This window comes from Melospiza melodia, chromosome 1 (genome assembly GCF_035770615.1).
Source record: "Melospiza melodia melodia isolate bMelMel2 chromosome 1, bMelMel2.pri, whole genome shotgun sequence".
Taxonomy (NCBI): Eukaryota; Metazoa; Chordata; class Aves; order Passeriformes; family Passerellidae; genus Melospiza; species Melospiza melodia.
Window position 1 is genome coordinate 130,832,137 of NC_086194.1, and position 288,358 is coordinate 131,120,494.

The following is a 288,358-nucleotide window of genomic DNA, read 5'->3' on the forward strand; positions in this document are numbered from 1 at the left end:
ACTGTTGGGCTCAGCATTACACATCTATCACCTCAACTCTATTTCAGTATAATCTGGTTTTTTTTTTCTTTTCTTTAAACATACTGTGTTAGTCAGCTGTACTTCTGAAAGCCAGAATTTACTTCACAGAAGGCAGAAAGAAAAATTCAGATCTCTAATAGAGGCAAGAAATTCCTTTCTCTAGTATTTACAAGACGTTTTGGAATTTTCATTGTCTTTTGCAAAGACTCAGCGTTGTATTTTTCCTCAGGCAAGAACACCCACAATATCAGTGCTCTCAGCTTTTCATGATCTCTCCTCTGCCTCAGAAATGTAACCTTTCTCCAGCTCCTCTTCTAACCCTCTGGTTGTACCTCTTCCATACATTTCCTTTCCTTCTCATTTTACTGCTCTGACTTGTCCAGCGGTGTGGTGTCTCCTGCATCTGCTGCCTTTGCTCTGATTTTTTTAATTCCTTGGAAGGAATTAATTACTTGTTCAACATTGTTGGCTGCCAACGTTGAGACGAGCCTTTGAGACAAGTCCTCATTTCTCAGTGATGCTTCTCTATGAAAGATAACGGAGACACAGCTGGATGTGTTTGGGATGGAGGGAGATTCTTTAATACACCCACAAGTCCAAGGCTCTGCTTGAGAGAACCTCATGGGATACAGCTTTGGAGAAAACAAGCCCCAGAAGAACTGGCTGGTTTTCAAGGATGACTTATCCTTACTCAAGAATAGCCAATCCCTACAAAAACATAATCAAGCAAGCCAGCAGCAGAAGGCCTGCACGAATGAATGAGGACCTCCTCTCTTTGGGAATAAATGTTACCTTTAAACATTATCTTTTCTTTTCAATTTCATCATTCTAACAGAAGGACTCTCCCTTTCTCTTATCTTTATTTTGGACTTTTTGCCCTGTTTTGGTCTGTGAATGTAAGTCCTCACGATAAGGCAGTGTGTTAAAACCACATACCGACTGTTGCTGCAATTTTGTGTCTCAGAGCTGTCATGTGGAAAAACACATAGAAAGATGGGGGGAAATTTCCTTCTAACAGTCAACTAAAACTTTATTATGATAAAGAAAATATTATTAGTCTCATAATTATTAGTTATTATTTATAAATAGAAATATTATTAGCTATTATTCATTATTGTTTTTTCCTATTTTTCACTATTTAGCTTTCAAATATCCTTCTTCTGTTTGTTTGCCAATTACAAAACAGGGGGGAAAAACCCACAAAAACTGTTTATGGAGTCTCAAACATCCCAGCATAATTCATCTTGATCTTGGCTCATGTGAGCTGTGTGAAAGGATGATCCCAACCAATTTCTGCTGAAGGAACATTCAGTGAGGAAAGAAAAAGGAAGCTTCTATTGGTTACCATCCTGTTCGTACCATCTCTGGCTTTCCTCAGGACTCTGTTATTCAGGTTATACAAGGCAATGGAGTTCCTGTCATGAGTATTAACTGATCTATCAATCTTGATGAGCAGGATTTACAACTAAATTACTGGTTCCCAAAACACCAAATGAAGACATTTGGTGAGCAGAATTCCAAGGTGTGCTTGGAATGCTGCAGAGGTAAATATGGGTAGAGCCCAGATGACATTTCCAGTAAAAATCATCCTTTTGAACACATTGTATACTATATTCAAGAGAAGTAATCCCGAATCATACTTGTTTAAAAAAATTTTTAGAAGTGTTTGTATAGGATTTCAAGTGTGTGCAATAATTTCTTCCTCTTTTTAATCCCTTGCCATTGCTTTGGGATGGGTAACTGGATTCAGGGAAGTTATTTAAGTGGAGGGGAGCATGCATAAAGCAACATTTTGTTGGGCTAATCACCCATGTTTCTGTAGCCTGTGCTAAGGAATGTAACTCTGGCTTCTCAAGTCTGTTACAGGATTTGGATTTGGGATTTTAGGATAAAAAAACCTTCTCAAAATCACAAGCTGGAGTTCTGACCCCATTAAGAAATATCCAAAAGGAGAAATATTCTATTAGACTATTAGATTTATGCATTATTTCTCATTATTTTCATGATCTATACATACCTGATATAGCTAGTTTAATTAAAAATAAAAGTAGACAGATTATTCCAGGAAGAAAATGCTAATTCTTTCCCTTTTGTTTGAAACATATGACTAAATGTACATCCCCATTATTTAAATTTAAATGCAAATTACACTTCAATATGTAATTAACCTTATCTTTATTTTAGTCTTCCTAAGAGCTATACTGTACTTTAGAAAATGTAATTTGACTTTCACAAAAGCATGTTTCACCACTGTCTTTGTGCCTGCAATATGAACAGAAATTCATATTTTTCTCACGAAAACTGAGCAACAGCTTATTGAATTAACACAGTAAATATCAGTCCAAGTTAAAATTCACAAAAACACAGGCTGAGTTAAAATTTTCTTACTCTTACATGGATAATCACCAAATTTAATAGATTGAGTGAAAAAAATTAGTCTTTTTTTTTTCTTTCTTTTGGCAATAGACAATCCCAGTTTGATTTAAATTGGAATGTAGAGATGGTATTAACTCTTTCTTCCGCTTTTTTGCAACTACCACTAAACCCCACCAATTCAGGTGTCCAAAGCTAATTAATAACTTTGAAAACTTGGTAAGAATTTGCCAAATAGCTGTAAAATTACATGCAAAGGGCTGGAGATAAAAGACTTTGAAGGTTCATAGTATCTAAATACTGAAGATAGGTAAAGAAATTACCTGAACATGGATTTTTTAATAGATAACTATTTGCTGAAGGTGTAAAAAATATATTGGCTAGAAGCTAAACTGAGCAATTTAAAATTATGTTTTTAACAATGAGAGGAAATGGATAAATCTCTGTAAAGAGGTCCTGAAGCATCAAGAGTTGCGGCCAATTCTCCATCATCCATTGTGTGTTTTTAAGTCAGACATTTCACTAGGTCTTATCTATTTCAACCATTACAACTGAAAACAGGTGTCATAGGTGAAACAGTCTCAAATGGGGGAAATTTTACTTGATTTAAAGTCAATAAGCACCATCTTCTGATTGAGGTATCTGATGAGGGGTGTCATAAATGAGAAAGTAACTCTTTCCTTCCTGTTTCCCAGGCTTAAGGCAAACATCTCTACTTCTCTTTCTAGCAACACCTGCCTTGAGTTTGCTGTGGATTACCCTAAGCCCCTCCTTATTCATTCCATGGGTGCATGGGCAAGTCCTGCACTTAATGGTTTCTTTCTGCTATTCCTTGCTCATTTTCCCCCTGCTCCATGGGCACAGTCCCTCAGGGGTGCCCCAGCTGCAGACCCTTGAGCTGTCCCCACTCTGACGTGCAATGCCTCACCTCTGTGCCCCAAAATCTCTCCTTCCCTGTGGCTCCTTCCCGTACCTGCCCAAAATTCCCTCCCCATGTGCCCTCTGACCTTTCTGGTTGCCTTTTCTCCTTTTCCGAAGTGCATTGGAGCAGAAGTACCACGTCTCCTTCCACAATGAAGACTTGCAGGCTATGAGATGCTCGCACCAGTTTCAGAGCTGGCTGGACCTACCTGTTTCCTGCCCAGGGCAGCCCCTGACCTTCTCCCAGGCTCCCCAAACGCTGCCTGTTGTGCTCAGCACAGCAGCTAAGCTTTTCTTTTTCATAGGTCGGTGTACCTCAGGCTTTACCATCAAAACACGGTCCAACCCGTGCCTAAAGCAAGGCTGAGCAGATGTCAGGGCTCCAAAACAGCTCGTGATTTGTGACTTATTCTGCCTAATATTTCCTGTTAGCGCAGAATAAAGTCATGTTCGGAAGTACCATGTTCTTCTGATCTTATGAGAATTGTTTTCAGCTACTTTGTCATCCTGTTCTGTAATGACAAGAAAGAATATTCCATTATGTCAAGAAAAAAAAGGAATGTAAAAATGTGTATTTTTTCTGAAACTAGAGGGAACATTTCCATTTGCCTTCAATCATTTCCTATTTGGCCTGATTTCAGTAATTCAGGAACTCTTTGCTCCGTCTGTAAAACTTCACTGATAAAGCCATGCACTTAAAAAAGGTCCCACTTCAACAAGGCAGTTATGTCAGTATGTAGCTGTAAACACACTTAAGTCAGTCCTTTTCTTATCGGAAAAGACCTTTTAAATGCCTAAAAAATAAAGTAGAAATTAGGTTCTCTGAGTGTCTGAAATAGGCTCTTTTTCAAAACTTAAAAGCTGCTTTGCAATCTTTTTGCTACTCCTTTGCAATCAACACTCCTATTGAGTACCATTAGGTGTCAAGGTTTCGCCTTGAAACATAATCTGTTACTGGATTGCAGCAAAAACCACGAGAGCAGTCTAAACACAGGAAAATGAACCCTACTGGTGACATTTGTTACTGATGATGTGGGGACCTGATAGATGATTCAATTTGAGAGTGCGAATTCAATTCCTGACCCACATGTCACTATACAGAGGGTTTATGTAATTATCATTAGCGTGTTGTTATTTATCCGTGTGTAGATCCTGCTGACTTTTTATTACTTGCTGCTAATGTTGTCATTAAAAATGCATACCAATTAACATAATTTTAACAGGCAACATGAAAAATATCTAATTTAGCTTTAAATTTCAACTGTTTCCTTTATTTATTTTACTTTCTCCTCAGCAATTTCAAAATAACAGTCTTGGTAGGCAATATATAGGTAAATAGTAGGCAAGTTTAGTAATTCTCTTACCTCTGTAGGCAAGGGTGACAAGCTTGTCATTTTGTGCTAGGCAAATCACAAGCCTATCACCAGTCTTTGGCCAGTCATTTCTTTCTATTTAAAAAAACCCAAACCCTAGCAGAAATGTCATATCATGTTGCAGCATTGCAGTTCCAGGCCCCTCATGAATCACTTGAGTAGATAAAATAGCATCTGTCAATTTCATTATATTGGATTTATTGAAACCAGGAAATTAGGAGGATGTAAGTATATATTAGTCTCCACTTGGCATTTTATTGCAGTACTTAGTCACCCAGGATGGCAAAATTTCTAAAGGTTTACTAAAACCTTTAGAAATAATTTTCTTTCTTGCTTTATTTGATTGAGGAGGCTTAATGATCACAATTTTATAAGGCTCTGTTTCTTATAACTGTAAAAGCCTTAACATTTCTTTTTAGATCAACTTCTCAGAGCCTTATACTGAACACAGCTTTCAGATAAGCTTCAAGATGAAGATAGAAAGTGGGGAATGATCTTAGCAGCAAGCTAAAATCAACAATTTCAGCACAAGAAAATGATTGCTGTACTCAGGAGAAACCCATTCCCTGGAACTGCTGCCTCCTGTTCTGCCAGGAGGGCTAAGTCCCAGGGGCCTCCCAGATGTCAGAGAGAGTTAAGGACCAAATGTCAGAAATGTTGAAAGGAACCTGTGGCTGGTGATTGGGTCCCTCAGGCGAGACAGTAGGTTGCCTGAGTCTCAGTTTCTTGCTGAAGAACTGTATCCACACACAGCTCTTTCAGTAGTAATAGTCACTTGCACTTAACATGTGTGGCACCTTTAGTTCATGTTATCTTCTCTAGTTTGCCTTTATTTCTGAGCAGATGTGAAATCAGAGCAAGCAAGGTCGCAGAGTCTTTTTCCATTAGGCACACTCTTGATTCATTAAACAAGAATATGAATTGAAATTGAGAGTAATCATTTTTATACTCTTTCTTTTGATTCTTTTGATTCTTTTGATTATTTGCATGGACTATGATGAATTGGCAGGTGCCCACCAGGATCATGGAGTCTGACTCTACAGTTACAATGAGTTTGAAACACATTTGTGATTTTCAATTTGAACGGAGCAAAATAGTGAGCAATGCTATTTCCAAAACATGCACCTTATCAGTCAGATCCAGTGTCCCACCAAAACCTAATCTTTTATCTGCCCGCTGGACCTGGTAAAGTCCTCATATTTCACCTGATATTGCCATCTGGTGAAATATTAGTCACGTTGCAGCTTTGATTGCTGTTCCCTTTATCTGGTAAATAAACTACATAGTGTATTTTAAAGGAAGAGAGAGACTTGGAAGTTGGAACTTCCATCCATAAACTATCTAGTCTTTTATTTCTTTCTTCATCCATTCCAGCAGTTGCATCTGAAAAATCTTCCAGCATTTCCAATATCTTTCCTGGTTTCCATAGCAAATATCGCAGAACTGAAGCCATACCTATCTCTGCCCTGACGGGGAGTAAGATCAGGAAACACGAGCTCAGCCATATGGAACAGAAGTGAAACATGATATTGATGGAGGTCACTTGTGCAATGGAGGAAAGAAAGTGCTGACACAGTGAATATATTTGTTTGTTTTTATCCATCCTAAGCTCTTGAATGCCTTGATAGGGAAGATTTGTGGCGTATTTCAGTGTCTTTCAAAAAGACACACGGTGCTGGAAATTGGCTTTTGCAAATGTCACTGGAAAAGGAACATTCTGCTCATTAAGTGTGTGCATAACAAGACTCTGCTCCAAGTGGAAGCTCCCATACACTTCTGTTTTCCGGCTTTCTCCCTTTTTCTTTCCCCTTTTTTATTAATATTTTTAACATGTGTTCTCCTGGCAGGACTTGGCAGATCAAGTGAGACTTACTAGCACTAGACCAATAATGTTAGCTGAAACAAATGTAGAATATCCTGTAGTACATTATCTGGTACCACAGGCTTTAGTTCCTTTCATAGCACCACACTTGGGCCTTTGCATCATTATTCTCCTCAGTATGAGGAAGACAAAAGATGGTGATGAGTTGCAAAGTGCTCTATTACACTTTCTAGCAGAATACCCATGGGTAGTGGTGTGTGGGCTGGTGGGCTCACAGTGAGGTGTTCAGGGGAAAGGGCTCAAGGGCAGGATGTTGAGACCCTGAACCAGGAGAGAGAAACTGAAATACGGTGAGGACTGTCAAAAGTTCAATCATTTTTAACATTACTTCTGTGTTATTTCTCATGATGGGGATGGAGCAACTTCAAAAATTATATTGATTACAATTTAATTGGGCATATTTATCTTGGAATGAGGAGCATTTTTCAGAAATGGGAAAATTATAAGTATATATAGCAATCAATCAAATTCTACTTACAACTGTTAGCTTCCTATTTCAGAGATCAAATACTGGGAAAAGCCCTGCAACGTGTGTGAGATACATTCTCTGATAGAAAAGTCAGTGAGTTTTACTAGTTCATCCTATACTTTGTTTTAATTCACAATTTTAAATAAAGATCAGGAATAGCAGCTTCATAAGAGACCTCTACGGGAGTAGGTTTATATGTTAATTTACAAAATTATCCATGAATAATTTAGAACAAACATTAGATTAGAGAAGTGGCACTCTATCTTCTAATAATAAAATTAAAGAAAAATTAAGAAATAGGTAAGTTTATTTCTTGAACCAACAAAGCAATATTTGCCTGATGGATTAGTCCTATTTAATCAGAACAGTGAGCAGCTGGATAAATCCTAGCTAGGAGAATATTAGGTCATTTGTTAGCCCTTCAGCCAATTACAGCTGCATCTGCTCTGTGCTATCTTTTTCTTCTCATCAGTGAGCTGCTTTTTTTTTTTCCTGGAAAACATTAGATGATGAGCCCTCAATAGATAAGAATGTAGGGCACAGAGGTCTTACAGCATCAGGGTGCTGGTGGATAAAATAGGGTCCTCCTCATCACCATCAGAGAGGGTCAGTGAAACTTGTTTGTGGAACTGCAGAGCTGCAGGACCAGGGTCCAGTCCTGACTTGGCAAGCAGACAGCTGGAGTGCCTTTTTCTCTTCTGCCTAAGAACCCTTTTTTCTTCTTTTTTTTTAATTTTTTTTTTCCTAAACAAACTACTTAGTTCTTGGGGGTTTATTTTTTCATTGGGGTTTTATATTTATTTAGTTTTTTTCATTTAGGCTGTCATTGTAATGGTAGTGTTTGTGCTGAACAGTTTGCTTTGGGGTTTGGGGTTTTTTTAATGGGTTTTATTTTGTTAAGAAGCAAGCAAATCCAGGTCAGAAAATAGCTGAAAAGTCTTGTCAGTGCTCCTGAAAGTGAGGGTGAGTGGGGTCTTCATCCCACGGTAGTGAAAGAGATGGCCAATGTCATCTCTCCATTATTTCTCAGCAGTCTCAGGAGTCTGGAGAAGTCTCATTTGTCTGGAAGCTAGCTAATGTTGCCCCAGTTTTCAAGAAGAGTAAGGAGATTACTCCTATTTAATAATACAGGCCTGTCCATCTCACTTCAGTGATGAGTAATATTATGGAAAAGGTTATTCTGGGAGTTACTGAAAAACACTTGAGAGATAAAATGGTCCTCAGTCATGGCCAGCACAGATACACAAGGGTACAGTCCTGCTTAACAAACTGAATTCCCCTTTATGACAAGGTCACCCATCTAGTTGACCAAGGGGAGATGTGGGGGTTTGTGGTTTCAGCAAAGCTTTTGATGCTGCCTCTCACAGTATCCTTCTGGGTAATCTGTGTGGCACACAGCTGGATAAACACATCATGCAGTTGGTGAGAACTGGCTCACAGGTAGGGCACAAGGGATTATAGTGTATGAAGTCACTTCACACTGGTGGCCAGTCAATAGTGGCATTCCCCCAGGCTCCATCTCAGGGCCCTCTTTAGTGCTTTTATAAATGATCTGGGTGAAAGAATCCCATGTACATTAAGTTTGCTGATGCTACTGAATTAGGAGGAACTGTGCTATAGAGGCCGTGCAAAGAGATCTGGATAGACTCGAGAGCTGGGCAGTCACCAACTGCATGGAATTTAACAGGAGCAAGTGCTGGATTGTCCGACTGGGACAAGGTTGCACCTACAGACTGGGGAGCAAGAAGTTGAAGAGCAGCACAGTGAAAAGGGACCTGGGCTTCCTGGTCCGTGGCAAGCTGAATGTGAGTCAGCAGTGCCCTGGCAGCCAGGAGGGCCAACCCTGTTCTGGGGGCATCAGGCACAGCATCACCAGCCAGGCAAGGGAGGGGATTGTCCTGCTCTGCTCTGCTCTGGGACTGCTTCACCTCGAGTGCTGTGTGCATTGTCAGGAGCCACAATATAAAATAAAGTTGTTCGAGCATGTCCAGAGAAGGGTGACCAAGATGGCAAAATGTCTCGAGGATAAGACAGAACCACAGAATCAACTAGGTTAGAAAAAACCCTGAGATCTCTGAGTCCAACATAGGAAAAACCACCACCTTGTTAACTAGACCATGGCACAAAGTGCCACGTCCAGTCTTTTCTTAAACACCTCCTGGGATGGTGACTCCACTGAGTCCCTGGGCAGCCCATCCCAATGCCCAAGCACTCTTTCTGTGAAGAATGCCCTCCTAAAGATATAATACCAGGACCTGATGCTACTTGGTTTTTTTTCACTTGGAGAAGAGAAGGCTGAAGGGTGGCCTCCTCATAATCTACAACTTCTCCAAGGAGGACAGAGGTCCTTCTCCAAGAGGCAGAGGTGCTGAGCTGCTCTCTGGTGACCAGCAGTAGGACACAAGGAAATGGAAAATGCCTGTGGAGAAGTTCAGGTTAGACTTTAGATAAAGTTTTTTCACTAAGAGGGTGATCAGTGACTGGAACAGGCCCTCAAGGGAAGAGATCATGGCACCTAGCCTGTCAGAGTTCAAGGAGGATGCCAGTGATGCCCTTGGCCATATGCTTTAGTTCTAGTTGGTCCTGCTTGGAGAAGGGAGTTAGTGCTCCTCATAGGGCTCTTTTAACTTGAGATAATCTACGATTCTGTGAAATATTTGGACCATGTACGTGAATTAAGTTTTGAGTTTTAATCGGTTGTACAAGGTGGGATTCTGTTTCTTTAGTGCTCTGTAGAGCAAAGAGGGAGGTATTTTGGTACCCAGCTTGGTCAGACGTGTTTTGTACCCTCTCTGCCTCACCTGGAGCTTGCAGGGAGCTACTGGTGGTAGCACAGGACTGGAATACAGCTTTGCCACAGCCAGCAACATTTGGAGTTCATGGCATATTCAGTGGCAATTTATACCTTGCATTTTATTGACTAGCTCTGTCTCAAACACCAGCTTTGTGCTGCAGTGCATCCCCAGGTTACTCCACGTGGTAATAACAGTATGTGCTCCTTCTTGTACTAATTTTAAATTATATTTACACAATGCAAGAATGTGAATCAATGGAAGCTTGGCATTCCTATTTCAGGGTAGGAATAGCTGGTCAATGTGAGCAGATATTATTGACTGGCCTGTTTATGTTTCTGTTATCAAGCCATGCAGGTAATGAATATCAATGTACAAGAGTCTGCTGAAATGCTTTACAGTCAAAATCATGGAGGCTGAACATGGAAGGCAGTCTCCCATGTTGGAAAGCAGTTGCCCATATTTTGGTACAATAGATTCATCTGTAATCTAAAGTATACATAAAAGAAGAAATGTGAAATACTCTGTTTTAAAGGGAAAACATGAACATATGTTTCACAGTACACTTCTGACATGTGGTGTCTCACACTCCAGAGAGAATTTTTTTAACATCAGATGCAGAGCTGGTGTTACAGCGATGGAGTTTCCACACGGAAGCACAGTGGGGCCTCTTTTCTAGCTATACTCTACTGCCTTGCACTGCTATGTCCTCCAAATTTGGCAGACTGACCTTCTCCTGCCTGTCCTCAGTGGTCTGAGGTCCTAAGCACTTGCTCTGATTCTTGTCTTTAAATCTTGATCTAATCAGGTACGTGTTTCAAGGAGACAATTAGGATTGAATAGCAATTAGGAATGGATAATATGCCATTATTGTAAATCAGGATTACTAAGCATTTACATCGTTGTAATGGCAATATTTGTAGAAGAGACCAAACCAATGACTAGTAAGGGAAAATTAAGATTAATCATAAGCCAATTGTTGGCTTTGTAACATAGCCTCTGCAGCAGCCAGGGGGACCATCTGGGCTATCTCAGGAGCAGAACAGGGACAGAGCTGTGACTCTGGGAGCTGTGATGTGCTCCCTGAGATGTGACATAGAAGGATTAGTAGATCCTGACTAACAACAGACTGACTGTGCTGACTGGTGTGCTGCGGATGACTGCAGCACAGGCACCAAGTCTATTGTTTGTAATTTAAAAACCCTCTGTTTCTCTTCTCTTATTTTGTTAATAGTCTGTAAATATGTCTATACATGCCCTGAGCAGATGTGAGCTTACTTCACTGGTGACAGCTACAGCTTTATTGAAGCTACATAGCCTTACTAATGAGTCAACAACGCACGGCAACAGCAACAAAAAATTGGTTTTCAGCAAGACTTATTAGCTTGGGCCCAGCTGTAGGCAGGCATGGCTGTCTAGCTTTCATTCAGAGCTCTCTTTTTTCTAGCTAACTCCAAGTGTGGGCAGAATATGATAATGGCAGTACACAAAATGCCATGCAGGCATAACTCAGTTCCTCATGATTTTAGAAACATGATACTCTTTTAGCACTTCAGTTTGAGAATGGGTAATAAAGTTAAAAGGAAGCAAACAGATGAATCAACTCTCCCTGTTTAGAGTGGGATTCCTCTTAGAAAAGCTCTGTGGTTTATATTTTAGGGTTCTTCATATGAGATCAGTCATCCATATGCTGTCACCTCTTTGGAACATGGAATGATATTTTATGGTCATGAGATGAACTTCTCATTTCTTGCAAATAGAGAGGCTAATATGGTTCCAGGCACAGGTTACCAGGAGACCATTTTTTTTTTGTCTTGGTGGCAATATGGGAAGAATAATAATGAAGTGTTATATACACACTAAGCTACAAGTGGCTCTAGCACAGTTTACACTGGAAAATCAGAACTACCTCCTTGGGAATAAAAAGGTTTTGTGTCCATCCACAAGGGGATACAACCTTGCCTCTGTGAGGCTTAGCTGGGGATGCTGACATAAGGGCTACCAGTCTTTATTTTTGTCTCTCATAAATAAACGAAGTTAGAAATACAGAATGTGTGAATATCTAAATTCATAGACATGAGCACTAATATTGTTCCACACTGCTTATGTTGCTTATTAATCCTCTCTGGAAGATTAAGGAACAGGCATTGTGGGGTTTAATCAATGTGCTATGATGAACCTGAAAAATGTTGAAAAAAAAGTTTGAATTCTTTTTTGGCACTATTTCATCAATCTGAATCCAAATTATTTTTTATTTAAAATATGAACTCCATTTTTTTCTACTTTCAGTCAATCTCATCAATGCCATTCATTTCCTGTATGCTGTGTCTTTCTGGAATGATCTTATTGCAGAATTATCAAATATGCCTTTACTTTATCAGGCTTATAAAAAATTATTGAATGTTGAGTTATATATCTTTCTTGAGGAAAAAGGAACTACTGATTTTCAAGCTGGGTAGTATAGGGGTAAATCTGGTTTAGAGTGAGGTAGTATTCCAGTTAGTGGAAGACCATTACAGTGATCAGTTACCCTGTATCAAATACATTTCTTTGCTTACCACAACCAAGCTCTTTATCTGCATGTAAAAACAAATAATCTGGAGTGATCCCACATTCAAGGTGCTGACTGTTGCAACAAATAATTTCCTATGGGCTTTATGCAGTTGGTCCATATCACACCCAGGATCATCTCATTAGATAGCCCACAATTATTACAGCAGTCTGTGGTATTTTCTCTTTCCAAGAGGCATCCCTATAAATGATGACATTAGATGATATTTCGTTAGAAAACAGTGCTAAATTTTAAGCCATGACCTTCTCAAAGCACCAAATCAATAAGCAAGTTGCTAGTAAAATTTTTTTAACATCCAACCTTCTCTTCATTCTCCTTCACCTTCTCCTAGATCTTCTCCTTGTTCTTCTCCTTTTCTTTCTTTTTGTAACCTGAGTTTGCAGGCAATAATTTGGAAGGCTCTATTTGTGTGCTTCAAATCATTCAGCATTTCTTGTGCAGAGTGGTGTCACCCAAGAATTTAACAAGATAGAAAAAGGATAGCTGATGGCCTTTGATAAAAAAGAAAATGTCAATTGATAGCTTAAATGCAGACTTGTATGCATCAATTCTGTTGCTGACCCAACTGGAAGGAATATTCTACACAAAACTTACTTGGATGGCAGCGTGTTTGGGAAAAGAACCATAGTAAGCCATTCAATCTTACCAAGCCACAGTCACAAGGCACATTTTATTTTTAATCATTTGACTTAAAAAAGATAAGAAGCATGCCACTGTATACCAATTAATACATATACCGCTCCTATACTTTGCAGGATATTCAGAGTTACAGTTGCCTAAAACCTGTATTTCCACCAGTCCCACTGCTTGGATATTCAAGGAATACGAGCTGCCTTCTTGAAACTGGCAGCTCCCCAAGAGTCAGCAGTTGGAACTCTGAATAGAAGAAACAGACTTGGATTTTGCTTGGTACAGTCATGTGTTTCACTCATCTCTGTCATGTTTAACTCGTGCAGATTGTGGTAAGACAGTTGCCGCTCATGGATGCGTTGCTTTTTCCCCCATGCATGCAATGTGTGCATGGGAAGGGTTTTGGAGAACAGGTGGGGATGACACAGCCATGTGTTGCAAGAATATTCATCGATTAGGGAGCCAAGAGTGGGGGTGCAACAGTCTAATCTGACTTCTTGCATCACATTCTTCTGTACATGTGTGAAATTCTTGGAGAGCAGACATCCCATTTTGATTGAAGCATTTATTTCATTAGCTATGTCACTCAATAGTCCTCAAAACCAAGGATCTCACTTCTCCTGAGGTAGTAAAACCTTCTTATGTTGAAGCAGGAGGGAGGCATTGGGGTGTTGAATCATAAAAAAATGTGCACACCACCAATGTTCCTCTCCAGACCCACATAGCTGCCCTTGAGCTCTTTGTAATCTGTGCAACTGAAAGGTTTTCCTTCCAGTTTCTTGGCATTTTGCTTTCATTTTTTTCAGGTCTCTTGTAGCAGACCCCTTGCATTTTACTTGCTGTCACATTTTCTTTCACCTTGTGAGCTGACAATCCAGTCTTTGTTCCCCCAATGATTTGGCTTCTTCTTCTAATTTTCAGCTGTAATTCTGTTTCCTCTCTGTCTGTTCTTTGTGTCCAACCCCCAATTTCACTCCCCCACCAGCCTTGGTCTGGAAAAAATTGTCTTCTATATTTGCATTTCTTCAAATAATTCACAGTTTTGGCCATTTTTAGGTCTCTTTCAGTGATGCAGCTTAGTCACTGTTTTCCTACTGTCATTTTAAATTCTTTTTCTTTTAATGACTTTTCTTGCCTTTCTAGATAAGTATTTTAGGATCCAGCCCTGCTGACAATCCTGCAAGTAACATGGGCCAAGATATCAAGCCCATTGGGAGTATTTTGTTGAAGCAGCCATTGCTTTTCAAGTGCAACTGCTTCAGATGAAATTGGTCTTTCAGGCAGATTATGAAAGACATAAAAAGACCTTTGATTAACTGCATCACTGGTGAATTCTTCCTGTAATAAGTCTGGGAGGGAGACCACTCCATCCGACTGTCATTTCTCTTTCTCTCCTGCTTTCTGTTTTCCTCAATCTGCTGACTAAAGTATTTCCCCAACAAATGTATGCTTTTCAGCAGTGACTGGTTTTTCCCCACTTGCTAGGATGGAGACCATCCTGCTTCTCAGAGTCCAATCAGCAAAACTTGTTCCTGAGTTCTCCTTCAGCTCCAGTTTTTGTGATTGTTGTGCCAGCAGTATTTTGAATGAAATTACTTCACCTTTCTTTTTTTTTTTTTTTTTAATTTACTTTTTTCTCTGGCATTGTGCAGGAGAGAAAAGCCTATCCACCACCATTAATTGATACATTTCCATTGTTTGGCCTTGCTACAGGTTGTGGAGAGTTTAAAACTCACCAAAATTTATCCTAGAAGACACTCAAACAGTAATGTGTGTGTCAAAAAGAAAAGTTGTCTTGATAACCCTTTTTTGTGCCTCCAAAGAAATACAGAGCATGACTCATGTCTGACAGTTGTTTCTCTCCTGGAAGGAATTTAGAAAATATCCTGCACTCCTGATATATTTGTGGAAGAGTATCCCAAAACCTTTCTGCAGTAGGAAGCTGGGGCCAGCCACTAGAAGGCAACATGATCCCACAAACAGACAAAGCATTTCAACAGTGTTCTCTGAGAGCTGCTTAAGCCAAAACCTGCACTGCTGCTCAATGAAATCACCTCTGCCACTTGTGTGTGGCATGAGTAGGGGACCTGTTAAAAACACAGGAGTGCTCTTGGGCAGTGATTGCAGCCCTGCAGCATCTGAGAGGCACAGCACAAGAAGGGGCAGTGGTCCCTGGTGGCTCAGTCCTGTGCTTTAACAGCATTTACTGCATTTAGAATCAGCTGTGCTTGCAATGCAGGCTGATGACAATTTTTTGGAAAAAAACAGTCACATGCCAATAATAGTCCCTTGATTACCATTGACACCTGAAGGCCTGTAGGACTGTGTGAAGGGGATTTGCTGGGCTAACTTGCTTTTGTGAGCTATCAGTAGTAAATAACTTGTCATTGCCAGGGATTTAATGCTCCCAAAGCATGGTTAATATATCCCTCTGTCTGGGTGAATATACAACTACAAAGTAGATGTGGTGCTCCTGCTTCACCTTTTCCTTTTCATCTCACTTGTAGCTGAGAGACCCAACAGATGGTCCTTTGTATGTCTGTGTGCTAAAACTGCACTGTAAGAAATGCCACTAAGTGTTTCCTGCCTTTTAATTTTAAAGAAAACATGTAAATGGAACAAGTCTTGCTCTGTGGATCAAAAGAACAGAGCCCAATTAGCACAGCACTCTGCTCTTGGAGTGCTGCCCCAAACCAAGCCTCCTAAAGCTCCTAAAGGGACCGTCTTGATCTTTGTCACATTTTTGGGGGAGTTCTGGTGACATATTTTCTTGCTTTTTTTCTAGCATGCAACTGGAATTCCACTCTCTTTGCTGTAATAATTTTTCTCTTTCAGTGGCTTTTTTTCTTATGTGTTCATTACAAGGACTTTTCTCTGCATTTACCCCTTTTTACACACTTGTGCCTCATGTGCAGCCTCCTCAGGTACCTGCCCCTGGCTGGAGGCTGGATTGATGCTGTGGTGTCCCTCAAAGCACATCCTCTTCACCAACAAAAGGGGAGGGAAATATCCTTGCATCAGGTGGGTGACTCCTTCTCTTCACTATCCCTCCTGGTTTGGTAAGATTGTGGATCCAGGCACAAACTATTTACTCTAGAACCTAATAAGATGCCAAGATTTAATTAAATCAGACAAGAGAGTGATAAAATAATCATGTATAACTTTGAGAATACCAGCTCACCTGTCACAAGTCAGGATACATAGCTCTCTTCTCTTTGATGGCTATACCTAACAAAAATCAGGCTTTTTGCACAGGCTTTTTTCACTTCTTGGAGAATAAAAAGTCTTATTTTGTACAAAGCCTCAGAAATAACTCAGAATTGTTCTGTACTGTATCAAAGCACTCTACAAGGCACAGGCATTTGGCTATTGTGCCATAGTAACTTTTTTCATTATCATTGAGCCTGTTTGCCTGTGGGGCTGTGTGTGCATGAGATGAGAATTGTCCATAAACTCATAAACTAGAAATCTAATTAGGGAGATTTTCATGTCTCATGGCTCAGTAAAATACTCCCGAGACAAGGGCAGGGCAAACCTCTGTTGCTGAAGGACAAATCGATGCTGAGAGACTCTGACTAATCCCTGAGGCTGCTGTGCAGGGGGCAGGCAGCGCTCTCTGCGTGCCCGCTGGCTGGCTGGGACACGGGTCAGGGTTTTGCTCAGGCAGGTGCAGAACCTGTTGTTTATTTAACAAGGTTGGTGTCAGCTGCTGCCACCGCTTCGGAGCAATTAAAGAATGTGTTGTTGGCTACGAGGTTGCCAGGTGCTGGCTGTCCTGTATGCTGTGACAAGCAGGGCAAAATTTCATGTAAACACCTGCCAGCATCCCAGGCAGACCTGAACTAATGGGCTATTATGTACCTGCCATTAAGCAGTTTGTGGGTTTAGCTGACAGCAACACGTGCACACCAGCCACAGCAGCAAGGGCTTGGAGAGATAAGATATGCCTGTGTTTCCTGGCCTCCAACAGATGCCAGGCCAGGATGTTTGAGAAACACCAACAACCACTGCAGACTTTACCCTCTTCAATACATGGGGCCCAGTCCTTGCACGGGGTGACTCAGTGCTGTGCTGGTGATGGCAGGAGGAAGGTGCAATGCCTGTTCTGGAGCTCTGACAGGGACCAGGCCTGCCAGCCGCAGCCTGATGTTTCAGTGTGAGGTCATTTTTCCTCATGGAACCTGGATTTGGGTGGGCTTTCTTGCCTCCACTAACGTGGTACGGCAGGTTAGCCCCTTAGCTGATTCTCAAGCATGGACATGGCCTCTTCTGCATTAAGTGAGACTCACAGAATTCACAGAATTACTAAGTTGGAAGAGACCTTAAAATCATTGAGTCCAACCCTAACACCTCAACAAAAACATGGCATCGAGCGCCGCATCCAATTTTCTCTAAACACATCCAGGGATGGTGACTCCACCACCTCCCCATTTCAGAACTTTATCACTCTTTCTGTAAAAAAGTTTTTTTCCTAATATCCAGCCTATATTTCCCTTGATGCAGCTTGAGACTGTGTCCTGTCAGTTCCAGCCTGGTGCAATTAGTGTCAGTAGTCACAAATTTCCCTCTGAAAAGAACAGATGCTACTACTGAAAAAAAAGAATCATGTGTTTGAAATATTAAAAAACATATCTTACAATTATTATACACTTCTGAGAATACATAAGATGCATTGTACTTCTGTTACTTCAGAGTATGAGACCCCCAGGTATTCTGCTGCAGTTGTCCTCTGAGAGCATAACTCAGGAAAGGAGGCCGAAAATGGTTACAGGGTGTGCCTTCTTTGAGATGATGCAGCCAGAGATCAGGAATGGTCTCTCAGAGCTCCTCTCCAGAGTTCTGAGGCTAATGGCCCTCAAGAGACCATTGACCAGGCAGAAATGGCTGAATGGCAGTATGGATGTAGGCCCTGCCTCCCATCCTGAGTGATGCTGGAGGAGCAGACAGGAGGGCTGGCTCTGGCACAGAGGTTTTCCATCTGGAAAGAAGGTCCTGCAGCTTACAGACCTACAAGTGATAGCAGTCATAACAAGAGGAGGGGGAACAAGTACATTTCCAATTTATTGCCATAAATTAGACCATCAAAGTTTATTTTTCCTGTGTGCTTTAGCACAAAATGGGTGCTCTGCTTTATGAAGTTTGAAAGTCAACAGATTGCTGTTCAGAATTGTGGTTTTCTTCAAAAGGAAAAGTGAAAAAGCTTACTCAGAAAGCAGATGTAGCAACAGTTGCTAAAATCACTGACCTTGCTGAATTATGAGTCCAGCAGCAGTGACAGAGACCCCCTTCCTGCAAACCCATTCCAACCACTCCTGTTCCCAGCTCCATTTGCACTCTGTGATCTCTTCTGTGTTCAGTGAAATGACTGTGAGCACATGGACAGGAATCTGTGCCTTTTGGACTGTTCATTGAATGATAGAAATGCACAGATTAAAAAGATGATGTTATAGATTTCTTTTGTTTTGTAACAGGACAATCCTGATAATATTAGTTGATTAGTGACCCAGGAGTAACTTACCTATGTTCTGTCCTGGGGAAGTGAATGACTCTAATCCAGACTCCGTTTCTGTGCACTGTGTATGTTTGCAACTGCAATTATTGTATGTGCATTTTTCTTCCTTATTAAAAGGAAAACCTGCAGTCTCTTGCCCCCTGCAGTTTTTAGTGAATACTGTACATAAATGATTTATTCTTTTCTTTTAGAGAAGGCTTTGCTCTGCACAGCATCTGTCATCTGGGATTTCCCCCTCTTGCAGAAATATAGCTGGAAGCTGACTCAATCTGAGAATGAGTCAAAGTTGGTTGTATTAAATCCATCAAGCTTCAACTACTCTTTAACATTCTCTTTCATCTGGTGAGGACCTTTGTTAATATGCACCATTTGTGATTAAGGTAGCACTTGCAGGACCATCAGAGGATTATGTGCAGATTGGCTACACATTCCCATGAAATTCAGATTTCTAGAGTTTAAAAAAGAATATTTAAAACCTTAAAAAGTTTTAAAATATTTTTTTTAATTATTGATCAAGAGAAGTCATGCCTATAATTGCTCTCTGAGACATGATCTCTTCATTTGCTGTATATTGGAGTTGGGCAGGATTTCAGCTGAAGGATGTGTTGCCCAACACATAAATTAAGATGGATCAAGAATGCTAACCCATAAAAAGTCTCCATTCAGGGGGATGCTGGGGTCTATTTCTGGTAGCTCTTCTTTAGGGACAAAAGAAGTGTGTTACATTAGGTACCACATAGTAAATTCTGTTAGCAAATTCTGTTAGTAAATTCTGTTAGCTATCAGGACTTTCACTTTTTATCTTTAAACAAAGTTCAAAGTAGCATTCTGAAATAGAGCTGTCAGGTGAACTGTGTACAGGCCAAAGAAATGCAGTTTCTGGCGTGAGATAAAAGACAAAAATGGAACAGGTAACAGGACAGAAAACTCTGGAAGTAGATGATTGCATCAAAGCAAAGCATGACAGAGGTCGATGGGGAAGAAGATTAAAGTAGAATAGGAAAAGTAATCAAAGGATGTCTTGAGTGAAAGTTGTTGGAGGGTAAGCTAGATGTTGCTGAGAGGGAATGTTTGAATCAGTAAGTACACCCAGTGTAGTTATCCATTTTCTGATGGTCAAAACTGCTCCCACTGAAGTGAGTTCAAAAATTTCAAGAGATGCAAAACTGAGTCTGCAAAGAGCCTCAGCAATCACCACTGGAAATGGCACATGTTACCTGTTGGGGCTTTCTGAGCACACAGAAGAGCTGGAAAATCTTGACCAACATGAAGAACACACAGCTCAGCCAGGCATGGCTTATTGGAACCCCCTTTTCCAGGCAAGCCTTCACCTGAGGACCTGGAGCTGATGAGGAGTACCTAGGGCAGGTCACCACAAGCATGCAAAAAGCTTCATTGCACAATCATCATGGGGTCATAGAATGGCTGGGGCTGACAGGGACCCCAAAAATTATCCAGCTCCAATATCCCTGCTGTGGGCACGGACACCTTTCAGCAGACCACCTTGCTTAGAGACCTATCCAACCTGGCCTTGAACACTCCCAGGAACATTCCCAGGGCATTTGAACCAAGAAACCTAAGAAGAAGGAGCTTCATGTGAGGAGGAACTTCATATCCTCAAATACAGGATTTTTTTCTTTTTCTGGCCACTGTGCCTATAAAGGGATAACTCTACCTTTACAGAACAGCCCATCTGGAGGGTGGAAGCAAGTGGTAGCTCAGAACTCCCAAGAAAGGTGAGAGCTTTTTCACCCGCTCAGCAGAGGTGCTACAACATGGTCAGTGAATGGAGTTGCTGCCCTGGAGTAGAAAGGAGAACAAAACAAAAAGCACTGAGAGGATGAAGTGATCTGTAAGAGGATGAGGTGATCTTTAAGCCACAGACAGAAGTGGGGTCAAATGGGACCCCACAGGTCCATGCTGAACTACAGACTAAAGTATAGACTGAATGCCTTCTCCTGCACATGGAGCAGCACACAGAGCCTGAGCTGTCCCACGGGTGGGCTGTGGGTGATGTTGTATGGGTGATGTGCTGTGGGCAATGTGCTGTGGGTGATGTGCTGTGGGTGATGGGCTGTGGGTGATGGGCTGTGTGCTGTGTGCTGTGTGTGCACTGCAGTGAGCTGAGATCATTCACAGGGGCCTTGGTGGCCATGGGCTCGGACAAAGCAGGGAAAGTGAGACAGACAGGACATGAGGAGCAGGAAAAACAAGATGTTGAAAACCAGAGGAAAAGAAAAGTTGAGGTGGGAGCTTATGGCTGCAGCTGCGCTTTTCAGACCACATGGGCCACTTGGAATCAGGAATTACTTTCTCCCTCCTTAACCACAATCTCCTGCATTTCTGCAAAGTACAATTTATGGGGAAATTCCATAATTTTTCTAAAGATAGTACAATTTACATATCGCATTTGCATTTTATGACTTATTTGCATACCAGTCCCACTTAGTTGCTCCTCCTGCATTTAAAAATTTCAAATATGTTACATCTATAAGCAAATATTGAACATGTAGTAACAACTACTAAAATTACCGTTTAATCCATTGGAACATGTACTATTTGTTCATGGCAGACATGTTCAGTAGCAAAGGTTTGCAGGATGTGCAGAAATAATGGTGGCATCAGGAAAAGTTTTCAGAGTGAAAACTGGTTTTATGGTCTTCAAAAAGAGTGTGCTGGCAGTGGCTGATGGTTGTTGTGGAGGTTGTTGAGAGGGGACCTGCTATGAGATCATGAGGCCCTTGGCTTCAGAAGGTACTGGCTGGGGTCACTGAGGGGACAGAGAAGTAAGCAGGTCTAAGGAACTGTTTTCTGCAGGAAAAGAGAGTTCCAATCTTGAATGAGAACTGTGGAGTGGAGTAGGGTAATGTAGACTTATTTCTTCTTTTGAATATGATGACTTGCCCAAGGAGGGGATTTCTGTACGGGAGACTGGCCTGAGGGATGGAAGGGCCCCCAGGAAGCTCTAGCTAAAAGGTGGGACTCCATCAAGAAGCATGACACATACCAATTTGTATTGGTGGTGGTAGAAGAACTGTGCATTTGAATTAATTTTTTAATCAAAATCCTGCAGTACTGCTGAAAGCAGAATCCACTCTTGGGGCTGCTGCCCGCCTCAGAAAAGAGAGCAGGTTGTTGAATGGAAGAAACATGCTTGTCTCAGGTGGGATTGGGCATGAATTGTGCTATTTCCCACTTGGAACTGGGGCACATGATAGCAAAGGAAGCTCTTTGAAGTGAGATACCCTCACTCTTCATCCACTCCCATCAACCTTCCTTTCCCCTGTCTTCTCTGGCAGTTGCTCTGTCATCTCTTTCACCTCCTCTGTTGTCCCTATCTCAGGTTTCACACACAAAGCCTGAGCTTCTTCAGTATAGTGATAAGAGAGTGGAATAACAAGGGGTTTGAAGAAGAGAAATACAAGCCAGAGGAAAAAAATCTTCAATTGAAGAAGGAATGCCATATTGTTTGTCTCGTGTAGTGTTCTTCTTCAATGAAATTATCTCTACAGTCCATAATTAATTCCTTTTTCTTGCAATTACATCAATTAGCATACAACACAGATAAATTGAAGAGGCAGTATTTTGCCTCCAGCAGCCAGCAGTGCAATATGTTAAGCCATCGAATCATCCATGGTGCTGCAGAACATTCCTCCCTTTGAAAAAAAATTGCCCACCATTAAAGCACTAGCAAAGAAAAATGAGCCAGAAGTTTATGGCAAAGAGGCAGTGCTTCAAATGTGCATTTTATGCTGCTAAAGAGAGCCGCAGTACTGTGACCAAAATCCCATTAAACGGAACACTTTCTATTTAAATCTTCCCATGACATGATTCTGGTATTACTGCACCGGGGAGGCACATAACTGTCAGGCTTAAAGGCTGCTCTTCTCTCCTTCCCTGGATGGCTCTGCAGACTCAGGCTGTCACTTCCAGTTCAGGATCTCAGCTAAGTGCCAAACTCCAGCACAGAACAATGCCTCACCTCTGGCTGTCGCTGAGCCCCTCGGCTTGTGCGCCTTACCCACAAGGCACCACCAACGTAGTGCTCAGGTGACAAAGCTCAAGACTTCTCAAGGAAAACTGTGATGCTGTTACCCCTTCCCTGGGCCACCAGCTCTGCTGTGTCCCTCACAGGATGAACTCCATTTGTGGGTGCCTGTTATGGATACAGTGATGCGCTTCACTCATGAGAAAAAAGCAACAATTTTTTTTGCTGATATAAACCAGCAATTTCACAAAATCTGATAGCAAATGCAACAGTGGCTTGACAAGATTTGTTGGCAAAGAACACTTGGTTATTTACTGCATGGAGGGCAGGGCCAGACAAAACTATCAGGGAGTGCCACAGACATGTTTTATGAAAAATCCTTTCCTTAGGATTTTTTCTCCTGAGAAGCTGAGGCCTCAGAAACAAAATGTAAACAATGATTATCTGCTGCTGTGGAATGCAATACCTGGATCTTTGATTGGCCCATGTTGGATGTTTGTAATTAATGGCCAATCACAGTCCAGCTGGCTCGGACTGTCTGGTCAGTCACAAGCCTTTGTTATCATTCCTTTTCTATTCTTAGCTAGTTTTCTGATGAAATTCTTTCTTCTATTCTTTTTCTATCATTTTAATATAATATATATCTTAAAATAATAAATCAACCTTCTGAAACATGGAGTCAACATTCTCTTCTCTTCTCCCATTCTGGGACCCCCACGAACACTGCCCCAAGGGAGAGCTTCCCATTAGTCATGAGGTTCAAAAAATATCCCCTTTTATTCTAAACTCCTTTTCAGAAGGGAGTTTTGGTGCAGCTGGATCCAGACTTAGACCCAGATTGAACCAATGGTTTATAACTAAATCATTATGTGGACACAATCCATCCTTTATATCGCTTAGCTGAGATTTAAAATATGAGTAACCTATTAATCTGAGAATTACTGGGAATACATTGTGGCAAGAAATCTCTCATTCTTGAGGAGTAATGTTGAGGAGCATCCCTGTTCAAGGAGAGATCCTGGAGTGCAGCCCAGAGCTGTGCAGGCGAGCTCCCCAGGCCCCTGGCTGTCCACATTTATGGAGTAGGGCAATGACTTACAGTCCTATTTGCATAGCAACTACAGAAGTTGGTTCCTGCCAAATCCGACTTTTGGTCAGACTTTGACGAGGTCTGTGGTGAGGGACTGGGGATGTTTTACTCAGGTCAGCCCTTGGCTATTGTGTTATTTTCCACCTGCCCTGAATCCATTAGGAGTCAGATGCAGCCATCAGGACCAGATTCATCCATTGACACCACTGCTGGTAGTTATCCCTTGGGCAGGTGTGTAGGAAATAAAGGCCAGATTTGGGATATGGGGCAGCTCATCCTCACGGTGCCTTGCCTTTTTCCTCTGGTGGATAGGCCTCTGGCAGTGTTAACCTGGTCAGCACTGAATGGAGAGCAATGACTCAAACTAGAAGTTTTGGTTGCTGTTTTTGAATCACCCTTTGGGCATTCAAGGCATGCTGTGGTTTCTGACCCACACAGAGAAGACTTTCTCATCACGAAGGGCAGCAAAGTGTGCTCTAAGTGTCTGGCATAATCCAAAATGTCACACTTAGCTTTCTGTCAAGGGGCTGGTCCCAACATCTTGAATACACTTAATGCTGGCTTACATTAGGCACTTGTTAAATGCCTGCAGTGTATACAGAGTGGAGTACAGCAGCTGGTTCAGAGGGAAAAATGCTTAAATCAATCTTCACAGACTGTCATCCCAAGCTCTCCAAATACTGCTGATGTTACACAATACTGTAAGAGAAAAAAAGAAACATAAATGTTAAACTAAAGTCTCAGAAACTTACTTTGTCCACTGACAGGCTAAAATACCGCTTCCTTTTTTATCATTTTGTATTGGAAGGTCAGCCTTTTTTGCTCCCAGTTCAAGAGCTTCAATGTTATCATAATTTCCATGATATAGACAGCTATAGCTACATTTTCATATTTTCCTAGTTTGTAAGGTATATAGAAAACCCATCAGATTTGGGATTCCTCATAGAAGCAACTAGCAATAGCCAGTAGGTCAACCGGACTGTTGTTTTGTGTAGGATGTTAGGTTTGGTTTTCCATGTCTTGTACCTAGATATTGAACTTTTCTTCATGACTTGATTGGTTGCCTTAGCCTTGGTTTTCTTCCTTCATCCCAGAATATTAGAATTACTGAAACAGGGAATTACTTCCTGGTAAGTGTTCAGTGTCTGTGGAGCTGAAATGATTTTATGCCCTTCTTGCAGTTCTTAGTGGCATGGTCTCAGAAAGCACACAAAGATCTGAGCATCAGGTCAATTCTTCCTCCAAGGTATTTTCCATATCAGTCCTTAACAACACTGGGCATGCAGAAGTCTGAATTAATATTCATCTCTTCTTTGGGTCAACAGGACTCCACCATCCTTCCTAATGCTCACTGTGTGAGAATTAAACTCTGCTAACCGTGCCCTCAAACGCACAATCCCAAATAAACTGAGAGAGATAATATATTCAAAGGGGTATGCAGGTTAAAATATGGTGTCTGTCAAGTAACTAAGCCCATACTTGGTTGCAAATATTTTTTAATATTTTTCCTGGCCAATATTAGTATTTATCAAAGCTCTCTTTTGTTGAAGTAAGGACTTGCTGCCTCACATCCTGTCTGCTTAGTCCTGTAGTGCAGCCATTTAGCTGAATGCATGACACACAGTAATTACTGTGCTAAACCCAACCAGCTGCTGTTTAAAAAAGAAACCCCCCGAAAATCTAAGAAACAAAACCACTGGATTGTGCCTAACAATACAGAATTAGACAGTGGAGGACAGGGAAGCTTTATTTGACCATTAATATTCAGCAAAGTAGCAGGGAGACTGGAAATGAATGTCAGAGTAGCACGTTGAAGAAATGTCTCCTCCAAGTTTGTTCCATTGTAAGGCCCCTTCTCAGTGTAGGGTGTTGCCACAGTGTAAGGCACACAGAGAGACAGACACTTGGAGTGAACAAAGGCCTGTCTCCTGCTGTTGCTTAATGCTGTAACTTTTATTAGCACAAGTGACAGCAGTTTAGCCTCCCTTCCTTTTTCTGGATGATTACATTCCTAAGCCGATTGACTGCGGTGACTAAAGGCAGCTGTTGATCCACACTCCTTCCTCTTACACACATAATGGCACACGAAGAAAAGAAACACCAGATTTCCTGTGTTCAGGACAGGCTTAAGGTTTTCATTGCCTCAACAGAGGTGAAAAAATTCTTTGCTGTATCAGGAGCCCGGGATCCCTAAGGGCAAAGTTTCCACATGCCTAGCAAAAGCAGGTGGGGATGCTCTGAGTTTGGGGACACAGAACTGAGCCTCCTCCTAAGCTCCCTTCCCTCTTGCCCCAGACACAGGGGAAAGGGTGGGAAAGGGGATTACAGAAATGGCACATCATTGGTTGGATTTGGGCTACTAAGCCATCAACCTGGGAAAACCCCAGCAGAAAAAGAGAGGATTAATGAATCAAAATGCAGCCTACGTGGTGTTTACATAGAGTTACATGTAGATGTGTAAATGGAATTAGTTTCCTTCTTTTTCTTTTTTCTCCCCCATGTTTTTTTATACCTAGATTTGTTTCCATGCCTAAGTCCAGACAGGTCCTTCACACCATGCTCAGAAGACATTCAGGACATCTAAAGTGGCAGCTGTCTTTTCTGCTAAGGCTGAGGGGTGCAATGCCAGTGCATGGGGACGTGGATGGTGTTGAATGGGCAGTTCACTGAACTTGCAAGCCATCCTTTGAGGTTGTAAATAGCATTACTATAGGGGATGGTACTGGGAAAGGATTCCTCATAACCACAAAGCAGCTGATAAGCTGGCTCTTTGAGATGTACTGCCTTTTAACTAACTTTGTGTGAGCTGGCAGAAAATTTTACCCAGGAGAAAAGATGATAGTGGAAATGGAGTTGCAGCTATAATTAGCCAATTAAGCTTTTTTTCAAGGAAAAACATGTCTTAGACATCACCTTTTCTGCTGTGAATTAATGGAAAATCCCCAATCTCTTTCTGCAAAGATTTAGGTGACCAATTTCCTGCTTCAGCCTCTGTTGTCTGTGATGCACAGTAAATACATCAGCTACAGGTCTCAGGAGAGGTTGATCTAATGAGAAGGCTCCTGCTTCTGTCTTATCTCAGGTGGGAGGTAATTTACTGTTTAAAGGAAAATGCAAGAGCAAGGCCTCATTTGCAAAAAGAAAATACAAGTAAAGGAGTGGTCAGGATGTTTTCTCCTTGTGCACAAACTAGTGAGGCAATGCGGCTCTAGCAAAAAGGGATCTATCCAAAAAATTCAGATCTGCACTTTCCCCCCTGACAAAGCTGTGGGATAACTGCTTAGGAGTCTTTCTAGCTAATGCAAAAATACACCTTTCTAGATAATGCAAAAAGTTCCTCCAGGTGAAATCCAACTGAATGTGTCAAAGATACAACTGCAGCTTTTAAAAGGATAGTTGCGTGAAAAAAAAACCTTTGATACCTCCAAATGAAGTTTTCAAAAATGGTTAAAGCAAAATGTACTTTTTCCACTAGGAACCTGTGCCATCTGTTTTACTGCTTTGGAAACTGCAATAGGGAAAAAGTTCTTTTTATGTGCTAAGAACAAATAAGAAATGCTGGTATCCTTACTACCTTTTGCTCCCCTCTCTCTCTTTCTCTATCCACATACCTAAGGTCTCATTCATATTTGACTGACATAAAATGATTTATGAAGTATTGGCCAGACATACAGTTTGGAAACTGATGGAAAGGCTTCTTGATTCTGCTTTGTGCAGTGTGAAAATAGATTTATGCACAGTGGAAGAACTTAACAGGGATGACAATTTGGTAAGTGACATTGTTGTGGTAATTTATTTAGAGGAGCAAACATAGACTGGATCTCAAAAGCTTGAGTTGGATAATAGCTCACTGGTAAACCACATCCTGAGACGTGAGAGCACTGCTGGTGTGCTGTCAAATAGGGAAAGTCTGTTCAATATTGAAACAGGACACACCAGAGAAGCAGGTGACTTTCCAGGTGGTAATAGGAGTACCAGTGTGGGTCTGAGTTGGAAAGGTCACAATCCAGTGGAGTTAGCACTGAGGAGAGGAAAGATCCTGCTTTTCATGAAGGTGCCAGGAAGCTGCTTGGTTTAGAAATACCTTGGAAAATTCTGCACCCTTTGATGGAGTGGTGTGGTAAAACATGTTATTTTAATTTCACCCCACAAGTACTGATTATAGTTCCTACAAATCTGTTTTCTGTGTGGAAGAAACAGATGATATAAGGCGAGAAAGTGTGCAAGTCACAAACCCCCTGATGATGATAACCACATAAAAGGGTTGAAAGTGCGATTCTACTTCAGTGTAGATCACTGTGTGTGATCACCTTCAGTCCATCCCTGGTGTCTTCAGAAAACTCCATCAACTGCTACATTACCTCAAATGAAAGAAACTCAGGCTTAACTTCAGCAGTCCTTGTAGGATACGACTGTGGAAGCTGCTTGTCTGTGATGAGCTTTCCAAAGCCTTGGGCTAAATCAGCAGCTCTGCCTTCACAGTTCTCCTGCCAAAGCTAAAATGAAGTGGCTTGTCTGGACTGCAGGGCACAGGAGCCAAGGATGCCACACTGCCCTGGGCCACACTGACCAGGCTGCAGCTGCCCCTTGCAGACACTGCTGTGTCTGAACACAACCCCTCCTTTTGCAAGCTGCAGTGATTGTGCTCCCCATGTGAATGGACATACATCAGTAATCATTTCAATGGGAAACAAAAATCCCATTCTTGGCAGATTTTTTTCATCATTCAGGAGCTGCATCTATTTATTTGGGTTATATCTACCAGTAGGTGTCATGCTACAGCAACCTGTGAAAATTCTTGGTGGAGCGGGAGATAAAGTGGTTAAATAAAAACTAAAAATTACAGAATTTTATTTAAATAATTGGATGCCATTGGTTAAAAGGGTGGTTAATTTTGCTATATGCTGCCACACAGATATTACTCCCCTTGTTTTGGATGTGCTGCAAATGAAAACCTCTGTCATTGCCCCCAAAATTTCTTTTTGATGCCTGTGGAATACACCAGCTTCTCTTCTTCCAGGAATGGTTTTCTGCCCTTCAGTAGGACACACTAATAATGGGGTGGATAAGTGACTGATGAGTGACATTCTCTAAAGAAATTAATGATAAACTCTCCTTTGAAGAAAGAGGTTGAAAACAAATGCCACACACATTTGCTATGTCTAAGAGCAGTCCACTCAGATATTTTTGTCACACACATCAAAGCACAACTCTCAGCCATGTCCATTTTTGTGATGGCTTTGGTTTCATCCTTCTGGGGAAAAAACAAAAATGGTCTGGAAAATCAATTAAAAGGAACTGTGATATGCCAGATAGTCAATCAGGTGCCTGTGCTAACAAGGATTGCATCCATTCAGAATTGCTGCAAATTACAGCATGACGTGAGTTTTCTCTCACCTTTCAAGCAGCAAGCCTGGTGCTAATGCCAGGCAGGGTGTTCAGTTTTTCAGGCTTTTGCCTGCACAGGCACACTGCATTTTAAGAGTAAAGTAGCAGTGTTTTAAAGTTTGATCTGATTGCTGGCCTAATGACCTCCTAAACACTTCTCCTGCTCCCAATAAAGGTATCTGTTAAAAGTTCTGTGGTGGGTTTTTTGGTTGGTTGGTTGGTTGGTTGGCTTGGAGTTTTTTTATTTATTCATCCTAGCCCTTTAAAGGTTGGGAAAAAACCCCAAACTCACCCCCATCACATCACATGAAAAGGCATGTTGCTATTCAGGGAGAACAATAAGTTCAAAGTCTTATTAGAACTCTAAACCTTCCTTTGTCTATCTTTGCTTCATGATCTCTGCAAAGTTCTTAATCTAAACTTCAGGAATCAGGCAAATCTATTCTGGATTTTTAAAATTATTTTTGCAATCCATATTTTTGAATCTGTTCTTCAGTCTTTAAGACATTTATGTTTACAACTAAATTTCTAGATTCTTAAAGGGTTAAGATGAAAAAACAAATGGAGGCTTATTAAAAGGATTCCTCAGCACAGATGGAAGCAAAAAATATTTAAGAATATGCACTTCATTTTAGTGAAAACTCCAACCCTGCAAATTCAGTAAAGAGGGAGTGTAAGAACAAACACAGCATGGAGGTTAGGAAGGTACCATGGTACAGGGTTAACCTCAAGGAGCCTGTGAGTGACTTCTAGTCAGGCAAGACTTGATGGAACTTTTTAGTCAGACTCACCAACACCCACAGGAAAGCCCTTGTGGACCCCTGACCTGGAGGGGCTGATCACCCAAGTCTTACTTGAGCGTTGGCTGATAAGCACTGCCATCTGCAGAACAGAACCAAAACTTCTTAATTGGTAATACAACCTCTTTGACAAGTGTGGGTTTTACACAGCACACCTCCAGCATGTCATGCTGTCACTCTTGAAGGAAATGAGACAAGATCACTACATTATTTTGGTATCTCAAAATACTCTGGGAAGAAGTCTGGTCTCTGCTGAATTCAACAACAGTGAAATATTCATGAAGCAAAGCTACCACAGTAAGCCTGCTTGTCGCAGCTAGCCCACTTCAGAGTGGTTTACCATTCCTTAGCATTCAAGCTGAATCTACAACTTGGCAACTAAATGTTACAAGTGAACATACCAAATTAGCTAGCAGGTTTCAGTGGATGAACACAGAGTCTGCTGCACCCAAACCAAATGTTTACGGTTTTTTTTTAATTGGAGGAGTCTCAATCAGTTATGAATGAGCTTTTAACCTGCATCCTAGACCTGTTAGCCTTCTAGCAAGCAACTTACGGTAGAGTACATGTTGCAGGCCTCCCAGCTCAGCTTGGGTTGCTGGAAGAGCTATTATAATTAAAGATGTATTATCAACTGTCCTGCTTTTGGCTGGGGTACGGTTAATCCTCCCAGTAGCTGTTGCAGTGCTGTGGCTGGATTTAGAATGAGAACAGTGTTGATAACACACTGGTGTTCTAGTTGTTGCTTTGTAGTGGCCAGGGATCCTTCAGCCTCTCATCCCACCCCACCAGGGAGCAGGCTGGGGGACACAGGAAGCAGGACAGCTGACCCCAGCTGGCCTGAGGGGTATCACACACCATATGGCTCCATATAAAACCTGAGGGACGGAAAAGAGGGACAGCTGGCCAGGACCACCGCTCAGGAGCTGACTGGGTGGTGACAATTGCACACTCTTTGTGACGTTTTCCAAATCCTGAAGCTATGACTGAGGTGAATGCTTTCATTTTTATAGAGATTTTCAAAGGTCTTAGCCTGAGATCTGCTGCTCAATGAGTTCCATTCATTTTCCCGTTCAGGAGTGGCCCCAGTAACTTTTATTCACAGCCTGGGACAAGATCTGCATAATTTGTAGGTAGCTGTTTCTGATAGCTCATGAATAAAAATTTAGTGAACAAAAAGTGTGCCCTCTCAAAATGTGTCAAGTTGAGTCTTGACTCAAGTAACTTCAGTCTGCAGAGTCCTTTTAGGGCCTGGTGCTCATCCAGACACCCAATGCCTACTTGATTTCTGTCATCATATTTTGCCATTCACACTGTATTACCATAACAATGACGTTCTCTTATTGGTGGGGAGAAAGAGAAGCCTGATAAAATTCAGTATCCTTGTTAGTATTCTCATATTCCCCTGCAGAAGAAAATAAAAAAGTGTTCTTTTATAATGACAAGGATGGGCAGATGGCCCTTTTTAAGCAAAGAAGATAAATTTTCACTGCTTTACATCCTAAAAATGTACCATCTTAGCACAATGTACAGAGAGACAGCTAGTAACTACATTTCTCTCTCAATTTCTTGGCAGTGGAATTCTCTTTCAAGTTCTAAAATATCAGCCTGAAGTCCCAGTGACAGTGGCACTTATACCTAAGCTGTATCATTCCACACAGATTTTCCAAAAACTTCTGAGCCCAAAAATACAGGGAATGCAGCACCCAGCCAAAAGGCCACTGGGAATGAGGGCCTTTCTGTAGCACCACACAGAGCTCATAACCGGGCAACCCTCAATATCAATGTAGGCTGGAGAATGGGTGGATTGGGACTGGAGAAGGACTTGGGAGTACTGGTGGATGAAAAACTGGATACAAGCCAGCAATGTGTGCTTGCAGGCCAGAAAGATGGACACATCCTTGCCCACCTAATGAAAATTGTGGCCTCCTCTGGAATTCCCCACACAAGGAACTCTGGAGTTCCCCAAACACAGATCTGCTGGAGCAGGTCCAGAGGAGAGCCACAAAAATGGTCAGAGGACTGGAACCCCCACCTTATGAGCAAATGCTTAGGGAGCTGGAGTTATTCAGCCTGGAGAAAAGAAGGCTCTAGAGCAGCCAGAGCAGCCTTTTGATAAGTAAGAAGGACAGAAAGTTATTTTTCACCAAGGTCTGCAGTGGCAGGACAAGGGGCAATGAGGGCAATGATTTTAAGCTGAAAGAGGGTAAATTTATATGGAATGTAAGGGAGACATTTTTTACAATGAAGATGGGGAGGCACTGGAACAGATTACCCTGAGAAGCTGTGGATGCCCCATCTCGGGAATGTTCAAGGCCCACTTGGACAGGGCCTTGAAAGTTATCCCTGCCCATGGAGAGAGGTTGGACTAGATGAGCTTTGAAGGTCCCCCCCCAACCAAAACCATTATTTGATTATATGACTCTACCAGAATGTAAATGATTTAGTGTTTGAACCATTAAACTTTAGTCAATAACCACGTGGTAGTTTTTTAATTGACCATGATTTCAAGCCCTTTATCATCATTGTTTGTGAGGCAGCAGAATTATAAATGGCAGGGACACTAAATGTCTTCTTGACACCTGAGTCCAAACAAGAGAGTGGATTTATGCCATAGAGATTTGCCCCCAATAGCAGAAGAGATCTGGACTCCATAAACTGTAAACAAACAATACTAATAGCAATTTGCTTAAAAGGATAAATCATATGATTTTATACTTAAGCACTGAGACAAATTTTCCAATTCTATGCTAGATATTAAGGATTTATATTAAATCCCTAATTTCATTTCTATTGTTATTTATTGTTTAAATCAATTAATATATGGCTTAATAAAGTATAATTAGATTGGACAGAGACATTTAAAAAATAGCCTTTGCCTCTAACTATTAGAGAATGGTGCTGACAGTTAAGTATGCCTTGTAGCTTGCAATTTTCAAATATCAGGTGCAGCAAATGAACATTGTTAAGGCTGCCTGCTGGCCAGGGCAGTAAGAGCTTTTCTCAGCTAGAAGCTATTTCTCCTACAAAATATGAGAGGAAATAAATAGGTCAAGCTCATGGTGCTAAAGCACTGTGATCTGGGAACCACAAATAAAATAATTTTAAAACTGGTAAACAATGACATGTTGGAAATATTAATGATATTTATCCCTCCTATTTTTCCAATTTTTCCTGCTGCTTTTCCTGCTATGAGTACTCCACTATGAACAAAAATAAACAGCACCAAGAACTGATTAGTGACCCTACAATAACAAAACAGCAGCCTCGCAGGAAAAAAGGAAAAATTATCTGATACAAATTTCCAGGGGAGCATTATGAAAAATTTTAATTTCTTTTCTGGAAAATATTGAAAATTCATTAACACGGCTTCTTTTCAACTACCTACTGTAATTTACCTCCCTGCTAAGTCAAGAAGAGGAAGACAAACCTATTTATGTGCTGTATCCTTTTCCCAGCTCTCCTTACACCTAGTTGGCTAAGTACAGCAAAGATATACTTACAAAAAGGTTTTATATATAGTCACAATAATTAGAACTCTTACACTGTGTTTCCAGACATCATTAGAAAAAGGAGCAAAAAATTTTGCATACAATATCTTTATCCGGACTCGAGGAAATCAACTGAATTATGCGGCACAACATAAAGTTTCTACTCACAAAGCAGTCAGTAATTTTACAGCCTTTCCAACTCCTTTGTGCTCCTTCGTTCAGTGGTGAAAAAGACATTTAAGTAATTTGAGAAGAGGCAAAAAACCCATTTCTGCACCCTGTTATACAACATTTGGTTTAGTTCTGAGCATGGAAAGGGGTCAACAGACCCAGGCATTCACAGGTTGCATGGCCTCAAGCAACCCATTTTTCTTTTTTCCTGCTATTTTTTAATGATATATCATGCCACATGACATCATTCTTGGGCAAAAAGAAGTGGGAATTGTACTTAGGGTACACCCTAAATAGCCTGGGGATCTGCTGGGCATCACGTCTCCTGGTGGGAAGTGATGAGGGATTACCTCTGCATCCCTTTTGCTTTTTCATTCTTCACTTACACTGCCTGACCCAGTTTTTTCCCTTGCTTTTGCTCTTTGGATTTTTCCCTGTGCCGCTGTGGGGAGGGATTGGGAGTGTGGGTGGGGATTTACCTGCCAGGCAGGGGCAGCCCACCACAGCCTCAAGCTCTTGTAGGCCATGGATGTGCATTTAGAAATCCTTGCCATAGGCTTGCTCTATTCTTCTGGCCTGCTGTATCTAGCACATCTTTATCTGTTTTATACATTATTCAGAGACAGGTTACAAGGCTGTGAACTGCTGATCTTGTCCAGCACAGACATTTTATATTCTTACATATTTAATCCAGTAACCACCTGTATGAAATTGCTTGATTTCTCCCATTCTCCCATTATTTCACAATTCTTTTTCACACACTGGTGTTTTTCAATAGTGGGTGGAGCCTGGACTAGATCCTGACTTCAGGATTTATCAAAATCAGCTTTTATTTACATAGAAAATAATCTTCTTTATGAATGCCTCACAAACCTTTCAAAGCCAGATTCAGAGGATCTTCAACAAATTTATGAGGAGTCTTTTAACACCGTGATAGGCACTTTGAAGAAATAAAATTGCTCCTCATTTTCAATGGAGTTTTACCAACAAAACCTACCTCCACCTACACTGTATTCAGCAGTGACTCAGGCCATTACAGCAAAAATATCCACATACTTTAGTATAACTCTGTTTTCCAATTAGTTTTATAGCCACAGTCATGTACATGTTCACCAGCTTTCCCTCATCCAGAAAATTCCTTCTCTGTAGAGGAAGGGCAGCTTTAGAACTGTCAAATACTTGCTTACGTCTGTATATTCTTTCTGTAGCTTCTGATACTCACCATGGCTGGTATGGTGGTGGCATACTTCAATGACAGGCAGCAAGGTGCCAATCTGGATAAAAAACATTTGACTCCAGATCTCTTTTCATGTGTTCTGTCTCCAGTTTCCCAGCAGGCATTGAAAGCAGCAAACCAATCTGGTTAGTTGATAAGATAGCCTGATTGTCCACTCTCACAACCCAAAGTTGAATCTAAAGATACTACCCACAGCTGTCCATGAAAACTACCCTGGAAATCAGGGAGAGAAGAATGGATAACTGACTTGTCTTCCCAGTGTGTATGTAATCCTAAGAAGGCTCAATACACTCTGACCATGGTCAGGTTTGCTACTTAACTCTGTAGAGAAGTTTATGGGCATTATGACATTTTCCCACCATCCCTCCCTGCCCAACAATCCCTTGGAGACTAGAAGTCTGACAGGACCACTCACAGAGTAACTCCAGGATGGTTGGGAAGATGTGAGGCTGTTTCAATAAGGACCAGCACCTGCCAGTCTGCACTCACGAAATTCTGTGGCGAGACACCCACCAAACTTGAAGCACTAGTTTAATAAAGATGTTGGATAGAAGGGTAATGCTTTTCTGAAGGCAGCCTTAAGCAGCCATATTCAGTGGACACTGGGTATGTCCCATGCTGGAAGAAACTGGCCTTATCCTAACAGGAATATTTAGGCTGAGATAACCAGGCCTCTGTTACAGAAGATGTGAATGAGAGAAAGAAATAACCCTGAGGTTGTTTCTGGGTGCCTGAGCAAGATGTTCTTCCTTGTGCTTTTACTGCCTTAGAAGGTTCAAAGCAGACACAAAGTAGGGGGCTCTGAGACCTGGATTCAAGAGGACAAATTTCATTGCAATGCTTGGATCTAGATTTTCACACACAAAAATGGACAGTTTTATGGTCTCTCCTTCACTGGATGGGTCTGAATGTCGGTACCCTCTTAGAAGAGGAAGTTAAAGCCATAATTGAATCTGTGATTGTTCCAAAGAAGAAATTAATAAACCCAGTACTTAGGGGTAGAAACGGCTCTAGAATAAAAAATCCCATCTGTCTGATGGAATTTGGTATAGACAAACCACTTGAGGAAACAGTTAAGTATCTGTATAAGACTTTAGAGGACATCAATTGCTCCTATGATTGAAGGAGACCCTAAATATTCCAGAAGAGGCACCCAGAAGAAGAGGATCTGTGTAGAAGACATAGTGTAGAAGACACAGTGAGATATCAAATTAAGCTGGGAATAGACCTGGAAAAAGGAAAAACTACTCATGGGCCTTGAAGGTTGTATGGTGACCCCAAACTTTCCTACTTCTCCCTCAAGAAAAGGAGTAATTGAGGGAGAAGAAAGAGCAGTCAGAGGACAGAAAACTGAATTAAATTTCTCACCTCCTTGTCCTCTAGCTTCTTTTCCTTACCTGGATTTAGCAAAAGAGCTTGAAAAGTGGTGAGGCTGCTCAGCTGAGCAGAAACAAATGCACCTCCCGAGTGATAGGCAACAACTGGTAAGGATTTGCAACAATATTCTCATATCCAAGAACAGGGGCCTCCTAAAAGACATCCAATAGTTTTTTAAGAACAAATGTAGAGTGGCAAAATGGTGTTCCCTCCAGCCAACTTTAAATTATATATGCTAGTTACTCAATCCTACTGGATTTACTAAGTAATTTTGAGAAACAATATTTGAGGGGCTGCATGAATTGGACTGGAAGGCCATTTTCCCTCTTTAAAGACCATTACAGTTATAGCCTTAAATGCCATTCCATTTAAATGTTATAATGTTTCACAATCATGTATTTAAACACAGAAATCTGTTTATTTACCCAAACAAAACAGAGGAAATGATTCCAGCCCTCAGGTTTTGAATTCTCATTTAAATATGTGAACATGAGTCCACAACTTAGAGATGTTTGTGTATCTATGTACCTCCAAAATACTCATATTTCATAGGCTTTTTCACATTAATATTCACCAACAGTATCACAAAAGTTCTTTTTCTTTTACATAACTGTAAGCAACAGTAATTCTAGAAACACTAGAGAAAAAAAAAGCATAGCAATGTCCACAGTTACAAGAAAAAGTGCACATTACTTGGTCACAATCACAGTCATTACTTGGAAAACTATATGTAACAAGTAGATATAAAATATCACTGATGCCTCAAACTCATTGTCAAAAACGGAATTACATAAAATTTTGTACATGAAATAAGGCAAATTTAGGAATGCACAAGAAACTTGTTATTCAACAAAAGCTAAACAACAGAACAGATAGTACAATAAGCATAAACTAAAGTACCTTTTTCTATATACTTAAAAAGAAGCCTGCCATAGTGCACAAAGAAAACACCATTAATGTGTAATCAATATTATAAAATAAGAAATAGAGGGGTTGGGAAGAGTGGGGAAGGGGAGAGAAGAGTTTTATTATAGTTGCAGCTGCATCCACTTACAGTTTTGTACAGGTTTTAGCTAGGCCTGGGAATTATACAAATTATACCAGAAGTGTCAATGACCTTCCTTGTTAAGAATTTTGTTTAAATTAAGGAAAAAAAATAAATACACACAAGAGTGCAAATTTTCAGATTGTCACTTGCAACCTCTTAACATTCATCATCTACATCCAATCACAACTAGAGGGACTTGTATAAGACAGCAGCAGTGATCATGGAGTCAGATGAGCTCACCATAAGAAATCAAATCATCTTTTTTTTTTTTCTCAACGATATGTCTTTTTTAAAAAACGCTCAACTCTTTATTAATTGCTAATAAAGCTGCAATATATTACAGAATGGAGTTGAGAATGGCATGAATGCAGGAAATGCATACTTCCTTTGGAAGGTATTCCATAGATGACAATTTACAGTACACAGGGGAGGAAATTATCCAGCATCAAGAATTACTCGTTGTAGAAAGAATATGAAGTTGGGGAGAAGGGCACAGCCAGGGATTCAAGAGAGGAAGGGGGGACTTAAAATAGCTCCTCAAAACATTTTCAGGACCAGTGAAAAAGTTTACCAAAGTAAAAATGAAAAATCTTGAATGAAAACAAAAATCTTTTGTTTCGTTTTTTATAAAAATTACATTTTTTTAAAATACAAGATCCTTTTAATTGCAATTGTGCCCTGTAGCAACAGGACATTTGGCAATGTTTTGCCATATACTGCAGCTTTAAGTCCAATGAGTCAGTATCACATTCCACTAATATTGCACTTGGATCTTGAACCACTTGTTTTAAAAAACCATCACAGCATCTTCTGTTTCCTTCACTTGTTAGAATGAGTTAATTTCTAGCCACTTTTTCGATATTTATGCTGACACACTAAAACAAAAGCAATAGCCTGGACACAGTAAAGTACCTCGGAAACACCAGAGGTCGAAGTTCACTTGAAGCACCTTAACACATCACTTTATGGATCAAGAACAGTGTGGCATTATGGTAATTAACTCTCCTAAAAGACTGTGCAGTAACTGAAGTGTGTGCTCTGGGAAATCAAAATGTCATTAGTGGAAATTCTGAGATAAGACCAGGCCGGTGTGAAGGTCGCGTGACTCAGTTCTGCTGCAAAATAAGGTTTTCCAGTTCATCCGCAGAGCGCAACAAAAACGCGGCGGATTCCCGGTACCCTGCCACGAGCTGCCTCACTGCGTTTATCTCGGTGGGACTCAGCTGGGGTCTGGAGCTGGAGCTACTGGAGGATCCAGAGCTGCTTGCTAACTGCCTCTTCATACTGAGATCTGTTGGACCTGCAGACAGCAAAGGGAAAGAAAAGAAGCTTCAGATCGGCTGCCAGAGACGCTTCAGAGGTTTGTAGATACAAATGCAGAGCAGTAGGACCTGCTCACAGCTGAGAGCAAGCAGCAGAAATAAGCAATAATTGTTCTGTTACCAGTCGCCTTGACAGGAACCACAGCAATTTATATTTATGTATCACAGACCCCACTTACAGAACATGAGGGGCAAGTCCACTGCCAGCAGAAAATTACCCTCCAGGGGCATATTCCAACAGTGTGAGCCACTTGCACCCCAAACGCTGCCCTGGGATCTGACGATGGTGATCAGGCAGAAGGCTCATCTCCTGTGCCTCCCCAGCTCCAGCTGCCATGGTGGACTTCATGGCAATATGCACACTTGCAATTTTTATCACAAAAAATCCAACTTATGTTCTCTAGACAGCTATTTTCACATTTTATGCTTCAATCAGCATGTGGCCAGATTGAATCCCTTGCAGACGTAGACAAATGGCCATCCACATGACTTGCCTGATGCTGTCTGATCACTTACATAAATAGCTGCTCATGAATGAGATTAGGCTGGTGACAATCTGGCTGCCACAGTGAGGAGCACACTATCATCTGTGAGGGCTGCATACAGCTGGCAACACATTGCAAGGATCTTGTAAGGCCAGAACACTGACAAGAGATTCTGCAGCAATCACCATGCTGTTGTATTGGCAGCTCACAGCAATATGCTTAGCACTTTTCTTCAAAAAATATTCTCAAGACCATGGAATGCTCAGGAATGCTGTCTTCATATGGAAGACAGCATTCCTGAGGGCAGTCTGCAGGCTACTGTGATTGGCAAAACATCTGCCATCATGAACTTCGTCTTTGTGTGGAATTTCCCTGGCTATTTAATCAGTTATTAACCAGCTAAGACGCATGATGCTTTAATAAAGTGTTTAAAATTTCCATTTAACACTTTTTTTTTTCTTCCTGGAATGTAAATTTGGACAGGTAGAATTGGACTGAGCACTTTTTTGAGCATATATAGAAGGATATAGATGGCAACTATACCTATTAAGCAAATCTGGGGAATATTGCTCTCTCATTTTGGCAGTGTAGGAAATCTATACTTCCAGCAGGCAGAAAATCAGACTAGCCTGACCCTGATCTTAATACTTTCCTGGAAATTGGGATCAAGATATCCAAAGCAATGTATTTTGCTTTCCTACGAGAAAAATGTCACTCCTCAATTTGATCAGTACAATATATGTCAATGCCAAGATTTTCCAGCAAAGACTGGAATAATTTTAAAATTCAGCATGCTCAACTGCAGAGCACAGAACACACCAATTCATACTGTGGAGGTTCCCCTAAATAATCCCACAAAATTTATAAGATTCAAAAACACAGACTCACAATCATAAGCACTATGAAGAGATGCCTGATTTTCAGAAGCTGAAGATCTGGTCATAAACCTTATTTAACTTTCTTTCTTATATACCTGTGCAGAGGTACAGATGAGACCACAAAAAATGTGGAGATTGCCATGTCCCTACAAAAACTGAAGTTAATGAAAAACCTCCCCTTGAGTGAATAAAAGCAGAACTGGGACAATGAAAAGAAACTACTCAAACTGAAAGGGTCCTATTAGATCTGATTTCCTACCACACAACTAGCATGAGCAGCACTTAGCCTTACAACTCGTATTACCTGGTTTTACACCAGTATAAATGAACTGACTTTTAAATGACTTCCAGTGTACAGAGGATAAATTAAGCATAATTAGCTCTGTGAATTTGTTTGTTGTGACCACATGCTGTTGGAAAATGATGACTGTGAAGAAGCTCAGAGGATATTTTTAAATAAAATCTTAACCCAGCACAGGGAAGAATGGTATACCAATCATAATGCCAGGTGGGCTGAATGCTTCCAGGCAGTCATTAAAGACTTCTACATTTATTGAGGCAGAAGTGAAAAAGCTTCCACTGACACATTGAGGCCATTGTGATCCATATGAACCTACTTTAACTTTTATGTTCTTTCCTTGAGTTTCATTCATGTGACTGCCAAACACACACACACACACACACACACACACACACACACACACACACACAAAATATCTGGCAGAACAGAGCTTCTGCAGCAGATCATTTCATTTTATGAAATCTTAACTGAAGGGCTTTTCTCATTGCTAATCCAGATTTTAAGTGACAGAATAGGATATCAGTTTATGTCACTCATAAATAAAATACACATGGAAATGTGCTTGGTCCTACCTCTCAGGTTTTCCTTACACAAACTGATGGTGCACTGCTCTGAAGGGAAAACTAGAGGACTAGAGGAAAACTAGATATCTGGAGAGAACCAGATATCCATCATGCACAAACCAGTGTATAAATCCTCACAAGTCTATAGGGTCACAGTTATTTACATAGTCTGAAGACCTGGCTGGCTCTGTATTACTACATGTCTGAATTAACTTTCATGAAGAAAGTTCTTTAATTCTTCAGAATATTTATCTTTGCATCCTGAAGGTACTGGAAAAAGCCGGATGGCAGTCTTCATACACAAGGAATAACCACAGCCCAAAAATCCTCTTGGTTTGGGAGATTTCTGTTATGTCAGAGCTCTTGAATACAAAGAAAATAAGATATCTCAAATTTTAATGTACACAGCTCCTTCAAACTACTTGGTGGGCTTATTTTTTTTTTTTTTTTTTTTACTTACCAGGAAAATGGGATTTTACTTCACTCCCCAATTCCTGACTTGTACTTAACAACTCCCATTGCTGTCCTCCTTCCCCCTCAAAAAAAAAAACCCTCTGAGAAAAAACCCAGAGGAATACACAGAGAGAGAAAAGTTTCATAGCTATGATTTTGGGACACTGAGAACACCCATGCCTTTTCAGGAAGGGAAGCGGCCAGAGAACTGCACAGAAAAAAAAATCCAATGCTTCATGTGGAGATAAGGATTTTAGCTCCTTTAATTACGTTATGTGACCCCTCCATCTCACCTCTAAAGCTTACCTATGACAGCCCAAGCTCTATCTCTGGGAGAACACCTCACTCAGAGATTAGTCCCAGGATGTGTTATATTGGTCTCAGCTTTTAATAGCTATGATAGACACTCACTGGCAGTAATAGAGATTCTCAAAGGTGGGCTAGGCTGCTAAATAACTAAAATATTTTAACTTATTTGTAGCTTCATCAGTCATACCTGGTCATTTAAAAACTAAGGAATATGTGCAACACATAAGTGCATTCTTGTACTGTAGATTTTTCTCATGTGATTTTATGCAAATCAGCTACTGAAACATGGAAATGTAAACCTTATTCACACCTACCATATCTGTTTAATCAGAATAATAAATCACAGCTATTTTGAAGGCTTAAAATAGCTGGTTAAGGACACTTTATGTCCATCTATATCCAGAAGCCATCATGACAGGTTACTAAATCCGGAAAAAGCTGAACAGCTTCACCACTATGTCTTTTAATAACTCTTTACTATTTCTTTAGTCTATTTAACTTCATTTATTAAGATGCCAGTCCTCACAGGAACGAGAAAGTGTATATTTGTAAAGACAGAAATCTGAATATTTTTGCAATGAATTTGGAAGTGTCAGGTTCCTCCAAGATGTTACTGCACATTTTAGCATACTGCTTCCTATTCTGGAGTACTTCAGGACTATTAAAAATCTTGGTTGCAAACATTATTATCAGGTTCCACAATGTCTGCTGAGCAAGCAAAGATTAAGCATATATCACAGAGATTAAGACACGAGACTTATTTCCATTTTTTTCTTTCTCTTACTGCCATAATGTGAAATTGTCACCTTCTATGTTTCTGTAACAGCACAACATTCTCACAAGCAGTGGATTAAACAAAGTTGAGACAAACCCTTTCTTTTATACTCTTTCAGAAGACTAAACACAGATTGTTCATCTGCCTCTTTTTTAGGCCACCTGATTGACACTTTAACATGGGAATACTTTTGATTTACTATCTCTGTCCAGTTACATTGACCTAATTTCCCCTGTGAGGTGCAATTGTTCTTGTTGGAACCACATCAGGCTGAATATGAAAACTCTAAAAACCCACTCTTCATGTGCTAGACAAACATTCATCAAATTAGCTGCTAGAAATGCCTGCCACTAAACACATTGTGGAACAAATGGCTTTTTTCTGTAAATTACAAGACTTTAATGGAACTAGTTACTGCCTCATGCACTACTCATTACCAACGTGATTTATATCAAATTCCAAAATATGGGTCAGATGTAGATGTGTTGATACTGATTGCTTAGACACTATCAACTGTCTCAGCAAAATTCCCTTAAGAATTGTATGTTGTCACTGGGTAGCTACCAATCTTATAATTAACAACTACTGAGAGAATAATAAATGTGTCAGTGACTCTCAAAATGGTTATCACTATTGTAGATAATAATGTAAAATAAAAAATAATTTTTAAAAGTGTTATGTGCTTAAGCATCTACATTTTTTAATAGTTAAGCAACCTTTTTCAGCAGTGATAATGCAAAAAGCAGTGACACTTATTTAGAGAAAAATACATTTGCCCATACTTTGAAATCTCTTTGTGTAACTTTTCTATGGCACCTTTTCTCCTCTTCACTTTTTTCCTCATGAATGGCTTTAGGGGAGAGGTTTGACTGAAAAACTTATATACTGCAATAAAACAAAATAGAAAAGAATTTATCAAAGTATGCTACCTTTTCTTTCCAAATCAGATGTATTTATTGTAATAAGAATGCTTTACTGTGATTTTATGTATCTGTCAACGTTTCTTTTCCTCCTGCCTTCAAACATAGAGCAGATGTGCCTAAAAGTATTGCTTCAAGTGCCAGGAGAAATCAAGAAAACTGGGACTGATGAATTGGACCTTTTAAGCTCCTTTCTCTCTTCTACACCTCTCCCTCTGGAAGACACATCTTCTGCTACTTTAGACAGCAGGGAAAAAATGCTGTCTTGCCTGAGGAAAGTGATATGAAAAACTCAGAAATGCCTACAGCCATCATTCATTTTCAGTGATCAGGAAACACAGTGGTCTGGGATTAAATGATTATATGAGATCCTCCCTATCCACCACAGGAGATTAATGATGTGGTGTATACTGTGTTGCCTTAACAGTTGTCACCTCAGCTTTGTGCAGAGGTAGGAAAGTCAGATTCTGCCCGGTACATTCCATTTCCATCCCTTTGGTGGGAATGGAGTAGTACTTGCCTGTGCCACATACCTGACAATTTGAAGAGGATGAGGAAGGAGGAAGAGGAATGTAGGGAAGGTCTTAACAGAAAATTCAGCCAGCATTTTCCAGCAAGAAGTTCCCCTTTGCCAAAATACAGGTCAAAACATTTAACTTTTCCCAACCCCACATTTTAGGTTTTCAAATGGGATTAAACACACTGTCCCAGGTTCCTACATCTATCACTTTTGATCTGTTTCTTCATGCTCCAGGCTCTGTGTTAGAGACAAACTGTGTTCTCTTTCCCCTTTCTCCACTTTGATGTCATCAGGGTAGCACTGAGAACACAAGACTGAGCAAGAATAGACATATAAAGAAGACCTGGAGAGAGGAACCACAGCAAAAACCCCATTTAACTACTACATTCTGGCAAGCCAACCTGTGAATAATCCACTTAGCACCTTAAAAACTAGCTACACATTGGATATTCTCTTCTGTTGGGGTTTTTTCCCCCTAGTTTGCCACGAAGAATATCACCAAGTTCATCACCACCATCAATCATGCAAGTGCCAAGATTTTACAGAAGGTTACATTGTGAACAAATATTTAGATGTGGAAACGAGGTGCCTTCCTTCCCTGCTATCTCATGAGCAAGTGGACAAGAGTGCTCAGTACTCCTCTCCCTGCTGCAGATCAGCATGGTCGTGCTGGTCCTTGGAGGTCAGCAGCACCTGCCCTGGGAGGTTCCCCCAGCTACCCCCCTGTCTCCAGCAGGGCTGCAGCATCTGCAGGACCAGCATGCAAAGGACCAGGAAGGCAGACTGGCACATGTAGGAGGCCTGGCTAAAGCAGGGAAGAGCTGGGAGGGCACAGCCTCTGGAAGGACCAGCAGGGAGGGGTGAGCAGTATGGGGGAAGTCCCTGAGCCACCAGCTGGGCCATCATGGTCTGCAGGCCTGCCCATGGGAGAGGAGGCTGAAAGAGAATCCTGCCAGGATCCTGCCAGGCTCTGCCATGGTGTGAACATAATGGAATTCAGCCAAAGAACTCACCTGAGCTGGAAGGGGACTGGACGTTCGTGGTGCCTGGGATGCAGTGCTGAGTTGTGGCTGTGGTGGAGGTAGGCTGCAGATCTGGGGAGAGAAATGGAGACACAACACTTTGTCTTACTGTGACATGAGGGCATATCCTGCATGGCCAGCCCAACACTGAGTCTGAAATACCCTCTTTTTACACACACACAAAAGGAACTGACTGACATTTCTGGCTAGAAAACCAGACAATGATGCAGAAAAAAGTTCTAAATCACCTCCAGGCAACCCAGCTATGGCAGCAGTAACACATTGCACACTCTTAGAGAAAATGGACTTCAGGAAATGAAGCAACTGCAAAGACCATGGCTCCAAGGAGCCCAACATGACTTCAGAGAGTGCTGACAGTCATCAGGAGAGGGTAGACAGCAGCCCCCTGGCCTGAAATACATGGGGAGACAAGCCAATCCCACTGCCTCAGGAGACGCCCAGGCTACATGCAGGGACTTCAACAGCTCCTGGTGGTATCAAGAGCTTTTCCTCTCAACATTATCTCCTGTCTTCACCCTCCTGCCCTCAAGCTGGACTCTTTTCTGAGCTCAGTCCAGGAATGATAGAAGGAGGACTGTCGCAGACATTTTTTCACAGAAATCCTTTCTTTGGGATCTGTGCATCTTCTGGGAAGCAAGGGCCCCAGAAGAAGAATGTAAACAATTGTTATCAGCTGCTGTGAAATGCAATAGGATGCACCTGTGATTGGTTCATGTTCCATGTGTACAGTTGGGGGCCAATCACAGGAGCAGGCTCGGAAGAAGATTCCCTGGACACAGAACTTTGTTTTAGATTCTTTCTTTTCTATTCTTAGCTTAACAAGCCTCTGCAACTTCTCTTTTTATTCCTATTAGTATAGTAATAATGTATTATATATCATATATCAATAAATCCAGCCTTCTGATCATCAAACAAGATTCTCGTCCTTCTCTCACCCCAGTGACCTCCTCAGGTTGCTGTAATAGAGGACAGCTGAAGCTTTTGTGGCTGGCTAAGAGCTGGCAGACAAATTCTGCATTCACAGAGCTATTGCACCTTGGAGATTCTCCATTCAGCTCTGTAACAGGAACAGAGGAGCTGTGGAAATCCACCCTTCTCAAAGAGTAGCTCTCCTTTACCATTTAAACAAATCAAATACAACATGACCAAAGGCTTCTCCCCAGCCCATGTACAGGCTGACAGAGACTCTGTCAGCCCACAGATTGCTTGGTGAATATTTCCAGCCAAGCTGGATTGGCCTAAAATGTTTAAAAGGAGGGGGAAAGGACACCTTGGTGCTGTAAGACCAAGCCTTTTCCTTCTGTGCTTTTTTGCCCGCCCATAATAAGGAGGGGTCATTGTACAAGCTGCTACATTCTGTTTGCTCATATTGAGCAGTTTCATGAAGGCTTGCCCCATGCAGTTGTGTGAGGAGCTAATTATGGCTCTGTAATTAGCCATGTGGAAGGACTGACCTCCCCATGAGGAGGGAAGCACTGCAACAGCAGGCAGAGAGAGGTCCCTGAGCCAGAGCCACCAAACAGTTGGGTGAACAGACAGCCACGTCTGTAAGGTCAGAGTAGGGGTGAACTTTATATGGAGGAAATAGCCAAATTAAATGAGTCACAGAATACAAAATACATACATCAGCTGGACTACTAGACAGAGAGTTAATTGGACATTAATTATTATATTACTGTGGGGGAAGGTCCAGAAATAGGTAATCAAGCAGTAAGTTTTAGATAGCTATTGCAGCTATTGCAACTTCTTTTTTTTCTGTTTTAGCGGACACAAAAAACCCAACCTTATTTGTTTATACCCGCATTCTGACTGAGGTGCCTATTTGTTTTTACCCTAGGAGAACATCTGTAAATGTGACAAGAACATTTGATAGGTTACTATATTGAAAAGGAATTGCATTTCTAAATTAGTTCTTCGCTCCTGAAAACAATTCACAAGTAAATATCCTGTTCTCCAGAGAAGTGTGTCATTAACCATTTTAACAGCCTTGCATGTGTTTGGAACAAGAGTCCTTGAAACAGTGTAATGATTGCAAACAAGGGTCCTATGAGGCCTGTCAGGAGGGCAGCGGTTACCTCTGTCAGCTGCAACTCCAACCACTCCTCTTGTCTACCAATGAACATATCATTGAGGACTGACAGATCCCACTGGCCTCAGAGTCCTCCCACTTCTCCTGTGGGGAAACCAGCTACCAGAGCCAGAGCAATTTACCCTTAATATCTGAGAGATAATGAGATTGGCTCCTCATTGGTTTTGCGTCAATGAGACTGAGGAATGGACAGAGTTGCCTTTCCACAACTTTCCTAATGATCTTCCTGATATGGCAAGTGGATCACAAATCACCAACCTAACTAGACTGTCAGCATCAACAACTGGTTTCCAAGTCCTGGCACACAAAGACCTCTGGTTCCCAGAGCTTACGTACGTTGACTCGCGTAGGATCCCTGTGGAGAAGATGGGCACCTTGGCACAACCTTCCAACTGGGCAACCATATGGGAGAAGTGCAATGGCTTACTGGTTTGTCAAAATAAAAGGACATACGGCCAAAATTGTCCAGTGAAAGTAGGGAAAGGCAAGGAAGAAGAAATGTTTGAGCGTATGTCTGTATAAAAACCTCTCTTGAGCTTTAATTGTGAAAAAAACACTGGAGTCCTCTGTGTTAAAGGCACAAAGAAGACGTGGCTTCTAATCAGAATGCAAGACAAATTGATGGCTAAAAATGCATGTGGTTGGATGGTGGGTGCTGCTGCCTATTGTCTGCTCCCAACAAACCTCTCCTGTGATGCTACAGATGGCATTTAATTTGTACATCGTTTTTTAAAATTGCATGCTGAAGCGACATAGAATACTTTTGCCTAAACCCTGCAAGTCACTGCAAAATGGGAGTTATGAAAATGGATCCTCTTACAAGAAGTTTGAAGGGAAAAACAAGTACACAAAACAGTTGTGATTCCTCACAGTTTAAGATTATATAAGCCAGGACAATATTGACGGCTTTTGCTGACAAATAACACATGGGGAGCTTAATCCTCCTCTTAGCTGGGCAAAAGAGCAAAAGCCAACTGTTTTCAGTGGGAACTGGTTCAGATCCTCTCTGGGCATAATGTAAAAGACAATTTTAAAGTTCTTGTGCATTTTCACAAACAAACCCAGACTTCCACAGCTTGTTTTACTGTGATGAAAGTATTTGATCAGAGACCATATTCAGTGCCTCAGATGTGCTCTTCATGTGTATGGAAACAATTGTAATCATCATTCACACTGAGTCAAAGAGTTTTGACAACTAAAGTATTACCTATTTAAAGACTTTTGAAAACTTAGCACAAATCATCCACAGACCTTTGAGAATTCTGCAGGCAGGGGGTGAGGAAGAAGATGTAACTGAAGGTCCTCAGCACACCTCATTCCAACAACTCCTTGCAGGCTGCAGCCCTGGTAGCACTTTGAAAATTGCTGAGCATGCCGAATATAGAGGCTGTAGCTGAGCAATTATCATCTAGCCTAAGTCAGCTGCTCTACCTGAACTGGCACTCTGGCCTGCCAGACAGGGATCAGCCAGGGCAAAAACCCAGGGATTTCTCCATCCTCCGAGACTTTTCTTTAAATACAGTCCAGGGAGTCAATAAAACCTCAGGCTTCCAGAGGAATTGCATTTCTCTGACAGAGAGACAATACCCTTTTTATCAGAAGGGTATTGCTCTGCATTTGTACAAAATCAATATGAGGGATAATTTCAAACAATACTATAATTTGCTTACATTTTTATGTTACAAAAGCATGCCAATGTAGGAAGAAAGGAATGTTGTCTAAATAAATGATACCACTTGTTTTTATTCAGAGGGACATACAACCTCATGGTGACATATTTACCTTATCATTTTTAGTGTAGGGTATAAATGAATATGCTGATTTCTCCTTTAACACTTGTTATGCCAGATCCTTATCTGCAGTAAATTAAAGTAGGTGGTGAGACCATGTGACAAATCTATGTCAATTCATTTGTGTTACACAATATGGAGTTGAGTGTTTTGAATCTAGAGCCAAAAATATACTAATAGCCTCCTTTTGTGCTCAGTGTAGGAGAGGACAGTAATGATAAGGTCCCATAAAGTTATGCAAACAGAGTGAAGATCTAACCTGGCATTTTTTTACTCAGCTTTGTTAGAGGCTTGTGGTTCAGTCTTTCCCTATTGTGTATTAGTCCCTTGAAGCTGGAAAGAGACTAGCACGCAGGGAGCAAGGATTTCGCTCAGCAGTAGCAGTTTACAGGATTGTGCTCCTGCTCATTATGTGATAACAGCCTGTGGCTATTGAACCCGATGGACTAGCTTTCTGTACAGCAGGGGGAAATACACATCAGCACATATACATACAGCCACAATTTGTGAGGAAACTCACCACTACTAGAAGCATCATTGAGGTTTAGCAGCCCACCTCCGAGCCCTCTGTAGCTATGGTAACTGTAGGTCCCGTTGCCGTTGATGTACAACACCTCCTGCGTGCTGGAAACAGCTGATGTTGAGTAAGTGACCTGGGCTGGCTCCTGTTTGCACTGCTTGTCAGCTGGAGCAGCCTCATCCTGCAAAAAACAAGAAAAGGTTTGGAATTATGGTTACATTTCACCTCGCATGTGAAGCTCTTTTTCATTCAGATTCTACATCTATTGCTTTTACAAATGTATAATGCATGTTAAACAAGCACAGATATATTTCAGATTTACAAATATCAGCATAAAAGAAACAATGGAAATAAGCAAGAACATAGGTTTCCCAAGTATCTGAAAATATTCATTTATTTGTGCTCCACAAACCAGCCATACTGATTCTCAAAGGAGAACATGTACCCTCTCACCCTGAAGAGCTCTTCTTCAAAACTCAACTCTGTCCAGAATAGTGGGAAAGAACAAGAAACAGCCATTTCCTGAGTACTGGAGTGACTTTTACAAGTCAGAGAATCATATATTTCTTGATAAGATAAACTAATACAGAATGCACCATCTACTTATTTGGATGTATCAGTCTCAGAAATGACAGAAGGAATAGAGGAATGGAATAAAACTGCATTCTTATGTTTGGAGAAGTTTAGGTGAGTGTCCTTCCACACAAAGACCATAAAGTAAGGATGCCTTCACAAAAGTGACTTGAGTACTGTGGTTATCTGTGTAACAGCAGTGTCTGTTTGTACACCATGAGCTTTCCTCAATGCTTTCTGTTTGCCTCTTTTATGATTGTGCAATATTTAACAAAATTTAGCACAACAGCCCTTCAATTTTCCTTGAAAGGAGATGCTTCAGGTGAAAGTGTATTATTCCCCATCTGTACTCACTGTAACTACTGCTTAGAGTACCTCACTTCCATTCATGATCACAGAATGCCACAGTAGCAACTTTAGCAACAGTAGGTGAAATAAAGAAAAGCATTGAGAGAAGATTTAACCCATTTTAGTAGTTGGAAACAAGGAAAACTATCGCTGTGTGACTGCTCATCCTGCCATAGGGACCTCAGTGACACAAAATATGATTTATTCTGTATGTATTTGAACATTTTCTTTGCTTCTTGAATTTTTTCGTTGGTTTTACTTTCTACTCTCCTCTAATCAAAACATATTTCAGTGTTTTCAAATAAAATGGACCCATGGAAGTTTTGTTTTTAAAGGACCTTTTCAGAGTAGTTAACTGAAAAAAAAAAATCTGCTAAAATTACCTCCCCTTTGTGTAGGATTTTTTGCTATTTTGTGCATATCTCCACTGCACAACTCTTTTATTGTTCATAAATATACCAAACTTATTAAGAATTCTATAAAATTTCTGAAACCTTTTTATAGTTTTTTCTTAGATCAAATAGTTCAAGCAGTGTTCAGTCTCTGTGTTGAAGTAAAAAGGGCTGTGAATCCTGTATGCATTAAGAGCAATTGTTGGTTTCACTTCTCAAGAAGACACTATCAGCATCTCTTAGATGAAGACATCCTTGTCTTGCAGGTATTTATTGGTGAAAGAGACTTTCACCTGAAGCACAACTGAAAAAATTCAGGAGAAGGGATATATGTTATTAACAGAAATTCTAATATTTAATATGGAATGCTAAACCATTAGACAACTAATACCATAAACAATAAGAATGGAGCCTCTTGGGCAGTATTATGAGCTAAGGCAAATTTTTACATTTTTAAGAAAGCTGGCCAAAGTGGTCTCCTAAGCATTTCCTTAAGTAATAATAATCTTAAACAAACGGCCAGAATTGCAATGTATTTTTCCCAGGAATTCAACTTTAATAACACTTACTTTTTATCTCCAAAGGTCATTGATGTCTCTTATGAGAGAAAATATATTATTTTCTCAGAGAACATTCATAAGCTACACAGTAAAGTTATATCTTGGCAACATAGCTTAACTCATCGTCCAAAATTTTAACACTCTCAAGACTCAGATGTTCTGCCTCCTTATGTCTAAAACTGAATTATACTTCCTGCCATAGACTCACTCAGAGCCTCATTTTTTTTCACAGAGCTCAACAGCAGAACTTCTGCAGAACCATCAAGGACTAAGCTGTGTTCAAGGGGCACAGTGCAAACAGGACTAACTCCTACAGCTGAGCAGAGTGTCTCAGGATTGGTGTCCTTATCCTCGCTGTCTGGAACCCACAGATTTGCTGTCCCTGATTTACATGTCCTCCAGAGCCTCTCTAGTGAGGGTACTGAAGCCCTAACTGGAAGTGTTTTGCAGAGCAGATGCACAGAGCTCCTGGCAAAGCCCAGAAGGCAGAGCCTGGCTGGAGGAGGCAGCAGGAGAGCTCGGTGCACCTCAGTGCACACCAGCCCACGTGTTTTGGAGCACAGGGACAAGAAGTGGGAGACCAGAGCTCTGGCTTCTTGTCGCCGTGCATGGTGAAGAGGCGGAGAAATTGGGATGCAGGGTCTCAGCTGGCTGTGGTGAGGAGGGCCCTGAACTCAGAGCTGCCATCTCCTAGCAACCAGGCTCCAAGCAAAGCTGCGGTGGGAGTCGTGGCGGGAGCTGTGCCACTGCGCGGGAAGGAATGCACAATTCACAGCGCTACAGAGATTGCACACGGGAAGGGAGCATGACTCAGGTCCCCCTCAGAAGCGCTGCCCTGGGAGGCTCCCTTCCAGCTCCTCCCTCACACAAAATCCACAGGTGGTTTTGAGGTCAGAAAGCCAAGTCTGGAGCTGTGCTACTGAAGGGGGATCTTTGTACAGAACTGATCATAGCCCTACAAAACACTGTGACGTGCCAAGGAATGAGGCTTGAGGTGGAGTCTGGGCACTCCAGTGGGGAAGGAATTCTCAGGCAGGCTAAAGGAGTTGTGGATGATGCTGCAACCAGGGCTCCTGGTTCTGCATATGAACTCTAATCTCTTGGCCACTAGCAAAAGGAGGTTTGCTATGAATATTACACATCTCTTTAAACAGCACACTGATCGCCTGTCACTAAATGATGTATAAGTTGCCATACATTTGAGACACTAAATCTGATCCTTAATTTAGCGTTTACCTCAGTCTTCATGACTCCAACTACATGCAGAAATAGGGCAGGATTTTTGTCAAGCTTTTTCTGAGCAGGCCCAAGCATCAGCCCTACTGGTAGGATTATGAACCATGAGCTTGATCCCACGGGGTTAGATGTTGCCTCTCATACATTCCCCTGGGATTTAAGCATTTTTTTGGAAATGTTTTTTTTTTTTAATGGTGAAATGGCAAAGTTGTGCCATTTTCCCTTGCAGCATACCAAGGATAAAGAAGCCGGTCTCTCTTTTTCTTGGGGATGGAGAATATCAATATCATATTTATTTTGTATACCTGAGATTCATTCTTAATAGATTCATTTTCTTCATTCTTTTCACCTGAAATGCCTTTGATTTTAAACTAATGTAGAAAGTAAATATATTGTTGTTCCACTGAAAACAGACATCTTGGAAATATTCTGTGTTAGTTATTCAGCACCTCTTGTTTCTCCCTATATGATGTTTACACTGAAAAGGTTTATTTATTTAAATTTTTATTTTAAAAATACCTTGATTTCAAGACAATCATTAGCAATTAACTAACCATTTAGAGACATGTTTGACCTAACTACATGGAATATATACTGTTTCATCATAATCATATACTAAACTTTTGATGTATTAACTAAGCATTTTTAAACTATTTATAATTTGCCTTTAATAAGAAGAATGTCCAAGGTGCAGATAAAACATCTGTTCATCTAGAATTTGACTCATACTATCTTAATTTAGTATATGCCAAAGGAAATAAATCATCCCTCTAACAATATTTCTCTTCTGTATTTATTTTGGAGGTGAAGACATTTAAGTTTGAGCACATTACCAAAATTATTGAAATCAGAATATGGAAAAACACTTTATAGGTACAAAAGCATGCTAGAATAAAAACTTATCCGTTGGCTTGAAAAGAGGAAGCATGAGGTCCTTACTGTGATCCTCAACTTGATATATACCAGAGATATTTATGTCTCAGTTTTATGTCAAGGTCTGTACTGGGAGAACAATTTTTTTCCTCCACAAAATAGGAGATAGAAAAAATATATTTGATTTTATTTTTAATCAGGGAAGCAATTTAGTAACCCTCTGAGGACAGTACATCCTAACAACATTTTCCATGAGCTGTTGCATAACCCGTACATTGAAGAAACCCTTTGCTCTGACTGATGCTCTGAGCAGCAAATGAATAGTTTACAGAGGAATCACTATCCACAGCAATATGATGTTGGTGCAGATTGTCAGGACTGTGGTACAAAGAGCAAGGCTCACTGGCACTTCCCAGCCTCTTGTTCCCCTCCCAGCAGAGGGACAGCACACACAACTCTTTTAAAAGTCTTCATAGAAGCATCTTTAGCAGTATCACTGATCCCTTCTGTTCCCCATCTCCTTTACCACCTCCAAAATAACATTAAAAAAGCAATAATTTGTGAAAATTGAGAACCCTAGCAAATTTGTGCTACACTGAGTTTTGAACCCTTATACACACACGTGTCAGAAATTCAGTGTACTCCAATTAAGAGAGAGCAGTACTATTGCCTTGGTTTCCTTGCTAGCAACAGGCATTGCTAAAATGTAAATGTAAATCCTGACAGGAGTGTGTGTACAGATCAACTCACATGGCCAGTGCCAGCTCACCACAGGGCTAACAAAACTTCTGCAAAAAGAGTATAAATAATAATATTCCAAAAATGCAAAGCTGGTGACATGCACAGAGCTACTGCTTTCAATAATGCAGTACTTGCCAGACTGACAAATCAACGACTCTGAGAATAACAGCTTTTAACTGCCCCTATGTCAGCGTGATTTTTTTTTCCTGTGAATTAGAAAAGAGACAGAAAGGCAAACACATTTTCACTTCATATTTCTTGATACTGCCTTTTTAAATAAGTTAAACTGAAAAATGTGGATTGCTTGTTGATCTTGTCAATAAATGCTTCTTTTAGAATACCACTTTGAGGTTAGGAAAGCTCAAATACAGATAAGTCTTCAAACAAATAGGCAAGCATATTTGCATATGGTCTTCTCCTTTTTCAGCATAGGAAAAAAAATTCATTCACTTGTAAAAACAAAGCAGGCTTTACAATTTATTTTTTTTAGGTTTCAGTAGCTTGTAATATGGTTTTAGAAGAAAGGAGATAAAGTTTCATATGTTTTTCTCATTTGAATCCCACTAACTTAATTCTACAATCAACAGTAAAATAAATTGAAACATATGATAAAACCACATACCACTTTTCAAAGCATACTCAATTAATCCTTACAATACTCCTGATAGATAGGACTTTTATCAGTGCTTTTCGGATGGTGAGATTCTGCAACAAAGGCAACCTTAAGCTAGAGTTACCTAATATGTAAAGTTCTTGAGTTCTGCAACCATAACAACATAAGAACTTCTCTTTGTGTAAATTAATTTTTAAAAACTCTGAAGTTTTTAACTGGGAACAAACTCAAAAGTTACATCACGAGACACCCTGCTATATGCACAGAGGATTGTGGGGCTGGGAGTTCTCTGCCCTGCTCAGCTTTTGCACAGAGAAGAAGCTGCCAGGGTAAGCAGCCATCACCATCTGCATGGAGCAAGGTATTTAAAGGAGGATAAACCACAGGAAACCTGGCTCCCACCAAAGGGCCCAGAATCTGGCCCCTTCTTAGATACCAACCTGCGGTTGCCAGGACCAGACTGTGTACACCTTGTGCTCTGTCTTGGCAAAATCCCTGAGGATTTTGCTTCTCCAGTCTTGTCTTCTACCCTTCATCTCAGTTTCAATATTCTTGCCTAGCAAATCCTAATCTCTCCTCTCTAAATAAGTCTCTTGATTCCAGATACCTGAGCAGTTTCAACAACTCAAGGCCTTTTTTGTTTCCTTGTTTGTATTTAATCAGTGTTACAACCACTGATGGTTCCATTTGAGATTTTCTCTCTCTGCTCAGACTCCTATCAGTATCCTAATCCCAAAAATCTTGTCCCACAGGGAGCAAAGTCATGTTCCATAGTTAGCCAGAGCAGCTCCTGGTTTCAAGTCACATTATTTCTCATTAGTAGTATCTGATCCTCTTTCACCACCAGTTTAATCCACCTGGCCAGTTTCCATCCCACTGCCAGCCTCAGCTTGCTCAACTTCTCATAATGTCACTTTCCCTTTGTCCCTTGCTTTCACTGCTCCTGTCACCCCTCACCAGGCTCCAGCCCCAACACTTTTCTCCTCCCTTCTGCACTGAGATCAGAATTTAGCAAATAAAATACTTTGATTGTGTGAAGATGTGTATCCAGTGTTACATCCTTGGTATAAATGACATCATGTTGTCAAGAACAAACATAGAGCCTTTTTTTTTTTTAAGCAATGGTAAATATACTTAAGGATCAAACTATCCTTACAGGATAAAATTTTTCTCATTCTTGAAAATGGCTGTAATTATCTCTGAAAGAGTTCAACAGATGGAAGGCATAGAGAAGAGTAAATGTAATCCCTGTGGGCTGAAGGTCATGAAGCTATCATTGAACTGCACACCTAGTATTGTAATGGGAAATGTCAGGCAATCTTAATAAGTGACGATTCTACCAACTGCTTGGATGACACACATTGTTCTGACAGAATACTGGATCTTTTATTAGCTTTAATTACATTAAAGTAACTCTCTAGTGTTTAACCCAGCTTTTAATTTTATAGCTAATATCCTGGAAGCCTGGACAGCTAAACATTACTTTGGCATCACATAGTAGGCTAAATTTTCCCTTAATTCTGCAGTAAGGCTGTTGACTCAGTGTGCTTAGCAGTAGGGGAAATGGTATTTCTGCAAATGATGGATGTGAGTTTTCACTTCAGTTTTGGTTTCCATTGCACATTCTTTCTCCCCTCTCCAGTTGCTAAGGTTTGTGTTGGGATTACTACTAAATAAACTACACTAAATAAAGCCTGTTCAAGACTAGTGAGGCTTGAAAAAAAGAAAAAAGAAAATATACCTGCATAATTCATAGTTTCATAGACCTACATAATTTCCTAAGTTTGACATCTAAGTGAAGCTACACAGTAGTCCTTTGCATTGGCTGACCTTCACATCTAAAGTACTGAATATTTATAGTCCTGTAAAAGGACTTCTTTTAATATTGTAGGATGTGCTCTTACAGCTGTAAGCTCAGCACAGAGGCAATGTGAGGCAAGAGCAGAAGAACTTCTGTACCCAAAAGCTTATCTAAGAAAAGATACTACCTTCCCCAGAAAGACTTATTTCTCTTACAGTGGAATGAACAAAAGCCAAATTTTCAATTAAGTCAGCAGAGTTTTAGTATTCACAGTAGGAAAAGCAAAGCATTTGCTACAGACTCTGGATTTGCACATAGAAATGTTAACCCTTGTGACCTGTTTGCCATGTGGCATCATGTCTTCTTACCTCTAAACTATTTTGAATAAAGTTCTGCAGAATTTCCAGTCCTTATGTTGAGGAATTATTAATAGAAAATTAACATCTACTTGAAATTTCAACTTGCTCTACTGGACCCATAGCTGAAACCTGAAAAATGAGTGCTAGAATCTTAGTCTCTTTAGGAAAACGCTTAAAATATAACAAAGCAATATTTTATTGAAGGAGAAGAGTTCTCTCTAATAACCTTTCAAGACTTATACATATATTTATATTTATATTTGTCACATAATATCTCTCCATGGGTATTTCTCCACCTCCCAGGTTATTCACAGTATCCCTTAAAATGATGCATCTATTGACAGTCCCATAACCTCGTGTCCAAAACCATCAGTACAGATAGATATGACAAAATAATTGCATCTTGAGACAGATTCCTTCCCCTTTAAGTTTAGTTATCCTCCAAAACAGCATTGCAGGAAAAGGCACTAGATTTATGGATAAGGTCTACTTACAGCCAGCAGAAAGACCCCTGAGATTTTATCCAGAAGTACTTAATGCAAATTTGAGCAAGCTGGCTAAAATAAAACATGAAGTAAAGTTCAAATAAAATCACAGAACTCATGCCAGATATTCCTTAGACTGGGAAACGTTTTGATAATTCAGGAGTGGACTTAGCAGTAAAATCAAGTGGGACATAATTGCTGTTCTTGGGTTTGCACACTATTTCTCCTCTTGTAAGGAGCAGCTGGGGGATTGCTAAATTGCTTTCCACTCTGTTATCAGATCTAGACTGTGTTTTTCTCTGCCACTCTCTCTGCATTATTTTCTTCACTTTTACTTACTTAAATCAAGTATGTATAAAAAATGAGAAAGCCCACTCTTGTGTGACATACTACTCAATTTGTAGCTCAGTTGGAGCTGGCTATTCCAGCCAAGCTGAACACTCATGCTTTAGCTGTGAGTCTATCATCTCATCATTACGTGGAGAGCACATCAGTCTCAGAGTAGAATTTTCTGGCCTGAAAACCTGAGATTACATGAAAAAGTGCTCCTAGCCTGCAGAGGCAACTGTAATAAACATGTCACTGCCAGAGTCTAGTACTAATGATGATTTTGCTTTGAAGTCCACTATAAAAATTTTTTTCATACTTCTGATAAAAAAATGTAACTAGAATTTTTTAGATGGTGGTGAAATATTGACACAGTCTAATTGAGGTAAATTTAGTGAAATACAGAGTCCAGTTAGGCATCTAAACTGCCTGAAATACCAACAGTGATGTGGAAACTTGAAGAGTGCCTATGAAAATGTTAAGTTAGCTGCCAGCACTTCAAGGATATCCAGACTGTCCTCCTGACACAGGATATAGAGCCAAGAAAAGAAAGCCATGCCTCAGATTCAGGTTAGAATGACATAGGTTCCTTTTGCTCTTAGATTATTAACTCTGAAATGAACTGTCACCATCAGTGTTGTCATCAGGCATCAAAAATGACATCAGCCAGTGCTCAACAAGAAATGAAACATGAGACTGACATGGAAAAAGAAGATCAAAATAAAAAGGTGCTATTGTGTAGAAGAGAGATAAATGAACCCCAGACTGCTGCATTTCTGATAGAAAGACACATCATCTACAAACTGGAATGGTTATGTTAACCTTAAATAAAAGGTTGGTGTTTTCAGATTGCAGCATTTGCGTCTTGTTTTTTCACCAATGCCACATCATCTGCAGTGCAGCAAACAACCTTTGAGAAGAGGTATTCTATGGCTGTTGCAAGGAGCTGCTGGAGAACCACTTTTGCTGGAGCAGTACTCTAGCAGACTCTCACTGTTCACAGTCTGTCAGCTTTTCAGTTCGTTATCCACTGTGGTAGCAGAAGTGCAACAGGAGCTTTCAGAGGCCACCAGTGCTGCTGTTGAGCATGGACACATGGATGAGCTACTCCTACAGTTCAGTCAACTGGGATGCTCAGACCCTGGGGAAAGAGAAACTGTTCTACTAAAAGACTGTATTTCTCTGCCCAAATGGAAAGGGATAGCATTTATCCTTTCCTGTGGCCCTTAAGATAGGGGCCTTATCTTTAGCGAGGTTCTAGATAGTTGATTTTTGAATGTGCTCTCCTTGATGTGGCTTTTTTCCCATCAGAAATAAAGGAATATTAAAAAGCTTAATGATTCAATGGAGCAATCCCATTTAGGCGGACTAATGGTAGAAAGTGGCCTTGCAAGTTAATTTTCTCTATAGCTCCTGCTGTTCTTCTCTTAGGTTGCACCACCATAGCTTTCATATTACAATTCCTAAACTATTTCATCAGCTATATTGGTCATGCTCTTTCTTTTTCTAGAGAATTTTAATATATGAAATCATTTAGATAGCTAGGTATTCCGCCACTACTAATTGAAAGTTGTCTTAATATACAGGACAGTTGCCCAGTGCAAGACTGCACAATGCACCACAGTGTGTGCTCAGCAGGGACTTCCTCTGTGCAAATCTAAATTATGTCCAACAATGGCTGGCACCAGGTTACAAGCAGCTTCAGACATGTAAAAGGTAGGACTGGGCCTGGATGAATATGGGAATTGTGCCAATACCTTTGGGTTTTGGCAAAACTCCTGTGGGTGACAGTGTATTTCACAACATACACATGACATTTCCTATGGAGAAAGCAGTACAAATCCAGACAAAGGTGCCATGTGAAGAGCAGAAGAGTCTTCAGCCACCATTTTCTGCCTTGCAGAGGAGGACAACAGGAGAGAGGGCAGGTAGAAATTTTTTCCTCCCTGTTATACCAGCAGAGGGAAGAAGATTGTTAGGGCCCAGGCCTCCTACAGAATTTCTTCCTCTTAGGACAGGCAGAAAACAAAAGCAGATTTTACTCTGACCTGAAGAACAGCACAGCACGATCCTTGCCTTGGACCTTATGACAAGTTATTGATTGAGGCTTTGTTTTTAAGTAGGCAACCTTGAGAATCCCCACCTCCTCTATTTACACCTCCTCACCCACTCCCAGCCCCCATTTCCTATTAAAGGAAAGGAAGTTTCCCTTGAAAGACTACCCCAACTCCTTCAGCCTCTGAGGGGAGAATATGAAAGGATCTTTTCCTTCCCTCCACAGAGCTCTCAGCCTAAGGTCACTCAGGACACAGGACCGTGGGCACAGGTTTGCTAAACCTGCTCTTTCCTAAGAGAATTCATTTTGTATATGCCTGATCCCAAAAGTGAAGCACTGCATAATGAACTGCAGGGCCTGGGATGCCCCTGTCAGAACTAGAGTAGCTAAAAATCTGAAGAAAATAAAGGTAAAAATTCAGGGGAAATGAAGTGGAGGTTATGTCATGTTTCTTCTCATCTTGCTACATAAACCCTCTCAAAGCCAATTTCTTTGCAGAGGCCAGCACCTTGCAGAAGATGATAGCTACTGATCATTTTTGCTGCTTCTTTGTTGACAGGCAGTACTAATGGAGGAGTCTGAATATCTGACTTTTCTTCCAAAAAAGAAACAACATAAACTGCAAGGAAACAATGTTCTCTTTTGCCATCCCAAGAGTGGTTTTGCCTGCAGGTAATGGTGGTGAATGAATCAATGTTTTACTGGAACTGATGTGTGATGACAAAGGCATAGCAGTACTTACTGCTGAACCAGAAATATGCAAAGCAAGAGGAATTCCTCCTTTCCTTTGAGAGTGTAATCCTCTCATTCAGAACAAGCCTTGCTATGCCTCAGGCAGCTCCACTTTTATGATAACAATCAAGCATTTTACTCAGTACTTTTCATGCCTATGTGTATGGTCCTAAAGAAATTATCTTAGTAAGGTATTCCTGCAGGAGTTTCTTTCTCCCCTTGCCAAAATGCCATTTTCCAGTGACTGTGATGAACAACATTTTCAGCTGGGATAGATCAGCATTACTCCATTCAGTGCAGGAGGACTGTGGCACCAGAGCACCAACAGAGAAAATCTTTAAACTTATGAATCAAATGTTTAGGAAGCACACAAGGAACAGTGTGTGGGAGTGCTGGAGCAATGCTTGTGCCAGCTTTGCAGATTTATTACTACAATATCATCATGGTCACCATAATTAAACCTCCCACTATAGGTCTCTTCATCTACTGCACTACAACTGGTATTACTCCCACCACTGCCAGCCTATTTTGTTGACACAAAACAGTTTTCCATTCTCCTGCCAGATCTGGGATATTGAGATGTGACCACTGAAAAAGGCTCTATGGAAAACTATGGGGTACATGATTTGGATTTTGAGTGATTCTTCCTATTTCTCTTCTGCTCCAGACTTCCTTTTATTATTACACATCATGGAGTGTCTGTCAGGAGGAATGGGCCAAAGCACTTTATGTTAGATTCCAAATTAAATTCTTCTTCATTTAGAAACAGATGACAGCCTAGACATGAAGCATTTGAGGTCAATGCTGAATTAACTTCCTCATTTTCAACTAATTAAAAATGTCTGTGTGTTCCACTTTGGAAAGGAAGAAAAGTAAGCCTGCTGCAGATTCCATCCTTTAGTTTCCTCAGGTAAATTATAGTCAAAGTTATAGATCTTCTGGGAAAAAACCAAAACACCAACAAGCCCTGGTTTTCTTGTCTGTTAGAGAGTGAGCAATTGCTTTTTTTTTACTCACTTAATGATTGATTCTTCTTTTCAAAGGTAGGTTCAGATATTTTAAAGATATTTTACCCTGTGTTTGAAAAATTTGAATGCTAATTATTTTATTTCAAATCTGCATTAAAACCTTAATAGCATGTTTGTGGAAAACAAAATTCTTTCTATTAATTCAATGCAGGGTGTCTGTTAATGAACACTGTCTCAGGCAAAACTTAACTTTTACAGTTTAAAAAAAATATTTTAAAAAGAAATGGTATTAAAAAAAACCCAAACACACCTGACCTCCGCACCCTGTCTTCAACTATTTTGTAGAAAGAGAATATTTTGCTACCGAAGAAGACTTGCTCTAATTTTTTTATAGAACTTTATAATCCTTTAACTTCAGTGCTGTGAGGCTTCTGTATTTTAAAAGATTAAGTAAATAAGAAGTGATGTTTGGGGCATGGCCTTTTGACTCCATAATCATCAAACCAAAGTAGCATATGCCATTGGAAGAAACAAAGAATGAACTTAGACTGGCCTTTCGAGGATGCACTTTCTGATTTGCTTTATTAATGGAGACAGTAAAACTGAAGCTTAATATGAAATACCATGAGTAATAAGCATGAAATATGTGTACTGCAGTGCAAATCTGTTCCCCAAATATTCTCATTTCAAGGGAGAATTCTTTTGGCACAATGCCTGGGCTGCTGGCCACAGCCTGCTTGGCTGCCTTGTCCTGTGCCTAGCCTCTTTAGCAGCTGGTGCTGCTCTCAGGCACTGCATTCAGCTCCTGCTCCCACAGCTTATTATAGGTTTAATTTTTTTCTTAGAAAAATATGTTTCTAAATTTAGTTTAGGACATCAAGCCAGTTGTTGAATCACAAACATGTTCCTGCTACCAAACATAAGCAGTCTGTGCATTCACTTGTACATGTATTTTCTGTGGGCAGAACTGCATTTCCTAATTGAGGAACACTTCTGAATCCATTGTGCAGCTGATGTTTGGAATTTAGGATTAATTTATGTCTCTCTCAAACCTACTAAATCGAATTCAATAACCAAAACCAGAATTTGCCTCTCTTGAAAAATAAGGTTTTGCTCATGCACACTGGCTTTGCGTTGATGTCATTAAAGTGGCCCAAACTCTGCGTGATAATGGGGATTTACTCACCAGAAACATTATTCCCTGCCTGTGCTCTGGGCAGGAGGGTGTGTGCAATGGAGTCATTAACTAAACACAGGAAAAGAAATACATTCTTGTGTCTATGACAGAAACATCTGAAAGGCAAGAAAATGCTTCACATTTAATATCTTCTTGCCATAGGGCAAGAAAGGAAGGGGTAAGTAAAAATGTTCTCTATTCCTGGCTTTTAAGGCTGGAGCAGGAAGAACAGAAGTCCTGACTCTAAGCCCTCGATCCTCAAACGTGAATAGAGAACTCTTATATCTACACATTCACTGGCCTTTCCTTTTGTGCCTCCTTGACATAAAAAGAATGTTAAAGACACCTGGAAGAAAGCTGTTCCCAACCCTGTTCATTTTCATTCCACCTATGGTAGGAAGGGGGATAAGATTGCTTAAAAGTTCCTGTCGAAGGAACAACACAATATTCTATTTTTGAGCCTTCAGCTTTGTCAACCTCCAGAACAGAAAATTTACATTGACATCAATTTTACTTCACATTCAAGATCTTATTGCAGCTCAGGGTGCCTTAAAGTATACTCTGAAATCAGCAGCTTGAAATTCAACTACACACACTCAGCACAAAGAGCCTGGAAAAATACAGCATTTTCTAATTTAATGATCTCTGTGTTGAGGTGAAAAATTAGCTCTTCACCTTAGGGCCTCACTGAAAATCCAAGGCATGAAATTATTTGCAATTGCATGCCTTGCACATTATTCCTTTCCATTGCATGTAGCAAATTTAATGTAGGTTGGTCTGGAGTGAGGAGGGAGGGGGGCTGCCCTGTGATACTTGGCATCCTCTCCAGCTGCATCTGCTAATGACAGAGCCCTATCCAGCACTGCTGAAACCAGGAATTTTGCCACTGACTTGAAAGGCAGCAGGATTTAAAATTACAATGCATACCACTTATTTTCTTCCCCTTGACAATATGGCCAGTGCATTCTGGGTAGGAAGCTAAGCTTCCCCATACTTGTACATAATTTGATCTCCTGACAATAATCCACATGCAGCTAAACGGTGCCTGCATAACATTTTTTGCCTCAGTGGTTAAGGCCTATCATTTGGAACCACAAAAACAAACCAACGACCAACCTTGAAGTAAAATAATCACTAGGTGGGGAAATGATGGGAGTGAACAAGGCCTGAAATGCAAACTGGAGTGTGGGTATCCAAGGGCATTACAGTCATCTTAGTGATAATTTTGAATGCAGATAAAAAAGGATAAAGTACTGAAGGACAGAAGTCATTCTCATCCCTATTAAATAGCAAATCACAAAGAGATGTCTGAGCACAAAAAGCTATTACTAATAAATCTTCTGTAGTGTAAGAGGCATTGAGCTCTTTGCAAGTTAAGTGACATTTGCCTCTTGTGGATTTTGGGATTCTGATTTCTATTTGTTTGCTTTATGTTAAGTGAACCATCTGCTTCCTTTTGCTCTTTTCTAAGACTCCAGAAACCTCCCATTCTGAAGCAAAAATCACTTTGAGCTGGAATTTTTCAGGTCTTACATAAATACAGAGCAGAGGTAGGACATGGCCCTATCCCTCTGCACAGCTGCCACTTGGATCAAGTGCCTTTTTTTCTTCCATCCTCTAGAGCAAATTAGGCTGTGAAACCCAAAAGGAAGGGAACTCCTGATGCTTTCTCCTCCACCTCTTACCAGGATGTACAGTTGATGTGCTCTCCCTGCATACTGAATAGCTGTGACAAGGACTCCATCACCCTGACACAAAACCTCTTCTTTGTGCTCCCTCTGCATTTGCAGCTTTCTGCCACAGCAGCACTGCCTCAGCAGGGCATCCTCCAGCATCAGCTGGGAGATATTTTTGCATAACTCCCTTTTCTGTGACCAGTGTTGTCCAAATCTGCCCCATACAATATATTACCCTATATTGCCACTATAAATAACAGAATATAGAGAAAAATTTAATACCATACAATTTTTTCCTTCCTCCTGGGAAGTGTATTGATCAGGAAAGACAACAACACACAAGCAAGGACACAAATGTATATCTTTCTTCCTTCTTTCCTGCTCTCTGAAAGGTAATACATGAGAAAACTCCTCAGTGTCAAGATTTAGAAGCTGGGCATTAATTGCAAAATTCTCTCTGTCCTCCAAATACAAAGGCTTAAAACTCTCCTACCAGTCACCGCTGAAAGCCAGATACAGTGATCTTGCATTAGAGGTCCATGCCCTCACTGCAATTTAGATTTTTCATTCATTTCTACCAAAGCAGTTTCACAATTACTTGTAATTTGTCCACCAGTAATTTCCTTTCTTCCTAATCAAAACACAAACTGCTCCTGGGCTGCAGTAGCCAGATGTTATTTTTGTTAATAAAACGGTGCTTGAAGAGTCTTTTTTTATGTCAACCCCCTATTACATGCAGCAAAACAGCACCAGAAATTGGTGGAGGCAGATCAGTAACATCTCACAAACCTCAATAAAAAAAAAAAAATAGGAATTAGATAATTAGATATAAACAGAAGGACACACCATAGCAGTGATTTCCTAGTGGCAGTACATGTGCACTTTTATTAATATTCAGATGTATTGCATTAGCACAGAACCTGTATCCAGTTCTGCAGCCAGCACTTGTACCAATCTGCTCTATTCAGGTTGCTGCTATGACAACATGCAGAGTCAAATGTTAGGTCAGCTCCCAGCATATGTGTCTAGGCCATAATTCATTTGTCAGAACCTAATAGCCACCTATTCCTACTCCTCTAACAGATAAAAGCAATATTGTTAAAATGACAAAGTGCTACAATATCTTTAACAGCCTAGTCACTGAAAACTTTAGATTTTCCTTGCTTTTCCCCCCAAACAAAAACAGCTGAGAAGGATGTGTTTGAAGTGCCTATTTGCAAACTTACCACAAAATCACAGAATAAGCTGAGTTGCAAGGAACCCATCAGGATCATTGAGTTCAACTCCTGGCCCTGCACAGACTCTTAAGAGTCCAAGAGTCTCACCATGTACCTGAGAGCATTGTCCAAACACTTCTTTGGTGCTGTGACCACTTCCCTGGGAAGCCTGTTCCACTGCCCAAACACCCTCTGGGTGAAGAACTTTTTTCTAATTTCCAACCTAAACCTCCCCTGACACAACTTCAGGCCATTCCCTCTGGTCCTGCCACTGATCACCACAGAGAAAAAATCATTGCTTGCCCCTGCTCTTGCTCTTGTAGTGAAGTTGTAACTGCAGTGAGGTCTCCCCTCAGTCTCCTCTTCCAGGCTGAACAAGTAACCTCAGCTGCTCCTCATACAGTTTAGGATAATTAAATTATCTCTTCCTCCACCACAATGATTACTGATATTTAATTTTTCTGGTTACAAGTCACAGCATAGTAAAAAAATTACCGCTGTCATCTCGAAGAGAGATTTTTTTTAAAAATGCATTCAGTGTTTATCACAAAGAACTGTTTCATAGCATCATAGAGCATAATACTCAGTGAACATAGACTTGCCCTTGTCAGCTTGAAAAGCTCAAATAAACAAAGACTTTTTTTTTTTAACTGAGGCTAGCACATCAGGTCAGTGTATTGTGAGGACAACACCTTTATCAGACTATAAAGTTGTCTGACTACTGCTATTTTCATGTAGTCACTGGAATGAAAGGAAAGTGTACCTTTTAAACCCACATTTTTAAAAAAATTAAATGCAGAATAACTTTTTCTCATCATGTATATTCTGTAAATTATTTACAGACAAGCATTCCATGAAGAGACTACTAATTTAAAGAGCACCAGCCCTGACTGAGAAATGCCATTTTTAGGATGAGAAATATGTGAGATAACAATAACTTTCATTTTCCTCTGAGCTTAAGTTTTTCTTGGGCTCAACTTGTCATTTGCTGTGTATCTGCAATAGAATCACACATTGCATGTCCAATTACTTGGGGCATAAGGATGAAAGAAGTGTATGTAGCTCCCTCCTTTGGCTGATCAAAAAACTGTGCATGCTACTGCAGCTTTTCCATGACATTTGTCACTGAAGTGGAGTCAAATGGCTAAAATGACATGGATTGAATCCAGGAGAGCATCCAGGCCACTGGCTTTGCAGTCATATGGGACCACTATTCTATCTGCAAATATAACAATGTATTCTCAAAGGTCCAGATTCCTAACTGGTACAAATCAACATGTTGTGAATGAAGCAACATCAATTTTCTAAATGATCTGGCTAACTATACATGACATGTCCATAAAAAGGTTCATATACTTCTACAGTCATATTACTCTGTGATTCAGTTCTTTTCCTGCTTTCCTATATTCATCCTCCCTCCTCATTCCCAAGTGCTGACATTTTGTCTTGATTGCCAAAAACTACTCATTTCAATTAGAGAAAAATGTTCATTCATAAATTTTGCAACATGACAGCATGCAAAAAGTATAATTTCTAAACCAAAAACCAACAAAATGTAGCTCTTACAGAAAACCACTTGTGTCCAAATGAAGGGGAAGGCATTTCTTCCTACTACCATTCTTATGTGGTTTTCCACAGATAGATTCCATCTAGTTCATCTTCTGTAGGGAAAATAAAGAGGCAGGTGCTCTTGCATACTGTATATAAATTATTATTTATTCTTACATCTTTCTTTGAAGACTTTTAATTGGTTTTTGGGGTTTTTTCCTTAATTTCAGATGGAACAGTAGCAACGCTAACCCACCTTCACTTTCTCCAGAGTCCCACAGCCCAGTCCTGCTCCACACTTTCATGTTGGGGTTTTACAAAAAGTACAGCACTCAGTTATCTGTTTGGAAGAAGCAGAGACTGACAATGGTTCAGCTCTTAGAACAAAACTTCCATTTTTGTGATCAACAACGAATTGAGCCATATGACCAAGGTCTCTGGAATGCAAAAAGCAGGCATCCTGCCCCTCTGCTCACTGCCCAGGACATAATGACAGGATGGCTTTTCTCAGATTTTTATATTTATTTAACCATTCTTCTTTTGTCCAGCCAAGACACAATTTGGTTTGTAAAGGGAAGAGCATGGCAAAAGAAGAATGGTTATATTGTTCACCATATGCAATGAATACAAGTGAAAAGGGCTGCATTTTAGCTCTACTTATCTTGTTTCATGACTCCCATTGTAGTTCAGAACTTCCACTAAATGCAACTGCTTCATACCAAATATTGCTAGAGATGTAATAAGGATCTTGAAGGATTATCCCAGGAGAATATCCAAAGTAGCACAGAAAACCTTAAGGATTCAGATAATGCCTCTTCTATCTCTAACTGAAGCAAATCATGTAAGGTTGATTCAATTATTGTTTCTGAATTTTTCATCAACTGTGATCAAAAATGTGTTTAAAATTCAAAAGAGCTACTATTTTTCAGTATCCAGACTCAACAGAGGTGATTTGTAATGAGACACAACAGATCTTCATTGCCTCTGTGCCATCTTCCTGATTTGGACTGTGAAAGATCAACCAAATTTAGCCCAGTGTCACAAGCATTTCACTGTTCAGCAGTACTACCAGTAAACCTAGACAATTTCAGCATATAAATCTATAAAAATTGTGCCACAGAATAAATTATTTTTGGTACTTGGCAGAATTTAAAGGTGGAAGTGACAGGACTCTTCAGTTGGGTAATAGGTATCAAATATATAACTTCTCAACACTAAAGCTTCTGGCCAACCCAACAGTCCTTGATCTCAAGATAATGAAAATGCACTGTAACTTAAGAGAGAACTTGAGTAACATCTAACATAGTGAGACACCCAAAGCATTGCAGTCTGAGCTACCACAGCCTTGTAAATACATTGATGTTTTTTTAAAGAGAAGTCTCACAAACTGACAATGCTTTTATTGTTGCAGTTGGGAAATTATTGTTGCAGTATTGGGAAATTACTAGTTTCCTGGAAGACAAGAAAGCATTTATTTTCCCATTAAGAAATAAATTCCTGGCATGAAAAAAACCAATGTTGAAAATAAGTCAGTGATGCCAGTGAAACTAGATTTCATTAACTTATTTTTAAGATTGGATTTTTGCTGGCAGAAATTTTCAGCCTTGAGTTAGGAAATACAAAGATCATAAGGTAGACATAACTTTATCACTCTTAACACTGTCCCTGGATCATTGCAGCTATTAGAAATACTTCTGGAAATTAATCCATATGATGAAATATTTGTATGTGTAGAGACACATACACATAAGGAGAGGTTTCTTCTGAAGAGAAAACAAATGGGGACATGGGACTGTAGGTATATAAAGCCAGTCCTTAACATTCTGTCACAATACTTGTGAAAGAAACAGATGAGCATGGCCAACACTATCTGTTATAAAAAACTGAGGTCTTCAAATGTCCCTAGTTTTGACTTTTAAGCTGCTACTTCTGCTGAGCAGTAATTGAGATGGTTTTTCATCAAATCACAGCTAAAATTAACACTCTAGGCAACAAACTCATTTAATTTGGAAATTCCTGTCATTTTTAACAAATGGACTTCCATAAGGGACATACATGCAAGATACTCAGAACTTCCTGCTCAAGGCCTGTGTTGTGTCAGGGAGAGAAGGAATACTGGAGAAGAAAAGGAAAGGGAATAAACAAGACAAGAAAAGGAGTTCAGGAGGCTGCAAGGTTTTACCTTAGCTTCACGAATGGGCATAACACTCATGATGTTCGTAATTAATTCATGATTTATGGGCAATATTCTGAAAAAGGTGGTGGTAGGGATGCAAATTACAGAATTACAGAATTACAGAGCCCTGTAGGCTCTGTTGGAAGAGCCCTCTGCTATCATCGAGTCCAACCTATCACGAGAACGTTATCACATCAATTAGACCATGGCACTGAGTGCCACATCTCATTTTGAGGCAGATCACCTGTCTGGAACACAAAAGGCAGAATTTCACTGTACTATATGCAAGAATAAAGTAGCCTTGATGCAATGCTTCTGTCATCCCTGAGGGGAAGTGCTGAATGAGTGCCCTTACCAGATCCTCTTGACAATCTACTTTCCAGGACTGTCTAATGCTTATCTTCAATTTTAAAATCTCTTTATGTAATTTATGAAGTGTTAATTTTCATAATCAAAATCTTATTTATCTTATTTCTCCTTTCTCCCTCCCAAGTTTTCACTGGCATCCTCAAAGCCTGTCTAAAAACAAGGCTCACTTTTTTTTTTAAAGAGCTATAGAATAACAAAACAACATGATGAACTGAACTTTTCCAATCTTTCTGTTTAAGAAAAAAATCTAATGAAAATATAACATTTTAGATATATGTAAGAAAAGTGAAGGAAATTTAATAGTAACTTAAGAAGAAAAAAATAGGAAGACAAGCAAAATAGAATCCTTTTACCTATTACTCACACTCTCTGCATGTGAGCATACAGATCCAGTTCTCATCTCAGCAGATGAACTAAGCACACTGTTGTCCATTAAATATCACACTCTGGAATGCTGTGCTCTCAGTCTACTTCATTAATTTCCCATGCTCAGAATAAATAATTTAATTTCAATGGAACTGGGGCTAAACCCAAGGTTTTCTCCTTCTGTAATGACTTATCTATTCCACCCTGAATGTTAAATTTCTTACTAAATTTTATGAAGCTACCTAACACACACTGCTATATTTTTTCCAGCATTTTCAGTATATCTACTCAGCATATCTGCCCTGAATTCACAAGTAGTTTTGCAAGCACCAAAGTTACACCAGCTCAGATTATTTACTACTTGCTGAATCAAATGGCTGGTGCTATTTGCAATTCCACTGTGTTCCCAGAACTCACTGGCAAAAAGGGGGAAGAGCTGAAGGAAGCAGAACCCAACACCCATAGTTCATAGGCAGCTTTGCTGCTTTAACATCACCGTTGCAATTAAGGCAATCAGTTGGGAGATATTCTGACTACAGATTTTTAATTCTGTAATGAAAAGTAAAGATATACCTCTCCCCCCAAAGAGGTTATCAAGTCCTTGCATGATAGCACTACATATAAAAGAAAAAAAAATCCTATTAATATGGGTGTTTTAGTTCTGACTACCATTTAAATATTGATTTTTGTTTCAACAGGTCTCTGGCTCCCTGAGGAACATTATGGGATTCTCACTCAAATCACTTAAACTCTGCCTCACCCTGGCTGGACCAAGGGATTGAGCCACTAGTTTTGTGCAATGAAAGTAACTGATGTTTGTGCAAGTCATTTCTAGTTCCCCTTGGGCTAAGAGCACATTGACTTTGTAGCTTTTCTTTTTATTATTACTGAAAAATCAGAGAGAAAAGGAGAGAATATAAAACTTGCACAATCTGAATGAGCACTGCTTCTAAACTAAATTAAATTTAGTATTACAGTGCTTTGACATCTCATGTGATTTGTAAATCTTAAGGCAAATGTAGTACAATAATGAAAATACTAGCAAAAAATATCACAGCAAAAAGAAATAGCAACATACACTCTCAGATCCTAAAGTACCCATTTTATAACTATAGCAGTAGTAATCTTTTATACAGTTAGGGCATGACCTGAAAGAACTCAATGGACTATGCATAAAAGGAAAATGTTCTTTTAAAAAATGTTCTATTCCACAAAATAAAAATTCATCAGATATGACAGAACACATTTTGGAACACATGAGATATCACTAAGATTTTTACTTTGTTACAATCACAAAGAGAAATAAAGCATAATAGTCTTTGTAATATGAATGTTAGACATTCACTGTATCTGTGGAGTGAGGAAATAATCAAAGCCTGGAATGAACTACCAGTTAGATTTTTTAAAAACTGAAAGAAAACATGCAATTTCCAGAAAATTAAAGGCAATAAAATTGTAACATGCACAACAAAAAGTGAATAATCGCACCAAAAGAAAAAAAAAAAAAGAGCTTTAAAAACTCACTAATAAGTTAATTGACAGCATTTTGTTATACAGCATTGCAACTTCTCTGTTTCAGGCAAATAGCTATTTTCAGTCAATAATAATATTTCACCTTCTATTTAAAATGCATACACTTTTTCAAAGAGAATATGTGCACAAATAAATACACTGATTCATGGACACATGAACCATTTCTGTTATTTATGTACATTATATCCACTCTATGTTCAGTTCTTTTTAATTCTAGTACAGGCATTACACATTATGCTCTGAAAATCTACAGCCATCAAAAAGTAAATATATAGCTTCATCCAGCTGGACATTACAAATATATTAGACACCCTGACACGGCTTATGTAAATATAGACAAAGACATGCTTGTGTATTCATTTAAAAAAAACTACAGCTTTTGTATTTTAATTAACCTCGCTAGCAAGAAGCACACACGGCACTGCACCACCCTTCTGCATGGCACCCTATGTAAATGAGTCCAGTGCATTGATAAATATGGATGTGGCAGACCCCCAAAGAGCACAGTACCTGCTGTCTATCCAAGCGCATCCTTTTTGCAGCATTTCTGCTTTCACTCTCACAGGCGGAAGCCAGGATACTCTCTGCAACTGCTGAAGTAAGGTGTGAGGGAATAGGTCGTGACTATGGAAGAGAAAAAGAAACACAGGAATTATTCCCAGCGAAATCCACGACATCCTTGTTCAAAGCACACCGTACCATCACCTAGGCAGGAAAGTCCGCTCATTGAAATGCAGTTTATACCAACAAAACAGGGAAATGGAACTTGCAAAGATGAAAAATGAAACTAGTTAGATGTTAAAGCTGCAGCTGATCCACAGATCCACGAGAAGCCCTTTCCCCCCACAGCTCTATTGTCCACTGTGTTTAGTCTGGCTCATTAAGCTGTACTTTGAACAGACAGTGGCATATTCTCTGCGTTCCAGCAGCACCCTGGCCGTCTGATTCTTGTTAAGAAAACTGAAAGGCTTTTTATCCTGTGCAGCATGTGACAGAGATGAGTAGTGTTTTTTTATAGTCATAAAAAAAAGAAGAAAAACCCAAAAAACAAAACCAAACAAAACAAAAAAACCCAAGTGATAGGGTTGAAACATCACTCAAAACCTAACAGATTGTCAGAACATTTCAGAGCAGCCTCAATCTGTAGTATATGAATATTTGCATTCCTTGCTGCAACATGACTGATGTGATTAAAACGACTTTAAAAAAAAAAATCTGTTTTTCTTTGGATAATGCCAGCCTTCCAACACTCCAGATATTTTGTTGTTCAACTAGATACGGTTCATTTTTCTGATTCAAAACCTGTCATTACTAATTTCATAGCATTTACACATTTAAGGTTAAAGGTGCAGTGAATCCCCCCAAAAAAGGGAATGATTGAATCTTTTTAGCATCATTGTTGATTATGAACTCCAGTATGATATTGCCTACCATTTCATTAGGAAGAATATTTACACAGCTTTTTTTCCCTGATTACATACAAAACAATCTTCCTGAAAGATGATGCTCATAATAATCTTCTTCATTAATATACAAAGACAAATCAGAATTACCAGAAATAAACAAAGTGGGGATAACAGCAGAGATACTGATGCACGGATAAGCCCATTACAGAGACTGCAATTTACTGAGCCCAGTTCTGAACTTCCACAAATGTTCAAAGCTTCATTGAAATCAAATTTACATTTACCATGTAATTTTTTACCTACTGAGGCTATGGCCATGTGTGAAGGGGTTTGGGTGTGGTTTTTTGCTTGTTGGTTTTTTTTGGTTGGTTGGTGGTTTTTAGTTTTTGGTTTGGTTTGGTTTGGTTTTTGAAGAGTTTTACTTTCTTACTACCAAAAACATGGATATGAACCTGATATGAAATGTCAATTAATTTTGGAAGAAAATTTTGAAATTATTCCCATTCACTTCCCAAACAACAACCATAAAACAGGTTAATTGTATGGGCTCAAATGATTTTATGGTTTTCATAACATTCCAGAAACTGAGGATCCAGCCATTATCAGTATTAGATTGTTACCTTTAAAAATTAAAGTCCATTTATTGACTTTGGATATGCTCTGCAGAATGCCAGTTTTTAATGGGACACTCTACTGTCTCTAAAGGATGTGACCACAGTCTGTCTGGTACTGGAAGATGAACTAGCTTTCAGAAATAGGCAGGGATTTATGGATCTTCCTCGCTAGTGCAATAGGCTTATTTATCCCCACTTCCATGAGAACAAGCTCTCTGGCATCAGCAAAGCAGCACTGCAAGAAAGGCAGCCAGAGGCTGCAATACTGCAATAAATTACACTTTGATTGATTTGACTGAACAAAGTACTGAACTCGTTTCCAGTTTGAAAATAATTCAATCCAAGAGATGAGGGACGCTGATGGAAGCCCCAGTGTGATGACAGAGGTTAACATGACATGCAGTACAGGCGCACACCCTGCTCAGAGCTCCAGAGAACAAAATAAGTCTTTGCAGAAGGGTTTCACTGAAAAAGCATTATATTTAATAAACTGCCTCCCTGGAATGGTGATGTTATTCTGAATTTGTTACCCATCCCACTAGATCCCTCTCTGTATTTGCTGGCCAAGTACCACTGTACCTACCAGTGGTTTATGTATGTTCAAGGTGCCCTGACTCTGTTGGCTGCATGGAAGTCTCACTGTGGTCCTGTAACAGGGATGTTCACACAATTATATTCTTGAAAAACTGTGAGCAAACACCTGGGTAATTCCTCCAGCTCAGGTCTTCAGCTAAAGCTGTAATATACCTACATATCAGTGGATTTTTAGAAGGTGATATGTGAGCCAGAAAACCTAATGTTCTGACCAAAAAGTAAATTGAACACCAGTTCTCCCAGATTATTTACTTAAGGGAGAGAATAAGTTTATTGAAGTGTTTTATAAAACAAAAAATAAATTATTATTATAAAAATCAAGCAGTTATCTTTGAAAAGGAGTGTAGTGGTCATGTGCTCACTATTGAAATATTGAACTCAAGTTAGCACCTGCAAAAAAGAGGAAATCTCTGGGTACTGGAGTATCTTCCTCTCAAAACATGTGTTAACCCATAATTTCTCTCAATCATCACTGCAGCTGGCTGTTGATATGTTCATGTCAAGAACTATCCAGAGTGAACCTTAGGGAAAATGTGATGAATGCATGGCCCAAGCACCTGGGGAGTAAAGTACTGTAACAAAGCACAGGAGAAAAATCATCTGCTCAGAGTTCAGGCTCCATCAAGAGAGCTTTAGTATGGCACTGAATAAGAAAATGAACACAGTCCTCTGTCACCAGGAGCAGAGCTGTTAAAAAGGAGATTTTTCTGCTTTGCAAAATTTTATATCTGTAAAGTCTCAGAAAGATCAATTTTGAAAAGCCTCGCCTGAGAGGAAAAATTACTTTGAAATAACCACTTCAAAAAATTGGTTTTAAATAAACTGAATTAATATCTCCATCTTCTAAGCTCAGAAGACCCTTTCTGGCTTAACTCAGCTTCCTTTTCCTCTCTACTTCTGATTATTCATGATCTCTCTCATAACTACAGCTGTAAAACCAATTCTGTAAGAAGCTCAAACATCCCTGTTGGGTTCTGAACATCTCTCAATTCCCAAGCTGAGGATGAGATTCAAAGGCCTTGGAAAACATGGCAAAAGTGATATCATTCAATTTTGCAGAAGGAAGCCTGCAGATCTCAGCCAAAAGGACATTTTGCAGGTTTCCAAGCTACCCTCTGCTGAGCTGAGAGCTGAGTGCTGGTTCCTAAAAGTTTGGAACTACAGCAGGAAATGTGGGAGCCAAGGAGAACTTTTTCCAAGGGCTCCCAGACTGCCCCCACAATCCCTGGATCCACTACCTGCCAACTGAACTAGCAGAAAACCAGATTTAATTGTATGTCAAAATAGAAAACCCTTGACAAACTAACATTTCTTAAAGGGGAAAATAAAAGGCATTACCAAAAAATTCCCAACTAGATTTAGCTGTTTGGAATGTGCTTAGTGTTGTCTGAGGCACACCCTTCACAGCTCCAGTCTGGTATTTCTCTCACTTCACAGTGATGTAAAGCAGGAAATAACTATTCTGGAACTACCCATGTGTAAAACAAAAGTAAAGAAGAAATCCTGTAAATTAATCTACCAGAAGTAGCAAATCACAAGGCAAGATAACATTTTTGACATTTTGAACCAAGGACAGATAGAAAAGACGTGAAAATTTTAATAGTAACTCTCAGGTGAAGAGATGAATAAAACTTCAAAGGAATCTGGTGAACAGTGTAGAATACAGACCTTCTGAGAAGACTGTATGTCCATCACACAAAAGCAGTATACAGAATTGCTTTGTATTTACTTGGAGGCATGATACTGCTCGTGACTGCCCGAAGCAGGAGTCACATTTTGAACACACATCCGGTTTTGGTTTTTACATCTCCTCAGCTGACACACAGCTTACATCCAGCCTCTAACACAATGCAGGTGAAGAGCATTCTGATAAACCATGTAAGGAAAACCTGCTAGATTGCATGTGCACATGGATGCCTTTGTTTATAACAATTTCTGAAGTGACTGACATTTAGGAAGTGGTTGGAATTCCTTCAGTAACCCATGGGAAATGACCAATCATCTCCAGTCCTCCCATATTTGAAACTATTTTGAGACCACCACAGAGCCTGTAGATGACAATGACAGCAAAGCAACATGCACACTTAACCACCTTATTGGATATGCACTTTTGTATGCATTTGTGGGAAATAAATTTTTTGTCCAAATTGGTTTGAACTTTTTATCCACTCATCCATTTTTCTCTTTCTGAAGAGTTTATAAATCATTGACGGATATACTTTTGAAAACTGCCTAATGGAAAATCAGATAAGTCAATACTTCTTTCTAGTTTAATAAGTGCTGTTTTGCCTTAAAGTATGTTAAACCTAATGAAGACCCTTTCATGACTTTGATGCTCCTTAAATCTGGGTATCAACAATCAAAGCATCTTACAACAAGCCTTTCTGGAGTTACAGAGTAGTCCTGCAAGGTTGCTGAATTTTAGTAGTTGAAATCTGAAATCCTTGGCCTAGTTCATCTAGAAATTAGCTCTCTTGGTATAATCTCTGACTCTTTAATAAAGGAGAAACTAGCCTGTTCAATATGCTGTAAAATGTGCATTTTCATATAACAACTGTATGGAGCATCATGAAGTCTGCTGTTTAAAGTGAGGTACTATTGCAGTATCTTCATGTGAAACACCAAATTTTTTTTCTTCCATAGTCATATAATTCTTGTATTTCTGCACAGAATCTAAAAAGCTTCTATGTTTTAATTTCTTATGTCAATTTTTGGCATAAATTTACTAATTATTGATATACTACATAACTGATTGTATTTCAGTCTAAACCACTAGGAGCAGTATAGTCACTAAAAAGAATTTTGCAATTTACTCTGCATGCTGTCCCCCATGGTTAGAGATCCATTGTCCTCAAAATTACTCCCTTGGCATGTTTTTGAGATCCAGTATAAATAAAAGCCAAAGCTGTCATACAAAAGTTTGGTCTACATACTTTCACACTTTACATTGGTCTGGCTCAGTTCTGAGAAAACACAGCTATGTTTAGTCAGATAATGGGCACACGTGTACCCCTGATGAAATGCCAGACACCATAAGCTGATGTGTGCATAAATACTACCTTCTAGTTTAGACCAATTAACACTGAAAATTACATCTTTCAGTATAACACAGTTGGAAACACATAAACATGCAAGCTACTTCATTTTCTTCACAGACACAATATAATAATATTACTTCTAATATAAATCATAGAGTCACAGAATCATTTAGGTTGGAAAAGACCTGTAAGATCATTGAGTCCAACCATTAAAACAACACTCCCAATTTCCCCCAAGTGCTGCATCCACATTTCTTTGAAACACCTCCAGGGACAGCAACTCCACCACTTCCCTGGACAGTCTATTCCAATGCTTCACCTTCAAATGAAGGAATTTTTCCTAATAGCCAATCTAAATCTGCCCCGGCAATAGTTGAGGCCATTTCCCCTACTCCTATTGTTTGCTACTTGGGAGATTAATATAAATGTGAGAACAAGGAAGTATTTTAACTATTACTCAGAGTTGGAAAAAAATTGCTTTAAAATTTTTCGAAGTGATTTGGCATCCAAAATTGAAGATGAATGCCCAAAATACCTCACTGACAATAACTACATTTTTCCAGAGGTACCACCAGGCACTTCTTTGCATATTGGGCTCCCAAAAATTAGATACTCCCTAGTGCTCTCCTGCATGTCTGCTTTCTCCTCAGGTATTGCAAGACCAATTCATTCCCAAAATTAAATACTACAAACATGCCACAATTCTTTCATAATAAATTATTAAGATCTAACACCATGCCCTAAAATGCTCAACATATTTGTAATGGTATGCAATATCTAAATAGCACTTTTTCATTGAAAACATGCAAAACAGATTACAAGACGGGGAAGACATGATCTTTAAATAAGAGTTTTCAATCAGAACAATGCAGTGAAATGTATAACAGAACTTTCATGCACAGCAGAATAGCAAAGGACTCAAAAACCCTTTTAAAGAGTATTTTTGAATTTAAAGACTGAATGAAGTACAGCACTGCAACATATTAGATGAACTTTTATAGTGGCCACAAACTGGAAGAGGGTAGATGCAGATTAGATATTGGGAAGAAATTCCTTGCTGTGAGGGGGGTGAGGCACTGGATTGGGTTGCCTAAAAAAGCTGTGGATGCTCCATTCCTGGAAGTGTTCAAGGCCAGGTTGGGTGGGGCTTTGAGCAACCTCCTCTAGTGAAAGAAAAGTGTCCCTGCCCATGGAAGTGGGGTTGGAACTAGATGAATATTAAAGTCACTTCCAACCCCAAACAATTTTGCAATTCTATGATTTGTTAGTACAGAATAGTGGAATATGAACAACTGGACTGGCATTTTAATGCCTGTAGCCCTACATTTCAGTTGGATTTGATATATTTTGCTCAGTCTCATGGTCTTGTGATAAATACCCTGTTGTTAGAAGATTCAATGAAATAGCTAGAAATATTTTCTTAAATGGCGGAAGAGGGTTTTTGAAACATCTAGTGATGTTCAAATCACTTTTTAAAGTTTTCAGCTTTGAAATACACTGAATTGAAACATTGCACCGTGATTATGATGATACCTAAATAAATCCAAGTATATCTTAACAAATCCATATTTCTGTCTAAAAGTTTAGCAAATGACTCTTTCCAATCAACCACCATGCTGCTGTTGCTGCTACTATGCCCACATATGGGATCAAGTCTGGCTCTGCCTATTTGAGCAATTTCGGCTGGGCTAGTGGAAATTTTAAACTACTTATGTGAACAACAAACAGCAAGAATATCCATCTGACTATGTACATAAAAACTAAGTATTTTGTCAAAACTAGTCATCCACGTTTCTTTTTTGTTTCATTATTGACTTAAGAGACACCTGGGGATGAACCTCTCCAGACTGGTTCATCTAAGTGCTTCACTGACTGCTGAGGGAGCCAAAGTCACCTAATTTCTCTAACAAACCTAGGCACAATTATCTCTATCTAAGATTTATCTGGTATTTCAGAGTGACAGAGAACTAGAGGAATCATCCTGCTGACCAAATTCCTTCAGAGTCAGGTGAGGATTGTATTGAACACTGATAGCACTTTACTAGCAAAACTCCAGAGGAATTAGGAAAACTGAGTATGATTTAACATTATTTACTGTTTCCGCTAAAACAATACACTGAGTTGGCTTCCTATCCTTAAATCATTGGCATAGGCCAGTTAATAAATTAACACTGCAACAAGAGCTCTCAATCTAAGTCAGAATCATAGTATCAAAAACCACTAAAATATTTACCTTTTTTTCTGATTTCAAGCTTACAGGTAAACAGATTAAACATTCTTTTAACCTATTCTTTGTTTTTCAATAAAAAATTGATTTTGTTCTACATCAGAGCTTACTGCTATTTCAGAGGGGATTACTTTTATTCTAAATTCAACAAAAAAATGAAATAAATGTCAAAATTTGGTTCCTATATTTTCCTCTTTCACAGGATGTAGAAGACTAAGTCCTATCAGGTTAGTAGGTATTTTTTGCTTTTAGTTTCAAATCTATTTTTCCAGATACCATGCCTTTTTTGAGCTAACTTCTTCACATTATGCAAGGCTAAGGGAAAAAGTGTTACATCTTCAGCTCCTCACTTTTCCAAAATTGCCTATACTTTGAAAAGTCATTAAAAAGCAAAAGTTATCTGGGGAAGATTTAGTAGGAAGTTCTTAAAAATCAGAGAAGTATTCACTTAACTGTTCTGTGGTGAAAAAAAAAGAACAGCATATCTAAGAGCTTTAGAAAAACTGACCCTAGAATATTTTTTCAAGACTATATGAGATCTAATGGTAAAAGTCAAATTTTATGAGAGAGTAGCTTTGGCCTATTTCAATCAAGTTGCCCATCAGACAAGTTAACCACTACCAAAACAGGGAGAGATGCTTAGAAAGGGAAGTTCCCAAATGACAGAGTTTGGGTATAATACAAAGCAACAACTCTATTAGTATTTGTAACTTCATGTAACTGTTATTGTGATAATTTTCTTAATGCTTCCCAGCTTGTTAATCAATTAGACATGCATCCCTGAATCCACTGATCCTCATTTTCCTGAAAATGCCTATGACCTTTCCAGACATAAAAGCCTGGAGGACTGAAAACCCATGTGACTGCAAGAGCAGCTGGACTTTTCAGCACTAAATTCAATAATCATTGAAAGATTCCTCTTTCTAAAACTAAAAAGCAGAACCTAGACACCTAACCCAAGTAACTTTAATGAGGCAGCTTTTGGAAAACATCCCCTTTCTGGAAACCAGTTGCCACCGAAGTTGCTCAGTCTCAGTACGGACATATGACAAGCCACAAGACACATTCAAAACACCTTGATTAACATGAGTTGCAAATTGTTAAAACACCTCCCTCAGCCAACTGGCACAACCAAGTGACAGCAGCAGTGAAAGATACAGAGCTTAGTTATTTGTTCTTGAGGCTGGCAATAGGACAGAAGGAGCTGGGATGAGCAACGCTGGGACCTGGATCAGGAACTGTCTTTGGGTCCAGTGTGACTCTTCTCCCACACATCCAAACTTGTCTTTGGACAATGAAAAGCATGGCTAGCCTTTTCTCTCCAACACAAAACACTTTGCTCTTTGATACTATTGTTTTCTATTACAGTAGTATTTAGAAGGAGGGTTTCCTTTTTCTTAAAAATAAAGGAAGGATCTCTTAGTGAATGATAAAATCTTGTTCTTGCATTGGGATGCTCGCACTAAAAATGGCATATCTGTGAAAAAGATACTGTAAGACGCACTTTCAAATTGAATGCAGTGAGATTGATCATAGGAGATTGTGAAGATGGGAAGAAGCAAAGAATAGTAAGAAAATGTGACTATTAAGACAATTGAACCTCATTTGATTATTTCTAGTATCTAAAGTTTTTCTGGACTATATCTAAATAAATGCACAGCACATATCTCCAGCATCTGTCTATTAACCCTTTTTAATTGGCAATTCTTTTTCACAGAGGCTGGGACAAGTCTAAACAAAGGATTTGAAAAACAGTGAAACAGGCCATCTGAATATTGCAGGGAGAAATTTTCTCCTGCATACCCTACAGAGGTCACAAAACACCTAACATATATACAGGAATTCTCATTGATATCAGTCCTTGAAACTGAGGAAGTAATTTCTTTCTTTTGTTTTTGGGCTAATGAAGAGAAAAAGAAATGATTCCTTTAAGAATATAAAAAACTTTTAAGTTCTCAAAGCAATACAGCACAATGCAGGCAGAAGCACAACCCAGAAATCCCATCCAAAAGCCAGTGATTTTGGTATTTGACAGACTTCCCTCCCAAGGAAATCTTCTGAGCAAGATTGTGGAATTTAGTAAGAGAACATTCTCAAGAGTCCATTAGCAAGAGACAGCGGGAGGAGAAAAAATCTTACGATTCATGAGAAAAACTGAGTGCCTTATTGAGGTATGAACTTGTGTCAGAATGAAAACTGCACAACTACATCTGTACAGTCAAATGGGCAGAGCTTTTCCAGTGCAGAAAGGGAGCTTCTCAAAGGCATATTTGTAACAAGAAGCTATGCAAGCTGCCTGAGAGTCCACAGACAGCTATCTGTCACAAAGAGAAGCAGAATAACTACAAGTAATCTCTTAAACATAATAATACTAAGAATCATGTTAATTAACAATATGAACACTCATGAGACTGAGCCTTTTTTATTGCCTCAAAGCTAGAACTGGCCTGATATGCAGCAAGAACTGTCATTGGGATTACAGGCAGCAAATAACTGACAGAATCAGGCTCCAGGCTTGCTTTTTCATCTTTTGCATGCAGTTTTACACTAATATAACATAGTGTTTACATTTTCTCTTCACTTTCCGGTATGACGCTGTAGATAACTGCAAGGTTCCACACCCAGTCTGAACTGTCATATGCCATAAAAGAGAATATTCTCTTTTTCTCATGCAACTAGATGGTCAAAATGTAGCATTTTTGAACCCAAACAAAATAAAAAACTTGTATTTAACATGTGTATAGCAAAAGACATCTCCTGTGGAGGTTATTATCTGACACCCTATTTCATATAACAATGGTACTGGTACTGCTGCTGAGCAGATCATTATTCTGGTTTGCTGTATTTGAGGGTAGCCCCTTATTCAAAGCAACACCATTGTGTCCCTTCATGATTGTTTTGAACTAATGTTATTATCCAGAAAAAATTATTCTTCTCCATTACCAAGATGGTAAGGATGTTTAAAACAATCAAGTAGTCAAATGCCTCTGTCCATGGTAGCATTTTTAAAAGTGCCTGTAATCAAGAGTTGATGATTCAGTAACTTAGAAACCAGAAAATAATTTAAAAACCCAAAGGGATACACACTAAATTTCAGAATTATTCAAGACATACACATAAAATGCTGCTTATTCTCTTAGGAAGCTGATGGGAGCTCCTCCAGAGACTTTGGACAGTCTTTGGCTTGTATTCCTACCTGCAAACAGGGACACAGGACAAATATCCCTTCAGGCCCAAGAGGGCTGCAGTCTTTGGCATGTGTTCCAGTGCCTTGTCACTTCCATTCATGGGCAAAATCTCAATGTTTTAGAGGGTGATTTGTTTGTTTTAAAGGACATAAAGCCCATCATAAACCGTTATTATAAAACCAGGAAATCTTTCTGAGCTATAAAGATTGCCTATCGGGATCATATTCCCAATAATCTATGCTCCTTTTCCCCTTCCAGGAAAAATTTGATCCTGTAACCTTTGTTCATATGAAAGTAACATTTGCAAATATGCACTAAAGTCAAGCCAACCCAGGTCCCATGGATTAGACTGCAGCCCCTTCTTCATATTGCAAAACAGTTGCACAAATCTTTCAGATTACAAAAATGAGCCAGTTTACATAACTGCTCATCAGCATGAAAAATGATGGTAATAAGGCCATAAATTGGAACAGAGAGGAGACTTGCTAGCATTGGCTAATTTTGTAAGTATTTTCAATTGAAAGTAAAGCTAAATAAAATATTTGTCTTCATGAAAGCTGAAATTTATGTTTATGAATTATTGTCAGTGAGTAGATGCAATTTAATACTACTTAGTATATTGTAGGAAATACTTATTTTCTATCTGTCCTTTTTTGTTTGTTTTGGTTTGGTTTTTTTTTTGTTAGGGCTAAACAATCTGCTATGTACACCACCAGTCAATCTTTGGCACTTCTGGCTGTACAGATGTCCTGTATTCTACCTTTCTTCATCTGAGCTTACATTGTTCAGAAACAGTGCTATCCCAATGTTTCAAATAATAAAACCATGCCGTTGATTTGAATCCAAAACACACACAAAAATTTAGTTTCTGTCTTTGCTTTTGATGTTATCAAATAGTGGTCTTACCCTACAAATAAGCTTGATATTTTGTTCTTAAAACTGTCAGCTACCATCTTAAACAACATATGGTACTCATAAATATTCTGCAAAAAACTGCAGGAAAGAGAAAGACAGAGAGAAAGAGAAAAACAGTAAAATGCAATCATCTCCAATGATTTTAATGTAATCAATGGGTTTGCAGATGATTCATTAAAAAAAATGGTATGTTTAATCACTAAATGATATCTATTTTTAATAATGAGGTGGTTTTGTGGTCATCTTAAGGCCAGAGAGGTAGCTAAGACATTAAAAACAAGGTGTGTAGCTATCTAGTTTCTTATGACTTCCCTCCATTTTGGAAATGCAGGCATTTTCTAGAGATAATGAAGCTGCCAGTTAATGAGAAGACTTTATTCACCCATTTTTGTGCTACTGAGTAATATTAAAATAACAATGTCTGAAAACACTGTCAGTTGTATACCATTATAATCTTCATGAGATTTGGTTCAATTATAACTACTAACCCATTGGAATGCTCAAATTGTAAGTTTGAACAAACATGTTTGGTTTACAACCATTAAACATGTTTTGCACACCTATATATCAACTGAAAGCTTTCAAAGGAGTGACTTTCACTGATAAGCAATTGGCTAAGGTGTACAAGAAAACACACTAAGCCAAAGCCATTGCCACTATGATGTTACTTCACTGGGCATTTTCTTGAGGGTCAGTCTTACAGAGCTCACTGGAATCCAGCTAGCAGAGGCATTTTAGAGAAAAATATATCTTACAGCAAGACTTTTCCGGGCAAAAATCTGTAACTGTAACTTAAAATAAGAAATAAGTCACTGTATAGTCCATAGTTCAGTTTCCCTCCTTATGCCTTGCTTTGCTCTTCTTTTTCTACAGATCCATATTAGTTCGTTTTGTGAACTCTACTGTCTTATAGCACTTTTAAATCGAGGGGAATAAATTCAGGAAGAATGAAGGAGGGAAAAAAAGAAATCTCTGACCTGGTATTACCAAAAAAAAAAGAAAAAAAAACCAAACAAAAAATAAAGACGCTAAGATGAAAACAAAATAGTGCCATGGATTTACATATGGGGTTTTGATGGAAACTAGGGCTGGGTTTTAAGTCAAAACTCACCATCTCAAAACCACTTCTTTTCATCCGCCTGCAGGACTTGAGGTAAGTACGTATGCGTTTTCTGGCACGCTCTTGATACTCAGGGAATTGTCGCCTGCATGAGTCAATGATAGCCTGGATCTTTTCTTTGGGCTGCTTAGAGATTGGGACCATTCGGTCCAAGTTTTCATCTACAAACAGCCTGACAAACATCTGTTGGCAAGAGGGAGACAGAGGAGATGGGTTTGGAGGGCAGCTCTCTTCTCTTCCTAGCTTCCTGGCTTGATTACTGATAGGAAGACAGTTTTTGTTTTCTATCCACTGAAGAGCTTTGTAACGGGAAGCCAGAAATATAAAGCAAACAGTTCTTTAAAGGGTTATTTGGGGTGGGGGTGGGTTGGGTTTTAAAAAATAGACAAGAAAAGAAAAGTCTATAGGATACAGAACTTGTGAGATAAACCAGAACAGACTGTGAAAATAGGCACTACTTAAGTTTCATTATTAACAATAAGCTGTGATTGCTAATCATTTTATTGAACTGACTCACATTTTTTTCTTTGTCTGAACAATTGCTTGTGTTTTCATGCATAATTATATACATTGAGAAAGCAATAGAGAACAGCTGACCACCAGAATGGTCTCCTGACAAAACTAGCTACAGCCTCATTCCATTCAGTGGGTGAACATGCACATCCACACAGCCACACACATGGTCACACATGCACATAGAGAACAAAGCTTTGTTTTCCTCACTGGTAAAGATGGCACTCTGCCTCAAAATTCTAAATGAAACACAGCAAATCTGTCGTCTGTTGGCAAGAGTTTAATGTGCATTAAAATAATAATTGAAATAAATCCCGCAAATTAATGTGCCTTGTCAGACTTACCCAAAAACAACAATGCAAAAGGAACAGAAGAAGTAAACAAGGTGAGTGCAAGAGGGCTTACGTTAAAAGCTTTCAGTCGCTCAGCTTCTACCCCATCTGATTCATTAACCTTCTCAGGATCCTCTTGCTCATCATGGTCATCCTCATCCTCATCTCCTCGATTCAGAGACAGATCTTCAGCACCTCTGCCTACACTCTCATTCTTGCCAGAGTCATAGCTTGAATAGCTATGTGCAGGGGACTGAAAATAGAGAAAAAGAATATGCTTGCAAAAATTCTCAGCAAAAATAAGGTCTTACTTATCAAAAAATTCTCAGTAAATATTTCAAGAATTCCATGAATTCTTTTTATACTTTGTTCAACATAAAGCACTCCTAATCTTTCCAAGAGCAAACAATGCACAATTATATTAATTTCAGTGCTTTAAAAAATGTGACTGACTGCAAATTCAGTAAATCTATTAACAAATTAATTACCCATAATGACTACAGTTAACATGAAATCTTTGCCATACAGCCTTGTGTAAGTACTACCTACAGAAGTTTCTTATAAATACTAACTTTTTTGTATTAATAAAAATGTAAATAAAGGATAGTGGATTTGAACAAAACTCCAAAGAATTGAAATTTAAACATTTCAAGGCAAAGAGGATTCATGAAGGAAATACTGTTATTCATCCAATGAATATTAAATATTATCAAGAGATGCAAAAATTTATTCAAAATAAGGATATGATTATGTTCTAGTTTCACTTGCAAAACCCCAGAATGAATTAGAGATATGTAGGTTTACATTTTGAATGATCTCTGAGAATCATGTTGTAAAACCATTTCCTCTTTGAAAACCAGCATTCAGAACTTTCCCCTGAGCAGAAATTCATTTTGTTGGATAAAACAGATGACCATCTCAATAAAGTGTATCCACTTGTAGGACCAAAAAATTTCCAATTACCAAAAATTAATACAGTGCATTTTCCCTTGCAATATCAAGTCCTCAGCTGCCTGTTCCCACTGCATACACTTCAAACTGCAGACCATAAAAAGGCATCAGTAACAGAAAGCCTTCCACAACTTAACATTCTACAACATAAAACTTAAAGATCAAAGCTTTTCCCCAGCCACACAAACATATCAGACAGTATCTTCACCAGAGTCATCAGATTCACATTTAGGTCAATCAGAGCAAAATTTTATTTCTATATTTTAATGCTGTAATATTTCAATATTTTTCCCTCTTGCTTCAAAGCATTCTGTAGTCTGAATCAGGTGCCACATGACAAATTTCACACACACACACTTTTTTTAGATGCCTCCTCCCTTAATGTCAGCAAAAGTCAGGAGCATAATCCTTCAAATAAAAATACATTTCAAATGGCAAGCCTTGAACCACATTCCAAGCTTCCTAAAATTATCTTTATTTCAGGGTATTTCACCAGCCAGAGAATTAATCTGGACAGTGAGGTAGAAGGGAAGGAAAAACAAAACCATTCATCCGTAAGGTATATTTTTTTGCCTTATAGTCTTACTTCAGCTTCTTTTTTTCCCTTCTCCTGTTTTTGTTTCCATCTTTGGTCCTCTGTACAGAGTGTTTTAGAGTCACTTGCCTTGCCTTAATAGCACTCATATCCCAAGCCTTCCTTTTTTCTATATCCTCCCAGACTATATTCTCACAGTACTCATCCCCTGGCGTTCCAGTTTTTAATCCCTAATGCTCCTAATATGAGAATTTGCAGTCTGTCTCATCCCCTTCCCTGAATCTCTTCACTCTCTGGATCACTCTTCATTCCCTAGACCCTTACAGCAGATATAGGAAGAGTGAGAAAACATGAGAACAAACCAGAAGAGCTGTCCTGGAGATAAAAACAGCTTCAACAAGTAGCAAGCTCAGCACCACCTCTTCTGGGGCAAGGAATTAGCCAGGGTTAAAGATGGCAGATGCAAGATGGCATGGGAAGATAAGGCTTGCAAGAGCAGCAAAAAACAAAACTCCAGTTCTTGATACACTGAGAGCTTGTCTTGTGAAGATGCCGAGTCTCTACATTGCTGCCCAGTCAGGTAAGTTCAGGGTCCATCCTAAAGGAGGTGATGGCTGTGTTTTATCAGAGTGTTTAGCATGTGTGAGCAAAAATGTTTAACCTGGCCAATGGCTACCAAAAGGCCAACAGCTGAGCCTGGTGGCCTGTAACAAAGGAAAGAGTCATTTCCCTTAAACCTTAAGAGATTATCAAAAGACATGCTTTTTAAAAAAACAAAGTTACAATGAATTAATTGCTACTTTTGTACAGTGCTATGCAGTAGCAGATCTGACCTATGCTGCAAGACTTGTTCTTCTGTAGTTCTTTGTTTCACCCATCACTACAGCTGTATAGCATGCAGAAGGCTTTGAGATAATCAAAAAGCCATTTCATGTGCTAGGCACCACACAAAGCATAGAAGCTGCTGCCCTAAAGAAACCTACTAACTGAAATCCTTGTTGTGCAGACACTTGATCTCACATGTGTCATTTCATCAGACTAAATCCAATTAGAGTACTCGTGTGCACAAAGTTAAACAGATGCAAAACTGATTTCAGTATGTACATATGTTTCGGCTGGATGCCAAGATCATAAATTATGCACCAGCACTGAGATTTCCTTTTGTGAAGGAAACAAATTCAGGTCAAAATGGCTAAAGTATATCTTTTAAAAATGCAACAGTCGGGATGATTTTTTTGTTTTCAGCTCTGTTTTGTTTTGTTTAGTTATTAAAGAAAGTATTGCATAGAGAGCCCTGCCCAACATCTTCTCTAAAGTTTTTATTTAAACAACAACTTTAACATCTTAAATGAAGTGTGGGGAAAAACAGTCTGAGAAAGTTGCATGGCTGGAATCCATATTTATTCACTGTGAATTTGAAGACTGTGTACAGTACCAGGAAAAAGAGGTGTTTTTCTCCTAGCTGTTTCATTAGCAAACTGAGGAAGAAAAAAAGCTCACTTTGAGTTTGAAAAAGCTCAGTTAAGAACAAAATTTCTGCCTTTCTGTATTTCTACACAGATGAATACTGATTCAGAGAAGAAAGAGACTTGTGTTGCCTCTGCAGTTGTGCAAAAGCCAATAAGGATTTCCTTTTGCCACTCTGTTAAGTAGCTGCAGTGCTAAACAAGGGGTGGGAGAGTAGAGGACAGATCATAGTTCATACACAATACCTAATTTTAGGTTTTGCACTTTCCTTTCAAAAGGCTCCTCCCACCTTTGACAGACAGGAACATGCTCATTCAGATTCCTCCACAGACCTTGACAAATACATTTTATGGTCCTGCAGTAAACTAGACTGAAGCGAACTTGGTTAAAATGTTTTGGTTTTGCTTGTTTGTTTGTAGATTTCTTTTTTTCCAATATTTGCCAGTCTGCTTAAGACAAGAGTCAGTTCTTGGTTTCAGTTCACCACCTGAAAGCAAAAACCTTTGTGCTGACACGAAAGCATGAGCATGGAGGGAAGCATACACATCTCTGTTGATAGCAATGAAAGATTACATCTTGGTGGAGTGGAAGCATTAGTAAATGTAAGATGTTTCACAGGTGAATGCTTTGTGCTTAAAAACTGAAGGTTGGAGAAAAAAGTGACAGCAATCAGAAATTATTCGGTGAGAACTTAGCCAAGGCTAAAGACAAGAGCCTTTCCTTCCCCAAACATTTAGATGATTATCCAGCAGTCTTAAAAATACTGAGATGCTGCTATTTATATTGTGACCACTTTGTCCTTACCCTTTCTTGAAGGTTCAGAGTTCATTATCTTCATTCCTTCCTTGCAATAATAAGTACTAGGCAGTACTGCTTTATCAAAATGAAAGTAAATGTTCATGCCTAATGACCTATTTTTAGGAGGTTATAACATGAAATACCAACCTCTTTCTAAGACATTATAAGTCAGCAACAACATTCACCTGAAGTCAAATCATAGAAGAGGAGACCTGGGAGGACATCACAATATCACCTACTTTATCCTGCTGCACCAGAACAAGGTCAGATGGTCACTCCTGACCACTGTTTCCCAGGGCTTATCTTAAGACTTCCAGTGCCAGAGATGTCATGCATCCCCCAGACAACCTGCACCAGTGTTTCACTGTCTTCAGAACTATTAAAACATTTTTAAGACCAACCTCTGACTTTCATAAATGCATTAAGCCTATTTCTTTTTCATGTGTCTACCATAGATTGCAATGGAGGAAAGGTGTGGTTTTGGGAGAAGAGAGCATTTTCTTCCCTCTTCATGAAACTCTTTCTAACAACTGAGGACTGTTATCACGTCCCCTCCCCCCAGTCTTCTCTTCCCAATAAATTCATTTATGCTATGAAACCCATGTTTTTCATGGATATTTTCCATCTGATTTGAAACCTTCTCAAAGAGCAACTCCCAAAACTCTAAAATTTGATGCCTTTATATGAAAAATATATTTCTTTATTTTTTGATCAATTTATAGCATGCTTACAGCAGAAAAACCTTATCCCTTTATTTGCAGAAGAATACCCCAAAGATGCAAAAGATAGCAGCGCAGAAACCCCACAGTTGCCAACAGAAATCGTGCTGTTATTTTATGAGGACTAAAGCAGAAGTAATCTGTAACATCTAAAAATATAAATTCTACCAAAGTGCTTCAGTGCCTGCTGGGGTTCAACACTGGTGTGTGGCCATTGGACAGGGTTTGGAGGATGACACCACATGAACTCACTGCAGGAAGCTTCTCCCAGCAGAGACTCTTGGCTACCCTGGTGACTGTACAAAGATGGCACTTGATTACCCACACAAAACTAATTCAGTGATAGAAAGCTAATCACTGAGGGTGACTAAAATGACCAAAAATGACCAAAAACTGGAAAAATCATATCTTTGTGACTTTAAAAAGGCCAACATGGAACAAAAGACACCACCTTTTCAGGGGAAAATGCTTCTGATGGAAGTGTGGAAATTTTATTTTTTTTTTTTTAAATGAAGCTTCATTTTTCACATTTACATTACATTTTACATTTACATTTAGATAGAGACTTTTACATCAATTTGAGTAGTGTGCAATTCTTTCAGTTAGTTACATCAGACGCTCACGAACCACAGAACTCCTGTGAGCAAGAGAGACTTGAATGTTTGAAGAGCTGGCAAGACAGCAGCAGCGGTCTCCATGCTGCATGGAAAGGAAAGGGGTTAGGAGGCAGGCAGAGATGAAAACACTTTACTGGCTCTGCATGATTCCCTTCTAGAAATCTGCCTCCACATGGGTAAAAGTTACTAAATCTTTTAAATGAATACATAAAACCCTATTCTAAAGCTGACAGGATTCTGCTTGTTCCCAGTTGTACATCCAGCCCTTTCTTCTTTTTCCTACATTTCAGTATTTCCCTCTCTGCCACTGAATGCACAAAAATCTACAATTTCAGCAACTACTCTTGCAAATTATATGTGCTTTTCTGCATACTTTCCCATGTGCTATTGTGCAGCAAAAATATTTTCATAGAAACTATTTCTATGACACAGAAAGGGATTAGAACATTCTGATGACAATGGATTTGATTGTTTTTTTCCAAAATAATCAATTAAATTAGAACTTTATTTTATTTTTTTTTCACATTTACATTTTTAACTGATTCTACATATGACAAAGTTTTTGAAAAATTCATAAAAACTAGCTTTTGGTAAACTGGTATGAGTGAGAAGCATGCTTTTTATTTGACATATAAAAAAAATTAAAGTTAAGCCTGAAAGTTTAAAGGAAAATTCACATCCTATCACTTTCCCTTAAAAATATATTTGAAATTAATATTGCATTGTTAGAGTTCCACTTCATTCCGGTGCAAACTCTGAGTTCTCCATATAGCAGGGAACTTGCCTACAGGAGGTAGTTGTGTTTCACTTTGGTTTTATTTCTGTCATTAAATTTATAATATTGTAATATAAATAACACATTAGAAAACATTTAATATTTCTGGCATATGCATGCTCTTTTGCTATTGAAATACTTGAAAACATTAAAAATATCCTAATTTTCCTCCTCTATTCAAATAGAAGGCAGGAGGCATAACTGAATACTCAGGTTCAGCTATTATCCTAAGGAATTTGCTATCAGTTTTTATGGATAGAAGTCCAAGTCTCTATTATTTTGCATTAATAAGCTATTTTCTTTCTACAACCTCTCTTAAATCCTATGCTTTTCTATCTTCCAGACTTTACTGTTATTATCCTTTTTCATGGCCCCTTTAAACCTTCATCTTGTCACATGTGTGGAACTTTACTGTCCATCTCTTCTCATTTCAGGGAAGACTCTGAATTCCCAAATACAATTCCAGAATCTCACCATTTATTTCAAGATCCAATTAACCTCCTTTTTATAAAATCTTCACATATTTGTTCATTTTACCCATATCTTTGCAACTGACTATGACCAGTTTGCTCCCCTTGTTACACAATAATTGGTCTTTCCAGCTCCTTTATAAAATTTCACCCTTGATAGTGGGAAGGCATCCTTGTGTGCAATTCTGCTATTTGGAGCATGAGGACAACAGCATTTTTATGGGAAGAATGGAGAGCTGAAAGCTAGAGTTTCATAGGTTTGACTCTAAAAAGTGTTATCTTACATGTGAAATGTTAAGTTGTAAAGGACTTTTTTACACAGAACTTGTATTACACTGAAATATTAAAAGATCTTTCTTTGCTCTGTGTTAACAATGTGACTTCCAGAAAAAACTGCTCAGTTATTTACAATAGAAACTAAGAAATAAAAAGGTTTTGCTCCCAAATTATCCTTGGCATGATCTTCTCTCCAGAGTCATTGCTTTTACAGTAGTCCCTGAGAGAACACCGACTGTTTCTAAGACTACCTGCTCATCCTTTCTCAGTAATTTTCCAATCTATGCTATATTATGTTTGCTTATAATATTCCTCTCAACAGAAGCACATTTATTAGCCATAAGGAAACTATAAATTACCCAGACACTTTCATTCCAGTGGGTTTATCTGGATAAATAGAAGTTTGGATAATTGAAAGATAAGAAATAATTGAAAGATCATCTGAGACACATATCTTCCCATGCTATTTTCTCCTTTTAGCTAAAATACAGTCTCTCCTAGGCCTCTCCCCACTGGTATTGACCAACATCAAAATACATCACTTTACCCTAATAAAAATAACCTCAAAAATTAAATAGAGAGTAAAAACAGAGAGGCAACTGACAATTCTCACTCAAGTAGAAGAATAAAGTGTATTTTACAGGCTATAGTTTAAAGAGCTTCTTTCTAATTTTTCCACAACCAATCTCTTATTACCTGATTGGGCATCTCCAGGAAAGCTCCTGCTCCTTCCCCAGCCATTCTACAGGAGGAGAATTCTTGGGGGAATCAGAATAAGTATCTCCAAATCACCCTAGTACACCAGTATTGAGAGTATCAGAGCAGAGCTGATTCAACAGAGCAGGAGACTTGCCTGCTTCTTAGCTACTAAATAGCTTTTATTTTACAAAGTTGTTTTATTAATAAACTTTAAGAACTCCTGTAACTGATGTAGGAAGACAGGCATTTTCAACCAAATACTAAAAGAACATATTAATACAATCACCAATAAGTAGTCATATTGCAAAATGTGGCTGCTGTGTCTTTGAAAAAATATAATGTCCTTTGTGGGAGTTGAAAAGTCAAACTGAAATGGTGACAGACTCAAATAATAGATTAAATTATTTTTGGCATCATACACTGCTATTTTGAATCTCTAAAAGAATCTGACAGTTTCTGAGAATGTGAGAAACATAGGTTGCCGCATAGGAAAGCTTCATCACAAAATTCTGGATTTCTGCCAACTGTGTGCCAACAGAGTACTTAAACCTTTTCTATAGTGCACCCAAAATCAAACCAGAACATCTGAATTAATTTACACTCTTTAAAGATCTTACATTGCAAAATAAGAATAAGAAAAAAAAAAACAACAACCTTACTTTATTATCAAAGTCAGGAACACTTCATCAGTGAGTTTCCAAGGACAATAATAGCACACTTTGCAGGTAGTGTCATAGCTCAGTGAAGCCAAGAGCCTGAGAGAGCCCCACATAGTTTTGTGCTTGTGGCAAAATCCATTAACCTAAAACTTCTATTGGAAAATTGTCATTTCCAAGTTTTGGTGAAATTTTGGCCTTTTGCCAAAACTCTTTATAGTTTTTATCCAGATACCACAGTTTTCCCTTTGTCAGGGTTTGGGGGAGTTTATTTTCCTTATTAAATGAAATAGCAGCAGTTTATATGAGGATTAGTGAACATTTTTCTTAAGGAATATATTTCAGTGACTAAGGTTCACATTACAGGAAGGTAATGGGCATTTTTGACCAGCAATTCTTTGGTTAATTGTTAGACAACTGGCTGGTAAGAGCTACAAAACATTTTGTAAAAACACTGGACTATTAATTTCTTCTCATTCTATTCAAATTGTGAACGAAACCTCAAATGCAGGCAACACATTCAGGAAGTCACTAAAATAGAGAACATTTTTAAGACCTGAATATCACAATGACATTTACAAGGTAGGTCCCAAGACTCTCGCCCCCCTCTTTGCAGCCTGTCCTAATCTAACTGACAGAGGTTTAAAATATAAACATGTCAACAAGGATGAAACAGGCAAGCTCCAACTCTCCAGAGAGGAAACGGAAGAATCCCTGACAAAACCCAGTCTATCCATTAAAGATCCCACTTACACACCAACAGTGCTCCCTATACTGTTTGAAAATATCTCAAACTGCTGCCAGCTTTCAAAACAGAAGTAGTTACTGAATACTGCAATGTCCTCTAAAGTCTTACTTAGGTAAGAAGCTAATGTCAGCAAAAACCAGAAGACACAGGGGTGACAGAATTTCTTGAGCAGTAGCTTAATTGTGCTAATCTTGTTGTTTTATTTCTATGATTTTAATTTCTTATGGGTGTCTGGATGTAGGGAAATAATGTTGCCATAAATACAGAAGAGCAGGTTTCTTGTCAACACAGCATCACTAGATGCTCTGTTTTAATCTTGAGCAATTGCTGCTGGAAAACATAAGAAGAATCCCTTTCCTCACTTTCACAATGAGGAATAAAGGGAAACAGAGCACATACAATTCACTGGTTTAGTCATAGGCCACTTGTCAGACATCTACAATTAACTAGAAAGCTGTCATAATCTTTTTTTCCCCTTCTGTGCTATTCTTTATATTCATGCCCTTTGGTTCAGTTTCAGCCATTTTTTTTCCATGCTGCTTTCTCCTAAATCTTTTAATTCTTTATCTTTGAACTCATTATGCCTTTAGTTCCTTTTTGCTTCAGTCTTTTCTTGATTTCTTCTCTTGTCTCTGACGCTAGTCCCTTCATTTCTTCCTCCCTAAATTTCTCTCTGCTTCCTCTTGCCATAAATTTAAGCTGTGACATCAAAACAGTTCAATAACCTGTTTTATTCTTCAGTCTCAAAAAGACACAGACCTGTTGAAGCGAGTCCAGAAGAGGGCACCAAGTTAATCACAGGGATGGAGCACTTCTCATACAAGGAAAGACTGAGAAAATTGGGTTTTTTCAACCCAGAAAAGAGAAGGCTTTGGGGTGACCCACTTGTGGCCTTCCTATACCTGAAGGGACCCTACAAGAAAGATTGAGAAAAACGTGCCCTATTTACAAGGGCATGTAGTGTCAGGACAAGGGGAAATGGCTTCAAACTGAAAGAAATTAGGATGAGATTAGGTTTAGGGAAAACGTTCTGTGAGGCTGGTGAGGCACTGGAAGATGTTTCCCAGAGAAGTTGTGTATGCCCCATCCCTGGAATTGTTCAAGGCCAGGAATGATGCAGTTCTGACTGGTCAAGTGACAGGTGCTCAGGTCCACAGCAGGGGGGTTGAAAGTAGATGATCTTCAAGGTTCCTTCCAAAGGTCAAGGTTCCTTGATCAAGCCAAATCATTCCATGATTCTACAAAATATAGGGCTATCTCTCCAAGTCCCAAAGCAAGAATATACACTTGAAAACTATGTGTTTATTTGGAAACTATGTGTTTATTTATAAATAACACCCCTTGAATCTATGACTACAGGTGAAGTCTTGCTAAGCATACCATGACCACAGAGAATGTAGATTTTGTACCTGCCCCTTTAATTCACTGTCTTTTTCTTCCTCACAGTCCTTGTCATGGCAGTTTTCTACTCCTTTAATGCAACAAAAAGTTCCCAAGGGCCAAATACATTCACAAATGAAAGAGCTTGAATTATATCAGAAATCCAGAAGAAAAGACTGATTTTTGGTTGTTGACACTCACCTTGTTCCCCTGTTTCTATTGTATCCTAGAAAAGCTAGAGATGGAAAGTGCACAAGAGGCTTCCAGGTTGTACAAAGTTTCAAAAGACATTTCTAGAGACTGACAGCAGAGGCAGATGCAGAAATAATAACACAACATCACTGCAGGGTTTGTGTGCTGTAAGAACAGCAGACAAGAGGATCACTTGTTTTCAATAGGTAAAGAGAAAGAAAGCAATGAAGACAAAGGGTACCTCTGTCCCATCCTTGTCAAGACTGGCAAAAGAGTGCTATTTGACATCCAGGAACTCAGCAACTCCCTATAATGTCTGCCTAAGGCCATGCAGCAGCTGGACTTATTAAACACGTCATTATATGCTGAGCTGTGCACCTGTATTTTCTAATACAGAAGGACATGCAGCAATTTTTATCCCAGCTCATATGAGAAGGAAGAACACAGTGCACACAACAAAAGTTGGATATAACAAGGAACTAGAAGTGATGATTGGGATGAGAGAGGAAAAATTTAACAATGGACTTTTCTTGGTGTGCTCTTTCTGAACTCATCATAAGTTCTTCCCTGAGCTGATTTCCTCTTCCTAGTTTGTTCCTACATAATGACATTTCATAATTTCTCACACCTTTCTCCTTTCCAGTCTGAGCATGGCATAAGTGCAAATAATTGGGAAGGAGATTAATATCAATTGGTGGAAGCAGTGGAGAAGAGAACTCCAACTCATCTGTCTCCATCATTTAGGAGAATTTTAGGCCCTCCCTCCTACAGTTTGTGTTGCTCAGTCACCACAATCCTATGCCAGAATAGGTGAGAGGAGACAGTCCTGTCACTCGTTCTCTTCTGACCAAGAGAGCACATCCTCAGAAGCACAGCTTGAAGGAAAAAAACAACTAAAAACCCCCAGTAACAGCAACATACTGAGAGACAGACTCAGGGAAAAAAGCAAACCAATTGATAAGTAACAGAAATGTAACCCTAAAGAATCTGTACAGTACTGAATAGCCATTTACAACTGATCATGGTAATAAGATGACATATTAAAGATTGATTTTTCTAGGGGGAAGCAAGGAACACAACAGGAGCGCAACACAATTTTTTTGCATATGCAAGAGAGGAGCATATTGCCTAGTGAGAAGTACAGGGTACAATTTGAGAATGCTTGTTCTTGCTTTTCCTTTTGGCCTTTTACCTCTAGCTGCTTATAGCAGCAATCTTTAGCAAGCTTTAAAAAATTCACTGGAGGTAAATCAGCTGGATTGTCCCAGTGAGTAGCCCTGAGAGACAGAGGTTAATGGCCCTAATTACTGCTTAAGGACCAGGTGGGAAGATTTAGAACTTGAGACCAATCAGGAAGGGACAGATGAAGGCAGGGCTCCTGAGCCAAGGGGAAGGCCTGCTCTTAGTCTGCAATAGTCTGAGTAAGAGAGGAGCAGCTGAGATGTCTGCAGCTGAAGCTGATGGAATAGATTACTGATTAGTTCCCTACTTATCTACCACAAATAAATCTTAAAGATATGCATCTCGTAAATCAAGTAAATCTTGTAAGAAAGGCATCTAATTTGACTCTCCCTGTTTAGGGAAGGATAAATAAAACATTTATCATAAGAGTAAGCCAGAGACATTGCTTGAGGTTATCACAGGACAGCAATCATGAGAATGTTGCAGGAGAATTCCTTATAAAGGCAGTTTCTGCCTATTAGCTCTCCAGTTCAATGTATCCTTAGGACTCATGCAAAAAGACCAGGAAGAAACAGAAACAACCAAAGAATCTTTCCATTCTAAATCTAGGCTGACTGTGCTTCTGTTAAAGACCTGGTCTGACATTTTGGGGGTGGAGGATGGAGGACAATATTATGAAAAGCATTAAACCTGACTCCCAGAGGAGGCTGCTCAACAATTGCTGCTCAAAGTACTTAGGCAGCCAATTGTAGCAAACAACACAGTTGTGTTGAAGAGCAAATGCTCTTCCCCAGAAGGGTCAGACAGGTCATGATAGCCCCCTAAATCCCTACAAATATTATTAAATATATCTATTGGGTGGTAGCTTTCATGGTATCCTCCTGAAGAAACCAAAAACTGTCCTTGTAAGCCATAATTTTACCTCCCCAAGATGGTACAAGACTTTCCAGCCTATACAAACATTAGTGTACATTTGATACAAAAGTGAGCTGTTTTGGTTGGTGTGGCCATAAATGAGCCCTGAGATTTTATATGTTGCCTGTTAAACTCTCAAGCTTGTGAGAAGATAATCAGCCAGGTTCCTCCAGGATAGAATGGCACACTGTAAGTTCCCAGAACAACTGCTGCTTAGAAAGGAAATTGCACTTACCAATGATGCCATGCCCTAGTACTCTCTGTGATTTTTTGTAGCGGAATAAACTTTGTTTACTGCAAAATGGTTCTGTCACTTGGTACCTGGAGCTCAGTTAGAGAGGACCATACAGCCATCAAGCAGCACTGAAATTTCCAAGATGATCTAATAAACCTGGTCTGTAAAGGCTCAAACTCATTACAATAAAAATATTTACCTTCTATTAGGAAAGATAACTTGAGTTGTGAATACTGGGACCACTTAGTTACATGCATTCCCATTAGGTAACTAAATCACCACCCTGCCATGGAGAATTCCCCTATCAGAGTATAAAACTAGGTATAAAATCCTATTTGGCAAAACTCCACCTTCGCCAAAGACCACATTCAATCCATCTTCTCATAGAGGAAGAATTCTGTGAGGAAAACCAGCTAGAATTATGCCAGAAAAATTAAATAAATCAGACCATACAGTGCATTTTCTCATATTGATATCATAACTCCATACCTGACTATGGAGAACTGAACAGCTATAAAAACTGCTTTGTATCATTCTCCAACCCAAATGATTTAATCTTCCACATCCTGCCACTAAATTCAGGCGAAAGGGATTTGATCTTATGATAAGTCAGCTTATCATATGAAGAGAACTAGCTAAAAACTTTAAATCTGGATCTGAGCTGGACTAAAGTATTATAGGTTGTTGTGCCTTTCTACTTGTTTTCTTATTTTGTGTGATTAGTATTGTATCCTTAGCTTCTACAGATGAAATTTAAAGAACAAAGAGGAAACCAAAATAGAATACATTTTTTTTAATTAAAGGAACTCATCTATACATCTATTTTTAGAAAGTGAAAGATCTGTTTTTAGTTGCACCCTCTCGTGGTGCAACTGCCTATGCTAGGTGCTCATGAGTCTCCTCTTCCACAGAGCCCTGCTGAGCTCAAGGCATGCAGTGCTGTGATCTACAGGCTGAGATCCTTCTGGAATATAGAATGTAACTCTCACTTGTTGCATTTTACTAAACTTAAATACAAGAGGCACAGAATTTGAGGGACAGGAGAGTTTTCTGTGAACATCTCCCATCACTGTCACTGGAACTGGCATTGGTTCTGCTCTGTTGTGTGGCCACGCCATGGATCAGAAAACCTGAGCAGGTTTTATTAATGCCTGAGCAGGAATCAATTTTAAAAACAGAAAGGCAAAGGTAACTTAGGTAAAGTTCCTCTTTCCTAGTGTGTACCTGTAGTAGGGCTCTATTGGAACACAAAGATGTGTGGCATAGGATGCTAATAGCTTTGTTTTCCATTATTAAAAAGTAACACACAAGCAGTGGAAGCATTTAGAAACTGATTTTCCCTGGCAAACACGATCTCTTAGGCTTTGTCAAGAAATGTTGCAACTCCAGTAGTAGTGTTTGTAGATGAATGTGATGATATGGGTTCAAGCCACTGAATTTTTCTATGTGGCATATGCTTTCAACAGTGCCATAGGAAACAAACAAAATACAGAGACATGACTTGTGCTGGCAGTCACAGCTTACCTCTACAAGTCCTGTAAAGAAGTAGCTTTAATATCTACTCACTGATTCCTACACAGAGATATCCATTATATTATATTTAAACCAGTTTACCTTCAAAAAAGTAGAGCTGAAGAAACCTGACATCCTAAAGATGTATGTCCTAAATCCCCAAATCTCACCAGTATGCATTCTTCATTTCACTCCACATCTCTCTCACTCTCAGAGGGCAGGACTTCGTGGGTTGTTGAGGGCTGGGAGATCACTCATTGCCCAAGCAGTATCTGCCTCTCAAAAGTCCAATTCCCTCATGAAAGCAAGTCTTTCTACTTGAGCCAAATACATATTTTCATAGCTCATAGCAACTCAACATTGTCAAGATTACTACCTTGTGAAATTAGATTCAAAGGTTATTCAGGGACAGAAAAACTGACAGAGCATAAAGCATCCCCTTTGAAAAAAAAAAAACAAACAACAAGACAACAAATAACAACAAACACCTTCTCACATTGATAGAATAAAATGCACCATATGGATAGCATAACAGCACTTTTTTGTGTAAAACTTTGCCGGCAGACAAGATTTTAAAAAGCATTTTTTACCTGGGACATAAGTAAAACAGGAACAGTCTGACATATATCTCTAAATAACACTTTGCATCTAAATATATGTTTATGGAAAGCTATATCTTGAAAAGATCTAACAAATGCCTTGTAAATTATGGCTCTAGGTAGAATGAATTTCACAGGGGTGTGTGGGAGGTATCCATACAGAGAACAATCCCATATTTATTAGCCACTTCCACAGCATTATGTGCTCTAATAGTATTAATTTTCTGGATATATGTACAACTGGAATTATTAAGAAGTTCAAAGCATTGAATAAAATAAGGGAGATCATTTTTTTATTTATTTAACATAATTTAACCTCACAGCTTGACTGAAAGCAAAAACTATAAATTGATGATTATACAAAACCTGTTAAAAGTATGAAATCACTTTCACCAAAAACTTCTGAAAATGTGATGCTCTTTAAAAGATTTAACTTTCCAAGTAGCTGCTTCTATTAAATAAACCTATGAGACTAATAGATTAACTAATATAAGAACAGAATGTCAGTGCATACACATATTTCTTTAAATGCACCTCCTTCCAAGGTCCTGTTCTAAGACATGGATGACAAATGGACCATCCAGTAGTTTTTAATTGCTAATAAATTCTACATTACATGCTTAATCAATGTTCCCCACGAATTTTAGGATGATCCCAGCTGTTATTAAAACTGCAAACCCCCAGGTTTATAGACTGAAATAAAAAAAAATTTCCTCTTTACCACTCAGCCTTTCAAAAGTCAAGGGGAAAGATACACAACCCATCATAGGACCCAAATTTAAGCTTTCTGCCTTATGTTTTTCATATATCATGTTTCATAGGCTTTAAATAATCGGAGCTACTTGGAAACACTATTTACCCATTAACTTTGCACATGAAAAATGGTTGGTCCTTCACTTGATCCAATCACTGAAAACTGCACTGCCCTCAATTAACTAATTCAAGGTAAGGTGTTGTCTGCTCTTTCTTTTTTCCTGGTAGGATGAAAGGCTTTAGGGTAGGATTAGTGAGGCCCATTAATTTTGGAAATTAAACACCATCCTTTTGCTTACCTGTATCTGCCTTTCCGCCAAAGTCAAAAGAAAGCATCTCTACTTTGTAAGATAGCCAGCTGTGCCCTGAGCACAGCCCATGGAAATTTGCCCTTGCAGAGTAAATACAAGTTCTCCCCTGTGAGAGAGGAATGGGCTCTGAGGTTCACATTTCATTTTGTACCAACGCCACTTAAAAAGCTCTTACACTTTCTGTCATTAACCCACACCCTAATCAGGACCTTTTATATTTTTTCTGTCATTAATCCACACCCTCATCAGGACCTTGCACTGTTGCACTTTATTTTTTCTGGCCACTTCTCCTGAGACCCCCATCTCTGTGCCCCTTGCCAGGAGCCCCAGTGAAGCTGAGCTCTACCATGAGCAAGTGGGGGCCAAGAATGTCCCAGGCTGCTCCTGGCTTGCTCCCGGCCCTTCCTGCGCTGAGCTGTGGCCTCCACACCCCCTCCTGCTTCTCTGCAGGTCACTGGGACCTGCTGCTGCCAGCAGCCCTGCCCTGCCATTTGCTACATCAAGTCTGCATAACGTTTTTTCCTCAGTTTCAGAATTTTTCCTCCCTCTGATACTTTATCAAAGGTAAAGCAGTGACCTGTAATGCATGCTTACAAGATCAGATAGGAAATACCTTCTATTCCTGCCAATCTCACCACTTGTTCTAGTCAATAAATTGTCTTTCTGAGGGGTTTGGGTGTTTTTTCCTGAAATGAGCAATTACAAGAAAAGGTCACTGAACTAAGGTGGTGGTAACATAAAACTCAGACCATGAACTGAATTTTGAATGGGCAGCTTTTCTGACTCCTCTATTAGCCTTTGTCTTCATATATTGTAGCAGAAGTGTAAGAAAAGGTATTGAAAGTCATGAGATCGTCTGTTGGGATAATCCTGTATAAAGAGAAGATCACCATACAGAGTAGATCCACTTTTCGAGCTTAATTCTCTCAATAAATAATTATGTAGCAAAGCACAGTATAGGTGATTTGGATTAACATGTAAGGGTGATTAAACTGGAGTTCACAACACCACAGGAGACAGAGGGTAATAATATTAAGTCATTTGTGCCAGTTGGGAGGAACAGGCAGATGAAGTGAAGGCCTAAAATGGCTGCATGGCAGTGAAAATGTTATGTGCTGGTGACAAAGCCCTTTCAAAGAAGAAGGAAGGAAGGAGGCTATTGCACCTTCCCCTGCCTCTGACCTGCAGCAGAAGGATTTGGCAACCAGCCAAGCAAGCTTTATGAAATAGTGCATTGTGAAATAAAGATTGTATGGTAAAAAGCTACATTTAAGGAGCAATTAAAACATTTTGCTTTATACAGGTACACAGATGCACAGACATACTCATATTTCGTACAATAAATTGAAAATCCAGATTTGAAGTCCCATGTTCAGTGATTTTAACTTTGACTCTTTTTTTCATAACTAAAAAGAAAAAATCCCAACTGCTAAATAGCTACAGAAAATTAGAATATTCTAACACTTCTACAACCTCGTCCTCCTGACTGAATCTAAGTAAAGCATTCAACTTTAGGTCAGTTAAGGTTTAATCACACAAATACTAATAATGTAGTCCATAGGCTCTCTTGGGCATACATAAACATGATTTTATGATGAGGTCTGGAAAGATTTATCAAGACCATCAGTGAAAATGTATTCCTCATGGTTCCAACAAAGCCCAAATTAAAACAAACATTAAAAAACAGTGATTTGAATTTTAGCTGTGCTAATAAAACCAGAGGAAACTTTGCAATGGCTACTCAGTTGAAGTTCACTCTGCCTCTTTACTTAACCGAACAGGAATGTCTGAAGATAAGGATTCATACTGTGTTTAATGTTCAGCTATAACACACAAGAAACAAATGGCTTCTCCAGCTTTTCTGGAGAAATTGACTGATTTGTTTTGGGAAAGGAATTATGCCATGCCTGTATTTACCAACCAGTAGACATGTTTGCCTCGCAAGACCAATGTAATGTTAAGCTGATTTATTTTTATTGATGTCTTCAGAATCCCAAGCATGCTATGTAAATCCAAAGAATTTAGATATAGGAACCTCTAACAATTAAAATATTGATGAAGGTATAAACAACTTATTCATGTTGTATAAAGTTATTACGAAGAATTATCTTCTTAGAAACAGAATAACCTAAAGATTTTATTACCTATATAAATTATAGATGTTAAATGACAAATGTAAAAATTAACACAGTAGCATCCTATATATTTCAAGGATAAAAATTTCAACTAGGAAAAACACAGTAAAAAGTGAAGCAAAAGTTTTGAAGATGCTGCATGACTGCCACTGCCTACACTACATGGAAAGGAAAGTTCTGCTATCTCACAGTTAACAGTAGACTTACAGAGTCTATTCTTTTTTAGTTTACTATTTCACGTAAATAGCCCAACATATAAGTTCTAGGTACTGTAAACATTGCTATAAAGTAAGCATTAAATATGGAAAAATCATGTAAAATCAAAATCTAAACACAGGAATGGAGAAACAGGCTAAAAGCTAACCAGCATACTCCCTGTCAATTTAATACTAAAAAAACAAAAAGTTAAGATAAAGAATTATCTCCACAGAGCTTAGATATAGCCTTAAAAACTACTTACCTCTTATACTAAATAGAATGATCTTGAATTGGCATAGTGAGTGCAGTAAAAATAAGTATTGTCCTGGAGTTCGTGTCTCAAACCAGAAGTATGCAGGGCTAAGTACTTAAGATTATGAAATACAGATATTTAGGCCAGGTTTCTCAAAAGCTTAGGCCAGGCAACTGGCAGTGTGAGATGCTAAAAGCCTTTTTGGCTCTTTAAGCATTCAAGACGCTCCCACCAATTCACAGAACCATAGAACATGACCACTCAGCTCTTGAACAGAAGAGAATAGTTGTCACCATTTTCCTAAATGACACGATCACGCCTCATATACTTTCAGATTCATTAGTACACATATTATAAAATGAACACCTACCTTACATAGACATTTTTGGGTAATGATTGACTAGTTTCATATGAATGGTTTGTTGCAACCATTGCAAAAATATTTTATCTCAATTCCAACCTAACCTATAAAAAGAAGTTTTATCCCCTGAGTCTTTTGATAAATGTGCTTTCCAGAGACAACAACTTATTAACTGGCAATAACCACTGAGATCTGTGATGAAGTCATGGCTGCTTTATCTCTAATAAGGTAATTCCATATTTATGCAGCAAATTTTTCAACTCCTCAGTGTTTTGTCACTCATTTAGATCCATTAGGAACTCCAACATCTTTTTCCAGTATTACATGAACCTGTATATTATGTGTTTTGTGAAGGCAGGGTGGACGCTTAGTTGAATGAATAGAGGTGGATTTTACAAAGGTTCTAATGAAGCATAGAGAAGTATCAACCTTGTGAGACTCATCTTTAAGGTGAAACTGACACAAGAAGCATATTCCAAAAGATGTCTGTATGTCATTCCTTCATGTGTCCACCTCCCAGCTGAGCCAAGAGGCTGTAAGATAGCACACATGCCACAGACTCATCTAACTTCTTTTCCACTAAATACAGCTATTCCTGCTAAGCAACACACTGAGGGAAACAGGAATTTTCAAAACCTTTATTTTAGTCATTTAATACAGCTTTTGAAACAGGTCCAGTCCCACGGGGCTCCATCTGCAAAAGATTTTTTAAGAGCATATGACTAACTGTACAAAGTGAGACAAGGATAAATTCATTCAGAGGGGGTCCAAAAAAACATATATCTCTGATTAAGTAACAGGGCCCAAAGAATATCCATGTGTCCTTTTGAGAGCCAATGCACAGCTCACAGTGTGAGATTGTGGACTGAGGACAGACTGTATTGGGGCCATTCATGGTAACCCCTGAGGAAATCAACTCACCTTTCCTTGCTTTTCTTTTATTAATCCTGAGAGGGTGCAGCCCAGGAGCTCAACAGTAGAAAGCAGAGGGAAGAAATTCTGAATAGTTCTGAAAGGGATCTTCCTGGTGGAGTCAGACAATTCCCAAATGCCATGGGAAACACAAGAGGAGGAAACACATTACTGCATGACCTCTACTAAAATATAAAATGGAGTCAGAAGCAATATACAAGATTTCATCCCAATATTAATTAAAACACACATGAAAAACAATCGCACTCTTGTCTGCTAGAACACCTGTACACAAAGTTTATGTTTGTATTGCAGGTGCCTTAAGAACATGAACTCTTTGTATGCTCCTGGTTCATCTGTATGATTCCATACTTTGGTTCATGGCCACTGGATAAACTATGTCTCATCAGACAAAGGGAAAAAATATATGAATATATATATATGTGTGTATATATATTGTGTGTGTGTGCATGTATATGAAGAGAACAGCATGTAGCATTTCCCATCAGATCTGGGAGTAGCTCATGGCATATTCATGATGAGAAGAGTTGGAGAGCACAGACTGAATAGGTGTGAAGGGACACTGAGAATGACACTCTGACCGAAGCAGCTGATGAGAGGAAGCATCTCTATGAGAAATATTCAGCATCTCTATGAGAAATATTCAGTTGTACCATGCCAAGATCCAGGCAACAGCTGCAGTGTTTCACAGAAACACTGTGAGCTCCAAGAAGCAGTAGCTTAGGGAAAACTCTAGAGATGCATATGGAATTCATCCAGTATCAAAATGTTTCATGAGACAGCGTAAAGATCCATTCTGAATTATGTGAAGTGTCTAAGAAATGTGAAAAGTCTGTGAGGCCAAAGCTGAAGGAAAAACTCGCATGCCAAGACAGCAAGGAGACAGAGAAAGAAAAACAGAAAAGACCACAAGGTCGATTTGCCCCCGACTTAGAAATTCCTTTGATAAAGAAGAACTGGTGCTAAATGTCACGCGGAATGAATATGTATGAACCTATTGTGAAACTGTATGCATATGCATTTGGAAGGGGGATAAAAGAAGACCCGAGGTCTTCAGAGGTACGCATGCCTTTTTGGGAGACTTGCGTCCGGCGTCCGGCATCGTAATAAAAGCATACCGGGCTTTACAACTTCTACAAAGTTGTGAAGTTTCTTCTTTTCTCCGCAAAACAGCATGCCACACTTACATGGGTGAAATGGAAACTCACATCAGTTACAGATTCCTACCTTTGGCTGTATATTTTTATACCCTTTCATCAGTTCCCAGTGAAACACAAATGTTGACTGTTTACACAGCTCTCACAGACCAGTTTCCAGGATCTGATTGTGCAAGAATACCATTCTGTAATATTTGTAACCATCAATGTCTTATTCCTTACCACGCATTTTGCAAAATTTTTTGATTGCTGTCTTTTGACTGTGTTTAATAAACATACAAACATTTCACAGCTTTCAATGCCTACCTACACCACTATCCCCTCCCCGCCTCAATAACTAATGTAGATGATGTTTTTTAATTGCTTCTTTCAAGCATTCAAAATCAGTCAGTGTTAGAGATGAAATACAAAGTAGGATGTTTTGATGAAACATATGGCAGCCAAAACCTCAAGCAGACTGATAGGGATTATTGGCAGTTGTTCTTTTTCACTCCCCATTCTGCGGGGAATAAGATGCTGCTAGAGACCATCTGGGAAATCCATCTAGCAAATCCCTTGTTGTTGTAGGGATCTAGGACATCAACCATGATTCCAGTTCCTCACTGTTTTCAGTGGCACATTACAGCTGCAGCACAGTTGTTTTCTATGGGGCTGAAAGTTATTAATCAGAACTCAGTGGACAATGTGAATTGAATTCTTGCATATCCTCTTGGAGCAAATGTCTATTATCTAGGTTCCCCTTTACAGAGGACTAGATGCAGTAATTAAAGTTAATTACTTTAAGTTAATATAGGGCTTCCTCACAGCCCTATATTCTGGTAAAGTAATACAGTTATCTTTTTCTATTATTTTTTTCATAAAAAACAAAATTTAAAATAGATGTTCCATGAGTCTTCAGAAGCAGATTCAGGAGAATGACCAGAAAAGTTGAAGCAAAAAGAGCAAGCAACAAAAGGAAAGATGAAAGAGAACAAATTAGTTAAATAGTTTCAAAGTTGAATTCTACTTTTCTTTCCTCTACTAAAAATTGACCTATTCACTTCTCTCACATCACCCAACAAATACAGCTGCCTGAATAAGTCTCCAAAAAAAGTATTCAGTGTTCTAATGTAATTAATTATTCCCAGCAATTGCTATGGAGAGCACACAAAAGCACAGCTTGAAAGTGTATCAAGCATTCAGCAAGACATTTGGCTACTGGCATTCATTCAACAAGACAAAAATATTAGCAAATAAGATATCTGTAAGACAACTAATAAAAATTATATTTATTTTAAAATCTCATCAATATATTGTTATAAATATCATTAAAGATGAACAATCTTTGGCTTCTTTCCTCTCTTTTCTCAGGACTCGTCTTAGCATGTAGAAAAGAATTCAATACCAGAAAGAAAAAATTAGGACTAACATTCATGATTATCAACTTCTTGAATAACAATATAGTTTTGAAGTAGTTGAATGTGTAGAAAGTAGCCAAATAGGAAGCCATTCATCAAAGATTAGTTTTGAGGATCAGCTCTTCAACCTCAGCATCTGAAAAATTAAAAAATGACAGTTCATTAAGTGTAAATAATATTAAGACTAAACACAATCACAATAGGTAGCAATTATTGCTGCCCCATTATATCTTGCTCAATTTACCATCAAATAGTGTTTAATTTTCCAAGAGCAAGATTTGCTCTCAGTCTTTTTCTAGGCGGCAGGGAAGCTGCATATGTGATAACACAAGAAGAAAAAGGAGCAGCAAATCGTTTAATGTGGTAAGACTTCAACACAAATTCAATTTCCTTCCTAATGGGGAAAAAACCCCAACAAACTACAACAAAAAAAACCCCACAAAAATAAGAGTTAGGGATTGTAACAAGGTTCAGCCTTGAAGGTGTCTATCAGGAACAAATCTCAGCTGAAGTGAACAAGAATTTGCCTGAAAGGTACAGACATGTGTTCCCAGACTGATAAGTTCTGAAACGTTCTTGGGTGTAAACAGGGAGGGAAGTAATTTCAGACCTTACCTCTTTGATTGCAGAGGCACTTGATAGCTTTCTGGCTTGTCTGAACAGATGCCCAGCCTCTAAAAGCAAGTTGGAGAAAGTCCTGCATCTCCTTCCTGTACAAGTGCTTCTTGTTCGATATGAGTGACGAGAGACTCCAAAGGTAAAAGTGGATGAGGATAGACAGCTGGATCTGAGAGCAACACACATTCAATCTGGAATCAAGAGCACCACTTTCTGCTACGTGACCCATGTGCTCTTCCTCCTTTAAAAAGAAACCTCTGAGAAAATTTCTAAAAGGTCACATCAAAACTTATTCTCTTCCATGCCAGCTTTACATTAGCTGGGATTTCATACACATACGGAGCCAGATTGTGTTCTCCATTACAGGTATGTAAATCTGGAGTGGCATCATCCGTTTCCATTTAATTGACCTGGAGTTACATCATTGTAATGAATGCCCTGCAGGAAATCAATTTCACTTTCAAGAGCTTTGAGTGAACACGAAAACCTGCTACTAAATGTACTTCCAATGGGAAGAATTAGACACAGAACTGATGGTATCATAGACAAAGGACTTTGATGAATGTGACTGTTAGAGAATGCTACAGAATTCATATTTTCTGACAAAGACAACACTGATTTATTTTTTTTTTCATGCAGCTGCAGTGGCATGAAAAAAATGCTTTTCAAAACAATTACTTATTTAGCCATTTATTATGGGTAAGCCCCAAAATCAGAAGATGCAATTCTGGAAAAAACAGTGCTCTATAAAACCATAGTTGTTACACTCGAACAGCGATTATTAAACCACTAAACTAACATCAAAAGTTTTTTGGTACTAAAGCTTCTCAGTGCCCTCTAACATCTTCCTACAAAAGAGCAGCAAAAAAAGAACTTTTTTTTTTTCTTCATAAAACAAAGATGCTTTATCCAAAAAACAAATAAATTGACTTTTAGAGTCAGAAAACTGTGTTTTTCTCAGTTTGCTTGTTTTCTACGAGTAGGGAAGAGTAAAATCAAGGTGTCAGATAAAATGGTAGAGTAAAACATAAAGGACTCAGACTTTATGAGAGCAACTTCTAAAACCCCTATGCATGAAGCAGAAATTCATTGGGAAAGAGAAAAAAACAGGTTAATTTGTAGGTGAGTGGGCAGAAAAAAAAAATCAGGAAGTCACAAAACTGCTTGCATACACTTTTTGTTCTCCTTTCATTGAAGTTCTCCATGCACAGGAGAAGAGAACAGGCTTATCTTCTACTGTAGTATATCTATCTCCCAAGAAGAGAAAAGCACTGACATGCCAGTGACCTTTGCACAAACTTGAGCATAGCAGAGAAAAAAGATATATACTTCAACAGAACACCTGAGCCTGCCTTCACACACCAAAGTTGTGAGATGCAAGAATAAAGATATAGCCTTGTATCACCTACACATGATGGTGGCAGGGGTGGATTCTGCCTCCAGTTCCCTTCTTTTATCATCTTTACTTTTAAATCTCAGTACAAACTATTTCCACAGATTCAGTGTAAAGCAGCAATGATGGAACCAATGATTGGGTAGCAATTAAGGCAAAGCTGGAATATGTCACCATCCTGTCCTCAGTGCTACGATTGGAATGGTGAAAGCAGACTGGACCCTAATGGAGCTGCAGACTCATTTTGTGCTGGTATCTCATTCCTCCAGAATGTTCATAATGCTGGCTTTGCCTTCTGCCTCACTCCTGCTGTTGTTTGCTCAAAATCTAGTATGCCGCTACTTGTAGTAACATGTTCTAAACCTTTCACAAGACTTTGCTCCACTCTTCATAAGTTATTATGACAGTAGCAAACAGTATTTCCTGCTAAGTCTCTTTCTAGTCCTAACAATTAAGCCATAAAATAAAGCTGTCAAACCCCTGGACTGCAGACTCTTAAGATACTTCCATAAACAAAACAGCAGTCAGTAAAACATGGCATTGCTTGAACACTTTCTGTCTGACCATGGAAATAAAATAAAACATGAAATAAAAGTTAGAACAAACAAAACCAAAAAAGTCTAATTTCTTCTTATGCCATACCATGAGACCCAACTTCAAGCAAGGGAGACAATGACAAGTTCTGAGGAGAGATGAGATGGAATCAAAAGATCCTTTCTGACAGGCTAAACTCTTAATCCAGATTATCTTAACTTGGGTATTTAGCAAAATAAACTAGATGGGCAAAAGGGTATTTTCTTTTTGTACTAAAAAACCAACATACAGATTTTAGTGGTATCCTCAAAAGAGGAGGAGACACTTCTATCCTGCCCTTTCCACCTTCCCTCCTGCTTAGAGCTGAGGTAACCATCTCATATAAGAACCACAGCACAATGCTCCCATTCAGCTGAAACTTGTCTATTCCACTTAAATATAAATAATGATGATGATGAAAGAAAAAAAATTGAATTACTAAGTAAAAAAAAAGAAAGGAAAAAAACCCCAAAACACCTCCAACACTGTTCTTAATAACATGCAAATTCCCAAAGTCTTCATTTTAACTCCTGCTTCAAGTAGCTGCAAACCTGTTTAACATTTTATTAACAATTTTTTAAAATAAATTACTTCATAAGTTTCTCGATAGGCCTCTATCAGCCTCAATTAAAAGTGCACTGCAATTCCTAAGGATTCCATTTGCTTTAGAAAAAGCCATATGGTTTCTTATTTTCTGACCATGGCCATTTCCCCAAGGAAACCTGCAGACAGAAGCACAGGGAACTAGACAGGCAGTGACTCCATTGCCTCAGAATCACAATGTCAGATATGATGATGTTCACTGGATTTAAGGAATGACCTTCCACCTTTTGCTAAGATGCAATCACATCTTTTAGAAGAAAAGAGAGTGAGGAAGAAATTCATCGAGATCTGCCTTGCTCCTCATAGGTGGTGTCTATCTTTGACTAAATTCATGTGCACTTTTGGAAACCAGAAGGGTTCCCCACAGATGACCACAGGCTTATCAGTATAATTGCATACACAGCTCAGGCTGCTTGGACAGTCATGCCTGGTTTCCCTTGGTAATGATGAGCTCCATCAAAACAGATGTTACAAGATTCTACAGCTGGACTAATCACTGAAGATGACTAAATTTTATAGTGCAGGAGCTTCAGACTTCACCCAGGACCTCATACATGCTCTGGCTTTCAGATGCCATACAAGGTTACAGCCTTTAAATACCTTCCTGGAGAGGGGCCTGAGTTAAAAGCAGACTGTGCCAGGTTAACCTGCCAGAGTGTAGATACGTCCATTGCAACAGTAATGTGTGTTTGAAGTTGCAATTGCTGGAAGCAAACAGCCCCCAGCAATGGCCCATGACAATAACACTGCTCTTTACATCAAGAAAAAAGGTTGAGAAACACTTCAAAAGCCCAGCATTAAAGGAGAGACAGAAAGATTTTAGTTTTAGAGACTACATGAAAACTGTGCCTCATGGTGAACAACTGTAGCTATATTGACATGCACATTAGAATGCAGTATTATAATTAAAGGTCATGGTATGCAGCAATCATTTACTGTTCTCTCCTTTAAAACTATGTTTTACTTTCCAGACTTAAAGGAAACATTTCTTATCTTGTGCAATTCTTCAGTAAGCCAATTATACACTTGAGTTACTAAACATAATGCATATTAACTTAGGCTACCATACATCCAGAGGGACTTGAGGTGTCCAACTTTCTACCAGAAATTTCATCTGGTAGAAAGAAAAAAAGCCAACTTTTTGCAATTAGTAGGTATCGGGTCAAAATGAGCACGTACGTTGTCCTTGTTAACTCATTTTAATGCCTCTCCTAGGCATTTATGATCAGTAGCATATATTTCTATTTGAAAAATCCCACAATGAAGTTTTTGCATTTTAGGAGTGCCCTTTGCAATACAGACATAACAAACCATTTATTAATCCAGGTAAAATAATGGCACAATGTAAGTATGACTGGTGAGCTCAAAAGCCTGTTTTCTCATACTATATTAAAATAACATTTTTATCCAAATGCAAAAGAGACAAAATCATTTGAAAAAAGGAGGCTTGCTGTATTTAGTGAAATAAATAATGAAAAAGAGATAAAGCTATATAATAACTTTTCAAAATAAAATATATGGTGCAGGAAGTAGCAATAACAAAAGAATCTAATAAAAAACCTCAGTGCTACAGAGACTTCACTGCAGTCATACAAAAATCCAGCAGGCTCACACATAAGTAATGATCTAAAATAATTTATATGTGCATGTAACTATTTGAATTCATACAACCACATTTGCAGAGCATTTGCTGATGAATACTTTCTACGTGATTTCTAGTACAAAGACCCAGACCAGGTAAGTTAAACTTAGGTATGTGTTTTTTCAGCTATGCAAAATTTCACAAACTTCAATTTAGCCCTAAATGGTTGTAGAAATTTCTGCTGCTGTGAACAACTAGGTCTTACTGGAGGGTCTGTTTCCTAATATAAGCTCAATAAAAGTACATATAAATGAAATGTATATACATAATTATGTGTACATATATGCATTAAAAACTATGAAAGCCCATGTTTTCCTTGCACAACAAATTTTCAGTAAATAGTAAAATATTTTGGATCAGATTTTAAGGTTGTTACAATTTGCCAACTCCCTCCACGGCGCCCATGATCTTTTTGTAAAAAGAAGAGATTACCACACATACTTACTGGCTGAACTGAGGGTTAAAAGTAACAGTGTCCACTGAAATGTCATACTTGTTTAAAGAGTGCTACTAACACCAGTTTTAAAAGCCATATTCTGAAGTAACTGAACCAAGCATTCCTTAAATAATATACTGTAGTTGTTCATAGGGTTATCTAATCTCCAGTTATTTATCTAAGTTTTTTCAGGCAAGAAAAAAACAAACCTTACTTTCTTAAAAAGCACTAATGTGTCTCTGTGTCTATAGGCATGATAATAGGAAAATGTTAAGTATCCCTGTTTTGACAACCAAGATTTTTTGAAGAATAATACCACTATCTTCACAACTTTTCCTATAGCAAAATAGGTATGGACAAGATGAATATTCTGAAAATTTAACTTCCACAAAGAAATAACCCTTTTCAAGAAATATTTCCCTTTTAGCACTCATGTTTTCAAAGCAAATACGATAGAAAAACTACCATTTTTATCTCAACAGCTTCTTCTGATCAAAATTCTGCAGCAGATACAAAATTATCTATCTATCAGAACATGCCAGCCAAGAGATCCTCCTAGCTCCATTCCTTTGCCCCTGAGTTTCCCACTCTTGACTCCCAAGAGAACACCATCTTGTGCAGGTTAAATGGGACATTGAGGAAGCATAATGTATTTCTTCCTTCAGTACTAGCCCATTAATTCAAATATATTTAGAAACTAGATATTTTCTTCAGTGACTCATGTTACAAATCTCTAACAAATTTTGTTTATCTGAGGATTGTGTTCTTCCTGAAGTCTTTACTCTATATTTAATAATCTTTACTGCATATCTAATTAATCATATACTTAAATGAACTCTAAGCATCAACATGAGTTTCACTAGGACAAAAAGAGGAGACAAATCTGCATATTATTGGCAATATAGAGTGGGCAGGATGACAGCAAGTGTGAAAGAATGTATTGATGTGGGGGATGATTCTGGCCTCAAAATTTGTAAAGAATGAGATGGCTTTGATTGTCATCTAAATTCATTATAGATTTTTAACACTTTTTGATACATTTTTCTTGCATCGGAGTTGGAATTGATTCAAATTGGAAAGTGAACATTAGGCTATGTTCTTGTCTTAGCTATAAATGAGTGGCACATTAAGACTCCTCCCCATCTTTGCCAAGCTTATTTGTGTATTTGCAAGAGTGATGGCACAAGCAACAACACACAGGCAAAAGAGCCTGTGTGTCTGTCAATATTTGGGTGATGAGCCTAGAAAAGGTTCATTAGAACAATCTGCCCTGAAGCAAAAGAAGATACTGCTCATATCAGCCAATTTGAGACCCGCTGTGCAACTCAAAGTACTGAGTAAATCCAGCACGGGGGTTCATACACAGGCAGAGGCTACAGCTAGTCAGAACATTTTCCAGAGAATGGAAGTTTGTGAGAAAAAAAGTATTCCATACAGATAAACAGTTTTTCATAAAGATTTCATGGAGAAGTGTTGGGATACATGATTTGCTTAATGGCCATGAGAAAGACTAACAATCTCCCATTTAGTCTCCCTTTGTTCTACCCCACTAAAACTTAGGCACTAAAGTTACAAAATCATTACAAGTTTTCATTTTTACTCCACAGGCAATGAAGATAGGAGATAAAACCTTAGTATGATTAAATGTTGTTCTCTAGATATCACTCATGTGTTATCCCTTTCTAAGTATGCTTAAGGATTTTAACACTCCTGTTTCAAAGCCCTGTAAAAAAATTAGATATACCCATTCAAGGTATATCTATGCTGCCAGGCTACTGAAAGCCAGTGAGTAGCATTAATAGTCTTTGGATCCAGGACTCATATCCTATTACTGCTGCTGTAAAAGTGGTAAGCCAGTTGGTCATCAGATACTAATTAAAAAAAAAAAAAAAAAAAAAAGAATGTGTGACCAGTAAGATCAATGACTAAATTCTATGACATATGCCATTTCTTCACCCTCCCTACCATAGGCCCTCATGAAAAACACCATCCGAGTAAGCTAGCTAACTTAATCTGTCTTTATCTACAAAATAACATCCTTGCTTCTCCTTACCCACACAATAGAAACGACAGCGAAAAGCCCTCAGGGGATTACAGCTTCTTAAAGCAAACTTGTCAGTTTTAATTCAGGTTAGGTGCCTGCATAACACAATCATGAAGAAACCAAATCAGTTCCTTTCAGATGTTGATAATTCACTGGTAGGAATTCTCTTGGCCATACACACTTAACATTCATATGGATTAATTCTTGTCCAGGTTTTGGTGAGAAAGAGTTCATTATCTTCCTAGTAGCTGGTATAGTGCTGTGTTTTGGATTAAGTACGAGAATAATGTTGATATCATACTGATGTTTTAGTTGATGCTAAGCAGTGCTTATCTCAAGTTAATGATTTTTCAATTTCCCAGGCTCTGCTGGTGAGCAGGTGCACAAATGGCTGGAAGGCAGCAAGCCAAGGACAGCTGACCCAAACTGGCCAAAGGGATATTCTGCTCCACAGAGAGGATTGCTCAGTATATAAACTGGGGGGAGCTGGCCAGAAACTGTCAAATGCTGCTCAGACACTGACTGGGCATTGGTCAGTGGGTTGTGACCAACTGTATTGTGCATCACTTGTGTTTCTTAGATTTTATTCCTCTTTCCCTTTTTGTTGTATTCTTTTCATTACAATTATCAGTAGTAGTAGTAGCAATATACTTTAATTTATTTCAATTGTTAAACTGTTCTTATCTCACTCAACCCATAGGTTTTACCTTTCTTCCATTCTCCTCCTGACTCCACCAAGGCAGAGAGGGGAGTTAGAGAGTGGCTGTGAGGTATTTAGTTGCCAGCTGCGTTTAAACCATGAAAATTCTACAGATACATAATAGAAGTGATGAGATGGCCATCTGCAAATATACCTACATATATATCTCCATATTTTTATATATATCTATATCTAAATATATATCTAATATTATTTACATACTTTTTTTTCTATTTGGTCATGTAGACCATTCTTAATAAATTATAAAATTGATAAAAATCATGTCTGATGGAGAACTACACCATTTTTGCCTGTGTGTCAGCACAATATATTGCCTATACATATATATTCACCCATGTACATCCACATACACTTAATGTACGTATGCATCATATTTGTGTAACAGAGCATACAAATCTTCGTATGGCATTTAAATAATGATCTGACAAACATTAGACACATCACATTAAGTGCTTAGCTGGGAAAAACCTTTAGTTTGGCCTCACAAATCTTTTTCTTTTCTGAACTACATGCTTCATATCTGGACCATGTGGAAGCATCTTACCTTGCTTCCATTTTCTCTTGCCTCCCGTTCCATCTTGAGATCAGAAATTAGGAGAGTCTTGTATTTGTTCTTTCCATTACTGCTGTGATCATCTAGTCTGTATTCCGAAGTCAGCTGAGCAGAGAGGGGACTGTCACTCAGGTTCAGAGGCTGCTCATCCTGCTCCAGATTTGTTTTGCCATTACTGTTGGTTTCTGCCATCTCCCTGCAGTGTGTTCCCCCTGAAGCATTGGAACTGTGTCCCACGGTCTCATTGCCATTAAAACTCTCTGCAGCTGAATCATCTATTAAAAAAGATACATTTTCAGTCACATGCCACATAATCATCTCTGTCCAGTTCAAAAATAATTTATATATTCACAATTTTTTTCAAAACAGAATGAAAGCTGTTTCTATTACTAGCATCAGTAAATTTCTGTAAAAAGTGCAAACACACTCCTCCATGTTTTCAAGTAAAAGCTTGAAGTAAATCCATAAAATATTACTAAGTAAAGGGAAATTGTCTGGGCTGACACTTTAGCACCACTGTGTCCATAAAGGATAATCACAAAGGATTTTTAGGGACGAAATGATAAAGTCTGCCTTGATCAGTCTGGCTGTCCATATGGCTATGGATCTATTTAGATTCTTATACCACATTCATTAGTGCACTATCACATATTTGTGAAATCAACAGAGGTGCACATGGTACTGAGAGAAAATCAGAATCTCAGGTTTCAAGTGTGCAGAACAGCACGTGTCATATCCATAAATATCTTTTTGCAGAGATACAGTGTAAATGAATCTGATGTGTTCACTGCTGGCAGCAGAGATTACACTAGAAGAGCTGATTCCTGAAATAAATATCCTGTCTTCATTTTGTTCAGGTGCCCATTCACTTCTTTCATTCATTGTGTGTTATAATATACTTTAAAATATTGATAAATAGTGGACTAAACTATAAGCCTGAACACTCCATCCAGAAACTCTGGATGTGTCATTGTTACCCTTATGATTTTACAGTTGGATTGTATGATTTTAATATGTGTCTTCACTTACAGATTTGTGTATCTTGTCTATACTGGAATTTGTCACCTGTCCTACCACTCAGCCCTTCTTTACTTCTAAACAATCTTTTGGCCAACAGCCTATTTAGTAAAACATTTTATTTTTCAAAGGATTAAATGGCAGTAGAATTTGGCGCTCACTTTGCCCTCTTCTTGTTCTCTAAAGCACCTCTGAGCTGTCAATTTACACTGTTTTGCTCATGGTGCAAACACCTGCCCAGGACTCTACAGGCATTTGCTTATTGCAGACTATGAAGCTGGAAACAAAACTGAGGGGTCAGTAGTCAGGAATGCATTCAGATTGAAACTGGAGATATGAAATGAGATTGACCTTCATATATTAGCACCTTAATATACCATCTTTTTTAGACCCTTCTAAACAACTTCTATGAAAAAGGAGGAAACACATTTATACACATGAGGAATTCAAAAAACCCATCTGGACACATGCTTTAACAGTTGTGCTCAGAAATACTCATGCTTTAACTACATGATTAATCAAATTGTTGACTCACCATCATTATTACAGTAAAAAACAACTATTCACCGCTCTCAGATGAGATTTTTAAAAGAGAAGAAAATAGTGGATAAATGGGTAGTGATCTAATTCAATTGAATTAGAAAAACCAGAGACAAGCTATCATACATCATTCTCTTTCTGCACTCCAAAAAAAATTTTATGCCATAAATATATACAGGACTGGGCATGCAGTATGAACATATTTTTTAAAATTGCTTTGTTTTGTAAACCTGGGGGAAAAAAAATCGAATTTTCTAACAATACAAATTAAGAGTCATAATTTAAAAAATTGTATTTGAGGACCATTTTTTGTTTTTCTAAAACAGCTGTATAACCAATGGCTACAATAAAAAACAGCCAACTGTGCTTTGGTATGTATCACTTTTACATTATCTCTTGGGAATACCAATGTATATCCAATAAATTACATAACATTCCTAGAATAAGACTTTTAAATGTGTATACCAAACAAACTTGTAACAGAGCAATGCTGCTTGAGGATTTCAGCTATGTAAGTGAATAAAATGATCAGGATTTATCCTTAATAAACCTTATATCATGCCCTGAGACTTTTGTCTTCAAGGCCATAACATATAAAAAAGGCTAAAATTCTAACATACTCTCAGAAATAAATCAGCAGTTTTACTACTCCAAAATAGAAAATGGAATTCTAATATAGAGTCTTTATTTTTTTTAAAGAAAATAGACACACTTCCAACTGATTTGCTCCGAGATAACAGAAAGAAACCCAGATAATTTTTAACAGAGAAACACTTTGATTACTGTTGTGTTTAAGACTGTTAGCAGATAATTGGCTTCTTGATTAACAGTTTAAAAAGTGACAGTTAGTTTCAAATTAATTAAATCAGTTACTGAATGGGTCACTGAGTGAGGGATGCTCTTCCCTTTGAAGGGCTCAGAAAATTCCCTGCTGTCGGCAGCAAAGACAGAAACAAGTGAGTAACCAGAGGATACAAAGAGCCACCGAAAAGGTGAGGGCACTGCCTACCCAGCAGCACACACGTCCGATCCCTCGGGAATTTCTGTGTGCTGGCACTCCAGTGTCCGGCTCATGCAGTGCAGAGGAACCACCAGCAGGACACAGAGGGCTGGATGGCAGTGGTGGGAGCTGTGCTAAGAGCTAGATCCAGGAACAGCCAATTCTCCAGCACAGACGTTAGTTTTGCCCAGCAATAATGCTTTAATTTCTTTTTTTTTTTGTTGCCCTGTATGACACATGGTTGACAACTAAACCTTACAAATGTGTGAGAATGTTACAATGAGAAGAAAAAATAATCTCATGTTTGTTCTAAAACATGACCACTCAATGTTGAGTAAATGTGATCAAGCATTGTAATACTCTGAAACAATAGAAAAGTTTTATAAGATTTCGGCTTTTCTTTGCAAAAGTTTAGCTACTTGATGGCAAATCTTGGTTGCTACTATAAAGTCAAATATCTGTTCTTACAGTAATTTAACCTTGCTTGTTAGAGATGGGAATTTTTTTGTCAATATAATGGTCAGGAGAATGGCCACAATGGGTATGGTATAAATTGCACTTTTGTCAAGTAAACAGAAATATGTATTTCCATAAAGGAGATGAAGAAAAAATAGAAAGTGGTTTAGCAATAGTTTCTCACAGATGTTACCAAGGTAACCAGATTACAAGGTTTAGTACATTCCTCCTCCCTGGGCAGCTGTCTATTTTTGCTAAGAATGAGGCTAGTTTAAAGCAAGAGTTTCTCAGAAGGTATCATCAGCACAAAACACATCAGGAATGTCTGAGTTTGGGGGAAAAGGCAAGAAGGTCTTACCCAGGAGAGGAAAGTGATGTTCATCCTTGGATACAGGCAACCACAGCCCAAACACCTCCTGGGCCTGCAGGGACTGCAAGCACTCATGGCTATCACAGGGATGCCAAGGGGCAAGAGCAGATCCATGGAGACCTGTCCCTCACACCACATTCCCCAGTGGCCACTGCCTCTGCCAGGGGCAGGAGGTGAGACCTCAGCTCCTGACAGCACCTGGTGCAGCTGCTGAGTGGGGCTGCACCTAAAGCAGAGACTGCACTGGGAGCAGCAGCTTGCTCACAGTTTCCTCACCTTCATCTATCACAACACCTCAGAAACAATGAACTGATAATGCCAAAAGCCTCTTCTCTTACCAAGTATTATTTTCCCCTACATCCAACAGAGGCAGAGATGTGGTGGCTTGGGAAGAGCTCAGGGAAGAAGGGGCTTTGTCCAACTATGGCCACTGGTCCCTGCTCCTTGTTGGGAATTCATAGAGATGAGGTCCACCCCAGAGGCAAGGTCTACCCCAGCCTGGTGCACAAGGGGCAGCAGCCATGAACCCACTGCAGAGCTGCCCTCCCACACACAGGAGGCTCAGCAAGCCACAGCATTCCTCTCTGGGCTCACTCCAGCCTCCCTTCCCACAGCATTAAACTCCACTGAGGCCACATTTGCAAATCCTGTCCCTTGTCTGAACCATCCCTGCAGGGTGAATTATATGGAAAGGCTTCCAGAGAAGCCTGCCTCAGACACTGGGAGCTGAGAAGGGGGAGGGAGCAAAGGGGCCCCATGCCCTGCATTGGGTATTAGGGCAGTCATAAAAGAGGCTGTGGGATGAGCTCACATCTTCATCACACCCAGGAGCTGCTTTTATCCACAAGTATCAGCAATGACAGCTGATAGTCATCAAATGCTGCTTGCTCAGGGCAGGACATGTCTTTGGGAACTGTGCAGCTGTCAAGCCTTTATCCAAGAATGCTGGAAGGCTGGAAGTAAATCTACAACTGGTTTTGTTACTTAAGCCTGAAAAGGGAATCTATCTACAAAATATGTATTCATATCTGAAAACAGCAAACTGGGGCCTCCTTCACCTATGCAGAGATCCTCTTCCAGGGATTAAAAAGCATCACCCAAAACATCCTAAAAGCAGAGGGAAAGTATCTTTGGATGAGGCAGCAGCCACATTCTTGCTGAAGCACAGGACACTCTCTAAGCTCAGGCACAGACTTCTCACTCATGGACCAATATTTCCTAAACCTCCTGGTGCCAACACCTCCTTCTTTCACCTTGCACACTGTTCCACGCTGTTCCTGTGCTCTGCTCTGAACAACACCCTTTGGACACCTTTAGTCCAAGTATTCTCCATGTCAGAGGTAATCAATAGAACAAGGGGTACTGGCTTTAAACTGAAGGAGAGTAGGTATAAATTAGATATTAGGAAGAAATGCTTTACTGAGGTACTGAAAAAAGTTGCCACAAGAAGTTGTAGATGCCCCATATCTGGGAGTGATTAAGGGCACAGTGGGCAACCTAGTCTAGTGGAACCCTGTTCTACAGATCTATGATTCTAATTCTCAAAACAAGATCTACAGTGAATTTTTGACTTCAAGTTAATGTCTTATCACATTGCATTACAGCTTCCAGTTCCTCCTTCCAGATCCCACTGAGACCAGCAAGATACAAAGTGACACCAGATTTATTTTTGAAGACATGAGAATTCCAGATTCCTGCTGTGAACTTTCCAAGCTCATTGCAGTAATCACTGTGTTGGCTTTTCTCTCTGCTTTTGAAGGAAATTTGGAAATGGGGGAAGAAAAGACAATGCCAAAGAAAGCCCAAGCAAACAGATGCTCTGAGTTTTGATGCTTGGAATTATTGCATTCTTCACTTCAATTCTCTGCCTCAGACATTCACATTATCATGGCCTAAATCTCCACCCCAACCCAATTTCCCTGTACATCTTAGATTCTGCAAGGTGATATCATTGGCAGCTGGTATTTTAAGGACACTCACATTTAGAGCACGAAACTAGGTCTTAATTTATAGGAATGTTCTTCTACTTTCTCCTACGATGTCTAGATTTATGAATGGGCCAACAACATATACAGCTAGAATTAGAGATTCTTTTGTAACAAGTTAACATACAGTTGTTCTACCCTAAAAGAGCTGTCTTCACACTAGATATGTCAAATGCTCAACACTGTTCTCAGTAAGAGTTCTTTCTTGAGGAAAGCAAGTTGAAGTGTGCACCAAATCTTGCTGGAATAACAAGTTCATCAAACACTTGTTTTCTGAGAGCACATATTTAAGATCTGAATCCTGATATAAGTGTCACTGAAGTACTGTGAATCGCTAACCAAGGTACAAACATATTCTCTCACTTGTCTCCTTGAGAGAAAAATCTCCAGATGTTCTAAAGGAGCTCTTAGCTATCAGTTTCATACTCTAAATCACCCAGAATTCTTCATATTTCTCATATTGCAGGTAAGACAGGAATGAGTTAGCAAGCCATTCTACATTAAGACAAATCTCTGAATATATCCTGACCCTCTCTCATATTACCTCTCAGATGAGAATGCAATTAAGATTTGGAACATGCTTTAACAGTTTATACAGCTGAGATTTCAGCTACCTGGAACATATTTACTAGTCAGGACTGGGCTGTAGCTCTAACAGCAGTAGTGTGGCACAGTCCTGCAATCATACAGCCACATGGAATTTCAGCTCCATTTAAAAGGCAGATATCCTGCTTAGGAACCAGTCAAAACCAAGAGAAAGGCAATTAACCTTACAACACCTTTGGCTGTTTTGAGACAGTCTGACTGCATGAGAGGACCCTACAAACCAAAACTGCTCCTGATAATAATGAGTCCGATTAATCACATAAAAGAACAAGGCACTTGTTGGGTTCATTCTCCTCTAAGGAACAGAGATGGGGGAGGGCCCACATGCAGACAGACACTGATGACTGCAAACTCTGAGGTAGCAGGCACTCAGGTTAAATGAACATTTTGAGTGGGCTGCTTGTCGACAGAGCATCTCTGAGAGCAGCAAGATGGGTAACTGTTCCTTCTAAAAGGAGGAGATTGGAAGTGAATGAGCTGAGTGGGATGAGTGAGACTGAAACTTCTTGCTGTGCAAATGCAGGCTGTCATAACACCCACTCTTAAAGATTGTCTACCAAAATCCTGGATGATGGAGGTTGCTTTAATCTTGTTGGGCTGGATACCATCAGCCCAGACCTTGAAAACACCACTTTACACCCTTAGCAATCCAATCTATTTGAACATGGTCACATGCAAAGGCAGTACTGCCGACCAGAGAGTGGCAGGTTCAAGACCAATTTTGAATTGCCGTGCTGTTCTCCTTAACCTTTTGGCTTCAATAGTGCATGTACTTTATTTTCCTATGTTAAAATACAACTTTAATGAAAATAACATGCTGCAGAAACAAACATTATAAACTTAGTTAAATCCCTTCCACAATTCCACTACACCAAGGCAATCTTCCTAATAGGGATTAATGAAAAAAAACCCACTCTTTTGGTAGCAACAGACAGCAGGCAGTTTTGGAAGAGGAACACCATGAAATCAGACAAAAGGTGGTGTACAGTGCTGACTCACAGAAACTTCTGTAGTATAAAATATTATAGAGACTTTTCTAAATGAACTGATAAAAAGGCAAGGACACATTTCACTCCCACCACTTTTCACAAGGACTGTTTAATACTAATTTGTCACAGTTATGTATTTGGTTATGCTTCATTTTCATCACAGGTCATGTTTGAAGCATAAGTTCAGAACATAACTTAAAAGCCAGTCCAAATCAACCCTATCTATTCATCATCTCATTCCCTTTCACATTGTTATACAGAACAGGGGTTGAATTAATGGAGGTACAAAGGTGATCTCAGACCTTCCCATTTCATAAAGCATAAGAATGGCCATAGTTTGTGAGATAAAAAATCCATTTAGTCCAATATCCTATCTCCTAATCAGTGGTTATTAGGAGATGTTTAGAGAAAACCATATACAATTCTTCCTCCTGTGGATTCCTGAGCCCTTAATAATTTTAAATGCAATTTTCCTGAGCAGGATGTGGCTTCTAGTTATGTGCTGATGCCCAACATGCTTTTTCCTTCCAAGTAACCAGCCTTTCTTTGAACCTGTATTAATCTCTCAAGCACCCTTCTCTCCTCCTCAAAATAAATTACTGTCACTCTTTCTGTTTCCACTGTCCTGTATCAAGGAAACAAAGCAAAGGAATTAAGAGGTGGGCAAGAGCCTTTCCAGAGGACAGAGCAGGGTGGCGTGCACAGAGCTCAGTCCTTTTATTCCCAGTGAGACTCTGTTTGGTCCATTACAAGAACATGTATTAATTATCCTCTTCAGTTAACCTCAATAACAATAACAGTTCTTTTTCTCCTTCTGACATATATGCTTTCCTGATGGCATTGCCTTCTGTGAATTCAGCTGTGGAACCCACTGCATTGAATTTAAATCTGAAATGTCCATCACTTTCAGTGATACTTATCAAAAAATTCCTTACTATTATTTTCAGTGGTGGAGGAATAGGACAGGAGCTACTTCATACAATCACTCACTGCATGAGTTTATGAAAAGAAAAAGGAACAGAGAAAACTGATCCTTAGCCCTGTCAACAAGAGTACGGTAAACCTGATATACACATGCACATACACAGTGGAATCAGCATTAGCCAGGCTGTAAATCTTATTTCATTATTAAACAAACATTTCAGTAATTCACAATTTTCCATGGGTAAACATCTCTTCTTGTTGGAGGCACAAAACAGGAAGCTATTTTATTCAATTATAATGTTAAATAACAGAGCAGTTAACAACTGCCACTCCATGACATCAACAGCCATCAGAAAAATAATACTGCCCTGTCAGTCACAGCATTATAGAAGGGCTCATTTATAAAGCTTCATGAGTGACTTGCACATTTACTTTTTTGCCTGCAGAGTGACTGTCCCTGCATATGCCCAGCAAGGAGATGTCTATTAGGAGGGTACTGCACACATAAAAAACCAATTTGAAAGCTCACTGGGTGCACAGTGCCCTTATTACCACTATGTATCTAGCTCTTCCTTGCTCTTTGGCATTTACACTTCAGAACACAGAGCCCTTACTGCCTCTGGAGAGAAAAATCCCTGGTTTTCCCCTTGCTCCAGAGAAACCTCCAGGGTGCTTTTTGTGGCAAGGACTCCATCAAGCAGTTCTCAAGGCAAAAAAACTGCAATTCTTCTAAAAGTTTCTATGACTCATATAGGATCATATTTGACAGGCAAAAATGTCATCTGGCAGCAAGAACGTGGCTTAGAGCTCCACTCCTGGGCAAGCACTGCAAGAACAAGCAGTTCCTTCTCAGGAAGGACAATTCTCAGCCCGACAACCCTGAGTGGTGCCAGAGGTGTTGTCTTGTGCTCATCCCAAAGAGGACTCCAGACTGCAGAGCAGTCTATTAATAAGAATCTAGGAACTGAGGAAGCATGGGAGACAGGCAAGCAAATAGGGCTCAGGCAGGCAAATAGGACTCTTAGGTTTGAGAGTCACTAAAATTCCGACCCTGCACAGAACACATCAGCAACAAAGATGTTTGAGATTGCACTGTATTGTGAAAGGGAGAAATATGAAGCCTTTTCTATACAAAAGAGGTAACCTAAGAGATCTTGCACTCTCCTCTCCCTTGTCCAGCAGGAAGAGGCTTATGCTTTAGCAAAAGCAGCAGCTGCCACTGTTCCTGGCAGCATGAAGAATCTGGTGCTGTGCCAGTAGCAGACAAAGAGTAACATGTAGGTGCACATTTGGTGCCAAAACTGCAACACAAATGGAGCTGAAAGGAATTATGTTAAATTTATCTACCATTTGGACCTAGCATGGGTGTGTAGTGTAGAATTTTACTTCATCAGGATTTGCCAGAAGACAAAAGCAATGAGGAGAGATCAAGTTGGAGTCAGTAGAAGAAGTTCTGCACAGACTGGATGCCCCCAAACCTGGAATTTCTAATCAAGCCCTTTAAAATATACCCCACCAGGTTTAGTGTGTTGTGTGGGTTCAAACAGTGATGTCAGTCTGAATTTCTTTCTGGAAGGGTGAAGCCCTGAGCACAAGCAAAATAAGTAATTGTTTGACAGCTCTGCATCCCCTCAGCAAATTGCCGCCTGCTCTTCCATAAGAGCAGAGGCTATGGAAAGGCTCATTATACCCCCTTCATCAGGAAGGGAGAAGCCATAAGAATAAACAGAAATGGCTGCTTTGAGCATTATATGTCCTTAACAACATTTAACCCACATTCTGACCTGGGTGCCCAAAGTTTACAGAACAAATTGCTGGATTTGCCTGTTTACTGAATTCCAGAAAGCTTAGTAGAAGCTTCCTCTTGAAATATGAAAAAGCATATGTCTGTTAATATTGTGCTTGTCACTAGATGACCATAACAGAGTAGAAATAAGGAAAAAAATCTTACCTACCAAAAAAAACAAAAACCAAAAAAACCCCAAAAAGACCACCAAAACAAAACAAATAAACAAAAAAAAAAAAAAAAAAAAAAAAAAACAAAAACAAAACAAACCAAGAGAGAATTGGTAAAATATACTGATACATTCCCAGATGTACAAAAACAAAAAGCAAGAGCTCTGCTGAAGTTCAATGGATTCTAGTATTGTAATTCAAGTTTTATTTCAGAACTATTTTGAAGAAGACTTGCAAGTATTTTTTATTTTTTGTTTGTAATTTATACACATTGTCAGTAGTTGCCAATTGCTATTTAGGCACATAAAACAAAGAGCAACTGAGATCAAAGTGCCCTGTCAGTCCAATATTTTGAGTATCTCTATAATAATAAAAATAGTTCAATTGAGTTGATAGCATAACTTTCAGTAACAATATTTCTCTAATAGTTCAGACTCATTAGAGTCTTCATGATCATCATTGTCAGTCTATAGTTCAGAATTTCAAAATTACAATCTAATTTTCTTGTTTGGTTTGTTTTTTACACAAAAAAGTATCATCTAAAGACTTGTATTATTTAAATTAAAGCAATTTTATTGTTACTTGTAACTGCATACTAAAAGTTAGGACATGAAAACTCCTCAAAAGAAGTGAACGCATTTCCTATAATTTTCTTTTTTTTTCCCCTAGTTTTCATTTTATAATGTTAGTAAAATGAGGCAGGTTTTTGCAAAACAATTGTTTTTCACTCTGGAACAATTCTGTCAGATCCTTTCCACTCAGTTGTCTCCACTCACATTAACAGAGGAAATTTTCAGGAAAATTCCCTACCTCAGCAGAGAGTAAAATAAGTGCCTCTGATAGTCACATACAGAAATTCAGTTTAAAAATAGGTAATAAACACACAATTGGGAAGAAGTAGAAGAAAACTATGTGGAATAGGAAGTAGGAGCTTACAGCCTTTGTTCTTCTGTGCAGCGTCTAGTCTTAAAGGTGAATTAAAACTTCCTCAATACATTAGGAAAGTGGATGTTAGCAAATCTGAGAAGCCAGAACAGTAAATATAGAAGTGTAGGACTCCACAATGGTTGCTCTTTCCTTATTTAGTGGCTGTGATGCAATTAATGTTTTTGCTGAGACAGAGTCTCTGTGAGTCAAGTATACAACTCTATTACAGATAAACCATAAGTTCAGAAATTCAGTGAATTCCAGAGCTTGGAAAGCTGCTATTACAAACTTCAGCAAATAAGCATGTCTGAGGGATATAAATTACATGTCCCATTTCAATTCTGCTTGCTTTTGATTCTGCCACTTTAAAATGCTTATAAGTGCCCATGGCAGCATGTACATTACTGTTTCCTGCTTTGAGTGTGCCATGGGAAACAACAGTAAGTGGTCTCCTCACTGATTAAATGAAAACACTATTCTGGTCACACAGGACAGCACTTGATAAAAACCTTGGTCTTTCTTCATCTGGCAAGCAACCATTTTTGAATGGTTATACCCATTATGCCTTTCCTATTGCATTTTTTACTGTATCAAGTCTAAGTTAAAAAAATTCAGCACCTCCAGTGCTTAAGTGCCAGTCCAAAAGAATGCAAAAGGTGGTGAGAGTCAGCAGTGCTAAAAAAGTCAGCAATGACACCGGGACACAAAAATACTGCCACTGAGGTAAAGGACAGAGCCTATTTAGAGCCTCTCTAGCATGCTGACTACAATTATAAGGCAGAAAAAAAAGCAGTGCTGATGATAGACCTCCCTGTGATCTGAAAAAGCTGTTTCAAGTAGCAAATGTCAAAACTGCCAAGTGAGATGTATAGGCATTATCAAAATTAAGACATTAGAATCTGCTTGGAAGTTTACAACAGTTTATGTTTTTTCCTACTACAGAACTGTATGAACTTAGGAGAATCCTGAAATATGTAATATAACTTGGGTTGAAAAATGGCAGATTTGCAAACTCTATCCACAAATCTCTACAATGTGAGAAGATAGCAGATCTCCCATGAGGTATTAACACTACAGGAAGGTGTCTTCTACCTTCATTAAAGTCATCACTTTTAAATCTCAATTGCCTCATAATCCTACAGATGTTGATTTCCAATGTGACTGAAAAGAAATAAAACATGTTTTTCTGTTTGCAGAAACTATTTTCAGGAAAAAAAAACAAAGAATCAACCATTTTTTTTCATCCAAGTCAGTAACTTTATTCACAATTCCCAAAATATAGATGAGAATTTGGTTATACATTGGCTAAAAGGGGACTAGAATAAGAGGTATATGAACACAAAAAAGAAAAAAAAAGAAATAAAGGTTTTACTAGATGGTAAGTTGTCACAACACTCCTGTCAGGCCAAGGAACTATGATTCAGAGCTCAGAAACTTCACAAAGGATCTAACAGATAGTTCTGGCATATCTACTGCTAATCCTCACCAGACCTGTGGACTTGAAATGTTCACTGCCAAGCCATCTGACTAAGCAATGCATCTCTTGTTTCAAACTCTCCCTCCCAGTGCTATGCACTGGACTCTGCTTGGGTGGGGAACAGAGCAAGTATGAGAGTGTGTAATGAACAGCACTGGAAATGAAAGATTAAAAACTGAAAACTTTTGCATGAAGGCTGTCAATTTACACTTCCTTTCTGGGAAGCTAATGACAACAAAAATACTCCAGGTTCTTGAACTTAATACTATCTAGCAACTTTCAAAAATTTTGTTCTCATTAAAGGCAGTCAGTTTGCCCTTAATGAAACATCACTGAGAGCCAAACTCAAAACCAGATTACTCAAAAAGGCCAGAAAATAGGGCAAACAGAATTCCACCCTTCAGAGAGAAACCATGAGCTGTTTTGCTATTCTTTGAAGACTGGTCAGATTTCTTAGGAAGTAAAATAATTATTCCATTATTCTAATTCACTTAAGGGCTTCTGTTAGCCCAGGAAAATTCAGCAACAGCACAGTCCACACAGCATAATTGTTGCATGTGCTTTTCCTGTGCTTTACACTACTGATAAGGTACCATTGCCAATAGCATTTAAGAATGTTTTAATATCACCAAATCAGTCCTATTCTCACTCAAATTTCAACACAATTCATGTACAAATTGTTGTTAAATGTCAGAGCACTAAAAAGGGAAAGAATAAAATCTTACCACAGAGTCCAGCTGTAATACCTTCTTGGCCTCCGTATGATATGGGACTGGCTGAGAATAAAGGGCAGCATGGAATTGTGAAAAGGGGCCATTGAGCTAGCCTAACAGATCTGTGTGTGGAAACCAGCAGGCTGCTCCTGGTAAACCAAGAATTCTGTCCACAGATGATTTTCTCTGTGGCAAAGGTAGCTTGGAGAGGAAGGGGAAGCCTGAAGTAAGAGCACTCACAGATATCCTTGGTGTTATTTTAAATAGAAAAGTGAAGATGAAGATATTTCAAAATCTGATCTATAATATTTTTTCCCTTTACACTCTGTAAACAAGATTATTTGGTCCATGGAATACTGTATATTTTGAAAGGATCAGCATTGTATAGCTACTTTAATCTAATTGAAATGCACATTAGAAACAGAAACAGATGTATGACAAACAGCTGTATGGCAGACCTGTTCCCAAGCTTCCAGAAAACTTAGAAAATATAGTGCTTGCAAGAAAACCATTATGATAATGAACAACACTTCTAATAATCTTTTTTCTACTTAATAAATTGCAAATGCCCCTCAAGACAACAGAATCCTGAAAAATTCTTTCAAATCCAGGATCATTAGTTTGCAATTCCTAATATCCCCTTCATAAACTACTCACCTTCCTTCCTAAATAACAATTACAAACCATTTCTGAGAGAACTGGGTTTTTTAAAAGCTAAGTTAAAAATTTTTAGAAGCAGAACATGGATCTGAAGGTGGGTGTGAGAATAGATTAACCTTATTTCTTCTGGGTGGAAAGTTTTTACCACTGGATAGAGCAGAAAAGTTACTTATGCTGAAACACAGGATTTCAACCCTGATCATGAATAGAATGTTATTCCTTATAAGTATTACAGTCTTGGGAGGGGGTGCTTTATTTTTTATATCCAATGTAAGAGCAAACATTAGGACCAACACTCAAAAGAGTGGAATGCCTTGTGTGCTCTCTTTCGCAGAACACAAGCAGGTTTTTCCTCTTCTGCAATTGCAAACAGAAGCCATCAGAAGAAATAATACAACCAATGCAATAACAACAAAAAAGCCAACAACCTAAGGGAGAATGGTAAACACCACAATCAAATCTAATAATTGCACTTCAAACAGAAATTTGATTTGATGCTCATGGCACCTGGTGATCCAGGTAGGGCAGCTTTCTGAGACTGTTTCACATTCTGTATGTAGGAATCATCAGAAACTTCAGAGCTAGATATTTCCTTGGTCCCCAAATTACAAAACAATCTGGAGGAAGCATGACTTTACCACCCCTGATTAAGTTAGTGTGATGGGCTCCAGCATACAGAAAACTATTAACACAGATCAAAATCTATGCCAGTTCAGGTACTTAAATTTCACCTGTCTGAGCAAAGAAACAGTTATCAACTTTGATTCTGCAAAATGTGAATAAAAACATTTTGAAGGACTCAAAGCGCAGCCTTTCTAAAAGACTGTCCCTCACTTTATTACCCCATGACAGATATAGTGGCTTCAGTACAGAAGCATTTAGTACAGTACCTGAGAGATATTCTTGGCATTCCTCCTTATGCAAACAGATAAATACAGATTTTCTAGTTCCTGATCCTGTCAGTCAATGTCACCCTAGGAAAACTGCTCTTGGAAGCTTTTGAAATATTGGTCCAAAACCTTTTAGCCTCACTCAAGAAGCCTTTCAAGATGAAAATTTTCTCAGAACTGCTTTAATTTCAACATTATCTTCTGTTGTTGAAGAACACCTGGGACAGCTCTGGTCTGAAATATTTTCCAAAAAATGCCAAAACCAGTTGAATAATGGGGTGAAGACCACTGGAAATCACTGACACTAAGCCCCTTTTATGTAGATGTCATCTACCAATTCTCAAGTGGCCTGTTTACCCAATAAATATTTATTCTTAACCTCAGCACTGGAATCTGTACTTTCTGCAAATTTCTACACCAGGAGTCCCTGCAAAACTCAACACCACAGCTGCTAATGCAGGAATTGAAGATAAAATACAGGGATTGGAGTCTGAGCTTTTGTGTCAGACATGAACATACACTGACAGCACATTTGCAGACAGTAAAAAGGACTGAATCTGTTTGTGCATCAGGTGGTAACCACAATAGAAGCCATTAAAAACAATCTTCAGTAGTTTACATAGTAGTAAAGAGCAGAATGGAAGGACATTAGTGAAAATCACAGCACTCTTGGTCTAGGACTTGAATATCCAAATGATAGTTTTGATCAGATCCCATTTAGTTTGCTGCTGACGGGAGGCTTTCACAAATCACAGGTGCAATCAGTGGTTGCCATCAACCCACACATTCAGCACTTGTCTTCTCCTCAGCGTGTTTCAGAAAACAATTTCAATAATAACAACTAGAGAAATGACAAATTCAAAATTACCCATTATTCACCTACAGAGAGACCATTAAAGGGATCCAGATAATAATCTATTTTCAAGAATGATTTTGCAAAGATAAAATAAAACACACTACATGTGAAAAGATCGATCACTCATAACCTGTACACACATTCATCCTCCCATCCCCTGTAAAAACTTCCAGTGGACTCTTCTGGCAACAGAACAACAGGAATACTGGATTCCTACTGTATGTAACTTTCTACTGCAACTGACATTTTGGCATTATTGATATTGATATTTTGATATTTGGAATCTAAAAAAACAAAAAAAATGTAGCATTGCTGTTGAAGATGTATGCGTTTCTCTCATCTTCCTAACAGCTACCTGCTGTCATGACCTGATAAACAACCTCTGGAAAAGACAAAAATATTCAGATTACTATGGATGAAAGCATAAAAAACTAGAATAATGGAGCTGCAACAAAAACAATCACACTCCTTTCAGTATTAGTGCTGCCAATAGACTGCATGTAGAATCTCAACTACTGTTAGGAAAGAGAACTTGCCCAGGAATTCTTGGTTTCCCTCCCTTTGTGTTTGACCCTTTTAAAAATTAGCATTGCTGTTTTGCTTAGCTCTTCAGCTAATATAAAGGACCTACTCTGCAGTAAGCCACAGAGCCAGCAGCACAGCACTGAGGAAGCACTTTTTAATTTACTGCTAGAAAGCTGGCAAGAAGAACATCACACACTGGGCTAAAATCTACCTTTGAATGCACATGATCTTAATTTCACTAGGATCAACAGGACCCAGCAGGTGCAGCCTGAGAAATAATTTAGTCCATTAAATTCATGCAAATTTACATACAATCAGTGCCTTCAGAGGTTTTCTTTTGAAGGGAAAAGGAAGACAAAGGAGGTTTAAAATATTCAAAATATTCCCATGTGGATGGCTATTACTGTTTCAAATTAGGAGAAACTTTTACCTCAAAAGATATTTTTAAATATTTCAGATATTTTTAAATTTAAAAATGATCAAAATATTTGAATTCATTTTAAAGACATAAAAAACCTCAATAGATTTAAAATAAGTGTTTTAAGTGAAGGTACGCTTCTTTCATTGAAGTCCACTTCTGCTAGCATCAAACTGACCATTTACAGTGTCTTTGGAAACATTATTTATATAAATATATATATATATGTACACATTTTAAAGGAAATAAGGATAGAAAGAGGCAGAGATGCCTCAGGAAATAAGATGCCTTGCAACCAAGAAAAAATATGATCACTATTGCTGATTTCTTATTAAAATTTGTAAGATAAATCTCTGATATGTAGAGACACACAGATGTTGCATATGAAGTCTATATATAGTATAGAAGTGTGATTTCTGCTATTGATTTAATGAGAATATCAGCAGCAAGAGCCCTTCTGGGACAGAATAAAGGCTTTATACTTGTGGATGCTAAAAGACAGCCAGGTTCTGCAAGGACCAGTGTACCACCCAGTAAGTGCTGAGCATTTTATCTATTTTTTCCCTGAATGAGAATTGCATTGAAAGACAAACAAATTCTTAGTCATTAATTCCAAATGGGGGCTGTAGGCAGATGCTGTGCTGTACAAGTTTTGGGGGCTATTTTTGCAATAGTGAGAAATGTTTCAAGGAAATAGAGTGACACATTATTGACAATATTTTTCTGTTTGGTGCCATAACTCAAAACCTTATTCTGATGAATCAGTATATACATTAAATCATCCTACTTACTTTTATGCATGGCAAAGACACATCAGAAAGCATCATGTTAGCCAGTTAAACATCTGGCCAGCAGACAGCCTGAACACTGGGACACAGTGCAACAAGGAGAAGGCAGTTCAGGAAGAGTGTAATACCTGTTGGGAATGGGAATGATGGGCAGGAAAGGAATGAAGAGAAAAGCTTGGGTAGAGGACACTCACCCACTGCTGTAGGGAAGCCAGCAGCTCTCAGAATGAGAGAGTGCTAAAGAGAAGCCCTGAAAGAACACACAAGTTCTGGTCTTTTTAAAAGTTTAGAAACTCTGGCATTTTTGTATACAGCAAATAGAGTCAACTTTGCTTTTTAGTTTCTGGTAACTCAAGGAATTTCAGTTTATTTAACTGATACAGAGTTTGTACAGGAATTTCCTAAAGTTTGGTGGCCTGGACTCCTGAGTGTGAGCAGCATCTACCAACTGTACCTGCCTGTGTGTAATACAATCCCACTGCTACAAGGACCATTCCAGCCCTTTCCCTGGAAGAGAATGGGAACACAGGCTATGGGTTTGGATGCATGCTTTGAAGCTCACTGCATTTCCTCACATGCAGCAAGTCCTGTTTACTCTTGTCTAGAATGCAGATAAGAAATTGAAGTCCCTTTGTGAAAGCCCCTGGTAAAACTTGGACTAGATTCCTAAATCACGCACTTTGTAGAAAGCAGAATAAGATAATGTCTGACCAGCCAACGTTACTCAATTTAGTACAAGTTAAGTGCTGGAGAAAAAGAAAAGGAAACAAATCAACACCTTAAGACAAAAACAAAAAATAATCCAACTTTCCAGTTAATTAATTTAATAAAATTACACACAAGGTAGAAAAGCTGTGCATTTAACAATCTCAGTAATTTTAAAGGCTATAAACAGCCACAAAGACATTCTCACAGAGATGGGGGAAATATACAATGAAACCTCTGGGAAATCTTTCCCAGTGTGTTTTTTATCACCGAACGGACTTTTTAATCACTGATTTAATTTGACACATATCAAGAAATAATTTCAATAAAAAAACACTTATTTGATGAATTTGCTCTTTCCCTGATCCCCACTTTGCTTGACATTTCTGTGGAGTCCCTATCACCCATATGTCCACCACACATTCAAGGGTCAGCCTAAATGACGACTTAAAGCTTCCATACCCTTTGTGTTTATTTTATAGTCTTCCATAATAGATGTACACTGGCTACTGAGGCTGTTAACTGCAAAGACACAGTTTCTTTGATTATCAGTGTTCTCACTATTTGGTAAAACAGCCCAAAACAAGAAGTTTGAAGAGAAGACTGTTCTTGTGCTAACCAATCTGCAGCTTACGTGTGACTCTTTCTGAGCTGTCCTGGGAGAGATGAGAAAGACAACCATTATCCCTTAACTACCCATGCCATGGACCCAAAACTCTGGAAAGGTAACACAGTGCTCTTTTATCATATCAGCAAGATGATTCTGCTTTTAGGTCTATAGACATACAGAGAAATAAAGCATGTGCTGTTTCTTTAAGCAGACTGAGAGTGTGTTTACTAGGATTTCTCAATTTCTCAGCATTAAGCTTTTGAGATAGGAGGGAAATACCTATCTTGCAAGGTGAAAATAGGTCTTTAACTTCCTCAGTGTTATATTATCATTAATTACTCATGGGCCTCCTTAAAACAGACTCCACTTGTCTGCATATGTATATGCTTGTATGTATTGCAAAAACACACAAGCATGCATACATTTCATACATGTAAAACACATATGCATAATAGATATAAGTTCGAGGGTATAGCTATGTAGAAAATAACCATTAAATAATTATACAGAGGCATTTTTGATTAAAAACAGAAAAGACATGCATAAGAAAAATGCAAGAATACATAGGTTGAATCTATAAACTGGTGGAAAAATTAGTCTAGGAAAAGCTGACAGTAATAAAAAGCAGACAGTTAAAATCTTGCTGCAAACTGTCTGGTTTAAAACTGGGAATCCTGAGCATCTATTAAAGTGAAATGCAGGATCATATCAAAGAAAGGCAGAACATTAAAATAACCAGAAATGGAAAACCTAGAATATCCTCTGTTTAATTCTACCAACAAGAAAACAAACACAAATTTTACACGCTACATCACGTCACACAGCACCATAATTCAGCTACATTAAAATGAGTTTTCCTCAAAGAAAAGCTCCTATTTTGACTACACCTTTAAAAAGCTCAATGTTTGGGTTATTATATGAAGAAAAAACAAGCCTGCATCAGGAGTTGTAATTTTTTATGCTTAATTTGATAGTTCAGCACTTTTGCAGTTGAGTTTGCAGCACACACAGAGCAGTTTCCTCACGCTTTCCCACTTATTTTTCAGCAGCCAGGAATTCTTAAGCACCCTGCACAGTGCACACACAATTTGTAAGGCACTCTCCTCATCACTTGTTCAGCTTTATGCACCAAATGAGACACGCTTCAGGTTTCTATGTGCGCATCTCACAATGATGTTTTAAAATTTTATCACCTAGCTTCCAGGGAACTGAGGCTTTGAATTTATATTTGAAATACCACCTGAACGGGTGAAACATATTGGTATTCCACACACAGCCTCCTGCTGTCATTCCACTGCTGGCATGGGACAGTCTTCACCAAGACTTAGAAAACCTCATTCAATATTCCTCTCTGGAGGATCTGACACTTACTGTGAATTCTGCTCTTCAACTTAAATACCAGTGTCTGTGGCAGGCCAATTCTATCATTGCAGATACAGCATCCCTCAGGCGAGGTCCAACCTTTCTCTTGCAGTGCACCCAGGGATTAGCTTGACTTCCCCTAAATTCTCTCCAGTGCACAGTACAAGCTAATCTTTCCTGTAGGAAGCAGGAGATGGGGTTGCCATGACAACAGAGCACATTCTAGCAGTGGGACCACTGAGATGAGCTGAAAAGACGACAGTGAAACATGCACTCAGCCTTCCTCCGGGGCTACGGGCTCCTTCCTCCAGGATTTAATTCCCTTGCAAGTTTACTGACAGGCTAGGAGGTTGATTAGCTATGTATTTTGCTGTGGGGAGATTACTAGTTAAGAATATGGTTGAGAGATCATAGCATTATTTAATGAAACTGCCATTCCTCCTTACATTAAATTGCTGATTTAAGCGTGGCTGCTTTTAAACCACCGCTCTTTCATACACATTAGTCCTACTCTTGTTCAGACTAACATCTCACTGTAATACAGTCACAAGCCCAGTCCTGTGCTTCAGCTTCAGTTTTCCAGCATATTAGGCACGTTTTGATGTTCACACACACACATGCTCATGCACACATATGCAGACAAAGAGCACAGTGTAACATCTGTGTTTGGAGCTCAAAGGGTTCTGCTTGTGGGGGAGGGGGCACCGAGAAAAGCAAGGCACAGCAGCCACGTGTCTCATACAAACCACACAACAGCCACAATAAGCTTTGGGAGCCCCGTTCAGCAGGCAAAAGAAAATTGAGTAATCTATACTGTAAATATCAGCTATTTTCAGCCCCAGAATAATGTCTGAATCCTACACTTTAAAGATTTTTTTTTCTCAATGAGAATAATGGAAAGCTTTTTAAGCTCCTGCATTTCAATTATTTACACATTTTTAATTGCTCAATCAAATTTTCATGCAGAGCATTTTTCTTTGTGTTTTAATTTCTCTTGCAAAATCAGACAGCACATTATTGTGGTAAATTCCTGGGGGCTGGATCATGGCAGTGTCTTCTCCCGTTATTTCAGAAACAAGCATGTCTCAGTGAGCTTACACCTTAAAGCCACAGCAACCGAGAATTTTCAGTTTCCGATCATGTTTGGAAGCCATTCATTTGCCCAGGGTGGAATCCTGCCTCCTTTGTCCTTCCCTTTTGAGCATGTAACATGTGTGGCCACACACTGAACAGCCCATCATCAGGCAACACCAGTCCCCTCAGTACATGTAAAAGCTTAACCTATCCAAGTACAAAAGATTTGGCTGTGGATGAGCCAAATCCACACCATCTGCGTCCATTTCTCTCTCTGGAAATTTGAGAAGAAAAGAACCTCCATAAAGGTCTCTGACACAAGAAAGAGAAGGAGCCCAGGGGTTGCATTTAGCCAGAATTCCTGTAGGCAGGGAAGGTGGGGGTGGATGAAAAAATGGGAAGATGTGGAGCAGCTTTCCCTCAACAGCACATTATACAGGACAGTTGGCAGGTCAGTCACAACTAAATTCATCTTGGCAAAACACATAAGGCCAAGAATTTGGCTGGAGAGAGAAGGTTCCATGTTGGGGAGGCACCTTGATGACTGGAATGTGTAAAGAAATTTTTGGGAGGTCTGGGAGGATGGGGGCATGTGGAAGCCTGGGCGAGGATCTCTCAATGATCATCAAATCCTGGTACTACACTGATTGCATTTACAATGAGAAGACCTCTGACAAAACCCAACCAAAAAACCACCATACAATTCCTTTTCCAAGGCCATGCAATATCACACCTCCATAACCTTGGAAAGTATCTCAGTGTTACACAACCCCTTTAAAGTTTAACCTTAATTTGGATTTTACCATGTGTCAGGAATATATATATACACACAACAGTATCCCTCAGAATCTGCTGGCTCTGACTCATCCCACAGCTTGCTATGAAGATGAATTACACCACACAGTATAGCACCTGTATTTATTATCATCTAATTAGTGTTAGGTTTTACTTTTTTTTCTACTTTTCCACTCAAGTTCTATCCAACTGGAGAAATGCCAAATCATGTAAGCGACATATGGTTTTGCTTTTGAAATCATCCAGCCAGAATTCCCAAATACTGAAAAATCTTTGCTTAAATAACTTTCAGCTTGAAAGACAATATTTTACACCTTCAATTCCAGTGGGAAACACTGATATTTGTAGGTATGCAAATTGGTTTTGAGGGAAAGGGGCACATAATCAGATGTTGAATGATGTTATAGATTTTTCCTGTCACATGCTGTCTCCTCACAATCTAAAAAGAACAGTTAACAGCAAGATTAATGCTGCGAAAATAGCTAAACTACTATTATGGTTAATGAAAGTAAGGTTCTGTTTCTTTTTTGTTTCACAAGCTATGACTGTAGAAACCAGTAAATATTGCCCTTAGAATGCAATCATTCATTTCTCAGTGTTCATGCGCAGATCTTCCACTTAACAATACTGTATCCTGTGTTCCTGGAAATTCAGTCTTTCAGCCAGGTACAAAACATAAGTATTATGTTCATTAAGTTGTTGGATAGGGAATGGATTCCCCTGCTGGGACCCTAAACAAGTAACACCCAGTTACTAAATTTGGCCCACACTATTCCTGACCACATTCTTTTCATTTCTAGCAAAAAGTTCTTGTTTTATTTCAGATGAATATCCAAATCATTCTCTCAGCAGGAACACATGCTCTTACATAGATGTGAAGTAACAAAAGGAATTTAAATGAGGTAAATTTGGAGATCTCCTGGAACACCCAAGAGCTTACAGGTATTCTTATTGTATCCATATATCCCTGGGTATATCCAGGAAAAGGCAACTGTTTTAGTGAACCCAGATGGAACATGCCACAACAGGGGATAAGAAAAAATGAAAGCTGAGGACATGTATGTAAGTGGTCTATTCTAACTAAGAAACAACACTTAAGTGTAACACCCCAGAAGCAGAGCAGCACATTTCTACGGCTTGAGTGGAATAACCAGCTCTAGGCCCTTAGCAGAAAATGCCCCCACCAATCTCTTAGGTCTCTCCCAGCTTTTTCAAAGGTAAAATCTACCTTAATCAAGACTGGAGTCTGAATTTTGCTCTTTGTTTACCCTCTTGCTTGTAAGAGGATGAGTGGTGAATGCACAACAGCCCCTTTTCCTCCCAATAGCTCACTCACAGCTTAAAAACAAGATGTGGAAGGTCAGAGAACACATCTTGTCCTGTGTTTCTGCATAGGTTCGCAGCTTTGACCTCAAATGAGGAGTCTGAGGATTTCACATTGAAAATAAACAAGAAAAAAGACAAGAAAATAAAAATAAAACTATATAGAGATTCAACAAGAAAGGTGGACATGAGAAAGCGAAAGCTTTTGTTTTGATTTCCTGTCTTTTTATTATGCTTAACTGTGAAATCATAATTGAATTCTCAATTTTATAATATAATTTTTATACATAGCTGCTCACAGAATCCTTTGAAATCTGTGGATGAAAGAAAATATCACTCTGCTTTTTAAGAACTATTCATTTGAGATTAAACAGTGCTAAATGCTGAGCCTTGAACAAAAGGCTTAAGCACATTTAAGACTTGCTGAAATTGAGCAACAGTGCCCAGTACTTTACGGGATGAAACCTGCAATTTGGGGGTTTAAATCACCTAATTCCCTACCCTTTCCCTTTTCTTTTAAAATATACCTTGGGAACTGTGATCCTGCTTTTGTCAGATGAATTGGTCGTACGGAACAGAGTGACCTTCAGTCCTTGTGTAGGGACACATCAAGCAGCAGCCTACACCCAGCGCAAGCTGTGCCACCAACTCCTGACAGCAAACACAGACTTCATCTTCTAAGCACAGAACTAATGGCTAATCACAGAGCTAATCACCTGCATACACCTGAATTCATAAATGAAAAAGATGGTTTTTCTTCTTTGCCTCAAGACTGTAACAAAATTGTTCTTAATAAACACAATCTGGTTTGTGGGTTTTTTTAAATGTGTCATACAATTAAGCACTTCCCACCTATAAGTTTACCACTGGATCATTTAGGCAATTGGGACACATTTCCAGCACCTCTCACACTTCTTTTCCCCCTCCCTGTAGTTCCTCTGAGTTCACTGACTTTACTCAAGGTTTACAGATAGGAGTAGGTATCATCACAGTAAGTGTTCATGACCTTTGAATCAAATTATTTTGGAAGTAATGACACTTTTCAGAAGACAGGCTTTTTTTAATATGCAAAATGATAAAGAGTGCCGTGATTTCATTCTAATAGCCAAAGAAACTTATACAGAAAAACTAAAACAGCCTGTAATTGTAAAACTGTGATATAATTTTATCTCCTTAAGCAAATGCTTTGCATTTTATGACCATAGTGCAAATGTAGAAGTACTTGCTGAAGGGATAAAGCCACCCTATTGCGAGACATGGACAACACTGAATGACATTAAATCATTTATACACTGAAATCATAAATGCAAGATGAAGTCAGATGTCTCAGTAGGATGTTCTTTTCTCTAGATCTTTAAGATTAGTTAGATTAGTTTATCAGATTGGGAGTTGTGGAGAGGCCTAGAAAAGATAAAAGTGCTCTTTCAAATGTTTGTTGCTTATATAGTTTAAAAACTGAATTTCATAACTTTTCTAAACAGACAGCAAGACTGAACTGAGAAATCTCCAGAGGTGCCTTCCAAATTCACTATTCTGTGATTCTGTGAGTTACATTGACTACTTTGTGGCAGTAGTCTCTGGTGAGCAAGGGCAACAATAAAAGATTCCACCATACTTCTCTCAGATGGACATTCTTATTCAAAAAGAGGATATATAGAAAAGAACACTGACTTTGAAATACATTATATTTCCAGCAATAAGCCCTTAGCACTCTCCTGCAAGAGGAAAACAACAGATACAGTCTCCCAACGTTGACACAAGCCAACAGCCACAGGCAGGATGGAGAAGAAAGGGAGTGTGTTTCTGTGGGATCTCAGCACCTCAGGACTGATGTGCAGAGTGACCGAGACCACCCTTGGGGGGCTCGGGAGTCTTGGAATGTTGCCAGAAGTGTCTGGTGGCTGGACTTTCATCCTGCAAGGGAGACGACACTTGTATGAGGATGGGAGGATTTCACTGGGGTGAATGGTGAAGGGATAAGTTAATTAGAGAGTGAAACACAGGGTTTAATATTTCTGTACTGGGGGGTCTAAAGAAGTAAGATGGAGGAATTGGGGCGTGTCCTGTCCTCCTTCTTCTTCTTCTTAGCCTCCATCTTCTGTGGTGATGTTGGCACTTTGGGATTGGTTATTACTAAAAGTGCACAGGTCAATAAGGGCAAAAGGTATTGGGGAAAATTGATAAATATTGTATACGTAATTTCGAGTATAAAGATAGGTGACTGCCCCGGGGGCTCTCAGCGTGCTCATGGCTGGCTTGCTGTGCAGACCTCTGTCGGGCCAAGAGAAAATCTTTTAGATAAACAACTAATAAACACTGAAGACAGAGAAAAAACCTGAAGCCTCTTCTCGTCCTTTGGAACGCGGGCTGCCCAAGGCCACCCCGGGCCTTTCCAGGTCATTAAAACAGCCGAGAAACCAGCATGTTTCCCTGACTTACCCTCCCACCATCCAGCTCCATTGTCACAGAATCCTGGAATCAATTAGCCTGAAAAAGATCTCTAAATCATTGGGTCCAACTTTGACCAATCAACACCTTGTCACAAGGTGACAATCCAGTCATTTCTTGAACACCTCCAGAGACAGTGACTCCACCACCTTTCTGGACAGTTCATTCCAATGTTTGAAAATCCTTTCCATGAAGAAATGTCAGACAGAGTACATTGTGTTACTGTGCTCTTGCAGAGAAGCCCTGTTCTTCAGGGCAGTTTTATACCAATGTTTCAAGTGAAGATCTCTGATTTTTTTCATCTGCAGTACCCTGGATACCAGCTGCAGCATTGCAAGATTCACATCTGCTATTTTCCATTTCAAAGCAAGATGGTTTGAAGGTCAGATAATTTTTTTGTCTACCTAAAATGTAAGTGTGAGCCTTAAGTTCAACATTCCCAGTTAGGAAATTCAAGGCATGTGTACTTAAAATATTTAAATTAAATACAATTTGGGTACTATCACAAAAAGGTTGCATTTAGGACCATGTAAATTTGGATAAATGGAAATGTTCAACCCTCTGAGATAAAAAAGCAAACTCATGTTTTGCAAGCTCAGTGTTCTTGCTGTTATACAGAGTTGAAGTATACCGTTCAATTTATAGCACAAAACATGCCAGAGTTCAAGGAGTGTCTGGATGACACTCTCAGTGATATGATTTAGGTTTAGACAGTTCTGTGAGTTCTGACAGTTCAAAGAGTTGGACTTGATGATTCTTATGCATCTCTTTAAAAGAGATATTCTTGAGATATTCTATTGTTCTCAGATTCATATATTTATATTTAACACTATTAAAGAAGCTAATTGATTTCTGTTTATTATTAGGAATTGCGTTCTACAAGCTCGTGCCTTTGTGCATAAGCTATACAAATGGGCAAAGTATCATGCAGTAGTTTTCAGACAAAAAAAAACCCAAACCTCCAGGGTATTTATTGCTTTATTCTTTCAGTATTCATCTCTTCACTCAGAAAGCAGCATCTCTGTGACACACTCTACAGTCTGACTTTTTCACCTGATTTTAGGAATCCAGGAAATCTAAGCTTTTATTGTTTGAGCATTAAAGAAATTCAAATACTACCTTTAGTTAAGAAAGGAAAACCTAATCTAGATTAGCTTTATTGAAGCAACTTCTGCTTCATTGCTCATATTTATGACATTATGGGAAATTATCAGTATGATAAATGCTTTTTGTAGTGCTCATGGTTTCAAATGAAATTAATTTTAGAAGCTGCATCAAATTTCCTTCTTATTACTCCAAATCATGTCACTATGGTACTATGGATGACCCCCAGTGCATTTCTGTGTTTAAATGTGTTTATGTCTGTTTTCAATGTAACAGGAAGTCTGGTTTCCAATTATTTAATACTTGGTCTTCTTAGAAATGTACAGCTTCTTTTCCCATATATATCAATTTAGTTTACTGTTGAGGAGAAAGACACTGACATAAAAGAAGTTGGAAATGGATGCAAAAACATATAATGAGATGACTGAAGTTTCTGTAAACAAACAATTTGGAAAGACCAAAAATGCCCTTTTCCCAGTCATGCCAGGCAGATATTCTATTTAAAGCTCCCTGAATGGCTTTCACAGAATCACAGAAGAGTCTGGCTTGGAAGGAACATTAAAAATCCTCTAATTCTAACCCCTCTGCCATGAGCAGTGATGCCTTCCACTAGATCAGGCAGCTGAAGTCAAAGCCACCTCCAACCCGAGGCCTTAAACACTTCCAGAGATGGGGCATCTGCAGCATCTCTGGAACAACCTGTTCCAGTGCCTCACCACCCTGGCAGGAAATAATTTTTTCCTAATATCTAATCAAATGTACCCTTTTTCAGTTGAAAGCCATTTCCTCTTGTTCTGCCACTATATTAATTATGAATTCAGAGGAGGAGAAAACATTTTAAATAATTTCTGTCTTAAAGATCACGGTAAATAACAAAGTTTACACAAACCTTATTTGCTGATGATGTTTCTCATGGGGTTGTCATTTATGACAGACACACAGAGAAATCAAGATCAGGTAATACAAAAAGTTAGTGGCTCAGAAAAGTGACAAAAAAGCCTCCCAGTTATTTATCTTCTAAAATCTAAGGATAAATACTTGGTAAAAGATCATGAAGATCAAGATTGAAAGTGAAGCAGCTTATGCTCTATTTCTTTGCTTGTCTATAAAGCAAGAAGGATATGCTATCCAGCTCTGGCTTGACACAGCATCATACTAAAGGAATACCCAATATGGGGAAAGAATTGAAAATTCACATTTTCATTCTGGTTCAGTGGACATCAGGTATTTGAAAGAAATTTACTCATGTTATCCCATGGCTGCTGAATGACAACTGAAGAAGAAAATAAGGTAAAGAAAGTGCAAGCTGTAAAACAGATAGTTCACAAACTATCAGATACAACCTTTTAAGCACAGCTGATCTGTATCCAAATACCTGCATTGGTTCTTTGCTTGGCTATGAGGTGCAGCTCTGGAAGACTTCTATGAGATGATGAAGCAATAATATTTCAAATGGACATGAGGAAGAGTATGAAGAAAACTACTTCCCCTTGATTTTTCCATCTTGTTCCAAAGTGCTGTTAAGTTTCATCAGCAGGTATAGAAAGAATAATTCTTTGGACCTGAGAGATGCAACAGCTAAACTAATTTCTAGAGGAGAATCATGTAATTCTCATTTAAATTGTTATCTTACATCACCAGAAGAGAAGGCAGTTGACTGGTTCAGAACAGCTGGCATTAGACTCAAAGAATGATATGAAGAAAATATTTCAAGGACATCTACCCTGAAGCAAACCACTTAGGCACTGCAGATAAGAAAGACAAACAAATGAAGTTGAGACATGAGAGCATTACCTGGGCCAAAATCTCTGCTTACTCCATCTGCCAGCTAATGCTCGCAGATAGATGTCAATGTTAAGGAATATCTAATGGGGTCAGAGGGGGGCTAGTGCCATAAAACTGACCTAAGAGTACTCACCATGGAGGAGGAATGGGAGCGGGAATGGGATATCACATCCACAGTGTATCCTCTAAAACAGAAACACCAACCAGCCTAATGTCCCCTATGCAAGACCAAAGAGATGAGGGTAATTTCAATGCCTATTGCTGCCAGCCTGGTCCCATCCATGCAGTGCAGCAGAGGGATGTGGGGGGGGGCTATTGTTAGCTCCCACCCACGCATCAGTTCTGAAACTCCCACCAGTAAACACGATTCAGGGAGACTGCTCCCCACCAACGTTCACGTTACATAAAGGCTTTGATTATATCAAAATGAGAATGGCAACATTTTCCTCCTGCATCTCAGACTTACAGATTTTCAGTAACAAAGTCCCTTTGATTTTCTTTTTTTTTTTTTTATTTTTGTTCACATTTCCTGCCACCAAATCACTAAAAGGTCATGGATACACAGAGAATCACTGTCTAACGCCAGTGCCCTGGGGTGCTGGTTCCTCATGAGAAGGCTGGATGTGTTCTTCTGGCTTGCTTTTGCAGAGCTGGTACACTGGTTTGACATTGCCAGCAGGCACATTTGCAGGGCTGCCTGCAACACCTGCGTCTCCACTGAGCTCTGCCTCCCAGGCATGCAGGAGTGTTTCACTCTCTGCACAAAGAGGGGGACAAGGCTGGGCACAAGCAGCTCCAGCTGCAGCACGGTGCAACCCCTGAGGAGCACGCCTAAGCACTTCAGTGCCTGTTTGGGGGAGGCAGGCACATGCAGTCCAGGCAGTGACCCCTCACAGTTTACTTTTTCTTTTAATGAGCATCACCAAACAGAGACAGGCCTTTTGTTTTAGAGAGATTGCTCTTGCCATCTGAGAAAGGTTAAGGAAAAGAAAGTCAGGGTGTCAGCAGTATACAAGAGGGGAAATAAACCGAGAATAAAAGGGACTGAAATGAAGAGCCAAGGAGCTGCCTATTCTTTGTCCTCAAGTAGTTTTTCTTTTGTTTGGTTAGTCTGGGTTGTTGGTTTTTTTTTTTTCATTTCAGCTTAATATATATGTACAGGTGTCTGCATTAGGACTTACACACTCCGGCTTGCATCAGGTCACCATTACAGCAGCAATGTACCCATACATGCGAGTTCCCATAAAACCCCTGGCCTAGAAGGTTACTGCTGGATCAAGCAGGACAAGAGAGGAAATACATAGATTTAAAGCAATATTATCCCTTCCATTATCCAGACAAGAACCAAGACCAAAAAATCAAGAAATCTGACCAGGGCAAACATTACTAGGAAAGAAATGCAAAACCTTCAAATTCCTGAATCTGCATCTCCCCTTCTCATGACCAGAGCAGGGATTGCACACTAGTCACTTCCATAATGCTACTTTTGCTGTTAAGCCATTTTTTTCTAGCACACCAACAAAGGTAATTTTTTACAGAGGTGCATTTATTTCTCTGTGTAACTACTGGTGCATCTAATAACATACTCTTCATTAAAAAAAAAAAAGTTGCAAATTGTCAGCAGTAACAGACTCTAAAAAGCCTCAGGATGGTTGAATTGAGCATGTTAGCACACAATAATCAGATGCTTTTCAGTACAGAATTCCACTTCACTGATGACAAAAAGCATATTAAGCAATTAGAAGAGGTAAAACAAAGATTTAGGTCACACTCAGTGTTTATGTTGGTTCATGAGGATAATTAGGACAACATAGACCAAAAATCAAACAGCAAGTTTGCAATACAGTGTGCAACTGAACCTTTTCTTCCTGTTTTGCTACAGTCTGTCTCATGCTCTGCTAGGTGAAGGGAATCCCATCACTTATTTTATCTGCAGGACTTTGTTTCCTTGATACTATGCAGTGTATTCCATCAAGTATTTGACATCTAGATGTGATGTCTGGAAATCTAAAATCAAGCACAAATAATCACAGTGGGTCAAGCAAAGATTCATCTGGCCAAATATCTCAATTTTAAGCAGATGTTGGGCAGAAGACCGTACAAATGGCAAAATACAATGATTTCTCCCCTACTACATCCTTGCAGCTTTCAGGAATCAATGCTTTATCATCTTCTCCGAGAGAATTTTTTAAAAAATATATTGAATAGCCATCAGGTGATCTATGCTTTAAGACTATGTCCACTTCAGGTTTTCTTGCTTCTGAACATTTTATGACACTAATACCTCAACTTAGTGATTGCCTGTGTGCAAAAATACCTTTTTTAGATTTTTATGATCTCACTGCTTGATCATTTTATTGTGACCCAATTTTTACAGTATGAGAAACAGTATATAATAACACCATATTTACCACTACACACCACTTGCAACTGTACAAACCTCTGCCATACCACTCCCCCAGGCATACTTTTCCCTAAAATGAAATGTCCAGGAGTTTATTTAATGTCTCTTAATTTCACAACTATTTCTTTTATACATCTTCATAATGTCTTCTCTAGGCCTAGAGCATTTTGTGATAGTATTTGTTTTGTAACATAAGTTTTCAAGGTGCAATAATGCAATTAAGTTCAAGGAAGCACACAGAATGTAACATCATAATGGATTCATATTCTGTATGCAACTTTTTTTGTTTAAGCAGAGTTTTAAGAAGCAGAGAAGATTTTAGCTAACATTTCTCCCTAAGTGTACAAATATGAGATCAATTTATGTATAAAAGATTAACAAGCTGTAGATTGAGAAGTCCAAATCTGCTACTCTTCCATAAAAAGCTATCAAATTCTTCTGCAGAAGAACATACAAGCTGTTTTTAAAGTTCACATCAGTGGCTCTGATGAACTGGACCCACACTACAGACTGTCAGGATACACAGATATATATTTCCAGCTAAGAAATCCCACACAGGAATACAGCAAAATTTAAACTCTTTAAACTCTTCCCTCCTCTGTTTAGCATACACCTCTAAGAAATGTCAAAGAACACATCACAGATGATCTCAGCTTTTGTATGGTAAATAAGGATAAATCCTTAAGAAAGCTTATTCCCAAACAGTATGGAGTGTATAAAAAACTGAAGTTACATGTGCAAACAGGTAGGAAACCAAAACTGTTCAGTCAGTAAACTATAATATACCAAAAAGAGGATGCATCCTAACTGTATCTTCATATTATTGATTCTACAGTTAAGGCCTTAAAATTTCACAGTATGAAAAGATATTGGCAGTCATGCACTGGTTACTATCCTAGAAGATCCCCAGGAGATGGTATTTATTTAGGTAGAAAACTATTTCTGAGGATAGCCTCCTGGGAGATCCAGTACATCTCTTCCTGAGCCTCCCGAGGGGACAGCAGTCAGACAACCACACTTCAGCATCCTGCAGTACAACACAAACAACATAATGCAGGACATTCACTCAGGACAAGCAGACAGCCACTGTCAGTGGCTCATTAGGCTGTCACAGCAAGTGAAGGCTTCACACAGGGATATTAGTATTCCAGTCACTGAATCTACAGTATATAGAAAAGTTGTCTTTTCCCTTCACATATTTACATGTATATTACTCTATACCAGAGGGAAACCCTTTCCAAGGCTGTCTTTCACCCAACTTGCAGCATACAAACCCAGGTCCTGTCTCTAAGGCACAGGCCTGAGGCTATTTAATTTATAGACACTCTAGCCTTAAGTGAAATACACAGTACGTCGATTCAGTCAATAAAACCAGCACCAATTATGGCTTTTTCCAGCATAGTATCCATATCCAGTTCACTGTATCTCTGGCATTTAAGAAATGCATTTTATATGAACACCACATCTAATTTAAGTTGCTAAAGTTTCTGATTTTACAGATTAAGTGAAAAGAACTTCAGAAATCTGAATTACTTAACCATAAGTTTCACTTTCATGATATCAAGTGCCCCAAATTAGAAGCCCAAGATTCTCAAAATTACTAGAGTAATAGATTATGAATAAATAAGTAAATCCCCAAATCTGCACTGTTTAGCAAAATGGATTTTTGCATTTCATTTAAGTGTTTCATTGGGTCTTGCTTGAATGAGCACTTCTGCTTACAGCTCGCCTAAAAATCAACCACATTTTCTGGAGAACAGAAATTAAAAATGAAAAATAAATAAATAGATAAATGGATAAACAAAACAGCTCTTCTTGTTAATTTAGTCAAACTTGTTGTCAACAAACAAGAGGAGCTGGAAGCCATTGTGCAGCAGGAACAACTAGAGCTTGATGATGGTGGTGATTCAGCTGAGTGGTTTTGGGTAAGAATGAGGGGAAAGGCCAGCAAGGCAGTGTGATGGTGGGAGTCTGTTATAGACCACCCAAACAGGATGAAGAGGCAGATAAAATATTCTAAGGGCATATGGGAGGAGTCTCACTATCACTATGTGTTGTTCTCCTGGGGGCCTTAGATATACCAGATGTCTGATGGAAATACAACACAGCAAGGAGGAGACAGTCTAGGAGGTTCCTGGGAAATGTAGAAGAAAACTCCCTGAGAGGGCTGGTGATTGAGCCAGTTGGGGAAAATGCCCAGCTGGACCTGTTTGTGAACAGAGAAGGACTGGTGTGTGCTGTGATGGCTGGAGGCCATCTTGGGCATAACAATCACAAAATTATAGTTTCAGGTTTTGGAGAAGTAAGGGGAGGTACTAGCAGGACTAACACCTTGAATTCCAGAGGACAGGCTTTGGCCTGTTCAGGAGACTGGTGGATAGCATCTCTTGGGAGGCAGTCCTGAAGGGTAAAGGAATCCAGAAAGGCTGGACATTCTTCAGGAGGGAAATCCCAAAGGCACAGGAGCAGGCTGCCCTCATGTGCAGAAATATGAGCTCATGAGGAAGAAGACCTGTCTGACTGTTCATTAGCACTTGCTATGCTTACTACTATCCCTTTTATAGATGTGGCACTTAGGGACATGGTTTAGTGTTGGACTCAATGATCTTTTCCAACAATTTCTATGATTCTATATCTGCCAGTGTGAGAAAGTGTTGTGTTTTTTGCAGTCAACAGTATTCCTCTCATCTGCTTCTAATGCCTTTGTTCTGGCAGAGGTCCCAGCCTGCAATAGAAGTGAGCATAGCAAGTGCTAATGAACTGCCTTTTGATTCCTCATCCTCTTCTTACAGAGAAAGGAAGCCAGAGGATGGAAATTTGCCCCATTCTACCCAGGGGAAAAAGGATAGTAAGGTGCATTTTCCAAGTCCAAATATTCTATATTCTTTTTTTCCCCCCAAACCGTGTACTTGCAGAAACAAAAATGAAACTGTGAAGGTGTTCACAATACTGCTGACATAGACACAGGGAATAAAGCTTTGAAGAGATTAATCACCAGCTCGGGCAAAAGAATAACTAGAAATTCAAACATCTGGAGAAAATGCCATGCTGGCTCCACCCTTTCTGCCATATAATTCCATTTAGACACTATATTTTAGAGCTAAGAAGAAAAATGTTCCCATTAGTTTTGCTACATTGAGACCCTGTAAGTAATGCCCCATTAGCCTCACATAGCTTACATCTGCTTTTACTTAAATATGAAAAACATAATAGCCCATGCCCATGGTGTATCTTGTATCTTTTCTGTCCCTCACACTTATCATTTTTCAGCATTCATTCCTCTCAAGTATAGGATGTTCAGGAGGAAAGCCAGACAGTCACAGTATTTTGCCTGTTACCCAGCACTTTGGGAACCACTACAGACATCACAAAGTCTGTGTGTGGACCTAGCACCAGAAGGGTTTCTGGGGACTATTAAGAGAGATGATGATGATAACATTAATAAGAGTAGCTACAGTAACAACAATTATAATTATATGTAGTTTTCAATTACATGAACACAAATAAAATAACTTTTCATCCAGGAGCTATGAGGTGGTGAATGGATGCTAATGAACAGGATAGATAGACAAATGGCTGGAGAATGCACCCTTTTCCTCACTTTTCCCAGCTACTCTGGCTAAATCTGTTTTGCTCTAACCAGCTTCCAACTTCTTTGGAGTCCTGACAGCAACTTCACACTACCCTTCCCCTGAACCCCTAGAAAGGGCAGAGCAGCTCCACCACCTGCTCTCTCAGGGGAATCCCTGTTGGGATGCTGGCTCCACACTCCTGCAGAGAGACACCTCCTAGAACTGCCTTGAATGAATCTGCTCTTTTACCTTTTATGCAAAGGACTTACTCTCCAACAGTCCAATGAGGAAAGCAAAGTTATTCTGAAAAGAACTAATTTCACTGCTCTTTCTTAAGGAAAGCTTTGCTCTCTTCAAGTGTCATTTCCACTTTAAACTGAAGATGGAGAGAAATTAAATATTTCCACAAAGGGCAATAAGTGAGAACTATCTTGGGCATGACTTATGTACACAGTGGACGTTTACACACAGGTTTATGGAAAACCTTAGTTAATCATTTACACTGAGTTATTCTGCTATCACACTAACAATTTCCTCTCCTATTAAAGAGGTGTACTCATAGTAAGCACTCTGACTAGTGAGAGTCAGGTCTGAATACATTAAGAAATATTAAGGTTGACAGATGCATCCATCAGATTTTTTCCCAGTATAATAAATAGTCCGAAAAAAGAGACACACTTTGAAGGTTTTCTTTTACCTTAGCTATCAGCCACAAGCTACTGGCTTCACACACAGAACTAACTGAAGTCACTACACTGTCACAGCCCTCATCTTTCAGTGAGGGAGGAAAACTGTGCACAAGGGAAGAGTCAGCATTAGGCTAAGAACTGGGGGAGTGCAGCAGTCACAATACAGTCAGAAAACAAACAATATTTCACTACAAGACCCAATACTCACACAATATACAATAAATAGTTCCACTAAGATGTATCCCAGTTCAACAAAGCACCTAATACAGCTAAGTACACATCAGGAAAGTTTTACAAATATTCTGAATCAGGCCTTGTTTGTATTCTTTTGCAGCTGCTTTTGTGACAATGCCTGTGCTACCATCTTCTTTCAAAAAAAAGCACAGGGTACTGTTCCATGACTTGTTAGGCCACAGCAAAAAGGATGTAAAACATTTTGCTGAATGGGAACAGACAGTCGTGAACATTAGCTAGGTCTCAAAGGGATCTTCTCATGACCCAGCTTGAATCCCTACAAACTCTAGGTAAGGAGCTCATGAATCACAGGGAACTGCAATTTACCCATTTTGTTTGGTTTTTGTGTTTGTTTTGACTGAAAAGAAGTATTTGTCACCTGATGGTGACACTGGAAAAAAGTCCTTAATATTATTTTTTATCCCATTTGTCCTACTGAGTACCTTCTTGTTCCTGTGATAAATAACTAGACCTAAAGTAAAGGCAGCAAAATCTACTTCCCACTTGCTGTTAGAAATCAACAAGGTATCATACTACGGTCACTGAAAAGAAGGTTTGAAGACTGATTTATTTTCTGAGAAATAAAAAAATCCTCAAAGGCATATAGAATTCAATAATGCTATAAGAAGCCACTAATTGTAGAACAATTTCATTAAAACATTGTTTGCTTCAAGGTTAACCACTAAGAAATATATTCTACCCAGTGAATTACTTTTTAATATAGTTGGCAATTTTCTAAGTCACTCTTCAGTTGTGAGTTTTACATTTCAATTCTTCCCTACTTCAGTTAAATATGACTTAATTAAAAACAATTCTCAGGGGTTAAAACTCAGATAATTTAAATTATACACCTCACAAAGCAAACTATATTTAATAGGAAGCATTTTCTTTTGGATTAAATATTTTTAATACTTGCAGAAATAATTGATGTTGGTGGAATTTTGATATCAGTAGACCTCTAGTGGCTATTACAGTAATTGATGGTTACATTATGTTTTTAAATACAAATATGCTCTTCAGAAAACAAAACAGGAGAAAATCCACAAAAGAAAAACTGCAGCAAAATGTTATTAGAGTTATTAACCCATAGTAAATGCCTGCATAATTTCACAACTCTTACGCAGGGAGTAGATAGAGACCTGGTTCTCATTGATTTTTAAGAGAATTACACAGCTAAATACCTTTGCAAATTTAGTCATCAAAACCCAATTCTGAATCAGCAGTGGACATTTTAAAATTTTCTGAGATTAATACATAAATATTTGCCAAACATTCTGAAGGGCCTATTTAGAAATTGAGTCTTTAAAGGAACAGGGAAGCTCTTGATGGCTCCCCAGCCAGGGCAGGAGTCCTCACTCTGCCCACACATCCTGCCTGGAGAGACCCCAGAGCTGCAAGTCAGAACTGCTCTGCAGAAGGCTTGGGACCATCCCCAGTCTGGACTGTGGGACAGGAGGACTTTGTCAGATGGTGTAGCTAGCCATGACTCCAAGCAAGAGAGCCAGACACTGTCATATGTGGAGCCAGATATTGTCAGTATTTAGTAAAATATCCTTTTTAATGATTTTTCATTCATTTTGGCTAAACTGTCATATTGCAGTGCCTATCAGCAAGTGTAAAATAGATAGGATACCCTGAAGTGATTTAGTAAAGGAACCAGTAAAGGGCAAGTCTCAATGACCTTTGAAAAATCAGTCTACATTAGCTTAATGCAATCTCAAAGACATGCATTTCATGGCTGAATAAGGGACACTCAGCTGTAAAGTTGAAGCTTTTGCTCATTTAATTTGCTTATTTAAAGTTTTTGTCATGACATTACATTCCCCTACATTATCTAAAATGCAGCTCAGGATTTTTATCTTTCCCATACTCCTCAATAGGAAAGAGTCAGATTTTCCACCAAATCCAGAAAGGCAAAGAGGACAATCTATATGAATATATCTGCATATTAGCCATCTTATCCTTCCTGCCCATGTGACTAGTTAAAAGGCTTTTGTGATATTTAGGCCTAACAAACACTTAATGGCTTTTACAGATGGTATTAACTATCTTTTTCTCTCAGGCAATCAAAGGGGTTTATCTCCTAAGAAGAAACACTTAGACTCATACAGTATTAGTAAGAAAGCAATATTAAAATCAAATTCTCATTGCCTGAGGGCCTCCCACTTGCTCATTAAGAGACTTCACTTTAGTTAGTTTTCTCATACTATTTCTTTCAGATACATTTTAGATTCAGAGTAGCTGTCTCCCTCACATAGCAGTACACCTTCACACTAAAACCAAAAAGTCTAAATCAAAATTGTTCAACAGATTTCTGTGTGGTCTCCATATGCTGATGAAAAAATGATAAATCATATGAACAATCTGAAAAGTTGACTCTTATTTAAAAGACAATTGTGTCCACCTGTGCATGAAATCTACTGCCTTCTGATGGACCTTTGTGTCAAGGTGGCTTTCACAACTTAAAATCGTCACAAAAGCATGATTTTTCACCAATTGTGTAGATTTAGAATATAAAGAATATTCAGAGAATATCTTCTGGATATATTCATAACTTTGCACATATTTGTTTACACTAAGACAGAAAATGCAACACTGACAAAAAGGTGAACCTTTAACATGAAATAGGGTTTTTTAAAAGGATGGAAAACCTACTTAACCAAAGGCAGATTATTTGAAGGAAAGAAACAAACACTGTGGGAATGAGTCCAAAGAGATATGAACACACACAGGGAATTGCAGTGATGTAAAATATGTGTGCCAGTGCAAAAATCTCTCCCCTCAAGGAATATCTTCCAGCACATACTCACTGAACTTTTTCTTGACTGATTATCATAGGCTGCGCAGTTCAAAAAGAATGAGTTTAAAACATTTGCAGCTAAGCATTCATATTTTCAAAGAGGTCAGCAGACAATCTCTTGGCAGTCTATGTCCAATAGCTGTCTATTCAGATAGGATGATTGCTTTTCATTATCAAATCTTTTCCTAAGGATGTAGCCAAAGTTGTTAATGATAAGTTTAGCTGAGCAACCTGTGTACTTTTTATTATTTTTTAATCTCTATTAAAACAGTATGTTCCTTTCTCCTCCAAACTCAGGAAGTATATTGTGCATAAATGAGAGGTGCCTACAGCTCAGAGGATTCTTGACACGTCCTGCCAAGAGAAACATGGAATCAATCATTTAATCAGCTAAAATCCCTATTCTTACCCTGCTCCTCCCAAGCTTTCTCAGAGTCAGAAGCTGAGGAGAGCCTGTACAACCTTCAGCTCTTCCTGTGTATTCCTGGTTGCAGTCTCTTTGGAACCAGAGCAGTGAGAGCCCACACAATGGGCAACAGCTTCACTGAACTCTGCAACTGAGCACACAGGGGCCTCTACCTCAGTGTGGAGTCAATAGCAAGTGGCAAACTCAATGGAAAGGGATAAAGTCTGAGCCCACTTCCAGATGTGTTTGAATTAGTCCTGAAATGGAACAAGGGTCAGAGTGTCAGCAGCTCCCATCTGAGAGACAAGAAGGAAAGGCTGCGTGTTTGAGGCATTTTTCTGCCCTCAGCTGACCCTGAGGGGACTCCAGCCCAAGGCAGACGCTGCAGCAAACTGAAAATTTGGAATCAGAGTAACTGGTGAAACCATCCAATATTATCTCTGCTGCTAAAGTCCTCTCCATGTTGCAGGGTTCATCAGTACTTTTCAACTCATTTAGGCTAAAGAGGTGGATGTGCAACCCACGAGCCACCAACACTGGCTAATAAAAACCTAGAACCAGGGCTCAAGCTTAAACTACTTTTTTTAAACAAAGGCCTTAAAAGAGGTCATTGATGGCCATATTTATAGCAAACAAAGGAACTCACTGGATTTTTGTGTATCTGCCAAAGCTTGCCTGCAGCAGATCCATACAGCTGTAAGAAGTCCAAAAGCAAGGCTTCAGCCCAACCTTGGAAACATCAGCAACTCACAGCTTTCCTGTGGCTTTTTATGTAACCATGTCATGCAGCCAGGGAGCTCTTACCAGAGAGGAAGCTTCTAGCCTATCCTTCCTGCACAAATGTGTCACCAACAGTGCCTGTCACACTTCAGGCTGAGCTGTAGCAGGCAGAAAAAAAGGCTCCTACTTCAGACACCTTTGGCCAATCCATATGTTCTACTCATCCTTGTATTTGGCATGTTTAGGGAATCAAATTTAGAGTAGTAAAGACTATCTCATAAGATGTAGGTGGATCTTAAAATATCTTCCAGATTTCTGTCTTAGTGTAAAAGCTGTTCCTCCTTAATATCAAAGGAGTGGATTTTTTGAAAGAAAAAAATATTATAAATATATTCAGTGCTGAATCAGCGTGAACATCCAGGGGAAAAGACAAAATAAATACAAACAATTTTCAGTGTTCCATACTTCCCTTCCAAAAACTGGTCACATTTCATTAAGGTGTAGTTCAGATTTAAGGTGGAATTTTTTCCACTAATTCTACAACTTATTCCCATCAGAGCTTGTAGTTGCCAAAAACCCTCCATCATCTCTCTTCACTCTCATGAAAGGAATATGACAGTAATGTCCTTCCTCCTGTTTATCCATTCACCAGGGTTCCAGGTTACAGCCATCAATAAATTCCAGCATCACCAAACTGGAAACTGAATTTATTAAACCACATGGTTTGGACTTTTCTGTTTTATTTTGGAGGGTGCAAGGTATGTTCTGGCATACTGCTTCTTTAGTCATACTGCTTCTTCAGTCATGATGCAACTTCTGATACCTCCAGCTTCTAAATATTACATAGATTGCTGTGATGCAAAGCAACAGACATTCTTCATCTGTCCAAGTCCCCTCCTCTGACAGAAGACCCATCTTGTCTTGCCTCATTTCCACAGCTCCACTAACCTTCTGATGTATCTAGGGAGATGGGAGAGTAACCTTCCTGAGCTGTGCTATCTCTGCTAATAGCTCTAAACCTCTTGGATTAATGAGGCTCTGAGTCACTGGAAAAAGCTGTCACTCTTGTTGTATGGATGAGTACATGTAACAAAGACAGTAACACTCCTCCAAATGCTCCCAATTAAAAAGGCTTCCTTTAGTACTACTACTTTGAACAATAAAACTACTGAATCAGACCTTCAGCTTAAATGCATAGGCAAAAAAACTCTCAGATTGCTGTGAAAAGATACTCCACATGCAGTGGGTGGGTGGAAGAGGTGACAGCATCTCTTTTGGAACACAGACAATACAATAAGGCATGCCACTTATGCCATGTTACTGACTTGCTGGTATTCCAAAACAGATTTTGTTATACTGAAATGACACAGGTGTTTACCACAAACATCTATGTGGTTTCTCCACTATTTGAAGATGAAAATGAAAAGTGAGTGGACAACAATAGGTTTCCTTTATTTCAACTGCACTTTGGACTGACATATTGTGCTAATAATAAAGTTAAGATCGCATTTTTCCTGCTTACAGGAATGCACTGACAACTATCAACTGTGACAGAAATCAGTATTGTAAACAGAAAATAATTCCTCTTTTTAAAAAAGGTTAGGACCTCATTTGCTATAAACACAGAGTATAATGCAAGACATCCAAATTTGCCTGCATTGGTGTTTTTCTTTCACACACTGGCAAGTAACACTCTTTTAAACAGCTCCTTAGGGAGTAACTAGAAGAGAACTAGCAAAACTTCCCCAAGAGCAGTGGTTTAAAAGGCACCAATGGCAGAAGAGCTCTCCCTCTCCTTCTGCCTCTCTGCAGCATTCAGAGGTCTGACTACCACTTACGCCTCTGCCAAGGCCATCACTGCTGACTCTCTTCCTGTCCACAAGGCAACTCTCTGGAAAACTGCTTTTCCTTGCTGCTAAAGCTGACTAACTTTCTTATCTCATCATCAGAATCCAAACCAGAAACAAGCAGGAAGATAGGTTACCTTTCCATTTGGTCTACTCTGGTCCATTCTCCTCAAGGGGCAAGCCTTTAAAACACAGCATCTTTTCTTTTACTACCATTGTCCTTTCCCATGACATATTTTCAGCTGGCAAATAAGCAAATATTAAGTATTGAGGAGAATTATTTCAGATTTTCTTAGACTGAGAACTAAGGATTATTATAAAAACTACTTCTCTCCTGCTAAAATCCACACCTTAAAAAAAGCCTCAGCATTCTTCCCCAATAACTACATGAACTTGTGAAAAAAATTGCTCCTTATCACCTGACACCAGTGCACAAAGCTTTTTACTCCAGAATTCATTTCCTTCTCAAACTGTCTTGATGTTTAAATGATAGCAGGGGAAAAAAGCCTTTTAACAACAAAGGTAGACAAATGAAAGGTGGTAGGAGGAAGGAAACACCTCCTGATCATATTCCAGTAACAAGAATATCCAGCTTTAAATTATTCAACCCACTCTTCAATTTTGGGACCTTTCATGATGCTGCTACCTTATTGGCTGCCCAGAAAGGCATGGCAGGAAAAAAAATTTTCCACCTGAAATGATTCAGAAGTCTCCTTTCTTTTCTGACAGAGGTCTTATAAGCTGAAGTGTATGTGTTCTCTCCTTGATTAGGGCAATCAAAGAAACAAAGGGTGGTTTGAGATGGAACAGACATTGAGACCAGTCCCATTTTTCAACCCCTTGCATAAGCATGAACACCTTCAACTAGACCAGGTTGCTCAAAGCTCCATCCAGCGTGGCCCTGAACATTTCCAGGGATGAAGCATTCACAATTTCTCTGGACAACCTATTCCGGTGCTTCACTGCCTTCATCATAAAGAAAAAATAAATTCCTTATGTCCAGTCTAAAACCTATCCTCCTCCAGTTTAAAACTATTATCCCTTGTCCTGTCACTGTATGCCTTGGAAAAAAGCCTCTCTCTCTTTCCTATATGACATCTTTAAATATTGAAAGGCTCCATTAAGATCTTTCCAGAGGCTTTTCTCCAGGATGAGCAGCCCCAGCTCTCTCAGCTTGTCCTCACAGAAGAGTTGTTCTATCCCTCAGACAATTCTTGTGGCCTTCCTTTGGAGCAAATCTAACCTCATCTTTCTTGTACTGATGATCCTGGAGCTGCACACAGCACTCCAGCTGGATTGTCATACAAGTCTTCTCCACTCAGTCTCTGATCTGCCCTACACAGCACCACAGCAAATGGCTCTGAGAGAAAGCCCCTATGATTCCCCTGTCCTGTATCAGAAGGACACTTTGAAGGATGGACAGAGCTTCACTATGGATTCATATTTATTTTTGCATGAACATATGTATATACACACATGCATATATATATAATTTATATATCATTTATATAAAAATATATATTAAAAATATATAAATATATAAATATATATATTTATAGAAGCTACTTGTACAAGAGACAGACATCCAAATTTATTTTTGTTGCTGCATTCCTGCAGGAAGAATGTGCTGTTGAACTGTTTTAGCTACTGCTGTCCATCAGATAAAGCCTGTAATATTCTAATAGGGGCTACAGATACGGATATCTGTTGTTTCTCACTGCTGCCTCTGCTGAGGAGATAAAACAAGCTGGTATAGATGGCACACACTTTGTGATACATTTGAAACACATTCAAGCAAAACCTTTTCCATGCACACCAAAGCAAGAAAGCAAGACATGCCACCACAGGAAAGTATCTTCCAAGTACATAAACAACAAGCAGAAATAGAAGGAAAATACTGGCCTTCTGTTAAACAGGAAAGGTGGATTAGTCACCAATGATGCTGCAACAATTGAGGTTCTAAGACTTTCCTCACCTCTCTCTTTACCTGCACTGCTGGGCCTGGCCTCAGGAACAAAAATCCAGGTTGATACAAACACAGTCCGCTTGACTGTAGAGGAAGATTTGGTGTGGGAACTATTACAGGAGATACCATTGAGTATCCACCCAAAGGTGTTGTTAGAAGACCTGGCTGACATTATTTGAGGCCGCTTTCCATAACCTTTGAGAAGCCTTGGAGATCCAGGGATGTCCCAGGAGACAGGTAGAAGACTAATTCCACTCCCACCTACAAGAAGGTCTTACAGGAAGATTCAGGAAGGTATAGGCTCATCAGTCTCTCTTCAGTCCCTGGGAATGTTACAGAACAAATCCTCCTAGGGGCTATCATATGTCAGATGAAGCACATGACTGGGAAAAGCCCAAGGCAGTGTCACCAAGGACACATCGTACTCGACAAACTTGATCGCCTTCTACAATAAGGTTCACTTGATGTGGGGGAAGGTGGGCATTGTCTGCCTGGATTTCTCCAAGGCTTTTGACATGTTTACCCACAGCTTCCTTCTGGACAGAGTGATGTGCTACGATCCACAGACGTGCGGTCCTTGTTGGGGGTGGGGATCTGGCTGACAGGGCGCACCCAGAGGGTGGTGGTGACAGCTCCTTTTCAAAGTGGAACTGACCAGAAGTGGGGTCCCACAGGGATCTGTGTGGGGCCCAATGCTGTTTAATATCATTACAAATTATTTGGAAGATGGGATCAAGTGTACACTGACAAAGTTTGCTAACACCAAACTGAGTAGGAAAGTGGACATTTCAGAAGGGAGAGCCAGACTGCATTTCAATCTCAGCAACTTCCTACACAACATTTCTAATTCTCTTCTCTCTGGACTTTTCCTCAGAACTGATTTCTGTTCACATCTGTGTGTACAGACACAGAGAAACAAATGGAAATTCATCCACCATATACTCACATGGGAAAGTAGAATAAGTAACATTTTCCTGCCTTGAAGGGTGGTGAAGGGAGACAGTTTTCACTCTAAGCAGGAATAATGGAGAAGTCCAGAGAGTGGTTTCTCCTCATTTTTTCATTGAGGTTCCATTGCAGTATTCCAAGAGACAGTTAGACAGTATGGGAGACTTGATTTCTTCCTGACCCACAAGACAGAAATATCTTTAAAGAAACTCCTTATTATTAAGAGAAATTCATTCAGCAAGGCAGAAAGAGTTCAAATAGTTATTTCTCTTCTATCTGCCTACACATTAAAACAACCACAGACACTGGCATGCTAGCATCTGCTTCCCCCTCATAAATGTGTACTGGATGATCAGTTAGGTCTGGGATCATTCTGGCCAGTCTGCTCATGCCCAGGTGTTAGCCAGATCACAAGTAGCACAGGCTCCTACAACATATTTCAGCTAAAAAGCAAAGGGCTGCTGTTCCATTACAATATGCTCAACTGGGACATGCCAGACTTGGGACATGCCTGTTGTCCTTCTCCCCAAAACTATATTGCAGAATTCTTTTCTATTCACAGAGGCTCACATCAAGCACCTACAATAAACAGCAGCTGCACTAGAAGGCCACAAAGCCTGAAGAAAAAACAAAAAGCCATAAACTGAGCAGAACTGCCACAAAGACTATTGACTTGCATCTGGGATGGGGCAATCCTGGTTGTGTGTACAGACTGGGGAATGAGAGCCTGGAAAGCAGCACCACAGAAAGGGACCTGGGGGTCCTGGTCACTGGCAATTGGAACATGAGCCAGCAGTGCCCTGGCAGCCAGGAGAGCCAAGCATGTCCTGCAGTGCATCAGGCACAGCATTGGGCAAGGGAGGGGATTGTCCCATTCTGCTCTGCACTGGGGTGGCCTCACCTTGAATATTGTGTGTAGTTTTGGGCACCACAATATAAACAAAGATTTTAAAGTATTAAAGCACATTCAAAGGAGAGCCACGAGAATGGTGAAGGGCCTTGAGGGGAAGCCTTTTGAGGAGTGGCTGAGGTCACTTGGTCTGTTCACTTGGAGAACAGGAGACTAAGAGGAGACCTCATTGCAGTCTGCAACTTCCTTGTGAGGGAAAGCAGAAAGGCAGGTACCAATCTCTTCTCTCTTGTGTCCAGTGACAGGACTCAAGGCATGATGCTGAGTCAGATTGGCTTAATTTGTGTATCAGGAAAAGGTTCTTTGCCAAGAGGGTGTTTGGGCACTGGAACAGGCTGCCCAGGGAAGTGGTCACAGCACCAAGCCTGAGAGAGATCACAAAGCATTTGGACAATGTTTTCAGGCATGTGATGTGGCCCTTGAGGTGTCCTGTGCAGGGCCAGGAGTTGTACTCTATGGTCATGATGGGTCCCTTCCAACTCAGTTTATTCTATGATTCTGTAATTCTACAAGTCTGGATTCTATAAGTCCGTGATTCTATGATTCTATAATTCTATAATTCTATGATTCTAGGAACTGGACTACTCTAAACCAGGCATTACACTGGAATGGGTTCTAAGAAACAGAAAGGGCAAATAGGCTACCACTATGCATCCAAGTAAATTATCCATGTAGTAGAATTTCTTCTCAAAAACTCGTGTTCTTCTGTGTGCCCATGATAGCATCAGAGCTGCCTGTAAAAGGCTAGAAGTGTACCCAGTTTCTAGGTGGTGAAAAATTGTTTCTCAGAAAAACAATAGTTTTACCATTTCCTTTGAAAAGCTGCATTTAAGAAAGCTCCTATTGAAATCAACACTTTACAATGCCAACAGAGATAATTAAGTTCAAGGATCACCATGAAACACTCTTTCTTAAATTATTATGAGAAACTTGGCCAGGCTGCTGTTTCACTCTTTGAAATCTATCTGTGCCATTTGTCTTTAAATGCTGTCACCAGCATTCCTTCAATTTCTAGAGCAAGTAATCATTTTAGGCCCCACTTTTTCTGGGGGGTGAATGTAAACACACTGCTGAATGGATGGCTCAGAGAAGAGAAAAATATTTGTCCGTGCTAAGAGACCTTACAATATCCCTGCCTTTGATTAAAGTAATACATATTTGCAGAAGATACAGTAATATGTACAACTTCAAGTCTGGGACTGCAGTCCTACAGGAATAATCAGTGATTATAGCCTGTTCCAGGAATCTAAGAGGAGCAGTTCCTGGAGAGCATGTATAAGTAGTACAGAACTGCAGAAGTGTAGCAGAAAGAAGAAATGAAAATACAGGATCAGACAGAGCTTGGCTAACTTGCTGAATTAAAACTTATCATCACTGCATAAATTGCACTGATGGTTTAATTAAAGAGAAAGCAGCAGTTTCAGTGCCCATATTAACTACTTCTGAATTCGTTCAGCTACAGAGTACCTATTATGAAAACATGCAGGGTTTGAAAACATTATTATGAAAACATGTAGAAACTTTGTCTCTATTGGAGTTCATAGAAATTCTCATTATTTATTTCAGTAGGATTTTCATTGCATCCATGTATTTTGGAGATGATCATGCTGGATAAAATATCTAAAAACTAAGTCACTAAAAGTCAAAATTCTTTTAAACTTCTAATACAAATACAATCCTTGGACAGTTACCTTGGAGGGATATCTTTTAAAAGATGGAGGGATATATTTTTTAAATCTTTTACCAATTGTTTTTAAACAGACAGAAAATCTAGAAGATGGATGCAGACCTGTAAACTATTCAAAGACTATTACTAAGAATTATAGTTTCTTTATACACATGCAAGGAGACTTTTTAAAAACTAATTTGAAAGCACTGGTTGCTTCTATTTACTTTCTAGCTCTTTAGACCACGCTGCTGCTCTCACTATTTGTACCACCTCCTTTTGGAAAGGGCTTATTTCTTCCACTCCAAGTAATTCACATTAAGAGTTCCCACATCGTGTAGTTCTGTCTTTCCTTCTCTCTTTGACAGCTTACAGCATCAGATCCCTTCAGAATAACCATTCATGAGACACTTATAGTGTGACATAACAAACTCACTGTAGGTCTTTGCCAGTTAAGTCATTAAAATTTTATTACACTTCATTTTTTGATTCTTCTTAGAACAGTAACTTTGAGTAACTGAAATTTCATCTCTTTATATTGTTTTTGCAGAGCAAAAAAAAATAAAAAAAAATCCCAGTTTGCATCTCCTAATTTCTTTTCCTATCAAACTAGTAATAGCAATTATCACTTTTAAGATTAGTCTGTTGATATCATGGTTTTATTATAGCTTCTCAAAGCAAAAAATCAAATTTTCTAATCAATTATTGCCCCAAGGTATCTACTAATATTGCCTTATTTAAAAGCTGCTAGCGAATCTCATGCCTTTTTTTTTTCTGGTTTATGATCTTTTTTGCTTCTCCTTGCCAATATCTACACTTTAACAAAATTCAGATTTCAAAGTACAAAAAGCTAAGCATAGAGGTTTGAATTCCACCTTCCAGTCAGAAGGAATGACTTATTTTACAAAAGTTTTGCAGGGATCTTGGATGGTTACTAACAAGGATTGCTCTGCCTTCTACTTAGGGAACTCCACCCAGTAAAGCACGTGGGATATCAGAAGAGTTATAAGTTCAGTAGAAACAGCGACTAGTCCTCCAGAGATGCATTAAACTGACTCCTTGATTTATGTCACAACAAAGGAAGCTTGTAAAACACTGAAGTTAAACTGAGGCACTGAGGAAAGACTTTAAACACAGAGATGGAACTATCCCCTTTAGGAGGAATCTCTGCAGTAGAGACTGATCTCAAGGCAATCTTTCTGCTGGAAAGGCACATTCTGGCTGCAAGGCCAGTGTCCTGATGAAAATGGAGAAAAGCTTCTTGGAGCTGACTTAAGGCATCAATTTCTCTTCAGTTCTGTGCACCTAAGTCCGAAAGTTGTATATTACACAAATTTAGCTTCTATCTTAATTTATTCTATTAGTAATGCCAATGCTTACGGCTGAGGTTCTGGGCTGGTTTCTCAGCATCACATGTGGTAGAGCCACCAAAGGCAATTAAATAGTGTGCTCCTCCACATCTTTTCCCAGAGTGGCTCTGAGTAGCTGCTGAAGTCTGTCAGTCTGTCTGTCAGTAGGGAAGGCTGCTCCTGCAATGGCCAGACTTGGTCAGTCTCCACCTGGCCTGCAGCAGTGGAGAGACTGCCTGAGCCTCACGCACCTCCCAGCAGGCTGTTAACCAGCCACCAAGGCTGAAAAACTTGTAAAACTTGTAAACAAGCTGTATCCTAATCTGATGCTAAATTTAATCATTATTTTATCTTTGTGTCTCCAGCCAGCCTGCAAAACACCTCTACTATCTTTCTAACAAACCAGGCTATCAGTGTTCAGGAATACTTGGAGAACACACTGGAGTTCAGGCTATCCTGAAACTTTCAGGATGATTGCACCATTTCTTCCATCCTGCTATTAAGAAGTGCCAGAGATGGCATGTCCCTCTGCCTCAGGACAACAAATATGGTGACTATCTAGCAACATTAAACCAATTATTCGAAAACATCTCTTCACAAATCTCAGGAAAATATATCTAACCACTTCCTATGTATTTTAATATTCCAAAATGCTATACTGCTGAAAAAATACTCATTTTTTTCTTGCAATCAAACTATTTTCATTGGGTTACTAATTTTAAACATTCAGCATTACAAAAATTTTATCAAACAATAAATGCTTCAAAAAAATTCTATTAAAAATATCTTTCACAAGACAGCCCAATGTCTCCAGGGAATTTCCTGTTCAGAAAAAAATAAATTAACAGCTTCCTTAATTAAACTATAACACAGTGAAGAATCAATGGCTAAATTAAATTTCTTTAAAGCACATTCTTTTACATTCCTTCTCCTGAAAAAGAAATGCTCTATTATATTATTCTATGGTATATGTAATAGGAAAAAAAAGGGGGGAGTCAATGCCTAGCATGCATTTTAACAGTAACTATGAAAAAAACCCTCCGCTTCTACTATAAGGAAGTAGACAAATTAAATCAAGCAATCTGTGCACATAGCCTCTGCTAAAGTTAATTGGTACATATGAAAGGATAAAATGTATTAAGAGCCTTTACTGGAAAGCAAAACTAAATCTCTGTAGCAGAATGCCCTTCCTTTTATTTGATTCTAAAGAGAAATAGGAGGGAACAGCCTGAGATATGCTAAGATAGGGGGAAATAAACCAAAGGATATTGACCCAAACCAAACAACACTTTCAGAAATCCAGCTAAGCTTAGTTACGAGGACTTGCACACTGAAATCAAAAGCAGACTGCCTTCAGTACATGCATAAGGAAGAGATAGCTCGATGGGTAGTAATATTGCCAAAGCGAAATACCTTTTGTTACAGGACATGTACAACAGTAATACAACTGTTCTGAAGATGCAAAAGGACACGGGTCTGCAGCTAGCCTTTTACATGGGGGCAAGCTTCACTTACCTCTAGATTGCTGATGTAAAAATGAGTGGCTGTGAATAGAGTGAATGGTCTGCAAGCATTTTAGCATTACTTGTGAAAAGATAATTCTAATTTCTCAGCTAATATTGGCTGCAAGTATTCCCTGATGTAATTATGGAGTAATAGCTGAGAACCTGATTGTAACCAACAGTTAGTAGTTTGTTGCTAACAAGGCAAACATGACAAACAATTTTGAGGCAATTATTGTCATTACAAGCCACACTCAATTGTTCAAGGCAAGCGTAATAGAAAGTGACAGTTGTGCAGCTGGGAGGGTGGTGCGGGAAACAAGATTGTTCTCTACTTGCAACAGACCACTCAGACTCTAGCAGAGAGTCTGCTCAATGCATAATTCATGTTTAATAATATTTTAGTCTCTAAAGCAAATTACAGTATAAGATAAGAAACAAACAGAGACATGTAAAAAAAAATCCCACAAGTTATTATAAGATGGAATAAGACACACAGAAAAAACATGGAGCAAGGGGGAGATGTTCACTAAAGCCAACTCACAAGATGCTTGCAAATGTAAATACAGTAACTCTACATATTAAAACAGTCAGTTATAAAAACAATCCATTTGCTATGCTTCAATGAGATGGGGGCTCGTGTCCAAATCCCAGTTTGAGACTGTTGTATGATTAGGTAGGTCCAGGAGAAAGGAAGGAGGGCTCTCCATTGAGAAATCTTGATGATTAATTCTGAGCAAATTTGAATTGTGTGTAGAGTCAAAGGAAGATTTTCATCCTCTCTTACAATAGAAGTGCCTCATGTATCAACTCAGTATTCTGATGACAATGCACACAGCAGCTGCCTCGTCAGCAGCAAGTCCATTAAAATACTTGATTTGCTGAAAATTCCACCCAGATCTCCTCAACAATATTAAGGATTGAAAGTTTCTAACACAGATGCAGCAACATTTCAAGCTCTTGCCCAGGCTCAAGTAATATTCATTGTCAGTGACATTGTACCACTGTTCAAGTGTCATTACAGTGTCACTTGTAATGCCTTTTGCACTGATAGGGTATCATTTCTAAAGAAGCCATTAAAGCGCCACTGAAACTGGATTTCCAAAACTCTCTGACTTTCTGGTCATGTTTCACCATTTTCCTCCTCTTTCTTAAATCACAGAATCAGAGAATGTTATGGGTGGAAGGCACCTTAAAGAACATTTAGTTGCACCCCCTCTGCCATAAGCAGGGACACCTTCCACTACAACGCATTGGTTTATGCAAATAACAATCCATCAAACCAAATCTGATGAGTAAATCGCTCCAGGTGCAGCTCCACTGAAGCAAAATATCATCACATGCCAGCTCCTCAGGTACACTTTGACTCTGCTTAGGTGAAGGTGATACTGATTTTCTCAGACAGAGGAACATACTATAACTAACTTCCTGTCTAAAGAAACCTCTGTGATTTTGACATCTGTGACACACTGCAGTGCAGCCCACAGACTCACCCAGAAACAAATATGTGTGACTGCACTGTCTTTTGCTTTATTCAGTAAGAAAACTGGTGATTGCAGAAGGTGGCAGAGCAACAGCTGCAGAGACAGGAGACCTTTGCCTCTGTACATTACATCTGTGCTCCCTTTTCACTGCCATGAGACAGACAGGTATCTTAGATTTTTACTTTCTGAAAACTAGTATTTATCATTTCACTCTGAGTGATAAGAAGTGAGATTATTTCCCAAAAGTTTGCAAGTTCCAGTGGCCTGAACAAGACTGGAAGGTCTGAATATATCACAAAATTGTCAGATCACCTGGTCCTAGCTCAAATGTAATTTTAAATGGTCTGCCATTTCACCAAATAAAAAAAAAAAGTAATGTTTTTTTCTATCCTCTTTATAAGTTAACATTCTTAACCAGCCCAAACTCTCCCTATTAAAGGAGGGTTACCTTAAATATTATTTCTTCACAGTAAAATTACCTTTAACACAGTTAAAATACCTTTTCTTTCTGAAAAATTAGCTTTTTCTGAAAAATTAGCTTTTTCTTCACAGTAAAATGCTTATTAATTTGCACAATGTCTTGTATAAAGTATAAGCATTATAAACAACTTTAATAGCATTTTAGCTTTGTTCATATGGATCTACAGATTGCAAATAAAACCAGTCAAGTCACAAGAAGTCCTTAAAATTGAGAGACTCTCTAAAAGTATATGAGGTGGCATCTAGGAAAACTGACAGACTGCTTCTTATTTTATTTTTAGTATTTTTATTAAGGCTTTACGACTTCATGTGGTTATGTCAGTCTATCCCATATACCACAGAAATTTCAGGTGCTTTGCTTTGAAGTCTAAAGCAGTAAAGGTTTTTCAGTAAAAGATATCTAAACTCTGCAAACAGTTTGGCTAACCTTTAGTGGGCCTTTACTGAAGTCAAGTGGACTTAGACCTCATTCACTCAAGGACACTTGTAAAACCTGTCAGTGCTTGAACAAAAATTAAAAGCACAATTCTCTTTGATGCAAATTGATTTTATAAATTAATGTAAAATAACATTTCCACTGAAAATTCCTAATTGCCAGCAAAAAGGGTTTTTTTAAAATCCAAAAAGCATGGATTTAATGCTGTGAATCATCTGCTCTCATGTTGACTTTGCTGCTTCTCACTTTACTCAAGATCAAGAGCAGGGCCAATACATTGTCAACAGCATAGACAATTTACTCCTTTATGCTCTTTCACTAATCTGTCTTCACTCTGGCCTGCTGTTGGCGCTTGGACTCATATATCTTGAACTTAAATTGCTTTGAGAAGAAAGAAAAGTCAATGTTTCAAGGCAGGGAGTCCAGGTTTCACTGGAATAAAGATAAAATCAAAAAAGTAAAACCCTACAACAAGTTTTGAATAAGAAGATGGGTTAAATTCTTGGCTTGGACTTTGTTCAGAGAAAAAAATCAACAGCAAGTCTTCACTCTTGCATTGACAGTCAGTTTTGACAACTTAATCAGCTAATGTTACTTATTTCAGGTGAAGCCATTGTGTAGAGATTATAGCTTTGATGCAGAAAACAGGTATTTAGATGGCTGACTCCAATACTTGCATCTGTCACAAACACAAATGAGTGAAAGGAATAGTTAATGTTAACAGCCAGGTTTCCTACATCTATATTGTGTAAAAGTGGCAATTTGAACATGCCAAGGAAAGAGAGCTGACACCATCTAAGTGATCACAAACTACTCAAAGACATAATTCTCCATTGCATTACAATATTATTGCTCAGTTTTCTATAAATTAGAAGAAATACTACTAGGAAAAGCTTATTAATCTCTACATCTAAATTGGCAGAACAAGCCCTGTTAAAGATTGACTTCTGACATATTTTGTCATTGTTAGCTCCTATATGTCTCCACACAGTGCCTGTGAGGGGTAGTTGTGTGTATGTATAAATAAACGTGTGTATGTATAAATAAACATGTGTATGTATAAATAACTCTAATTTTCTAAAACCTAGATTGAAGAGACTCTTGAACACAGTCCCTCCACCCAAATCCAGACTAATCACTGATATGTTTTAGTGTACCTCAGTAGAGTGAAAAATACTGAAAATAAATCAATCCTGCATCTTTCAGTTTGAGTTACAGTCAAATAGTCTCATCCCTGACTTTTACTTGATAGCTCACACAGTTAAAAAAACCCAAACAATAAAAAATGCAATGTCAAATTTATACTTAATTCCCCTCACTTCTACGGTTGTATATGCTCTAAACTCCCTCTAATAGAGCATCCCCCTACATATCTCATGTCTTGGTAAGTAATGAACTTCCCCAGTGAGGAGGGAAACACACCCAGCTGCTCTGCACAGGGCTTCAGCTAACAGGCAAGGGCAACAAAAGTCTTATTTTCACTCAGGGTAGAAGCTGTTGCTGCTTCTTTGAAGGCCTATCTAGAGGTCACTTTTCACTACAAAAATCATTTTTTTAAACAGATTGAACCACTAACTTAAAAAAAACAAAAAAGCTCCTTTATTTCCAACTCAGTTCACAAACCTTGCCTGCTGTCTGTGGTCTGAGATGGGCAAAAGGGTTTGATCCAGCAACATCAGAGCCCCAAGAGCATTATTAAGAGAAAAGAGAATTAAAGACAGCTCTCAAGTTGGAGCTTTGCCTGCAGATGAGTTACACACAGGGCTCACTCCAAAGAACCAGCTTAGGACACAGAACTGTGTCATGTCTGGGGAAGCAAGAGGCAAGCAAAAGAGAAAGGAACACATGAGCAATTTGCAGCTCTATTATCCAGCTGGCTGCAAGAGAAAACACCTCTGAGGCACTGCTGAGCAGACAGCCATACCCCATTCCCAGCTGGGCAATGAACAAATTGTAAATTAGAGCTCCTTTCCTTTTCCATCTCCCCAGGGAAGAGCAGCAGCCCTTTTCCAACTCCTACCCCACTGTTGCAGCAGCCCTGCAGGTGCTCAGGATTTTCAGCCGTTCACCAGCAGGTGTGACTCAAGACCCTGTTATTTAAAAGCGTTCAAAGGCTAATTTAAAGTGGGAGCTGTCCTTAGTAGTATTGCAGCAACTTCAGGACCATGGATGCAACTCACCAACTCTCCACTCTTTTCATTATTTCCTTAATTCCCTGTACCCTTTCCACCCAATAAGCTTAGTACAAGTATTATGAAGCCTCAGTCCCCTTGCAGAACGCAAGACTTTTGTGCAGTGCCAGCACCCATCTACTCTGAGCAAATATGCACCTTCTGTCTCTGTGCCCTCCCTCCTCAGCATTTTTCTCACCTCCCAAGGCATTTCTGGGTGTAGAAGTCTATTGTTTTCAGCTCATACTGTGAGTTGCTCTCATACTTGACTTTATTCTATTTAGGCTCAAGCAACCCACCCATGAGAAACAGGACACAGTATTGGGCTGGAACACATTGAGAAACCTCAGGTCAAATTTTCTAGTATGAGTCTGTAATGGACTCCCAATGAAAAATGCCTGTCTAAGTAGGATGCAAGTACAGCCCCAAGGGATGAGGCTATGAAAGCATCATATTTCTTTTACATAGATAGTGTCAACATTCTGATGCTCTGATAAACTGAACTGGAGGAGGAGCCTCCATCTCTCCCTCAGTAGCATGGCCTAGCTCACTATTACATTCCTCTAGGGTACACAGACTGTTTATATTCTAGTACCAAATCAATTTAAATCCATAGAAAAAAAAAAAAAAACAGGGGATGCCCCAAAATATTCTCATGCTATTTCACATGGAAAACCAGGTAAGTAAAGTGATTAAACACATCACCTTTAGGTACACTGGAGCTGTCCTTAATCCACCCCAGGCAGCAGTTTTCCTAATGATTCCCATTAGCAAATTAGCCTCCCAAAAAGAGCATGCTTGGGGCAGCAGAAGACCTGTGCTGTCCCATTCCAGCCCAGACACCATTTCCAACTGCATGTGCACAGGCAACCTTATGCAACAGCAAATTTCCACCTGCCAGGATGCAGCAAACACATTTCAGATGAGGCAAATGCCAAGTGTCTTTGTGTATAGGCTGAATGTGGTGGCTGACATAAACTTTCATAGACGTGCAGAGTGTTTGAGGGAAGGGAGCAAGAATCACTTTTGACACAGTCTCATGCTTTGGTGATGATTCCAGTGTGCGTGCGCTATAATTAAGGATTAAATTCGTAAAATTTTGCAATGCAGCCTGTGACAGCAGAAGGGATTGTACTGCTAAATTAATTTAAGTTCCCTTTTATTTTCCCTCTTTCTTGTTCCAACTGCCCTTCCTCTATCTCTCATATTGTTTATTTTCTTCCAATCTTATTTTTTCCTGCCCTCTCCTCTCCTCCTTCTTCCCCGCCCCCCACTTCTCTCATGTCTTTCTGCTCCTCCTTCAGCCCCTTGTCCCACATCTGAAACAGCAGTGCTGCTATAACTAGCCACACTTAGGTTTGCTACCTGACAACAGCTAGCAAAGGAAAACAATGAAGCAGGGAGAGTGGCTATTTCAAATCTCTCTATCAGCAGATGTTTTAGCCAGAAGACACAGCAAAAAATAGGATTGCCTTAGGAAGGTGAGCAAGTGCCATCTGGGAGGAAGGGAAGGAAAGCTGAGAGATTTAAAGCCATACTGCAAGATCACACTGTCTGAAGTTCAAAGACCACAGTGGATTTACTTCCCTTTATTTCAAATAGCAAGTGACAGATTTGCAGCATTTTATCATTCATACTTAGGGTCTAATATGATTACATGTGGCACATGAATCTGATTGTAGCAGGTGTTAAGATATGTATGACAGGCATTTCTTCACAGGTTACTGTACTGAGCTATAATTTTTATTTCAAACATAAGCATGCATGCAATTATTATTAAGAAACTATATATGTGAAACTTCTACAGCATAGTATTGCAGTGAAAGCCAGATACATTAAAAAATCACCTTCCTAAGTATCCCTGAAACCTCTAAGTCAGCAATATTACTATATTACTCCTGTGAAAAGTCAAACTTCAACAGAAAAGTGAACTATCTTTTCATACATCATATGCATCAGAACTGCTTGTCTAGTGAACATATGTAGACAGAAATTGGTTAAAAGTTGAAAAAATTGTGATGGCTTGAGGACACTCAGACAAAAGGCAGTTGTGGTTAGAATCTGGCCTATCAAATGATCACAGACATCCTACTTCTTCCTTTGTTTGGAGAGCAACGCAGCTGAAGATCCAAGCCATCAGCAGGTCCTACCAGTCACTATGCACCACACCCATTCTCACCTAAATATCTTACCAGCTAGCAAATGACAATGATACATGAAGTGCAAAGCATCAAGGTTAGTCAAATTCCATATATTTAGTGTTCAAGATAAATACAAAAAGCATTTCTGATTTGGAACATATAATCAGGGAATTCCCAAGTAGCAAGTACAGAATTCCAATGTGTTGTTTCTAATGGCAATAGAATAGACCTGCACTTTGGATGCTGAGCATTCATGTGCCACTCCTGAGCCACTGTCACAGTCTGAGTAGACAGGCTATTTGTGAGCTCCATAATCCAGACAAGTTCATTCCAGTTCAGACTCATTTATCTTGCTATATAATAAGGGCTGAATCCAAAGACTACAAACTCATGTACCTTTAATGCCAAGTCAGTTTTATCTCTGACCAAATAGTAGCTTTGTGTTATAGAAAAGAAACAATTAACATTCAAATGTGCTTGCTGTTTTGTCATCTTTTGCCTCTATTTCTCCATAGGAATTTGTTGTTTTCATCCTGTCTTCTGAATATCACATTCCAGTTCCTATCTCCCAAATAACCAGCTTCTGTGACACTACTCTCCCTCCTCATGAAAACAACTTTCTCAGTTTTCTAGGTTGCCTGAGAAAGGTTTGAGTTTCACTTCCTTTTATTCCTGAGCATGGTCACACTACAGATGTACATCTAGAAACAGTAAGATAATGCTACTTAAGATATAGTTGTCTAAGCACTCACCTGTTGCCAAAGCAACAAATAAATTAACCTGAAAAAAACCCCAAAAAACTAATTTCTTCTTCTTCATGCTGAGGTATAGGGAACATGTATTTCAAATTACCTAATGAATCGCACTATGAAGAAAAGCAAATTCTAAAAGAAAACACAGAATGGGAGTAAAAACCAGGCAATGCCACATTTTCTGTACAAAATGAAAGCCTTACCATCCTGCTGGCCCTGGAGGTTCTGAGGACTTTGCATTCTCTCCTCCAGATTTGAGCTGAGGTCAGAGTTTACAGCTGACATTCTAGTTGAGTCACTCATATCAAACTCATCACTTTCTATAGAACTTTCATCCTGCAAATAGAAAGAGACATGTCAGAAAACATGGTGCACTGTTCACATTATATGTGCAGTTCATTCTCTTCCCATTTGTTTCACTCACACACAGTGTGAAGTGTAATCCCGTTAAACATTTTTGTATATAAGAAAACAAGCAAAGGACATCAAGAAGAGGGAGGAAACTACAGCATTTATTTGGTATGATGATCTGATAAATGCAATTTGTTCAACAATTAGGATACTACATAGCAGTTCCATAGTATATTCCAGAAAAGAATTGGTAACTAGAGACCCCATACCAAGCCCTTGTTATTCAAATTTGGCTGAGGAGACCTCCCTATATTCCCTGCCTGAATCCTTTACCTTTCCCACCTGGAAGTGACCCCTGTGAGCGACCCCTGTCCTGGTTTGGGCTGGGATAGTTACTTTTCTTCCTATGAGCTGGTACAGTGCTGTCCTTGGATTTAGTGTGGGAATAATGTTGATAACACGCTGATGTTTTCGTTATTGCTAAGTAGTGCTTACTGTAAATCAAGGACTTTTCAGGTATCATGCTCTGTTAGTGAGCAGGTGCACAAGGAGCCAGGAGGGAGCATGGCCAGGACAGCTGACCTGAACTGGCCAAAGGGATATTCCATACCACAGAGCATTACTCCCAGTATATAAACTGGGAGGAGTTGCCCAGAGGGAGACTGGCAAGGCATCATTCTGTGAGTGGTGAGGAATTTTATTTGGCATCACATGTCTCTCTTGGATTTTATCCCTCCTTCTCTCTCTCTCTCCTTTCATTACAGTTAGTAGTAGCAGTAGTGGCAGTAGTAGTAGTAGTAGATTTTACTTTGTTTAAATTATTAAACTCTTCTCATCTCAACCCCTGGGTTTTCACTTTTTTTTTCTGATTTTCTCCCCCATCCCACCAGAGTGGGTAGAGGTGTGAGCAAGCCACTACATGGTTCTTAGCTGCTGGCTGGGGTTGGCAACCTGACCTGGTAAGAATCCATGGTCAAATTCCCTTGACATGATGTCACACTTACACTCTGTTTAAAGAAGCATCTATGAAAATGAGAAAGCCTATAAAAGTTCTGAGCATGGTCGTGACAGTCAGTGGCAAATAAAAGTAATATAAACACAGGAGAATCATTGCAAATTTATTCTATATTGTACATCTTTAATATGATTTATCCATCAAGTCCAGTTATAGAGCATTTTATAGGGATGATAAGAAGGGGAAAAAGTAAAAGTCTTGATCATTATCCCCACTTATCAAAGAAAACAGTTTTAGGCATAGTCCAGAAAATATTCAAACACATACTTGACTTCAGTTACTTCAGTCCCACTGAAGTTCACACATCCACTCATGGATTAGAAATTAAGTATCCACAAGTCTGGCTCTGGAAATGGCTGAGGCAATGTACAAACCTAAGGCAATATATTTTCAGTAACAACTTTTCTGATGGCTACTCCTGTTAAGAAGTACTTGAAAGAGCTGAGAGAAACTATGGCAAATAGATTTGTACATCCTGAAATATTTGAAATAGTTTTCCAATTCATTTTTATTTGCATTTTTTAATCAAAACAGGACAATACAGGATTCTGACTATTTTTGTGGGTTGTTCACCAGAACTGACCTAGAAAAATAGCAATCTCTAGAACATTATTTACTGTGTACTTGTTGTGAAGTGGCTATTACAGGTATTAATATAGCTCCTCCCCTAGGTCTCAGCAGTGTTTCCAGGTTGTATGGACATTTCTCCTGTTTCCAGAAAGCAAGTTCCCTGCAGTAATGACTCATGTTAAATTAGGATGAAGTACTGCAAATGCCAGTCAGGAGCAAGAGTGGAACAACACACAAGTGAAGCTGTTCTGCCCTAGCACAGCAGGACAATGACAAATAAGGGAGTAAACATACCTTGTTCTCAGGGATTTGTAAAAAAACAAATGGAAGAGTGAGGGCTTCTCTAACAGGCACCTGTCTGTCTTGCCTTACACAAGGTAGCAGCACCCAGTCACAGCAGCAGCAAACACCCAAACACTGCCCTCACAGATGGACCCTGGTGCCCACCAGCCTCCTGCCCAGACAGACAGGGCCAGGGCACACACACACCAGATGGGTCTGAGGCTTAGGGAAAATGCACTCTGCTTGTTCAAAGAGCAAGATAAGAAAACAAACTCCCCCAGACCTTCTGGATTGCTGTGTCTCTGTTAAAATGCAGGGGTAATTCTCATTGAATCCTGCAGGAACCAGCAAGCAGCAGCTCACATATTTCAGTTCTGAGGTTAGGCAATTTGATGGGCTCACAGAAAGGGGGCTGTGGCTGACACTTGCACAGTTATAAAACAACACACATAGGCAGCCTGTTTGCCTACAGCGCTGCAGAATACTTCCCACTTCACTTCCCAAACTGTGTACACCTCTATCTGTGTAAACTTCTGTCTGAATCTGCATGGACACATGGGCATGGGAACAAAAACTGAGTACCTATGGCATCTTTATAGTAGTTGTAGCACAGCTCTAAATTCCCACACAGTGGTGAGTTCTCCTTTTAGATGAAGTCGGTTTCCCTCTCATCGGTGGTCTCAGCTTAAAAATGTGAAATTGAAGATGAGAGAATTAGGAGATTTCAGTCGTTATGCTAGCTAGCAGTGGGATCCAAGTTTACTCCTGTCTCAATTCCACACAAGAATACCTATATGATTGATTAAATCTTTCCTACAAACCCAAGCCTGTTTTTTAAGTGCATGAAATAGTTTGAACCAGATGTCTTGCTCCTTTGTACTACATTTTCCCTGTCATTTTGTTCTCAGGGCCAACAAATGTACAGCCCGGGGAAAAAAGAAAACCTTGGCAAAACCATTATTTGAGAAAAGACATAAGGATTATTTTGAGAACTTTCCTTGTGCCCACTCTGTTCTGAAAAGTTATTATTACTAAAACATACAAAAATTACTTTCATAAATCCAAAACTTTCCTTGTGCCCACTCTACCCTAAAAAAATTATTATTAATAAAACATATAGGAAATTACTTTCATAAATCCACTGCTGCGGGCATTTCATATACAGTAACAACAGAGCTACAAAACCAAGCTGGGCAGGGAAATACCCAGCAAAGTTAAGTCCTGCTGCCTCCTAACCATTGCCACTGGCTTGTCTAGATGAAAAACTGGTTCAACAAAAATTTCAGTCATCAGACCAGAAAGACTACACCAAAATATTCAGGCTACAGAAGATCTGTGGCATGGGGTCCTGATCCAGCATGAGTCCTTGACCCTGTTGTGGAAGTAGTAATTCACAAAGGGAAAAGGTGTAGAAATCAAGGAGTCCTTTAATTCCTAAGGCTACTGCAGAATAAAACCTCTTCTCTTCTGCTAGTTGAAACTCTACTTTGAAACCCCTCAAATCATCAGGAGACTCAATAGAAGGAAAAGATGACCAGGCTGTATTATGCATTAAGAAATTTGTGTTTGGGATCTCTCCCTACACCCTCTGCAATTAAAAACAAGGGTCGAACTGAAACAAGGATCCTGATATTTCTAGAAAAGTTGTGAAATCCCCATTCCAGGGAGTGTTGGATTAATGAAATCTCCAGCAATAGCCCATACCTACTTATTGGGAAAACAAATCTGGCTGACTGCACAAGTCAGAAGTCAGTCAGGGTCTTGACACAATCCAACAGTCAAGGTTGTTTTTGAAGGCTTTCTTTATTAAAAAATATCTTGTAGCTGAACAGGAAGACATAGAATGCAGAACTGGGATTTTTTGCTGGCTTCTATTTGGCAGTTTAAATGGCAAATGAACAAACTTCTAGCAAAATGAGGTTACTACAAATAATTTGGTATGGGCCTGTGAATTGATGGAGCACTTCTTAAGATCTGGGAAAACTCTGAATAAATCAGAGAAAGGAAATAACCTTTGAGAAGAAATAAATACAATCCAATCCAATCCCAATTCTTCATGAAGAAGCTTGATTCTCAGTCTACTTCTCCTCCTTCATTTTTTCTGCCTTTTTATTCAAAATTTCAAAAGCAACTCCTACTCTTATTATTAAGTTTTTTGCCTTAAAATTTTCAATTGATGTTGCCAGGACTTTCATCACTGTCAGTGCCATGTGTTGCATCATGTTTGCTAGCCTTGAAAACACCATGGCAGTCATTTCAGCTGCTGATGGTATTGGTTTCTAAAAGTAGACAGTGGAAGTCAGTGCTGGGCACAGAAGTAAGTCTTGAGTGAACATGCTGCCCACATCACCCTTTCCACTGGTCCAGTGAAAGAGCACCTTCAGGCAATTCAAAGTACACTCACTACCCCCAGTCACAGAAGGGCCATAAGTCATATTTTCTCTCAGTCTGATTGCTTGAAAACAACCCTGCCTTGGCTTCACATTGACTGTTTTAGCAACAAAATTATAAAGATAGGATCAACAATCATCTTCCCTTCAGTTTCCTAGCCACCTGAAAGACAAGTACAAAACAACACAGCAGAACAGAAAACCAGCCTTAAAAGATTTCAGGTTTTACCTCATCTTGCTGTGAATTTAGTAGCTGCAGCTTCATGTGTTTCATATAAGCCATAGTAATGGGCATGTTGTAATCAATCATACTGGTCACCAAAGTTGGAGGTTTTCCATTATCTGGAAAAAAAAATATTATTGTGCAATATATGTTAATTGTGGAGGCTATGTCAGCCTATTCTGCAGTTAAAGTCAGACTGTTATATTATCTAGCTCTAACTTTTGCATTTGCAATTGCTTGTGGGCTGTACAAATGGAATTCTCCCAAAAAAAAAGGAAAACCAAGATCAAACCCTAAAAACTGATGAGCTCTTCTACCTTAAATGACTACAGCCCATATACTCTATCTATTCCTTATGCTTAAGCTCCCATACAAACATTTCCATAGCAAAATAAATTATTTCCTCCAGATAAAACCATCTTTCTATTGAGGGTGCAGATGGCATTACACTCCATCCTTAAGTGAAAGCAGAAGATTCACTACCTTCCAGCTTAAGTAAATGAGATGATCTGACTTAGTGAACTGTTACAAGTCTACCAAATTTATATGAACCCTCACTTAAGCTAGGAACCTATAAATGGGTATTAGAAATGAAATTACTTTACATCCCACTATTTGACACTAAAACTACCTTTATGATCCGCTCCATCTGGGTTTAAATGCATTCTTTTCTGGCACTCTGAGCAGCTCATTAGAAATCGTGTCACCGCTTCTCTCGGTAGGAAGGCATAGGTCTCCGAAATCTGAAATTAATAACAAAATATAGGTGTTATTATGTAAGCTGATTGAGCATGATTTAACAGACCTCATCATCATATTTCCAAATAAGGCACATTATCTTTTAATGCCAGGAAGCACAATGAAAGCATGTTCTGCGTACTATGTAGGATTTCAAGAAGCATCTCTCCAATCTGCCTACTTAGTATCTAATGGCTACTAACAGTTGGTACTGAACAAAATCCCACTTATATCAAAAGGGGGGAGTTTTTTTCTGTTTACAGTTCATTTCAAATTCCTTTCAACAAAAAGATTAATATATAACAAAAAAAGTTGAAGAAAGACCTTTTTTTAACAGCCAATGCCAAAAAAAGAAAGCACTTGTCTTATGTGATCTATTTCTTTTGCTGCAACAATACATGGACAGATATAGGACTTGATTGATTAGCAATAAAGAAGGTTGCCTTACTATTTTAACTTTGTACTTGAATGTTTTGTGAAAATTTTCTTCTAAAGCTTGTGGTTTTGTACTTTGGAGTACCTATGTTATTTTTACTACTAGTTAAAGAATTTGTGAACCAGTTGATTTTAGAGACTCTGCTTTACCTGGCAATATTTTGAAACAACAGATTTGAGTTGTTTCTTGGTTTCAACAAAATCATTGTTTCTAACCACATACTCACAAATAGGTACCAGAGGGACTTTTTTCTCTTTTGAGAAGGAGAGGAGGAAGAAGTTGTTACTGGTTTTAAAGATTGCATTCCCCTCACCCCAAAGGATGCATCTGTCTTTACAGATATTTTGCTTGCTGAAAAGGACCCAGAGGCTGGTGCCAAGCTGAAAATGAGCTAACAGCATACTCTCTGATCCCAGACAAACTACATCTCATACTGGCTACTTTAACTGTAGAGCCAACAGATCAAGAAAAATTATTATCTCTCTCTACTCAGTGCTGGTAAGAAAGCAGCTGGAATAATGTGCCCAGGTTTCCCCTCAAAGTTCACATTCTTCTCCATACTTCAAGAAGGCTGCTAAGAAGCAGGAGATGGCTCTGAGCCAGGCCATCATAGCAGCTGGAACCTAAAGGAAACCTTGAAGGAAAGGCTGAGGGAGATAGATTCCTTTCATGTAGGTTATGAGGCCAAGAAAGATCTCATTTTAGTCCACTGCTGCCTGAAAGGGAGTTAAAAATCTGTAGAGAAAAACTCTTCCTAGTGTATATCTAGGGACAACAACAGAAGTGTCTTGGGACGTTCAAACCAGACATCAGCAGAGACTGTCACACTCCAGTGCACTGGAGCAGCTTTATGAGTTAGGTGGAGTTTGATGAAAACATCCAAACTTGGGTGTTTTCAAGCTAATAAAAGGCAAATGCATGGCTTTTCTGTGGTTCCTTAGACATGTTGATGTATGTACACTGAACAGTGCAAGTGTTGTAATGAATCTCTAGCCTCTTTTTTCCCAGCTATGGTGACTATGTTGTTATGGAGATAATCCTTAATGGAAGACCCAGGCCCAGCAAGAGAGATTAGGAGAGTGAGTTGTTAATCTGTTTGTACTGCCCTACTGTAAAACCTACAGCAGGATTTGATTTCCTATCAAGCACTGTGCTGAGATGCAAGTCACACTAGGAAGTGAAGAAGAATGGAGATGGTGTGTATGAAAGTGTGGCTACAGAAAGGACAAGATCACGATTTAACTAGAATTAAATGGGATTACATATTGTCCTAATCACCTCTGCCCCTTGAAAGGGAGCTAAGAGGAGGAACAATGGTCAGTTTTAACTTTCTTACACTTTTCCACTTAGCTTGTCTCCTACTTAACCTATGTGGAATTTTACATTTCCTAAAACTCCATGGATCAAATTTATCAGTCACAGTATTTTTGAAAATAGGTGGAGTTTAAATTAGTATTTGTTGATGTGATGAGTGTCATGTCAATACACAGAAATGATGCATTATAAAATGGGAATGCAAAATATACCGTCATGTCTATAACATTGGTTTTTAGGCTGTTTATTGTTGTTGTTTTCTTATATAATGAAAATCTCTTTGGTAAGGGAGAAGAGAATTAGTATAAAAGCAAATATTGTTCTGTGATAAAAACTGGCAAAGATTTTTTCTGGGCCTGAAACACCTTTTCTGAAAATTAAGGCACTAAATGAAGCCACTTTTGAATGGGAGGTCCTACTAAAAATATATTTTTAGATTATTTTTTTCCTGTTTTTTATACCCACAGAGCAGATGCTTATTTACCTTTCTAAACATGAAAACACTGGTTATACTCATGCTTTACGGAAACTAAAAAAAGAACATAAAGCCAGCTAGAATTCAGTAATGAACAAATTGGAAAGCGCACGTACATAGCAACCTCTCTCTTACAACATTTAACATGCTTAGCACTGTATTGAAATTAATGGAGCTTACCAATGGACTCATTAGTCCCCTGCATTTGATAGGAATGCTCCATTTATTCTAATCAAGCATCTCTGTCAAAATTCCAGTTCTGCTCAAACAAGATGAAATTCCTCCATGGAGAGAAAGTGAGCTAAGGCCCAGATTTGGTAGGTCTGCTCCACTGACTATAAGGGAACTGGGTTTTATAACTAAATTTGTCCATAGAGCAGATGCTCGTGTCTCCAACCTCCCACTGCAACACAGTTTTAAGGATGCCCTTCCCTAAATAACTCCAGATTTCACTAACTTCCTCCCCTGTTTATTTTATAATTTGAATCAATCACTGACATTCCTAGACTTCAGTCTGTATAAATTGGCATAACACAACAGGAATCATATTAAAAGAGATACATAAGGAGCATAGCCCACAACATTCCTTATTCTTGTTGCCTGAATATATAGAAAAGAAAGCTATCCCCAACTTTCACTGCCAGGAAGCTGATTAATTGTCTCCTCCCAGCTGTACAATTTCACACCCCCAGCAGGGCAGATCCTTGTTTGCCTTTCATCCCTACATTATAAGATGCAGATAGCCACTTTCTTGCTCTGGCCGAACTCTGAACCAGCTGTAGCCAAGAAATACTCAACCAAATTAGCACAAGGCTGAATATAAAATCCCATATTTCAGGTCTCAGTAGAGTTTACCAGATTGTGCACAAGACTGGACTGATGTAATTCATGGAGCTGGCTTGCATGTGAGTGTTTCAGAGAACAACCTGGAGGCCTATGACACCTTCTAAGTAATTACACAAAAATACCTGAGTGGTCTGATTTCATCAGGAAAATTGGTTTCTGTCCTTTACTCTATCCAAAAGAAGGAAGTAATGACTCAGCCTTTGCTGATGCTGTATCCTCTCACTTCCTTCTATGGCCCAGCTCCTAGCCCTCTTCTCAAGGCTATTAGCTAATAAAACATGTAGCCAGACCATCTTTTTCAGTGATGTGTTATAAAAAAAGAATATGGGTTTATTGTAAATCCATGCCAAAAAAAAAAAAAAAAGATTCAAAGATGAACATGCTTCTACATTTTAAGAAAAACTAAAGCCAGAAAAAAGAAGTGGGAGATACTGCCTTATTTACATTCATACTCTGACAAATCAGACTGTCATATTTTTGGCATGGCTTACAAGAAACTTCTAATGCACATGCCAATTCCCATCAAAGACCAATGAGTGCTGATTTACCATATTGATAAAATTACTTGGATTGATTTTAAAAAAATATTATAACTATACATTTCTCAAATATATAAGCTCTAGAAATATCCTTATGGGATTCCTTACTCTTACTTGTGTTTTTATTGCACATAAGTACATCTTCTGCTGCTTGTAGAATGTGTTATCTCATTACTGGATGTGTTCTGTATCATGGAGAAATCAGAAAACCAGCAAATTCTAGCAGGTTTGTGTTTAGGTATTGCATACTAGCTATAGCTATTATAGCTATATGCCTTTTTTACATTGTAAAGATATATGAAGAAGAAACAGAACTTCCAGAGCATTAAGCAAAAACCACAAAAATTACACAGGGTTTGTTTTAGCCTCAGAAATTAAAAGATAAGAAGCAAGAACACAGTCCATGTACATCTACATATATTTGGCTTTAACTCTGAATTGAGAGGAAAATGAGTTGACTTCAGTGGTTCCAGAGTCAAAGCTTTCATGATCTTACTTCACCATTAACAAAAAATTTTTGGTATATTTTGACATATATGACTGCATCCAAAGCACCATGCAGCAGTGAAGGCCAGTCTAGGCTTGTTTACTGGATCCCATGAAGAGCACAACTAGCACAGGCAAGTAATCCACTACCTGAGCATGTAATCTGATTTACATTGGAGCTAAGCAATGAATGTCTTAATTGTCTGTGAGAAGCCTATTTCATTCCTACTGCATCACTACAGGCAGGGAAAACAAGCAAAGTTTCCTTTTTGCTTTCCCATACTCAGATGATTTAAGTGCAGGATGTTGTGATGATGTAGTTTTCAGAGCTAAATTTTTGCTTGGAAAGTTAACAAGTCCCAAACTGAAAGGCAGATTTTAGGACACATATGGCAGAGTAGGAAAGACAAGTGTGAGGAGAGGGAGTGAAATTTTGCAAGTGAACTTATTAACCTCTAAAGAATTAACATGGAGGGTGTATGTGTAGTCTGGAAGATACAATGTGTCAGAATAGAGATTTTGCATGTGCGTTTGTATTTTTTTTAATTAAGGAGGGTAAAGGGGGGAAAGATGATCAAAAGAAGACTCCAGGAGGAGGGAAAGAGAGAAAGATAGGGATAGAGTGAAGATGGTAGTCTGTCCTGGGCCCACAGCCATCAAACCAGGTGGCAGAAATTGGTTTCTTGATGACAGGAGGGCCAGGCAGCCAAGGGAAGCCCTCTCCTTTCCTCAGCAAGAGGTCAGAATGGAGGGCTGACACAGGAAATCAGATCTAGCACTGCTGGGAGTTTTAGCAAGAGCTCGCTACCCCGCTACACTGTGGGAAATGCTGTTCCCTCATGTGCTAAACTTGCACTTCACAGCTCCCTTCCCTTCTCATCTAGCAAAAACTGCTTTCTGTGAGGGAAGCAATGGGAAACACCTGCTAGTGGGACAATTGCCAGGACACTGAACACTCACCCCCTGGAAAGAATCAGGAACAAGCTCATAGAGTAAAAGTGCATGGGGCTTGGCTGTTTTGCCATGCACAAAAGAACAGTGTGGATGCAAGAATTTAGGCATGCTAGGGCCCTGCACAAAGCTGAAGTTCTTCCACTTCCCCAAGGACAAGTCTGTCCTGTACAGAAACCAGCAAAGAACCAAGACCCCACTTTAGCCCTGTTTGATCAGGAACAACATGATGTTATCTCACAGAGCAACCTGTCAAAAAATTATTCCCTGAGGAAAACACACTCAGTGTGATGCTCACAGGGGACTCACAAGCACATTCTTGTTTTGGGAGGGAAAAAGAACCCCCTGTTTCTCAGTCTCAGCAAGGCTTTTCTTAGGCTGACAGGAGAGATGGGAAGCTACTCAAAATCTTGATCCAAAATCAAGAAACATTTATCACTGAAACAGCTGAGTGAGGCAAAACACCCCAGATATTACCCCACATCTTAAAGGCTCCTGTTAATGCCTCAGATGTTATATATTTATGTACCACCTATCTGATGAAAGCCTTGTCTCAGACTGCTTTCCCTTGACACATTAGTATCTCCCTGTGTTTTACAAGCCTGCTTCTTCCAGCTTATCAGCCCAGTGGCTCTTTTTTCATTTATGGGTTAAGAGTCTTATTAACCAACCCATTTCACCGGCTCAGACATGACAACCCTCACTCACAATTCAAGTTCACTGCTGTAATGTTTCAAGATTTTGCACAGAGACTCACAGACTCAACAGACAGATATTAGATCATCCTTCATAGTTAAAAAATTCAAGTAGAATATCTACATAGAATTAAAGGTGCTTAAGATAGCTATGAGACTTATACACGACTCTCAGATGATGCACTTAGTTGTGGGAAAATGTGTCCAGATATAACAAAGAAAGGTAAGGCACCTTCTCAATTGTTTAAATTAATGAAAATCTAATACTTTTTTTAAGGATATCAAAACAAAGTAAGAAAAGTCAAATCTATTCTGAAATATAGGGCTTAATCACTGTGTCTGGCCTGACAGTACCAATAGCTGGGCATGAGAAGTAACACAGATGTTTTAGCTTGCCAGCCTCATCACAGACCATTTGCACTTCTTGCAAAGTGTAATAAGGCTATTTTTTCCCCTGGTTTGCACTGAATCACAGAGTTGTCCTGACAGCTTGAGCCTGTTGCATTATGCTGTTACTGTAGCCACAACTTTTCCCAGTTACTCCCACCTCTGATATACCCTCAACACTTGTATTTAAGTTGTAGACACAGATGAATAGTTTAAATCAAGAAATGTAGTTCTACAAAGGCACAGAAAGCCTGCTATGCACTTGTTGCAGGCCTTTCCCAAATACACCAGATGGATTCTTTTCCTGAACACTTCTCTCCCATGCGTCCCCATCCCCAGTTTGATGCCACAGTTCTCCTTTCAGAGTGGGATGTCTATACTAAAATAACTCCCTGAGAACACAGAGTGAAAAGCACTACCCCAAAGCAAAGAGCTCCTCTTAGACACTGAGCTGTGGCAGCACCTGCTAGCGGAGATACCCCCGCGAGATCCCGATGCTTTCTCCTGACAACACTGCTGGCATCAGCATCTCACCCCACCTCCTGTGAGGCCCAGAAGAGCACCCAGGGGATGCAGGACAATCATGGACCTCTTTGGGCACCACTGCTTCCCCTTGCCCCGAGGAACATGCTCTTTTCACCTTCCGCATCTTCCGAGTCACCTGTGCTGAGCAAGAGACTTGGCCAGGCCTTGTGTCACATATCCTGCCTTTGTCAGGGAATCATCTCCCAGATCAAGATCCTCAATGTTTTCCCTGTTTGTAAACTTCCCTGGGAGCTGGGATAGTAGCTGAGATTAAAAGCACCACATTAATTGTTCCTTCACTCTGGTGTACTTTGGATATGATTTAAAGTTCTTGGTTTCATTTTACATGTATAAGCCACATCTGGGTTATTTGCTGGTATAGATCTACTTAAAGTTATGCTGGCAAGGAACACAGCACATCAGTCTTACCCTGTATATGAGTCAGGTACCCAAAATGAACACAAAACCTGCCAGTTAAGTAGGACACTCCTCCTGTTTTGCATATTTTCAAGGTTACTCTCCCACATCATCCACACAGAGTTGATACAGTTCCCTTCTGGTCTTTTAGTGTGCAGAGGAGAAGAGAATGGGACCTTATTCTAAACTTAAATATTGAAGGACAGAGGCTTTCCTAATTTATCTAGAGGGTTTGTGCCAAAAATCCTAAAGTTTGAGCTTGGTACATTGCTGCCCCAATTAAAATGGAAAGGCTCTTTCCAGTACTCTGCTCTTTAAGAGGTCTCAAGAACCACATCCTATTTATCTTTCGGCACAGTGCCAGTGTAGGAAGTTCCACACAAATCAATCAGTTGTAAAAATATCATGCAGTTAACATAAACAAGGCAGTGCAGATTCCCTAAATGAGTTTGTCAAGTGTTCTGAACACATTTTTAGAGAGACATTCTGATGTGTTTTAGCACACCAGCACCCAGGATGACTCTATCAAAAATTAAAAAGACTCTAGCTATACCAAATTTGTAACTCCATGTAAATGCAGACAGTAGTTAATTAAGTCACCTTTGACAATTTCATTACCCTTACAATCATTCTGAAGTGTATTCAGAACTTTGTGTGGAGCAAGTTTTCTATTGAAAATGAGACTCACACACATATAAGCAAATTAATTACTTAAAATCAATATGTTCCAATTCTCAAGGGCTGTGGCATTAATTTTTCAGAAATACTTAGGTACTGAAAATCCATGACAGTATTTATGAACTTCAGAAGTTCAGGAATTTTTTACCAAACTTGTGGTGTTTTCTTCCCATAATTTCTCTGTTAAAAGGTTTTTTTAGGTTATCTGGTGAGAGAATGGAAGCAATGTGACTAGATCATGCCAGGGATGAATTACAAATAGCAATTGTAGCACAGAATTTGTGAAGCACATCTCCTATAAAAGTTCTTCACTCAAACCATTTGGTGAATACTTATGCATGACAAATACATGCAGAGATCTCAGGGATGATTCACTTCTGACACGTGAATAAAGAAACAAGACTAAATTAATCTTGTTCCAGATTCACTTAATGAAATTAAACCCCGCCAAAGTACTTCAGTTTGATTTATAAAGCTTTTAAAGTAAAATGTTTTGGGAGACAGTTACCTGAGATATTACCTTATTCCTCCTTACAGTGCCACAGAGGAGGTAGATACTGCGTGGCTTCCTGGAACAGACTGACACTATATCTCTTAATTTACTAAAGGCATTTTCATGGACAGGTCCAGTAAAGGAGCATGCCTTTCCCCAGAAGGTCTGGGGGTTTGATGCCTGTTTACTTAACCTAATACTTATGTCAGAATAGAGAGCAAGAATTGAAATTTGTTTCTTCTGGAGTGTTTTTTCAATTTTTTTAATCTATGGAAGCTTTTCAAAATTATATATGTGAGTCTTGTCACTGGGAAAGGCAACTCAATGTCCTTGATAAATTAATATACAATTAAATGAATGCACAAATATTGCAGACTGACAAAAACTTACATTTTGGCACCCTTAAAGATGCAACAAGCTCATGTCTCAATTGCAATAGAAGTTGACAATAGATGAAACTACTGTGTAGGCTACGGCATCTGCACAAATAGTTCTTCTCACCAAAGATACACTAGTCTTTTATGCTATTCACAATAAACAAATTTCTTATCTGACCTGCAATCATGGGATTCTTACAGTAGTAAATATTATACTTGGCACACATTTGTGGGATGATGACTTGAAGTATTCTATTTACAGTTGGCAGCATTCCTTATAGCTGTATATTAGTCTAAGACATTTGTGACCTATACCTTTGAACAGCCTGCTGAGGTAAAACAAAATAGAAAGAGAAAGGTCAATGGAAAATATCACTTTTCTAATGCTTTCTGAAAGAGAAGATGAAGTATCAAAATGGCTGAGGTGCCAGGTGAAAATTAATTTAGAGAGTTTATGTTAGATCACCCTGAAATAACACTCCAAGCCCTACAAAAGCACATCCAGATGAAAGATGTCTTCATATGTCTATCTTAAGGTCAATACCTCTGGGAACAAATTATAAGAAATTTTGCCAAGAGCTTATCCCTCAACAAACCATCTGAAATAGCCTATAAATAAAATATCTGTGAAGGGATTCACAGATATAGAGAAAAGATTGCTATAAGGGTGAAAGAAACAGTAATGGAAAAACAGCTGTTTCTTACAGCCAAAATTGAATCAGAAACCTGGAGCTTCCCCATATTCTGGTGACAGCTCACATAACCCCGGGCTGTTTTTAAGATGAAGACCTGTGTCCGGGGTGATAGGTCACCTCAGGCCCTGTCCACAGCTCCCTGCAGCCTCATCCCACTGGGACCAGGGGGAGAGGTGCCTTGGATGCCCTGCAGTCTGGTCAGGGGCATGTGATGGGACCTGGCTGGGCACCGCTGCCCTGCCACCCTGGGAGAGCCCCTGGTGCTTCAGCAACTGGAAACAGCTGGGCAGGTGGCTCAGGAACAGCCTCTGAGTGTGCCTGGCACTATCACAGCCCTGAAAATGGAAAGTCAGTCACCCAAACCCAGGCAGGACCATGCATTTTAAGCACCTTGGGAAAGTGTAGAAGTGTTTCATTAGTTCTCCATAGGACAGCAAAGTCTTATATTTGTGTCACTAATCACAAAAGCCATTTATAGCTATTTTAGGACTATGAGGCAATTAAAATTTTTTAAATAGTATTTTCTCTCTACTCAGCCAGTTTATGCAGGAATGGGAAGTGCCCCCTCAACACTTTCATTATTATACCTAGTAGTTTTCCAGTCCTTTGAATTTAGGACATGTACAAGTTTTCATACCATTAAATCATTAAGTATCACTTTGTCTATGGCAATAACCTATAAGACACCTTCATTTATATGCTGAAACACAGGAATCCATTTAGCCAAGTTGTGACAATACCTTCTAAGTCTGCTTTAACACTTCATCCATTTAATAGCAGTTAATTAATACAGAGCTATTAGAAACCATTATAGAAATAGCAAATTCTCTTCTTGTACCAATGAGAGAATGTCTAGTGAAGTCAGTGCATTTGGCCCTTTTTACAAAGCAAATGTGATTTCTAAACAATATGTTTTCATGCACTAATGAAAGATCTCTGAAATCAATTTTAGTGAGGGTGTCAGTACTAATCTAGTTGGGAAAAAAACCCCACAAATCTCATGCCATGTGACCAAACCCAAATAACTCACATTTTTAGAGACTCATGTTCACTTTAAGCTGTTTTTTGTACTTACTGCTTTATAGGTTCTCTTTTGTCCAGCATGTTTTCTGATTTGTTCTCCATTGGGCCCAGTTTCAACATGCATGGAATAGATAATGTCAAAGAAATCTTCTACGACGGCCACCCGCCGTAAAGACAGCTTCTCATCTACACCTACTCCATCCTGAAAAGGGAAAAAAAAAAGAACAGAAAAAGTAAGGGAGACAAGATGAATAGACAAATTATGATAATCATGAGAAACATTATTGTCCTTTTTTAGAAGGGAGTTAAAGACCCATTAATGTCTGAAGATCACCCACCATGCAAAAAACAGACGCAGTATTGTAGGAAAGCTGTGTGACGAGAAGGATCACCCCTGCAAGCAGCCCATTTTGCCAAACCAGGGAATTTGGCTTCTTGATAGGAAGTGATCTTCCACTCCAGCATTTTAAAAAACAACACAAAAACTATCTGTGCTTCTTTCTCCAAATGCAGAAACATGATTCAAAGGCAGAAGCTGTCTCAAACATATGGCACAAAAATGCATTATGTGGTTGTTAGCAAGGATGCAACAGCTCTGTTATTCTCTCACTCCCCAGTAAATCTGTGCTGAGTATTTCATAAAGATGTTTAATAAAAGGTTTTAATTCAAAGAGCTGATTGTAATTATGAATATGAAGGAAGTTGTAATAAACAATTTGCCCTTGCAAAAATTGCAAAGACATACTATATGAAGACATACTACATGAAGACATACTACAATATGAGTAAAAGAAAGGGGTGTTTTAAATAGTTTCTACTTTTGCACACAGATGTCCAGTTGGAAGAAGTGGAAAAGTGAGAACACCTAGCATCTGATTTTCAAAAGTGATAGTGTCAGGGTAGCTAAACACTTCTGAAAAGGAACAGTCCCCAACATCTCTGAAATTAACCAGTGCAGTTCAGCTCCCGCCCTTTTAACCGAACCATCCACATTTTGGTGGATGTTTTGTTTGTTTTACAACTGCCTATGGATTCAATTCTAATGAAGGAGCAGAAACTCGTTTTTCCAGAATAGAGATCTATCAAGCAGGCTGCAGTTTGTAATACAACACCAGTATATGAAAAATAAAATAAGAAGGGCCAATTCACTTGTACTCCAACTCTGTATTCAAATTTAGATCTTTGGAGGCAGCAGTATAATCTAACATTCACTGTGTATTTTAAGCAATAACAGTGTTCCAAACTGAATGTATTTTATAATACCATTACTGCTCATTTAATTCATGCCACAACAAAACTGATTTACATGGGCACTTCTATGATAAAACACATGCAATTATGGATGCAGTGACCAAATATAGACAAAGATGAGAAATTAAAAGATAATAACTCTGTATGACTCCCACTTGCTGTTCCCCAGATCATAACTTCTTGCTAACCCACTCCACTAAGTTTGCTGTGTGTGGACAAACGTGATTCATTTTTCTCACTCCCCTTATTTTAATTCCAGCCCACCTAAATTTTTCATATATTTCAAAGGAAGAACCCAAATAATCCCAATGGCTCCAAAGAACCTGCCAGGGTGATAGAGAGGAGCTCTGACACGTTCCTAGTAGCAATGGAGAAAATGTCAATGCCTTTAGAGTGTAACCTTCTAAATGTGCATTATCCCAAGTGACAGTGGGTTAGGAGGTGTTGATACTCTACCAGCCAGACAGGCTGTGCCCTGTCCTGCTCTAGTATGCCCAGCTTTCTTCAGAGAGGTCCCTGCCCAAAGCTACATGGTCTCTTCCACTGTGTTCTTTATCCCCAGGAGACAGATGGACCTGGGCACATGTGCGATGAGAGAACTGTCACAGTTCTGATGGAAATGACTGTTGAGGATTGAGGGTGGAACATGAGAAATTTGCAGGGCAATCTCCACCACAGGTTAAAGCCTCAGATCTGCTGGGAACAGTTGTTCTGAGAAAGCTGCGAAGCTCCCAGCCCACTATCAGCTGCTGACCACTAGCTCAAAAACTTTGTGGAGTTGGGACAGGTTTTGGTTTAAGCATCATTAAGAATTTGCTTGGCACTATCCACCACCATTGGCTACTCTTTAAAAAAACTTGCTTTAGAGATAGGGCCAACATCAAATTCAGATCTGTGCAGCTTTAATCTTTAGGGGAATTCACATGTGAGCACTGTAGGGGGGCCCATCTTCAATCATTATTTTCTCACCACCCAAACAGCACAGTGGGATCCCTGATGATTTCAAACACTCTTATTATGACGACAGTGTTATCTCACACTGCTCTCCAAATACTCAGAAGTTTATAGTGTTGATTAACTGACAAAGATTTAATCTGTTTATTACTAATTAGCTTTATTTTATGAAATTTCCTACGAGGGAGCTCTCTTTTTTAATTAAAAAGAAATGCATTACAACAATATTAATTTAAAACCTGAGATGCCACCTCAGTAGAGCTGACACATGCAAACATTATGAATACATTTAAAGAAGAAGCTCGGAAATGAAGCTCAGTTTGCTGCTTTTGGTGGCCATAGTGTGCAGTGCTCTCTGTAATGGTCCTCCTACGTCCCTCCCCAGACATGGACACCCAAAGGTTGGCAGGTATGAGCTGGGGGTGCTCTTGGAGGGGTATTTCTCCATGTAGCTGACTAAATCAATAAGCACTGATAGTACTTCTAAAAATACACAGAAGTAAAGTCTGCACAAATTGTCAAGACTCCTAATTGAAGTACTAGAAAATGAATACAAACTTTCCAAACATTTTCGATCAAAAAGGGGAGCAAAGAAATGGCTTAAATGCTTCAGGGGGTGTAATTAAATATCTACATCTGCAACTTTATCTAGGGGAGCCTGGGCATGACTGAGTTGGCTTCATCCTGCTTGGTGCTGTCTGAGACAATGAGGTAGATCTTGATTCAGAACACCTGCAGTGCTGTAGGAGCTGCCAAGGTGCTGTGAGTGAACTGCTCAGCTCATCCAGCAACACACAGCACTGGGCAGTGCCATAAGCCTCAGCTGCAGAAGCAATACACCAGATGAGTGATTTGAATAGGGTAGCTATTTACTGACACTTTTGATGTGTCATCGCTTTTGATGATGGAATTCCATGCTGACATTCCAATAGGTAAAAAGCTGGGAAATTCATAAAACCTCAAATCTCCATTTAAACCATGAAGTCTCTGAAGTGGACACAGTCGTATCAGGCTTTCCTGCCATTTGCCATTATACTACACTTTTATCATGAAATTGCTATTTTATAAAGACATTAACAAAGCAGCTCTGCTTTATAAGCTGACGTTGGGTAAAAATTTTCACAGTGCCTAAGGGGACAAGTTTTTAGCTTCAACTCAGGCTAAAAAAAAACCTGAATGAGAGAATGCATCATAATGCTATTCCCATGACTGAAAGGCTATGAAATGTCCACAAGGGACAGGACAAGTAATAGGCTTAAACCACAAAACAGGAGATTTACATCAGACATTTGGAAAAACTTACTATTGATGGGGATAGTCAAGCTCAGTAACAGTTTGCCTGGGGAGGCTGTGAGATGTATATCATAGGAGGATTTTGAGACCAGGTTAGGCAAAAATCTGTCAGGGATACTATGAGTAAATCCTGTCTTGCGTAGACTAGATATTAATTGAGTTTCTTCTTGATAATTCTAGGAAGCTTAAATGCCACTTTCAAAGTGAGTTGGGCAGTAACAACTCTGGAATAGCAAGGAGGATATTTATAAATCAGTGAGGTATTTTTAGGACTTTTATTCAGCACGGAAAGGGTCCAAGCCTCACTTTCAAAAATTACATAGGAATGGAAGCCTCACTGAATGCTTTACTTCAAGCATTGAACTTAGACTCTCCAATCTTTCAGGCCATTTCATCCCTCTCCTTTCAGCCATCACTGAGGTGTGCCATGCCCTGTCCTAAACCAGTTTTCTCAGATGCCTCTCTGGCCAGCAGTGTGACACACACTGACAAACTACATTCATCCTTATAGCTACTGGAATGGTTTTAATCTCTATCAGTGAGATTTTACTCTTTGCATTACAGTTTTTCCTGTTTACTCTTGTTTTTATGTATATCCAGAGATTTTCCTGTGTTCTTAGGATACAAATAAAGAAATGTTTCCTTTCATTTTAAGCACTACAAATTCCATTTGTACTCTGAGATTAAAGTTGTTTCCTCAGGGTTTGGGGTTTTTTTGATATCTAGACAAAGAATAAGTTTCTGAACAGAAGTGAATTTTACAGAGAGTTGTGCACCTCCCAGAAAGTGCTAAGGATCTCTATGAACCAGGATGGCTGGGGAGACAGGCAGTCTCTTTTATTGAGATTGAATCTACAGGACTTGAATCTACAGTAAAGAAAGGAAGAAAGTCTGCTAGTAAAGCAAATAGATAAAACTCTTAAGGCAGCAAAAATATCTATTAAATGAAAGGTTGTCATTTTTATAGCTACTTTGCAGAGGAGAAAATAATTTAATACAAGCCTTTAAAATTAATGCCACTGAAACAAGAGTGCTTGTAATTCCTTACTGCCCCATCTCCTGTTGAAATTTCTAGGAGGAAATAGGTCTCATAAAACATCCTCTTGCTTTGTGAATGAATATAACTATCAGCATCTTGACAGTGTTTGAAAAATATTCCTATAAAGGCATGATAGACAGAAAGAGAAAATAAAAGGAAAGTCTTGGTTGGTAGTTTTACAGAAAATGTTCAGGTCTATAAAAACCTCTGTTGTAAAAGCATCAAAGCTAGAAGCACCTAAAAAACATTAGGAGTAGATGCAAATAACAATGCACCTAAATATTTCATTACATAATATGAATCTCGTATAAATCTAAGACTGCTTTGAATGCAGAAATATGATGTGCAACATTTTTCTCATATAATCAGTTCAGACAGCAACAGAGTTAAAACTCATTTATGCCCCCACACCTCTGCTGACTCGTAGCACATTTTGAATTTCCCCTGGATGAGAAAAAAAGTCTTTTGCTGACTGAAACACCATACTCTGAATAAACAGAAAGTTTTGCTCATAGCCCTACACGTTGTTAGTTCATGCATAATGAGCTCTTGACATGATTGTATGTTGATGTTTTACTCCCTCAGGGTTCAAGATACGAAAATTTTGTATGGAAAGTGTTAGGAGGAAGCAATGGTAGTTGATGTATAACATGAACCCTATATATCTGTCTGCAGAAATAATTCAAAACAAATTAACAAATTGAAAATCTCATTTTACATTATTTCTTTTATCTGCTCATTCAGTAAAATAACTGTAAAATATATTGATATTTAAAATAGGGATGAGCATTTCATAATGCCTCTTACTCCCATAGAAATGAACAAATTACTTTAATCAGCCCATGTATTTAGACTCCCAGGTTATGAGTACATCCATTTGAATATCTGACTCATTCCTGTCAGCACAGTGAAAATTCACAAAAGATAAAAAGTATTTGGTAGCTATTATTAAGTAGCCTAAAATAAATAAACTGATCATTTCTATCCATTTCCAAATGGATAGACAATAGCAAAAGGATATTTATTATTTGAAATTTACAGTTTCTGTTCGTCATTATATCATGTTTGAACAGCAAATCTCATTTTTTGCCAGCAGATGGAGACAGGAAAAATCAGAGTTATATTAAAACAGATACACCAAAACAATTTCCAGCTGACAAGTTCTCCCTTTAGAAAAAAACATAAACTACAAGAACAAAAAAATAAGCTAGGACATGGCAGCAATGAGTCAAACTAATTGTAGATATAGATCATGAAAACAAAGAGAATAAAGTGAAGCAAAATGGCAAATTAATTTACCCTTTGAGATGAGAGACTAAAACTAAACAACAGACACAGAGTTTTGGTGCATTATGAAAGCTGGAGGTGACAAAAAGTCCTCTTACTTGGCTTGATAGGTGAGTACAAAACAATCAATACACAAAATCAATAGTGAGCAAAAGTCCCTTTCTCCTTTATCTCTTGAACTGTTCCAGATGATGGGAAAGCACCAAAGCCAAATCTCTGTCCATAAACAGTGAGGGGTGAATGCTGAGTGCCATATAAGTCTAAAATATCCCACCCAAAAGGACTATCCTACTGTTGTTTCAGGTGAGACCATCATCTGGTGTGGATCACTAGCTCCATTAAATTAAGCTCTGTCAAGTAGCGGGAATGGGCTGTGAAACTCAACTTGCCAAATTGTGAAAGGAAGGTCTGTCACCTGTCTTTCCTTGCAGCATGGTAAAATAGGTCCAGAGATTATTTCACAACACCCAAAATATTGTCAAGGGTATTTTCAGAGGTTCCTTTGGGATGAATAGGATAATAACCTGGCCAGTGGTCACTGCAATAAATATGTCATGCTCTTTCCATATTGAAGAGCAAAAACTTTTCTTTCTCATCTCTCTTCAGAAGTGTATATGGATAGCAAGAGGCAGAAACTGATGCACAGGAAGTTCCACCTGAACATGAGGAAGCACTCAACTCCTGTGCAGCAACCATGCAATGGGACAGATTGCCCAGAGAGGGTGTGGAGTCTCCCTCACTGGAGATACTCAAGAACTGTCTGGATAAAATCCTGTGCCATGTGCTTTAGGATGACCCTGCTTGAGCACAGAGGTTGAACCAGATGGCCACAGTATGGCATTGGTCTGGTCAGGTCCCTCCCAACCTGACCCATTCTGTGAAAGGCAGATACATCATCAGTGAGATTGGAACTAAAACATGGAGCGCATGTACTGACTTTTGAGTGTCCTACCAAAAACAAGCATGGACATGGGAAACAAGAGATAACTTCAAAAAGATGCCTGCACTCAGAGCCTTGAAGGAATGGCAGGAAACCCTGTGAGGAACACAGGACAGCCAGAACTCTGATTGCAGTTCACTCTTCACAGTTAAGAACTGCTTCTTAACTGAGATCTGAATACCTTTTTCCCTCAGCACCTGATTATTTTTTTCCTTTGATGTTTAAACATTTACACAATCCTTCTGAACAAAAGCAGGTCAGAAGCTGGGTCACACTTCACTGTTTGTGAAGTTTGGTTAGCTGCAGGCTAACCAAACACCACGAGCTGGATCTCTATCAGCAAGCAGGTCACGACAGGAGCAGCACATCTGTGAGCAAAGCACATGATACCAAGGAGCACGTGCTACACAGTAAGCATTTCAGGATATCTCTAACCTGGACCTCTGCAATGGGCACAATTCTGGTCACAACCCAGTAGGTGCATGTCTATCAAATGCCAGTTTGCTTTCATTGAAAGGAATCTGTTTATATACTGAAAAAATATTACACTGTGAAATAAAGCCCAGCAAGCATGGTCAGGAGCCTTGTTCCAAAGACATGCATGTTTTCCAAACTAAAATGCCAATATAAATGCTGACACACCTTCCTCAATAAGGCAACAAGATAGGATTTTTCACACACACATATTGTGATGAACATTACACAAACTGATGAGAAAAATATGTAACTAGCTTAGGGACACATGTGGCCCTGGTGTGGCTCAGGAGATCAAAAAGAAGCTGAACAAACACTTATTCTAAAACAGATATTATTTGCCACATTAGTCCTTCTACAGGCCTCCCTCTCTAGCAAATTCCTGCCTACTTGGCCTGTTAAAACAACAGATGATGCTTCCATCATTATATGCAGTCTGATATCAGACTGCATATTTTTTCTTTTTTCTTTTTTCTTTTTTTTTTTTGACAGAGAAAGAAAATTAATGCTCTATTCTGTCTACAAGAGTTTGTTGAGTTTGTGTATTTAGTACATGAAAAAGTAACCCAGGCACTACATGCATTATATTGAGTGAAATGTATGTGACAATTCCAATCAAACCGAAGCTAGAATTGGACAGAGAGAGGGAGAAGAAGAGCATATATAACACCTGCAGGTTGTATTTCAAATCTGAAAAATTATCATTTCTAGTAAGAATAATAAAAAAAAATCTGCAGATTTTAAAGGAAAGCAATTTCTTGAATTACATATTTTATTTACATGAACTTAACTATAATTTACTTGTGAATTCCTAATTTTGAAAAATAGTTTCAAAAAATTTCTGATCTTAGGAAGTTTCAAAGAAGTTTTTTTTCTGAAGCTTATATTTTAAAAGAGAATCAATAACTATTTCTTTTTTTGATAACCAGATTGTATTATTTCCTGTTCCCTGAAGGATATTGACCCTTTTCTAATGGGTTAACATTCTATTAGAAAGAATTTAGTTTTGACATTGAAGTTGATTTTTTTTGAAAATAGTCATGACAGGTCTGGAAATATCCAGCACACTTCACTTGCCCTCTTCAAAGTTTTAAGCAACTGAGAGCTGATAAACCTAGCTTGGACATCAAGGGTAACTGAACAGAGAGCCAAATCTAACTGAAGCCTTTTTGTTTAAGTTCACATTCATGACCAAAGTTTTAATGCAGGTATTCCTTCTTCATGACTCATTAAAGGATTCATCTATGTATAAGGACTTTCTACCAGAATTTTCTGTCATACTATGAATTCTAAGAAATTGTAGATTTTGAGCTAAAAAAGCTGTCAACATTTCAGTTCTACCATGAAATAAGATAAAAGTGTGTGAAAATTCATCCCATTAAAGTAACATTTTATTCTTTTACTGAAAGTAAAACTGACCAGAGAGGCAAGTATTAAGATAACTATAAGATTTCTCTTAAGACACTAAAAATATTTCAAAGACATTCTGAGGCTGGAGGTAATCTTTCTGTGTACAGATTTCTTCAGCTGCTGAAAAAACTGTAAACACACCATCAGACACAGTAAAAAAATTGAAGGATAACAACTCACTGAAGCACAAGTGTCCACGAAGTGTATGAATACTGAAATGACATTGTCTTTTTCATGTCTTTCTACTCTTCATGCATTTTATCTGATAATTATATCTGCCAAGCTGTAAACAGTTGCTCCAGGACTTTTCCAGCAAAGACTGCAATGCCAAGCTAAATGCTTGGCAGGGGAGCTGCCTTTTCAATCTCACAGCTAATCTGGAAGGGTCAGCTACTCCTGGTGAGTGTTTTAAAGGGAAGGGACTTCAGCTCCCCACTCCAACAGCTCAGCACACTGTACAGCAATTTCCATGAAACTTTATTTTCAAAAGTTAGTAGCAATTATAATATATGCAGAATTTAGTTTTCCTTTAGTCTCAAGATAGACAATTCTTTGTATCTGCTGAGCATGAAAAGATTTGCTTTTCCTGAATAAGAATACAAGGATAAACCAACTAATTCTCCTCAAAATTTTTTTTACTCTAGGGGATTTTAAAATGAATGGGTGTGAATCCTAGTGTGGGCCTGCTTAGTATGTTCAGGGTTTTTTCCTAAATTATAAGATCAGATGTTGTCATCAGCTCAGAAAAAAGAAATGGGCAAGCTACTAATTAAACATTACCTCTTAACATTCCTGTCATGCTCCAAAAATGAACAATCTCCCAATTATAATTTGAAGTGTGCTATACTTTACAGGTATTCAAGCACTAGGGGAATGCAGTGTAGATCTATAATGCCACCTTTTTTCAGACTGATGAAATGCAACTACTGTACACCAAAAGTAACCTAACACTAAAGTGAAGTTTAAATAATAAGAACTCATTACCCCAAAGTGCTGCCTGTGAAATTATATATATTAAATATATATATTTTTAAAATTATATTCCAAATACTCATAAGCCTCTGATGTAAGGGTGTTGGCAGAGGGAGCTTTTTTAATACATAATGTGAAATGCGAGTGCCAAGTGTTACATACTGCAGTGAAGTGCCAAAAGCATACCACACCACAGACCAACCCTGCACAGTGACAAAAGGTCTTAAAAAAAACAAAAACACCTTCAAAATTCAAGTTAATTGATACAATATTTCAAAACTCAGGGAAAGAGGATGAATCAGAGGACTGCTGATGGGATTTAGTGGTTTTGTGTCTAGGTCTCTGGCTGCAACTCTAGCAAGGGCTTTTGTCCCTGAAGTTGCTTCCTCCTTTTACCTGCTGCCTATGGCAAGGAACAGCCTTGGGGTGGCAGGGAGATGAAATGTGTGACCTTATCTTTCCATCCATGTTTCTGCAACAGCTGTTCCCTTGCTTATACAAAATGAGTTCATGGTCTCAGCACAGCTCCCAGAGGACAGCTGTCTCCATCACCAAAACCACTGCTACAACAGCCCATCAGGTGCCATTAATTGGTAACCTCATTAACGTCATCAGTAAAGACACTGGGGATCAGATTTTAAGCTGCACTGGTGCTGCACAGGCAGCTTAAGGAACAGAAAACATCAGTGGCTTTGCACCACCCATGCATAGCCTAAGCACTGGCTCAGCAGCCTCACTTGCAAGGCCAAGTGCAGAATAATGACAACTGTCCCCAGCTCCAGTGGCAGAGGGGACAGGAGTCTCCAGGGCACCCATGTTCTGCATGTGGCCTGGTTCTCTGACCACATTACCAACTTACTCCCACACTGGAAAAAAGCTGCTTGTTGCAGGGAGCAAAGAGGTGCTTCCCAGACTAAACGCTCCTAGAGCAAAAAATTAACAGCCTCTAATGGAGATCCCTCTAGATTTCTGCAAGGACAAATGAGCAGATTATGAAGGGGCTCTCTGTAATTGCATGGGTAATGTTACCTGGCCAGGGACAGAGGCCACTGGGGACTCAGGGTCATATCAGCACAATCAGAATGCAGGGTCGCTGACTTCAGCCTTCATGGGCTCTCAACAGCAGCACAGTGCCAGCCCTGATGATGTACAAACATCAGCAAAGTAGGAACTGTAGGGGTTAGGGTCTGTTCTCAGATGTAACAGCACAGTAACCAGAAAAACCAGGCAAAACATTGTTACAAAATCTCTCTACCAGGTTTGAAACAAAATATATCATGACAGAAATTGGCAATAAGTTTTTGGTGCAGCCAGCAATGCCATGAGCCAAGTATCTAACCATGTTCTTCAGTTAGATTCTTCATGGAAGGGTATAAAAGTTTTCATTCCAAAAAGACAGGAAAAAAACAAAAGTTTTTTCATTCTCCCTCAGACCCGAGGGAAAGCTTGTACCCTCAAAAGTATAATCAAATTAAATTAATTGGTAAATAATGAATATTCCTTTTTTTTTTGTTTTGCTAATATTTGTATGTGTGTGCACACAGATCAGGCTTTATGAAATTAGTTCAGCAGGCCTATGTGGGGCTCTTCAATAACTTATTTGTTGAGATTTTCTTTAATTGAATTACATTTCCCCAATTCTATCACTTTTTTCACTCCTGCAACACTTTTCTCTCCTGTTCAACCTAGGCAAGAACAAGTGCCAGATGCAAAAATCTTGTGTTTCTGTGAGGAAGCACTGTTGCAGATAGTCAGATTATTTACACCACTTTTTTTCCTTTTCTTCTTCTTCCCTTCCTCAACCATAAACAAAATCTACAGCATGAAGAGGCCAATCCTTGCCAGCAGAACTAAGTTTTGAAAAACACTGCTCCACCATATGTTCAGTCCTGACCAGCGTGATAGTTCGGAAGCTGACATCTGCAGATGGGGAGTTCATACCACTACTCAGCACAAACATGCTGCTACTGTACACTGAAGTCAATACTAGCCAGACTTTGCTTAGGAGAAATTTTCAACACTGATCTACAGTTTCACCTTGCCAACTAATTTTTGTTACACTGATGTAAATGAAGTAGATATAAAAAGAATCTCAGAGAAAAAATGGTGGTGCTGATTGAAAAATGGAGTCCCTGTGAATCCTTTTGATAATCTCCTTTAGAAGTAAAACTCTTCTGTATCAGATATTGCATTGAAGCTGTTGGTGTAATAGAAAACACTTGCTAATGTTACATATGATGGACCTTCAGGCAAGGCCACTAAACTGTATTGGGCCTGTAGGGTCATACACTGCAAGGATACAATGTCCTCAAACAGTCCCCTGAACTTCTCTGAAGACCCAGTTAACTCAGTTTTTCTCTGAACAAGATATATCAACCTTGCAATAAGCACTGCATGAACCAAAGTCTTTCTTGCCTTTTCTGATGCCCTTCTTAAAACAGCAAGAATACTCTTGCTTAAATGTTTGTGGGAGTGGCATTGGTACTTCTACAGAAGCACTAAGATAAAATGCATTTTCCCTGCTACTTTTACTTTTTCTCCCCCTTGCTCCTCTCTCATTCCATCTGCAGCTCCTCATGCAGCCCAAACACTTTTTCCAGGGCTTAAGCAGATTTATGGCTAGCAATTTCCACAGGGACTGTGTGCATGTTCTCTCAGGCATGCCCAGGCACCAACACTCATCAGAGGGCTGGAAATCAAAATCTGTGTCAGTTGTGCCACTGGCAGTGAAATTCCACGAGTGCAGTTTGTTGTGTCCCTCATTCAGGCCTTTACTGTATAGCAGTGCCCTTCTTCAAAAGGCTGTCTCTAAAGCCTCTGGGTGAATTTCCTTTAAAATGTACTAGAGTCTCATCTTATATGCACATCTACCATTGATTATTAAATGGGAGAGTAAATGGAATAATTTTCCTTTATTATGTTGCTCTGAAACTGAAATGGACAATGTCTGGACTGTAAATTCATAGTAGAAAGAGCTTAGATGTTCAGTTATATGAATTTCACTCAGAACTTTTCCTGCATCAAATTTGGAGCATGCCTGAGCAGCAAACAGTTCAAAACAATGGTAACTACAACACTGACTTTGCAAATTCTCTTATAAATAGCGTAAATTTAGAGTTGAGTAAATTCAGCTTCCTAATTTTTATAGATATTAGCTACCTAATTTCTTTTTAGAGTAGATAAGAGATACCTCTCTCATCCCACTTCTGATCACTAATGATGCTGCTCATTACCCTAATTATTTTTCTAAAAAAATTAAGGGAACAGCCAAATAATGAAGGGGACCATTATTAGCCCAACCATACTGCAAGAACTGGTGTTTTGGATAAGTGGGTAACCAGATTTGCCCAACATCTGATGTAAAATGAAAGACAGGCAATCAGAGTATTTGCAAGTTGAAGACTCCCTATTATTAAGATGCTTGCAAGTCTCTGCCTTAATCCAGGCATGCCCATGAATTCACTACCATACACTAAGCTTTTTTATGCAAATATATATTATATGATATGAGATATATTATAAGATATTATATATAATATTAATATACATATAGTACAGTTGATGAAAGAAAAGAAAATATGCAGATGAAACAGCCTGCTCAGTCTAATAAAAATCATGCTTATTTTGTCACACCTACAATGGGTAATATGCAAACTATGCAAAGCTTTGTAATTAATAGTACAATTCTGTGCTCAAAACATGAACCAAACACTCTATTAACAATTCTCTGTGAGCATGTATCCTTACTTAAACTTTCTCTCTTTATATAAAAAAAAGAAAGTTTAGTTCCTCAGTTGTTTATAAGAACATGAAGAGTTGAAAAACAGGCTTAAGATTCAATTATGTTTAAACACTGTATAATGATTACATTATTCATGAAGTTCAGAAGAATTTGATAATCTGTCTCCCAATATCTTAAACTACTGTGCTCAAACTGTATCAAAACTGTAATTCACCAGTATTAAGTGACCAGTGCATTTTCTCACTTGCTGTATATGTTGGCTGTATTATGTTAATGGAACACAGCACTTGGATGCCTTCAGTACTGACAATAAAGTTCTCTTCCTCTCATGACATTCACATGATGTGTACAACTTGACTGATGGATGTGCCAACCAACCCAGAGCTGGTTGTAATTGACAGTTTAGCTTGAATTTGTCATATGGGATCTCTTGAGGTGGAAAGTACTATAGAAAATTAGGGACAGATGAAAGAAAAATCAAATGGGCATTTAGTCTATCCCTGACAGAAAAGGGACTGTCTTCTGTTGCTCACAATGTAATTTCTTGTCTTGTCATAAATCACTCATCTCTTCTAGGTTTCATCTGAGACACTATTTTACAGACTAATAGGGGTAAATATAGAAACTTTGGCTGAGCCTGTGCCAAGAGCCTGCCACAAAAGCTTTGCAGTCTGCTGTGCTGCTGTTTCTTAGTTATGCTCACTTGGAGAACAGGCATGACACTAACCCTCTCCAGGACTCACAGGAGAATAAAGTTCCTCTGTCATGCTAGATCATATCTGCTAAGAAGGAGTTAGCAAGGGCCTCTTGGTGGCAGTGAGAAATAGGTGATCACCTCCCTAAGGCTTTGTCATGTCACTGCCTTGTTTCCAGCTTATCTCCCAATTCCAGGAGTCCAATTTCATCTCCTACCAAAAATAGCTTCCCTTGCAAGTAGTTCAGCACATTCTTTCTTCACAAATAATAGCATAATTTAAAATCCCGTTGAAGAATCACAGAATCTTCTGAGTTAGAAGGCACCCACAAGGATCATCAAGTTCAACTGTAAAGTGAATGGCCTCTACAGGGATCACAACCCTTAAAATATTAACAGCATGGTCTAACCATTTTAGCTAATCTCAGGGTAACATTGATTTTAATAAACTGTAGCTCAATCTTTCAAATTGTCCTATTCTCTCCAAAATGATGCTTTGCCTGCAAAGGACTAGGGGCAAACCATCATCATTTTCATTCCTCAGCAAATGCAGAGATCACAGTTTCACATACACATCAGAGATGGCTACAGTTATAAAGCTTCAAATTTATCTCATAAGGAAAGCCAACATCTGCTTTCATCTTGCTGACAACATGAGCAGCAATGTTTTTATTCTGCTGAACAAAATATTAACAAGGACTGAATTTTCAAATGCATATTTTGTTCCTTTATGTATTGATTCAACATTAAACTGCTTCTTCTGATATACTGCTATACCTACAAAAAGCAATTTGGTTATCTCAAACTTTGACCATTTCTTTATGTCAGGTTTGAGTCTTCCTGGACTACATTTCCCAAGACACACTGCAGGAGATCACACGTTTTGTGAAACAATTAGTAAAGCCAAGGCTGCTAGTGTAGTAGAAATTCTTGCGTCACGTGTCTCTCTTTGTAAATATATTACACCCACTCATTTGCCTGCACTTTATAAGAGTCACTCACTCCAAAACAACTGAAAAGGCTTTGATGCACTTGCACCATCAGAGTCAGCTATGAGGACTGAGTGTGTACTTCATCTACATAATTTAAGCCTTGCCTGCTCTAAGAAAAATATGTTATTACTTTATTGACAAACCACATTGGCTACCCAAACCACATACAAGGCCAGTTGTAAGTAAACTCTAAATTCAAAATTGTATGTCTACAACTGCCAAATCAGCATGGATCACCAAGAAGATTTTTAAAAGACCATACAGGCAAGCCCTGCTCTGTTCTGTGCAAATAGCCTATTACAGTACTGGATTTTGTGTGTTACAGCCTTTAAAAGGAAATGACACAGTAATTTCCTGCCAAATCAAATCATTTCTAGCATAACTTTTCATTGGGGGTATTCTGCATGTGTCCTGAAATTTGCTTTCTGGGGAGACAACAGACACAGCTGCACATCTGGTAAATATGTGTGCTTGGTTTTCATGTAGGGATATACATGAAATTAAATTCAATTTGATTCAAGAGTATTATACTGCCATGGCAAGCTGCTAAATGTAGCCTAGGAAAAATGAACAGACCCTTGAGGTAGCTGTCACCAGCTGATACAATGAGTTTAGGTTGGGGTTTCATTCTGTATCTGGGGTTTTATCCCATCCATCTATTCCCTACTACTGCCCTTTTTCCATCTTGTTCAGTCATTTTTAACAGTAACCTGCCATCTGAGAGTACTTCACAACACAATGCCATCATTACACTCTCCTCCAGGGGTCAGGAATATTTTTCACTTAATTTTTTTTTTTTTTTTGGACAAATACATTTTAGGATTTCTGATGATACCACAAAAATAATCTTTTTGTATTTCACTCAGATTTTGGATGTTGATGTAAAAAGCATTGCTCCATTTCATTTTTTCCTACTAGATTTTCTGCTCAGATGCTCCTTTTTTTCCTCCCCCCCTTTTTTTTTGTCTCCTTGTTTCTGCTTATAGTTTATAGACGTTCCTTCTCCATCCAGTGTATGTTTCAGCCTGTATATTCACTGAAATTTTTCTTAAATCAATTAAGACAACACTGTCCAGGTGAGCACCCTATTGTTTGCTTTCATCCTTCCCAGAATTGTTATACAGAGCATCATGACTTACAGAGACAGAATCATAGAACCACAGAGTGGTTTGTGTTGGAAGGGACCTTAAAGACACTCTAGTTCCAATCCCCCTTCCATGGATGGGGATACATTCTACCATATCAAGTTGCTCAAAGCCTCATACAACCTGGCCCTGACCACTTCTGGGAACGGGACACTCACACTGCCCTGGGCAATCTGTTCCAGTGACTCATCACCATCATTGTAAAAAATCTCTTCCTTCTGTCCAATCTAAATCTGCCCTTTTTCAGTTTAAAAAGATTGCCCTTTGTTCTGTCACAACAGACCTGGGGAAAACTCGCTGTCCATCTTTCTTGTAAGTGCCCTTCAAGTACTGAAAGGCCACAATAAGCTCTCACTGGAGCTTTGTTTTCTCCAGACTGAACAGTGCCAATTCTCTCAGCCTGTCTTTGTAGGAGAGGTGCAACAGCCCCCAAATTAACTTCATGTCCCTCATCTGGACCCACTCCAACAGATCCATGTCTTTTCTGTGCTGTGGATTGCAGTCTTGGACACAGCCCTTCAGGTGGGGTCTCATGAGAGCAGAGCAGAGGGATGGAGTCACCTCCCTCAACCTGCTGATGACTGTGACCAACTCAACTGACGTTATATCAATTCTCTGAATTAATCCTTGTGAGTTATTGATGCTGTAGTTACTGTAGAAATTTATTTTGCTTTTTTGGTCCCACAGAAGTCAATCTATTACTATTAAGAGGCCAAAAAAATAATGGCATTGAAGTTGCTTTCACATTTGGTTCTCCTGTGCTGCTGTGTTGCAGCAGAAGGAATGTCTCCCAGTGAGATGGGACCAACAGGGTCTTCAGCAAGTTTACCAGAATGTTCTCCTTCTCCAGATCTTGCTGTATGGTGCAGCATACTCACACAGCTTTTTTCAGGTTAGCTTTTACAATCTGGTTTGTAAACTTCTGAAACTGAAGCTTCTAGACTCCCCTATTATGAGGCCAAGTTTTATAAAATGTAAGATGTATTCAGTGTTCCTATCTCTATAATTAAATTTGTCTGGTTTTGTTATTTTGAGCACCTTCTGAATTTTTTTCAAAGAGCTTACTAGGCATTATGTTGAAAGGATTCTGCTCAAATTATATCCTTCATTCTCTCACTTTGTTTTAAGGATAATTACTTAACTGATATTTGGATTAATGAAATAGGGTATGGAAAATCACTAAATTGCCCTGAAAAATTTATTTTAAAAAACCCTGCTTTTTTATTTCCTGGTTTTTAAGTCTACAGGGTCCACTTGGGAAATTTGCAGAGTTTAAAGTGGAAGTTCTCAAACATGAGCCTGCAAGACCATTTATTAATTAATAAATCCACAGTCTCTAGAACCACACTAACTACCCACACTTTAAAAACTCATCAATCAAAAGGCTGATAATGAAATATCCATGGTCCTTGAGAGATTTTGAGAACTGACAAGGAGTTGTTGCTAAGACAATCTTTTCTATAAAGCTGTGGGGATTGCTAAAGGATTTTTGTATGAGGGAGTTTTTAACACAAAAGTAGAATTTTCACAAGCATTTGACTGGAGATGGGATTTTAAAAGAAAAAATTACAAACACCATGGGACTCACAATGAAATAGTAACAGTTGATAAGACTCCATTTTTGAGCTACTTTAACATCTATAAAGAAAAAGAAAGTTTCCTGATCTTTTTTGACATTGGCATCTTTAGGATACAGATACAGTTTTGTGGTTAGTTTTTCATAAAATAATTAAATTTTTATTTTCATGTGTGATATTACTACTGGTCAGATATCTTACTAACTTTTTAGGTCCCAGAAGCACTGTCTTAAATACAAAAGGAGTCCTCCAGCCTTTAGTGAAGCTGATAAAAAGCAGCTTTCTTTTGTTATGGGTAAAAGAGAAACCTCTTCTGGTACTTGGGGCTAAATACATTCCTCTTATTTACCCACTCTCCCCACTTTCTGGGCTGTCCCATTGGCTAAACGGCAGAAGGGACCCACAAGTGTTCCTCAGAGGAACAGACCTGGCTTCAAAATATATCATAATATTTGCATATCAGGGGCCCAAGTCCATGTTTTCCTATCACAACCATATGCAAATGTTTTTATTGCCTGTAATAGCCAGTGTAATACCTTGAGGGCCAAAAATGGAGCAACACTATTTTCAGCAACAGCTGTAACTATATACTAGGCTACATACCATGCAGCCACCTGCACAGGGTAAAAAAGCACCAGGGCTGGTAGCAAGACATGTCTCATGTGCTGGCAAAAGCAGAAAGCAACAGTGAACACCAGCAGTGACAGTGGCACGGGGTTTTATTTCCATTCCCTGCTCCTCACGTCACACCAACCACGACACATCGCTATTTACAGCAAGTACTTGTAGCTGCCGTGACACTGCACAGCAGGGTCTTGTGTGGCATCACGGTGAATTTTCTTACATTTGGGGCTTGTTTCAAAGTCAAGGGCTTCCTTAAGTCAAGCCCATAGCTCCCAATGCCTGTGCTAGCCGCAGACTACACGGCCATGGTGCAAGTGCACTGCAGGTGTGCAGGACAGCCCAATGCAAGAGGTACCAGCTGTATCACTGCTGACACACACAGTAACAAGGGAACAGGGCTGGCTGACACTGAAACCCATCCATGGCTGCCCACACAGCTCCTCCAACAGATGAGGGCATCACCAGCAAGTCCAGAGGAGGGCCACGAAGCTGATAAGAGGATTGGAGCACCTCCCCTACAAAAACAGGCTGAGAAACCTGGGGCTGCTCAGCCTGGAGAAGAGAAGGCTGCTTGGAGACCTCACAGTATCTGAAAAGAGCCTACAGGGAAGCTGGAGAGGAACTCTTCATCAGGAATTGTAGTGACAGGACAAAGAGCAGTGGGTACAGACTGAAAGAGGGGAAATTTAGGTTAGGTGTTAGCAAGAAATTCTTTACTGTGAGGGTGGTGAGACAAGGGAAGAGGTTGCCCAGGGAGTTTGTGGATGCCCAACCCTGGCAGTTTTCAAGGCCAGCCTGGATACGGCCTTGAGCAGCCTGGTCTAGTGGGAAGCGTCCCTGGCCATGGCAGGGTGTGTTTGGAGCAGATGATCTTTAGATTTCATCCAACGCTTAATTCCATGATTCTATCACCCATCCATCTCCAGCATAACGCCCCCCGTGCCTGCAGCAAGCACTACGCCGGGTAGGCACAGGGCATTCATTGCACTGAAAATAAACTGGAGACGATGTTCCACTGTACCTCACGGTATTCCCTGCCAGCAGTGGGTGCAGGCTGATGGCTGCGCAGGGGCTGTCCGTGCCCACCGCGGCGGCACAAAATGCCCCCTCGCCGCAGCCACCCGCAGCCCTTTCCCCGGAGGCCGGCACAGCCTCTCGGCCCGGGATGCGGCAGGCGCGGGGGGAGCGGGCCCGGGGCGGCCGTGGCCGCACAGGTGCTGCCGCAGCCCGTCGCCATGGGAACGGCGCTGCCGAGGGCGCGGTGGCCGGGCCCGGCCGGGCCCCCCCGCCCGCCTGTGGGAGCGAGGAGCGGGTGTGTGGGTGTGTATGTGTGTGTGTGTGTGTGTGTGTGTGTGTGTGTGAGCGTGTGTGTGTCTGTGACTGCGTGTGTGTGTGTGTGTGTGTGTCTGTGTGTGTCTGTGTGTGTGTGTGTCCCGGAGGTATTGCACTGTTTCCATAGGAACAGGCGGGGGGAGGCGATGGCGGCACAGCCGCACCCTCTCCCCGCTCCCCCTCCCCCGTGCCCTCAATGCCAGCCCGAGCCCTGAATCAATTAATGGAGCCGGCACCGGGCTGGGAGAGGGCCGAGGCCTGTGCCCCCTCTCCGGGCAGCCCCCGCACCCAGCTGGCGTCGCGGCCGCGCTGCTTCCCCGGGGGGACCCCGGGACGGGGTTCCCCGAGGGGTGGCCCGGCAGATGGTCCCTCCGCAGCCGCCCCCGTTCCCCGTCCCGTCCCCGGCGAGGCGCGCCCGGGGAGAGGCGCTGGGGAGCCCCGGCCGCACCCCGGGGACACCCGCGGGGAGAAGGGGCGGGGGACACGCACACAACAACAACAACAAAACCCCGTCCCCGCACGGCTGTTTACGGCACCATATGGCTGCAGGGGGAGGGGTGAGGGACACGTCTGCCGAGCCGCCGCGCTCATTATGTCCGATGGAGTCACGGTCAGCGCGCCTCCGGCGCTCCGGGGCGCGGGGGGACACCCTGCTGCCGGGGGCTGCGGCGAGCCCGCGGCCGAGGGACCCTGGCAATCCTCGGCGGGCACTCCAGGGAACAAACACACAGCGGGCTGGCTGCCCTGGGGCGGCCGGAGAGGGAAAAGCCAACTCCCGTCCCCAAAGTCTATCTCTAGATCTGTTAACATCTATGTATAGCCTCGGTGTAAACATGAATGTATGGGATAGAGCTCTATTTTGGATCAGCAATACTTGAAACGCGAAAAGGAAAATACGAAATAAAAAGGTCTCCTGTTGTTTTCTTGGCGGGTTTTTTATCGTTGGGGTTTGAGAGGAAAACCTGACCCATTTCGGGGCATCTCTGTCTATGGTTGGCACGTAGAAAGGGCTGGGATGGAAGCCCCGGGCATCAAACGCTAGCCCGAGATCCACAGCGATTAATGCTATTTTTTCTTTCCGAGCGAGGCAGCCATTCATTTCAGAGTAATCCTTGCTGCACGGCGCTGATGGAGGCACGCTCGGTGCAGCGCGTCCTGCCTCTGGAGAGCTTTCTCGGCTGGGGCAGGAAATGCTTTGAAATGGCTTATGTCTTTCCTCTCAACGATTCATAAGATAGGTGCTAAACCTTGCCATTATTAGAGAGATAAAATCCACAGACTATGGGGTCTGATAATAGGCAACTCTACTGTTACCCATATTACCTTGTAAAATTGAAGTATTGATTTTTTTAAAGCATGGTTTGCTACTTAGCCGACCAATCCCACTACTATTGTAGTCAGTGAGATTTTGCTATTGACTTCAGTGGGAACAGCTTTTTGCCTTTAAAATGGTCTATTTCACATTATTATGGTAATATCATTCAGCAATTCTTAGAATTGGCCTTCTTGGCCTTGGACATTTTAAAAGATTTATGTAAAAATTACTTGAGCTCAACTTCTTCACCTCATTTCTGCTCATGTTTTGTCCAAAGTTTTGTTTGAATAAATCCGACAGATAACTTAGTGTTCCAGATGGTTGTGGGTGGACTGGACCTAATAGATTCTCCAGTTATGTGTGTTTAAGTGTTTTTTTGTTTTGGTTTGGCTTTTTAATTTTACAGAAGCCTAGATTTAGAAACCCATTTGTAGATCTCCTGTTGTGTGCAGCTTTGAATGCATTTGGTTTCTCACCAAAATAGCATGCCTTCCAAAGCAAGATTAAAAATATTAATGCAGCCAGCACAGGGAGTGGTTCAGTTCGACTGCTGCCACAAAAACAGGCTGATCCTCCTGCCCATAGGTAACATACATCTGAATCTTGGCACCTGCCATTGGATTGAAATTCAGAATGAGAAACAGCAGGCCTCGAGGTCTGGAAATAAAGGTAGCATAGGGGGGAAAAAATGTTCTCTGCCTATTAGTAAATAATAAACTGCAGCAGTAAAGACCAATGACAAGGATTGAGGAAAACACACTGTGGGCATCAGATAGATACTGGGGCTATGATACAATAGTAAACATGTCCAAATTCAAAGTGCTAGATGTATCTAGAACCTATATTAACTGTTTGCCTATTTGTGTAACTAAAAGCTTTTTAGTGTCTAGCAACATTCTGCTTAGCTACTTTTTGCTACATCATGCTGTGATACTCATTGAAATAACTGTTGACTAATAGACCCCAATTTATAATAAATGGATAAATGGTTGGGAATAGACATTTATCCAAAATTCTGCTGATATCAAATTTCCTTGAGAAAATGCTTCCCCCTATGCCTCCCCACCTGCCCCCCCAAAATTGTTTCATCTTCCACACATTTCCCAGGCAGTTTGGTTATGCAGTTAATATCTTAAGGTTGTTCTGTGCTTTTAGGTAGCTGACAGGTATGCCTAGCTGCTTAAATACTACTTTGGAAGAAAATAGTAGTTTTATTAGCCAGAAGTAGTTTTGTTAGCCAGTTAACAGAAAGCATATGTCTTCTTTTGCCTGCTTTATTTCATTAGCTTTATCATTATTATTGTTATTATTACTGTGAAACGTGTAATATGTGTTCTCTAGGATTATTTTATTTTCCTCAGCCCCCATCTCTTCCAAGGCTGACTTTCTTGCTTTAAGGATCAGCTCATAGGAAGCTATTAAGCCAAAGTTTGTTTTTACTTGATTGGCTTTAACACTTCACTCCATTTGCTCTCTCATCTCACTTTCCTTCCACTCTTATTAGAAGCAGGATTGCTGTAATGCAAATATAGTTCAAAGAGACAGGAAAAAGAGAAGGAAATCTGAATTCTCGTCATAGCAGATGTCCTAATGCAATATCCATAGAAAAGGGAGATTATTTTAAAACAAGTAAACAAACAACCTCAACAGTGTAATTGAGGGTGAATATATGTGTTGTGTGTGCTTAGTTTATGAGAGATGCTCATTTATTTGACTTAAATATATGTATGGCTTAAAGGATTGAAATCAAGCTCATTCTCTGGTTTGGTTTATTCCTCCTTGAACAATCAGAACTTGGGGATTTCTACGACAGAGAGCTGTCTGCACAGTGCACTGCATTGAGTGCACTCTGATGTTGCAGAAGATTATAACCAAAGAGGTGGGAGCAGGGTGCCCCTGCTGTTATTTTAGAGCTGGATTTGGCCTTGCTGTTACTAAAACTTTCTTGATATTTTTATACATTTTATAAACTTCTCTATATGCTTGCTAAGCACCGGTCTCTGGCACATTGGAATTTACCTTGGCAATACCAGATAGCGCTGACATATAAATTATTCTTCACAAATAGAAAAAAATATTGTCTAAATGTATCCTATTGAGAGTTCGGTCATTGCTACCCAACACCAGCTGATGGGGGCATTGAGTGCCCAGGGCATTGGATTTTGGGTGGACTCCTCCCTCGGGCACTGACCATTGCAAAGCCCAAGCATCAGCCAGGGCTGCATCATGTCTTCAAAACAGGGCCATAACCTTTGTTCCAGAAAATTTGTGAGAATTATTCACAGATCTGCTGGTCCTGTCCCAAGAGGGGATTTCACCCAGCTTGATTTAGGATGACAGGGTGGGTCCTTCAAACCTCACAAATGTCACGGGCTTAACTCCTTCCAGCTTCCTTCAGCTACAGTTTTTCAGCTTTATTGTAGGTTTGTTGGTTCACTCTTTGGATCTATTAGGCAAAATACTAATTTACTTTAAAATATTATCACTTAATCATCTATATTGTACTTTACTTATTTGCCTGCTTTTAAATTACAGCAAGAATGATAATGCAAATTTCTTGAATGTTTTGAAGTCTGTATATGTGAAAATTTTCCTGACTTTACATCCATTAAAATTAAATTTGCTAAAAAAGAAATCTTGTAATTACCTATAAATTCATTAAAGTTCAATGATAAGAAGCAGAAAAAATACATAGTTCATTACAATTCTATTAATTGAAATGTTCTACTTATTATTAAAATTTGACCTGCTTTCTCCTATTTAGGAATGCTTTTTCCTACTCAGCTTTTGAAAGCAGTCCTTTTGCTTCCAGTTCAAAATGGAAGATTCAATTAGGAACACAGGTAAAACAGTATTTTCAGTTCCACAGTTTCCTTGAAGTCTGATATATCTTGCCAAAATTGAGATGAAGATAACAATACTGGAATTTTCTATATAGAGGGGCAATTTAAAAAGAAATTAATCTTATTTTAACTAGCTTTATTCACTTCCAAAGTTAGCTTTATTTATATTGCTTTATCATTTGCTTGGATGCAAATTTAACTATTTGAAAGCTCCCTATATGCCCAGTTCAACTCTTAGTTACACCAAAACAATGATAATGAAGCCTTCTACATTAGTCAGATGTGGCAGAGGATTTGTGTAAGTTTTCAAAAAAAAACACAGGGTCATTGTGCAAGAAGTTTACAATAAACATCCTTTTGAGAATTCTGGGTTTTGCTGCTGCATTCATATAGAATTTACTATCCCATCTCCTTGTTGGATAAGCCTAAATTGAGACAAAAAGGGATAAATAGATGAGATCTGCCTGAACTACAGTTTTTTGATGGATGGCTGGCATTCAAATATGGCACTCATTAAAAGAATGCTGACTGTTTGCTCAGTAAAAATTAAATACTTCAGTGTTACAGCAACCATAACCAGGGGGCTTTACTGAACTCTCATAATATAAAAAGATAAAGGTTATCAAAAGATGTCATAAAAAAAGCTATGACTATGTCTAGATTAAAGGAGGAAGGAAGGGGCTACATTCTTTTTTCTTTTCCACTGCCATTTCTTGAGAAATGCAATGGGACAAGTCATCTAATTATATATATGCCATACTTCCTAGTCCCATTGGTCAAAAAGCAAAGGCTTTCAGAAATTGTCATCATTTGAACAAGCTAATTCCTCTCATATTTGTCATTAATTCTCTAACAATTCTGCTCTTTTTTCTTTTCTTCCCACCACTGTAAGGGTTTGGAAATAGTCTCGACAAATACACACACTCAAAAAGCTGACACAGGTGGACAAAAATACAGAGGTGAAAGCAGCACATTCCTTCTCACCACAAGTGCAGTAAATTGTAAACCAGGGCTAGCTCATTGCAAACTTTCTGTGTAAACCACAACAATCTCATAGTTCACATAGTGCTGGACCTCAGAAACTTGATTGTCTCCCTCCTTCCTCCAGACTAGTGATATCACCACAGCAACGAGCCACAGAAACTGCTACAGCCCAAGTGACCAACAAACCATCTAGTACCAGACAGCAAAAGATGTTTCAGAGCTCAGTAATTGGTAAATAAACATATTCCTAACCAAAATACTGTGCCTTGTGCAATAATGACCAATTTATTTTCCACTGCTATAGCATCAGTCAACCTAAGAAGACATAACTAAAACTTATTAAGCTATTCATGAAACAAGAGCATGAAGGCTGAGACCACTAGCAGTGTTAAAATTCAGTACAAAGTGGAAGGGCATGAGAGGATGCTGGGATTTCAAGATGCCCCACCAGTCTTTCCTTGTGTTGAATGGATGGGCTGGAACATGACTCACCCTGACAGAGGTTCTATGGGACAACACCTGGGGAGAGGCTGCAAGACACCAGGTGGGAGCCAGGCAGAGCTCATGCCATCACACCAGTGCCCTCACTCCTGGTGGCACAGAGCAGGAAGGGCATGAACATGACCTTGTCCTCACTTCTGCTCCAGCCTGCAAAGCTGAACTGACATAAAGAGCATGCTACATCCTTATGAGAGCCACAGAGCTCCTGTAAAATCCTTGGAAGAAATTTTGGATTAATCAGTCAGGGTTTCTCTGGGGACAGCAGTGCAGATTTTCCATTCCCAACACTTTGGTTTATAAAAATGGCCTAGCTTTGAATTTATCTTCTAAGATGGTTGTCAAAAGAGCCTTGGGACATGAAATAGAATTTAAAAGGGTAGTGACTGAATTTTCTCTGCTGTTCACCAGTATTTACACCACACTATTTCTCTCACTTTCTTTCTCCCTCTTACATGTCAGTTTTCTGCTGAACATTTTTTCTCTTAATGTTTATATTTTTGGTATATAACCATTTTTTTGGAAATAACCATTTTAACTACTTCTCATGTAAGTACCCTTTTTCTTTGATGAGATTGGTTACCTTCCATGGACCTTCCATCTCTTGCAACCTTTTAGAGATGAGATAAATACACTAAGCATGCCATTAAAGGCAAGGACATACCATTTAATGTATGAGAATAATAAGTTTTCAGTGTTGTTCTCTATACTTTTCCTAACGCCGATTTTTGTTATATGTGCTGTGCTCATTTTGGATACACTTATTGATTTGTTTGAAACCATTCCTAAATATTTCCCTTGAGATATTACACTAATTCCATATATTTTAGATGTGATTGAAAGGCTTGAATTCTTCCTTTCCTCTCCAAAAGCTAATATCATGATGGCATAAAATGTAAATTATCTGGCAACGGTCTGTAGGGAATTCTGCCTGTCATCATTTCTCCCTTTTTTCCCCCTTTGTTACAATATTTCTATTTTAGCTCCCAATTCTTCTTTGACTTAACTGAATTAATTTGCATTTCCATATATATATATATATATTAGGGGGGGGTGTTTACATACACACATTGGAGTGCATTGCATAGCTCTCAAATACTTGCTGTGGTTTCCCAGTTCTTCATCAATTTTAATTTGTCATCATAGCCAAAGCTACAACCCTGCTTTAATAAAGTCTGTATCAGATGGGTTTCATTTCAGAAGGAAGCAAGAAACAGTTTTCACCTGAAAATTTCTGAAAGATTCTTGAACACAAGTTAGAAAAACATCATTAACAGCCACAAAATCCAAACTAGTTCCCAACCAGCTCCAGTTCATATTTACGCTTAAGATAATTTTTAATGACTCTTACTGATTTTTTTTCTTAGTGTTGACATATGGTTCACTATCTCTTATTTCTGTGAGCTATCTTTACTACCCAGTTTTTGCCTTTCTAGTACATTCTTGTCCATACTGTTGCATCATTGTCACATATAGTGGCAAATAATATATTTTAGTAGTATTTTAGGTACTTCATTCTTAAGTTCTTTAGTGGTTTTGAATTTGTGCAAGTTGCAGTGATGCCCTGCAATGTCATATCCCCTCTTTTTTAATTCTTTATTTCTGACCATTCTTCAATTTTATCGCCTGAAAAATGTAAACCCAGGGCAGATATTTCTTTATCACCCACATCAGAAAAGATACACACTGAAAAATAAAGTTTTGTGAAATGTGTTTATAGTCCTCATCTTTCTTGTCCACTGAAACCTCTGGCCATACCTTAGCTGTCCTTCTCTTATTGAAACTAATTACCTGTATAATGATTTGCCTGTTACTCATCTTCTATCAGCTCAGGGTAGTGAAAGTCCATTTCTAAATGTGATTTCCTATATACCAGCACAGTGCTGCTTTACCCTACAGATAGGTCTTGATTTAGTGGCAGCTACTCCAGCTCTGGATCTGCCTTGAACAAAAGTTTTCCTCAAACTGCACCTGGCATTATTAGTAATGGTAAGTCCAGAGGCAACAAAAAGAGCAATCACCAGTCATAATTACTTAAAAGTTTTACAGTGAGTTAGATTCATAAGTCATTTAAGTGCAAGTAATCTCACCACGTAAATTTTCTCTAAGTATAGTCAAAATGTTGTAGCATCCATGTCTGGTTTTAAAATCTCTGGGGTAACAAAATGTACAAAAGCTTCAGACACGCAGACCTTACTATCAATACAATGCACAAAACCTCTCTTTTCCCTAAGGAGTTTAATTACAGGCTCTTAAGTAAAAAAGGTTGAATGGGTTTCATCCTAGGCAGAAGTAGGTCATTTGATAAATGTTGCCCTTCCAAGTCTATACAGAATATTTGTTTCTGAAAAAAAGTCTCTACTTGAGGTTAAGTCTGACATAGATCAGTTTTATTAAGTAAACTGTTCACTACAGATAGTCCCTTAAGTTGAGGAGTGTCCACATATACAAGGAAATGTTTCAAACACCCCATTTGAATTTCAACAACTGGGCTGTAATCCCAGCAGATGCACACAGTAACTGTCAAGATTTGCAGCTTGCAGAGTTATTCAATAAGCAGTTAGAAGCCAACAAAGTTGATCATCACTAAGAAAATCCATGTGCATCGGAAAAAATGCTCAATGCCATAACTTGTGGCATTTCTTTCCTCTATATTGACAATGCCTGGATATTGTATGTTCATAAACCATTAAAATATACCTTGCTAGTGGAATTGTAAAGTTTTGAGATTCACCTATTTAAAGAGAACAAAAGGGTAATTTAAGCAAGCTGCGGGATCACTTTCAGCGCTCTTGCAGGACAATAGCAACAACTCTCAGTGCACCAACTACCACTGCCTGAGTTTTCTAGAGTCAGAGAGGCTTCTGGCAGGTTTAAAATGACACAGACAAGACAAAAACATCTTTTACATCCTGCAAAGCTCTACTAATTTGGGCGACTGTGTTGACCAGTCAACCTACTCAACAAGGAACACAAGATGCCTGTGCTGCTCTGCGATGCATGGGAGGCTGCAGAATCTGCTGTGATCCTCCCTCCTGGAGAGTGTGCTTCCTGCCACGCTGTCTCATGATCTTTCTCCACATCTACCTCATTTATACGCTCTGCTTATTTCGTTCCTCTTTTACCAGCAAACTCTCAACAGGTGTATCCTGCATAACTGGGGAAGACTGGGACCCGAATAGCTTCCTTCAGACCAAACCTAACAGCTGCTAGTTGCCTCCTTTCAACAGCAAACAAACTCACAGTTCAGTGTCAGCCAATTTGAATTTATTTTTGTAGTGTAAAATGAAATTTGAATCATTAACTCCCACATTCATGCAGCACTGGCACTAGCCTTCTTCCCCCAGGGCCTGTGTTCATGGGAAGCCCTTTCTACCTGCAGTGTCTCTGTGTAGTCTCCTCAGATCCTGTCTCCTTTCAGTCTAGAGTTGAACAACAGCAATGGTGATCACCTCAGAGGACAGGGAAAGAAAGTTTCTCCATAAAAAGATCAAAAAAAGTCCTATCAGGCTTTTTCTGTAAAAAAGCTGTACTGATGCCTAACAGCTCATTTTAGCCCTAACCTTCCAGCTTATTTTCCACTGATCACATAGCTGTGTAGCCACAGAAACAGCACACGGTACGTCCAAAGAAAATCAGGGCTGGAGCATCTGAGCAGCAGCCCCTGCATCATGACCAAATCCACTACAGCTTCACTGACAAGAGACTCAGGGTAAGAACGAAGAAACAAGTTCACTATCACCTCTGGCTTCTCAGCAAAGGTTCACAGAAGCATGAAAATCAAACTGTGAGGTTTTATTTCTGATTACTGGAAAGATTTGGGCTTTTGAGCTGCAAGTCTGGCCTTTGCCCAGGTGATAGCACTGAATTTTTCATCCTGTCTCTCATTACATGTGTATTTATAGGATGGATACATCAGTGCTAGGTTTTGTTTGCACACTGCTACACCCTATTTCATGTTTCTAAAGTCAAGTCAACATTTTCTGACCTTAAAACACTTCGTTTTTAAAAACCTGCTCTCCTTGGCTCATTTTTCTTTGAAAATTCCAACTCAACATTGTTACTAAGAAATCTCAGCTCCTCCTGTCCCTTTGCCTCTCTCACACACGCATGTGGAGATGGCATCCTACATATGGGCGCTTTAACATTTTTTAATTCCAGGACAGAGTTATTCTCTTTATTCATGAACACTCCCCTGAATGCCTGCATTAAGAGTTGCCAACTAAACCAGTTTTGTTCCATCTGCTGTGACCATTTTCCAGCACTCCCTCTCTGATTCACCAGCATCCCTCCCCACCGGCTCCATCGGGAGGTCTGCAAACAGCAGGGCAGAGGCTGCGGGGAGCGGGAGGAGACACAGCTCTGCAGACCTCAACAGGGGTTAAGGAAAATGTGGCTGGCAGCTAGAGCAGGGGGGATATGGCAGGGTTTGAATACCACTCCTGAGCCTGGAAGGTGCATTTAATGGGACTGTAAAACTCCTGCAGCATTGTACCTTGGGATAAATTACAGCTCACCCTCGGCATCACCTTTCTGCGGTACTTACTGCCATTATGTGCTGGCAGTTCACTGGGCTACAGAGCTACCAAAGTACATTTGACAAATACTTCTATAATTTTTTTCCTATGGATGGGTACAAAAATGGGGAGAAATGCAAAAAAAAAAAAAAAAAAAAAGCTTATTTTCAAATTGCTACAAAATGCCCTAAAATAATGAACAATTTTAAATGTAAGATAGTTTAAAGCGATCAATTTTGACCTATAAGCTATTTATGTTGTGATCTTTTTTCTATTGTTCATAAACAAAGTAATTTATCTAAAAAGAAAAGGAATATAAACTGTATCTATCTACTATTATTCATGTCCAACAGAACAAGAGGTGGGTTGGGACATAGCCTGTTCCTTAGAGCTGACTGGTCTATAATTTTAAGCCTTAAATCCTGTAATCAGGTTCAGTAGTACAGCCTTGCACCTGCACAAAGCCTTGCTGGTCTACTAGCAGCAACCCATGAGGTACCAGATCCTCCTGGAGGATCTAAAGATTTAAGCTAAACAAAATTCAGTTTCAGAATGAAAGTTCATTCTGTGCTTATATATGGAAAATATAGAAGAAAACACAGGAAAATTCATACATTAGGTCTGTGATATCATTAAAGCCAATGAAGTAATTTCAAATTAGTAATGACATAAAAGTAATCTGAACTTGGCCTTTGAGGTTATATTCTATTAGTTTGCTAACACTGTGTAAATTCTATATTTAAAAGCTATCCTGCAGTCATCTTGGCCCTTCTTTTTTAAAGGAAAATTCTGATTAAAGTCTGCTGATATAGCTTGGGCTATTATTTTATAACTTCTTTTTTAATCAAGACTAATTTTTAGGGTCCATATTTGTGTCCACACACAACATCGAGCCAGAGAAAGCAAAGTGGTGAGGAGAAATTTGTTTTCAAGTTGCCAATCAATAAGTAGCTCCAGCTAAAGAAACTACGCAAAAAATAAATTTTAAAAATACACCATAAATATCATGTATACAGTTAGAAAGGATATCCTACTAGAGATACTAGTTCCATACCTCCTCATTGTTGGTGAGTACCAACTATTGAAAGTCAACAGTGGCAACCACTTGGCATATTTGTTGGCCTAACCTGTTTTATTTATACAGTGTGTCCAGGCTAGACATCATTTCACTGCTTTCACAAAGTGCAGTTTGGGCTTGATGCAAGAAAACCTTCAGTGGTGACAGAAACAATCTGAAAAGTTGCAGAAGTGAAACACTCACTGGGTTGCATACAGGAGTGCCTAAAGCATACAGAAATTGTGTGCTGTCCCACTCTGGACCTAAAATGGCTGTTTTGCAGGGAATGTTGTTGCCTGGTGACCAAAAGTGTATCTCCTAGGCCACAGAGAGATGTGAACATTCAGAAATTGATTTGTTCCTGTTGCTCTTGAGGAGACCATACCCGTAAAATAGATTAAGCCAGCACATCACCATCTATGCATTCTCCTTGCTGGCATGCTTAAACTTGATACTGAAGGCAGGCCTGTGATTTTGAGCTACTTATCAAGCAGGCCAGGGAAGAGCAGAATAATACCTCGTGCACTACTGCCCACAGAATATGAAAGTAGACCAAGGCTGAGCTGCTGTAAGGCTGCAAGACACCCTGCTTCAATTAAGTCTGTGTTGTACATCTAGGCTGTTCCGGTGCAACCTCCCAGTTGCTATCAGGCTCTCTTTCTTTCATTAGAATCAAGTAGTTAATTAGCCCCAGCCTGTCCTCTCTCCTTCTCTCTTTCCCTTTAACGCAGCAGTAATGATGTCTAATTACCAGCAGCAGTGGATTACAGCACCATCAGGAGCAAATCTCTCTGGCTGACAGCAAAGCTGAGCAGCAAATCTTAAAGCTTCAAGGAGAGAGTAATTCCTAACAAAGTATTTGAATATTTCCTTATTTTTGACCAGCTTGTAACTGTAGAGTCCAACTTGCAATTTCATCCGTCCTCTTATTGAACAGGGAGTGCTCATGCAGTGATTAATTTTAAATTGAAATTAATTTTACCTATGGTGAGATCAAGTGATGGACAAAAAGAGGGAGAGGGTGAAGGAGAAATTCACAGTTTGGAGCTCTGCTACCTTTTGGGGCTGTCTCTGAGGACAGGCCCAAATGTATGGGATAACCATGAGAGAGGGGAGGAAAAAACAAAGATTATCACAAATTTAAAAACTCTTAAATAATAATTAAGAGTTAAAGAAATGAGAGAATGGGCTTTTAAGGCTTACCAACAATTACTGTCTGATGAAAATCCAATTTTTTCCCCCTGTAACTTATCATTCCCATCTGGGTGAAATTCTAGACCTCTATATAGGAGCTAATTCTAGACCTGTAAATAGGAGCTTTGCCACTGACTTTCTCTGCCAGGGGCAGCATCCCTGTTCTGTCAAACATGTTCTTTCTGAGCCTTCAGTGCCTGGCAGGCACTGCCCCAGCCCTGGCAGCAGCTCATACAAACCACTGCCACCCTGTGGGTCTGCTCAAATACTCCTCTGCCTTTTGTGCTGGGATGGTGACACCAGATTCATGGATTTAGGAGGGGCTGGCATTTGTTTTTCAGAGCTGAATGTTGCAGAGCATCCCCTTTTCCTATTTTTGTTGGACAACAAATTTCTGATGGCCAGCAGGAGGAAATTCTATGTATGTATTCTGAAAAGGATTAAATATCATTGCTCAGGTTATATACAGATATTCTGTATATTCTGATATTACAGATAGGTCATGCTACCTTTTCCTTTCTTGATTTCATTACCAGTCCTAATTTTATTAAAATTCCTGCTTGGTTGCTAAACTATATGAAGAGAGTTACTCCTTTATGAATGTAAATACATGTATAGGGGCATAAAGAGACATTCACAGCTAAGGGTGCGATTCCCACAAATGTACATAAGGTAAGACCTGCAAGATGCTCAACCTCTCACTGAAATCCCTTGTGGGGAAAAAATAAAAATAAGAATTGATTCTGTGTTCTTAAAATAGAAAACAGGATGGAAGGTGGGACTCCAGGCTTTCATGGCCTAGCAAAGGTGAGAGAAAATAAACAAGCTTATCATCCCTGAGTCTTGTGTTTCAGAGGACCAGAAAAGCACTTAATTTTTAAATTCCATTGTGTAAAATTAAGGTTATCCTCTTTATTTAGTGCGGTAGTCAATGTCATTTTTAAAAATACTGAAATTACTTACAGTTTTGAACTCGTAGTGAAAAAAATAGTCTTGGGAATAAACAATCTTGCCCACTGGCCCTTCAAAACAATTATTTCAGTGAGCAGAAGAGATATTTAAAAATACTAAGCTAATTGGAGACTCCTGCTTTAGGTAACCTTTTTGTTATAAATTGTATCTATGGTACTGTCTGGGCTCAGAGATGAGCAATCAATCTTGTAACACTAAAACAGAGATCTGCCAAATCATCTGAATCTATAGACAGACCTGAAACACTTCAGTGAATAAAAAACCATAGAGAAAGAAAAAACTGTCCAGAGCTTCTCTTTTACTTTAAATCTTCATATTGAAGATCTCCTTAAAATTAATTTCCCACTTCTGCCTCCTCAGAGCCACGACGGCGCTGATGACAAGGGGGCAAATACAAGGCAGCCGCTGGGAATGCCCAGGTTTATGACTTCAGCAAGGCAAAGAGAGGCAGATTTCCCCGGCAGCCTACGTCACAACCCAGCCCAGAATACTTTCCAAGAAGCCCCCTTTGCTGCGCCACCCAGCAACCTTCCCGTTAGCTCTGGATAAGCTGCCACTCCAGGAAAAAAAAAAAAAAAAAAAAAAAAAAAAGAGAGAGAGAGAATATTGCTCATCCAAGCCAAATGCCCAGGCAGGAATATTTTTAATTGCCGGGTTTCCTTTCTCGGCTCCCCCTCCACACCCGCCCCACGCACAGACAAAAGAAGCTTAGCTTGCGTGACCCAGCGCATAAGAAGTAAGAATAATGATACATTAAGAGAGTTCAATAGGCAAAACCTACTTGCAACCAACAGTCCCCATCTTCTCAAATAGGAAAATCTGTCGCTCCTGCCACCACCAAGCATAATAGCTCTCCCGCTGTCAGACCTGCGCCGAGCCCGAAACGCCAGCGCCTGCCGGGGATGCCACGCTACCCTAGCGCATCGAACGGAGTGCTGAGGGGCTCCTGCGACCCCGCAAAGTGTCACAAAATGCACCCTTCCCCCGGTCATGCGGAACCCCGTCCTCCCTTTGTTGAGCATCCTCTCTCTCCCTCCCGCCGCCCCTCGCTGGCGCAGCCGGCGCTCCACAGCCCAGCCGGGCACATTCGCGGCCGCTCGGCGGCGGCGCCGGGGCTGCGGGATAACAATAAGGGGAAGGGGGGGGGAAAGGATAAAAATCATACTAGCAACAAATAAATAAATAAATAAAGCTCAGCAGAGATCCCGGGGAACCACCGCCCGGCGCCGCGCCTGGCTTTGTGCCAGGCAGGGTACCCCCGTGCGCCATCCATGCATCCATGCATCCATCCATCCATCAGCGGGGCCGCTGCCCGGGGCGCGGGCCCGGCACAATGGCCGGAGCGGCGGCGGGACAATAGCGCACCCCGAGCCCGCCGCAGCGGCCCGGGGGGGACGGGAGGGACGAGCAGGACGAGGAGGACGAGGAGGAGAACGACACCGACCCGGCGGGGCGCGTTGTGCGCACGATCGCTTTAAATAAAAGGACCCACAAAGACCTCGGCGGTGTATAATGTGACAGGCAAACGCAACATGGTGATGATGACTTGGGGGAAGAGGGAGGAAGGAGCCAACTGTGGCTGCGGCTCCCCCTGCGCCTCTCGCTCCCGGAGCGGGCTGCAGCGGCCGACATAGAACAAGGAAGACAATTCTCTACTAACCGTGGTTTTGACTGGCACGTACAGCACTTGCTTCCCTCCTCCAGCACCACCACTGACCTCGTCCGAGTTGCCGAGCTGGAAGCCTTTAGATTTGACCCAGAATTTGAATTTGGCATTATCCGTGGAGCTCGACTCGGAGCCGTTCAGGAGCTGGACGATCCGGTCGTATTTTTTACGGGTCACCGTCTTGGTTTTTCCTGAGTCCCCGTAAGTCCTGAGACACCAGTCCTGAAACTGGCGGTACATGTCCCGGTCGCTGCTCTCCATAATCTCCTAACACACACACGCACACATGCACACGCCGGGGCGCACACACACACACACACGGACACGCACACAGACACGGGCAGACACACGGACACGCACACGCCGCCCCGAAGCGGGCCGGGGTACGGGGCCGGGCCGCCCCGCCGCACTTTGCACCTGTTCACCCAGCGCTCATGAAAAATGCATCCACCTCCGAGCCGGAGCGAAGGAGGTCCCGGTGCAGGCAGATCCCAGCGGATTTTTTTTTTTTTTTTTTTTTTTTTGTTGTGGTGGTGGTGGTGGCTCGGGGGGGTGGGGGTCGGGAGGGGGATGGGTGGGGGGGGCAGCAATCAATTCAATAGTGTGGCAATGTTCTCCTTCATTATTTTTTTTTTTCACAGGAGGCAAAACGGATCTGGTGGAGGTTCCTCTTATCCTTCCACTGTACGTGATCAGTCTCTTTAATAATTGTGCAAGGCAGGACTATCCCACTGGCTCCAGCAGCAGCGCCTTACCCACAGAGGGTTCGGTTGGATAAATAATTAAAATCCCATCCCTCGGCTTAGTGAAGGAAAAAGAAAATATTGACTCGGATCCTTCTTCTTTTCCATACATCAACTGCACCCGGATTCACCCTGAATAGTGCAGGTGAAGAGGAGGAAAAAAAAAAAAAAAAAAAAAAAAAAAAGAACGGAAAGAAGAGAAAAAGCCCACCCTAGTCCGCACCGGCAGCCCTCGGCTGTCTTCTCCGAAGGCTTTCTGAGCTTTCTGTCTCTGTCCTGGCGGGCTGTGCCTCTCCCCAAAGCCGCCTCGCCGCGCAGGATGGAAGAAGCACTGAAGGGCACGCTGGTCTCTTTGCTCCCCCTTTATTCCAAGGCTGGGCGGCTTTGCTTCAGATATCCCCGCTCCGGGCATGAAGGTACTGGAAAGAAAGAAAGTTCTTACCTGCTATTTTCTAAGCCTAATGCATCCGATCCGCGTTTAAAGTACATAATTTTTAATTTTTAAAATATGGTCTGTGAGAATTTCACTTCCTCATATTGAGTCCCATTGAATTTTCATATGCCCTTTCAGGAATTTTCCTCTGTTTATTTACATGGCGATCCCAGCCGATGGAAGGAAAAAAAAAAAAAAAAAAAAAAAGAAGAAGAAAGAAAGAAAGAAAACCCATATATATGAGACAGGCTTGGATATTGGACCAGAGGAGAGATCAGTCCCAGGAGGATGTTGGTACAGGAAAGGAGGCGGCTCTCGTTGCTCTGCCAGTGTAATGATGGTGCTCACACATGTAGGACTCCTCGGGTGCGGGGTATCCTTTGGTCTCTGGGCTAAACTGGCTACAAGGCATTCAAGTAAGTTTGCGTGCGGATGCTAAGCATAAACCCCCGTTTTGTAAAGGGGGGAAGAAGAAGAAGAAAAAAAATCCTGATTATTTTTTTTTCCCCCTCCCTTTGCCACAGCTTCAGTTCACGCCGGAGATCTCCGCGCTCCCCCGGTCTCCCCCGCCGCGTCAGGCAGGACACCCCCTCCGCGGGGGGGGGAAAGGCTCCGCCGCGCCGCTTCCTCTCGTCGCCTCTCCGCAGCCGCGCCCGCCCGCGCCTCCGCCATCCAGCGCCGGGCTCCGCGCCCCCGCTCCGCAGCCGTGCGGCACCTCCGCGCCTGGGGCACGACCCGGGCCCGCGCCGCCCGCGGGCTGCGCTCCGGGGCCGCCGCTGCGCCGCGCCGCGCTCGGCTGGGCTGGGCTGGGCTGGGCTGCGCCGCTCGGCTGGGCTGCGCTCCGCGCCGGGCTGGCGGCGGCGGCGGCGGCGGCGCACCGGGCCGGGCCCAGCGCCGCTCCGCGCCCCCCCCGCGCCCTGATTGGCCGCCGGGACAAAAGTTTCTGTGGCGACGGCGGCGCGGCGCGGTGACGGGCAGCGCTGTCCCATGTCGGGATGCTCCCGCCTCCGCGGGCGCGGCGGGGCGCGGGGGACGGCGCGCACCCGGCCCGGGCCGGCGGGGGGTGTGGGGGATGCGGCGGGGGAGAGAGAGGCGAGGGCAGCGTTTCCATGGCGATGTCTCCGGGCGCAGCCCCCCCGCCTCCCCGCGCGCAGACGGAGCGAGGGGATCAGCTGACACTTCATTAGCTGAGGACCTAATTATTGCTTATTGGAGCAAGAAACGCGCGCAGGGCCGTGGCGGAGGGCCGGCGGCCTCCGCGCCCCCGGCGGACGTCCCCTCCGCCGCCCCGCCCGCGCTGCCGGCGGAGCGGAGGAAGAGCCGGCGGTAGCGCGCACTTTGCGCCGCACCGGCCGGCGGGGCCGCGGCGGGCCCGGTGCGATCCCTGCGGGACACGTGGCCGCCGCTGGGCTGGGCTTTCCCCGGGAAACGGAGAGCGAAGCCGCTCCGCCGGGCGGGGGCCGGGCCGCGGGAGAGGCGGCGGAGGGGCCGCGCTCCCGCGGGGCTCCCCCTGCAGCGCTCCCCGCATCTCCCGGTGCCCCCGGGGCCGGGCGCGCAGGCGGCTCCGGGGAGCGCAGCCGCGCCTTGGGCCCCGCTCGGCCGGCCGTGCCCGCGGCATCGCACCCCGCGCTGTCGCACCCCGCGCTGCGGCGGCAGCGAGCGGCACCCGCCCCGGGTCGGCGCTCGGTGGGCGGGAGGGGAGCCCAAAATCCACCGCAACCCAAACGCGTGCCGCTTTGGGCTCGGGTCGCTGAAATGAAGAGGGCTGCGGGGTTCCTGTGCTGTGCCTCGGGTTTCTTCTGCAGAAATTCCACCTGTGTCTGGGTATCCAGTCTCTCGGGGCCTGGAAGGGCCCAGTGGAAAGGCAGCTGTGTGTTTTTCCTGCCCAGATCTAGGCAGTAGCGAGCACCTTGGTTCACTCTCTTGTGTCCTGCAGAAAAAGGCTTCCATGGGCTGTCATGCTGTTTACACCGAGCCTGGATTTCTAGTGCAAAATCCGAAGGTGCTAAGAGAACCAGGAGAAGCCCTTCCTCACCCACCCCAGCCAGGACATGCTGGTCCGTTGGGCTATGCGTGGGCACCTTAACCTGGCCGCCATCTCCCCAGCTAACCCGGCTCAAACAAACCTGTCCTCTTCTCTGTCCCACTCTTCCTTTTGCCCTCTTTCCCCTCTTCCCCCAGTCCTATGTTTACTTTTCTGCTTTCTGTCTGGAAGCCCCACCTCAGACACAGGCAAAGCTGGGACAAGACTATTGTTTAAAAGCAGCACTCTGAAGGATGTTTGTGTTGCCAAAACCTTTCCTGCTATCTGTAAAATCTGAGAGGACAAGCTGGCACAATGGGCAGAGAAAAGTAGGACTTAGAGATAACCCAAGGAGGCTTGAGAGTTTTTGTTGGCCACAGGGCTCGTAAATTATCTTGGCAGCCCCATTTTGATGTTAGAGGAGCACGGGACTCCCGTCCATCACAGGATGTAGAGGCGAGGCAGTAACAAAGGAACTGCTGTGCAGAAGGGGAGCAAGGGGAACCTCGCTGAACTCTTACCCAGCAGGCTTTACGAGATGTAATATTGCTTCAATGTGCCATTAGATCTACATTTAGAAAAAGGGTCGTAACATGGATTGGGCTGCACTGCTAAACAATTCTGTCAGATAATTGTTCTCAACCCAGCCTCCTGCTGAGGGTCTCAGTAACTTCCGTATCATGCTGGTACTGTGCTGTGACTGAATCCAAAATACGCACACAAAGCAAAGGGGATAAAGGAAGATGTGACAGAGCCAGGAGTGACGATCCAGACAGTTATAGCATGGATGAGTAAAATGCCTGAAATAAGCAGGCATGGGTTAGTAGATCAGAAAATAATTCCATATCCAGGAGTATCACTTTGGATCCTGTAAGGAGCCCTGTGCCTTCTCAAAAGAGACACATTCCTAAATTCAATCAGGCTTGGACCATGCCTTAAAGACCCTGGAAATATTATTTATTTTTTCAAACTGTTTCAAGGCAGGAAAAAGAATCACAGAATTCCAGAATGGTTTGGAAGGAATCTAAATGATCTTAACAATCATCTGCCATGGGCAGGGGCCCCTTCCACTAGACCAAGTTACTCAGAATCCCAACCAACCTGGCCTTGAACACCTCCAGGTAACACTCTGGGCAACCTGCTCCAGTACATCACCATCTTTACAGTATAGTCCAGAACTTCCTTCTGATATCAAATCTAAGTCTTCACCTTAAGGCCATTCTCCCTTGTCCTACCACTACATGCCCTTGTGAAACAAACATGGGTGAAAAGCACCTGTGGGGATGGAGAGTAGAAACTCGAGTAATATTAAATGTGGCTGGATTTCTTTCTCTGTTTTACAGTTAAGATTTTTGATTCGTGTTGATGGAAGATATGGATGTTTCATGACTGCTTCCAGTAATCACTTGGCCAGAAGTCCTAGGAGCATCCTGGAACCCCACCCACCCTGCCAGACAATGGATCAGCACAGGATACAAAAACTATGCTTACCATAAGGAATTGGTGATCTAAAGAAGGTCAATTTCATGGTACATGGCTTCATTTTCATACAAATATACATTCTAGTGTATTTTCACAACCTATACTCATTACATATATATAATGTGTATGTCATTACATAAATATAATGTGTATGTGTATAGTAACTTCAGCAGAATTTATACGGTGAATTTAGAGTGCAGATTTTTAATATCCCATTTTAAGAATTTCTGATTCTCTGAAAGTAGTACTATCAGGTTATATTTAAGTAAGAAAAACTACCTGGGGTTAAGTTCACTGTCTGCTTTGTGGTGGGTTTTTGTTTCAGAATTAACAGAGTTTAATAACACAGTCTGGAATCTCCTTGCAATGAAAAGTGCTTGCACAGACCCTCCTCCTGTCAAGAGTTCTAATGGCAACCTGTGACCCAGCTGAAATTGAAAGTCCTGTGGCATCCTTGAGTAGAGGGACAATGTTGGTCCTTCAATGCCATGGACTGAAGCTGTTCTGTGCTCTGCATTTGCAGAACTCACTTGCCTCTGCCAGAAAATGAAAGTTTCTCTCCTCTGGTGTGGAGACACCACATCATTGCCTTGCTGGCTTGATTGCTCTGCAGCCAGCCTGAAACAATACACCACCAACAGATGTGTGAACATTTCCATTCAGTGGAATGAAGTGTTTGCTGCAAAACAGAGTTCTGGCTATTTGAATTGCCTCATGTGCATCAAGCTGTGAAAGAGGTTTAAAGTAAATCATGAATATCATAAATACTGTATTTTTTGAATTATCAGCTCTAACAAGTCCACTGGCACTAGAAAGTGAAGACAGGCAGAAGGGGGCCTGTCTCTCATTGGAGCTACCAGGGTTTCTAGATGAAATTACAATCTTGCAGTGACATGGAACTGAGTCCATGGGAAAAGCTGAGAGACATTTTCAAGTTTTTTTAACTTGCTGAAAAATAGAGAGTAGGTTTTTGGCTTAAATCTGTCATCTGACTTCTACCAAAGAGAAGTGTTTGGAAAACATGCACCATATTTCAGCACTTGTGCTTGATATGTGCATTACTGGATGGCTAAGGGTAGCCTTTGAGGATGTGAATTTCCTGCCTCTTGGGTTTTTTGTTCATTGACATAGCGAGAAAAAATTATTTTGACACTTCTGACTTGCCATGTCCATGAGTTACGTTGGAAAGCCCCTTTCTGTGCAGACTGAAAATCATCCATGCTGAACTGACAGAAGATGTGCTGAGGAATAAAGAAACTGCAGCTCCAAATGGTTTGCTTTAAACTACATACCTGGTGGTGCTTTTCCTCTCTTCTGGAGAGAATTTCAGTGGAAATGTCCTGTTGTGTCCTTTACAGCCCAGTGATGGCAGCAACAATGAGCACTGCAAGCCCTAATGCTTGTGCAGGTAGAAGTCAGTGTTCACACACTGCATGGGCTTGACTCTGCTCTCCTCCTTTGGTCTCACATACCTGACAGACTCTTCTGACTGGTTCAATAATCAGTCACCTGATTGCATTTGGGGAGGTAGGACTCTGCTGTGACACATCTTCCCTGAGGAGAAAATAGTCCCCATTCCACCTACTGATATTACTGGCAAAGGACCACTCTAGAAAGGTATCCTTGATGGCAATTCCAAGGTATTTGCTGCTTAGGAGAAACTACAGGTAGTCAGAAGCTACAGGTAGTACTACTTGGTAGCACTAATGTATGAAAATTTCAAACGGAGGGAGGTTGTCTAGGTTTTGATTTATCTAGTGAATGAGCTATCATGGAGCAAACCCTAAACTATTAATTGCTGTTCAAATTTTTTTTTCCTACAAATTGTTTCCAGTTCCCATATTCTTCTCTATTTTTCTTAAGTTACTGCTGATTTTGGAAAATTAAGATGAGGTAGGCCAAAGCAATGACTCAGAGATGGCTTATAAGAACCTACTTGCTAAATATTTGGGGGAAAGAGGCTGTATGTTTCTAGGTTTATAAAGGAATGTGAGAATGAATTCATGAAATGTGGGAATAGTGTCAACTAGTGTTCTGGTTAGGATCGTTTCACATGGAGTGATGTTGATGATGCCAATGAGAATTATGCTGGGATATATTCTGTCTTTATTTTTTAACAATCTTCTTTGGCGACATTCGGGATCCCTTGAGAAAATGCTCAAACTCACTTCCCCTTCATGCAGTTAGAAAACTCCAGACTTTGCTTCATTCTACAAAGCTGCTTTGCTTTAAGTAGCAGTTCTGGAAAACATAACTTCACATATTTCTTTTACTCTATGCTTTATTACTGAGAATATTTGCATGAAAACAGGGTCTTTGTTTAAAAGTTCCTGCTTCTTATTCATCACAGCTCGTTGAGTTGGAAGCAATTACGGTACCCTGTACAGAAGGCTCCGATCCCTTCAGAACAGAAAAATATAAGCAGGAATTGACAAACTTGTAAGAATATAAGCTCTTGTTTTCATGAAAATTTCTTCATTTCCTTGGTAATAAAAAAGGAAAAGGGAGTAAATATGTGGCACACTATGAAAAAAAAAAAAAAAGAAAAGAGAATGTTTCAAATGTCTTAAGGTTTGTATATGGGCACTGAAAATTTTTTTTTGTTACAGTGACACATTCAACCATGCTTGTTTTCATGCTAAAGAAGGTGTGCACAAAGGTGGGTTGTTTTGGTTTTTGTGTGTGTGTATAGTATTTTTTATTCTTTCTACAGGTAATGTATCTTTCTCAGCTAAGGCAAAACTAATATAAACCAGCTACTAGAATACCACCCAGTGTGTTGTCTAAACCAAGCCAGGACTAATAAGGTAGTGCTGTAAATGCTAGCAGTCTATCTCTGTTAGTGTTCTCGACTTCATTGCCATGGAGGGAGATGCGATAATTGGAAAATGTTCCAGAAAGTTTCAGATATGGCTCCACAGCCATTGTGTCAGGCACTACCAGACAAAGTCAGCACTGGAACAGTGTGCTTAACCAGCTGCCATCGTCCTGCTTACAACAGGATGGAAACTAGGGAGGAAGCAAAAATGAAGAGAATTTCTCAATCTGAAATATTTTGCAAAATGCAGCATTAATCTCTCACTGGTATAAAATACCATCCAAATTTTACTTTTGCATTTGATCCATATATTTGCATCAGCAGCATGGGATCCTCCTGACTTCACAACATTATAGACAATGATAACTAAAGATCAAACCAGAGGAAAAGAAATTACTGTTGCATCTCATTGTAGATATTCCTTCCTTCCCTGTTTTCACAGAATCACAGAACCACAAAATAAGCTGAGTTAGAAGGCACCCACAAGGATCATTGAGTCCAACTCCCTGCACAGCACCATGCCCAAGAGTCACCCCATGTGCCTGAGAGCATTGTCCAAGCACTTTTTGAACTCAGCCAGCCTTGTTGCTGTCACCACTTCCCTGGGGAGCCTGTTCCAGTGCCCAAACACCGTCTGGGTGAAGAACTTTTTCTAATATCCAACCTAAACCTCCCCTGACACAACTTCAGGCCATTCCCTTGAGTCCTGTCACTGGTCACCACAGAGGAGAGATCACTGTCTGCCCTTCATCTTCCTCTCACAAGGAAGTTGTAGACTGTGATGAGGTCTCCCCTCCGTCTCCTCCAGGCTGAACACATCAAGTGACCTCAGTCACTCCTCATACAGCTTCCCCTCTAGGCCCTTCATCATCTTTGTTGCTTCCTTTGGATGCTGTCTAATAGTTTAATGTATTTATTTGCAGTGCCCAAAACTACACCAAATATTCAAGGTGAGGCCAGCCCAGGGCAGAGCAGAGTGGGACGGTCCCCTCCCTTGCCTGGCTGGTGATGCTGTGCCTGATGCCTGCAGGACAGGGTTGTCCCTCCTGGCTGCCAGGGCACTGCTGACTCATGTTCAGGACCCCAGGACCCCCAGGTCTTTGTCCATGGCATGGATTTCCAGCATCTCATTCCCCATCTGTGCATACATCCAGAGTTGTCCCCTCGCAGGTGCTGAAAACAGCACTCACCCTTTTTGAACTTCATATGATTGGTGTTTGCTCAGTCCTCTGATTTGTTGAGGTCTTTCTGCAGGGCCCCCCTTCCTTTGAGGCAGCAGCTCCTCCAAGTTTTGTATCATCTGTGCACTTGCTTACTATCCCTTCCAGTCCTGTGTCCCAGAGATTGATGAACATGTTGAAGAGCACAGGGCCAAGAATGGAGCTTTGTGGAACCCCACAAGTGACAGGTCACCACTCTGATGTCCCCCCTCACTATAAGCCTTTGTGCCTGACCCATGAGCCAGTTGTTCTCCCCTCAGATCATGTGTGTGTTTATCCAGCTCTGTGCTGGATGTTTCATCCTGAAGGATACAGGGAGAGACAGTATGGAAAGCTCTTCTAAAGTCCAAAAAGGTTACGTCAACTGGCTTCCCTTCATCAACCATGTGTGTTACCTTGACAGACTGTGACCAATAACTGCATTGTCTTTCAGGTGTTTTTCAACACCTCCCAGAATAAGCTTCTCCATAGTTTTGCCAGGCACTGAAGTGACAGGCTTGTTTCCAGCATCCTCCTTCTTACCCTTCTTGAAAACTGGGACAAGATTTGCCATATTCCAGTCAGCTGGGGACCTTTCCAGATTCCTGAGACTGCTTAGAAATCATTGAGAGAGGTTTTGAGATGGCAATCAGCCAATTCTTTGAGAATTCTTGGATGAGCATCATCAAGTCCCATAGATTTGTAGGGATCAGCTGGAGAAGCAGATCCCACACTATTTCAGCATCAGCTGGGAGTTGATCATTCACAGAGTCATGGTCCTCCAGCTCAGAGCACTGAGACCCCCTTGGTCTGACATCTGTGTTGAAGACAGAGGCAAAGGATTTGTTAAACACCTCTGCCTTGTTCAGGTCCCTGTTTGTGAGGTGACCATTTTCATCCTCTAATGGGACAATGTTATTTTTACTGCCTCCTGCCATTTATATTTGAAAAAAACTCTTTTTATTTTTTCCCCCTTTTCTGGAAGCTTCAACTCCAGCTGAACTTGGATCACACAAATTTTCTCCCTACAGGGGCAAACAGAATCTCTGTATTCTTTCCATGCCAATTAACCTTTCTTCCACAGGGCATACACCTTCCTTTTTAACCTTATTTCCAAAAGAAGAATCCAGTTCAGCCAAGCTGGCCTTTTCCCTCACCTGCTTGACTTGTGACATTTGGGAATTGCCTTCTCCTGTGCCCTTAGGAGGTGATGTTTAAAAAGTGACCAGCACTGATGGACACCAGCACCTGCAAAAATGTTTTCCCAGGGAGCTATACTTGCTAATTTTCTGAGCAGGCTGAAGTGTTCTCTCCTCATGTCCAGAGCTGAGGTTTTGTTGGCACTCTTCCTCCTGTTGACAGAGATTTTAAAATTGATCTCTTTGTGGTGGCTGTGGCCAAGACAGCTGCCAATCTCCTCTTCACTCATGAGATCCACAATGTTGACAAGAAGCAGATCAAGGAGGGCACCTTTCTCAGTTGGCTCCCTTAGGACCTGTTCCACAAAGTTGTCATCCAGGTTATTTAGGAATCTTCTGGCCTGTGTTGTACCTGCTCTGCGATGGTCCCACTTGATTTCTGGCAAGTTGAAGTCCCCCTTGAAGACAGGGGCAGTTGACTTGGAAGTGTCCCTTAGTTCCTCATAAAATAATTTGTTGGCATCATTGTCCTTGCCAGGAAGTCTATAGTAGACTCCCACAATGACATCCACATTACTTTTTTTGTCCCTTGATCCTTATCCAGAGGCTCTCAACTGCACCTTTGCCAACTGCAAGCTCCACACATCCTAACCTTCTGTTACATACAGTGCCACCAGGTCCTTAACCCAACTGATGTTGTTTCACAGGTAAAATTTGCTCAAAGCACTCATTTTTTGCCACTGCAGTTTTACTATGAGGTAGCCATGCTCTTTAAGTGAGAACACCGTGCACATTTTGAGGTTATATGGCAGGGTCCCAGAATGGTCATTAGAAAAGTGCCCTTTGATAAATTGTGTTATGGTAGCTTCTGACTTGGTAACATTTAGGCACTGATTCAATGTTGTCTATAAATTTATCCTCAAAACAACAAATTAGTGTTGTTAGTATCAACCTTAAGCAGCAGAACAGTAGAAATGGTATCTGCCCTCACATGACTGTTCCCTGCTGCCCAAATGCAGCTTATTACTACACACTCCTATTATACACACTGCTTACGCTAGTCTCTCTGTTCCTGCTAAACTGCTGAATAATTTTTACTCAGTATAACCCCATCCTGAACAACAAGAAGAAAGATCATTAATGTTAAAAAGTGAACACAAACAACCAGATTGCTTAAATAATTCCCATGGCAACTAGGAACTTAAAAACAGAAGTGGACTGCAGATCTCCATGACCTTCAAGAACACCTAGTTCCAACCCCTCTGCCATGGTCAAGGACACCTTCCACTAGACCAGGTTGCTCAAAGCCCCATGCAACCTGGCCTTGAACATTCCTATCTATGGAATATCCACAACTTCTCTGGGCAACCTTTTCCAGTGTCTCACTGAAGAATTTCTTCCTAAAATCTGATCTAAACTTGCCCTCTTTCAGTTTAATACCATTCCCCTTTGTCTGTTGCTACATGCCCTGATAAAAGGTCCCTCTCCTGTGCTCTTGTAGCCCCTCTTTAGGTACAGCAAGGCTGCTCCAAGGTCACCCCAGAACCTTCGTTTCTCCTGGCTGAACAACCCCAGCTGTCTCAGACTGTCCTCAGAGGAGAGCTGCTCCACCTCTCTGATCACCTTCGTGTGGGACAATGTCAAATGCTTTGCACAAGTCCAGGTAGATGACATCACCAATTTACATGAAGTAAAATTGGTCCAGACCTAAGAAGAAGTTTTGGGTTAGCTTGTAGGGTTCTTCTGGATGGCTGACTTGGTTTGTTTGTTGGTCCGCTACTCTCCATGTGCTCTGCCTGGCTGGGTTATCCCTCAGGAGTGAGGAGAGGATCCCTGAACAAGGATGGTCCCTGCCAACAGTAGAGCAGTGAGACACTGCCACAAGTTAGGCAGAGAGTTTTGGGGCATTATATGCAGAAATGCCCAGCACAGGGGGCCAGAGATAGTCATCATTGTGTCCTGCAAACCTCCCAGCCTGGGAGTGCAGGCCTGGAGGGGACGTCTCCACAGGTCCCACCTCCTCTAAGTACCTTGTACATTTTAGTAAAGGATGGTCTACAAAACAGCGGTTCTATATTTCCCACCCATTCTAGGGCTCTCCCAACCCTTTTTGCCAATGTGGAAACATGCAGAAAAAAATAGAAGTCTGCAATAGTTTTCAACAACAGGGATTTAGCTGTAGTTCTAATTTCTAACTGGCTGTGCCCTTCCACAAGCAGTGCAACAAGGAGACACTAAGATGACAGCACTCAGGAATTATACAAAGTATGAGCCAAAGATTTCCCCCTGTGTCCCTCTGGAGATCTGCCAGAATCCCAGCATTTATCCATACCCACACCTTGTGAGTCATTTGCTGACAGAAGCAGGTTGAGTTAGACCTCAGAGTGCCAGTGAGTTTCCTTAACTCCAGAGCAAAGGCCACAATCAGTCTTAAGACAGTGAGGTTTTAGATCAGGAGGAGCCAGGTATCACCACGACCATTCTGCCCCTTTGATACAGCCCCTCACTCTGAGCTGGGATATGGAAGGAAAGGTAGATATGGAGCACAAGTCAGCGCAAATGCTTATTTTATTTCACTCCTTTTAAGTAGTGGTATTTCTCCATCTGTTGTCCCCAGCCATTTAATGACCACTCTCTACTATACAAAGCAATGCAGAAATGGTTTTAACAAATATTATCCTAGTGCTTTATCTTCTGGATGCGTAAAAGTCTCCAAGGTACTTCTGAGACTCATCCACTGCTTCTAAAACCTGAGGGATTCACCCGAACCAGCATGTTCTCATATGTAATTAAGATTTCTCTCTTTCCAAGAGGGAAAGACCATTAAAAAACAAAACAAAACAAAACAAAACAAAACAAAACAAAAAAAAAAAAAAAAAAAAAAAAAAAAAAAAAACCCAAGCAGCCCATTGTATAATGTTTCAAGGCTCTGGAACAGAAAAAACTACTTAATGTGAAGGCTGGCATGAATATTTCTATTTATGACCACTAGCCCATAGAGAACAATGCTGCCTTAGCAAAGTCCTCACTCTGTTTAACATATACTGAACTTGGCAGTGTTAAGCTATATATATTTTCATACATTTCTGATTGAACTTTGGATAATGGTTCTTATAAAAGAATGTAAAACTGGAGGTCTTTGTACTTCCCACAGCTATTTTTCAAGCCAGAGTTGTGCTTTGTTTTCTGAAATTGATATCCTCATTCAAACAAATATGTGATAAAAAATGTGTTCATGTGTGAAAAAGCCATATGCAGTGTTGAAATTCCGGCCAACTCGTTATACAGATACTACATGCTGGAGAAATGATGACTCAGTAGGGGAATTTTGCTCATCCCATAACATGCTCCACTTCATAAGCAACACCTTGCCCTCACTTCTCTTACTGCTGCCAGGGACTGGGGAGGTAGAGATGTGCATGGACATTGGCAGGGTACCTTAGAAAGATATTCTGCTGTTTCCACTGTGGGTTTGGTTATAAAAGGAATATATAAAAAGATATATATTCTCTCTGTGAGATCAAGTACAGCCATGGTGCTTCCCAGGCTCTGATGGGAAGGAAGAGCCATTTCAGCCTTGGCCTCCAAATTTGCATGATTCCCTGCTCTGTAATCACCTACTGTGTTGCGTTTAGCATGGGCAGAAAGTTACCTGTTGGTGTGTTACTGACTTCCTATTTCATGTATTCATTTTGGTAATTAGTCAGAGGAAACAGAAACAGGACAGAGGCTGAAACTTGTTCATCATACATAAGGTAGTGCTGGCTGGCCCAGTTTTTCACCTTGGTTTTCTCTATCATTTGTATTTGCACATCTGGATTTGTGAAAGAGGTGATTCTAGCCCATCCCTTGCTACAGACCTCAGGGAATTAACTGAAATACAGTCAGTGTGTCTGTATCCTGAGAAAACAGACAGAGGGAAGGGAAAGAGGTAAAAAGAAAAAGAAAGAGGAAGGAAGGGGCGGAAGGAAGGAAGGGGAGGGAGGGAGGGAGGGAGGGAGGGAAGGAAGTGGCGGAAGGAAGTGGCGGAAGGAAGTGGCGGAAGGAAGTGGCGGAAGGAAGGAAGGAAGTGGCGGAAGGAAGTGGCGGAAGGAAGTGGCGGAAGGAAGGAAGGAAGTGGCGGAAGGAAGGAAGTGGCGGAAGGAAGTGGCGGAAGGAAGTGGCGGAAGGAAGTGGCGGAAGGAAGTGGCGGAAGGAAGTGGCGGAAGGAAGTGGCGGAAGGAAGGAAGGAAGGAAGGAAGGAAGGAAGGAAGGAAGGAAGGAAGGAAGGAAGGAAGGAAGGAAGGAAGGAAGGAAGGAAGGAAGGAAGGAAGGAAGGAAGGAAGGAAGGAAGGAAGGAAGGAAGGAAGGAAGGAAGGAAGGAAGGAAGGAAGGAAGGAAGGAAGGAAGGAAGGAAGGAAGTGGCGGAAGGAAGTGGCGGAAGGAAGTGGCGGAAGGAAGTGGCGGAAGGAAGTGGCGGAAGGAAGTGGCGGAAGGAAGTGGCGGAAGGAAGTGGCGGAAGGAAGTGGCGGAAGTGGCGGAAGTGGCGGAAGTGGCGGAAGTGGCGGAAGTGGCGGAAGGAAGGAAGGAAGGAAGGAAGGAAGGAAGGAAGGAAGGAAGGAAGGAAGGAAGGAAGGAAGGAAGGAAGGAAGGAAGGAAGGAAGGAAGGAAGGAAGGAAGGAAGGAAGGAAGGAAGGAAGGAAGGAAGGAAGGAAGGAAGGAAGGAGTAAAGGTGAACAATTTGGCAGAGAAAGAAGTAATGGTGAATATTTTGGCGAGTGTAAATTTTCATTCCAAGGTTGTGAGCTAAAGGGTCAGTGCTCTGTATCTGCTGCAGGATTTCTCAGGGAAGCTGTGTTGCCTCTGTATGGGCAGAGGTGCAGTGGTCACTGAAGTAGAGTTTGATTCTGCACTTCACCATAAGGGACTGGCAGCCTTCAGAGAGAGGTTCAGAGAAGGGTGACAAGAGGGGAAGCTTTGTCTTTCAATGAAATGCTTAAGTACATCAATTTATTTAGCTTAACAGAGACAAGGTTAAGGGAAGAGTTGGATATAATTTATAAATTTCCTGTCTTCCTGTAGAAATAGGCTAGAAGAGTAGAAATTTGATAATATATGGCATTTTGGTCAAGTGGAAAAATGCCTGACAAGAACCAGTGAAATTTGAAACTAGACACATTTTAGCATGGAAGGAAATTAATTATTAGAACAATTTACCAAGGATTGAAATGGATTCTCCATCATTAGGCATTTTGAAGTTGGAAATTATTTTCTTAGAGAAATTGTTCATCTTGTTCCTATAGGAGTTAACTCAAAAAAACCCTGTACCCTGTATAATACAGGGGAAACATATGATCCCAAATAATCTTTTAAGTTTTGGGATCTATAAGCTTGCACCAAATAGCTAATGCACAGCTGCCTATGTCCTGTGTTTTCCTACTGTAACTTCTAAGTATGATACAAACATTTTTCCCTTTGTTTACATTTGCTTGGGAAGGACTATAGCATAAACTGATGCTCTTGGAGGGAATATTTTTTCTGTAATATGGATTCAGAGGTTCTAAGGCTGGGGAGCCACTGATCATTTGGCTTGAGTACCTCCAGCACAGAGCATCATATTTCACCCCACCATGCCTCCAGTTTTTGGGGAGCTGATGTCTCATTAATGACACAGAGCTGGGTGAGTGGCTGATACACCTGAAGGATGTGCTGCTGTTCAGCAGGGCCTTGACTGGCTGGAATTTTTGGCAGAGAGAAACCTTATGAAATTCAACAAGGGCAAGTGCAGGGTCCTGCCCCTGGGGAGGAATAACCCCAAGTACCAGCACAGGCTGGGCACTGACATCCTAGAGAGCAGCTCTGTGGAAAAGCACCTGGGGGTCTTGGGGTTGGCCATGAGCCAGCAGTGCCTTGCAGCCAGCAGGGCCGATGGAATGCTGGGGTGCACCAGGAGGAGCGTGGCCAGCACGTTGAGGGAGGTGACCGTCCCCCTCTAGTCGGCCCTAGTGAGGCCACATCTGGAGTGTTGTGGAGACAGGGTCCAGTGAGGGTCACAAAGATGATTTGGGGTCTGGAGCATCTCTCTTACCAGGAGAGATGTGGGACTTAGACCTGTTTAGCCTAGAATAGACTGAGAGGGGATCTCATGAATTTATATAAAAATCTCAAATGTGGCTGTCAAGAAGATGGTGCCAGGTTCTTGTCAGTGTTGCCCAGTGACAGGATGAGGAGCAATGGCCATAAACAAAACCACAAGAAGTTTCACCTCAATATGAGGAGGAACTTCTTTACTCTGAGGGTGGCAGAGCACTGGAACAGGCTGCCCAGGGAGGACATGGAGTTTCCCTCTCTGGAGACATTCTCCCACATGGACACATTCCAGTGTCACCTGCCCTAGGTGACCCTGCCTTGGCAGGGGGCTTGGACTGGACCATCTCCAAAGGTCCCTTCCAGCCCTGTCTCTCTGTGATTCTGAGATTCTGTAACTCAGCAGATATTTCCAAAAGGCACATGGGTTATAGTTCCCCATGACAGTACAGGGAGAAGTGGGATGCCCCACTCTTGTCCATCTCAGTGGAATATGAGCTCTTGATTTTTCCAGACTATTTTGTAAATTAACCCCAGATCAAATTTAAAGAATGAGATTCTGCTGCTGAAGCTAGAAGAAACTTTGTCTTGGATTTAAGTGAATTCTACTAGACAAGCCAAAATGATGCTGCATTTGCCACACTGACAAAATTATCAGTTAATAGCTCTTTATGGATTTTTTAAATGCAGAAATAAATATAAAGCAAGGCAACACTGGACCTCTGTGAACAAGACCTCTCTATTCCCAATCACATTTCACTGAGGGGTATGACATCAAAAGGAAAAAATTACTTTTAAACATGCAAGGAATTTTTTATTTCAATACATGTCCAAGATCTTCCTAGCCACTGCATCAGACCATACTGTCTAAATACAGCTGAGTGTCTGTCTCTGAGCAGTGCTCAATGCAAATGTTACTTGACCTAGAAAATTACTGCTCACGAGGAAAGGAGAACCCTTTCGACATTTTGATGGTAAGTCCTGGAGACCAACTATACAGAGAACTGTAAATAAACATTACTTCAAAGTGTAGCTCTGGGCAGTTCTGTACAGCTCATCTGAAGCCATTACAACATTTGGAGCTATATAAAAGAGCCAAGATAGACGAGGGAATGTCATTTATTACAGCTGGAAAAATTGAATATAACAGTTTTTCTAATCAAAGAGGTTAATTACTCTTTCCTGCAAACTTTGTGTCTTTGAACTGCCACAGATACAATTCTGCCTCTTTCTCTACAGCCAGTATTGTTAGTAGAACTGATTTTACATACAGAACTACCTTCTTGAGAAATAAAACAAAAGCAATGACACACACATGTGCAATTTAAGGCATAGGTGAAAAAAACCAATTATTTGATATTATCATTATTTTAAAAAATTTTGATGAAAAATTAGTTTATAAAAATAAAGCTCCTTCCCTCTCTAGCAGGTCTGGGCAGAAATAGCATTTAAAGGATCCACAGGTTGAACTATTCATGTCAGTTACTTACCTCACAGAACAAAGTTACTTACCTCACAGAATAAATCCTTTTATTAATTTTATCCATGATCAGGTTGAATCTATTTGCTATAATCATGCAACTCCTCTTTGTGAAGAAGGGTCAACTCATAACCACTCTTTTTAACTTCATATCAAGGTATAATGAAGATAATTTAAAAAAAACAACCTTTCATTTTAACCAGAAAAAAAGTGAAAGAAGATACTCTACAATGAGTATCACATTCGTTTTCTGCAAAAGTTAGGTGGCATCAACACCATAAGGAAAAGCAAAACGATTCCCCTCTCCCACTTTCCTTCTGAAGCCCAAAACAATCACTCATTTAATAAATGACTGTAATGTAGAGCTACACTTGGACTAGCATGTTAAACACCTGAATGAGGCTCAGCTTGCACAGGGTGGGAGTGATTCAGATGTGAGTGATCTGACTGCTGCTGATGTGCATTAACAGCAGGGATTAGTCAGTCAGCTCCCTGCCAGCTTCAGGTGGCAAAATGAGCGATAAGTGGCGATGCCTCGTAAGGCATTAGAGAGTTTTGGAGGATGAGGGAGAATGAGGAGAAATTGCTGCTATCTGCAGTGCAATTTAACAGGTAATAGCAACTTGGAAGAATTAAAAAAAACACTCAGAACCTCACCTATTTGCAATATTGTGTGCATTAGGTGATTAGAAAGTGAGCCCAGATCACGGTAGCAACAGGGCAGTTCTTTGTTTCACCTGACACCCTGCTTAATTTTGGTCAGGACATCCACAATGACCTGACTTTTTTTGATTTCTCTTGCTGAATTTTTTTAATAGCAGTCACTAAACATTTAGTCAGAAATTTTGCTAATAGCAAAGAACAGCCATCCCTTTGAGAAGAGTGCTCAATGCAATGGGCATGATCTGGACATTCAATATAAACTCACTCAGAACTCTGCAGTTAGTGGAAAAAATCATCATTGCAGGCCAATATTGACAGATCTAGGCTGGTCTCTGGCACTGGCAAGAATTAAATGTTTTACACTTAACTTTTTAAAACAGCTCTTCATATGGGAATTTTGCAATCTTTAACTGACCTTAAAACTCTTATTTATGACAAGTTTCTAATGTGTAGCTTCACTGTTGCTAGACAAACCTACACTTCAGGTTTATTACACTTCAGCTCTGTGTGAGAAGTGTACTGGTCATAAGGGATTTGCCTATTCTGAGACCTTCACCCCCACTATCATACCTGTTTTGGGAACTGGACTGCTGCTAGCAAATATGCGTAAAAATCATGTATTGTACAGGGAGATTTCTCAGGGGAATGATATGCCTGGCTGCCTTACACAGGTTCTGAAAAGCATTTTGAAATTACACAGCAATAAGATACAAAAATCACCCCATTTATCTTGCACCCTGAGTCTACACACAGGGCCAGAGCTAAGAGCATGTCCACCAGGAGGTCCCAGAGGCATTGGGATGGCCAAAGCTTCCCTTAGCAGTAGCTTCTAAGAGGCCTCAGTGGGATAATTGACTTCCTCTCCTCCTCATGAGGTTTTTGACATGCTGGAATGATATGGACATCTTTTCCAGATTTTTCAATAAATGACATCTTGCCTTAAATATTGACATGCACTCTTCAGAGGTCTTCCTGTGAAGGAGGAAGATTTTAATGAGCTGGGAGCATTAAGTCAGGGTTTTGTGTAAGTGCTGCCAGCCTCAGTGGGAGATGTGTGCAATGACCCCGGAGGTGCAGAGCTGCATGGCCTGCTCCTCTCCTGCAGCTTCCCAAACCTCTTGTGCAGTTCCCTGCTTTGCAGGAGCAGAGACAGGGCTGCGGGCAAAGCATTGGATGGGAAGGGCTTGGCCACTGCGTGCTTCGCCCTTCTTGTCCCCTTGTCCCACACTCCTGCTTTTATCTACTTTTCAGTATGCTTCCAAATATTTGTTTTGTGAATAACAGCAGATGCACAGTTATATTTATCTGCAGAGGTGATTACATTAAAAACCCAAACTGAGCATTGAAAACTTAAAAAGCTTTAATTTAGCCATTTATATAGATAACATTTTTCAAAGAAATTATCTCCTTGAAAGAGATGGTTTCTTTACCATGACAATAATGCTGTCATATAGGAGGGCACATTTACAGCTCAGACACCAGTAGAAGCATTTCTTGTACTATTCAAACCAAAACACAACAATAGTTTTTAAAAAGGAGGAAGCCACTTTCTCATCTAATCCATTAATCTGTGTAATAACAGTCACATAATTTCATCTGGTTTCTTAGTATCCCAAAACACTCAAAGTATCTGCTCAGGAGGACACATATTAAAAAAACCAAGTCATCAGGTCGCATGGGAGATGGGGCTTTCAGATGACAGGTTTAGCCTCTACCTGTAACTAATCAGCTGTCTCCCAGCTGATGAGATAAGGCTAACAAGCAGCTTACTTAATGGAGGGAAGAGACTGGGTCATGTTGAGGATAAGGGTCTGTTATGCAAAACTGGCTGATTTGCTGGTTATCTAGGTGATGGTACAGAGCTGGAAGGAGTCAGGTGGTAAGATCTGGCTTACCTATTTTACCTGGCTTTCCATTATGCTCTTGATTGATTTAGTCCCTTTGGGAAGAGTCTTGGAAAGCATTGCCTGTACTCAGTTCAGCTAGCTGGTCTGCCAGCCTGCCCAAGGGAAACAGAGGGCTGAGGAGACACTTGCTGAATGGAAAATGTTCAACTGATGCAAAGGTTACTACAGTAATCCTTGTTGACCTATGTGAAAGATTTAATTGTTGTATATGCCCATTGGCTTTTAACAGCAATTACGTGATTTCATAGGGTGTTTCACCTATATTTCTGTCCTTGAACTATGTTGCTGCTGTAAATGCTAATGGGGAATGTGGAGTTTACCATCAGGCAGTGCAGAGCTCAGTATAGGATGGGCAATGCCTAAAACTAGGCAGTGTGTTAACCTGTTCTGTGGGAGTTCTAATTCACTAGTGAAAGCATCTGTACTATCAGGGACTTCAAATCTTGCTAAAGCTTCCCTTAAAGCCTTGCAGTACCAGGTGCTGCACACAAATTGGTTTGGTAGCTCCCTCCAACCAAGTTCTTGCCATCTGTCATTGCACTGCTCAAATGGGTCTCTTAATCTGGCACTGTGAATGCTCAAATCTATGGAGAGGCTTATGCAGACACACTCCCCTCTTTGTAGTCCAGGCAAAGATCCAAAAAAATAGATCTGGGTTCCAGGGTGTAAATCAGACAGAACTTCAAAGGCACAAAACCATTTTGGCATCTTTTACTTTTATTTGCCATCAAAACTCTTCTGCAGTGTGTAAGGGTTTAGTTCTGTGTTTCCCTTTCAGTTAAGGGCTAAGAATGCCTGGAGGCCAGCTCTGTTCCTTGTCAATGAGTGCCTGCACTACACTAGATGGCACTGCTTAATACTCACGTTTTTCTCTTGTCTCTGCTGTGCTGGTTGCCTGGATCTGGAGCATCCTGTAGCTGAAGCTTCATCAGACTTTAATCAGTGCTCTGTGGTCCTGGCAGTGGGATCAGATGCACAGAGGCCTTGGGAGCAGACATGTAACAAAGCAGTAGTAATGGTCATCAGAAACACATTCAGAGTTCCTCTCTTTAGCCTAATAAATGGGTAAAGCAGAGCTTTTTAGAGATTACACACAAATTAAGACTAAGTTCTGGTGTTATCTTTGACTCTTGCTAACATCCCTCATGTCCTTTTCCCTCATGACTGGAATAAAAAGCAGTGGTAGAATTGTGCAGACATCAGGCATCTTACAAAGCCAGAAATGTGGGTGATAATGAAACTGTTATATACTGATCACTAAATATGGGAAGAGGACAAGCTAGAGAGAAACAAATCTCTGCTCTCATCAATAGTCCATAGATTTGGAAATAATCAGCTCTGTTTCTGCTTTCAGAATAGTGTTCAGCTCATTCAGAAGCTTGATTCTTGCAAGGAGAGGTTGATCACAATTTAGGAATGCTGCTGGACAGCCCAATGTTGTGCCCTTCACTCACTAATAAATTGCTGAATACATCTAAAATGTGAAAGCATAAAGTCCCACCAGTATTTTGTGTACTTTTTAAAAAAGTCAAACAAGTGTTTGCTTACAAAAGTCAAACATCATATGTCATGTATAGTGTATGGCTTTTGCATCATTTCAAAATGTGTTGTAACAGCAATGTCTAACTGATCTCCTCCAACAATAAGCAGAGAGCAAAGTGACTTAAACCTCTGTTAGGTACTTTGAAATCAGCTGGGCCTAGAATATTAAAAAATTACTAAAGTTGTGTTAGAATACAAGTAACTTTTGAAGTTGGGTAAAGTTGTATAAAAAGGCAAATGGGATAGGATGGGAAAAGCAGAGGACTGTGGTCACTGTAGATTGGCCACCCTGATGCCAGTTCCTAGAAAGAAGGCACCTAAAAAGGCTGGCTAAGCAGTGGTGGGGATTACAAAGAAATAAATAACAGCCTGTGGACATGCCAGACCACTTTCCTTTCTCTGACACTGAAATGGGCCTTTTAGCTGGGGTGAAACATTAGAAACATCCTGCTGTTTTAATGGTGTTTCATTTAGTTTTTGACTTATACAGTAGAAGTGGAAATTAAACTTGAAGGCGACTCCAGGTGGGAGAGCCTGCAAGTGCTTACAAGGGTTATTTAGAATTTAAATGTCTGGGAAAAAATGGATTAAAAATACTGGACAAGATTCAAGAAAGATAAATAAGATGCAATGGATTTGTTAGTTGATTATTCCTCCCCAATGGATGAAAAATAATTGGGTTAGGTAGCATTTTCTCAGTAAAGGGTCTTGGGAGTAAACTAATCATAAATCATAGCTGTGCTGTTTCCAGCAGTCCCCCTGAATCTCATAAGAGTGGGAGATACAGGCAGAAATTTAGATTGCAAAACACATGGAAAAATCCTTTTTTCACCCATCATTGATCAAGCCTCAGCTGGAGCACTGTGACTGATTTTGGATAATTTACTTTAAGAGCAATGTGGCACACTTGGAGAACATCCAGAGGAGAATAACATGTTCTCCTTAGTAAAGAACATAACCTACAAATAAAAGGCTTCTAAAAAACTTGCCCAGATCAGGGATGAAAATTCCTTCTCTCCCTTTCCCAGATTTATCACAGTTTTCAAGAATATAGAGACTGTTTCAGAGAGGAAGAGGCTTTCTCCAAATATGGTGGAAAAGAGCAATGGCTTAAATTGGTGCAAGAAATACTGGGGTTTGACATGAGAAAAATCTCACAGGTGTAGTTATTCCTGCCTTGAAACAGTGAGAGAGACTAAAGTAGTCCCTTTCCACCCTGCTTTTCTGTTACAATAATTCACAGTAATTAATACTAACAATTTTGTTTAAAGGATACAGCTGTGCCACTCCAGATCCTGGATTTGATAAGCTGACAAGGCTGATGCTGTATTTTTAGACACTAACCTTGAATTTTATTGGTGTCCAGAGAGTGTTCTCTTTTATTTTCCTCTCTAAAGCCATGCTGAATGGCTCATTTGAAATAATAAAAAAACCATGGATGTGACTGTGCTTTCAAGGCTTCCTCACTGAAATGTTATACATACTTCTTTTTTTAATCATAACCCAGATTACAAAATAAGACAAAAGCAAGAAAACAATACTTCAAATAAAAGGATGGATTTACTTGTTGGATTTATTCCCAGTGATTTGGTAAGTAGTAGGTGTAGACTAAACCTTTTAGCATGGCTACAAACTGAGCCCTATACCAGGTTTATGAACAAAACATAAGTTGAGCTTTCTGGAATTCTCCATCCAGGCTTGAAAATTGGAGTCCCCTCTTGGGCAATCACCTTAGGTACACAAAAAATTGCTGAGGAGGGAAAGGGATGTTGGAAACCATGTGGCTTATATCTCAAGAAGAATGAAAAGCAGACAAAAAATGTCATGTTTCTTAATCATGACATGGCAAAGGAGATAAAACAAGGAGATATCTTGGGTTAAGTCAGGAAATGTTTCCATCCTTTTATTTTCAGCCAACAAAAAGACTTTCTTGTAATACAGTCTTCTCTTATTAAGGTGTTGATTTTTTTGAGACATTTGGCCTCAGTGTTACAATTAAACTAAAGAAAAATTGGACATTGATACATCCATGTGTCTGACAAGTTTGCAAACTAGAGCTTTAGTAAGAGGTACCAGTGAATACATTTGGAGTCTTGTGTTAGGAAATGGACTCATGTTCTGTTTGCAAATGTTACTTCAGTCACAGTTTAATTGATATGGAATTTATGCACAGTGTCAAATACAACATTGGAAAGAGTATTTTTCTTGTTTTCCTGTAGGGCATAGGACAAAAGCCTGCTAAACTTTAACTTGAAGCTCAGGTACAAATAAATTTTAGCTCTATGTACAAGAAGTTTTATGGGTAGATTCAAAAATGTATGCCTCAACTAGAATTAAGTACCATTTTACACAATAAATTGAGACTTATAACTGAGTCCTATTTGAAGATGGTGGGAATGTGCTCATGAAATGAAACCTCTCAAAGGAAATAAAGTTTCCCAAAAAAGGTAATGATAATAAGAAAATATTTTTTGCTTCACGTCACTGTCCCTCATTTCTGTACAAAAGATGGTTGCAGTAGGTGTAACAAGGAGGATGGAGTGGGTACTTCTTGGGTGTTTTGGCTGGGTCCTTTCTTTCCTCTGCTTCCCTTGTCCCTTGCTCTTTGGTCTCCTTCACACAAGTGCCCCAGCCTGCTGTTCCTCACACCAGGAAGGCTTGGGCTGGATACCAGGGCAGCTGGTGCTGCCACAGCACCTGCCAAAGACCCTTGAGCCTGTAACCTCCCTGCTCCTCTCAATCCTGTTAGATGTTTACCTAATTAAATACATCTTCAGAATCTCTCTCTAAATGACTTACAGGTGTAAATCCCATTGGAAATCAATGGCATTTTTTTTTTCTGCTCTGTGATCAATGCACTTTTAAAATCCCACTCATAGCTTTAGCATATGTACAGAAAGATAATGCTCACCTGAGTTTCTTATGGCCTATATTTGCTGTTACAAGGCATCTATTTTTGCAGAGTTACTGCCATCTCAACTCACCAAGGTAACTGTGATGAAGAACGAGTGCTGTTTTGACTGAAACTCTGTGAAACAAACTTTGAAAGATTCTGCAGTTTTTTTCCTTGGTATTAATATGCTTCTAAGAAAGGGACCAGTTCAAGGACTCACCTCCTGGTTATCCAGCAAATGTTCCTTCCTGGTTGCATGGAAGCTGGTATGCCTCAAAAAAGCATAATCAGAATTAAAGCCTCAAATGCTGAAGTGTTGCAATTAGGCAATGCTTATTCTTCCTTGCACCTCCAATTGGTTTTGTTAGAGAATCATAAAATTATGTAGGTTGGAAAAGATCTTTAAGGTCATGGAGTTCAACTGTTGCACAGCAATCATGCACATATATCTATGTAAATCAAACTGGATGTTGAACATTTGTCATTCAAAAATCTGGGCTCTCCTCTGAATTGGCATAAATGATATGAAACACTTTTCCTGAAACCAACTTCAATGATGAAAATATTGCTTTTTTTTTTTCCTCTGCAAAGGTAGATGTGTTTTACTTAGAACAATGCCCAGAGTTAACTAATTATTTCACTCTGCAGCTAGTAAATGATCCTGTCTCAGTAATGAGGTCTTCTTAATCCTGCATGTTTCGCATAGGCAGCAAGGACAAGGTCATACAGAAAAAAAAAAAAAAAAGTGTTTTAAAGGTTTTCTATCTTCTTAAAAGGATAATTTTGAAAAAGCTGCTTGTACCAGGCAAAATTTTGTGGACTATTTCCTTTCTTTAATTCGTTTAGCTTTCTGTGGATTTGCTTGGGTTTTTTTTCATACTGAAAAGTAGTGTTTTCCGACTTTTTTGGTCACAGGACTGTCAGTAAACACCTATGCGAAATCAGCAGGGTTTTGATTTTACCCTCAAGATCAGTGAACAAAACAGGTTTGCTTTAAATGATAAAGCCATAAGCTACAAAGCTAGCTACCTTCATAGGTGAGGATGCAGGGAGACAACACTGCAGACTCTACTTACATATTTTCTGAAAATTAAAAAGGAATGAAAAGTTAAAACAGGATTTCACAGCTGTCCCCCAAATGAGACAAGTTTCAATGTGGAAAGTAACTTGTATCTTATTTTAGAATAAAGTGAAACCTCAGTCACCATCTGAGTCTTGTTTCAGTGTTGGCTGTTAAGAGGGCAGTGGTTTTGGCTAGGTACATTCCCAAGCCCAAAGGCATGCACTAAATGAAACCTAGGTATCACAAATGCTTCTCAGGCCCTCACTGCCCACAGCTGCACATTCCCTAAAATTCTTCCTCCAAGTGTATATACAAAAAGTTGGCATGCATATGCTAACATGTCTGAGTGCAGATGGTTCTCGTGGTCTTAATGGTGCTTTCCCCTCCCCAGTTTTCTCCCTTTGCTTCCACATGTATGTGGATGTGGAGTAGAGAGGGAAGCAGAACACATAATGAGAAGTCTCTTGCTTGTTAGCTGTGGAAATAGAATTCTCCTTAATATTTTCTTCTTTTCAGGACCTCCTATTTGGTATCTTAAGTGTCCCAAGCAGCTTGCACAGGATAGAAGAAATGCCATACAGAAGAGCCAGGCTGGGCCACACTAGATCAGCTTGAGAAGCTGATGCTGCCATGTGGGAGCCACCACCAAACCCAGCAGTGAGGTGGCCTGAGGGACTGCACATCCCCAGTTCCTCTCTGCACAGCTGGCAATGCACTCCTGTTGTATTTATATTGTTATCATATTTCTAGAGTCCCATACCTTCTGGGTGGTTTTCTCACACACAGTCTTCACAGCAGTGTTGCTCCTGCTTCTTTGTCAGGGCTCCTCCAAGGCTCTCCCTGATCTGCCAACCCACCCCTTTTTATCAGAGTTATCTTCATTAGCCACAGCTGCCACCCAGTTAAGGATATCAAAGCTGCAGCCTATTTAGAACAACTAGGACTGGGGCAAGGCCACTTATACAATACATATATTTTACTAGCACTCCTACTATATTTCCCCATTTTCTTTTACTTACAGATATTCAAATACAATACAGATATTAAAGTACAATACATACATTTCCCCATGACTTCAAGGCCATTTACAACACACACAGCTCCTTGCTCAAAGGCCATATTCTCACAGCTCCTGGCTGTCACAGCTCCTCAACTCAAAGGCCATGTTTTCTCCAGAGCTCTCAGGCTGCCCCAGCTCTTGATTGTCCTATCTTCTATCACGTCTTGTTGTTATATTTCTAGAGTCCCAGCTCTCAGGCTGCCACAGCTCTCAGCTGTCCTATCTTCTATCATGTCGGGGTCACCACTTATTGTATTCATATTGTTATATTTCTAAAGTTCCATACCTTCTGGGTGATTTTCTCACATGCAGCTCTTCACAGCAGTGTTGTTCCTGCTTCTTCATCAGGGCTCCTCCAAGGCTTTCCCTGACCAGCCAACTCACCCCCTTTTATCCCAGTTATCTTCATTAGCCACACACTCCAAGCTGGCTCCTGTGCTAGGTATTTCCTTCCTAAAGTAAAGAACAGACTCTGAAAGAGAAGGCTTCAAACCTCAACAAGATCTCTGTCAGTGCTGACTGTGCAACAAAACCTACATAATTCCAGTGAATAAGTGAGAAATAAATTCATTGTTCTGCAAATCACTGAGACCACGTCCCAGGGAGTTTGTCACTGCTCTTTGGTGGGTGCTGGCCTGGTTTCTGCTACAATCTCTCTGGCTGCACACATGGCAAGCAATCTCCTCTGAAGTAAGGAGAGCATGCATTTGTCATGGGCAAACCACAAATTAATTTATTAAAAAGCCTAATAATATGGTCCCAACATCTAAAACACTCACATGTTGCATATCTCCAGGAAATCAGTGGAAGAGGGCAATTTGCTGGAAACTTTATTGGTGAGCAGAAGCTAATAAAGTACCACTGGCCACAGAGGTTCACCTCATGCTGCCTGGCTGCTTTCAGTCTCCTCATGAAATGCAGCAAGTTTATCCAAATGTGGCAATTTTGCAAGGGGAAGAGGAGGAACAGTCAAGGCTGCTTGTGGATCAGACCTTCCACAGTCACAGTCTGTATTCACATAGCAAACGGCACTGAATTATTCAAACCTTTCTGGAGCTGAACTCACCGGGTTCCTAGTGGGTATTAGCAGTCCTGAAGTGGTTCCTGTTTTGTGAAATGGAGGGGGAGGATGCTGCCTGTAAACTATAACACATTTTGCAAACAGTCCTGTTAGCTTCCAAAATTCTGGACCTTGATTTGAATAGCAGCCTGAGAGGTCATTTTACAGGCAGGGTAATGAGTGTTATTGAAGCATTAATACAAGTAACCTCTCCAGCCCTGCTACTAATCCACCAGAGCTAGAACAAGCATCCAGAGCATTCCAATTCCCAGCTTGCCTTTCAGCTGCAATATTCATATCTGTTTTGAAAATTTTTACATGTCTGGGGTCCTCTTGGGACCCTTGGACCAAGAATTCCCTATGGCTAGAGAAATAAAGATGGAGCAAAACACTGCAAATATGAGTCTTGGACATGTAAAATGTGATTCATTTGGATTTTTATGAATGTCATGAAAGAGGTCAGAAAATTCCTAACAACTTTTTAGTCTTTCCTAATGCAATAGAACAAAATTAGGGACCTGACCATAAAATCCAACTTCCATACCTAATGGCCAGTTAGTATTTAAGGCCGCACCAGACACCTCCTGCCTGTTGAACTGGCCTCAGCCACAATTCTCAGCAGCTGTCCTTTGCCTCATGCCCAGTACAAGACTCTCATGGTGCTGCACAGAGGCCTCATGAACACACAGAACATGAGCAGTTCACCCAGCAAGTTGCAAACACCTCCAGCTCCCTGCTGAGATAAATCTGGGCCATTCAGAAACACTTTCCCAAGGCACCTAAATGGATGCAGTAGTTATCTGCACCAAAATTATAAAGAGTACATTTTATGAAGCAAATGAAATTTAATTGAAAAACAAGGAGGGTCCAAGCTGAGATTTTCCTCTGCACCAGGTTCTCAAACATCTGCTCAGTACCATGCAATGCCTATCTGCTCACCTAGCTTTGCTCTGGTGTCCACAGGTAAAATAGTCAGAGGGAACTCCTCCTCACAAAGCTACTAGCAGCCCAATTCAACACTGATATCCCTCAAACTTCAAAGTGGTGATTAAAGAAACTTTAAAACACACATGACTATTAACATGTCCACAATTTTAAACCACACATATAAAGTCAAGGGGAAATTTTATGCACCTTTTCTACTTCCTGAGTTAGTTTTAAAACAATATGCACAGGGAGAAGCAAGGGGAAAAAAGAAAAAAAAAAATATGTTCTGCAGGGCATCTGATCACCTTGTGCTTGTGAAGCCCAGGAGAATCACCTGGCTAGCTAGCTAAGTCACTGACTGCATGCACATAATTCTGGTTAAAAAAAAAATAGCCAATATCACAATCTGCAACCTGTTCGAAGGTGACTCCAGAACAAGCTTCTTTTCATACAATAGACCAGTAACACCCTTTTTAGCATATCTCTTATCACAGAAGCCTTTTTACAAGAGCTCAAAAGCAGCAGCATTTTCCACAAGAATATCCTACTCTGCCACAGCCTCTGCGTGCTTGATTGGAGCGTGGGCGGGAACTCCTACCTGCAATAAACCAAAGGCAATAAATGTCCACCCATGAACTGCAGTCATGATTCCACCTCTCCCTGAGGAATATTCCCTCTCAATGCCACATCATCAGAGTGAAGTGGAAAGCACCTCCATAGCTCTTAGCTCTCGAGCCAGCTAGGACCCAAATGAGAGCAGCACTCGAGACCGGAGTAAGCAGCCAAGGATACTTCAGTGGCAAGTCTGGCACATCAAGTCGCTGTTGTGGCAATTCCCTGATGACAGATCTCACAGTCACTGTTCTCTGGGAAATACTGGTCTCAGACAGCACTTGTAACAGGTATCTGATGCTACATAAACTTTTTTTAGAAGGACTTTGTAAAACAAACTGTGTTCCCTAGGAATAGACTGGTGTCCCCCTCCTGTGATTATTCTTATGGGTGAAAATCATTGCCTGCCATACAGGCAGATTGGGGCACCTCTTCTCCCCATGAGTGGTAACCTGCTAATATTCGGCTTAAGACTTCAGGCAGCAAATATTTCAGTCTTTCTCCTGCTTCACTACAGATGGAGATACACATAGATTTATAATAATGCAAATACGAATTTTTAAACTAATTTGGCCTTTCATCCAAGGCAGAAGTATCCTTTTAGTACTTCAGCCATTTGCCCAAGGATCTTAAACTACACTAGACCTAAACATCAAGACTTGAAACTTGTGACATTATTCACTATTTCAGAAATGGAAAAGCTGAAAAAGCAGTGAAGAAAAAAAAATCCCTGCCATTGCTGCTCAAGACAGTAGGATATTACAAAGGAGACCTCAAACTATGAGACTCACTTCCAATTTAAGCAGCACTTCATTTGTAGCATAAAGTTTAGCACCAGAAACCTGGTTTGTGTAGGCTGACCCTGGGAGGAGAGAGGACTGTTGTCCAGTGAGGCTGTACTGCACAAAATTACTTATGTTTAACTGAACCTTATCTTCTAGGCAAGGCTGAAGACACACAGAGATGAAGAATTAACTATGCCCCTCATCTTTTTCTTCCAACAATTTTCTGCAGCACTAAAAGCATGCCTGATTTTAGCTTTAACTGTCTTTGGCTTCCCATGTTCTGCCAGCCTCATTCCTGCTCTTGCCTCCTCAGCTAGGTTAAACCCTTTCAGACGTCTTCCTTCTCTGTGAAGGTCCTTTTCAGTGATAATAAATTACTTCTCTTGGCTAAGCTAAGCAGAGTTCTCAAAATCTGTCACTGCCAGGCATTTCCTCCAGCTTCCAAAACATTCGACCAGGTTCCATCTTTGTCCTTTTCAGTTCTGGAGTTCTCCTGTTTGTTTCTGTCATTTTCATTTTTAAAGTACCCACAGGAGAAGGACCTGTACTATTTTTGTCACAGTGGTCCCAACGCCCCATTTAACGGTAAAATGCCTTTTCCTCCTAAGCTGGCAGTTCATGCACAGCACCCATCACCAAGGCAGGGCACTGGGAGCTCCTGTTACCTTGTCTCTTTCTTAGAGCCCTCACACCTTCCTGTATGCTGCTGTTTCCTAAGATGGGACTGTCCATGCTGTAACTATGAACCCTATTCCTTTGCTCTGGGTTTGAAACTTATATTTGGCTGCATTTTAATGCACATGGTGTGCATTACAAACATGCATCAAAAATCAAGGAAATCTCTGTAATACTTCAAACTCAGTGAGGAAAATTTAAAGCCTAGTTTTCAGAGCTACAATTATTCTCCATTCTATTGGCTTTATTAGCTCTAAATATCAAATAAACTTTAAAAGCCCTCATTTTTTTACTTTTAGGACTTTAGATTACTATTTCTCAACTGAAGGATCAAAACTGTAGTTCACTAACTCCACAAGCAAAGTTACAAATTTACTTCATTACAGAATGAAGTGTTCAGGCATCAAGCAAAAAGAGAAAAATATGTTTGAAGAGAACTAACAATATTAATAAGTGAACAACAGATGATAGAATAATTTACTGTTTCAGTACAAAAGGGCCCCTATTAGACCTAAATCCCTTTGAGGAAGGAAGAGAAAAAAGGCTACATGCTCTAATCAAGAGAGTAACCAGTAGCATAATCATCGCAAGAATCTGATCTTAATAACCTACCCTTACTTGGAAATCTTGTCCATGTACAGAAAAGACGTGACTGCAAATTAGTAAAACAACTATAGTCAAAGGCTGTTTATACTTCATGATAAAACTCAGGGAAAATCTTTGCCTTCAGAGACCATATGAGTATTGAATTCCAGGTAAAATTCCCAATGCAATTGACCAAAATACCCTCATCTTCAGTGAATGCGATTCTGACCAGCATCTCATTAATCTGAGCTTCCAGTTAGATCAATGGTTTTCCTGGCAAAAGCCAGAAATTAAAGGAGAGTTCTGCTCCCTAAGAAGGTGAACAACAATGCTGGGGAACAGCACAAGAGATCCCAGTATTTCCTGGAATGATAAACCATCCCTGTGTTTGCACAGAGCTGACTTGAAGTCGCTGTACTCCCATATCTCAGGAGTCTCATCTAAACAGGGTAAGGAAAAGCAGCCTGCCACTCACATAAATCTTGTCATCTTATTGCAGGAGTTCCATGCTGTTGTCTCCTTCTCACAAAAGTTCCATACTTTCTTGGCAGTTCTTGTGGTCACCTCCTCAGATCACTGACTCATTGTTTTTCACAAAGCAACCAACTGACTCTAGTTCCCTTCTCTAGCAGCCACCCCACTCTTTTATAGCACTCTTCTTCTCATTGGTTACAGCTGTGGCCTGTTAAAGTCAGGCCTGCTCCTAATCTTTGCTAATTGGCCCAGCTGCAACTCCTTAGAGGTAAGATTACTTTCTACACTATCTTTATTTTCTTATCTTCTATCCCCCTACACATAAAGACCTCCAATGAAACAGCAAGTGGGAAGAAAGAGGGCAAATATTATTGGGTTAAAGGGTAGATATAAGTCTAATTGTGTCAGGAACTTACATCTTAAAAGAGGAACTTACTTGCCGTGGCAAAATGTCTAAATATGGACAACATTGGAACTAGACTAGTGAAGAGATTTTTGCTTTTATTTTTAGCACATCAGTCTCAAGAAATACAATGGAGACATGATGTTAACAGCTCGCTGATCTACACAAAATGTCTCCTGAGGGTGGGGTGATACAGAAAGACATAAAATTATCTCAGTCTAGATTTCAGCCAATCATACATAGAAAAACACATATTGACAAGCATTCTATCTAATCTTATAAAACACACGTAATGGTAGTTAAAACAAAGACTGGTTCATAAGAGACAAAGAACAGAGCTCTATTCATGCTAACTTTCTAAAGATATACATTAAATAACTTTGTTGCTATCTTAAATCTAATTCTACAGAGGCCTATTGTTATTTGTCACGTATGCTCTACTGCTTGGGAAACTTTTCTGCTGTATCTGCAATGCTAACAGAACTTCAGTCTGAGGCCTATATACTTTTTTTAACCATTTTAACCATTTCTCAAAAACCCTCTAATTTTATAGATTCTAACAAAAAGAAGAGCCATATCCTGCAAACCTGTGAATTCATCCATAGCTGTGAATATCTAAGTTGCCCTACTGCCTCCATAAAGCTGGCAGTCCATCATGCTTACTGCAGCCTGGGGGTAAACCCTCTGGGGGTGAAGGCATCCATTTGGGTTCTGCCCACAAAATATCTCTGCACCTGGCTGGAGAGACTTGTAGGACACTAAAAGGAATCAATTAATGATCATCCTGTTCTGTACAATAAACCTAAAAGTTAAACCCTGTCCCTGCAACAAGCTGCACTGTATTGTCCCTGGTCTGTGTGGAGAGGAGAGGAGAGGAGAGGAGAGGAGAGGAGAGGAGAGGAGAGGAGAGGAGAGGAGAGGAGAGGAGAGGAGAGGAGAGGAGAGGAGAGGAGAGGAGAGGAGAGGAGAGGAGAGGAGAGGAGAGGAGAGGAGAGGAGAGGAGAGGAGAGGAGAGGAGAGGAGAGGAGAGGAGAGGAGAGGAGAGGAGAGGAGAGGAGAGGAGAGGAGAGGAGAGGAGAGGCCACCTCACACGTGCTTCTTGGACAAGGGCTTGGCACTCACTTAATCGGTCATTTGTGTCCCAGGTCAAAAAGGAACTCCTGATTGACTTCTCCCTGTGTGAGGAGAGGGATAGAGTGGGACACAGAGCACTCTTTGGTGTGTCCCTGCCATCCTGCACAGCCCCAGCCTGCTGTACTGGATGCCAAGATTGAAGTAGCTGCTCTAACCTCAGACCATCTAAATGCAAATTTCTCATTCCGAAAAAAATATCCTCCAAGCCAACTGATAAAACAGGACCACCAAAAGCAGCTTTAATCTATAGGGAATCCAATCCCAGTTAAAAACAGGCCCAAGTAAAGTGGCTGCTAAGTCCATCACATTGCATATTGGTAAAAGTAACTTGAGTTTTTATCCTAGCAAAGAGTCTTCATTTTATGTCTCTGCTAATTCCTTAGCCTGCAAATTCCCAGAACCAGAAATGTCCTAACAGGCTTTTCTGCCCATCATGAAATGCACTTATTACCTCTACATGGAAAAGTAATTTCGTCTTCTGATTTTCAGCAGTGATTTCTGTGTGAAGTATGGTGACTCTTATCAGAAACTGGCAGAGGTTTATATATGCTAAAAGTTAATCAGTGATTCCTTTCTTCAAGGCAGGACATATCATTCTTCTAGTTGGATTAATTTTTTTTTTCTAAACTAAAATAATTTAGAAAAAAATAGTTTCGTATCCTTTGAAGCATAATTGTACTAACCAGAAATATTGTCAGCCTGATTTTATGTTTGAGACATAGTCCCACATAGTGGAGTGTGAATAGAAATATTATGGGCTGGGGCTCTGTATAGTGTAAGAAGCAGATCCTCCAGTCTGGCCATGGTGCTCTGTATTACAATAATGCAGAGGAACAATGAAGTGTGTGCAGCTTATCCTATGAGGAGTTTTCAGTCCTGGAAAATCTCCAGGAGATGTGAGGCCATTGTTGGATTCATGCTAAGTTGCATCCACTCCCTGATGCGAGGCACTGCTGTGGAAATACAAGTATTCCCAGATTGAACCGTATGACTGGAGTCATTTTAGTGTCATGGGCAGGTGGCAGCAGCTGGACAAGGGTAAAAGGCAGAAGGTGGAGAATTGAGGAAGGCTCTGAGGGTTCAGAAAGCCCTGGCTACTGCCCCCACATGGCTTTTTCTTGACCATCCCAGAGTATCTGTGAGGGAAGTTAAACCATTTCAGCTAATTTTGACATTTGAAGCTGAGATCTATTTTCAGGTAAAGTTCACCTTTCACAGATGACATTCCATTGGAGCCTTCCTTGGGTTGCCACTGGTGTACTATGGCTCCAGAGATGAGTATCATGTCCATGAAATCAGCTGCCCAAAGGCTCTGATCTTAAGCCTATTTTTCAGGTGGAACCAAGGGAAACCAGTGGAAGCATTTCAACTGGAGCAGAGAGCAGAAGTCTCTATCGCCAGAAGATGTTGAAAAGGAGCAGAATTGCTGGCATCCTTACAATTCCCACATCACATAGACAGGAAAAGCACTATCAATGCAGGCCTTCTTCTGGATCAGCTTCAGGCTCTTTCCCAGCCTTCCACCACACCGCTGACAGCAGCAATCTATTGATCCAGCCAGAAACGCCCAGGTTTGCAGCAGAGCAGCGTTGCTCTCCGGCAGGAAAAGCCACACCGGTGGCACTCCTGTAATGAGGAGCTCCTGGCAGCCTGGAGGAGGGGATGTGCTGTGGTTACAGGAGGGCAGAGCTGAGGCTGCCCACAGCCCCTCTCCCCGGCAGCAGCAGAGCTGGCAGCGCAGCGGGGAGAGCAGCAGGGCTGGAGGAGCTCTCCTGGCAGCTCTCCTGGCAGCTGGCCCGCCGTCACAAGGCTCTCACCCAGACCCTGCTGCTGCACAGGAGCCCGCTGAACAACACGAGAAAGCCCAGGGCAAGAGGCAAACAAATTTCTCTTCTCTTTGGGAGAAAACAGGACACTCTGATAATTTAATCTGCCAGGCTCTGCTGTAGTATGGTGGAGCAGATGAGAGGATGCAGACACATATTCTAGGGCAGCCTACTTTCCCATTGAAGCACTGGGAGGATTCTTACACAAACAATGGCTTTAACAAGAGTATCTTAGCCTAATCCAAAAGGTGGTAATTATTAAGTATAGCTTACAAGGTTTGGGGCTCTTTATTCTTAATAATAAAAAAATTATTCAGTTTTTGAAATTAATATCACTTCTCTCCAGACCTGAGATAACAGAGATCTTGTTTTCTTAACTCAGAAATAATGGAGAACAAAGCATATCTGAAACAAACAGGAGGACTAAGAACTCTTGCTTGTTTTAAAGGTTTTCAATTCGGACCACTTATGAGTGGGCGCTACTGATCTCAGTGGAAGTTATTTGTCCATAAAAAGGAGAGGTCTACAGACCTCAATTTCCACAAGATTATACTCTTTAAATGCATTCCCTCAGCTTCCTGAGAACAGAGGCAGACAGGGTCCAGGGTATGCCTTTGAACTCCTGGGTATTTTATTTGGACTACTTGGCCACAGAGCTGCAGGTAGTTCATTTTGGATCATGTCTGCAATCAACTGGGAAATCTCCTTTTATTGTTGCATGCTCAGATATCACCATGATCCAAGTCCCTGGGCTGATCAGTGTGAATAGCCAGGGAATACCTGTATAACCTCTCCTGATTATCATGCAGCCCTACTGTGCAGTGCTTTCCTCCATTTACTTTCTCATTACCTGTTTAATGTTCCTCTGTCTCTCTCCTTTTGAAAGGAAAATCTTCTTGACCTCAATCAGTGTTTCTTCAAGCTCCTTCCTCCCCCTCCCTACCAAGTCCATGTTTCTCCATCAGCCTTTAATGCTCATTCACTGGGGTGGATTGTCCTTGATCACCTGCTGTCACTCTCCCACCCTTCTTCCCATGTCAGAACATTCCCTGTGCCACCACACCAAGCTCATCTTCAATACTGACATCTCACATTCAGGCTAGCAGCATTAAGCAAGGGCAACTATTTGCTTTCAGAAGGCAGCCAGCGATGCCAGGATGGTTACTGCCTTCCCTGATTTAGTGCCACAAAGTTTTACACTCAGTCCTGCTCTTTGACTCTTGATTTTCTGTTGTAAAAATGAATGTGTGACAAGGAGCATGGGGGGAGTCATTACCAGGATGTGTCTGATTTGGGTTTTTTCCCCTGAGGTAGCTTTTGCTACTTGGGATCTCTGCTTCCCTCACAGAGTCCTATGAACCATAATGCAGTCGTAGCAGGCAACAGCAGATCCTGTCAGCGGACATGCACTTTTGCAGACAATCAAAGGCAAAAAGAACCTCTCCATGAACACAGAGAAAAGATGTCTGTGTGTGTCTTGCACCACCTCCACGGCAGCAAACACCCAACTTTGGAAAACCAGCTCTACACTGCAACATGGAGGCTGTGCTGCTGGTAGAGAGAACAGTTTTCCCTCTGCCACAGAGGCCTTTGGCAGCTCAAGGGAGCTGTGTGGGTTTTGGATAAGCAATCTTTATAATTCTGAAGGGTATTGTTTGTGTGTAATGGTGGAGAGCTTGAAAAAAACAATATATTTGATGCTTGTTCTGTGGTACATGCCTGGAGGGCACTTCCATAAGTCCAGGTACTGCCTTGGACACCTCCAAAAGCAGCTAAGAAGACATTCAAAAGGTATTAGAATATAAATCAAAAAGGAAATAGGGACACCTGGGCTCACCTTTTAACAATTTCACAGTTTCAGATCCCCACAGCTTGGAGAGGTACAAAACTCCCCACCATAAACACACTTCAGCTTTGGTGCTAATCAGGACTTTGCCAATGTAGAAGGGAAAAGGAATGGCTCTTCTGGAGGCTGGAAGTGTACATATGAGCACAGAGATATGCAGAGTGTATGTTGTCCTCTGTGCTACTCCACAACAGATCCTTCCCTCTTCCAGTAAAGACTCTGTCCAGGTGGTCTCTGACAAGGAAGATGAAAGAATTCAAGCCTCTATATGCCTGAGGCTACCAAAAGCTAAAGTACACTTTGGCCACAGTAACTTTAAACTTGAAAATGTGAATGAAGAACTCTTCCTCCTTGATCTCAACATATATGCTCATTTTGCAACTTGCATTTCCCCCACCTTTTGAAAATTCATTCACTAAGCACAGGAGCAGAAGACCCAGATTCAGGCAGGAAGACTGTACCTACTGGCAGCTCCTGCTTCAGCTTTATAACCTCATTTTTCAGTACAGACCAAACTCAGTTTCACCCTTTGCAATACCCCAAACTTCTCAGCATTTCACAATAGCCACATATTATTAGAAAAGCAAAATCAGCTTGTGTTATTCACTGATTACCCCAGCCCAAAGTTCCTAGCTACCCAAAGCTTCCAATGAACTTGTCATTAACCTCTTAAGTCCCCTTTTGAGGCCCTCCAGGTCCCCAGCTCCTGGGCTGGTTTATTCAGCCCCCAGCCAAGGACAGCCAGGAAGGTTAATGGTATTTCTCACTTCCTTCAGCTCCCTTGCTGGCACAGTGGGATCCCCACAGCCTCTCACACCACTTGTTCTTGTGCCAAAACTGCTCTTTAGCTTAACATAAATGGCCCATTTCCCTTCCTGCTACTAACTCTTCTGAATTACTTATGAAGAGCAATAATATAAGCTCTACAGTCTTCTGCTGAGCTAATTACTCTTGAGCATATTCCCTCACAGGAGAGTGACTGCCCCCAGCCATCACCTTTGACTCTGCTCCAGGCTGGCCATGTCTTTCCTGGCTGAGAGGGGCTGATATCAGGCAGCAGGGATGAGATCTCTCCAGAGATTGCTGCAGTAGCATTAATAAGCCTTGCTCTCTGTAGGAAGCTCCCTGCTTAATAGATTTTGTGGTCACCCTTTTTATCTTCACAGCCAAGACATCTCCGTGGCTCATTGTCACACTGTGACTAATAAACCAAGACTTACTCCACCTCTGTCATTCACAGCTGATGAACTCAAAGATATTTCCATGATTAATCCTGAAACACAGACTGTCCCTTTGCTGTCAGATGAGCTTCCATTTCTGCCCCTCTGGACCTCGTGCTCATGCATTGTGCCTTCACACAATATCCCAGCCCTCACCCTGCTGGCAGGGCTCCCCAGTCTGACGCCAACACTGGGCAGCTCCACCTCCTGCCTTGCACTTCTACCAGGGCACAGCAGCGTTAAATCTGATCCCAGAACAGCTCCATCATTAATTCTCTTCCTTGCTGATGGCTTTTCCTCCCAGAGCACACTCCCTCTGTGGAGCCAGGAGAACAACTGGCCCAACAACTGTGAACCTCAGCATCACACACAGCAGCCTGAACACAGCATCTTCTGTAGGGGAGAGGATTTGGCAAAGGCCAGAGCAGGTGCCCAGACCTCCCCAGCTGGACTCCAAGCCAGACTCTCCTCTTGCCCTGTCTGGTGCTGTCAAATGGATCTGGCTCTGCCCACCATGGCCAGAGCCTGTGGGCCTGCACCCCACTGCTGAGGGCACAGCTCATGCAGAGGTTGTTCCCATCCTCCAGCTTGTCCACCCTGTGATGGAACCAGCAGTTCTTGTTGTGCCCTGGCTGCTCTGTCGTGAGCTGGGTGTGTGTCTCTTCAGCTTTGGAACACACTTGGCACCACCAGGAGAGCCTGAGAGCAGCTCAGTGCCAGCTTTTCTTCACCTGCCTGCCTTCCTATTGGCAGAAGAGAAAGGTATCTCAGCCCCAGTAAATTATTCCCTTGGTTTCAGAGCATGATTTTCAGTGATATGAAGAATATTTTTAAGCAGCCAAGTGAGACATCTGTAGGGACATCCACCTCTCTAAAGTACTGATTAAATTAGATTTTGGGAGAGAGGATAGGTTACTTGTCAGGTAGGCTCTACACTAACTATACAGCTTAAAAATTTGAGGGTGTAGAGCATTGCCCCTAATTTTTCTGCAGCCTGCTTGCTTTAGTCCATGCTCAGTGGAACCACAGTGCACTGTTAAGTATCACAGTAATTTGTGATAACTGAGTGCAAGTCTCACCCCCTCATTGTTCGCAAAGCTGAAAAAAAATATCTCTATTTCATCTATATTCATTTTTGCATTTTGCTTTTTCTAAACACTGCTGTCTTTCTTTGCTGAATTTAAACTGCCTGGCAGTTCATTTGGCCATTGTGGGGTGTGTGTGTCCCTGCCCAGAGTGTGTTATTTCAAAGCTGACATGATGAGAAAAGCCACTTAAGGATGGCAGCTAATAAGACATCTGCTTTCCCCGTGCTCACAAGGCAGATGCGGGCTCTAACAGGGTGCATTTCCTTTAGACCCCAGGTCACTGCTTCACCTCTGAGCTTTGTCAAAAGTGACCACAACTTGTGATCTGCCTGTACATCACTAACCTAGGAAATGCATTGATTCTCTGTCTTTAAGTCCTGTTGACAAATACCTACACCAGAATTAGCCGAAGCAGCAGAGGCAGACAGGAGAGAGTGCCTTTCTCAGCCTGTGCTGGGGGCCCAGCAGGTCAGTGCCAAGGGAGCTTGGGCAGGCTCTCTTGCTGCAGATCTCCAGCACCATATTTTGGTACTCAGGCATGAACCATGTTTTGATATAGACAAAAATAGCTGTAAAACAAAGCAAATTTGCACAGGGCACAGCTTTTCTGTTGCTTTCTGGAGCACTGCTAGTAGAAATCAGTGCCCATTTAATAGAGCATATTTTAAGAAAGGGTAGGCTAAAGAAAGGAGTCTGTAGGATAAAATACAGTAATTTTCAGGGGCCTTGGAGTGATGGTTCATTGTTTGTCTGCAATGTATGCAACCCTGGGCTTTGTGCTGATTTTGGCAGGTTTGTGCTGCATCCACACATATATCATGCCAAAAATGCCAGCCAGCTGTGCTGCATTTGCAATGTAAAACACTAACTATACATTTCATTTTCACTTTCTCTGTGTATCTTAAGACAAGGCATAGGTAAGATTTAAGCCAAGGGGAGTTTTGTCATTAGCATTTCACAATTTCACTGATTAACAACAACAAAACTAATAAAACAACTAATAATAAATATCAGGTCATCAGCTTTAGCCATTTTCACCACATATAATTATCAATATCTTTTTCAATTTCAGTTTATCACAATTACCATATTATGCATATAGATCACTGGATTTGTTTGAAGTCGGTACGGATGTCAAAATGTAACCAGAATTTAATCCCAGTAAAAGGGCATATTGAAGACCTCCATTTGTGCTGATTGAATCATACATTAACCCAAGAGAACAGAAGGTCTGACATCACTACCAGGTAGTTAATGATTAAGCTTTCTTTTTGTCTCCTAATATTATCTTGAAAATGGCCATGTCAGAAGGCCTAGAAATCCCTCAGAGCACCTTATGCTTCTTTATTTTCAAGTGTTCTATGATAGTATATGATCAGAGGCAGAGAGAGAAATATGAATTAATTAAATTATCTATTACATGTAAAAACCATTAGAGCCAAAATCTGCATTTTTTTTAGTCAGTTCTCAGTCAGGCAAATCTCCAAATGCTTCCAGGCTGAGCTGCTGCTGGAGAAATTATTTCAGAGCAAAGCAGAAGCAAGCAGACCAAAATATCCCACCAGCAGCAGACAGATTTTTATTTCAGGAAGGAATCCCATGGGCTTTGGTGGAAAGAGCACAGGAAGAGCCACTAAGGGCTCCCTCTGGACCCCTGCCCTGGCAGGGTCTCAGCAGATGCTTGGGCAGAGCTACCAGCAAAGGGCAGGCAAGAGTCTTTCTGCTCCTTCAGTGGTGGGCAAGCAGGGGCCTCAAGAAAAAAGGTACCTGAACTCCACCAACCTACATGTGAATGGTATTCAGTCTTACTGGTGCATAAAGATTTTGTAGCCTTGAAATTCAGAGCTGCAGAATCAATCCATCTTCTTAAACCAGGGTGGATTTTTAGCTGATAGCACCAATGCATATTTGGGGTTGTGAGACTCTTCAGAGGGTTTGGATGCTGGGTGCCCTGGCTGCATCCCAGTGCTGAGATGTGGGATCATCCATTCCTGGCAGAAGGATGCCCAGGGTGTGGAATAAAGACAGGGAAGAGGCTGGAGGGGCACAGGGCCAGCAGCAGCTGTAATGTGGGGCAGCAGAGCCAGGCAGGCATGGGCATGGGTGAGCAAGGAGAAGGCAGGGAAGAGAAGATGCCAGCACATCCCAATGGCACATCTTTGGCTCAGCCACTTCTACAGAATCTAAGCTGTTGTTTAATTGAGATGCTTTAAGAAATGGATGTAGTTTGATAAAGTGATGATTAATCTTCATTATACTGTGAACATACATCTCTGTGATCATCACAGCAAAAAGCTGCACTTGTATGTCTGCTTCTCATCTCTTCTGAAAATCTTACTGGTAAAGAAAGACTTGATTGATGATTAGATTTTTGTCATCAAATCCCATTTTTGTTTACGTGCAGAAAAAAAGGAAAGCCTCAGTTTTGAGGGAAAAGGGAAATAAAAGGAAGCACAATAGCTGGGCAGTTATCTCTGACATTCATGTAATGCAGTGTATGTCCTTATGTGACATTTATGTGAGAGAAAAAGAAAAGCATCGATTGAAAAAGGTTACAGGAGTTCTTCAGGCATGAAGTCATCTCCAGGCAGCACAGTCACTGCAGTTTATAAACAGGTTCTGCTCTCACCCACTGCATTCACAGACTTGGGGCACCATTTAACACATTTGCTTGCTGACACTTCTTTAATACCCAGCTTTGTTTTTCCTTCCCAACAGTAGCATTAAACCAGGAAATTAGGCCAATTGCTGATTTTAGGAAAGATGTTTGCATCCCCTGCCCTTGCCATCCTGTCTTCCACAGAGGAAAAGGGCACTGCACTGAGGAGCTGAGCATTGGCAGGGGGAATTTGTCTCCAGTTTGCAGGGGAAGTGCAGCTGGCACTCAGGCAGGGTCTTCTTCTCTCATCCCCAGGCTTTCTGTGAAACTGGGAAGTCTGACAGATGGACATGGGATGCAGATGCAGGCAGAAATGGCAGGGTGAGGGCCACCACTTAAACTCTGCACCAGTTTTAAGTTTGTAAAGAAGAAAACTCAAAGCCTTCCCTTAAACAATCATTACATGAACATCTATTTCAGTAGCAGTCACTTTGCTTTTTGTTTATCTCCGGTTTCTAAGCACTGGGATTGACTCATGGCATTTCTTGAAGTTCCTTCTATTTCCACAGGCATGGCACCTACAATATTATCTTCATTCAGCTCAGACCACGTCACCCTGCAAAAAGCTGTGCAGACATCCTCACAGTCTCTAGGTCGGGCAGATCTTGCACAGAGAAGGTTTCTGAAGATGCCAGTCCATGTCCAGAGGCATGACCAAAGAGCTGTGAAAAAATTGGCAATATATTGATAGAAAATCACAGTACAGAGGTGGAGGCCTCTCTATTTGCACACCCTTGCCATGCTGTCTAACTTGTCTGAAGTGTCCTGGGACATCAGGTGGTCCCACTTCATGGCTGGCTGTGGAACACAGCTGGTTTTTAGAGAACACAGCACTCCTGAGTGAGGGTGGCCATGTCACAGTGCTGGAGCTGCTCCTGCAGTTTCTCAGCGTTGGCATGAGTTTCCCAAGAGCACAAAAGGGGGGAGTGGAGCTGCCTCCTCTTGACTCCTAGTCATAGTCTGTGCTTGCAGATGAAATTTTCTGTCACAAGATATAAAAGACACATGATAATACTACCATGTTCCAGCTTATTTAACTGATTCTGAGTCTAAAAGAAATGGTAACCATGTAAACACAGGCTTTTACATGGCACATAGGAAACACAGAGACAACTTACTCCCCCAGGCAGGTAACAGTGAATGCATGAAATACTGGGGGCTCATGAAGTTGTCTAAGTTCCACTGGTCCTTAGGGTCTCTCCCTAAGGACCCTATTAGGATTATTATATAATAAGGACCCTATTATTATTATTATTATAAAGGACTATTATTTTGCAGTGTGTGATGAAGCATTACTTGACCAGAGTGGCCACAGGCCTGCCTGCACATGTGGGAGCACTGCCAGCCATGACAGCTTCCACTTTAGAGACATTTTGTTTGTCTTCTGTGTAATTTTGTTTGTGGTGGAATATGGAAAAGAAAACTTTTCAACCCTCACATCCAAAAGGAAAATAATACACTGTGCAATGTGTAAAGCTGTGTTCAGTTGGTGTCATACAAGGTAGCATTGGCTACCACAGGAAGCAGTGCAGGTATTTATTGCTGTATTATTTGGACCTAGAGGTATTTATAATTTTATTGAAAAATCTTATTTATTTCCTCTTACAGGGTGCTGGTTTTTCCACAGTCTTGCAAATGCATTCCCATTTCTCTTTTTTTTTTTCTTTCATTCCTGAATTGAACAGATCATCTTCCACTTGCTGAAACTAAAGATGTGTAACACTTCTCCTTCGCACGCCCCGGACAGCCTACTCCTGTCTTCTTTAATTCCAAGAATTCTCCTTAAGGAAACACGCAGGTTCCAGTGAAATTCTTTGTGAAACTCGTGATTATGAGTGAGGGCGGCAGGACTGTGTCTAATGACTCACAGGTGCAAAGCTGTACAGCCATGGAAAACTGCTTAAAAGCCGCTTGTGTGCCTGTGTGAGAAAGTCTGAAGCGAAACACCCCTCGGAGCCCGCAGCTGAGAGGCTCAGGGTGGAGCTTTGCGAGTCTGGGAGGAGGTGGAACAAAAGCCCGGGGGATGTGCAGGGACCTGCTCCCTCTCCTGGCAACACGGGCACAGCGTCGGCACGGTGACCCTTCCCTTCCCTTCCCTTCCCTTCCCTTCCCTTCCCTTCCCTTCCCTTCCCTTCCCTTCCCTTCCCTTCCCTTCCCTTCCCTTCCCTTCCCTTCCCTTCCCTTCCCTTCCCTTCCCTTCCCTTCCCTTCCCTTCCCTTCCCTTCCCTTCCCTTCCCTTCCCTTCCCTTCCCTTCCCCCGGAACCCTCCCAGGGCTGCCTGGGCAGAGATGGAGGTGGCCAAAGCAGAGACTGGAGAACTGAGGTGCTGGAGCGTGTCCAGGGAAGGTCAGTGGAGCTGGGAAGGGTCTGGAGCTCAAGTCCCGTGCTGAGGAGCTGAAGGGACTGGGAATGTTTAGCCTGGAGCCCTTATGAGTGCCCACAGTTACCTGAAAGGAGCCAGGCGCGAGTTGGGATCTCATTTGCCAAATAACAAGCAGTAGGACAGGCAGGGATAGGACAAGGGGAAATGGCTTTAAACTGACAGAGGATAGGTTTAGATTGGATATTAGGAAGAAATTCTTTACTGTGGGGGTGGTGAGACACTGGAACAGGTTTCCCAGAGAGATGTGGATGCCCCATCCCTGGAAGTGTTCAAGGCCAGGTTGGATGGAGCTCTGAGCAACCTGGTCAAGTGGAAGGTGTCCCTGGCAATGGCAGGGGAGGTGGAACCAGATGATCTTTAAGGCTCTTTCCAACACAAACCATTCTGTGGTTCTATGAATTCCACAAATACGTGACAATCACAACACTACATTCAGAGATTTCTAGAACAGCTGCTGCTTTGGTATCTGACTTTGAGGGGAGTAACTATCAACTAGACAAAGATTTATTACCACAAACACTCTAAGGAACAATTCAAATAAATTCCAAAATTTGCAAAGACAAAGGTAACTGCAGGAACAGCAAGAAAATATTCAGTCCTGTAGCTGTAAGGATGCAATGCCGAACAAAATCCAAGATTTGTAAAAGTGAAACCGTATACTAAAAATAGTAAAAAGCAAACACCAAAAGGATCTATCTGGGGAAAATAGCTGTGGCTTTACAAACCTGGATGAAGCCACAGCAGTCTGCAGGAGATCTTGTGGTGCCACAGGGAGCTCCTCTACTCTTCAGGCATGCTCGCACGCAAAGGCACCTAAAGGGCCTCTCACATGGAATTCTGCCTCACATGGAATGGGCAGAACATCTGTCTGGAGTCTGTGCACCTGGCTGCCCCACTGGCTGCCCAGCTCCTGGCCTGAGCTTCCCTGCAGACACACAAGTGAAAGACTTCTTGGGGCAGAGAGGCATTGTGTTTTTCATCTAAAAATGGGTGTCACTGATTTTCAGAAATACCATTCAAAGATGATCCTTATTTGTGAATTTTAGTGCAGCAGGCTGGCTTCTCTCTTGGTTGTAATGTGTTAAAGATTATATGGCTGACTTGGTACCATAACAGTGTGTCAAAATATGTTATCACAGTAAGAAATAGAAAACAGTTTCTTGTTGAGACCTACGTTCAGCATTTTAACTGCATTTGGCAAAGCACCCAAATGTTTGTTTAAAATTCTTTTTATTTCCCACTGATTTCAGTGGGACTGAAATAAATCCCAAATGCTTCACTTAGCTGAGAATTCAGACTTAGTTTTACAAGCATCCCCCATTACTACAGAGTTCAGTGGAAGCTCAGGGCTCTCATTGTCCAGTAGGAAAAATACAAGGTATTATCTTAGCAAAAAAATTATGTCTCCTTTCTGTCATGAGTGAAAGAGAGAAGCACAAGGCCATAATATGTTTAGCTGAATAAAAGAGCAGCACACTGGAATGCAGGGGCATATTAGGAAAGCCTCCAGATTTTGTACATTACTAATACCCAATGTTACCATAAGATGCAATTTCTGGAGGCTGGGAGCTGATCTGTTAAAAGAGAAAAATTAATGAATAGAGCAAAGAAAGCGTAAGTGTTGGTTTGGTATGATGTATTTAGTAGTAGTAGTTGCACATTATGAAGTACATAAATTCAGAAATCATTCAGAAAATTAGATTAATGAGATACATTTCTGAAAGCCAAGGAACTGGAAGTCCAATGTTCCTAATTTGTTTCCTGGCCTAGCAGGCTGCAGGCAGCTGTATCATGTGTGTTTGCCTTACAGGCAATCTTTTTCTTCTTTTTTTAAGGAGATAACCACCATTCTTGTTCAGCCCTGGTCATCTCCTCCACAGGGCCTGCTTCTGCTGGATGGTTTTTGCACTCTGAACTAATGTATAGAAGGAGCTCAGCTGAAACCACAGCTTTTGTTACACTGATGGCATCAGGCTGGACAGGAACCACACCACCAGTGTTTGCCCTACAGCCATCGTGAGGCACTTTCTTTCTATTTTGGTCTGACCTGTTATGACTATGCCTGTGCACATCCCAGTTTGGAAAGAAGAGTTCAGTGTGACAGGACAGCAGGAAGATATTCTGAGTGCAATCTCACCTCTAAGGATCTTTATTGCCTTGATTTGTATAATTTGTACTGTGGAGCTATGAGAAAGTGTGGACAAGAGCCTTAACGGACATGTGAAAGACACATTGTGAAACTGAGTAAATGTTTGATTTGAGGAATAGTAACTGCTCATCTCTACAGTTCACTAGGTAAAGGTAACAAACAGAAAAGAAAACAGCAGGACTCTGTTCTGTATTTTTTCTATTATTTTACCATTCTCATGCATGGCAGTTGTATGGCAGTTTATGGACATGATACTTTATGTTTCCATTCCCATCTCTCCATGATATTAATTAAAAACTTTGCCTGGATTGAACGTAAGAGGTGATCCTCAGACCACAAAATGAGCCAGTGTCATGAAAAAAAGGCAGCAAGGTTGAAGTGGTTGTGAGTTTAGGGGAAATGAGCTGTCAGATATCCAGGTCCTCAGGTCTGCAGACCTAGGTAGCCTAGAACTGCCATCAAGACTAGTCTCTAATGGCCAGCCTGATTTTAGGGGTCAGATGAACTGATGGTGGAGATATAAAGAAGGGAGTGTTACAAGTTACATTTCACAAGATGCTTTCACCTGAAACAACGGCAGAAAGCCCTGGCACTGGCTCTCCTTTCGTGCTCTGGGCACGATGATCATCCCTGCAGCCAGCCAGCAGTCACCAGCCTAAACCCTGCCATGGGCTGCTGAGCCAGGGAAGGAGGGTGACCAGAGGGGCCTTTAGCCCCTGCATTAACACCCCCTGATACAGGATATCTCCTCTGGGGCAGGATGAGGAGGATGCCTCAGACCGTGACCACCACAGCTGTATGCAGCTGTATGCAGCTGTATCCATCCAATAAACCCCAGTGAAGAGCAGGGCCAGAGGGAAACACAAATCCTTCAACAACCTGAGCCGTGCATTCTCTGTGCAGAGACACTGAGTTCTTCATTCCCCCATGCTACTGGTCACAAAAATAGCCATCCTGATTCAGAAAGCTGCTACCTCTGGCTATATATAGGCTGTTCTGTGTGTGGTTCAACACCGAGCCCTTCACACACGTTAATATCCCATTGTGTCACACACGGCACTGTCAGCATTGCCTGCTGGCTGGAGAATAGAGCACACAAGGGAGGGCCACAGCCCTGAGAACAGTGATTCACCTGCTCTGTTGTCTCAGAATAACAGGCTTGTGTGGAATCAGTGGGACTTGCCATGGCTGTGTCCCTGTGTGCCACTGTGTCCGTGGGATGCAGCCTGTGCAGGAGAGGAGCCACCGTGCTCCACGTGGATGAAAACTGCACTCACTGCCAGAGAGGAACTGGATGAAGCTTGGATGTCATTTCGTGAATGAAGCTCATGTGCTGGTGACCCACCTCAAGCAGAGGGGGGAGAGAAGGAATGTTACTGAGCGTGGATTCCCAGAAGCAAGCAGAGTGCAAGCTCATCGTTCTCTGCGCAGTGCACATGCGTGGAGTGGCCCGGAAAGCACCAGACGCTGCTTGTTAAAAGTTGGCATCTCTTCAACACAGCTACCAGTGATTTTTCTGTAAAACACATTAAGAGTCAGTATAAATGCCTTTATGGATTTCACACCACATTAAAAGGAGTGAGTGATTGACTACATTCCCAGTAGCTTATTTTTCATCCTTTGACAGCTGTTAACCAGACAGAAGCATTATTAGTTCAATTTCTCATGCTGTAAAAATATTTGGATATAGGAATTTGGCCAAATTTTTCCTTCTTGTTTCTGGTTTCCTATGAGAGTTGGTTGGATTGTTTTGACAAATCCATGAGTGTAGCTAGCACAGCATCTTAGCATGAATGCTGGCTTTAGAGCCAAGCCTCCAGGTTTGCTAAGCAGATTTGAAGCTCAAGGTAAAGAGACACAAGCTCTAATTACAGCACTCCTAAGCAAAGCTTCAGGGTCATCAGGATGTGACTATGGTTTTGCTCTTCACAAAAATAAGTGCTGCTTATGGGGTGTGGGGTGTCTAGTCCAAAAGAAGGATCTCCCTGACACAGTCAGTAGAGGGCATATGAAAAATTAGTATTGAATGCTAATGCTGATGTGAATCTGGTTTTATCTTGTATAGACTACAGACAGGAGAATGTCTTTCCTGTTCATCAATCTCTTCAGTATTAGAATTTCTTTATTAAAACTTATAAAACTTCTATCTCTGTGTCTTCTCAAATTTTCCATCCCTCAAGGCAAACTCCTTTGCAATCAAGTATTGAAGTTCTTACAGTATAAAGTATGGAAAGAAAATAATTTTCCAAATGCCTTAACACCACTGGCAGAGTTTCTAGCATCTGTTATGGCCCCCAGGGAATTTACACTACCCAGGCATTATTCATCATTTCAAGCAAAATGACTGTGCAACCAAGGAGATAGTTACACAGCATCAGAGTGAATGAACTGCCTGCACTCAGTTCAGAGGAGCCAACAGCAGAGCCTGAGTGTTCCTGAGACATTCAGGTGTCACAGACAATCCCACTTCTCTCCCTCAAGCTCAGGGCTCCACCAGTTCTGTGACAGGAAACCAAGGTACTTGGTAAATCACAACCGTGTCTGAAAGAATTCCTCGTGTTCTGGGAAGCAAACATTTGAACCTTTCTCAGTATGGTCATCTGAATATGAATTACACAAGTTCACAGAGCATACAGAGAAAAAGGTTTGGACAGACTATAGAAGCAATTTTAACACCTACTTTCCTGGAATATGGTTATTTTTAAATCAAGTCTGAGTTTTGAAATGTAAATGTTACAGGCCAAAGCTAAATTACAAAGTAAGTTCTGTTTTTCAAATGTTTAAATTTTTTAAAATAGCCATACTGGAGACAGGCATATTACAGGAGTATAAAGCATTTATTAGTGAGCAGCATGAAATAGCTACTGCAACTCTTGAGTCTGCAATTTTTGCATTCTTAAACAACACTAAGTACTTGTTTCTTGTTCCAACTAAGTATTTTTTATTTTATATGCAGATATATAACATTCAAAGTAAGCTAGTGGCAGAGAAAATGTACACTCAACTTCCCCTCAGCTTTGGGGCAAGTTAAGTTACGTGATTCAGGGGTTTGTTTTCCACACCATGGGAAGGATAAAAGTGTCCGTAAGGAAACTCTTCCTTGTAGCTAAAAATCCTGGAGAAGCTTCTTAAAATGAGCAAACAACAACCAACCAAGGAGAAAACAAAGCTGTCATGTCCACTTCAATCATGAAGATATGTTCGTTCTGCAGAACATTCATGTTTCCATTTGCTAGATGAGAAAATGGGTTCTCTTTTTTCATGAATTTCAAAAAAAGCAACATCTCATGCTCTTGGGCTCCCTGCTTGTCCAAAGGCTTTCTGCCAGACTCCGACATGCTCGGGATAGAGCTAAGTCAGGTAGGGCAGGGAAGGTGGACCTGAGTAATCACCCAGCTCTCACAAAGAGCAAGCAATGGAGCAGAAAAAGGAGGTCTTAAGTTGTGTCAGAGGATGTTTAGATTTAGGTTGGATAGTAGGAAAAATTTCTTCACCAAAAGTGTTTTCAAGCCCTGGAACAGGCTGCTCAGGAAAGCCCTGGAGCAGGCTGTGCTGGAAGCGTTCCAAAGAAGTGTAGCTGTGTCACTCAGGGACATGGCTTAGTGGTTAGCACTGTAGTGCTGGGTTAACACCTGGACTCGATGATCCTGGAGGTCTTTTCCAACGTAGATGACTCTGTGCCTCTGTGATTGTCATGACTGAGCCCTGAGCACTGAGTAAGGATGCTGCGTTAGTGCACCAAGCCCAGCCTGACTGACTCATGCAAAACTGAGCTGAACAAATCCCACAACAGCAGGATTGCTGCATGACAAACATTTTTAGCCACATGACAGCCCTGTGGCTGGCACCTGAGAGGGCACCTGTGTCCATCAGAGCCCTGCTCCTGTACAGCACCTGCCAAGAGTCAGCCGTGGTGCCCAACACTAGGCACGAGTCTTCTCTCCCTGCACAATTCAACTTTCTCCTTCACACCTGCCCCAACCAAACAGGGCACTGTGAAGTGGTGAACAAGGTCACACAGCAAAGTGGATCCTGCCAAACACCATGTATGAGGCATTAGGCCCAGTACTCACACGAATTAGGAGAAAAACCTACTTTAATTTTGCTAGGCTTATTCATATAATTAATTAATATCTCAATCAGTCAAGAACAGGCAAAGACATAACAGTATTTCAGTGCATTCCTTGGGGAAACACTGCACAGAGACAGCACAATTAATTTGGAGAAGATCCATTGAGATAGCAAGTTAATTTTAATGGCTAGAAATAGACAGGAGAACCATTTTTCAGAAAACACCAAGAAAGTAAAATTTCCTTTTCCCTTACCTGTTGTCTGTCTCCATTAAACATACTTTTGTTTGAAGGCAAAGACAAGCAGAAAGCATAGCAAAGCCTCTGTTGAATTTCTGCAGATTTCTGGGGCATTCAGGCCAGGTAACAGAGAAACTCACTGCTCCTTTACTGGGTAGCCACATTTGTCCCCCAGCTCATCTACACATTGAAACCATATCAAAGCCTGAAATTACACAACGTCTGCCTTAACTATATTAAAATCAGCTCTCTTATGTCCTCCCAGTATTAGAACTCCAGCTTGCCAGAGCTAAGTCAATTAATTAATTAGATTTTTTTTTTTGCCAGTCTTGCAGTGATCTGACTGAACATAGGAGTGGGGGGGGGGGGAATAGCAAATAATCCTCATTCAATTTATAAGCAAAGTAGGTTACTGTAAAGTTGTCCTTGTCATGGAGTGCCAAAGTGCAGTATGCAGTTCTCGCCTCCTTGTGGGTTGCCATCTGCCATTGCACCTCCCTCTCCTTCCTCTGGCTCCCTGTTGGGGTAAAGTTGATGTCAGAGGCTTTGGCAAGCAGTGGAAAAAAAAAATCCAACACTGTGAGTTTTCTACAGGCCAGTGCAGTCTGCTTCTAATATTGCTTCAGTCTGTGCGTTCAGGAAATGAAATGAAGCACAGCTTGTGCTGCTCTCGGGCTCAGTCCCTAAATCACTGTAAAACAAGTGCACTGGAGAGCCTCTGGTTGGCCCAGGAGATGGGATTGTTGCAGGGAAATGTTCTGCATTCTCACAGCACACTGCAACATCCAGTGACTATGCCATACTGCAGTGAAGCTGGGCTTTCAAAGTTTGAATAACCCACCTTTGGGCATTTTAAAATTGCTTTCAGTGTTTGACTTCAATAACTGCATCTCTTAACAGCTCATGGGAGGCTCTTTCTTGCAGTGTAAAGCCCTGCTGCCTGTGTTGGCACAGGTCATTCATTACACTCAAGCACAGATTAGGCTCCACTCAAGGAGAATTTCACTTTGAAATCACAAGGCAGAATGGGATCTGCTGATTGCCATGCAATAACCAACAAATCAGAACTGGGGAAAATATCTGCTTTCTACCGCCCCAGTCAGCTTCCATCCAGGCTGCTTTTGCAGCATGAAATAAAAGTCCTGAGTGTTACTGACCAAGATCACATATTCTCTGAAAAACAAAGCAGATTTCAATAACTGTTTTCTGCCATAGCTGACCCCAACTATGGTGCTTTTATGAAAGGAAAATTAACTGACAGAAAATGAAGAAGATGCCTCTGTTTGGCCAGGAAATCTCTCCTGTAGCTATCTCCAACCCACTTTTACATCCAAATGGGTATTTGCTTTCCTGGCTTTATTTTTAGGAAAAAGAAGCAGGACACAGTGTAAGCTTACTAGTTTGTGAAGTGTTCATTATAATTTAATTTTATGCTTGTGCAAGACAGAGCCTGAACTTTTTGGGCAGGATTTTTTCAGCAAAGGCCATGACATTCATGTCAAATACAAGGTCTGAATACTGGGAAAAAGAAATATTCAGGAGAAGCTCTTTTATGTATGTGGTTCCATCATTTCATTCTCACATCACAGTGCAACAGAGGGAAATGAAGTCCAATGAGTTTTTAGGTAACTCTTGTTATAACCTATATTTTATTCTATTTTAAGTTAGTAAAAATGTAATTTTAAATGAAATAGACATGTCTGGCTCTTTGGAGTTAAGCAGGCAATTAATAGAAACCAGTGCAATCTAAGCCCCCTGATTCACGTTCCCAGAGGCAAAGAGCTGCTGTTGCTTAGGATGCTCTATTTTGCAGATTAGTTCTCTCACAGCAGTGTCAGCAATAAAATGTTTGCACCTCAGCCACAGCAATGCCAGAGCAGACATATCACTGGAAATTAATCTTCATCAGAGGTTTAAACAAGTATGCCTGCACCTGATCAGGAACAAAGGTGTTCTTCTTCCAGCTCCACTACAAAAATGTTATTTCTAGGCAGTGGGGTGAGGATGACATTTGGGGACAGTAGGACTGTTTTTTCAGAGCCTCTCTCCAGGGGCTGTGCAGGCAGTGGGTGCAGGACTGGGTGTCAGCATCCATGGCAAGATGTTTCCTCAGGTCCCTGCTCGATATTTCTGTCAGAGCAGGGATTAACAAAGGAAGGAAAGGTTTTTCTCCAAAGTTCACTGAATGACTGTCCATTTTTCCAGACAAAAGGCAGCACTTAATCCCATCATTGCACTGAAAAGGAATATTCTTGAACGAACCCTCCCACAAAAGTGGCTTATTTTATATGAGGTGTAAAAAGATTTCACGCTAAGATAAATTGACAATTATTTGCCATGATGCAGCAACCTTCTCCTTTCAGAGTCATTCATGCAGCTTTACCCTGGGCAATATATATAGATCTATCTGTCCCATGGCTATAAGTCTTCACACAAATCTGCCAGGCTTTCAGCTCTAATACCCTTCACATGAGGCTACTGGTTCAGTTGTATCTATTGCTTAATCAATGAGCAATAAAGCTCCAGCCGCTGCTGAACTGCTGCTTCAGCTAATAAAGGCTTGGTCTGCTTTGCCAGAGTATCCTAATTACTAATAATGAAATAATGTAAGTAGATCTGATATATTTGGAAGTTGTATTTTTTTTTCTTTTACCAAAATGGAAACTCAGTAAGTCTTGGAGTTTTATTCCTCACTGAATTACTCTTCAATTGGACCTGTTTGCCTCAGCTGCTATTTGCAGCTGCAGCTCTCCCCATACTCAGTGTAGGGGGAAATCTTTAACATCACCACCTACAGGGCCCCAACATCTTCTGCAGCAGACCATAAAACACCACTATCCATCCCTAGGTTAGAGACAGATTTAATACCCATCCTTTGCCCCAGTGGGTTAGCAAAACTGACTGGTGATGCTGCACCTTCTCTGGACTGACAAAGATAATAGCAGCAGGCTGGTTTGCACCAGTAGCAGACTGTAAAGGGACTGGCAGCTGTCTCATAAACACAATACCAGTAACAAATATCAATAATTTGTCATGTATTTCTGTTCCCTGTACCTCTGTGTTACAGAGGGCACTGAGCTGAGCCTGTGCATGCTACAGAAATCTCTGGCCAGGCTGTAAAAGATCCTTGGGCCTTAGCACGCAATAATAAGATTAACAAAGACATTTTGGGGAATCTGCTCTGAAGCAGCTCAATTTCAATCTCCCGAGGTCCTGAAGATTAAATAGCTACTGGAGAGCCAGAAGCACTGTAGGCTGAGATAGGTAAGCACACCTGCCCTGGAAACAGTGGTTTCTAGATGGATTTCCAGAAAGGGTTCTGTGGAAAGAACTGCAGTGACACAGAGGAAAGGGCTCTTACAGAAACACTGCTCTGTGGCTGAGGGGAACAGATTGACTTCCAGGTGAGCCAGCAGTGAAAGATCTCGTGTCACTTTGTGTTTCCATAGCTTGAAAATATGCAGGTAGCTAGAATGCCTTACAACAAAAAACCAATTACCCAGAGTAGCAGCCTTGGTGGTTATAGTGTAAAAAAGATGTTCGTGACAATTTTCCTGTATCAGTGCCCATACTGCAGTCTTTTGGGGGAAGAAATGTCTCTGCAGTGTGTAAAAACATGGTTTTCTTTTTAAAAACCTTGTAAAATACTTTTAATTGGTCAATGAATTATATCCTTTCTAATGTGGTGAGCAAATGTTAGGACACTTAACATAGTTTCCAGTCATGCTCATTGGAAATACTTTGTTCAGAAGTGCCTGATTTGTTCTCTGCAGAGTTTGCAGATGTAGATGGGGTAAGTGAAGAAGAAGCTGCTGCTCTCCAGTTTTGGCAAGGCCTGGATCTCAGTGCAGGATTTGCAGGAAGTACCAGAGACAGAGTAGTTAGAAAAAATGCATGCATTGCATATATGCTGGCCAAGGCTGATCATCTTCCATATTGTGACATTTTTCATAGAATCATAGCATAGTTTGGTTTGGAAGGGGCCTGTCTTCCATGTACCTTAGTATAGCTTCTGGGAGGATCTGTTCTGTGATCTTCCAGGCAGAGAGGTGAGGATGACAGGTTGCTAATTCCCAGGGTTCTCAAGGTACAATGTTCCCCTTTTTCCAACCACTTGGGACTTCACTTGACTGCCATGACTTTTCAAACATCATGGAGAGTGGCTTGGCAAGGACATCAGCCAATTCCCTCAAAACTCTGGGGTGCATTTCATCAAGTCTCGTAGACCCGCGTATCTTCAAGTTCCTCAGGTGCTTCCAAACCTGACCCTCCGTTGCAGTACCCTCCAGGGGAGGGTAAGAGGGAAGAGAGGTTGCCAAGAAGGTTGAAGACAGAAGCAAAAAAATTGTCTTCTCCTCATTCACTGTTGCCATTTTGCCAGATTGTTTATCTGTGTGTGTGTACACTTTCTCTGATCTTCCTGTTCTGGCTGACATGCCTGTTAGAAGCTCTTCTGCTCTGTGCATCTCTTGCCAAGTTCAGATCCAGCTGTACCTGGCCTTGCTGACCCCACCCCTACACAACTGAGCAACATCCCTTTACTCTTTCCAGGATACTTGTGCCTGCCTCCCCTATCTAGGCATTTCCTTCTTGCCCTTTAGCCTGACCAGCAGATCCCAACTCAGCCATGCTGGTCTCTTGCCTTCCTTCCCTGATTTCTTACACCTGGGGATTGCTGGCTCTTGTGCAATCCTTTTTCAGGAGCTGCCAGCTCCCTTGTCTCTCAGGGCAGTTTCCCAGGGGAACATATTTACTAACTCCTTGAAGATCTGAAATTTTGCTTTCCTGACGTTCAGGGTCCTGACTCTCTGCCTGACCCATATCCCTCAGGAATGCAAACTCCACTGGTTTGTGATCTCAGCAGCACAGGCTGACTCCAGTCTTGATTGGAGTGGTGTGGAGGAATGTCTACGTGACAAAGGCCACGTAGACATGCTCTGGGTAGCTGACCAAGAATTGGGAAAGTACCAGACCCAGCTAATCTGAGTTCCTGAGGGCTGCAAGGACACTGTGTCCTTGAGCATAGCTGTGGTACAATAACAAGATGCTGTAGTTGAGAGAGACATGAGAAAAAGGGGATGTAAGTCGTAAGGAATGAGGAAGTAAGAGAGGAGCTGATATCTATAGTATAACCAATAGACTGCTTGGCTTACGGAATATGTATGAGCTTATTACTTATTGTGCATAAATATCTGATGCTTTCATCAATAAACGAAGCTTGCTGATCACTCATATTGAACGTCCGAGTCTTCCCTTGCTGCAACAGAGTGGTTTGCTTGTGCTGGTGACCTCAGATCCAGTATCATATCCCCTCTGGTAGGGCTGTCTATTACCTGGCTTAGGAAGTCACCCTCCCTGCATTCCAGGAGTCTGCTGGGTTTCCTACAGCTTCTTTCCCAGATGTTGCAATTGTTGAAGTCCCCCAGCAGGACAAGAGCCCGTGAGCATGGTTCCTTGTGCAGCTGGAGCAGGCTGTGCAGCCTATTCCTTCACCAATAGGCTCCCCTTGAACAGCAAGAAACCAAATAAAATTTGCAGCTCCACTACCATAAAGTTCAAAGGTATTAATGGTTGTATATCAAAGAGGAGGATTATATGCAAATCTTGCGTTTGGATGATTATGCCTGGCTCAGGTAGCAGCTACACCTGGAATTATGGGCACTTCCAATCCACACAATGTAAAAGTCAGTGTGCTGATTAAAAAAAACCCAAAAAATATGGTCCAGGGCAACAAACAGTATTTTATTGCTAAATACTTGTTTTGGCTGGGATAAAGTTAATTTTCTTCCCAGTAACTAGTATGGGCTATACTTTGCATTTGTGCTGGAAATGGTGTTGATAACAGAGGCATATTTTAGCTGTTGCTAAGCAGGGCTTGCACAGTGTCCAGGCTTTTTCTGTTCCTCACACCACTCCACCGGTGAGTAGGATGGGTTTGGACAAGCAGTTTGGAGGGGACACAGCCAGGTCAGCTGTGTGTCACCCCAAGTGACCAAAGGCATCCCACACCATATGGCATCATGCTCAGCATACAGAGCTGGGGGAAGAAGGGAGGTGGGGACATTTGGGGCTATGGCTTTTGTCTTCCTGAGTCACTCTTATATGTGATGGAGCCCAGCTTCCCTGGGGATGGCTGAACACCTGCCTGCCCATGGGAACTGGAGAATTTATTCCTTATTCTGTTTTGCTTGTGCACGTGGCTTTTTCTTTGCCTATTTAATTGTCTTTACCTCAACCAATGACTTTTCTCTCTTTTACCCTCCTGACTGATACCTGGTACAGGTAGCAGCAGCTCTGTGGGGCTGAGTTGCCAGCTGAAGTTAAAGCACAACCCCCTGTAAAATAGATTTGTATTACACAGAGGATAAGACAAATTTTTTACTATCTAGCATAGTGAATACTCAAGAGAGAAACTAACAGGCTTTATAAATACAAACTGACACCACAAATGAAAGAAGGGAATTATTTAGTCTCAGAAAATGGCAGGTCAAGAAGAAAGGCCCTCAAGCTGGGGAAAGTTTAGACTATAAAAAGCTCTTCATGGAGCAATTAGATAGTCAAATGTATATACCTAAAAATAACTGGAAAATATGTCTTTTGATTGTTTAAAAGTTGCCACTAGAATGTGTCAGAGCAAACCCCTATTGAAAATGGCCTGCAGTAGCATGGAATGAGACATGCCCTTGTTTCATGGAATTAATAAAGGCAGCTAATTGGGAAATAGCTCTGGTGTCTGAGTCACTGTGTACCTGCTATTTAACATCTTTTGCAAAGCAGGCATAAAAATGCTAATATGTAGTCAGAATAAAATGTCACTATTCTGGCTGCAGTGAACTTCACACTTATTTTACTGTGTTGTCAATTTCTGCATATGGCAGTATCAAATCCGCTTTTCTTGCTGTATGTATTTAAGGAAAGTTTAAAGAAAACAGAAAATGTCTTTGTCAGAAGGCCATCCTGTCCTTTAAATGCATGGAAAAGGACTGAGTGACCTCAGTTCTGACACTGGTACCCATCTTTTTACATACATTATTCCCCTCCCCAGTGAAGTCAATAGGAATAATAGTTTCCCCCTTCTACACTTCTTATGGATCCCATGCCAAAAGTACATGATGGGGTTTACTTTGGAGTTTTTTTCATTAATATCTGCAATGTAATCAGTGAAGTCAACAGTACTCTAGAAATAGGGATACAGTCTTATCTAAATAGCTTTTTTTGACAATAGACTAAAGAATTGGAATGGATTCACATTTGATAATTTGTTTTCTCCACATGGACAGCTTTTCTTGTTGTAACAGCACTTCAGATATAATGCCTTTAAATGGTTACTGTGTTACAGCTTTTTCTGCTTTTCTGAGAAAAGTAGTTGATGTTCATTTCTAAAAAAGAATAAAGGTTAAATGTGATTTCAAGAAGAAAAACACGTTTCTTTTCATAGCAAAATAATTTTAAGGCAGGACAACCTTGAGTTCAAACTAATTGGTAAGATTCCTTCAAATTAGTTATGGATTGTCATTGTCAAAATCTGTTTCTTTACAGTAGAATGACATTTTCCATCCCTTAAGTTCTCACAGGAACACACATAAATTTTGATGACAGAGCTTTCAGAAAGCCTGTAAGATACATGTCTAGATTGTGGCTATAGTTCTAAACTATTTTTCAGAACTAGAAAGGATAATACTGTAAAATCAGGCCATTTCAAGTTAGCAGTGACAAGTGCTCAAACCAGTTCCTTAAAAGGCTCAGAACTGGGAGTGATAAGGACTGATTAAATTAATTAGCTCTGGAAAACTCCCAAGACTTTCACGTGTTTCTTATGCAAAGGAGATAATACTCAGAAATAATTCCAACTTTCCTACATTCATGAAAGATAAGCCTACCTAGAGTGCCTCCTGCTTTGGAAATGTTTTTGGAGAACATGTTCTGCAGATACATGAACTACCTGGCACTGTGCTCCTCCACATTTATGCTGATGTGAATAAAACCTGCAGGGTCTCCTCAGAATAAAGCCTGTCTAAATGAAACCCAGAGAAAAGCCTTAAGAAAGTCTCTCCTCACATTTGACTAAGTCAATTTTCTAAAAATGTTTAGTTCACATTAGTGAGTGTATTGTTCTAATAAATAATTTCCTTAATTGACTTCACAATGTTATATGAAAGACTGACAGTTAATAAATATTGCAGTCATATTCAGTTCAAAAATAATAACATCCTAAGGACACTGTGGGCATCTCTCAGATGAGTGAAGAAAGAAAAATGAGGCCATGTATCATTAGCCACTTAAATGCCACAGCCCCATCTGTAAACTAATGAGAATTCATTACAAAGATACTGGAGAAAAGCAGATTACCTTGGATTTATAGGAAGGTAAATCTGGTTTTGCTTATTGTCTGTTTGCTTGTTTTCAAAGTCATTACAAATGAACAGCCACCACCTTCTTTAGTGTGCTTTTCTAGTTTTCTCCTGTTTGTGAAGTTGAAATTATTAATATTAGAAACCTGATTCAGATCCAATTGAATTTATCAAGCTGCTTTTTGAAACACCTGAGCTTAGGCAGGGATGCTTCTTCCTTTGCATTCTCACACAACCTTAGCAAGCATCAGCTGGTCATGTAGGAGAGGATTTTTGAGTGACCACTGATGATATGTTCCCTTTAACATAAATGATTTCTCTGGAAATGTTTTGGACTGACCTGAAAATTCTGAAGAAGGGCTGGAAGAGCCTGTGATAGTGGACACATAAAACTGGGACAATTGGCTACAAAACCCTGGAATCATATAATCCTGAAGGCTGGAAAAGACCTTTAGGATCATTGAATCCAGCTATCAACACAGCACAGTCAAGCCCACCATTAAATTCTATCACTAAGTGCCATATATCCACATTTTTTAACATCTCCAGGGATGGTGACTGTACCACATCTCTGGGCAGCCTGTTCCAATGCTTGATTACTCTTTCAGTAAACAATTTTTTCCTAATATCCAATCTAATATGATATCTAGGAAAAAGGTGCAAACAGAAATGAGTTAGGAGTCCAGTGTGAGAGAGCAGGCAGCACCAGCACTTCTCAGAGCATCCAAGCCTTGCACCAGCATTTATCATTTTTTAAGGTTTAAATAAAGAGTAACTGGGTTTGCAGTGAAAATTCTAGCTCCCCATTTGATCATATATTGGGAAGTACAAACAAACATGTGCTGTAAAGGTACAGATGAACATGTGATTAAAGATGGGAAGTGCATGAAATGGCATTTCCATCTTCTTTCTGCCCCATCAGGGCTTGCATATTTTTTCTTGCATCATGAAATATGAATTGTCATGGACTTATTTTATAAAAAATTCTTTCATTAGGACCTTTTCTCCTAAAAACCTGAGAGGCCTCAGAAACTAAATGTAAATGATAATTATCTGCTGCTGTGGAATGCAACAGGTGCATCTTTGACTGGTCTCATGTGGTTGTTTTTAATTAATGGCCAATCACAGTCCAGCTGTCTCGGACTCTGGTCAGTCACAAGATTTTATTATCATTCCATTCCTTTAAATTCCTTTGCTAGCTTTCTGATTAAATCCTTTGTTCTATTCTTTTAGTATAGTTTTAATAGAATATATATCATAAAATAATAAATCAGCCTTCTGAAACATGGAGTCAAGATTTTCATCTCTTCCCTCGTCCTGGGACCCCTGAGAACACCACCACAATGAATTCCTTTTGAGAAGGACTTGCTGAGCTCTATGGTTTGTTCTGGTGTCTGAGGGCAGGAGGAGGAGTGTGATGCCGTCTGAGGCAAGTGGAAGTGCCTCTGAGGCAGCTGGATGTGTTTGTATGGGAAACTGGAGACCTATGGAGAACTTTTGAAGTCAGAAAGCCTGAGCAGTGACCTCAGTGCTGGTAAGGCATACACAGATTCTGTGTTCAGACAAGAGCTCCCTGTTGGACAGGAGCTCCTTACCCCCTGGCTGCTGTGAGCTGTCCATCAAGGTCTGTCAGAGGAAACCTCATTCCAGTAATCCCTGCTGACACACAGTTAAGGACTTTAAAGCACTGATGTAAATTGCAGCAGCCCCTGGCAGCTGCTATAAATTGTATCCAAGTTGGGCTGGATCAATAAAATCCAAAGTCTCCTTGGATTCTGCTCTTTCTCATACCAGGAAGAGGCTCTAATATTCTTTTGTGTTAAATGGGGGTACCTTGGCACAAAGAAAAGGACAATATAAGTCCAGTGTAAAGCATGGAAACTGTTGGCCAAGGTTTCCTCAGTCAGGCCTAAATCTGTACCTGTTCCCTGCTTGGTTCCTTCATCTCCACCCCACACTGAGGTGTCCTGTTTAGGAAAAGGGCAGTTCAGCAGTTCAAGTGCTCACCGGTGAGTAGAAATTTTGCTGCTCCCTCTTAAGGTTTGTTGTACATGAAGAACAAATTCTCTTGCCTGCAGTATTCTGGCAATGAGTACTTTCTGCAGATTGATTAAATGCTTCAGCTTTGCTCAGTCTATTAATCTCAGCAGCCATTTATTGCTTCATATACTACAGTGCATTGGGGATTATCTCCTAAGCACTGTGTGTAGAAGGCATGTAGCAGCAAGATACAAATCTTGTGGCTTGGAAATGCTTCTCTGGAAATAATGAAAAGCAGCTGTCAGTAAAAACCAGGATGGTTTGTATTGGCACTGGATGCCTCAAGCTTTTGTCATCAATACTGCAAACTCCAATGTCCTACCTCACTTAAGTGATACTGACTCAGAATCCATGGGTTAGTGTAATGTACTGCTGCTGCTGCTGCACCCTTCCTAGTCTGCTAATTCCCAATGGAATTAACCCAGTGGAAAAGGGACTTGCAATGGTGCAAACTTTCTAGAACAACATGAGCAATGGCTGTGGTGTGTTGGCTGGAGCATTCAGCCTCTTAGTCCTGCAGACCAGTGGACTCTTATCACTCCCCTCCAATGTTGCAGGTATTGTTATTCTGCATATTAAGCATACATTTAAAGGTAATAAGTGCATCCTAGTGGGCTAAGCAAAAATACATATCAACTCTGTTAGCAGGGAAGCTACCAGCATGAATAAACCACAGCTCTTACTTTATCCTGAGTCTATAAATACCTTTTTTCTTCTGTTGTGCAAAAACTGATGCTTAGCTAACAGCATTAGTAGCAGTGGAGCTATGCCAGTCCACAGCAGCAAAGGAATGGCCTCTTGGCTCTTCAGCCACTGTTACTGACTTTGAGACATCATCTGTCACTCCCTAAATCCTTTCCTTGGTTACTTGCTTAATACTGGATTTTCTTTCATTTCATTAATGTAAAAACAAATAGGCACAGGCATTAGGATGAATTAACTCTGAATTTACAATATAGTTAACCAGGTTGTGTTTACCCTTCTAGATATTTGAATGGGTTTGTATAGCACTTATTTTAGAGAGCTTGATACCCACTGGGCAGTGATGCACATGCACAGAGAGAAAAGACTGTGACCAGAGTGTTTTGATGCTCCTTGCTTTCTGGCTGCTCTGTTTATCCCACTCTAACACACTGGCACTTAGACAATCTATTTATGCTCATTTCTTCTCTCTTTGTGCATTCCTAAGTCCTTGACTCTTTGCCTTGCTTGCCCATAGGGGTGTTTTACCAACCTTATCTCTTCTGATGCCTCATCTTCCAGACTTGAACCCCTTGACTTAATGGAAATGATGGAGTAGAAAACAGAAAGTAGTTCTGAAGCTGAACATTTAATGAGATTTACAGGGTGATTCAAAGACCTTTGAAAAGAATACAGACAAGATCAGCAATTCTTAGCACCTGGCGAGGCTACAGAGTTTCCTGACAATCTACGCTGGCAGTGACATGGAGAGAGTTTAGGACATGAAGGAGACTGTGATGCCTTCCAAGAGCCCAGAAGGAATTCTCTGTGTCCCAGAACGGTGACATTCTTTGTGCTCACACCAGCCTGGGCACTCAGCCCTGCATCTCTGCTGCCTGAGCATTCAGGTCACCAACAGCCCAGCTGGGAGTTTTGTTTCTCCCCAGCTCCTTGCCATCCTCATGTTACTGCTTCCCTCTAAATCTTCAAAATGTTTCTTGACCACAGTCAAGCAAGCCCCCAGCCTGGTCCTATTTCCCTGTCCAAAAAAGCCCCAAAAGCCTATCCCATCACATGTGTGTTTGCCACTCAGCTGGCTTCTCCTTTCCAACACTGACCTCAGCTCCCCACACCACTTATTCTGGTCCTCATAATATTAAATTGTTTTTTAGGTTTCTTAACTAAAATTTAAGGTTATCAAGAACAACCCATCTATGATTATCTAATGTATGATTTGATGAGAGAGGTATTAACATCAAAAATTAGTGCTGGATTTTTGCATCATCCTGTTAATTCTGATTTAGAATTTAACATTATTCATTTTCTTTCTTTTTCATCCATTAGTTCAGTCATAGCAATGGCGGGAAGTGAAATTTTTAGTAGCTTTCTTCCTTGTCCCAAATTTATAAATATTTTGTTTAAAAATTGTTTTCTTTTATTTGACAACAGCCAAAAATTAATTTTGTTTCCCTTTTCCCTTCCTATATGAGCAGGAGCCCTAAGTGTTTCTGCCTTCACCAGTGCATTTTGAAGTTCTGTGTGGTGGTCATGTTCCAAAAGAGAAGCAAGCAATGCACTTGTGCAAGTGCAAAGCACAGACCTCCCGTGATTATTCCTGAGTGCAGAACAGCCAGAGTGGCACACCAAAGAGCAAGGGCTGCTGTGAAGCTTCTCACAGCAGGGTAGGGTCCCCTTTCTCCATTCCCATGCCAGTGTACCAGCATGAGCCTCCTCAGTTTCAGGGGTCAGAGAAGACTATCTGTGGTAAAAAACCTTTAGAGAGAATCCAGAAAGTCGTATCTCCAAAATTGCCCAAGATTTTGAACAGCACCAGAGGTCATTGATGGGGATGAACAAAACAAAAACAAAACAAAACAAACAAAAAAAGCCTCTTCCCCCCCCCCCCAAAAAAAAAAAAAAAAAAAACAGCAACTAAGAAAACAAACCTGAAACCCATGAACCACTCTTTTTAGTTTTGCCAATTCAGCACCTGTAACATCCCTTCGAAGCATCAGGCTTAACCATTTCACAGTTTTACGTGAACTGAAAAGTAAAAGGTGAAATAAAGTTCAGGGATCTCCTGGGAGTCCACAGCCCTCTGATACATGGAATGTTTCTCAGACTAGAGAAGGTGAAGGACAAGTGGAAGTCAAAGGCATAACAGCAAAGAGAGAAACATAAAGAAGTGCTTAAAGAAAGAAAGAGGGTTTCAATCTGACCTGGCAGTTGCCAGAAAACACCTGCAAGATAACAGAGCACAGTCTGGCCAGAACAAGGAGGGCAATTAGTGGCTATGGAGAGAGTGTGACAACACAGGGGCATTATCAATAGGTTATTATTGTTATTGTTAAAATAGTCACTCAAAGCTTTGCCATCTCTTTGCCTCAGTGTGACAGAGACCAAACTGTTCCCAAAGGTGCCATGAATCAGATACAGACCTTCAATACCTGGAGATCCCCAATAAGAAAGACTGCTCACCAAGACCCTAAGACAAACCACGTTAACTTTGCTCTTTTCATAGTACAAAATAGTCTCAAAAATGTGTGTATGTACCTTTGGTGATATATTTTTGATGTACATCAAGGTAAACAGAATCCTATTTTGTCTACTTAGTGAAGCTACATCTTGTTTACTGATTAAGCATCTCCTCATCAGCTGTTCCTAAAACATAGAAAATTAAAATAAATAATTCTGAAAGGTGAAGCATTCATACTGAGTGTGCAGTTCAAATTAGAAGGGTGAAATCTTACTGAGAGAAAAAAATCTGGGCAGTGCACAGAAAACCCTTCTGGGCCTGTCGGTGGAAGCTCTTACGTGGATCATCCACTCTGTGCTACAGGTAAACAGTGATCAACATTCCTGAAAGCACCCACAGGCTGCAGAATGATCCCTCTGATCCATTACACAGAGCCCCTTGCACCTGGTGGGCTGGTGTGCACTATCCCATTTTAACATGCACATGAATACACAGAGCATGCAAAACAAAAGCTTTGCAACTTAAAATTTTCAATCACTATTTAATAAACTGTTCCCTCTTTGTGGCAGCTGTGCCAGGCATCTCAGATTGTCTGCTGCTGACAACTGCTGCTCAGGAGAGCATCCTGTGGGCTGTTCAGCCTGTCCTGAAAGTCTTCAAACCTCTGCTGAGCAACCCTGAGTGGCAGGGCACTAGATTAAAATTCTTAAGGAGGAAACCTA

General features: G+C 40.3%; 1 protein-coding gene and 2 long non-coding RNA genes across 7 annotated transcripts; 2 read left to right on the plus strand and 1 right to left on the minus strand.

The window, feature by feature from the left end:
- Positions 1-36,485: 36,485 nt before the first annotated feature.
- NOL4 (nucleolar protein 4) lies at positions 36,486-223,930 on the minus strand. Of its 5 annotated transcripts, none has more exons than XM_063168213.1 (12): positions 223,493-223,930; positions 188,722-188,871; positions 178,226-178,337; positions 177,601-177,713; positions 172,967-173,099; positions 115,975-116,258; positions 85,250-85,429; positions 84,323-84,514; positions 71,740-71,853; positions 49,104-49,284; positions 44,675-44,755; positions 36,486-38,435 (listed from the first exon to the last, which is right to left on the minus strand). In XM_063168213.1, the coding sequence occupies exons 1-12, from the start codon at positions 223,700-223,702 to the stop codon at positions 38,242-38,244; spliced, it is 1,944 nt and encodes a 647-aa protein (XP_063024283.1). In that variant the 5' UTR covers positions 223,703-223,930; the 3' UTR covers positions 36,486-38,241. The 5 variants fall into 5 exon arrangements, with proteins under 5 accessions (XP_063024283.1, XP_063024275.1, XP_063024299.1 ...); XM_063168205.1 differs by having other exon boundaries at positions 223,436-223,930; XM_063168229.1 differs by lacking the exon at positions 223,493-223,930 and adding an exon at positions 222,557-222,576.
- On the plus strand, positions 223,513-224,372 carry LOC134424458 (uncharacterized). The gene is made up of 2 exons (XR_010029423.1): positions 223,513-223,642; positions 224,083-224,372. It is a non-coding gene; the product is annotated as an uncharacterized LOC134424458 (long non-coding RNA).
- Positions 224,373-224,825: 453 nt separating this feature from the next.
- LOC134424455 (uncharacterized) lies at positions 224,826-228,887 on the plus strand. The gene is made up of 2 exons (XR_010029421.1): positions 224,826-225,033; positions 227,984-228,887. It is a non-coding gene; the product is annotated as an uncharacterized LOC134424455 (long non-coding RNA).
- Positions 228,888-288,358: the final 59,471 nt, after the last annotated feature.

Excerpts from the sequence above, each read along its gene's own strand:
- NOL4 (XM_063168205.1), bottom strand. The coding sequence starts at position 223,702 with ATGGAGAGCAGCGACCGGGACATGTACCGCCAGTTTCAGGACTGGTGT. Across the intron at positions 178,338-188,721 it reads AAAAGAGAACCTATAAAGCA|ATTTCGGAGACCTATGCCTT; the intron begins GTAAGTACAAAA and ends TATTAATTTCAG. Across the intron at positions 49,285-71,739 it reads TGCGCTTGGATAGACAGCAG|GATGAGGCTGCTCCAGCTGA; the intron begins GTACTGTGCTCT and ends TGTTTTTTGCAG.